Here is a 288,358-nt window from a genome sequence, read left to right as displayed (position 1 = left end):
TTTTTATGTTAAAATCTTATTGATCTTTCTGATCTTAAATAAATTAATAATTGAGTGTGTCTGTGGAGGTAGCAATTGTTTCCACTCACAATAAATTGCTCTTTGTGTAGTGAGGTGAAGATCATATGTGTACAACATTTTCAAATAATTTTATTTTGATTGATTTTTTAAATAATTAATGGCTATAACTAAAACCCCACTCTGAAAGAGCAACAATGATTTACAACTATCAGATGTCAGAGAACTTTATTTTTCAACTATAAGTAAAATACCAAAGTATGATGAATTGTTAGGTTGTTTGCAAAAGCAACATGATTTACTTAGCTGCATGACAATTAGCTTACTCATCTTTGTTCTACCTCTTCAGATAAACAAGAAACAATTTTAAGGACATTTAAAAAGCAGTAGCAAAATTTTAATGCAATTTTTCTGTGCTAATAATAAAAATAAAATTAATTAATTCTTGCTGGAGAAGTATTACAGAGAAATTCTGAACAGGGTGTTAATAAACAAGCATCAAGCCTTGTAAAAAGTGTCAGAGTGATCTATATATACCCACACAGCAGGCTGGGGAAAACTGTGAGTAAGACTACGAGCCTGAGCTTTCAGTCACCCTGTAAATTACTCCTGCTTCATTTTCTAGAAAATAATGGCACCAAAATGAATGAGTAGTAGCAGATCTCACGAAGGTTTGTGAAAGAAAGATACAAATAAAACTGCATAACCTAACTCAATCAGACACAGCATAAAACAGTAAATTTAACATCATACCTGAACCTAATAGCACATATTGAAATTGTAGGTTTCTAGGGGCTGGTTGGAGGGAAAAGACAATATAATCTGGAAACATTCTATCAAATGTCACCTTTTTAAAACTTTACAAATTTTTACACCAAGTTTGTAAGGTTGAAGTATTATTCAAATACATTTGTACAATGTTAAATAAAACTAAAACTTGACTTATCCTGTGAAGAATTATTTTTTTTTGCTTATACAATGGATAAATAAAATGTATAAAAATCTTACTTGGTAATAAAGTTATGTTACCTAAATTTTCAATTCAGGAGGTACTGAAAACGTCATTAATTGATATGTTTTCTATGTTGGAAATATTTTGATATATATGATCAAGAAACAAAAAATTACAAGAATTAGGACATTGTATGAAAACCCGAAATTCTGAAGTAAAAAAAAAAAAAAGAGAGAGAGAGAGAAAGATTAAGGCCAGAGGCTCTCCATCAACCCAGGAAGATAGTGTGTGGTTTTTGGAGCCAAGTTCTCATCCCAGAGAATTCAAGACTATAGGTACAGATCAGAAACCTAAGTTTTTAATGACCAACATAGAGAACAGGATGACAAAGAATGTTCAAACTACTGCACAATTGCCCTCATCTCACATGCTAGGAAAGTAATGCTCAAAATTCTCCAAGCTGGGTTACAATAGTATGTGAACCAAGGCAGAGAAACTAGAGATCAAGTTGTCAACATCCACTGGATCATAGAAAAAGCAAGAGAATTCCAGAAAAACGTCTACTTCTTCTTCAGTGACTGTACTAAAGTCTGTGTGGATCACAACAAACTGTGAAAAATTCTTAAAGAGATGGGCCTAAAACTCATCATTCATAAAACTAAGGCCATAGCATACAGTCCCATTACTTCATGACAAATAGATGGGGAAAATGAAAACAGTGACAGACTTTAGTTTCTTGGGCTCCAAAATCACTAAGGTTAGTGATTGTGCCATGAAATTAAAAGACCCTTGCTTCTTGAAAGAAAAGCTAAGGCAAACCTAGACATCATAATAAAAAGCAGAGACATGACTTTATGGACAAAGGTCCCTCTAGTCAAAGCTAAGATTTTTCCAGTAGTCATGTATAGATTTGAGAGGTGGACCATAAAGAAAGTTGAATAGTGAAGAATTGATGATTTTGAACTGTGGTGCTAGAGAAGACTCTTGAGAGTCCCTTGGATTGGAAGAAGATCAAACCAGTCAATCCTAAAGGAAATCAGTCCTGAATATTCATTTGATGGACTGATACTGAAGCTCCAATACTTTGGCCACCTTATGCAAAGAACCCACTCACTGGAAAAGGCCCTGATGCTAGGAAAGATTGAAGGCAGGAGGAGAAGGGGGCAACAGAGGATGAAATAGTTGGATGGCATCACTAACATGGACATGAGTGTGAGCAAGCTCTGGGAGTTGGTGATGGATTGGGAAGCCTGGCACGCTGCAATCCATGGAGTCACAAACAGTTGGATACAGCTCAGCAACTGTGGTGAAATAAATCGAGAGAGAACAGAATTCTTTGAGGTTGATCTACTGAAATTTAGAGTTGTTAATCATAGGCTTAATTAATAATAAGCACATATCTTTGTTCCTACATGTGATATAAGTTACCTAGCCAAGTAATTAAAGTGAAATGAAGTGAAAGTTGATCAGTCATATCCAACTCTTTGTGACCCCATTGATTGTACAGTCCATGGAATTCTCCAGTCCAGAATAGTGGAGTGGGTAGCCTTTCTTCTCCAGGGGATATTCGCAACCCAGGGATCGAACCCAGGTCTCCTGTATTGCAAGTAGATTCTTTACCAGCTGAGCCACAAGCTAAGCCCAAGAATAATGCAGTGGGTAGCCTATCCCTTCTCCAGCAGATCTTTCCAACCCAGCAATCAAAACAGGGTCTTCTGCATTGCAGGCAGATTCGTTACCAATTGAGTAATTTTAAATAGCATTAAAATGTAGAGGACTCCGAAGGCTCATGTTTCAATATCTGCCCTGTTAAGTGGGGAAGTCACTATGCTCTATGTGTCTCAATGTGACCGACTCTTTGGAACCCCGTAGACTATGCCCACCAAGATTGTCTCCGTGGTAATCTCCAGGCAAGAATACTGGAGTGAGTAGCCATTTCCTTCTCCAGGGGATCTTCATGACCCAGGGATCAAACCTAGGTCTCCTGCATCACAGGTAGATCCTTCACTGTCTGAGCCACCAGAGAAGCCCAAAAAAACAGGGGACTCAGAAGACTTGTGTTTCACAATCTGCCACATTAAGTGGAGAAATCACTATTCTCTTTTTGTTGGATATTCCTACTTGTAAATTTGGATGGCACTGTTCTGTCAACTTCATTTTAGAGGACACTTTTGTTGTCCCACCCAGAACCTTTCAGATCCATTATAGCATTTCTGTGTTCATTTTCCCTAGTTTTGGTGTATTTTTGATTTTCCCTCCAATAACCTGTAGCTGCTACTCTTCAGAGAAGTGACCTTGGTGTCCTAAAGCCCAGAGAACCTAAATTGACTGAAAGATACATCACTGCAGCTGCTGCTGCTGCTAAGTCGCTTCAGTCGTGTCCGACTCTGTGTGACCCCATAGATGGCAGCCCACCAGGCTCCTCTGTCCCTGGGATTCTCCAGGCAAGAATACTGGAGTGGGTTGCCATTTCCTTCTCCATGATATATCATACCACATGCATAATCCTAGCAACCCTGAAATAACTGATGAAACCCCAGCTTACATACCTTTGGTTAAGACAGTTTCCAGGGCATAATCTTCCCAGCAGAGTTTTCTTGATATATCAGTCTGAAGCTATAGTTTGTGAGATTTTTCCTGAAATTTCACCCAGGTCTTCTTCCTTCATTTCTTCTCAATCTGTCCTGCTTCCTCAAATCCTTCATGGGATTTGCCTGGGAGAATTTCTTTAATAAATCATTTGCACAAGAATCCTAGAATCACTATCTGCTTTGGGAAGCCCAACCTAACACATTAATAATAGTGCATTTAAATGAGAATATTTAAATATAGAATCATTTATCATTAGAAATGCCTCCCAAACTCTACAACTCTACATGTACTACTTGTTCCAGAAAATAAACAAAATATATGACTTCATACTTTCTGAAAACTCTCTGAAAAACTGAATGTATTTTTTTTGTTGTTATTTGTTTTTATGGACTTTAATGAGTCCTCTACCACTTACAAGATACATGCACACTCTTAAAACTATAATGTACAATATAACTGTAAAGTCTGCTTTTCCTTAGTGATATGTATTTAAGGTTCTTTCATGTCTTTTGGAAAGCTTAAGCCATAAATGATAGCAATGAATAATATTAATTTTTAGCATTTCATTGTCTGGCTGTACCAGAGTTTGTTTATCCATTTAACTCCTGAAGGGAATCTTGCTTGCTTCCAAGTTGTGGCAATTATAACTAAAGCCACTATAAGCATCCATCTACAGCTTTTTTTGTGTAAGGACAAATTTCCACCTATTTTGTATAAATAGCATTGACTGTGATTGCTGAGTCATATAGTAAGAGTATGCTTAGTAGAAACCACCAAATTGTCTTCCAAAGTGATAGTATGATTTTGCATTCCCACCACTCATAAATGTGACTTCCTATTGCTCTGCATCCTCACCAGCATTTGACATTATCAGAGTACAGATTTTGGTCATTTTAATGTACAGCTATTTCCATTGGTGTTTTCATCTTTATTTTCTTTTTTTTTTTTTTGTATTTTTGTAATTTCCCCAGTTTATTTGAGAACAATTTTTTCTGACATATATTCATATGAATTTTAGATTAGTTATTTCAAAGTGTGCACAAATTATGTATATTTCCCTATAACCAGGCACTGACAAAACAATACTTAATATATTGATGTTTAAGCATTCCAACATAAAAGGGCTTTTTCCAACTTAATACTTTTCCCACACAAGGTGATCTGTAATTGACATTCAGGCAATTGTACGCATGTAGAAGCAGACACAGTCCCCAGCTGACCATAATACAAACCAGCACACACGTCCTTCTCCGGGACATAACTACATTTCCAGAGGCAAAGGGGTTCCAATGGGAACACATAAGGTGACTTCCTTATGAAACGAACCACACAGACACAAACTAAGAAGGAGTGAAGGTGCTGAGGAGAAGTCCCACGACCCTCGCTCCGTCCTGTCCTGAGAGTGCGCGCCTGGCAGCTCACCGCCGCTGGGCGCCGGCCGTGGAGAGGCGGTGCGGCAGGGCCCGTCCACAGCGGGGGGCCAGCGCAGGCCCCCGGGGGCGTCTCACTTCCCTTCACGATGGTCTACTGTGCTGCTCCACTATTTCGACTGTTCCACTCTTTTTGTAACTGGGGCATAGTGGGAGGTTTAGCTAGTCTAAGGAACTCTTACCCCACATAAAGATTTTTTATTTACTCTTTCGCCAAACACAAAGACTGATTTCCATCTACAATTATTTTTTCAGGTAGGAAACAGTGAGTCAACTGAAGAGAGGGCTGCGGCCTTGGCTCGGAACGGTGACACTGTTGACACTGGACACACGGCCTGGGGGGACGAGCCTGGGCCACAGCGGGACGGCCGGTCAGCGCACCTTCTCCAGGAAGGCCCTGCAGCACCGCACGCACTGCTGGTAGACGGTCTCAAAGTTGGCGTCGTTGCCATAATAGGGATCTTCAATGACAAGTTGTTTTTGTGGATCATAGCTCCCGAGCAGTTCGATTTTCGCTCTGCAGTTTTTAACTTGATTACTTTTTCTATTCAAATCTCTCAGATTGCTCTCATCCATACATAGTATATAATCAAAAGTGACAAAGTCTTCTTTGGTAACCTGTCTTGCTTTATGGGCTGTGTTAATGCCATGATTTCTTAGGCAGCTCACAGCTCTTGGATCTGGTGACCGGCCCACGTTCCAGTCAGAAACAGCGCCACTGTCAATGACCCAATTATCTGAAATGTTTTGATCAGTTACAAGTTTCCTGAAAACCGCTTCTGCGATGGGTGATCGACAGATGTTACCCAGACACACGAACAGCACCGACTTGGTCACCTGCTCAGCCATCTTCCCCTCATCTTTATTTTCTTAATGATGTATTATGTGGAGCATCGTTTCATATGCTTATTGGTGTGTGTTTGTCTTCTTTGATGAGATGTTAAGGTATTTAGCCTATTTTTTAATTGGGTTGCTTGCTTCCTTGTTGAGTTTTAAAAGAGGTGTTTTTTTTTTTTCCTTTTTGTATATTTGGGGAGCAGCCCTTCATCAAATGTGTTCTTTTTCTTTTTCTTTTTTTTCAGTTGGAGGGTAATTATTTTGCATATTGTGATTGTTTCGTACATCATCTCTTGAAACTCCCTCCCACCTCTCTCCCCATCTCACCCCTCTAAACTGTCACAGAGCACCCACATGGGTTCTCTGATCCATACAGCAAATCCCCACCTGCTGTCTATTTTACATATAGTAATGTATGTGTTTCAGTGCTACTCTCTCAAATCATCCCACCCCAGAAGTCTGCCGTTTATATCTGTGTCTCCTTTGCTGCCCTGTAAATAGGCTCATCAGCACCTTCTTTCTAGATTCCTTACATATGAGTTAATATACTATAATTGTCTTACACTTTCTGACTTACTTCATGCTGTATAATAGGTTCTAGACTCATCCACCTCATTAGAACTGACTCAAATGTGTTCCTTTTTGCAAATATTTTTTCCAGTTTGTGGTCTGTATTCTTATTCCCTTGACAACATATTTTACAGAGCATGAATTTTTTAATTTTACTGAAGTCTAGACTGTCAATTCTTTCATAGGTCCTGTTTTTGGTGTTTGTATCTAAAGTCATCCCCATGTTCAAGGTTATCTAGATTTTCCCTCATGATGTCTCCTAGAAGTTTTATAATTTTGCATTTTACATTCAGGTTTATGATTCACTTTGAATTAATTTTTGTGAAGTAAAAATGAACTAAAATAAAAAGTGTCTTGCATGTGTGCAGTCTCAGTCACATCCATGGGCTGTAGCCCACTAGACTGCTTTGTCCATAGATTTTTCCAAGCAAGAATATGGGAGTGGTTTGCCTTTTCCTTCTCCATAAGATCTTCCCAACCCAGGGATCAAACATATGTCTTTGCCTGGCAGGCAAATTCTTTACCACTGAGCTACCTGGAAAGTCCAAAGAGCACCTCCCATAAAAGTTAAAGCACACACACACAAAAAGAGTAAATGCTAACTCTTTTCTAATACAGTCTATTGAACAAAATATGTCTTTTTTATTTCAAGACAGAAAAATTAAAAATTAATTACTTTTATTTTAAAAAAGATGACCCAGAGGGATGGTACAGGGAGGGTGGAGGGAGGGGGGTTCAGGATGGGAAACACGTGTATACCTGTGGCGGATTCATGTTGATGTATGGCAAAACAAATACAATATTTAAAGTAATTAACCTCCAATTAAAATAAATAAATTATATTAAAAAAAAAAACATCTTTAAACTAAAAATTTTAAATAGATGGGGGAAAAATGGAAACAGTGACAGATCTCATTTTCTTGGGCTCCAAAATCACTGTGAGTGGTGACTACAGCCATGGTATGAAATCATGGTTCCTCCCTGAAAGGAAAGCTATGACAAATCTAAACAGCATATTAAAAAACAGCAACAGGGTTTTCCTGACAAAGGTCCATATACTCAAAGCCATGGTTTTTCCAGTTTTCATGTATGGATATGAGAGTTGGACTATAAAGAAAGCTGAGCACTGAAGAATTGATGCCTTTGAACTGTGGTGTTGGAGAAGACTCTTGAGAGTCCCTTGGACTGCAAGGAGATCCAAACAGTCCATCCTGAAGGAAATCAGTCCTGAATATTCCTTGGAATGACTGATGCTGAACCTGAAATGCCAATACTTTTGTCACCTGATGCGAAGGACTGACTCACTTGAAAAGACCCTGATGCTGGGAAAGATGGAAGGCAGGAGGAGAAGGGGACGACAGAAGATGAGATGGTTGGATGGCATCACTGACTCAATGGACATCAGCTTGAGCAAGCTCTGGGAGATGATGAAGGACAGGGAAGCCTGGTGTGCTGCAGTCCATGGGGTTGCAAAGAGTCAAAAAGACTGAGCAACTGAACAACAATAATAAATGTTGAGCTAAGTGATGATCGTTGATTTTACAAGACAATATGGCATAATTATTTTCCCTCAGAGAGGGTCTAACCAACAAGGCATTTGAATAATTCTCTTGTACACCAACCAAAAGTGATTTGTACTAAAGACTGTAAGTTACTTAGAAAGAAAAAAATTATTATTCCCAGTGAGAAAAAAAGAATTAGGGAAAGCTTTCTAGAAATAGTAAAATATGAGAAAGTATATGACTGAGTAGTATTGAATCATCTGGAAAAGGGAAAGATATTTTTTTTTCCAGAAAGAGACAGCACTGGAGAAAAAAACTGAGAAACCTACAATGTATATGGGAGATATTGCTATGTGGCTAAAATATCAGAGCATGAGGGAAGGCAGCAAAGTTTAGAAAGGTAGATTATAAACAATGTTTGATATGCCAAAGAATTTGACTTAATGATATTGGTAACTTGGAATCATAACATATTTTAAAATTGTATAGCATTAAGAGATCTTGCATGTATTTGAAATTAGATGGAAGAAATAAATAGAGATATTTTAAGTGTAAGGAATAGGGTGAAGAAAAGAGTATCAGTGGCTTGTCCCTGAAAGGAGAAGCAAATTAATATTACAGGTCTGAAAAAAGGGCCTTGTTTTTTGTCTTTAAGGAAAAAGCAGTGAAGAGTGAAGATGAACTAGTTTATTAGTATTTTTGATGGAATGTCTGTAGAACCTTCCTACTGTGATTAGGTATTACAAGAAAAAGTGTTATTATGTGAATAAATTGAAAAATGCTAGATTAATGAAGAATATATAGTTTTCCCTAAGACAGAATAACTCAAAGCCTCCAGCCTATCCATTATTAATCTCTTAATTAGATATATTTCATGCAACATTTTCCAAAATTGGCAGAATGCAGAATGCTGTTTTCATGACCTATCTCAAATGATTATAATTTCAAAATTTCTAATGTGTAATAAGCTAATTTATATGCTATAGCATTGAAGTTTGTCCTGTGTCTTCAGAGTCTATCAGTCATTTATGTTATGCAGCATAAATATTATATATCTAGGAAGTTAGTAAGGAAATATGGGCTCTTGAGAAAATATACAAGCCATGGTTTCTGCAGCTGAATTGTTTACTCCAATAGCTGTAGATATTTCAAAGAAATAGCACAAAGAAGTTTAAGTCCTGAATTATGTGATGAAAATAATAATTCTCAGAATTATTTAAAGAAAATTAATAATGAGGCTTGGTATTCAATACAAAGTTGTTATGTATCTGTCCACAGGAAATTATACTGAGAATGGAAATCTTATCTTCCCAAATTCAGTCATTGAATGATTATGAAGAAAATTTCCACTTTCTGAAACTCTGGAATGTGAATTATTGTAATCTATGAAAAGTCCCTGATACCGTGAAAGATTGAGGGCAGAAGGAGAAGAGGGCATCAGAGGATTAGATGGCAGATGGCATCACTGATGCAAAGGACATGAACTTGGGCAAACTTCGGGAGACGGTGAAGGACAGGGAGGGAGGGCATGCTGCAGTCCATGGGATTGCAAATAGTTGGATACAACTGGGTGACTGAACAACGGTCTGTGAACAGTCTGCCTGCAGTGCAAGAGACCCAGATTCGATCCCTAGCCGTTGGAAAGATCCTCTGGAAAGGGAAATGGCAACCCATTTCAGTATTCTTGCAAAAGTTGGACACAACTTAGTGATTAAACCACCACCACAAGAAGTTGTTTGGAAAAGATAAAACATGAAAAATCATATTTGAGACAATACTGTGTTATTACAGTCAACTATCTTAAGAGAACACTGCTAATGTAAACACTGAAAGTGCATTATAAAATAAATTGAAAAGATTAAAACATGCAGAGATTAAGAAAAATTTCTCCAAAAATATGATAGTATCATATTACTGATTGTGAGATAATAGAAATGTTGGATGTATTTCTACTTGACTCCTAAGAAATATTTCCAGTGATCTGGAAAATGATTAATGTATTTATATTTTTAGAAGTAAAGATATTTTAAAAACCCTTTAGAGATATAATATTTTTTGAAAGTAGCATGCATTAAATGCAGTAGTAGCATTCTTTTTCAGTTTTGAAAGAAATTGCAAGGAATTTAAATAAAGTTCAGTGATACAGCTGTGTTTTCAGTCATTTTAAAATGGAAATTAATTAAAATCACTTCAAGTGAAATATTGGTAGTACCTCACCAATATTGGTGGTTGTTTTTAGTTAGTTGCCCAGTCTTGTATTTCACCAAATATTAAAGCAATAGGAATATAACTTTATATATGCCTTCATTCTCCACCTATAAGTGCATCAGCTACATTAAGGGAATGGTTAGCCATGACTAATATTATGTGAGGGAATATAAAAGTACATTTCCACTTAAAACTAATCTCTTCTTTCCTGAATGTTTTCCTCTCTCCATTTCAGTAAAGTAGAACAACACTTATGCAGATAAATTCAGTTAGACCCCTATTACAGAAATGATACTAATTAACACAATGGTGTGACTTGGAACACAATGATGTCTCACTACACATTTTCTAGTTTTGTGAGTTTAAGTTAGAACCTTCTCTATTCTTATTATGTATGAAACAATCTGATAAAATACAAAAATAGAGGAAGAATTATTTATTTAAAGATTATGAAAAGTATTCACACTTCTAGCCATCATCACAAATATGTATTTTAGAAAGAAGAAATAAAACTGTTACCATTTGATGATTACTTAGAGTCATAATTATGTTTTTTTGTTTTATCAATGTTAAAAAACGTTAATTCTGTTCAGTTGACTAATATCAATTATTCTGAGAAAATATGTGAACAAAGTATTGTATAAATCCACATAACCTCCAAAAATTATAATAAAGGTGAATATATATGATATTCACAAGTTCACTCAATGATTAAAAATAAGACCATCATAATAACTAACTATATAGGATTTGATTTGATTGTTTGTAAATTAATACAATTAGTACTATTTTGCATACATAAGAAAGAGAAAATACATTTTTTAACTCTAAAATGACTTTTAAAAATCACTGGACTTACGGAAGAGTAGATCATTTCCAAAAGATTTCCATGATGAAATATTTACTCCTTTTTGAAACTGGAGCCTATTATACACAGTGAAGTAAGCCAGAAAGAAAAACACCAATACAGTATACTAACGCATATATATGGAATTTAGAAAGATGGTAACAATAACCCTGTATTCGAGACAGCAAAAGAGACACTGATGTATAGAACAGTCTTTTGGACTCTGTGGGAGAGGGTGGGATGATTTGGGAGAATGGCATTGAAACATGTATAATATCATATATGAAACGAGTCACCAGTCCAGGTTCGATGCACGATACTGGATGCTTGGGGCTGGTGCACTGGGACGACCCAGAGGGATGGTATGGGGAGGGAGGAGGGAGGAGGGTTCAGGATGGGGAACACGTGTATACCTGTGGCGGATTCATGTTGATATATGGCAAAACCAATACAATATTGTAAAGTTAAAAATAAAATAATTAAAAAATAAATAATATAGAAATACAAAAAAAAAATAAAATAAATAAAAGATTTACTCAGAGAACAATAAAGAGTATACAACCTTAATATGCTGGCTCTCATTTCTCTGAATCTGTTTTGCTTTACTTTTTTGTTTATTCATCCCCTTCTGAAAACGCTGTACTGGCCAGTTTGGATTTGCTGGAAAATAGACTTAAACATATGAAAATGGCAATATAAGTACTTATCATCCATTATGCATTGCCCCTCTCAAAGATAACAATGCAGGTTATCTTGAGCCTCACTCCCAACTTCAGTTGGATTTTTTTAAACTAAGAAGCTCTTATAGTTTCCTTAATCTTCAGTCAAGCAAATAAGAAAGAAATGATTTGGGGGAAATGGATCAGGTAGAGTATCACTCCAAACCATGCTCATGGACAACACTTCATATTAGCTAATATTAGTAAATTATAACTGAATTTACAAAGGTGAGAGAGAGACAAAAACCTAACCTTGAGTGGAAACCATAGTTATAACCATAAATTTAAAAATTATTTATTCTCAGGGACAATGCCTTCTAAAACTTATCACATAACATTTATCCCTTTAACTGCTCTCTTCAATCTGACTGGCTTCTAAAGAGACAAAATTTATGTGTTTTAATGCAAGGTCTTTAATAAATAAATCTTAAGACTAGAGTAGTGTATAAATTGCATAAGAAATGTCAGCCCTGAAGAGTGATCAGTGCCTAGGAGAATAGAATAATAAAGGTCATGAAGGCTAAATTCTAAGTGACCTTAGTGCTGCTACTACTCACCTCTGTCTTCATGTTTCAGATATTTTTTTTAATGTCAAATTATAGTTAATGAAGTAGCATATGAAATGCTAATTATCTCAGTAATCCTTATTAATGCTCAACAAGTCTATCTATCTAAAGTCACTTGCAACTATAGGTATGCCAATCTTTAAGGTTGCTAAATATGTCTATGGTTAACCTAGATATAATTTACTATGCAATAATCTAATTCAAGAGACCCTAATTTGTGGAGACAAAGTGTAAATCTCCCAGGGTAGTTTCCATGACTTACATAATTTGCATTATTTTTATATCTTCTGTGGTACCCACATCAGTATTAAAAACATTTTAGAGGTTCAAAACAAAAAATCATGATATAAATAAAAAGTCATTCTTCATTTACTATATTTATATTTAATAATACTCTAAAATTTCAATAGCTACACAGCAAAACAAAAATAGTAGCAACATCTTTAGCTCATATAAAGGACACACACACACACATACCCCCTCATACTCACATATTTATGGTACATGTATACACATTATATAGTTAATGCATATATACAAAATGTTTATATTATACACAATATAACTCCATTAGGAAATATCATTGACTTTTAATTTTTAATTAATTATATTTTTATTGAAGCATAGTTAATTTACAATGTTGTCCCAGTTTCTGCTGTTTAGTAAAGTGATTCAGTTATACATATACATATATACATTCTTTTTTTTATATTCTTTTCCATTATGGTTTATCACAGGATATTGAATATTGCTCCCTGGGCTATACCTTAGGATCTTGTGGTTTATCTATCTAGGGCAGTTAAGTAAGAGAGATGACAGAGTTTGTTGTTGTTCATCAATAATTATTTTCTCCAGATTCCTTGATTTAACAATGACTTCTATTTGCAAAGTCTCTGCCTTTCTATTCTCCTCCTTTACACCTATGTTGTATATCACCTTCCCTGATAACAAATAGTGATCAAACTAGATGTATGTTTTTAAAAACTACCCCCCCCATATATACAGCCACAGAAGATTTTGTGGTTCATAATTACCTAAGTATTGGTTGAATTTTAGAGCAAGGAGTGGGTCACTATAGAAGCATAAACAGACTTTTAATTGAAGCAAAAGCCAGAAACCTTTTCCCCCAAAACCAGATAATGACAAAGCAGAAATTAGTGTATTTGCCTCTTGACTTACTGTTTTGAATTATTTTACCTTCATTATTATTGGGACACCTATCTTAAAATCAGTATAACTTTTGGTACCTTGAAAGTATAAAATCACAGGGAATATGGACTGACTGAAACTTTGAGGAAGTTTGGGACTTTTAAACTTGTAACATAAAGTTATATAAGCTCAACCTGGAGTTGGTTACAACAGAAGTGATTTACTGCATTTTCCCTTAAATATTCCTTACCTTCTCTGAGTGCATGTATTAGTTATTTTGTAGTACCCTAAAGGGTAAACAAGAAATCTGAGAATTATTCCAATATGGTGAGGATATTATATTTTCATCTATAACCACAATATGAGAAACAATATATTACATAACTGCGATTTTTTAAAACTACAAAACTACTAAACTCTCACTTGTGAATCAAATATGAATGTATGGATAAAACACATCATTTAAAATATGGCTCATTAAAATTTGCCTAAATTGATTTTCTTTAACATATTTTAAAGAAAACTATTGGGAATTTATCACAACAAACCCAAAATTCCTGACACTATGAGATAGGTAGCCTGTACCCTTAAGCAGGTCTTATTACTGGAGTGAGAATATATCAAAATAAAATTTTCCATATGCAATTTTCTCACATCAGCAACAGATTCAGTAATTTATTTTTAAATTCTTTTGTATGACATGGATAATTTGGCCTCTGAAAGAAGATATAATTTTTCTCTCTTTTTGTAAATTTGGAAATATAGGATAGTTAGAAACAGATATACCAACAATTTTATGAGGTTTAGTGTAATCAGGAAGGTAGCAAAAATAGTTCTTTGTAGCTCTAAGAAATAAAATCACTTTTGTTAGAACATTGTATAAAGATTCTGTGACTTTTGTAACATAAGAGGGATTACAGTTTCTCACAAATGAGCTATTTTTATACAAATTCTCCAAAATATAGTATTAAATAACCACCCTTTTGAACTTACAGGCATATTTTCATAAGCTTGTTTTTCCTGACATATTTTTGATGCCGGTATTAAAGAACATAAAATTATCCTGTCATATTTTGTTTTCTGTATACATTTTTTTAAAAATTCTACCTACAGACTTTCAAAATTCAGGGACAAAGACTTTTAGTGTCTATTATTTATATCTTCCATTCAGCAGCAAGAGAGGATGACAGGAAATTCATAGGTGTTAGAAAAATACGTACACTCAGGAGGCAACTGGTTTCTGCGGAGTGCTAAAATTTTGCCTTTTATTACTTTGTATTTGCATGGGACTTGACAGTTCATAATGTATGTGCAAGGCATTATCTCATTTAATTTTTATATCAACTGAATGGCATGTTTAACATTACTTTTTCTGTTTAATACATGAGTAAATTGGCTCACAGAAGTTAAATTGACCCATGTCTTTAAGTTAGGCTCTTAAATGTAAATATTAGCTCACCCTCAGTTTCATCCAGCCTTATCAAACAAGTATGAGCTTCTGAAGATATGTCTTTTAGTAGTTTGCATTCCAGGACAAATGCACGTATAAATTATTGATAGTTGTGTTTAATATTATTTCACTTTAAATTTCTATATTTACTTATAAATTGTTAGTATTATCCACCATGTTGGATTATGAATAATGCACATACACATACAAATGAATAAAAATAGTAAACCATCCTTGAAAAAGTCACAGTCAAAAGTGAGATGTGAACACAGTAAAATCTATTCCTAATACAAGATAGGTCCTGCAAGTTTACATAGATGCTAATCAAGGCACTCCAGTGAGTTCTCAATTGAATTCCACATCTCAAAGCCAGGAGAAGGGGGAAAGTCTCTGATCATTTTCAAATGCATATTTACAGTGCAGTTATAAAAGAAAGTGAGAGGAGTTTAGAATCTGAAGGACATCTGGGAGTTATATTGTGCTTTTTTGACTGAGATGTTCATAACACACAGGAAAATATAGCAACGGTAATGGTGGGGTTGGTGTAATAATTGTTAATGGACTGTTAAACTAGTACAGAGCTCAAAGAATTGGAGGTTAGGATCAAGTTAATCAGCTTTTTATTTTTATTTTTAATTGAAGTACAGTTGATTTGCAATGTGGTATAAGTTTCAGCTTTTTTTTTTTTTAATAAATAAGACAGTAAAGAGGAGAAAGAGAGCAGGAGAGATTGAGAAATTCTAGGTGAAGACAATTAGAAGACTCTGGTTATGAGTGTTCATATGAAGAAGTTACTTAATCAGATCACTTTTATTAGAATACATATCAAGAGACTGTGAAACTAATGTTTGAAATGAGTTAAGAGGATGCTGAAATCATCAGGATAAGTAATCAGTATAATTTGATAGAAGTTATGAAATATCTGATATATCCCAAGAAAAAAGAGGCAAATATATAAAAGAATCAGTGAAACAGAGTCAGATGCATTTATTAACCTTCTCATTCATTTCGTAAGTGTTGAGGGAATTTCTACCATATGCCTAATACTTATTAAAAACTGGGTGCCATGGGGTGAACAAAGCAGAGATGATTCCTTTGACAACTGTGATTAAAATCTACTGGAATAAATCTATAACAATGAAAAAAAAAAGTACAAAACTCTGTATCAGACTAATATTATTTAAACTGCAATGACAAAAGTATCTAACATTCTAATAGTTGTTGTTCAGTCACAAAGTGATGTCTGACTCTTTGTGACTCCATGGACTGCAGCAAGCCAGGCTCCCCTGTCTTTCACTGTCTCCTGGAGCTTGCTCAAATTCATGGCCATTGAGTCGGTGATGTTACCTAACCATCCCATCATCTGCCGCCCCCTTCTCCTTTTGCCTTCAATCTTTCCCAGTGTCAGGGTATTTTCCAATGAGTCGTCTCTTCACATCAGGTGGCCAAAGTATTAGAGCTGCAGCTTTAGCATTAGTACTGCCATTGCATATTCAGGGTGAATTTCCTTTGGGATTGACTGGTTTGATCTCTTTGCAGTAAAAGGGACTCTCAAGAGTCTTCTCCAGTATTACAATTCAAAATTATAAATTCTTTGGGGCTCGGCTTTCTTTATGGTACAACTCTCACATCCATACATAACTACTGGAAAAACCATAGCTTTGACTACATGGACCTTGTCAACAAAAAGTGATTTCTCTACTTTTTAATATGCTGTCTAGGTTTGTCATAGTTTCCTTCCAAGGAGCTTCTTTAAATTTTGTAGCTGGAGTCCCCATCTGCAGTGATATTGAATCCCAAGAAATTTATCATTGTTTCCACTTTTTCCCCTTTTTCTCCATGAAGTTATGGGAGTGGCTGCCATGATCTTGGTGTTTTGAATGTTGCATTTTAAGCCAGCTTTTTCACTTCTCTCAGTTCAGTTCAGTAGTTAAGTTGTGTCCGATTCTTTGTGACCCCATGGACTGCAGTATGCCAGGCCTCCCTATCCATCACCAACTCCTGGAGTTTACTCAAACTCATGTCCATGGAGTCGGTGATGCCATCCAACTATCTCATCTTCTGTCTTCCCCTTCTCCTCCGGCCTTCAAACTTTCCCAGCATCAGGATCTTTTCAAATGAGTCAGTTCTTCACATCAAGCGGCCAAAGTATTGGAGTTTCAGCTTCAGCATCAGTCCTTCCAGTGAATATTCAGGACTAATTTCTTTAGGATGGACTGGTTCAGTCTCCTTGCAATCCAAGGGACTCTCAAGAGCCTTCTCCAACAACACATTTCAAAAGCATCAATTCTGCGGTGCTCAGCTTTCATTATAGTCCAACTCTCACATCCATACATGACTACTGGAAAAACCATAGCATTGACTAGACAGACCATTGTTGGCAAAGTAATGTCTCTACTTTTTCAGTATGCTGTCTAGCTTGGTCATAACATTTCTTCCCAGGAGCAAGTGTCTTTTAATTTCATGGCTGAAGTCACCATCTGCAGTGATTTTGGAAACCACACCCCCTCTCCCAAAAAAAAAAAAAAAAAAAAAGTCTCTCACTGTTTCCATTGCTTTCCCATCTATTTGCCATGAGGTGATGGGACCAGATACCATGATCTTAGTTTCCTGAATGTTGAGCTTTAAGGCAACTTTTTCCCTCTCCTCTTTCACTCTCATCAAGAGGCTCTTTAGTTCTTTTCATTTTCTGCCATAAGGGTGGTGTCATCTGCGTATCTGAGCTTATTGATATTTCTCCTGGCAATCTTGATTCCAGCTTTTGCTTCATCCAGCCCAGCATTTCTCATGATGTACTCTGCATATAAGTTAAATAAACAGGGTGACAATACACAGCCTTGACCTACTCCTCTTCCTATTTGGAACCAGTCTGTTGTTCCATGTCCAGTTCTAACTGTTGCTTCCTGATCTGCATACAAGTTTCTCAGAAGGCAGGTCAGGTGGTCTGGTATTCCCATCTCTTTCAGAATTTTCCACAGTTTATTGTGATCCACACAACCAAAGGCTTTGGCATAGTCAATAAAGCAGATGTAGATGTTTTTCTGGAACTCTCTTGCTTTTTTGATAATCCAACAGATGTTGGCAATTTGATCTCTGGTTTTCTGCCTTTTCTAAATACAGCTTGAACATCTGGAAGTTCTCAGTTCACGTATTGTTGAAGCCTGGCTTGGAGAATTTTGAGCATTATTTTACTAGCATGTGAGATGAGTGCAATTGTACGGTAGTTTGAGCACTCTTTGGCATTGCTTTTCTTTAGGATTGGAGTGAAAACTGATTTTTCCAGTCCTGTGACCACTACTGAGATTTCCAAATTTGCTGGCATATTGAGTGCAGCACTTTCACAGCATCATTTTTCATGATTTGAAATAGCTCAACTGGAATTCCATCACCTCCGCTAGCTTTGCTCATAGTGATGCTTCTTAAAGCCCACTTGACTTCACATTCCAGGATGTCTGGCTCTAGGTGAGTGATCACACCATCGTGATTATCTGAGTTGTGAAGACCCTTTTTGTACAGTTTTTCTGTGTATTCTTTTTTTTTTTCTTCTTCTAACTTTCTTTTTTTTTCTCTCTTTTTTTAATTTTTTTAAAATTTTATTTTATTTTTAAACTTTACAAATTGTATTAGTTTTGCCAAATATCAAAATGAATCCACCACAGGTATACATGTGTTCCCCATCCTGAACCCTCCTCCCTCCTCCCTCCCCATACCATACCTCTGGGTTGTTGCAGTGCACTAGCCCCAAGCATCCAGTATCGTGCATCGAACCTGGACTGGCAACTCGTTTCATACATGATATTATACATGTTTCAATGCCATTCTCCCAAATCCTCCCACCCTCTCCCTCTGCAACAGAGTCCATAAGACTGTTCTATACATCAGTGTCTCTTTTGTTGTCTCGAATACAGGGTTATTGTTAGCATCTTTCTAAATTCCATATATATGCGTTAGTATACTGTATTGGTGTTTTTGTTTCTGGCTTACTTCACTCTGTATAACAGGCTCCAGTTTCATCCACCTCACTAGAACTGATTCAAATGTATTCTTTTTAATGGCTGAGTAATACTCCATTGTGTATATGTACCACAGCTTTCTTATCCATTCATCTGCTGACGGACATCTAGGTTGCTTCCATGTCCTGGCTATTATAAACAGTGCTGCGATGAACATTGGGGTACACGTGTCTCTTTCAGTTCTGGTTTCCTCAGTGTGTATGCCCAGCACTGGGATTGCTGGCCACCTCTTCTTAATATATTCTGCTTCTGTTAGGTCCATACCATTTCTGTCCTTTATTGAGCCCATCTTTGCTTGAAATATTCCCTTGGTATTTCTAATTTTCCTGGAGTGGTTTCTTGTCTTTTGCATTCTATTGTTTTCCTCTATTTCTTTGCACTGGTCACTGAGGAAGGCTTTCTTATCTCTCCTTGCTATTGTTTGGAACTCTGCATTCAAATGATATATCTTTCCTTTTCTCCTTTCTTTTTCACTTCTCTTCTTTTCACAGCTATTTGTAAGGCTTCCTCAGACAACCATTTTGCCTTTTTGCATTTCTTTTTCTTGGGTATGGTCTTAATCACTGCCTCCTGTACAATGTCACAAACCTCCGTCCACAGTTCTTCAGACACTCCATCTATCAGATCTAGTTCCTTAAATCTATTTCTCACTTCCACTGCAAAATCATAAGGGATTTGATTTGACTTAGAGGCTCTTTAGTTCACCCCAATAAAAATTATTTCCTTATTCATACTACATGTCAAATAGAGTTTGATGGGAGAACTGTGCACATCATAGTTGTTCCAGGATCCAGGTTGACAGAGTCTGTTTTGTGGCATGCTTTGATAATCATCAAAGCAAGTGGGGAAAAAAACAAGGTGAATCAACCACTGGCTTTTAAATCTGCCATTCAGAAATGACACAGTATCTTCCACTTGTATGGTAATGACAGAAACAAATAGTGCTTCCTAGGAAGCACCTTAGGAATACACGAGAATAGATCTAAAGGTTGACTTATGTCCCAAAGCAGGATGCATGCATAATAGAATAACAGAAAATAAAAAGGAATCGTGGTAGACAGGCTCTAAAGTAGCCCACATGATCTCCACCTCTTGGTATTCATGTCTTGCTTAAATTCCCACTCTTTGAATATGAGTGGGACCCTTTACGTGTTGTAATCAAAATAATATTTTGGAGGTAATTAGTATGTGGGGGCTACTTAGAAAAGTATCTGAGTGTTTTATACATCATTTATTTCTCACATATCCAGAGGCTGGAAAAATCCATGTTCAAGATTCTGGTCTATTTCATTTCATGCGAGGGTTCTCTTCGTGGCTTATGTATTGGCCACTTTCTCACTGCATTCTCACATGGCATTTCCTTGGTGCATATGCACAGAGGAAAAATGAGAATCTGCTCTGTGCTATCTCTTCTATGGAACCAGGGCTCTGTTTTCATAGCCTCACTTAATTACTTTCTTAGAAGCCCCATGTCAAGTACCATCACACTGGGGATTATGGCTTTAATATATATATTTTCAGGGGGACACAAATATTCAGTCCATAATAGTGACTGATGTCAGTTTAGTGATGATATTACATAAGATTACAATTTCTGTTTTCCTGAGAAACCATCTCCCCTGTTGTCTTTGAAAAAGCAAGATGCTAGGTGGAGAGTTGGCCTATGAAAATGACCACATGATAAGCAAATTAGGGTGACTTCTAGGCAACAACCAGCACGAAACCAAGGTTCTCAGTTCTCAGCCTGCAAGGAACTAAGCTGTCCAGAATCATGTGATCTTGAAAGCAAATATTTCCCCAGACAAGCAATATATGAGACTGTAGTCATGGTCAACACCTTGATTTCAGTTTTATGGAATCATGAAACAAAGAACTCAACTAAGTTTTGGCCAAGATTCGCAGAAACTGAACCATGTGGTGTTTCAAGCTCCTATATTTATGATAATGTTGTTACACAACAGTAGATAATAATACAATAGATGATGGTATGATTAAGTTTTGATAGGTGATTTCACAGAAAGCTTCAGAGATAGGGCTGAACTTAAGTGCAGTTTGGAGAAAAAGCTAAGAATAGTTAAGAAAGTCAAGCAGGGTAGAGACAGGAGTTGCAATAATGCATAGAACATTGAAAGGATGTGTTTGAAAAGAGATAGAACTAGTCAATATTAAAAAAGGAGAAGAAATCAATATAGGGAAATGTGATCAGAAAATTAAGCATGGATCTATCTAGAATCCACACTAAACAGACAAGGAAGGATTTGGAGTAACTATGTAACATGCTTATAATTATGAACTGGCTATACAAAAGTCATTATTTTACTCTATTTACATATATGCATTTTCCAGGTTCCATTTTACACATTTCATTTTCAGGCATATTTTTAAGTTTTAAAATCAACTTGTAAATATTGAAAAATCATTATATATTTTTTTAAAATAATACATACATATCTTGAAAACAACATGAAAGAAATCAACCGTCTTATTGAACAATCAAAATAAGCTTTTCATTTCCTGAGAGCTAAGCCTTTTATTTTATTTAACTAACAAATCCCTATAGGTAAGATCATTTAAACTATGCATATTGAATACATGCTTCAATTATTTATTGCAGTATAACAAGTCACTCTGAAACTTAATGGCTTACAACAGACATCAGTTTGCTATTTCTTGCAGTTCTGATTTGGCTGGGCTCCACCAGACTGGCTCTTCTCTCTGCTAGATGTTTCTTCTGTAAAGCACCAGCTGAAATCATTCACTTGCACTAAACAGGTGGCCAGGCTGCTTTAAAAATCAAAGACAGCTTCATGCACAACTGGCCTCTAGTGTTCTTGTACAGGGTGTATCCACATGGCAGGTTGGGACTTTGTTATAGCACATTGCTTCAAGTTAGTCATTCTCCTTACAAGAAGGCTCCCTTCCCCACGTTACTGTAAGCACGTTACTGAGAGCACGTTACTGTAAGACCCCAGGCTTCTTAAAGCTTAGGCACAGATAGAGTTAGTCATTGTTTTTTCCACAGTTTTTTGGTTAAAGAAGGCCAGCTCATATTTAAAATTAGAAGACTTTACATCTTTTTTAAAAATTATTTATTTATTCTTGGCCATGCTGGGTGTTTGCTGCCACGTGCAGGATTTCTCTAGTTGTGGCAAGTAAGAGCTACTCTTCCTCGTGGTGCACCGGCTTCTCACTGCAGTGGCCTTTCTTGTTGCAGAGCATGAGCTCTAGGCACATGGGCTCAGTAGTTGAGGCACACAGGCTTAGTTGCTTCATGTCATGTGGAATCTTCCTAAACCAAGGATTGAACCCATGTCCCTGCAGTGACAGCAGATTCTTATACACTGTACCACCAGGGAAGTCCCAAGACTATATCTTGATGGAAAAAGGGAGGGATTAATAATGGGCTTCTCTGGTCACTATCTACTACAATAAGTATAAAATAGGTACAGTTTACTTTTTGATAAAATTAAGAATCTTCCATTTCCATAGCTAGATATTTGAAGATCATTACTAAAACCAGACAAGTAAATTGAAATAGTCACTGGTAAGACAATAGAACTAGAGTTCAAGCATAGAATTAGGCTCATTTCATACAATCATAAGTTCCACTCATAGGACTCATTGATTAGTCTTTATTTTTAGCATGAAGTTACTCCTATTAGACAGCCCATGAATTTATTATTTTATTCAAATAGTTTTGCAAAATAATTAATGGTACTTTTATTCACCTCTTAAAGATGTTGCAATGTACATTAAAAACTATAAATGATTTTCTGATGGATGTTCTGTCTTATTGTCAAAATGCAAGTTGAATGTAAGGCTGACTTTCCATCAGAAAGAATTTCTATAAATGGGGTTATTTTTTAATTGAAGTATAGCTGATTTACAATGTTATATTGGTTTCAGGTATACAACATAGTGACTTGATATTTTTAGAGATTACATTCCATGTAAATTATTATAGGGCTTCCCCTGTGGCTCGGACAGTAAAAATCCTCCTGTAACACTGGAGACCTGGGTTCGATCCTTGGGCTGGGAAGATCCCCTGGAAGAGGGTGTAGCAACTCACTCCAGTATTCTTGCCTGGAGAATCCCCATGGACTATTCCCTACATTGTACCTTACATCCTTGTATCTTATTTATTTTATACCTACTAGTCTTTACTTCTTAATACCTTCTCCTATCTTGTCCTTCCCCCTACCTCTCTTCCATTGCTAACCACTAGTTTGCTTTCTGTATTCATGAGTCCATGTTTGTTTTATTACATAAAAATGGAGTTCTTAACATACTTGTATTTCAGGGAGTCAGTAAAATTTGGAAATTTTATGCAAAATTTTGCACTATATATTTTTCTGAGCAGATGATTCATTAGCTCTTTTTTTCAATTTTGGTCCTCCTAAGGTTCACATGTCTTATTTTCTGAGCTGGAAGAGTTATATTTGAGCCATGACTTGATCAATCATAAATAAATATATCATTTTTCAAATTAAAATAATAATACCTCAGAAGCAATGCTGTGAATATCAATTATTACTTGTGAAATGATCATTAAAATATTAGTTATTATTGAAACAGTTGATCTTTAAGTTATGATTTTTCTCACATGGGATCTGAGTAACAAAAGCCATTAATTAACCATTTATCAGGTTCAGATAAACCTCTTTAGTGTTTTAAAATTATTATCCTATTTGGTTCTCACAGCAACCTTATGAAAAAGGTTTTATTATGATTCTCACTTTACTGATAAAAAAACTTAAAGGGTAAAATTTTTACTTAGTGCTACATACAATAGACTATCTCATTACTTCATTAATATTTGAGCCATCTTCCTTAAGAAAAATTATATATCTTCTTCTTAAATTCAGAGATGGTAATGATACTTGGCTTATGTAATACAATGTAAGTACAAGTACCTGTCAATTCTGGGCATAAGCTTTCAGAACCAGCATAAAATCCATCATATTTTCTTTTACCTACTTTTATTATCTTAGAGGATAAGCCAAGCAGAAGCCTTCATCAGTGAATATGTGGCGAGCACCCTTGTAAACACTTGAAGATAAAATAGCTGTGAATGAGAAATTAACTTTAATTATCTTAAACCAAGAAAAAATTGGCATGTGTCTGTTATCACAGCCAAACTTACCCTGTCCTGACTGGTGCACAGCCAGTGAGGTGAGAAGCTAAGATCAGAATCAAATGGTCTGGTTGTCAAGCCTGAACTTGGAACTACTCTTCATTGTTACCTTTCTTGATTTTACAAATGACCGTTTTTTCCTTTTTCTTTCTTTTTTTTTTTTTCAGTTCTTTTCACTAGCCTCTTAAGCACTCTGAAGAAACCTTACACTGTTCTCTTGAGAGGATAGCACCGACTTTGCTGCTAGTTTTCAGAGAACAGTGGTTGGATATAAGCTTGTGAAAGTTCCCTAAAAGGCTATCTGAAATTCAGGATAACTTCTAACACAAGAATGAGAAATCTACTAGAAGTGCTTAAAAGTAGCCATGCAAAGTTAATTAAGAAAGATTTAAAAACAATAAATTTGTAATGTATCCTGTCTGTAGAACCTCTATTCTTAAATTAATGCTGCCCTATTAAAAATAATTAAAACTTAGGAAACCTTTAATACATAAAATTTTCTGAAAAGTTTTTGCAAGTGTACTTGTATGAATTTTTTCTACTTGTACTCTGCCAAATTACTGAAAGAACTGAGCTGATAAACAAGATCCTTTTTCCTGAACTAAAGTGTCTAAAAAGTCCTTTGATGAGGAGGATGACAACAATGATGATGATGATAATGATGATGATAAAACTAACATTTATCAACGGCTTACTGTGCACCAGGTGATTTGCTAAGTGATTTTCCTTTAGCAAAGGTATCTGGTGAGTGTGATTACAACCTCCATCACATTGAAGGAAATTAGCTTAAAGGAAGTGTGCTAAAACTGACCCAAGTAAACTGTCCTCTGAGCTCTCATGCTTAACCACTCTAGTATATTTGCCCTGTGCAATCCAGATGAGACCTGCTTCTTCTCAGGCAAAGGTCTTCTATGATGCTGGCTTATAGACAGAAGTTCTTCATCAGGATCTCATTTCTGTCATTTCTGATAAAGACAAGCAAATATGCAGTTAACAATGGGTAGAGTTAGATGGTCCTCTAGTGAGGGGAGGACATAAAATAGAGGGTAAACTGTCTTCACCTCAAGGGCTGAACACATTTATATTTGAAGCAAAAATTCTATGTTTTTAATTTGTATACTGTTGCTTTATTTCAATTATAAGCTAAGAATATTATAGTGTTCAATATATAGCTGTCTCCAAAGTTTTCATATAATATAGAACAGAATCCTCCCAAAATAAGCCGATTTTTACTACTATTGTATCAGAAATCATCCATATATAAGATAGAGGTTGAATGGAGCAAGATACTACTTTAAGTAAGTTATAGCAGAAAGAAAAAAGGCTTGAGAGATAGAAGCATTCTGTGAAATTCTATATCTGATATAGTTCCTTTGTTAGTTTTAGTTTTTGAAGTGTGAGTTTAAGCTCAATTAAACATTTAATTGTGCAGAGAAATAACTAATCCAATCCCAAGCTATAGTTAATAGACATTTAAATACTTATTTTATTATTATACAGAACTTTTTATGTGCAACATGTATTTCCATTGGGAAGTAAATAATATCAACTGTAATTGCATTTATTCATAGCTTTATTTTCTTTCTTTTTTTTTTAGAAATTACTTGTAAAAACAGAGTATTATGTAAGACTAAATTATGTATGCCTTTGTTTTTCTTTTTTCTTCCACCAGTCTTTGAGGGGGTGTGATTATCTTTCAAAGAGAAATACTAATAAAAAAAAATCTACACAGATTGATTTGAAAGCTTTAATTTAGGTAAATCAGGAAAACGCAAATATAGTATTTGTCATAGCAGCAGAGTGGCTTAGCTTTGCTCTCTGATGCCTTTCGTATATTTCTAGTTGCCATGGCTTCCTGCCTATCACATTCATGACAAGCATTCAAAGCAGAAATACTGTAGGAGGACTGCTTGTCTGAGAACACACATAATACCTAAGCCTTTATTTCTGGCTCACTGACACTGTTCACCCAAACATAAAGAGTGAATGGTCAAACAAGCAACACTTATCTTTACTCTTGTTTTGTCAGTGTCAAAACTCTTTAACCCAGCATTCTAATGTTATAGAGTGGCATTGTTTTCCACGTTCTTTATGCGTTATCAAATCAGTGCCTCCTAGTGGTCCGTAAGGGTCATAACACCATCTAATACAAGGTCACAGTACAGTGCTTTTGGAGAACCTTCCAATGCACTAGTTTGAATTTACAGTAGTTAATTCAGAACTCACAGAATTTTACTAACTTATACCTTCTTCAATATATGAGTCAATTTTTTGTATCCATTGAAATGATAATGTCTACTTTTCTTTTACACAAAAATGACCTATAAATGTGTGATCTGACATGTGAATTTGTTAATAAAAATTATATTAAATTAAAGCTAGAATAAACAGAAAGTTCTATTGCAGCATGTTGCTTTTTAAGACAAAGATAAACTTTGTAGATAAATATTAACTAGATAATTTAAGGTTTCTAATTTAACATTTCATATTATTTCAAATATACTGTCTTATAATAATTTTTGTTGCTTATAAACATATTTTTAACTTTGAAAACCCCATGTTACATTTTGGAATTCTGGTCACTAGAGATAAATAGATTTTATTTCACACACTTTCTCCTGAAGGTATCTAATATTTTGAACTGGAAATAACAAGTAGATAGAATAGCAAGTAATTTTTTATTATCAAACCTGGCATCATAATCCATTATAATGAAAATAATCTCATTCATGTATCTTTGAAGGTATTTCTAGAATATATATCATATAAGATATTTTAATTTTGCATATATTTATTATCTTCAGTACCACACTTTTTCTTTGAAGCTCATATATGCATACATGTGATCTGATCTGATGTCATATCTATTACACATTTTTCTTTTTTATTATTTATTTATTTTATTGAAGGATAATTGCTTTACAGAATTTTGTTGTCTTCTATCAAAGCTCAACATGAATCAGCCATAGGTATACATATATCCCCTTCCTTTTGTACCTCCCTCCCATCTCTCCTGATACCATCCCTCTAGGTTGATACAGAGCCCCTGTTCCAGTTTCCTGATCCATACAGCAAATCCCTGCTGCATATTTATTTTACGTTTAGTAATGTAAGTTTCCATGTTACTTGTTCCATACATCTCACCCTCTCCTCTCTTCTCCCCATATTCATAAGTTTTTCCCTATGTCTGTTGTTCCATTGGTGGCATGTAAATAAATTCTTCAGTACCATTTTCTTAGATTCCATATATACCCATTAGACTAGGATATTTGCCTTTCTCTTTCTGACTTACTTCACTTTGTATAAAAGATTCTTGTTTCATCCACATGATTAGAACTGACTCAAATGTGTTCCCTCTTATGGCTGAGTAATATTTCATTGTGTATATGTACCACAATTTCTTTATCCATTCATCTGTTGATAGATTATCTAGGTTGCTTTCATGTTCTAGCTATTGTAAATAGTGCTACAATGAACAATGGGATACATGTGTATTTTTCAATTTTGGTTTCCTCAGGAGTGGGATTGCGGGTCATATTCCCATCTGAATGCAGAGTTCCAAAGAATAGCAATGAGAGATTAAAAAAAGCCCTCCTCAGCAATCAATGTAAAGAAATAGAAGAAAACAGCAAAATGGGAAAAACTAGAGATCTCTTCAAGAAAATTAGAGACACCAGGGGAATATTTCATGCAAAGATGGGCTCGATAAAGGACAGAAATGGTATGGAACTAACAGAAGCAGAAGATAGTAAGAAGAGGTGGCAAGAATACACAGAAGAACTGTACAAAAAAGATCTTCATGACCCAGAAAATCATGACGGTGTGATCATTCACCTAGAGTCAGACATCCTGGAATGTGAAGTCAAGTAGGCCTTAGAAAGCATCACTACAAACAAAGCTAGTGGAGGTGATGGAATTCCAGTTGAGCTATTTCAAATCCTGAAAGATGATGCTGAGAAAGTGCTGCACTCAATATGCCAGCAAAGTTGGAAAACTCAGCAGTGGCCACAGGACTGGAAAAGGCCAGTTTTCATTCCAATCCCAAAGAAAGGCAATGCCAAGGAATGCACAAACTGCCACACGATTGCACTCATCTCACACACTAGTAAAATAATGCTCAAAATTCTCCAAGCCAGGTTTCAGCAATACATGAACTATGAGCTTCCAGATGTTCAAGATGGTTTTAGAAAAGGCAGAGGAACCAGAGATCAAATTGCCAACATCATCTGGATCATCGAAAAAGCAATAGAGTTCAAGAAAAACATCTGTTTCTGCTTTATTGACTATGCCAAATCCTTTGACTGTGTGGATCACAATAAACTGTGGAAAATTCTGAAAGAGATGGGAATGCCAGACCATCTGACTTGTCTCTTGAAAAACCTGTATGCAGGTCAGGAAGCAACATTTAGAACTGGACATGGTTCCAAATAGGAAAAGGAGTACATCATGGCTGTATATTTAACTTCTTATTTAAGTTAACTGCTTATTTAACTTCTATGCAGAGTACATCATGAGAAACCCTGGGCTGGAAGAAGCACAAGCTGGAATCAAGATTGTCAGGAGAAATATCAATAACCTCAGATATGCAGATGACAGCAACCTTATGGCAGAAAGTGAAGAGGAAATAAAAAGCCTCTTGATGAAATTGAAGGAGGAGAGTGAAAAAGTTGTCTTAAAGCTCAACATTCAGGAAACTGAGATCATGGCATCCGGTCCCATCACTTCATGGGAAATAGATGGGAAACAGTGGAAACAGAGTCAGACTTTATTTTGGGGGAACTCCAAAATCACTGCAGATGGTGATTGCAGCCATGAAATTAAAAGATGCTTACTCCTTGGAAGGAAAGTCATGATCAACCTAGATAGCATATATTTTTTTTAAATTTTATTTTATTTTTAAACTTTATATAATTGTATTAGTTTTGCCAAATATCAAAATGAATCCATCATAGATAGCATATTTAAAAGCATAGTCAAGGCTATGGTTTTTCCAGTAATCATGTATGGATGTGAGAGTTGGACGGTGAAGAAAGCTGAGCACCAAAGAATTGATGCTTTTGAACTGTGGTATTGGAAAAGGCTCTGGAGAGTCCCTTGGACTGCAAGGAGATCCAACCAGTCCATTCTAAAGGAGATCAGTCCTGGGTGTTCTTTGGAAGGACTGATGCTAAAGCTGAAACTCCAGTACTTTGGCCACCTCATGTGAAGAGTTGACTCATTGGAAAAGACTCTGATGCTTTTCCAATGGATTGGGGGCAGGAGGAGAAGGGGACAACAGAGGATGAGATGGCTGGATGGCATTGCCGACTCAATGGTCATGGGTTTGAGTGAACTGCAGGAGTTGGTGATGGACAGGGAGGCCTGGCGTGCTGCGATTCATGGGGTCGCAAAGAGTCGGACACGACTGAGTGACTGAACTGAACTAAAGAATCTGTCCATTTCTTCCAGGTTATCCATTATATTGCCATATAGTTGTTCACTTATAATCCGTGTTCACTTATAATTGTCTCTTATAATCCTTTGTATTTCTGCATCAGTTGTAACCTCTCTTTTTTCATTTCTACTTTTGTTGTTGTGATTCTTCTCTTTTTTTCTTGATAAGTCTGGATAAAGGCTTGTCAATTTTGTTTATCTTCTCAAAAACCAGGTTTTATGTTTATTAATCCATACTATTGTTTCTTTTCCTTTTCACTTATTTCTACTCAGAACTTTATGTTTTCTTTCCTTCTCCTAATTTTGGGTGTTTTTTGTTCTTCTCTTCCAGTTGTTTTAGGTGTATATTTAGGCTGTCTATTTGATGTTTTTCTTGTTTCTTGAAGTAAGATAGTACTGCTAAAACCTCCTCCTAAAACAGCTTTTGCTGCATCCCATAGGTTTTGAGTTGTGTTTTCATTGTTTTTGTTTCTACAGTGTTTTTTATTTCTCTTTTGATTTCTTCAGGAAACTTTTGGTTATTTAGAAACATGTTGTTTAATCTCCATGTGTTTGTGCTTCTTACAGATTTTTTTCTTATAGTTGATATCTATTCTTACAACAGGGATGGAGAAGCTGCTTAATACAATTTCAATTTTCTTAAGTTTACTGAGGTTTGATTTGTGACCCAAGATGTGGTCTATCCTGCAGGATGCTCCATGTTCACTTGAAAAGGTGTATTCTTCTGCATTTCGACGGAATGTCTTGAAGATATCAATGAGATCCATCTCATCTAATGTATCCTTTAAGACTTGTGTTTCCTTATCAATTTTCTGTTTTGATGATTCATCCGTTGGTGTGAGTGGGGTGTCAAAGTCTCCTATTATTATTGTGTTACTGTCAGTTTCTCCTTTTATGTCTGTTAGTGCTTGTCTTATGTATTGAGTTGCTCCTATACTGGGTGCCTAGATATTTACAGTTGTTATGTCTCCCTCTAGGATTCATCCCTTACTCACTCTGTAGTGTCGTTTGTTATCTCTTGTAATATTTATTGTATGGTCTATTTTGTGTGACATGAGGATTGTTACTCCAGCTTTCTTTTGCTTCCCATTTGCATGGAATATATTTTCCCATCCTCTCACTTTCAGTCTATATTTGTCTTGAGGTCTGAGGTGGGTTTCTTATAGACAGCATATATATGGGTTTTGTTTTTGTATCCATTCAGCCAGTATTCATCCTGTGGTTGGAGCATTGAAATCAGTCTTGAATATTCATTGGAATGACTGATGTTTAATCTGAAACTCCAATACTTTGGCTACCTGATGTGAAGAGCTCACATCATTTGAAAAGACCCTGATGCTGGGAATGATTGAGGGCAGGAGGAGAAGGGGACGACAGAGGATGAGATGGTTGGGCTCTTTTTGCCTCTTGGACTTGACTATTTCCTTTTCTATGTTGGGGAAATTTTCAACTGTAATCTCTTCAAAATTTTTCTCATACCCTTTCTTTTTCTCTTCTTCTTCTGGGACCCCTATAATTTGAATGTTGGTGCATTTGATATTGTCCCAGAAGTCTCTGAGACTATCCTCAGTTCTTTTGATTGATTGTAATAACTAATTTAAAAAGAATATAACTCCCTTGCTTAGACTAGCGAAGTGGGCATTCTCCACTCCCTACTGATTTCTGTGTCAGAAGCTTTCTCTGTTCCTTTTTCACTTTAATAAAACTCTGTTACACAAAAGCTCTTGAGTGATCAAGCCTGGTCCCTGGTCCCTAAGCTAAATCTTCTTCAGAGATCATGAACCTGACACCTTTCACCATAAGTTATCAAAAAGAAACCAAAAATTATATTGCCTGTTAAGAACTAAACTAAGCAAAGCACAAACTGGAAAACAAAACTAAAGCAAGGTGCCAAGTGGGGAATAAAGCAGTGAAAGCAAAACTAACAAATATGCTGAGAGGAAAGGAAAGAAAGAAAATAGATAAGCAAAGTTAAATAGATGTAGATGAAGAAGATTTATATAAATTAAAGATTAACTTCAAGGGGAAAATAACAGTAGGAAAGGGAAACAAAGACATAAATGTAGAAAAAATATAATAGGTTTAAAAAATTAAAATTATAAAAAAGGTAAAAAAAAAAAAAAGACAGAGAGAGAGAGAAAGAAGAAAAAAAGAAAAAAAGGTAAAAAAGAAGGAAACTCCAAGAACTGCAAAACCCCAGTGTTGAGGCAGAGGTTTATAGCAACCATAAAAAGTATGACTGAATATACACATATACATATATATCCATAAGCAAAATCAAAACAGCCCAACAAACTAAAGTACAATAGACTGAGCTGGTGAACAAAGGTAACCAAAAATTATATCTACCTGTTAAGAACAAAACTAACTAAAGCACAAACTGGAAAGCAAAGCTAAAACAAGATGCCGATTGGGAAGTAATGCAATGAAAATAAAACTAACAAATATGTTGAGAGGAAAGGAAAGAAAAACAGAATACATATGCAAAGTTAAATAGAAGTAGATAAAGAAGATTTATATACATTAAAGATTAACTGCAAGGGGAAAAGAACAGTAGGAAAAGAAAATAAAAGAGTAAATGTGGAAAAAATGATAACGGATTTAAAAATTAAAACTAAAAAAAAAGAAAGGGAAAAAAACAAAACTCCACAGAGCTGCAAAAGCCCAGTGTAGAGGCAGAGGTTTATAGCAACAATAAAAAATGTAAGGGTGGGCGGCTGTGACCGGCACACCAAGTGTGGCCAAGAGGAGCTACCCCCACGTCCGAGGTCAGGGGCAGCAGTCGAGAGTGCCAGGCTGCAACGGCACAGGAATGGCTGAGAAGAGCTATCCAAGTCCGAGGTCAGGGGTGGCGGCCAGGAGGAGCTACCTGAAGGAGCCATGGCTGCGCAGGCGCAGGAGGGCCTAGAGGAGCTATCCCACGTTGAAAGTCAGGAAGGGCAGCGGTGAGGAGATACCCTTCATCCAAGGTAAGGAGGGGGCTGAGCTTTGCTGGAGCAGCCATGAAGAGAGACCCCACACCCAAGGTAAGAGAAACCCAAGTAAGATGGTAGGTGTTGCAAGAGGGCATCAGAGGGCAGACACACTGAAACCATACTCACAGAAAACTAGTCAATCTAATCACACTAGGACCACAGCCTTGTCTAACTCAATGAAACTAAGCCATGCCCGTGGGGCAACCCAAGACAGGCGGGTCATGATGGAGAAATCTGACAGAATGTGGTCCACTGGAGACGGGAATGGCAAACCACTTCAGTATTCTTGCCTTGAGAACCCCATGAACAGTAGGAAAAGGCAAAATGATAGGATACTGAAAGAGGAGCTCCCAAGGTCAGTAGGTGCCCAATATGCTACTGGAGATCAGTGGAGAAATAATTCCAGAAAGAATGAAGGGATGGAGCCAAAGCAAAAACAATACCCAGCTGTGGATATGACTGGTGATAGAAGCAAGGTTCGATGCTGTAAAGAGCAATATTGCATAGGAACCTGGAATGTCAGGTCCATGAATCAAGGCAAATTGGAAGTGATCAAACAGATGGCAAGAGTGAATGTCGACATTCTAGGAATCAGTGAAATAAAATGGACTGGAATGGGTGAATTTAACTAAGATGACCATTATATCTACTACTGCGGGCAGGAATCCCTCAGAAGAAATGGAGTGGCCATCATGGTCAACAAAAGAGTCCAAAATGCGGTACTTGGATGCAATCTCAAAAATGACAGAATGATCTCTGTTCGTTTCCAAGGCAAATCATTCAATATCACAGTAATCCAAGTCTATGCCCCAACCAGTAACACTGAAGAAGCTGAAGTTGAACAGTTCTGTGAAGACCTACAAGACCTTTTAGAACTAACACTCAAAAAAGATGTCCTTTTTATTATAGGAGACTGGAATGCAAAAGTAGGAAGTCAAGAAACACCTGGAGTAACAGGCAAATTTGGCCTTGGAATACGGAATGAAGCAGGGCAAAGACTAACAGAGTTTGCCAAGAAAATGCACTGGTCATAGCAAACCAGTTTGCTATGGACATCACCAGATGGTGAACACTGAAATCAGATTGATTATATTCTTTGCAGAAAAAGATGGAGAAGCTCTATACAGTCAGCAAAAACAAGACCAGGAGCTGACTGTGGCTCATATCATGAACTCCTTATTACCAAATTCAGACTTAAATTGAAGGAAGTAGGGAAAACCACTAGACTATTCAGGTATGACCTAAATCAAATTCCTTATGATTATACAGTGGAAGTGAGAAATAGAGCCTGGATGTGATAGACAGAGTGCCTGATGAACTATGGAATGAGGTTCGTGACATATTACAGGAGACAGGGATCAAGACCATCCCCATGGAAAAGAAATGCAAAAAAGCAAAATGGCTGTATGGGGAGGCCTTAGAAATAGCTGTGAAAAGAAGAGAAGTGAAAAGCAAAAGAGAAAAGGAAAGATATAAGCATCTGAATGCAGAGTTCCAAAGAATAGTAAGAAAAGATAAGAAAGCCTTCTTCAGCAATCAGTGCAAAGGAATAGAGGAAAACAATAGAATGGGAAAGACTAGACATCTCTTCAAGAAAATTAGAGATACCAAGGGAACATTTCATGCAAAAATGGGCTCGATAAAGGACAGAAATGGTAGGGATCTAAAAGAAGCAGAAGATATTAAGAAGAGATGGCAAGAATACACAGAAGAACTGTACAAAAAAGATCTTCACGACCCAGATAATCAAGATGGTGTGATCACTCACTTAGAGCCAGACATCCTGGAATGTGAAGTCAAGTGGGCCTTAGAAAGCATCACTACAAACAAAGCTAGTGGAGGTGATGGAATTCCAGTTGAGCTCTTTCAAATCCTGAAAGATGATGCTGTGAAAGTGCTGCCCTCAATATGCCAACAAATTTGGAAAACTCAGCAGTGGCCACAGGACTGGAAAAGGCCAGTTTTCATTCCAATCCCAAAGAAAGGCACTGCCAAGGAATGCACAAACTGCCGCACAATTGCACTCATCTCACATGCTAGTAAAGTAATGCTCAAAATTCTCCAAGCCATGCTTCAGCAATACGTGAACTGTGAACTTCCTGATGTTCAAGCTGGTTTTAGAAAAGGCAAAGGAACCAGAGATCAAATTGCCAACATCCGCTGGATCATTGAAAAAGCAAGAGAGTTCAAGAAAAACATCTATTTCTGCTTTATTGACTATGCCAAAGCCTTTGACTGTGTGGATCACAATAGACTGTGGAAAATTCTGAAAGAGATGGAAACACAAGATGACATGACCTGCCACTTGGAAAATCTGTATGCAGGTCAGGAAGCAACATTTAGAACTGGACATGGAACAACAGATTGGTTCCAAATAGGAAAAGGAGTACGTCAAGGCTGTATATTGTCACCCTGCTTATTTAACTTCTATGCAAAGTACATCATGAGAAACACTGGACTGGAAGAAACACAAGCTGGAATCAAGATTGCCAGGAGAAATATCAATAACCTCAGATATGCAGATGACACCATCCTTATGGCAGAAAGTGAAGAGGAACTCAAAAGCCTCTTGATGAAAGTGAAAGTGGAGAGTGAAAAAGTTGGCTTAAAGCTCCACATTCAGATAAAGAAGATTATGGCATCCGGTCCCATCACGTCATGGGAAATAGATGGGGAAACAGTGGAAACAGTGTCAGACTTTATTTTTCTGGGCTCCAAAATCACTGCAGATGGTGACTGCAGCCATGAAATTAAAAGACGCTTACTCCTTGGAAGGAAAGTTATGTCCAACCTAGATAGCATATTCAAAAGCAGAGACATTACTTTGGCAACAAAGATCCATCTAGTCAAGGCTATGGTTTTTCCTGTGGTCATGTATGGATGTGAGAGTTGGACTGTGAAGAAGTCTGAGCACCGAAGAATTGATGCTTTTGAACTGTGGTGTTGGAAAAGACTCTTGAGAGTCCCTTGGACTGCAAGGAGATCCAACCAGTCCATTCTGAAGGAGATCAGCCCTGGGATTCCTTTGGAAGGAATGATGCTGAAGCTGAAACTCCAGTACTTTGGCCACCTCATGCGAAGAGTTGACTCATTGGAAAAGACTCTGATGCTGGGAGGGATTGGGGCAGGAGGAGAAGGGGACGACAGAGGATGAGATGGCTCGATGGCATCACTGACTCAATGGACATGAGTCTGAGTGAACTCCGGCATCCTGCAATTCATGAGGTCGCAAAGAGTAGGACATGACTGAGTGACTGAACTGAACTGAAAAAAAATGCAAAAAATGTGACTGAGGGGGGAAAAAGACTCAAGAGCTTAATTAGATTTCATAGTGCCAGTAAAATCAACAATACAACAGAGGGAGGAAAGAAAAAGAAAAAATATATACAGAACAAGTCAAAACATAAGAATAATAAATATTTATCTTGAGTCTCTGCTGTCAGAATCCTTTTCCTCACTGGAATCACAGTCTACCTCACCTCCCTCGCATGCCCTCCAGCACTGTACTGATCTCTCGAACTGTTGTGGGGGCAGTTCAGATTCTAATCTGTTCCTACTCCTTTGTGTTCTTGCTTCCAAAGCCCAGAGCTATCAGACTTAGTGTGTTTTCTTTTGCAGGAACTCTCAATATCCTTTTACATATTCCATAGACACAGTCTGCCTAGTTGATCCTGTGGATTTAATCTGCAGTTTGTATAGCTGGTGGAAAGGCTTTGGGTCTCCTTCCTTAGCTACACTGCCCCTGGCCTTCAATTGTGGTTTTATTTCCACCTCTGCTTGTGGGTCGTCCACTGGGATTTGCAACTGAGGCTGCCCGGGAGGACTTGGGCTTGCCCCTGTGAGGGCCAGGTGTGGAGGTGGTGCAGTTTCTTTGGTTGCAGGGGTTCTGGTAGCACCAGGTACTTGGGGGAGTTGACAGAAGGGGCTGCAGGAAATACATACCCTTCTAGTGCCATACACTAGAAGGGCATGGCAACCAGTATTGGCCAATACTCTCCAGTATTCTTGCCTGGAGAACCTCCCTCCATGACAGAGAAGCCTGGAAGGCCACAGTCTACAGGTTGCAAAGAGTTGGACACGACCAAAGTGACCCTGTGTGCAAAGATACGAGACTATTTTTTGCCTCTGTCAGCTCTGTCCCAGTGAGAGTTGAGCATGAAGGTGGCACAGCTGCTTGGCTTGCAGGGACTCTGGTGTCGCCAAGTGTGCAGGGACATAGACTGCCTCTGCCGCAGGAGATATGGCCCTATTGGAGTCATTTTTCAAGCCTCTTTCAAGCCTCTTGTAGCTGGCAATCAGAAGGCCTCTTTGGCCAGTCTTTCTCCATAGCTCCTCCATTCAGGCACTTAGATGGCTCCCTTGCCTCGGGTCCTTCTCTGTTGTTTGGCAGGTCAGGCACCTAAAGGAGACCCCCTGGCTGGGATCCTACTCTGTAGATCAGCACATCAGGCACTTAAAGGGGCACCTTGGGAGCGGTCCTACTCTGTAGTTCAGTGCATCAGTCACCTAAATGAGCACCCTGGGTGGTGTCCTACTCAGTAGTGCAGTGCATCAGGCGTTTGATGGGCCAGCCTCTCTATCATTCAGCTGCCGATGCTGGCGTGTGGAGAGAGAGGCTATGGTGATGACTCCACCCACTATGCATGACTTAGCAGTTAAAACCTTGCTTTCATGGCTGCCTGGCTTTCTTCCACAGGAAATGCCCTCCACAGTATCCTCCCTCACATCCCCTCGATCTGTCTCTCTGCAGTCAACAGCAGCCCTCACCCTGGATCGCTCCACAATCCCTGAATTCCAGCTCCCAGCCAATGGGCCTTCCAGGGGACCAGCGTCCCTGTCCTGGGTATATATGGCTGCACCAAAGACTGTCTGATTCTCATTCCATTTAGGCTACCACAGATCAGCTGTTTCACTCTTAAATGTTTCTCCTCTGACTTAGACAATTGCCACAATGTGGGGATCGGACCCCTACTTCAGCTCCCTATCCCGATGCGGGCAGGTCCAGTCATACTAACACTCCTGTTTTTCCCCCTAGTTCCTTCATCCTACCAAGTTTTGCGTGGGTCTATATATTCTTTTCCACTGGTCAGGTACTCCTGTCTGCTCTCAGCTGGTGTTATCCATGCACTTCTGTGTCTGACAGTGTATTCCTGATGTATCATGGAGAGAGATGTACTCCGCATCCACCTATTTCTCTACCATCTTATTCTCTGGCAATCTATATATTTTTTCTTCTTTCATGTTAAGCAGTAGTTTGATTATCCTAAAAGTTTATTTCTATATTTAAAATACAACTTATCTTTCTTCTAATATCCTGTACAATTAACGTTTTATTTAATTCTTTATCAATGTTTTGAATTTAGATAAAACACAAAAATATAAAAATGTGTAGGTGTGTGATTCAAAGGCATTTTTCAGTTCAGTTCAGTCACTCAGCCATGTCTGACTTTTTGTGACCCCATGGACTGCAGCACGCCAGAATTCCCTGTCCTTCACCTTCTCCCAGAGATTGCTCAAACTCATGTCCATTGAGTCAATGATGCCATCCAACCATCTCATCCTCTGTCATCCCCTTCTCCTCCTGGATTCAATCTTTCCCAGCATCAGAGTATTTTCCAATGAGTCAGTTCTTCACAGAAGATGGCCAAAGTATTGGAGCTTCACCTTCAGCATCAGTCTTTCCAATGAATCTTCCAGACTGATTTCCTTCAGGACTAATTTGTTTGATCTCCTTGCTGTCCAAGGGACTCTCAAGAGTATTCACGAACACCACAGCTCAGAAGCATCAGTTCTTCAGCTCTCAGCCTTCTTTATGGTCCAGCTCTCATATCCATACATGACTACTTTAAAAAACAGCTTTGACTAGTTGGACCTTTGTTGGTAAACTAATGTCTCTGCTTCATAATATGCTAAGTTTGTCATAGCTTTTCTTCTAAGGATCAAGCATCTTTTAATTTCATGGTTGCAGTCACCATCTGCAGTGATTTTGAAGTCCAAGAAAATAAAGTCTATAACTGATTCTATTCTTTCTCTATCTATTTTCCATGAAGTGATGGGACCAAATGCCATCATCTTCATTTTGTAAATATTGAATTTTAAGTCAGCTTTTTTTCACTCTCCTCTTCCACTTTCACCAAGAGGCTCTTTAGTTCTTCTTCACTCTCTGCCATAAGGGTGGTTTCTGCATATCTGAGGTTAATGATATTTCTCCCTGAAATCTTGATTCCAGTTTGTGCTTCATCCAATCTGGCATTTAGCATGAGGCCATATGCATATAAGTTAAACAAGAAAGTAACAATATACAGCCTTGATGTACTCCTTTCAAATTTGGAACCAGTCCATGGTTCCATGTCCAGTTTTAACTCTTGCTTCTTAACCTGCATATAGATTTCTCAAGAGGCAGGTAAGGTGGTCTGGTATTTCCATCTCCTGAAGAATTTTCAACAGCTTGTTGTGATCCACACAGTGAAAGGATTTAGTATAGTCAATGAAGCAGAAGTAGATGTTTTTCTGGAATTCTCTTGTCTTTTCTTATGATCCAACAGATGTTGGCAATTTAATCTCTGGTTCCTCTGCCTTTTCTAAATCCAGCTTGAATTTATGGAAGTTCTCAGTTCATGTACTGTTGAAGCCTAGCTTGGAGAATTTTGAGCATTAGTTTGCTAGCATGTGAGATGAGTGCAATTGTGTGGTAGTTTGAACATTCTTTGACATTGTCCTTCTTTGGGATTGGAATGAAAACTGACCTTTTTCAGTCCTGTGGCCACTGCTGAGTTTCCAAATTTGCTGGCATATTGAATGGAGCACTTTCACAGCATCATCTTTTAGGACTTGAAATAGCTCCATTAAAATTCCATAAACTCAACTAGCTTTGTTTGTAGTGATGCTTCCTAAGGCCTACTTGACTTCACATTTTAAGACGTTTGGCTCTAGATGAGTAATCATACCTTCGTGGTTATCTGGGTCATGAGATCCTTTTTGTATGGTTCTTCTGTATATTCTTGCCACCTCTTCTTCATATTCTCTGCTTCTGTTAGATCCATAATGTTTCTGTCCTTTATTGTGTCCACTTTTGCATGAAATGTTCCCTTGGTATCTCTAATTTTCTTGAAGAGATTTCTAGATCTTTGCATTGATCATGCAGGAAGGCTTTGTTATCTCTCCTTGCTATTCTTTGGAACTCTGCATTCAGATGGGTATATCTTTCTTTTTCCCCTTTGCCTTTCACTTCTCTTCTTTTAAATTGATATTCAAAAGAATTGTCATTTAAAGGCATTTTTTAATTGTTGTTATTATTTTATGGGCAGCAGCAAGAAATATAGTGAATCTGTAGCTAGTACACCTTAATGTAATTTATAATTTTAAAGACAGAATTCCAAGTCTTACTACCTATAGAAAGCTATTGCTTTATTACATAAATGTCATTGTTTTTATCTTAATGTCTTAACTTAAAATAGTGTGTAACTGAGAAATTATCTTCCTATCATGACATCATTACATTTTAATAAGTTTAATTTTATTTTGTTACATATTAAAGTCTAATAAGAATCATAACTTCACCAGTACTTTTAGCAGACATTATATATACATATGTGTATATATACATATTCATATGCACATATATACATATACATATGGGTACATTTGACCCATGCATATATATGTACCTTGAGAGTTGGACTGTGAAGAAAACTGAGTGCTGAAGAATTGATGCTTTTGAACTGTGGTGGTGGAGAAGACTCTTGAGAGTCCCTTGGACTGCAAGGAGATCCAACCAGCCCATTCTAAAGGATATCAGCCCTGGGTGTTTTTGGAAGGACTGATGCTAAAGCTGAAACTCCAATACTTTGGCAATCTGATGTGAAGAGTTGACTCATTGGAAAAGACCCTGATGCTGTGAGGGGTTGGGGGCAGGAGGAGAAGGGGATGATAGAGGATGAGATGGCTGGATGGCATCACCGATTCAATGGACATGAGTTTGAGTGGACTCCGGGAGTTGGTGATAGACAGGGAAGCCTGGCGTGCTGTGATTCATGGGGTTGCAAAGAGTCAGACACCACTGAGCGACTGAACTGAACTGAACTGAACTTACATATACATGTAGTGAGATTTCCCAAATCCTCTTTGGAATTGGCAGTTTATTCCTCCACTACTGGGAGTACTGCCTGCAGAAAGCCCTCAGCATTCAGCTCTCTTTGGGAATTACCTCTGCTGAGGATGCCTTTTTGCCTAAGTTAAACCACCTTTCTAGGGCAGGCCATATTCAATGACTAAGTTACATCAGTATATAATGAACTGTCCACATCTCCCAAGTTTGAGAGAGTTCCAAAAGGCTATTTCAACTTCAGTCGCTGGAGAGTGAAGTAATGCCTTCCTGAGCATGCATCTTAGCCCAAATTCTCCTTGTGGACAGCCCTGCCTTATTCCATTCTCTTCCACAGGTGGTGAACTCACAAACACTTTGGAGTACACTTTTAGCTTGCTTATCTCTGGATCAGGATCAACTGCCTGAAGTACCTAAACTGTGACATATCCTTTAAACTTAAATACAGATATTCTTTTGTAAAGCTGACTGGATTATTCACTTTCTGAAGCCTCACATTCCTCAATCCTGACATGCTGTGTGCTAAGTTGCTTCTGTCACGTCCAACTCTTGCAACCCTATGTACTGTAGCCTGCCAGGCTCCTATGTCCATGGTATTCTCCAGGCAAGAATGCTGGAATGGGTTGCTATTTCCTCCTCCAGGGTATATTCCTGACCTGGGGATCAAACCCACATCTCTTACATCTCTTGCATTGGCAGGTAGATTCTTCTTCACTATTGCCACCTAGGATGCCTACCTAATGAATACTAATTGGTAAGAAAATCAGACATATTTCAAACCATCCTCCTACATATGGAAAATGATATTTATGACTAAATTATGACATTTTTACAAAAGCTAAATAATTACAGGCCATATTCAAATAAAGTCCCTGTTTTAGTTAGGCTATCCAAATCTTATTATAGAAAGATTATGATTTCTATATAGCCATTCTTGCTAATATACTTCAAGAACTATTGTTCTCAAAGTGTAAAGAAGCTGACATTTCTACCAATTAATTGACAATGAAAGAATCCTCAAGAAAAGATGCTTAACAACCTGTAATTTACATTTCTCAGTGGAAACCAGTATAATGTTTATATTATAGCACAGATAACATTATTAGTAAAATAATTGAGCCAAATGAATCATGACTGAAAATCTGATTACCAGAAGGCACCATGCTGATATCATAGACCTCACATGCTTTCTTCTTTTATCTTGTTGCAATATTAGATTTCTTCTGCTATTTAGTAGGTAGGCTTTGGTCTCTGTTTCTGATTTTTCATAACTATTGCTTTGATATTATAATACATTTCTTGTGAATGATGACCCTTAAATTAATTTACTCTTTCAAAGCAGAATCTACAAACAAGGACAACTGTTTCTAATAAATTTATTTACAACTAACTAATGTGCAATTTGTTGATTGTCAAAACATTGGAAATTATGTTCTTGTTTCATATAAAATATAATTAGCCAGTACTTTCAGTAGACTGTGCAAGAGAGGAAGTGTTACAAAATTGGAATTACATAATTTGAGTTTATTCTCTCTTTGATTTTAAAAAGAATTAAATAAACTCTATCTTCTATTCAAATGAAATCAAATAAAATAATTTAGCACATTCTCCTTATATCTTGCTGTATCATTTCTGATTTGATGACAAGCAGTGCAAATAAAATGAGGGTTTCCCCAGTGGCTCAGTGGTAAGCAATCTGCCTGCCAGTACAGGAGATGTGGATTCAATCCCTGGTCTGCAAAGATCCCCTAGAGAAGGAAATGGCAACTCACTGCAGTATACTTGCCTGGGAAATCCGTGGAGATGAACATAGTGGGCTACAGTCCACGGGATCACAAAAGAGTCAGACACTACTTGCGACTAAACAGCAACCAGTGCAAATAAAGTATGTAAAAGGAACTCTCTTAGACTCTATTAATAAACCGTGATAAATACACTGATATCCATGTATATAGACATACTCTGGCCCAAACTCTAACTACTTTTACAAAACAAAAGTCTTTTATTTTAGCATATTTTTGTATAATGGAACTAAAAGTTAAAGAAAGAAAAGTAAACATATTCTAAAATCTTAGAGTGCAGGTCTTTGCTTACATGCATGTGTGCATGCATGCTAAGTCACTTCAGGCATGTCCTAAGACTTGATGACCCTATGGACTCTAACCCACCAGGTACTTTTTTCCATGGGATTCTCCAGGCAAGAATACTTGAGAGGGCTCTAGGCACCTGTAGGATGGAGGTGGAGGCAGCTTACTGCTGGGGCAGCCCAAGGAGTTGCTGGACTCAGCCAAAGATATGAGGTCAGGGTACTTTTGCTTTGAGAGCCCTAGGCAGCACTTGGAAAGGTGAGCTGAAACCTTGCATGTTCCTCTCTGAACATTTAGACCCTGGATCCCTGAGGGATCTGAAGGAAGAATACTCCATGACTTCTCAGAGGCAAAGCCACAAATGGAAGGAGACTGGATCCTGCCCAATTAATATCAGAATTAGTTTCAGCAGAAAGGTACAGGTATTGGCTATTCCATCTTGGTTGAAAGAGGTCAAACCCTGAGGCTTTTGAGTGAGAGCACTAATTCCAAAGCCTTGGATTACCAGAGAACTAATCCTAGGGAGTATCAAATAGTGAGAACTTACACAAAGGAAACCACTTGAATATAAAACCCACATCACCCAACCACCAGTAGCACCCTGTGCAGGATGTCATCTAAATAACAAGCAAAACAAAAACACAAACCCAGTCATCAGCATACAGGATTAACACCTCACTCAGCCTTGCACATTAGAAGAAAAACAAACAAACAAACAAAAACTCAGCACAAATCTCACCCTATATGAAGCTTATACATAACACTGGACCAACCTCAGGAGGGCAGAAACCAAGAAGGAAAGAATTCAACCTTGAAGACTGGGAAAAGGAGACCTCAAACACAATAAGTTAAAATAATAATAATAATGAAAAGACAGAGAAATAATACACTAATGAAGGAACAAACTAGAATCACAGAAGTCCAAATAAATGAAGGAGAAATAGGCAAACTACCTGAATAAGAATTCAGAATGATAGTAAAGAGGATCAAAACACTGAAAACAAAATGGAGAAAATGCAAGAATCAATTAAAAGACCTAGAAGAATTAAAGAATAAACATACAGAGACAAACAACACCATTACGGAAATTAAAAAAAAAAAAAATTCTAGAAGGAATCAATGGCAGAATATCTGAAGCAGAAGAAGGAATCAGTGAGCTGGAAGATAAAATGGTAGAAATAATTTCTAAAGAGCAGAATAAATTAAAAAGGATGAAAAGAACTGAGGATAGTCTCAGAGTCCTCTGGGACAATATCAAGCACATCAACATTTGAATTATAGGGGTCACAGAAGAAGAGAAAAAGAAAGGGTATGAGAAAATTTCTGAAGCGATTGTAGTTGAAAATTTCCCCAACATGCAAAAGGAAATAGTCAGTCAAGTCCAAGAGGCAAAAAGAGTCCCATACAGGATAAATACAAGGAGAAAAATGCTAAGACATATACTAATCAAACTAACAAAGCCTAAACACAAAGAAAGAATATGAAAAGCAGCAAAGGAGAAGCAACAAGTAACATGCAAGGGAAACCTCAAATGCTTAACAGCTGATCTTTCAGCAGGACTCTGCAGGCCAGGAGGGAATGGCAGGACATATTTAAAGTACTGAAAGCGAAAAATCTACAATCAAGATTACTGTACCTGGCAAGGATCTCATTCAAAATTGATGGAGAAATCAAAAGGTTTTTAGACAAACAAAAGTTAAGAGAATCCAGTACCACCAAAGCAGCTTTACAACAAATGTTAAAATGACTTATATAGTCAAGAAATACAAGAGAAGACAAAAGATCTACAAAATCAACCCCAAACAATTAAGAAAATTACAACAGGAACATATATATCAATAACTATTTTAAATGTAAATGGATTAAATCCTCCAACCAAAAGACACAGACTGGCTAAATGGATACAAAAACAAGACCCATATATATGCTGCCTACAAGAAACCCACCCGAGACCTCAAGACACATATAGACTAAAAGTGAGAGGATAGAAAAATAAATTTGATGCAAATAGAAATGAAAAGAAAGCTGGGGTAGCAATCCTCATGTCACACAAAATAGACCTTAAAATAAATACAAGATATTTATTCCTTATAAAAGATAAGAAAGCACACTACATAATGAGTAAGGGATCAATCCTAGAAGAAGACATAACAATGGTAAATATCTATGCACTCAGTATGGAGAAGGCAATGGCACCCAACTCCAGTATTCTTGCCTGGAAAATCCCATGGACGGAGGAGCCTGGTAGGCTGCAGACCATGGGGTCACGAAGAGTCGGACACGACTAAGCGACTTCACTTTCACTTTTCACTTTCATGCATTTGAGAAGGAAATGGCAACCCACTCCAGTGTTCTTGCCTGGAGAATCCCAGGGACGGGGGAGCCTGGTGGGCCACTGTCTATGGGGTCACACAGAATTGGACACGACTGAAGCTACTTAGCAGCAGCAGCAGCATGCACTCAATATAGGAGCAACTCAATACACAAGACAAGCACTAACAGACATAAAAGGAGAAACTAACAGTAACACAATAATAGTAGGAGACTTTGACACCCCACTCACACCAACAGATGGATCATCAAAACAGAAAATTAATAAGGAAACACAAGTCTTAAATGATACATTAGATAAGATGGATCTCATTGATATCTTCAGGACATTCCATCCAAATGCAGAAGAACGCACCTTCTTTTCCAAATACACATGGAACATTCCCCAGGATAGACCACATCTTGGGTCACAAGCCAAATCTCAGGAAATTTTAAAAAATTGAAATCATATCAAGCATCTTCTCTGACAACAATGCTATGAGACTAGATACCAATTACAAGAAGGAAAGAAAAAAAAAAACTGTAAGAAATACAAATGCATGGAGATTAAAAAAGATGTTTCTAAATAACCAACATGTTTACTGATGAAACCAAAAAGGAAATCAAAGAATTTCTATGATGAAAACACAACTGAAAACCTATGGGATGCAGCCAAAGCATTTCTAAGAGGGAAGTTTATAGCAATACAATCCTACCTCAAAAAAACAAGAAAAAACATTGAATAGACAACTTAACTTTACACCTAAAACAGCTGGAAAAAGAAGAAAAAAAATAGCAGAAGGAGTGAAATAATAAAGATCCCAGGAGAAACAAATGTAAAAAGAAGTGAAAGAAACAATAGTAGTAAAGATTAATAAAACTAAAAACAGGTTCTGTGAGAAGATAAACAAAATTGACAAGCTTTTAGCCAGACTTATCAAGAAAAAAGAGAGAAGAATCAAATCAACAAAATTAGAAATTAAAAAAGAGAGGTTACAACAGACAATCCAGAAATACAAAGGATTATAATAGATTATTATGAACAACTATATGGCAATAAAAAAGATAACCTGGAAGAAATGGACAGATGCTTAAACAAGTTCAATCTTTCAAGACTGAACCAGGAAGATATAGAAATTATGAACAACCCAGTTACAAGCATTGAAATTGAAGCTGTGATAAAAAAAAAAAAAAAATCCCATAAAACAAAAGCTAAGGACAAGATGGTTTCACAAAAGAATTCTATCAAACACTTAGAGAAAAGCTAATGCCTATCATTCTAAAACTCTTTCAAAAAATTGCAGAGGAAGGAACACTTCCAAATTCATTCTACAAGGTCACCATCACCCTGATACCAAAACCAGACAAAAAATGAAAACTGCAGGTCAATATCACTGATGAAGATAGATGCAAAAATCCTCAATGAAATGTTAGGGAACAAAATTCAGCAAAACTTCAAAAAGCTCATACACCATGATCCTGATGGGTTTATTCCAGAAATGCAAGGATTCTTCAATATATGCAAATCAATGTGATACACATTTTAATAAAATGAAAGGTAAAAACCTTATGATAATCTCAATAGATGCAGAAAAAGCCATTGACAAAGCTCAGCACCTATTTATAATTAAAACTCTTCAAAAAATTGGCATAGAAGGAACCTACCTCAACATAGTAAAGGCCATATGTGATAAACCTACAGCAAACATTCTCAATGGTGAAAAACTGAAAGCATTCCCCTAAGATCAGGAACAAGACCAGGGTGTCCACTTCCACCACTATTATTAAACATAGCTCTGGAAGTCCTAGCTTCAGCAATCAGAGAATAAAAAGTAATAAAAGGAATCCAGCTCAGACAAGAAGGAGTAAAACTCTCACTGTTTGGAGATGACATGATACTGTACATAAAAAATCCTAAAGATAGGGTCAGAAAATTACTAGAGCTAATCAGTAAATTTAGCAAAGTTGCAGGATACAAAAGCAATACACAGAAATCACATACATTTCTATATACTAACAATGAAAATTCAGAGAAATTAAGGAATCAATCCCATTCACCAGTGCAATAAAAAGAATTAAATAAGAATAAACTTACCTAAGGAGATAAAAGAACTGTACACAGAAACTTATAAGACACTGATGAAAGAAATCGAAGATGACATAAACATATGGAGAGATATTCCATGTTCCTTTGTAGGAAGAATCAATATTGTGAAAATGACTATACTACGAAATGCAGTCTATATATTCAGTGTGATCCCTATCAAATTATCTATGGCATTTTTCACAGAACTAGAACCAAAATTTCAGAATTCATAGGGAAACACAAAAGACCCCAAATAGCCAATGCAGTCTTAAGAAAGAAGAATGGAGCTGGAGGAATCAAGCTTCTTGACTTTAGACTATATGACAAAACTACAGTCATCAAGACAGTATGGTACTGGCACAAAAACAGAAGTATAGACCAACGGAACAAGATAGAAAGCCCAGAAATAAACCCATACACCTAAAGGTATCTTATTTTTGACAAGGGAGGCAAGAATATACAATGGGGCAAAGACAACCTCTTCAATAAATAGTGCTGGGAAAACTGGACAACTACATGGAAAAGAATGAAATTAGAAAACTTCCTGACACTGTATACAAAGATAAACTCAAAATGGATTAAAGACCTAAATGTAAGACCAGAAACTATAAAAATCTTAGAGGAAAATATAAGCAGAACACTCCATGACAAAAATCAAAGTAGTATCCTCTATGACCCACCTCCTAGAGAAATGGAAATAAAAACAAAAGTAAACAAGTGGGAACTGTTGAAACTTAAAAACTTTTGTACAGCAAAGGAAACTATAAGCAAAGTGAAAAGACAACCCTCGGAATGGGAAAAAATAATAGCAAATGAGACAACTGACAAAGGATTCATTTCCAAAATATACAAGCAGCTCATACAACTTAATGCCAGAAAAACAAACAACCCAATCAAAGAGTGGGAAAAAGACCTAAACAGACATTTCTCCAAAGAAGACATACAGATGGCTAGCAAACACATGGAAAGATGCTCAACATCACTCATTATTATAGAAATGCAAATCAAAACCACAATGAGATATCACCTCACTCAGGTCAGAATGGCCATCATCAAAAAATCTACAAACAATAAATGTTGGAGATGGTGTGGAGAAAAGAGAATGCTCTTGCACTGTTGGTGGGATTGCAAATTGATACAACCACTATGGAAGATGGTATGGAGATTCCTTAAAATAGTAGGAATGAAACCACCAGCAACCCAACCCTAGGCATATACCCTAGGAAACCAAAATTGAAAAAGACACATGTATACCATTGTTCATTGCAGCACTATTTAAAATACCTAGAACATGGAAACAACCCAGATGTCCATAGACAGATGAATGGATAAAGAAGTTGTGGTACATATACAAAACAGAATATTACTCAGCCATCAAAAGGAATGCATTTGAGTCAGTTCTGATGAGGTGGATGAATCTAGAACCTATTTTATAAAGTGAAATGAGTCAGAAAGAAAAATATAAATATCATATTCTAACACACATATCTAGAAAAATAGTACTGAGGAATTTATTTTCAGGGCAACAATGGGGAAATAGACTAGAGAACAGACTTATGGACACAGGGAAAGTGGAGAAGAGGGTGAGAGGTATGGAAAGAGTAACATGGAAACTTATATCACCATATGTGGAATAGACAGCCAACGGGAATTTGCTCTATGGTTTTTGTAACTCAAAGAGGGGCTCTGTATCAACCTAGAGGGGTGGGAAAGGGAGGGAGATGTGAGGGGGTTTCAGAAGGGAGGGCATATATGTATACTTATGGCTGATTCATGTTGAGGTTTAACAGAAAACAGCAAAATTCTGTAAAGCAATTGTCCTTCAATTAAAAAAAAAAGAAAAGAATACGGGAGAGGGTTCCCTTGGAAGAGGGGCTCTTCCTGACTCAGGGATTGAGCCCGTGTCTGTTATACACATACATGATTTTGTATATAACCTTTGCTGCTTAATTCCTTTCCTTTTTACTGTTTCAGTTCTCTCTTATTTACAGTCTTCCTTTGAAAAACAATGAGAAGTATGAACTGTCTGTGTAGAAATACACTTTCAAATCATATAAAAACTGCCAAAAGATTATCAAAGTTTGGACTAGCATTGTCAGTTACCATTTATTAAGCATTCAAAATGATCTATGTATCATTCAATCACCCAGATTGTCTTCTAGACATAATATCTGCCCAGAGATTACCCATAGATCATAAAGGAACTATTCTATGAATAAACACACAACCAATTTTACAATTAAAAAATCATTTTAGCATGGAGTAGACAGAGAATTTGTTTCTGTAGTGCAGAGTGAACAGGGAAACTTTGCAATAACTTAGAACTAGTTCTTTTCTGCATACACAGTTTCCATTCTTTATTGAGCTGATGGTTGTGGTTTAGTCACTTAGTCGTGTCCAACTGTGTCCATGGGATTTCCCTGGCAAGAATTCTGAAGTGGGTTATCATTTCCTTCTCCAGGGGATCTTCTCTACCCAGACATCAAATCTGGGGCTCCCACATTGCAGCTGAATTCTTAGCCAACTGAGCCACCAGAGAAGCCCACTTAATAAGCTGAAAACAAGGCAATTTCAATGCCCTCTAGTCCATGGTAGGACCCTGACCTACCTTTCAGTTCCTTTGGGTTCCTTCCCCTACTCTGTAATTTTCTCCATACATGTGAAACAGTTCCTCTCTCTTTTCTCTTCTTTCTTTTAATGTTCTCCTTTCCATCTCTGTTATGCCTCCATCATTCTGCATGTTTTTTAGGAAACATTACTTCAGACTTTAGCAAAAGTCAGCCAAACCCTGATAAATAATTCATTTAAATATAATCAATAAAATTGAGGCACTTCCAATAGCACTGCCCATTTTGTGGCCTACTTCTTCAAGCTTAGAGAGAAAACCATTGGACATATGCATGAGGAGGAGAAAAGAAAAACCATCTTTGACAGTGAATTTCAAGTAACAATAAATTTTAGTCTTTAATTTATTAGTAACAGATTTCACATGTTTCTTTACATTGCCCTTTCAGTCAGAGTGCAAATGGTTATGCATATCTCTATAATCCTGTGATAAGCCCAGAGTCTCAAAAGGAATTTGAGGGTTAAAAATAAGCCACATGTCTGAATGCACCTGAAAAAATCTTCTATCTACTCCTCCATATGCAAAAGTTGCTTACTCAGACTATCAGATAATCATTAAAAAAAAAAAAAAAAAAAAAACTCTTGGAAAGGATTACTGAAGTCAGGGTCAAAAGTCTCTGAAAGGGAGGCACCAGAGCTCTAAGTATAGAGAGTCTGACTCTGTATATTCACTAACACCAGAGGAACAAAAAGGGAAGATGAAGGAAAAGCTCCCTACTAGGAGCAAAGTGTTCTCCGTTCTAATGGGAAGTGAGGTGAGCAGCATGAGATATTTAGAGGACATTCTATTAAACAATCCAGAAGACCTATAGGTCTGTGATCAATGATTTAAGAAATAATATTAAGGAACCATTAATTCATAGTCCTGTGTCCCTTTCTCAGAGTCTATACACATCTCTAATTGTGGCAGTGCTTAAAAAGTCTGGAATATTAAATTTGTGTCAGTTAAAGAATGCTAAACAAAGAACAATATGTTTTCAAATAAAAAAGAATAGCAATTTTGAATTGCCTAGTAGAGAGACAGAGCTATTAAAAAGAAAGAAATTAAGAAAGACATAGATACTAGTAAGATTTATTGGTCTTCCCCAATGGCTCAGCTGGTAAAGAATCTGCCTGCAATGCAGGAGACACAGGAGACAAAGGTTTGATCCCTGGGTCAGGAAGATCCCCTGGAGTACAAAATGGCAACTCACCTCAGTATTCTGAAAAATCCCATGGACAGAGGAGTCTGGCGGGTTACAGTCCATGGGGTCACAAAGAATAGGATACAACTAAATGACGGAGAAGGCAATGGCAACCCACTCCAGTGTTCTTGCCTGGAGAATCCCAGGGAAGGCGGAGCCTGGTGGGCTGCCGTCTGTGGGGTCGCACAGAGTCGGACACGACTGAAGCGACTTAGTAGTAGTAGAAATGACTGAGCACAGACAGACTAGTCTCTATCATGGAGAAGGATAAGGGGACATGGACCTTCAGTATTTGTCCAGTAGGGTCAGAATGTTTGAGAAAGTGTTTTGGGTCATCTGAGGGAGGGCATCATCTCCTCATCTGACAGTAGAGGAATGAGGTATTTGAAAGCACTGAATGTGGATGATGCTATGTTTGAGAGGACTTTGGAGAAACATAATAAAACTGCTTACAGTAACTGTGAATCTTAGAGGTAGGATTGAAACTCTCATTGGACTAGGGCCCATGTTTTCTCAGTTAAGGATATAGAACATATCACCTTCATCAAGCAATGAATAGCAGGTCCAAAATGTTGTAAATTTTTACCAACTGATCTCATCCTATCAACCTCATAACATTGGGTTGACTGAATGAAGAAAAATGAAGGGAATGGATGGTGGATAATACGTGGTTTGGAATATAGGTGCTATAGAAAATACCATGGTCAGGTAAAGTTTTATTGAGGAGATTACATTTAAAACAGACACTTGAAAGTGGTGATGGATTGAACCATTGAGATTTGGGGGGGAAGAGCAAACTGGACTCAGAGAACAGCAAATGCAACATAGGAAGATTCTTACAACAAGGAGATCAGGTGACTTTATAAATGATTATTCCTGTAAAAACAAACCTTATTAATGTGGTTTAAATATAACCATTCAGCTCTCAATCAGCAAGGGATAGCCAGGAGTTTCAGTGGTGAATGAGATGTCTCCGATCTATAGCAGTGATTGGTGGCAAATAGGAAAGCTTACATATACCATTCAGAATTCGGGAAGGTCATCTAGATAATATTTATGTATTAAATATTGTGGATGGCAACCAGACTTTTAAACTTCATAAAAATGCAATTTTGGAAGCACTTATACTTAAGTGCTTTCTGGGGAAAGACATCAGTGACCTTTGCAAGTTGGAGTCTATCAGAGCTGAAGGCATAGTACCCTATTCTTATATACAAAGATATGATTCTGAAATGACTGTGATGGGAAAGTGATAGGCGTGAATTGATATGAGTATAAATACTATCAGACCACACAGTGTGGCACCTTTACCCAGAAATAGAAAAACATATATAAATCATAGCTCATAGAGTACATTGCTATTATTATTTAATGACTATAATAAGAACAAGTTATAATAAGAAGAGATGAAGGTTTTCTCTGAACACAGAGCTTAAGCTAAGTAAGCAGTTACAGAGCTTCCTAGAAATAGTGATGTCTAAAGAATTACCTGAATCACAGGCATTCTTATTCTACTTGTATCCTGGTTTATTTCCATTATTTCTTCAATTCTAAATTCAAGTGCCACTTTTTCAGATGCTATTTTTATATTTCCTTATAGCATAAATTATTTACCTCTTATTTTCTTATAGCATAAATTATTTACCTCTTGCTATTTTATTTCATTGGACCTATTTTTAAAATAATATTTGTCATAAATTATAATTTCATATCAATTTCATATTTTCTTTTATCTTCTACTTTATGTCTTCACAACTAAACTGCAAATTCTGAAGATTATATACTAATTCTATCTTGATCAAAATAGCCCTTAATGAATATTGGCTCAATGTATTAAGTAAGCATGAACTTGGGCAAGACTTGAAGGCAAACATGAAAAAGGAAATTATCAGGAGAAGGCATGAAAAGCCACAAAAGAGAGATAGTGTTTATTGCACTCATGAAACTAAAAAACACTGCATTTGAGTGAGGTGAAATGTAGAAGCATTGAAGTGCTGGGAACAAGGCTCAGCAGGCAATCACACAGGGCGTGAGGTAATGTTTGCTTATGCATTAGAAAACCAGAACAGATTCCAAGTATCAAAGTGAAATGAACAGATCACTCAGTTTGAATCATAGAAAGTGGATTGATAAGAGGCAAAACTGGAATGGAGAGAATGAGGTAACTCATGCAATAATCTACAGAATCAAGGTTGACAAAATGCTCTCAGGGCAGAGGATGGAGAGAAGTAAATGTTCTCAACAAACTCAAGAGTCATAATCAGCAACACTAAGTAAGAATTAAGCCAAAAAAACTAAAGAGAAAATTAAATTTCTATATATTATGAACGGAAACATGAAAATTTATACTAATAGAAAATATCAGAAAGAAAAATATTGCCAAATTTTACTATTAGTGGCTCAGATGGTAAAAGCATCTGCCTGCAATGTGGGAGACCTGAGTTTGATTCCTGGGTCAGGAAGATCCCCTGGAGAAGGAAATGGCAATCCACTCCAGCACTCTTGCCTGGAAAACCCCATGGACAGAGGAGCCTGATAGGCTACAGTCCATGGGGTCACAAAGAGTCAGATATGACTGAGCAACTTCACAATTTAAAACAAGTTATAAAAAGGCCAAGAAAATTCAGAAAATATTCACGGTAAAAAGAAAGAAAAAAAAAAACAGGAAAGGAAGTTAATTACTTTATAATATAAAAATGTCATATATATTTTACATGAATCAGTAGAACAAATTAATAAACAGGTGAATGAGAGATAAAACTTTGCCAAAGAGGAGCTAAAAATATCTGATAAACCTCAACAGCTATTCAACATGAGTTATTATCAAAAACACATCTAAAATCACAACAAAATGTGTCTACTATATTTTTGAAATCATCAACCATTAACACAATGAAAATTTTACCAAATCACAAAAGTGGGAAGGATTTATTGCTTGTATCATACTGTATAAAATACTGATGATGAGACAAAAGCATCCTACATTACTGTGTATTATAAATGCAATTCATTTTCAGAAAACCCATGCTGATTACTAGTGGTTTGTTTATTTCTTTTCTATTTTCCCATAAACATAATACCATTATAATAGTGTCCTTATAAATAGCTATGATATTCATTTGAGCTATTCTATCCCTCCTTTTATCCTTCATTTCTTTATGATGATGATGGTGAAGTATTTCAGACATATATAAAAGTATACAGCCCTCTTTTTTCAAGCACTTATTCCTCATAGACAGTAATGATATACATATTTGTATCTGTAGTTTTACTCATGTTTCATCTGATTTTCATAAAACATAGTAATTGTAAGTTAATTGGCTAAACGGGCCTGTAGCCTATCAATCTCCTACATCCATGGAATTTTACAGAAAAGAGTACTAGAGTGGGCTGTTATTTCTTTCTCCAGGGGATCTTCCCGACCCGGGGATCGAACCCTGGTCTCCCACACTGCAGGCAGATGCTTTACCCTCTGAGCCATCAGGAAAGCCCAAAGCAAAATACAAATTACCAAATAATTTCTCATGTTCATAATGAGCATTTAAGATAATTTGAGTATTTGAAGAGCATTTTCTTTCAACATAGATTATAAAAATAAAAGTACTTTTGCTTAGTTAAATGGCATTCCTTTCATTATGCTACTTTTACCTGAGATTTAAAGTTTAGTCAACCAAACCCAACCTTTAATTACTATTTAATTAAAATGTCAAATCAAACACATATAACTGTTTGGATTCCCCATAAATCTCTTGAGTGCAGCAGGTGATAAGTGTTTTGCAGATGTTTACCAAGAGCAAATATTAAAACAATGGTCATCCATAAATAATCAGAACTACTCTAAAGAGGGCATTTTATCGGTGCATGAGTAAGATAGACAAAATAGGACCATTTTTTTTCAAGGAAAAAAATATTCTTTTCTATGAGTTTCTTGCAGAGTCTTTTTAATTCCTTATATTTTAGTAACAATAGAATCATCAGAATGGAGTTTTTCAATTAATAAAAGTTGACAATCACTCACTCTTATATCACCAATTTCTGCTTCACTTAGCCTATGAAGAGTTATATTGCATCATCTTCCTCATCACAAATCATCATACGGAAAATCAAGGACTTAATTTTGTGTGATACCAAAGCTAAGAAGACACAAAGTCCCAAGTACTGACCCTTACATATAGTCCTCTTTGGCTAGCCCAGGCAAAACACTGGACAGTTAACTCCTGTGGTTAACCTTCTCTTAAATATATGTATATATGTATGCATGCATATATATATATATGCACATATATATATATGCATGTTGTGTGTGCATATGTCTGCTTGCATAGGAGTGTTTATTTAAGAAAAAAAGATTCTACAGTCTCTGAGAGTACAAGAAACAGTGTTGATGATGAAATATCATAAGAAATGTCTTAGTAAGTAGGAAAGAATTATACTTCAAAATGATCAAAACAGTGAGAAACTGCAGGATGGCAAATACATTGCAGAAAAATCTAACAAGCTAAACCTACAGATCAGGCATGCATTGAAGTGTTGAAATACTAAGAAAGCTAATATAAAATTTCTTTGCACCAGTGGATATCATTCAGTCCAACAAAAGCAATCTTCTGAATAATGGGAATAACATTAAGGAAAAGCTGTAAGTACATGGATGGATAGCTCACACTACAAATCCTACAGGGCCACCTAGTTCTTCTGTGGTGCATATTATATGTACTATGGGAGAATGCCTTTCTAACAAATAAATATACAGCCAAAGTGCAGAAAAAGGAGACCACAATGCAACAGCATTGAAATATTTAGTCCCTCACTGCTCAGTGTCTGGAAAGTGACTGCGATGCTTCAGGCAGCATTGAATAATGTTAGGAGGTGGCAGTGGGTGAATGTGCCTCTGTTGAACTCATTTAATATGGTAATGAGAAACATACTGCTAGAAATCACATCTATGCAGTAGTATTAAAGGTCACAAAATGGCAAAAACAATGACAAAAACTAGACTTATTCTTATTCCAAAATGATAAACTTACTATTAAGCAGCTCCTTGTTCACTCTTTTCTAAAACCAGTTTGAACATCTGGAAGTTCACAGTTCATGTATTGCTGAAGCCTGGCTTGGAGAATTTTGAGCATTACTTTACTAGCATGTGAGATGAGTGCAGTTGTGAGGTAGTTTGAGCATTCTTTGGCATTGCCTTTCTTTGGGATTGGAATGAAAACTTTTCCAGTCCTATGGCCACTGCTGAGTTTTCCAAATTTGCTGGCATATTGAATGCAGCACTTTCACATCATCTTTGAGGATTTCAAATACCTCAACTGGAATTCCATCACCTCCACTAGCTTTGTACATAGTGATGCTTTCTAAGGCCCATTTGACTTCACATTCCAGGATGTCTGGCTCTAGATGAGTGATCACACCATCGTGATTATCTGGGTCATGATGATCTTTTTTGAACAGTTCTTCTGTGTATTCTTGGAGAAGGCAATGGCATCCCACTCCAGTACTCTTGCCTGGAGAATCCCATGGACAGAGGAGTCTGGTGGGCTGCAGTCCATGGGGTCCTGAAGAGTCGGACACGACTGAGCGACTTCACTCTCACTTCTCACTTTCATACATTGGAGAAGGAAATGGCAACCCTCTTCTGTGCTCTTGCCTGGAGAATACTATTCTTGCCACCTCTTCTTAATATCTTCTGCTTCTGTTAGGTCCATACCATTTCTGTCCTTTATCGAGCCCATCTTTACATGAAATGTTCCCTTGGTATCTCTAATTTTCTTGAAGAGATCTCTAGTCTTTCCCATTCTGTTGTTTTCCTCTATTTATTTGCACTGATTACTGAGGAAGGCTTTCTTATCTCTCCTTGCTATTCTTTGGAACTATGCATTCAGCTGCTTATATTTACATTTTCTCCTTTGCTTTTCACTTCTCTTCTTTTCACAGCTATTTGTAAGGCTTCCCCAGACAGCCATTTTGCTTTTTTGTAATTTTTTTTCCATGGAAATGATCTTGATCCCTGTCTCCTGTACAACGTCATGAACCTCCATCCATAGTTCATGAGGCACTCTATCTATCAGATCTAGTCCCTTAAATCTATTTCTCACTTCCACTGTATAATCATAAGGGATTTGATTTAGGTCATACCTGAATGGTCTAGTGGTTTTCCCTACTTCCTTCAATTTAAGTCTGAATTTGGAAATAAGGGGTTCATGATCTGAGCCATAGTCAGCTCCCAGTCTTGTTTTTGCTGACTGTATAGAGCTTCTCCATCTTTGGCTGCAGAGAATATAATCAATCTGATTTCAGTGTTGACCGAAGACAGAGGAACCAGAGATCAAATTGCCAACATCCTCTGGATCATCAAAAAAGCAATAGAGTTCCAGAAAAACATCTATTTCTGCTTTATTGACTATGCCAAAGCCTTTTACTGTGTGGATCACAATAAACTGTGAAAAATTCTTCAAGAGATGGGTATACCAGACTACCTGACTTGCCTCTTGAGAAACCTATATGCAGGTCAGGAAGCAACAGTTAGAATTGGACATGGAATAATAGACTGGTTCCAAATAGGAAAAGGAGTATGTCAAGGCTGTATATTGTCACCCTGCTTATTTAACTTCTATGCAGAGTACATCATGAGAAACTCTGGGCTGGAAGAAGCACAAGCTAGAATCAAGGTTGCTGGGAGAAATATCAATAACCTCAGATATGCAAGTTATTGATGCCACCTATATGGCAGAAAGTGAAGAGGAACTAAAAAGTCTGTTGATGAAAGTGAAAGAGGAGAGTGTGAAAGTTGGCTTAAAGCTCAACATTCAGAAAACTAAGATCATGGCATCTGGTCCTATCACTTCATGGGAAATAGATGGGGAAACAGTGGATATAGTGTCAGACTTTATTTTTGGGGGGCTCCAAAATCACTGCAGATGGTGATTGCAGCCATGAAATTAAAAGATGCTTACTCCTTGGAAGGAAAGTTATGACCAACTTAGATAGCATATTGAAAAGGAGAGACATTACTTTGCCAACAATGGTCCGTCTATTGAAGGCTATGGTTTTTCCAGTAGTCATGTATGGATGTGAGACTTGGACTGTGAAAAAGGCTGAGCGCCGAAGAATTGATGCTTTTGAACTGTGGTGTTGGAGAAGACTCTTGAGAGTCCCTTGGACTACAAGGAGATCCAACCAGTCCATTCTAAAGGAGATCAGTCCTGGGTGTTCTTTGGAAGGAATGATGCTAAAGCTGAAACTCCAATACTTTGGCCACCTCATGCGAAGAGTTGACTTATTGGAAAAGACCCTGATGCTGGGAGGGATTGGGGGCAGGAGGAGAAGGGGACGGTAGAGGATGAGATGGCTGGATGACATCACTGATTCGATGGACATGAGTTTGAGTGAACTCTGGGAGTTGGTGATGAACAGGGAGGCCTGGCGTGCTGCAACTCATGGGGTCACAAAGAGTCGGACACGAATGAGCAACTGAACTGAACTGAGCTGACTGAATATCTATTCACTAGTATTGTTATATATGTTTATACTTTACTGAATAGCCTGCTTACCAAATTAGCTCAATTTTCTATTGTGGTGTCTCAATGGGTAAAGAATCCACCTGCAATGCAGGAGACACAGGAGACTCAAGTTTGATCCCTGGGTTGGGAATTCCCCTGGAGGAGGGCATGGCAACCCACTCCAGTATTCTTGCCTGGAGAATCCCATGGACAGAGTCTATAAGGTTGCAATGAGTCAGTCACGACTGAACTGACTGAGTACACACACATTTGTTTTTTCAACGAACTTTCAAGGTCTGTCAGGTGTGAAGTATTCAGCTGTATCCTCTGCCCCTGTTACATGTGTGAGGAGATAAAAAGTAGCAGTGATGTGATCATGAATTTAATAAAATTTAAACTCACTTAAGCAACCAGCATTCACATTATGGCACTTCAAAATATTCAGTGGCAATCTGGAGAAAAATATGATTTTATTTGTAATGTGTCAGGAAAAATAAGAAAATTTTCAATTTGAAATGCTGTATAGTCAATCTCTTTGATTTAAAACGTGTTTTATAATACTGCCTAGAAGTGCAAATCTCTTCCAAAATGAATGTATTGCCTTGTTCACTAAGTGGTATTTAAAGTAACTACCCAGAAAAAATAGAACTGTCATATAGTGAATGGTATACCATATAGCAACTGTACTTAGTGTTATCTATTTTTATACTACTTTTTTCCATGGTGCACTGTTTTTTTTCCTTCTGTAATTGTGCAGCATTTCAGCATGGAAGTATTAAGTGTGGGCAAAGGTTAGAGGGCAAAAATATGGCTGTCTGTACATTCGAAGTCTGCGTTTATTACTCTTATGTTAACCATGCTATCATCCCACAAGGACATACCAACTGTAAACTTCCCTATGTCTTAGTTTTTATGTAAGAAATGTATCATGCAAAGTGATGAATTAGCAGCCAAGAGGTAAGTGCTGCTAAATGTCACTCGATGATATCATGAGCCCTTGCACATGGGAAACTATACATTTTCCCACATAGCCATGTATTAACTGCAAGAATATCTTTCTGTACTCTGATGTCTTGGAAGCAAGATTCTTTAGCAGAACAAAAATTGACTGCATGCAAATTTTTCTCACACTAGTTAGGGAAAGTTGTCTACATTTTAATAATATAATCCAGGGTTGTTACTAAATCATCACATTTATACATTTTGGAAGAAGCATTATATATAGAAGAAAGTACTAAATGTCTCATAAAAATATTAAACTGTGATAATCACTGTGAGAGATTAAAGACAAATATATGATTTCTGCCCATAAAAAATATTCAGTTAAACAAGTGAAAAATGCATGAATAAATATGCTTTTTAAATAATTATAAAAATCCCAATCTAATAATCAGCCACATTTCCATTCCAGTTCTTTGGGGATTTCAGTTTTGTCTAATTTAGAAATGCTTATAACATGCTAAGTAATATACAAGATACATTATAAAAGAATTATTCACCAATGACAAATTTATCATAAAATCAGTCTCTTGGACTGCAAGGAGATCAAATCAGTCAATCCTAAAGGAAACCAATCCTGAATATTCATTGGAAGGGCTGATTCTGAAGCTGAAGCTTCAATATTTGGACCACCTGATGCAAAGAACAAACTCATTGGAAAAGGCTCTGATGCTGGGAAAGATTGAGGGCAGTAGGAGAAGACAACGACAGAGGATGAGATAGCTGAATGGCATTACCGACGCAGTGGATATGAGTCTGAGTAAACTCTGTGAGTTGATGAACAGGGAAGCCTGGCATGCTGCAGTCCTTGAGGTTGCATAGTCAGACATGACTGAGTTACTGAACAACAACAACACTTATGCAAGCTGAGATCTTTTTCTGTATTTTCACTTTAGTTTTATTACCATGGTTGTGTTTTGTAGTGCTAGTATCATACTCTCCTAAACTATTTAAAGTTTAGAATACATTTAATTATCTGGCCTTACAGTTCTCCGTTAACTTTCTTTTACAATATTTTTTTTTTCATTTGGATTTCACTTTTTTTTCCCATGTGAGATATTTCTATCAGTTAAAAAATAGAACTTGGGTTTTATTGAAATTGCATGAAAAGGTGATATTCATCCAAAAAGAATTTTGTTCTAGTTATCAATTAGTGTATAACTAACTACCTCCAACCTTAGTGGCCTAAAGTGACATACATCTTATCATATTCTATGAGGGACATGGGGGATCAAAAATTTGTGCCAGGCTTGGCTAGTCAATTCTGTGCCACACAGTTTCAATTAGGGTCACTTGGTGATATTCCAGTCTGACTGAGCTGGTCTGAAGTTTCCAAGACAGTTTCATTCACATATCTAATACCTAACAATTCACATACATTGAATTGTATGTGAATTCAATAATTCCCTTGCCCATAATTCCAACATGGAGAGCTGGAAAGGTCCCCTTCCATTTAATCTCAGGGCTTCTCCACATGGTTTCTTTAGCAGTTTTTGAATTTCATGCATGTCATCTCAGGGTTCAAGAAATTAAGGCTTAAGCTTCCAGCTTCTTAATGGCTTGGTTTAGGAAAGTCATTTTTGCTATTCTCTACTGGTCAAAGCCATCACAGGCAGTCAAGATTCAAGGGGAAGATTACTAGATTCCACTGCATGAAAGAAAAGGGGCAAAGCACCTATGTCTATTTTTAATTCATCAGTTGGCCCTCTTCCCACAAATCATTTACATTCTTCTAACACACCAAATACAATTACCCCCTCCTAGTTTTCCAAACTCTTGGTTCGGTTATAGTTCCAGATCAAAATAATGAAAATAGGGAAGTTTCCCTAAGATATAGGATGTAACAACAACAACAAACGCTGGTAACTGTCCAGCTGAACAATTTCTGGCTGGTAGAACTGTTCCCAGGGCATAGGTATGCATCCCAGGACTTCTCCTGGACCAGAGTTCTCAAGCAAAAGAGAAACTAGGCATTCCTTAGCTCATATTGGGCTGCTAACTTACAAATATGTAACGTGATGTTGGGAGATTTTCCTGCTCTTTCCCATGGTATGCTTTGGTCCCATGCCTAACTTTTGAGTTGAAGCTGGCTCCACTCTGCTGAAACCTTGGTGATGACATGTAGCAAACAGCACCATGTCTCTCCATACAGTGAAAAGTTGACAATTTAGAGGACAGTAGGTTTTCTCTTCCTTCTCTGCATGTAAATTATCCACACCCAAAATGGAAGCAGCAGTATATACCAGTGAGCCCCTTCCACCATTATGCAGCATTATCATTCAATGAAAATGGATTACCAATATGTTGTCATTTTTGGATCCATTTAAAATAATTTGCTTTATCTGAACATTGAAGAAATAGCAGGTTACATGAAAATCTAAAATTTATAGATTTGAGCAGAAATAATGCATTTGCTCTACCAGTTCTTTCACAAAATTTCAGACTTTGCAAAATTCACTGGTTTTCATTAAAATTTTTAAAAAATCAATTAAATCAATAATGCAACTTACTTACCAGGAAATACTGCATTAAGTCTGTAACAAAATAATTTTTCAACTGAATTTATTTTCACAGCATCTGCATAAAACCAGAGAGGGATAAAGAGCACTTTTGAAAATATGCATTTATAATCTTATCAACTTAACTACAGCTTTGTTTTTACCATTCCTGCTTCAGTCTATATATCTGGAGTTTCTCTAGTCAAAAATTCAAAGTCTATGTCCCTGGAAATGTATGGCATTTTTGGCCAATTTGAGGTAGCTTCTGACAGAGCCATTTACAATTCCTTAATTACAACCCACACAGCCCATATCGTTATGTGAATTGCGCTGAAAAAACTTACCACCTGCTCATCTGTACAGAGCAGATCACATCCATATGATTCACTGAGAACTTCATTATTGTTCCATTATTACAATCTTAGGACTTCAAAAATGAACCATCTTTGAAAAACACCATTTAGAAAAGCTTCCAGTGCCTGAATCCTACTGGATTTAGATTTCTGGCTAAACACTTTTTAAACTTATATTTTTGTTAATTATGAAAAGGGGCTCCTATTCTATTACTTTACTTAACAAATTATTGTCGAAAATGGGAAGAATCATTGTTTTTTAAAATCCTCATTTTAAAGCAGTCTTATTAATTAATCTATTATTATTTCTGAGACCATTTGAATCAATATATTTTTCCTTTTTTAGAGGGAACATTTATTTTTAAAACAAAAAGTGTTAGGCACTTTTTTCAACAATAGATGTATTATTTTATATTTTATTACATGGGATGAAAATTCAAGATTAATGCCACGGAACAACAGACTGGTTCCAAATAGGAAAAGGAGTATGTCAAGGCTGTATATTGTCACCCTGTTTATTTGACTTCTATGCAGAATACATCATGAGAAACTCTGGACTGGAAGAAACACAAGCTGGAATCAAGATTGCCAGGAGAAATATCAATAACCTCAGATATGCAGATGACACCACCCTTATGGCAGAAAGTGAAGAGGAACTCAAAAGCCTCTTGATGAAAGTGAAAGTGGAGAGTTAAAAAGTTGGCTTAAAGCTCAACATTCAGAAAACAAAGATCATGGCATCTGGTCCTATCACTTCATGGGAAATAGATGGGGAAACAGTGGGAACAGTGTCAGACTTTATTTTTCTGGGCTCCAAAATCACTGCAGATGGTGACTGCAGCCATGAAATTAAAAGACGCTTACTCCTTGGAAAGAAAGTTATGACCAACCTAGATAGCATATTCAAAAGCAGAGACATTACTTTGCCAACAAAGTTTCGTCTAGTCAAGGCTATGGTTTTTCCTGTGGTCATGTATGGATGTGAGAGTTGAACTGTGAAGAAGGCTGAGCACTGAAGAATTGATGCTTTTGAACTGTGGTGTTGCAGAAGACTCTTGAGAGTCCCTTGGACTGCAAGGAGATCCAACCAGTCCATTCTGAAGGAGATCATCCCTGACATTTCTTTGGAAGGAATGATGCTAAAGCTGAAACTCCAGTACTTTGGCCACCTCATGCAAAGAGTTGACTCATTGGAAAAGACTCTGATGCTGGGACGGATTGGGGGCAGGAGAAGGGGACGACAGAGGATGAGATGGCTGGATGGCATCACTGACTCGATGGACATGAGTCTGAGTGAACTCCGGGAGCTGGTGATGGACAGGGAGGCCTGGTGTGCTGCGATTCATGGGGTCGCAAAGAGTCGGACACAACTGAGCGACTGATCTGATCTGATCTGATTAATAACTACACTTATGATATACAAAATAATATCCTTCTGTTCCTATTCCATTAACAAATGTTATCAATGTCATCTATTTGATTTTATCCAATTTGTATCTACCACATAGTTATATTTTTCCCTTTGACCTGTGATTAAATGAATTATATTAATACATTGGAACATTAGTAGACTGATTGTATTATCCTTTCTAAGAACTCCCAGAAAATAATCCTGCTTGATTATGTTTTGCTAGTTTTGTTTTGTTAGATTACACACATATTAAACTAAAATGTTCACTTCATTTTTCAAACATGGAATGTATCTTTAATACTCTTTCTTGTACTGTTTTTGTCTTGTTTTGGTAACAGAGGTTTCCTAGCCTCATAAAATAATTCAGAAATCTGGTATTCTATTTTTTACATTTGAACGCCTTGAAGATATATGTTTAAAAAAATTCACAGCAAATTTTAAATTTATCTTAAAATATATATATATGATCTTGGTGTTTTCTATTTAAGATAGGTATTGGGCATGTTATTTCATTACATCCTTGCTGTCAGTCTAACTTTATTCTCTGCTTCTTCTTTAAGACCTACTGATCTTTATATATTCTAAAAATCTTCTATTCTATTCTGATTTTTTCAGTGTTTTCTGAAACTGTATTTACTAAATAGTTCAGTTATAAATATATAAAACTTTGACTTAATTGTGTAGCTTTAACTGTTATCCTCAAATTAACTAGGAATTTGTCTTTTAATGATTTTTTAAAAACTTTTAACTGTGCTATTTAATCTCCTAATGTTTTATTTTATCTTTATCCTTCTTATTTCTTATTTTTATTTTATGTTTTCTGTCTTATACTGCATTCATCCTCTGCGGATGCTTAATTTTTGGTGCTGTTTTCATTATTTGAGTCTTTCAGTACTTCGTTACATGGTTAAGTATGTGGCAGCAGACTTTTTGAATCATTCATATTTTAAAATCTCTTTACCACTGTCCTACTACCACAGTGCCAATGAGAAGAGCAAATTGCCTACTATTTATTTGTTCAGTTATACATTTCCATCTTAAGTTCTTTAGTTTAGCCTACTTATCCATTAATGTGTGGGGAATTTTTAGTTCAATCAGTTCAGTTCAGTCACTCAGATGTGTCTGACTATTTGTGATCCCATGGACAGCAGCACGTCAGGCCTCCCTGTCCATCACCAACTTCCAGAGTTTACTCAAACTCATATCCATTCAGTCGGTGATGTCATCCAACTATCTCATCCTCTGTCGTCCCTTTCTCCTCCCACCTTCAATCTTTCCCAGCATCAAGGTATTTTCCAATGAGACAGTTCTTCATATCAGGTGGCCAAAGTATTTGAGTTTCAGCTTCACCATCAGTCCTTCCAATGGATATTCAGGACTGATTTCCTTTAGGATGGACTGGTTGGATCTCGTTGCAGTCCAACGAACTCTCAAGAGTCTTCTCCAACACCACAGTTCAAAAGCATCAATTCTTCAGTGCTCAGCTTTCTTTAAAGTCCAACTTTCACATCTATAAATGACTACTGGAAGAACCATAGCTTTGATTAGACGGACCTTTATTGGCAAAGTAATGTCTCTGCTTTTTAATATGCTGTCTATGTTGGTCATAACTTTTCTTCCAAGGAGCAAGCATCTTTTTATTTCATGGCTGCAGTCACCATCTTCAGTGATTTTAGAGCCTAAGAAAATAAAGTCTGTCGCTGTTTCCATTGTTTCCCCATCTATTTGCTGTGAAGTGAAGTGATGGGACTGGATGCCATGATATTAGTTTTCTGAATGTTGAGTTTTAAGCCAACTTTAAACTCTCCTCTTTTACGTTCATTAAGAGCCTCTTTAAATCTTCTTCACTTTCTGCCATAAGGGTGGCATAATCTGAGTAGGTGAGGTTATTGATGTTTCTCCCAACAATCTTGATTCCAGCTTGTGCTTCATCCAGCCCAGCGTTTCTCATGATGTACTCTGCATAGGAATTAATAATCTATTTTCAAATAATTTTCTTCACACAATAAATCTTGATTTATGAAAAATCTTAATGTAGAAAATTCTTTTCTTTCCCATTGTATCTTTGAGTGTTTGTGCCCAGGTTTCCCTTTCTATTCCCTTCTTTTCTCCAGAATAATAATTTCTTATATTTTCTTATTTTTACAGCACTCATTCATTTTTCTGCATTTTCACAATGATTTTTAACTCTGATGTGGCATTTTGTTTCCATCATTATTCACTTGTTTTTGTTTTTTTCTCAAGGAGACAATTAGCCCAGTTCAGTCGTTCAGTCGTGTCCGACTCTTTGCAACCCCATGAATCGCGGCACGCCAGGCCTCCCTGTCCATCACCAACTACCGGAGTTCACCGAGATTCACTTCCATTGAGTCAGTGATGCCATCCAGCCATCTCATCCTCTACCGTCCCCTTCTCCTCCTGCCCCCAATCCCTCCCAGCATCAGAGTCTTTTCCAATGAGTCAACTCTTCGCATGAGATGGCCAAAGTACCGGAGTTTCAGCTTTAGCATCATTCCTTCCAAAGAAATCCCAGGGCTGATCTCCTTCAGAATGGACTCGTTGGATCTCCTTGCAGTCCAAGGGACTCTCAAGAGTCTTCTCCAATACCACAGTTCAAAGGCATCAATTGTTCGGCTCTCAGCCTTCTTCACAGTCCAACACTCACATCCACACATGACCACAGGAAAAACCATAGCCTTGAATAGACGAACCTTTGTTGGCAAAGTAATGTCTCTACTTTTGAATATGCTATCTAGGTTGGTCATAACTTTCCTTCCAAGGAGTAAGCATCTTTTAATTTCATGGCTGCAATCACCATCTGCAGTGATTTTGGAGCCCCCCAAAATAAAGTCTGACACTGTTTCCACTGTTTTCCCATCTATTTCCCATGAAGTGATGGGACCAGATGCCATGATCTTCGTTTTCTGAATGTTGAGCTTTAAGCCAACTTTTTCACTCTCCTTTTCCACTTTCATCAAGAGTCTTTTTAGCTCCTCTTCACTTTCTGCCATAAGGGTGGTGTCATCTGCATATCAGACGTTATTGATATTTCTCCCGGCAATCTTGATTCCAGCTTGTGTTTCTTCCAGTCCAGCATTTCTCATGATGTGCTCTGCATAGAAGTTAAATAAACAGGGTGACAATATACAGCCTTGACGTACTCCTTTTCCTATTTGGAACCAGTCTGTTGTTCCATGTCCAATTCTAACTGTTACTTCCTGACCTGCATACAAATTTCTCAAGAGGCAGGTCAAGTGGTCTGGTATTCCCATCTCTTTCAGAAGTTTCCACAGTTTATTGTGATCCATGCAGTCAAAGGCTTTGGCATAGTCAAAAGCAGAAATAGATATTTTTCTGGAACTCTCTTGCTTTTTCCATGATCCAGAGGATGTTGGCAATTTGGTCTCTGGTTCCTCTGCCTTTTCTAAAACCAGCTTGAACACCGGGAAGTTCAGGGTTCACATATTGCTGAAGCCTGGCTTGGAGAATTTTGAGCATTACTTTAAGCGTGTGAGATGAGTGCAATTGTGTGGTAGTTTGAGAGTTTTTTGGCACTGCCTTTCTTTGGGATTGGAATGAAAACACCTTTTCCAGTCCTGTGGCCACTGCTGAGTTTTACAAATTTGTTGGTATATTGAGTGCAGCACTTTCACAGCATCATCTTTCAGGATTTGAAGTAGCTCAACTGGAATTCCATCACCTCCACTAGCTTTGTTCCTAGTGATGCTTTCTAAGGCCCACTTGACTTCACATTCCAGGATGTCTGGCTCTAGATGAATGATCATACCATCGTGATTATCTGGGTCGTGAAGATATTTTTTGTACAGTTCTTCTGTATATTCTTGCCATCTCTTCTTAATATCTTCTGCTTCTGTTAGATCCCTACCATTTCTGTCCTTTATCAAGCCCATCTTTGTATGAAATGTTCCCTTGGTATCTCTAATTTTCTTGAAGAGATCTCTAGTCTTCCCCATCCTGTTTTCCTCTATTTCTTTGCATTGATCACTGAAGAAGGCTTTCTTATCTCTTCTTGGTATTCTTTGGAGCTCTGCATTCAGATGCTTATATCTTTCCTTTGCTCCTTTGCTTTTCACTTCTCTTCTTTTCACAGCTATTTGTAAGGCCTCCTCAGACAGCCATTTTGCTTCTTTGCATTTCTTTTCCACGGGGATGGTCTTGATCCCTGTCTCCTGTATAATGTCACAAACCTCATTCCATAGTTCATCAGGCACTCTATCTATCAAATCTAGGCCCTTAAATCTATTTCTCACTTCCACTGTACAATCATAAGGGATTTGATTTAGGTCATACCTGTATGGTCTAGTGGTTTTCCCTACTTTCTTCAATTTCAGTCTGAATTTGGCAATAAGGAGTTTGATCTGAGCCACAGTCAGCTTCTGGTCTTGTTTTTGCTGACTGTATAGAGCTTCTCCATCTTTTTCTGCAAAGAATATAATCAATCTGATTTTGGTGTTGACCATCTGGTGATGTCCATGTGTAGAGTCTTCTCTTGTGTTGTTGGAAGAAGATGTTTGCTATGACCAGTGCATTTTCTTGGCAAAACTCTATTACTCTTTGCCCTGCTTCATTTCGTACCCCAAGGCCAAATTTGCCTGTTACTCCAGGCATTTCTTGACTTCCTACTTTTGCATTCCAGTCCCCTATAATGAAAAGAACATCTTTTTTGAGTGTTAGTTCTAAAAGGTCTTGTAGGTCTTCATAGAACCATTCAACTTCAGCTTCTTCAGCATTCCTGGTTGGGGCATAGACTTGGATTACTGGGATATTGAATGGTTTGCCTTGGAAATGAACAGAGATCATTCTGTCGTTTTTGAGATTGCATTCAAGTACTGCATTTCGGACTCTTGTTGACCATGATAGCTACTCCATTTCTTCTAAGGGATTCCTGCCCACAGTAGTAGATATAATGGTCATCTGAGTTAAATTCGCCCATTCCAGTCCATTTCAGTTCGCTGATTCCTAAAATGTCGACATTCACTCTTGCCACCTCTTGTTTGACCACTTCCAATTTGCCTTGATTTATGGACCTGACATTCCAGGTTCCTATGCAATATTGCTCTTTACAGCATTGGACCTTGCTTCTATCACCAGTCACATCCACAGCTGGGTATTGTTTTTGCTTTGGCTCCATCCCTTCATTCTGGAGTTATTTCTCCACTGATCTCCAGTAGCATATTGGGCACCTACTGACCTGGGGAGTTTCTCTTTCAGTATCCTATCATTTTGCCTTTTCACACTGTTCATGGGGTTCTCAAGGCAAGAATACTGAAGTGGTTTGCCATTCCCTTCTCCAGTGGACCACATTCTGTCAGATCTCTCCACCATGACCTGCCCATCTTGGGTTGCCCCTCAGGCATGGCTTAGTTTCATTGAGTTAGACAAGGCTGTGGTCCTAGTGTGATTAGATTGACTAGTTTTCTGTGAGTATGGTTTCAGTGTGTCTGCCCTCTGATGCCCTCTTGCAACACCTACCATCTTACTTGGGTTTCTCTTACCTTGGGCATGGCGTATCTCTTCTCGGCTACTCCAGCAAAGCGCAGCCACTGATCCTTACGTTGGACGAGGGGTATCTCCTCACTGCCCCCGTTCCTGACCTTCAACATGGGATAGCTCCTCTAGGCCCTCCTGCGGCCGCGTAGCCACGGCTCCTTGTAAGTGGAGTTGGTCCTCCCAGCCGCTGCCCCTGGCCTTGGGTGTGGGAACGTGAGGTAGCTCCTCCCGGCCGCTGCCCCTGACCTCGGACGCAGGGTAATTCCTCTTGTCACCGCCCCTGACCTTGGACACGGGTAGTTCCTCTTGGCCGTTCCTGCACTGCCACAGCCTGGCACTCTCGGCTGCTGCCCCTGACCTCGGATGTGGGGTAACTCCTCTTGGCCACCGCCCTTCAGGCGTGGGGTCCTCCTGGCTTCTGCCCCTAAACTCAGACGTGGGGTAGCTCCTCTTGGCAGCGCTTAATGTGCTGGTCGTCACAGCCCCAAGGAGACAATTAGTAATTTAATTTATTGTTTTACTAGTTCTTTCTGTTACATCTTTTTCTTCCTCCACCTGCCCCAACAGAATCAGTTCAGTTCAATTCAGTTCAGTTGCTCAGTCACGTCCGACTCTTTTCGATCCTATGAATTGCAGCACACCAGGCCTCCCTGTCTATCACCAACTACTGGAGTTTACTCAAACTCATGTCCATCGAGTCAGTGATGCCATCCAGACATCTCATCCTCTGTCGTCCCCTTCTCCTCTTGCCCCCAATCCCTCCCAGCATCAGGGTCTTTTCCAATGAGTCAACTCTTCGCATGAGGTGGCCAAAGTATTGGAGTTTCAGCTTTAGCATCAGTCCTTCCAAAGAACACCCAGGACTGATCTCCTTTAGAATGGACTGGTTGGATCTCCTTGCAGTCCAAGGGACTCTCAAGAGTCTTCTCCAACACCACAGTTCAAAAGCATCAATTCTTCAGTGCTCAGCTTTCTTCACAGTCCAACTCTCACATCCATACATGACCACAGGAAAAACCATAGCCTTGACTAAACGGACCTTTGTTGGCAAAGTAATGTCTCTGCTTTTGAATATGCTATGTAGGTTGGTCATAACTTTCCTTCCAAGGAGTAAGCGTCTTTTAGTTTCATGGCTGCAATCACCATCTGCAGTGATTTTGGACCCCAAAAAAGTAAAGTCTGACACTGTTTCCACTGTTTCCCCATCTATTTCCCATGAAGTGATGGGATCCCAACAGAATACATGTACTTAAATCTTACTGGTAACAAAAAGCATATTTCTAACATATATTTCTCTTGTAAATTCCTCCCCCTTACCCCAGAGCATCTCCTGATCCTCAGATGTTTTATGTGTTATTTAGTTTTGTATTATTATTGGAGAGAATAGTTGTGTGTCTGAGGAGTATTCAAGTTTAGAGAACAATTTTGAAGACAAGCAGCAGGGCAATGTTTTAGAGTTTTAGTCTTCTTGGCTTCCATAGCAAAATGCCATAGGCAAAATACTACATATAAATAGCTTTCACTATTCATTATGTGTGTGTGTGTGTGCCAAGTAATGTCCAATTATTTGCAACCCCATAGACTACAGCTCTCCAGACTCTTCTGCCTGGGGAATTTTCCAGGCAAGAATACTGGAGTGGATTATATTTCCTCATCCAGGAGATCATTCTGATACAGACAGCAAACCCCCATGTCTTGCATCTCCTGCATTGGCAGGTAGGATTCTTTACCATTGCACCACCTGGGAAGCCTCGCATATAGTATATATATGTATGCATCTCAAAATTCTAGAGGCTGAAGTTCTAGATCAGGATACGAGCATTGTTGGATTCTAGTGAAGGTCTTCATCATGGCTTGCAGATGGTTACATGGCAACACGTGCTCTCCCATGTCCTCACAAGGCAGAGAGAGCAAACTCCTGTCTCTTCCTCTTCTTCCTCTTATAAGTACACTAATCTCATCATGGGGATCCCATCTCTATGACTTCATTCAAGCCTAATTACCTCAAAAACGCCCCATCTACAAATACCATCACATTTGGAGTTAATAATTCACTATATATATATATTTGGAGGATGTATAAAAATGCAATCCAAAACATTCTACCTAGACCCCCAAAATGTCTGTTTTTTCTCACAGGCAAAATATATTCATTACATTCCCAACACCCCAAAAGGAGGTTAACTCATTCCAGCATCAACCCTAAAGTCTATCATCCAAAGTCATGATATAAGGGTGATGCCAGCAAAATGGTGGCATTGGCATTTCTACCTCTCTTGGTACACCCCAAGGAGCATCAATTTAAACAACTATCTGCACTTTCATGAGAGCCAGGGTGAGAGGCAGAAACAATAAAGGACATATTGAGGAAGGTAGGAAAGATAGATCCACGCCACTTCTATTATCCCTCTCTCAAGCCTGTGAAATCTAGCTGAAGAGAGACACCTTCCCCACAGGAGAGTAAAGTGAACCTGGCTTCATGGCAGACTCCAGAGCTAGCAAACCTGGGCACCAGGCAGAAACCCAAGGCCTTAGATGGCTCCCCAATGGGCTCCCACCAATCCATGTTCCCTCTCACACTGGCCCTTGTAGACAGCCTGAAGGTTCTTCAAAATGTTTTAAATAGAAATATATAAGATTCAGCAATTCTACTTCTGGAGAGTGACAACACTGTTTGCAAGACATATCTGTACCCCCATGCTTATTACAGTATTCTTAGCAACAGTCAAGACATAGAAACAAAGTATGTGTCCATCAATAGATGAATGGCTAAAGAAATGTGGTACACACACACACACACATACATGCAATGACACATTATTCAACCATAAAAAAGGTAAATTCTGCCTTTTGCAACAACACCGATGGACCTTGAAGGCATTATGCAAAATGAAGTAAAAAATACAGTATATTCTCACTTATATGCAGAACCTAAAATCCTGAACTCATAGAAATAGAGAGTAGAATGACAGTTGTCAAGGGATAGGGAAGTGGAGGAAATAGGAAGATATTGGCCAGTGGGTACAGACTCCCAGATTTCAGATGAGTAAGTTGGGGGGCTTTAATGTACAGCACAGAGACTATAACATAATGATGCTAATATAAATGTTAATTAAATGTCACGACCCAAAAATGTGTATATATTTATATATACATATGTATATATGCAGGAGTTTCCCTAGGGGCTCAGGGGCAAAGAATCCACCTGCCAAAGCAGGAGTCATGGGTTCAATGCCTGGGTTGGGAAGATCCCCTGGAGAAAGAAATGGCAACTGACTGAAGTATTCTTACCTGGAAAATCCCTTGGACAAAGCAACCTGGCAGGCTACAGTCCATAGGGTCGCAAAAGAGTTAGGCACAACTTAACAACTAAAATAACAAACAACATACATGTTATATATCTTTATGTATATATATTTATTGGAGAGGGCAATGGCACCCCACTCCACTACTCTTGCCTGGAAAATCCCATGGACAGAGGAACCTGATGGGCTGCAGTCCATGGGGTTGCGAAAAGTCGGACACAACTGAGTGACTTCACTTTCACTTTTCACTTTCATGCATTGGAGAAGGAAATGGCAACCCATTCCAGTGTTCTTGCCTGTAGAATCCCAGGGACAGCGGGAGCCTGCTGGGCTTCCATATATCGGGTCACACAAAGTCAGACATGACTGAAGCGACTTACCAGCAGCAGCAGCATATATATATATTTATAAAGTATAAGTATAAATATAAGTGTATTTATAAATATGTATATGAATGAAGGTGTTATTGTTTTGCAATATATATGTGTATCAAGTAATCATATTGTACAACTTGCAGTTACATATGTATGCTATATGTCAATAATATAGCAATAAGTAGAGAAAAATATTTTTAAATAATGTTCAATGTCTTTTCTAAAACATCATCTAAATCAGATATGGTTAGAATTTGAGATATGATTTGTCCTGAGGTAAAATTCCTCTCTAACTGTGAACATGTGAAACCAGACAATTTTATGTTTCCAAAATATGCTAGAATAGCATAAGATATAAGACATAAGATAGGCATTCCTGTTCTAAAAGGAGACATCACAATGACAGGGAAGGATGGTCCTCCAACTCAGTACATTTCATTCACTCAGTCATGTCCAACTCTTGCAACCCCATGGACTGCAGCATGCCAGACTTCCCTGTCCATCACCAATTCCCAAAACTTGCTCAAACTCATGTTCATCGAGTTGGTGATGCCATTAAACCATCTCATCCTCTTTCATCCTTTTCTCCTGCCTTCAATCTTTCCCAGCATCAGGGTATTTTCCAATCAATCAGTTCTTTGCATCTGATTTGTGGCCAAAGTATGGGGTCCACTGGAGAAGGAAATGGCAAACCACTTCAGTATCCTTGCCTTGAGAACCTCATGAACAGTAAGAAGTGGCAAAAAGATATGATAGGTCCTAAGAGAGTTCAAAACCTAGCAAGAAAAATACTATTAAGAATAATCCTTTTTGATTTGAGGCTCTGTCTTCTTGACCTACAGGGATGGCAGCTCCATTTTTCAGACCCAGTGGGTCTATCATACTATGCTTGCACCTCTTCTAGGCAGGATTGGTAGCCCCAAGACTCTAGGACACACTTTTCCCACAGCTCAGTTGGCCCTGTTCTATGATTCCAGATAGCCATCATCTGGTCTGCTGAAACTGGGGAAATGGACCCCCATCTCCACCTTTAAAACCACAGAGGCAGCCCTGAAGATCTCTGAATAATGTTCAGGGTCATTCCTCCTTGTATTAAAGAATAAGGCACATTTTGGCTGAAAGTGTTGATGATATAGTCTGGTATAGTCTAAGAAATCTGACAGTCTTCCTTCATTTTGTTTTTATTGTTTAGTTCACTAAGTCAGGCCTAATTCTGTTGAAACCCAATGGACTATAGCCCACCAGACTCTTCTGTCCATAGGATTTCCCAGGCAAGTATACTGGAGTGTGTTGCCATTACCTTCTTCAGGGGATCTTCCTGACCCAGGGATGGAACACACATCCCATTCATTGGCAGGCAGATATTTACCCCTGAGCCACCAGGGAAACCCCTCCATTTTTCTCCTCTCTCTTCCCTTCAGTTCATACTGCAGTTTTGTTGTTTTGTCTTTTCCTTGAAAGACTGATTTAGTCCAGTATTCACACCCACACTTGTTTCCTTCTCTTATGACTGTGTAGTCAACACTTAGCACTCTCTTCTGAACAGACTTCCTCATTTTTTGAAACAAGAATAGGCTGAAAGTTTGTAAACCTCCAAGTTATGTTTCCTTTTTGCTTAACAATTCCATCTTTAGTTTCATTCTCTACTGTCACATTTGATTATAAGGTGTCAGGAGGAGCTAAAACTATCCTTCAAAATTTTGCTTAGAAATCTCAGCTAAACATATAAAATTTTTGCTTTCAAGTTCTACCTTTCGCAAAAACACTAGAACACTGTCCAGCCAAGAGTTCACAACATTTTAATAAGAATTACCTTTCCTCCAGTTCCCAATAACATCATTCTCATTTCCCTCTGAGATCTCATCACAATCATCGTTAACATGTATATATCTACCAACATTCTATTCATAATTATTTATGGAAGCTCTTTCTATAATTCTCTTCTTTCCTTCTTGAGCCTTCACCAGAAACAGTTAATAGTCGCTTCATAGAAAAGTAAGGCTTTTTTACCTCAAAACTCTTTCAACCTCTACTCATTATCTAATTCCAAAGATGTTTTCACATTTTTAGATATTTGTTACAGCAACACCTCACTTCCAGTTGCCAAAATGTGTCTTAGTCAGTTTAGTTTTCCATAACAAAATGGCTAAAACACAGAAATCTATATTTTCATAAATCTAGGGGGTAGAAGTCCAAAATGAGGGTGTCAGCAGGGTCATATTCTGATGAGAACTTTCTTCCTGACTTGTAGATGGCCACCTTCTTGCTATGTCCTCACATGGCAGAGAGCCATGATCTCGTCTTCTTATTATAAGGACACAAATACTATCACAGGGGTTCACTTTCATGACTCAGTTTAAACTTAATTACCTCCCAGAGGCCCTATCTACAAATTCCTTCAAATTGGGATTCAGATCAGATCAGTCCCTCAGTCATGTCCAGCTCTTTGTGACCCCATGAATCACAGCACGCCAGGCCTCCCTGTCCATCACCAACTCCTGGAGTTCACTCAAACTCACATCCATTGAGTCAGTGATGCCATCCAGCCATCTCATCCTCTGTCATCCCCTTCTCCTGTCCCCAATCCGTCCCAGCATCAGAGTCTTTTCCAATGAGTCAACTCTTCACATGAGGTGGCCAAAGTACTGGAGTTTCAGCTTTAGCACCATTCCTCCCAAAGAAATCCCAGGGCTGATCTCCTTTAGAATGGACTGGTTGGATCTCCTTGCAGTCCAAGGGACTCTCAAGAGTCTTCTCCAACACCGCAGTTCAAAAACATCAATTCTTCGGTGCTCAGCCTTCTTCACATTGGGGTTAGGGCATCAATATATGAATTCAAGGGATACACAAACATTCAGTCCCCAAAATGTAGGGTTATTCTGTCCCTTGGTTGGGGTCAACATTCTCCTTTCCTGTTTTAAGCTCCTATGGCTGGGATATACATATATATATATATATATATATATATATATATATATATATATATATACTGAAATAAATATATAATTATAAATTTATATATAAATATATATTATTTATTATTGTCATTAAATAAATTAAAGGTGTTTCATGACAAAACCCTCTTCTATGGACCCTTTAAATCAGTCAGTGGAATTCCACTGAATTCTTGGCACATATATAAGTAATCTGTTTGCTTTACTGAAAAACTGATGCAGTGATCCCTAAAGACTAAGTAGTAATAAAAATTCTTACCTCACATTCTCCACACACAAACACACACACATATATCAAAGTTCCTGATTTGAATTTATACAGCTCTATTTAGCATGTACTGTTGTGTGTAAATTTATGACTTTTCCTAAGATTTTTCTTCCCCCAAATGTCTTAAGTCCAAATGCTTGGAATAACTCTTATATACTCACCACCTAAAAGATAATCACACAAATTTTCACAAAAATATATTATTGTACACCAGAAAACTAAAACATAAAGAATATAATTTTAAATGTATTAAAATATAATATAAAACATGAAAAAGTAATGCAATTGTTAGATTTTTTCTATCAATACACTACTTGTGTAATAGAACTCTTTTACCCCCAAATGAGCAAACACTTCCACAGTTAACAAGGTTCTTTTTGGAAACTATTAGTATCTTTTTTAATGCAGCCTTCCAAGTTTCAAATTTTTGGCTAATCTCCAGTACCTATATAGTCTGATATTTAATAGCTCCATGTTTTGTAGTCCCATCTTTCTACTCATCTAGTCACTAATTTTCAGTAAAATTACTGCTAATATGAAAAACCTGATTCAGTATACATTTTACTGTTTCAGCATTTTTATCTTTGAAGCAAATTGCTCATAATCCAATTTGTTTATGTCTAGACTTAACATATATATACATAAGCGCACACACACACACATAAATGTATATATACACATATACACATATATACTTTTCTGTAGGTCTTTGCTGGTAGCTCAGATGGTAAAGAATCTGCCTGCAAGGTGCGAGACCTGTATTCAGTCCCTGGGTCAGAAAGATCAGCTGGACGAGAGAATGACAATCCACTCCAGTATTCTTGTCTGGAGAATTCCATGGACAGAGGAGCCTGGCAGGCTACAGTCCATGGCTTGCAAAGAGTCAGACATGGTTGAGTGACTAATACTAACATGCTTTGCTATAACTATCATTTCCAAAATATTTTCAGTCTAAATTCACAATTTTTTTATTTTATTTCTCATTATTTTCCCAACAGTCTTGCTATCATCACTCAGGTAGACTTTACCAGTATACCTGTAGGGCCACCACTGTATTATTTATATGAAATTTACTTGCATGTTTTATCTCTCCAGTATTTTGTGGATAGGGATCACATCTCACTCATGTTTTTGCCATTTGGTGCAAGGTTTGTCACTGAAAATTTTTAAATGATCTAGAAATCTTCATGAAACATATGCTACAGGCTATAGGCCCTTTATTATCCTGAACATAGGGCTATTTGTGGAAAGAATTTATTTCAGTCCCTCAGCAGTAAGTGACAGCTTGCAGCAAGCCCCAGCAGGCAATAGCTGGAAGCAAAGTTTTCTGGACCAGGGGTCCTAAGCACTGGGCCACAGGAGCCAGCAGTTAGGGATAGAGTCCCCAATCCTTACCTCTTTAGTCAAGAATGAATTCAGGTGAGGAAGCAGAAGGTAAAATAAGTAAAGGAAAAAATTTATTGAAAAGCAAAGTACATGCAGAGAGGCGCATAGGTGAGCTGAGACAGAGAGTTGTGCCTTTGGGAAGTTAAAATCCTTTATAAAGGGGCAGTTTTCTGGGTCTTTGTCTTTTCTCAAGCCAATCATTTTGCTTTTCACCCCTCCCCCTTTTCCTGGTTAATGTGTATTATGACTCTCCCCTGGGGTGTACATACACCCCTCAGCCAAGATGAATCTTGAAGTGAAGGCTTTTGGGAGGAGCAAGATTCATTATGTTCTCAAATTATCCTCTAATTTTGACTCCAAGGAGTCTTTCTGTGCATGTGTAGTGTCTCCTTATCCTAAAGATGGGGGAGTGGAGATCCCTTAATCCTTTACTCAAAGAGAGTTTTGTCTCTCCATCCTTGCCATGATTATTTCCTTAAGATGTTTACAAGAGACAAAGACTGGGCATTTACCCAGTCTTTCTGTTTCTGTTGTTACTTCCATTTTGGAGGGCAAACAGGAGGCTGATTGTAAATTCCAAAACTGGAGCCCACCTATTTCTTGTCTCAGGAAATGCAAAGAGGAGGTTGGCTGATTGTAAATGTCCAGCCTGAAGCCCATCTAACTCCTACCTTAGAATTAGTGATAAAGATGTGGTTCATGGGGTCGCAAAGAGTTGGACACGACTGAGCGACTGAACTGAACTGAAAAGACAAAGAAAGAAAAAAACCCATGAAAATGGAATAAAGGAAGGTCCAAGGACCAGAGTGAGAACCTCAGGTAAAACAAACAGCCCTCCTGCCCATCCCAATTTACATAGGGCAGGCTCAGGGGGAGGAGAAAAAGACATAAAAAGAGGAGCCAAAATTGAGCCATGGGCTTCTCTTCTCTTGAAGTCTTTTGGACTGGCCTGCCCTCACACTGAGTTATAACACTGGTCCATCCATCACTTCAAATTTTTCTGTGGTGAGACAGAACCAAGGAAATTACACACTCCCCAGACATTACTATTTGGGTATGTCAATTAGATAGTAAGCAGCATTCTGAAGGGCAGAATTAATATTAGCAGAATTACTTTGCAGAGAGTTGTGGTCAAAATGAAGTTAAATATTTTAGCTATTAGAAACTGAATTCTAGTAATTAACTTTAAGTAGGGTTTAGGAAAAGATCAGTGGTAGATTTATATGATCCAGCCATAAGGAAGATTTGAAACTCTGTGTTTTTAGTGCAAAAACTCAATAGCTCATGTGAATGTTACTGAGTCTGAGCTTGCTCTAACTTGCTGTGCAAGAGGACAATGAATCCAAGAGATGAGGTTTAAGGCAAGCATTAAGACTTTATTCTGAAAGCAGGCTGACAGAGAAGATGGCAGACTAACGTCTCAAAATAACCATTTTGTAGGTGTCTGGATGCTAGGTTCTTTAATGGTTCAGGAAAGGGGAAAGGTGGGGGAAACAAAGTAAAAAGGCCACTTAATCTTGCAAATATCTCCTAAAATCGCAAGCCTCAGGCAGGGGGATGTGCTAATTTTGTCTTTCTTGCCATCCACAGGTGACAGGGTGCTGAACAAAGGCACTTTAGCTTAACAGCCAGGCAGAGGGGTAGGATTCTCTGAGGCAGGCCATTATGTGCAATTATAATAGCAAAAGATGCCAAAAACACATCTCTAGAGTAGAAGAGTCAACACTGACTGGTTACAAAAGCTCATTAGCAAGTCCACATATTTGTAAGGAGACTATGGCAATCTGGATATCTATTACTCTATCAATGTTTACTGCCCTATTTTGTGCATTCTCTCTGGGCTATCACTTTATATTTATATCTCTCATACTGGGCACATATACATGTGGATGAATGGATGTGCTTCTGTTCCATTATTTACAAAAACAGGAATTGGGTTATAGGTTCTCAAGCCCTGTTTTAATATTTGGGTTAAAAAAGTTTTTAAGTATCACCAAATGTTACCAAGGAAGTATTATGTGGAAAACAATTTGAAAACATTAACTTAAATCTTTACTTCATCCTCCTTTTGTACCTATCTTAACCTATCCATAACCAATGTAGTGGCTGGACCAGCCCTTGTGGGTCTTACTATGATTGGATGATACCTTCGCAGTAAAATCAGTGAATTTTAGGGAAGAAAAATAACAAGATTTTATTAAAACTCCTGGAGGGTACAGGGCACATGTGGAGTCACACAGTAAGGTGACAGGTAGTTTGTGTTAAGTCTCTTTAGTTGTGTCTAATCTTTGCCAGTCTCCTTTGTCCATGGAATTCTCCAAGCAAATGTTGACTAAAAAAAATGTGCTCAACCTAAAAGTTGAGAGGCAGGTTTTGTTTTGTGGGAATGTTAGGACTTGGTCATGGGAAACAGCATCTCAGGTGACCCCAAGGGAGCAGACTCCAAGGAGACAGGGGAGGAGCCAGGCTCAATACAAGTTTGTAGAAGTTCAGTTCAGTTCAGTCGCTCAGTGGTGTCTCACTCCTTGTGACCCCACTGACTGCAGCACTCTAGGTTTCCCTGTCCATCACCAATTCCCAGGTTACTCAAACTCATGCCCATCAAGTCCATGATGCCATCCAACCATTTCATCCTTTGCTGTCCCCTTCTCCTCCCACTTTCAATATTTCCCAACATCAGGGTCTTTCCCAATGAGTCAGTTCTTCACATCAAGTGGCCAAAGTACAGGAGCTTCAGCTTCAGCATCAGTCCTTCCAATGAGTATTCAGGACTGATCTCCTTTAGGATGGACTGGTTGGATCTCCTTGCAGTCCAAGGGACCCTCAAGAGTCTTCTCCAACATCACAATTCAAAAGCATCAATTCTTTGGCACTCAGCTTTCTTTATAGTCCAACTCTCACATCCATACATGACTACTGGAAAAAAACATAGCTTAGATGAGATGGACTTTTTTGGCAAAGACATTAGTCTCTGCTTTTTCATATGCTGTTTGTGTTGGTCATAAATTTGCTTCCAAGGAGCAAATTCATGGCTGCAGTCACCATCTGTAATGATGGTGAAGCCCCACAAAATAAGGTCTCTCACTGTTTCCACTGTTTCCCCATCTATTTGCCATGAAGTGATGGGACCAGATGCCATGTTTTGGATTTCAATGCCATGGAAACCATGTAAACAATGGTTTAGTAACCCATGCCATGCTTAATTTTCTGCATGTTGAGTTTTAAGCCAGTTTTTTCACTCTCTTCTTTCACTTTCATCAAGAGGCTCTTTCGTTCTTTGCTTTCTGCCAAAGGGTGGTATCATTGGCATATCTGAGGTTATTGATATTTCTCCCAGCAATCTTGTTTCCAGCTTGTGCTTCATCCAGCCCAGAATTTCACATGATGTTCTCTGCATATAAGTTAAATAAGCATGGGGACAATATACAGCCTTGATGTACTCCTTTCCAGATTTGGAACCAGTCTGTTGATCCATGTCCAGTTCTAATTGTTGTTTCCTGACCTGCATGCAGATTTCTCAGTAGGGGTCAGGTGTTCTGGTAGTCCCATCTCTTGAAGAATTTTCCACAGTTTGTTATGTGCTATGAATCACACAGTCAAAGTCTTTGGCATAGTCAATAAAGCAGAAACAGATGCTTTTCTGGAACTCTCTTGCTTTTTCGATGATTCAATGGATGTTGGAATTTGATCTCTTGTTCCTCTGCCTTTTGTAAATCCAGCTTGAACATCTGGAAGTTCACATTTCTTGTATTGTTGAAGCATGGCTTGGAGAATTTTGAGCATTACTTTGCTATCATGCGTGGTGAGTGCAATTGTGTGGTAGTTTGAACATTCTTTGGTGATGTTTGCAGTAAGGGACAAGTAATCTGAATACGAAAATATTTTTGTTAATTAAAAGAAAGCTAAATCTCTCACATGAAGAGATTTAGTGATCTTCTCTGTATAGAAAGTTGTTAAAGAGATGGAAATACCAGATCACATTACCTGCCTCCTGAGAAATCCATATGAAGGTCAAGAAGCAACAGTTAGAACTTGATATGGAACAACAGACTGGTTCCAAATTGGGAAAGGAGTACGTCAAGGCTGTATATTGTCACCCTGCTTATTTAACTTATATGCAGAGTACATCATGCAAAATGTCAGACTGGATGAAGCATAAACTGGAATCAAGATTGCAGGGAAAAACCTCAATAAACTCAGATATGCAGATGACATCACCCTTAAGGCAGAAAGCGAAGAAGAACTAAAGAGCCTCTTGATGAGTGTGAAAGAAGAGAGTGAAAAAACTGGCTTAAAACTCAACATTCAGAAAACTAAGATCATGGCATCTGGTCCCATCATGTCATGGCAAATAGATGAGGAAACAGTGGAAACAAAGAGAGACTTTATTTTGGGGGGCTCCAAAATTGCTGCAGATGGTACTGCAGCCATGAAATTAAAATATGCTTGCTCCTTGGGTGCAAAGCTATGACCAACCTAGACAGCATACTTAAAAGCAGAGACATTATTTGCCAACAAAGGTCCATCTAGTCAAAGCTGTGTTTTTTCCAGTAGTCATATGGATGTGAGAGTTGGACTATAAACAAAGCTGAGCCCTGAAGAATTGATGGTTTTGAACTGTGGTGTTGGAGAAGGCTCTTGAGAGTTCCTTGGACCACAATGAGATCAAACCAGTCCATCCTAAAGGAAATTCATTGGAAGGACTGATGCTGAAGATGAAACTCCAATAATTTGGCCACCTGATAGGAAGAATTGATTCATCGGATAAGACCCTGATGCTGGGAAAGATTGAAGGCAAGAGGAGAAGAGGATAACAGAGGATGATATTATCAGATGACATCACCGACTTGATGGACATGAGTTTGAGGAAGCTCTGGGAATTGGTGATGGACAGGGAAGCCTGGAATGCTGCAGTCCATGGAGTCGCAAAGAGTCGGACATGACTGAGCAACTGAACTGAACTGAACTGAACTGGTGTATGGAAAGATTCAAGTGTCTGGGCCTGCTGAAATTATTTCTTTCATATGCATTTAGGTCTCTGGGGCCAATCCTGCTTTCTTTATTGTTCACATACTAATTCTTGTTTACCATAAGAGATGGTGAATTTGGGGATGACTGCCCCTCATATCCTCTCAGTTTCTCATGCTTACCAGAGAGAAAGTAGCCAATGGCTTCCAAATAGCTGGGTTTGTTTCCCCTGGTTTCAGAAATTTGCATTTGGAAAAGGCTTGTTTACTGATAGAATGTACAGCAGAAAATATTTCATTTCACACAAGAATACTGGAATGGATTGCCATGCCCTCCTCCAGGGAATCTCTCTCCCTGTCCCCCGCCCCCCAGAGATTAGATTCACATCTCTTAAGTTTCCTGCATTGGCATGCAGGTACTTCACCACTAGCACCCCCTGGGAAGCTCCTTAAAATCACAGGTAGAGAGAGAGAGAGAAAATTGGGGGATCTAGAATTCTGTTTTTACTGACCTATTGTGGAAGCCTAGGTTTTCTAGAATTGACTCTACTGGTGAATTTGAAACAACAAAAGAGTGAGAATTAAATCTCTGGAACTAAAAAAATAAAATCAGGGCTACTAACTGGTCATTTATTGAAATCATCCAAGATCTCTAAAACAATGGAGGCTGGGGGGCTGACTCTTTACCTAGTCAGACATGTGAAAATGTGTTTATTAGAGATAGCTGCCTTTGAAGTGGATGACTCTTTGAAGTGAATTCTTAGGCAATCAAAGCTTAAGTCAGGCACTTGCATTACAAAGAAGAAAAACCAACTGTCAAAGCTTACACTATAATCCTTTACAATATTCTTTTGCAGCCTTCCACCTCCATCAAGCCAAGAAAGTGATTTTCTCAAGAAAGAGGGGGATGTTATCTTGTGTAACAAAAAAGTGAGTAAGCTAAATTTCATTATCATTCTCTCTCTCTTTTTTTAATCAGTTAAAGATTTCAACTGGCAAATTTGATAATAAACTTTTAGATAAGGGAAGACCTAATCAGTCTGGAAGTAGAAAACAGAAAAGCAGATAACTTCCAATTCTTAAGGATTGTGTTAAAAATAGAGGAGAGAGAGTATGTTTCTATATTTCATGACGAAAAGAAAAAAAGAGGGTGAGAGAGAAGAGAGAAATAGAAGTGTACATTCCTCAGAATGTATCCATCACACCTTCAGAAAAAAATAAAAGAAACCTGTACATTTCTTTAGACTCTAGAATTCCATAGGGATGTTGTGCTGAAGACAAAGTCTACTGTCTACCACTCATGTATGGGATGAGTGATCACCTTCTAGACTATACCCTCACATCATCTCAGAGGGTAGCCTCATCACAATACAGTTCTGTGTTGACTGGAAAAATAAAATAAAATAAAAAGCACAACTTAAAAGTTGAGAATTATGGTTTACTTGACAGGGTTACTGAAAACTATAGCTAGAGACATAGCCTCTCAGTTAGCTCTGAGGGACTGTTTCAAAGAGTAAAGGAGAATCCAGGATATATATAAGAGTTTTTTCTGGGAGAAAAAAAAAAAAAATATATATATATAGATATATATATATAGTTGAACATCAAAAAATTAAAGCTAATTACAAAAAGCAGACATCTCAAGTTAATGACTTTCCATGCATGTTACTTTTCCATGCATGTTAACGAAAGAGTTTCCAGGTGGCACAGTGATAAAGAATCCACCTGCCAAGGCAGGAGACCTGGGATCCATCCCTGGTTTGGGAAGATCCTCTGTAGGAGGAAATGGCAACCCATTTTAGTATTCTTGCTGGAGAATCCCATGGGTGGAGAAGCCTGGCTGGCAACAGTCCACAGTGTTGCAAGGAATTGGACATGACTTAGTGCTTGAGCAAATATGTGTGGTAATGATCTCAGTTGGCCTCAGCCTGCAGTGGCTTGAAGCAGGGTTTGAGTTCCAGGCCAGAGACAGAGGTTGGCTGGAGCAGTGAGAAAGTTGAATCTTAGCCACTGGTCAATGGCAAGGCCCTGTCCCTTCAGCTTTGAGAAAAAGTATGCCTACAAGGACAGAAAGTACTGAAACAAGTGAAGTGTTTGTTAGGTGGAAAAAGAATACAGTGTGAATAAACACACAGGTGGATTCAGAGAGAGAGTTGCACTCTTGTGTTAGTTTAAATCAGTCATATGTGGCATTTCTTCCAGGCTTCTTTGGTCAGTCATATTGATTATTTGGTATATTTCAGGATCTTCTGACTTGTGTACATGCATCTCTCACCCAAGATGGATTCCAATGAAGACGTCTATGGATAGTTTTGACATCACTCCCCTTTTACCTCCAAGGATCTTTCTAATCAGGGAAGTTTCCTTGACTTCAAGAATGAGAAACACGTGGTCTCTTATCTTTTATTTGGGAAAGCCCAGCCTCCTCTCTGGATTGAGCTTCTACTGATAGTTTGGAGTTTCTTTCCTCAATGAGTGAACTCAAATTGCTTTCCCTGGGTGTCTGGGTGTGGGGGTAAGTGGGCATCTGATTCAAAAATGTGCTAGAATCTGGACTTACTGGAATTATTCCTTTGATATGCATCTTAACTATCTAAGACCAATATCCTGCTTTTCTCCATCCTGAGTTCTCCTCAGTGTACACTCTTGGGGGTTACTGCAGTGACTGATGGTTATAGCCCAACATCCTTTGTTTACTGAAATGGCAGGAGACATATTTTGTCCACAGCTATAGGCATCATGGTTACTTGAAATCCAGTTTTGACTTTACCAAATGCCTAGTACTGACAAACAGCCATTAGTCTGCAGAACCTTCTGGTGCTGCATAGAGGAGACTGAGAAAGAAGTTGATGTCAAGGCTGGCAGTCTACATGATGTCTACTATTTCAAAGGGAAACTTTACCCAGAAGTTGAGACTGCATGGTACACAGATGAGTCCAGGTTTCAGAAGGAAAAGATAGGAGACACCCTGAGAAGGATTATGTGAGTCAGGAAAGGAGGAGCTGAGTTAATCAGGAACTACCACCAGTACCTGGACAAGGGACTGAACAAGTGTTACTAGAACCAGTATAGCAGAGACCACCAGATCAGCAAGGTTACCCCTAGAGCTCACTAGATTATCCCTCCACATTCTGAGACAATTCTTTGGGAAAGTAGGAGGGTTTGAGTAACTAAAAGTAACAGGTAAATAAGTTTCCCCTAAAAAGAATGAACATGTAAAATAGGTTACTTAAATTATTATAAAAATAATTTTCAAAACTGAATAAAACTCGATCAGATCAGAAGAGTCACTCAGTCGTGTCCGACTCTTTGTGACCCCATGAATCACAGCACGCCAGGCCTCCCTGTCCATCACCAACTCCCGGACTTCACTCAGACTCACGTCCATTGAGTCAGTGATGCCATCCAGCCATCTCATCCTCTGTCGTCCCCTTCTCCTCCTGCCCCCAATCCCTCCCAGCATCAGAGTCTTTTCAATGAGTCAACTCTTTGCATGAGGTGGCCAAAGTACTGGAGTTTCAGCTTCAGCATCATTCCTTCCAAAGAAATCCCAGGGCTGATCTCCTTCAGAATGGACTGGTTGGATCTCCTTGCAGTCCAAGGGACTCTCAAGAGTCTTCTCCAACACCACAGTACAAAAGCATCAATTCTTTGGCGCTCAGCCTTCTTCACAGTCCAACTCTCACATCCATACATGACCACAGGAAAAACCATAGCCTTGACTAGACGAACCTTTGTTGGCAAAGTAATGTCTCTGCTTTTGAATATGCTATCTAGGTTGGTCATAACTTTCCTTCCAAGGAGTAAGCGTCTTTTAATTTCATGGCTGCAGTCACCATCTGCAGTGATTTTGGAGCCCAGAAAAATAAAGTCTGACACTGTTTCCCCTGTTTCCCCATCTATTTCCCATGAAGTGGTGGGACTGGATGCCATAATCTTCATTTTCTGAATGTTGAGCTTTAAGCCAACTTTTTCACTCTCCACTTTCACTTTCATCAAGAGGCTTTTGAGTTCCTCTTCACTTTCTGCCATAAGGGTGGTGTCATCTGCATATCTGAGGTTATTGATATTTCTCCCGGCAATCGATTCCAGCTTGTGTTTCTTCCAGTCCAGCGTTTCTATGCTCTGCATAGAAGTTAAATAAGCAGGGTGACAGTATACAGCCTTGACGTACTCCTTTTCCTATTTGGAACCAGTCTGTTGTTCCATGTCCAGTTCTAACTTTTGCTTCCTGACCTGCATACAAATTTCTCAAAAGGCAGATCAGGTGGTCTGGTATTTCCAACTCTTTCAGAATTTTCCACAGTTTATTGTGATCCACACAGTCAAAGGCTTTGGCATAGTCAATAAAGCAGAAATAGATGTTTTTCTGAATGAAAACATAGATGTTTTCTGAATAAAACTAGTTTTTTTAAAGTTACGTATTAGGTATAAGAGCTTATTTATAAAACTGAATAAAGAACAAGTGTAAAAAGTCAATTTTCTTTCACATTTGAACAGTTTATCTATAGTGTATTTATTATACAATTCTGATTTTAGAAAGCTAACCCTGCAGGAAGTAAAAACAAAAAGTGAGGCAGCGGAGAGACAAAAAGGGAAAAGTTTTTAAGGCAGGAAGAACAATGAGAAGATTTGGTACATTATGATGAGATTTACAAAAAAAATACAGTAAAACAGATGAAAAACAGATGGATTGAAATTGGATTCTAACATTTTATTCTTTTTTAAATTGTATGGCTTTATGATTTAATGTAATATCATAAAAATAAGTTACTGTGTGATTAGTGAAATATTTTTATCTAACCTCATGCTCATTCTTTAAAAGACAGATACAAAAGTATCACGGAACTTTTTCCAAGTTTGTTTTTCTCTTTTCATTTTTTTCCTTGATTATATGTTCCAAAGTGTAAGTTGAAGTCAGTGTCTTGACAATGTCTAGATAACAAATTTATACTTTAGGAAAACAAAACTTGCCACCCCAAAATGTGTCTCTTTCTCTTGAGGATTATTTGGGGCTGATTGTTTTTAAGAAGCAAAGGGCTCAGGTAAAGAATTAACCTCCTCTCCTTAACTGCCTAAAATACTTTAGGTGCAGGGCTTGTTCCACCAAAGCTATCATCATAAATAACTAACATATAATGAACTAGGTGACGTGGACTTAGGGAAATTTAGCAAGGTCTGGTTGACTAAAGTCCTGCCTGTGTACATTTGTCCCTGCATGGACCAGCAAACACTTTTTTACCAAATATTTGCTATTTTTCATCTTTCAGAAAATTGTATTCCTACCCTTTGAAGTCCCGACCTCCTGCCTTCACCTTCTTCTTCAATGACACGTGAGCTTCAATTGCTTAACTTGTCCTTGGGCTTCCTTATCTTATGGAACCCCAAGAAGTATAAAATTATATTTTATTTTCTCCTGTTAACCTGTGTCATGTCAATTTAATTATGAGACCAACCAGAAGAAAGATAACATATTTTTCTTCCCCCCACAAAGCTATATCCTAAAATTATTTAACTGACAAAATAGTAAAAGACATTGATAGTGGATATTGAGGAAAAGAAAGCAGTTGAGGTTGACTTTAATTTTTCTTATTTGTAAAATTCAGTAAATGATGATATCAACAAGCAATGGCATAGGAGGAGTAAGACTTGGAAGCAGAGGCTAATGACTATAGACTGAATTATGTCAACTTGAAATTGCCTATTAGATACACAGAAGATAGTGGATCTCAGAACAGAGGAAATGTATAGATGTGGCAATGATCCATAGACTGAAAGTCAGAAAAACAGATAATTCTGAAGATAACTTCACTCTTAAACAGCATCTGGGGCAAAAGACAGGCCAACGTCTAAAAGAGAGCGCCGAGACCTATTGTGTGGACAAGGACAGGGGTCTATTCAGAGCCACAGCTACACTGAGCATAGGAGGAGACCCAGGGGGGTAAGCTCATGAGATGCAACGGGTGGGGGTAAGGTTCAAAAATACAGCTGAGTGGACAGAAATGTCAAAACATAACAGTAGATCACAGTAAATGAAAATTTGAGAGTTGCTTTTCTTTCGATGATTTCAGTAGCAATAGAAATTTGGAATGTAGATCGAAAGCTGTGGCTGAGATATGAATTGATTTGAGAAAATGGAAAACTTCATTCTTATTTTGGATTATTTTCACTGAGTCTAGAAATGAAGAGAAATCAAGAGAAACAATACAATAAGGAGGGTGACTGAGACAAAAGGAATGAAAAAAGGATTCAGATACAGAGAAGTATATTATCATGGCACTGAGGGAAGCTAACACTTTAGCCACGAATTTGTTCTGTCTGTTTGCTCCAGAACAGGTTGAGTAAGGAGAATATAGAGACTAAAACGTTGGAATAGTTGCTGTAGGAAATATGAAAAAGTTTGACCATGGGCAAGTATACATGTGGCAAGTTGGCACTGATATTGTAGTGATATCTAGAAATCATGCTGTTATAATCATTCATTCTGCATTACTAATTTATTATCACCCTAGTAGCCTGTGAAATGTAAAAAATAGTCACAACTGAGAACCTTAGAGTTATACTTTATTTGGTGGGAATTTTTAGAAATTCAAACCTGAGAGATAGCATCTCAGGTGACCCTGAGAGAACTATTCCTTGGAGCCGGTGGCAAGGGGAGGGTGTGTCAAGGAGTCAGGTTATATAAAACTTTGCAACATGGGGAAAATGACAAGTCTGAATATCAAAAAGACTGTTAATTAAGGAAAACCAGTTATCTCAAAGTAAGGAATTCAGTGCTTTTCTATGTATGGGGAAATGCAGGAGTCTGGGCTTACTTAAATTATTATTTTCATATACATCTCAGCTATCTTGGGCCACCATCCTGAAATTTGAATTTTCACATCCTTAGTTCCTCACTCACCATAAGGAGTTGTTGTTGTTCAGTCACTCAACCATGTCCGACTCTTTGTGACCCTCAAGAGGTCTATCAATACCACAGTTCAGTTCAGTTCAGTCACTGAGTTGTGTCCAGGTCTTTGTGACCCCATGGACTGCAACACACCAGGCTTCCCTCTCCTTCACCAACTCCTGGAGGTTGCTCAAACTCATGTTCATCGAGTCCATGATGCTATCTAACCAACTCATCCTCTGTTGTCCCCTCTCCTCCTGCCTTCAAACTTTCCCAGCATCAGGGTCTTTTCCAATGAGTCAGTTCTTCACATCAGGTGGCCAAAGTACTGGAGTTTCAGCTTCAGCATCAGTCCTTCCAATGGATATTCAGGACTGATTTCCTTTAGGATTGACTGGTTTGATCTCCTTGCTGTCCAAGGGACTCTCAAGAGTCTTCTCCAACATAACAGTTCAAAACATCAAATCTTCTGTGCTCAGCTTTCTTTATAGTCCAACTCTCACATCCATACATGACCACTGGAAAAGCCATAGCTTTGACTAGATGGACCTTTGTAGGCAAAGTGATGTCTCTGCTTTTTAATATCTGTCTATTATTGGTCATAATAATAGGTTGATAATAATAATCTGTCTAGGTTGGTCATAGCTTTTCTTCTAAGGAACAAGCATCTTTTAGTGTCATGGCTGCAGTCACCATCTGCAGTGATTTTTGAGCCCAAGAAAATAAAGTCTGTCACTGTTTCCATTGTTTCCCCACCTATTTGCACCAGAGTTTAAGAGTGTCAGTTCTTCGGTGCTGTCTTCTTTGTGGTCCAACCCCACCATCCATACATGACCACTGGAAAAACCATAGCCTTGATCACAGGGAGCGCCTCCAGTCTGGTAGCTGCCGGATGGAAGCCTTGTTCTTCCAGGGCACCCTCCAGTCCCAGAAATTCAAATTTGGAGAGCCAGAATAGCTGATGTATATGACATCCTTGTTTATTGATACGGCCACTTCACAAGCCTAAAAAAGAAAATTTTCATTTTAAGAATCCAAAAGTAAGAAAAAAAATCTATAGAACTGTTCTTGAATTGATCTCATTTGTTTATAAAAGGAATAGTTCACTGAAATGTTTATTAGCAAGCACTTATGAAAAATCATGCTTTGTGAAAGGCTTTATCATAAAGAACAAAAGTTGTATCAAGGATTTGACAAGCTTCAGTAAAATTAGTATAAAACCAGCTTTATTATTTAGCTAAATTTAAATTAGTTCAAAGCATCTTAGAATTCAAACAAATATTTTTAATCAAGTATGTCTTATAAAACTGGAAGATACATATATGTATATATATTATTTATTTATATTTATTTATATTTATTTATATATTTGCCATATGTAGATTTAGATCTCTTGAAATATTACTCCTGATAAGGAACAGGAAGACTTTAATTTAGGAATACTTGAAACCAAAATTGAATGATATACAATGTAGCTACATTATTATTCTTTATTTTAATTTGTATTATGAAATATCAGCACAATACAGCTTTTAATGTTGGATTTAGCATGAGAAGATCAGGGTTTAAATTATGGTTCAGCTCCCATTGTACTTTTTTTTTTTTTTTTAACTTGCAGCCACTTCAGTAGTTGAAATCAATTATTAGCATGGCTCTGTCCACATCAGATTTTAACTAAGACAATGGGTTTGGTTTTGCTTTTATTTCTGTTTGAATGAACTACAGTATGAAGGAATTGCTAAGCTATGTTTAGAAACTAGCTGCAGGTGAAAACTGGCACTTATTTTATTGTTATTATTTTTTTCTTGTACACAATTTTCTACTAAAGGTTAAGACCTCTGTATGCACACGAATCTGTATTTCCCAAGATTTAAGTTTATGGTGAAGTTTTGTCATAAAATAAAAAATAATAATTACCCCCTTATAGCCCTATATTGATTTATGAAAGAATCCACATATAATGTTTATTATCTATTTAACTGACCAGCTAATGTAAAAAATTTATGAATTTACTCTTGTGAAAACAATGAGCCCCATTTTGCTTCTAAGAAATTAAGAAAATCACAGGATTTACCAAAGAGAGTGGTGTTATAGAAAGAGTAATAACATTAGGAAATTGCATATCTTTAGCAAATGTTTCACGGAGAAGGCCCTGGCACCCCACTCCAATACTCTTGTCTGGAAACTCCCATGGACGGAGGAGCCTGGTAGGCTGCAGTTCATGGGATCACGAAGAGTCAGACACGACTGAGTGACTTCTTTCACTTTTCACTTTCATGCATTGGAGAAGGAAATGGCAACCCACTCCAGTGTTCTTGCCTGGAGAATCCCAGGGACAGCGGAGCCTAGTGGGCTGCCATCTGTGGGGTTGCACAGAGTCGGACACGACTGAAGTGACTTAGCAGTAGCAGCAAATGTTTCAAAGTGTTTCCAAACTACACACAAGCTTTTCTTTACTCAGAACAAATGCATTAAAATTAAATGAAAAAATAAACCATACAAACTTACTTTTCATGTAGAGTTGTTATACCTAAAGAGGATATGATATGACAATAGTAATACAATAATTTATTATATTATGGTGACTGCAGCCATGAAATTAAAAGATGCTTACTCCTTGGAAGGAAAGTTATGACCAACCTAGATAGCATATTGAAAAGCAGAGACATTACTTTGCCAACAAAGGTCCGTCTAGTCAAGGCTATGGTTTTTCTAGTGGTCATGTATGGATGTGAGAGCTGGACTGTGAAGAAAGCTGAGCGCCGAAAAATTGATGCTTTTGAACTGTGGTGTTGGAGAAGACTCTTGAGAGTCCCTTGGAGATCCAACCAGTCCATTCTAAAGGATATCAGCCCTGGGGGTTTTTGGAAGGACTGATGCTAAAGCTGAAACTCCAATACTTTGGCCACCTCATGCGAAGAGTTGACTCATTGGAAAAGACCCTGATGCTGGGAGGGATTGGGGGCAGGAGGAGAAGGGGACAACAGAGGATGAGATGGCTGGATGGCATCACTGACTCGATGGACATGAGTCTGAGTGAAGTCCGGGAGTTGGTGATGGACAGGGAGGCCTGGCGTGCTGCGATTCATGGGGTCGCAGAGTCAGACATGACTGAGCAACTGAACTGAACTGAAGCTCTTTGTCTAAAACAAACTTATTTTTTCTTTTTGACAAAATATACTGTTTTTAATATGATTTTCTCAAATGCAAGAACAATGAGATATCTACATGAGATTCTCTTTATATTATATTGAAACATAAAGTACCAAACACACAGACACATATACACACGCATACCCCACTTTAGAGTGATATTTATTAAATTTCATTTTTGGAACAAAATATAGTTGAGAGCTCTGTAAAAGTAATATTGCAGTTGCAGTTTGTGTTCAAACCACAACAAGGGAATTCTAATTCTCAATATAGATGGTTATATGGCTGGTAGTACAGATGTTATCCTCTAGTTAGTGGTTCTTACAAAAGTTTCTCCCAATATATTTCCTACCTCCCCTAAAGGAAATAGCAGCAGAAACTACAACAAAAACTGGCTGTGGACTGGAAAACAAAGCAATTTCACGTACTTGTGGATAGACCAGTGCCCCAGAGTAGATTGCTTGTTGCAGAAATTTTAAGATGCTGTGTCAAAAACACTGTTGTAAAGTGGATGTGGCAATTCAAAGCAATGCTTCTCTGTTGATTTTGCACTGTTATATATGTGGAATGCCTAGTATAAACACCATGGAAGCCTTGCAGTATTTTAGGAGACAAAGTATTAATCAACCACTGGGGAGCTTACCCCATATCAGACCCCCTGAGGATTCTGAAAGTATTTTCAGCAGAGCAATTCCAAAGCCTCTGGCAAAGGAAGGGTTTTGGTATATTAAACTCAACTGCAATTTTCAATGAGTGCAGATAGGATGCTCTGGAATGCTTAATGTTTCAGCATGTAGCTGCTAAAAAGGTGTGGATTCTGTTGTTTATTCTTACATTTATCTTACCTGACAGAATCCTACTTATGTCCTAGGGTTTTAAAGTAATGAAATGCAAAGAGTGTCTGCTTTTTGGCAGTTGGGCAGAATGCATATTTACAAATAGAACTGAAAACAAAGGACAACCAAAAGATGTCACAAGTTCTGAAATTATTTTGTAGTAAACTGGTTTTGAACTTTGTCTAATGTTAAGTGACCATGAAATGATTGGATTATGTTTTTCCTTCTATTATCAAACACTAGTTGGATTTCTTGAAACAGTTTTTCCATTTTAATAATATTAACTCTCTTCATTACTCCAAACTATCATTTAACTAGGCATCTATATTTTTCAAAAATCACTTATTTCCTTTGTTTGGCTTTTGTACTGGTTTTTTCCCCTTAAAGTTAATCTTTAATGTGTACAAATCTTTTTCACCTACCTCTATTCAACTTTGCATATCTATTCTTCCTTTCCTTTCCTCTCAACATATTTGTTAGTTTTGTTTTCATTGCTTTGTTCCCGACCTGGCACCTAGCTTCAGTTTTGTTTTCTATTGTGCTTTAGTTGTTTTGTTCTTAACTGATATCAGTTCAGTTCAGTTCAGTTGCTTAGTCATGTCCGTCTCTTTGTGAACCCATGAATTGCAGCACGCCAGGCCTCCCTATCCATCACCAACACCCAGAGTTCACTCAGACTCACGTCCATCGAGTCGGTGATGCCATCCAGCCATCTCATCCTCTGTCGTCCCCTTCTCCTCTTGCCCCCAATCCCTCCCAGCATCAGGGTCTTTTCCAATGAGTCAACTCTTCGCATGAGGTGGCCAAAGTACTGGAGTTTCAGCTTTAGCATCAGTCCTTCCAAAGAAATCCCAGGGCTGATATCATTCAGAATGGACTGGTTGGATCTCCTTGCAGTCCAAGGGACTCTCAAGAGTCTTCTCCAACACCACAGTTCAAAAGCATCAATTCTTCGGCACTCAGCTTTCTTCACAGTCCAGCTCTCACATCCATACATGACCACTGGAAAAACCATAGCCTTGACTAGACGGACCTTTGTTGGCAAAGTAACATCTCTGCTTTTCAATGTGCTATCTAGGTTGGTCATAACTTTTCTTCCAAGGAGTAAGCTATTGTTTGATTTCCTGTGTTCGCCAGGTCAATCTACTGTACTTTATTTTTGTTGGATTTTGACTTTGCTCATGTGTGTGTGTATGTGTGTGTGTGTGTATTCCATTATTTTAATTATTATTTGCCAGATTTTGTAATTCCCATTTGCCTGGAGTTCATGATTGATCTCTCATTTTTGGATATTTGTTTAAATCTCACTTAATGCCATAACAAACCACTTGTGGAATCTTCATTTCTAATCAGAGATCAAGCCCTGAGCTTTTGGAGTGGGAGTACTGACTAAAGACTCTAGACTATCAGAGAATTAACCCTGCTGCTGCTTCTGCTGCTAAGTTGCTTCAGTCGTGTCCGACTCTGTGCGACCCCATAGACAGCAGCCCACGAGGCTCCCCTGTCTCTGGGATTCTCCAGGCAAGAACACTGGAGTGGGTTACCATTTCCTTCTCCAATGCATGAAAGTGAAAAGTGAAAGTGAAGTCTCTGAGTCTTGTCTGACTCTTAGTGACCCCATGGGCTGTAGCCCACCAGGCTCCTCTGTCCATGGGATTTTCCAGGCAAGAGTGCCCTAATGGGGTGTCATTACCTTCTCTGAGAATTAACCCTAGAGAGTATCAAATACTGAGAACTCACACAAAGGAAACCACTTGAATACAAGACCCAGGATCACAAAACCACCAGTAGAAACCTACACAGGATGACTCACCTAAACAACAAACAAAACAAAAATACAAACCCAATAATTGTCAGACAGGGTTACCACCCCACTTAGCCTTGCCCATCAGAGGAAAAACAAACAAACAAAATCAGCACAAATTTCACCCCATACGAAGCTTACACAAACCAAAGGAGCAACCTTAGAAGGGAAGAAGTCAAAAGGAAGAAAAAAATCAATCTTCTTCAGGGCAAGAATTCAACTTTCCTTGAAGCCCAGGAAAAAGAGACCTCAAATAGAATAAGTTAAAAAAAAGAAATAATAATAATGAAAAAACACAGAAGTACTACACAAATGAAGGAACAAACTACAAACACAAAAGTTCAAATAAATGAAGAGAAAATAGGCAAACTACCTGAAAAAGAATTCAGGAAAATGATAGTAAAGATGATCAAAAACCTTGAAAACAAAATGGAGAAAATACAAGAATCAATTAACAAAGACGTAGAAGAATTAATAAATAAATTTAAATTAAAAAATAAATAAAAATACTCTAGAAGGAATCAACAGCAGAATATCTGAAGGAGAAAAACGAATCAGTGAGCTGGAAGATAAAATGATGGAAATAACTTCTGAAGAGCAGAATAAAGTAAAATGAATGAAAAGAAATGAGGATAGTCTCAGAGACCTCTGCATGTCACCCTGTTTATTTAACTTATGTGCAGAGTACATCATGAGAAATGCTGGACTGGAAGAAACACAAGCTGGAATCAAGATTGCCCAGAGAAATATCAATAACCTCAGATATGCAGATGACACCACCCTTATGGCAGAAAGTGAAGAGGAACTCAAAAGCATCTTGAGGAAGGTGAAAGTGGAGAGTGAAACAGTTGTCTTAAAGCTCAACATTCAGAAAACGAAGATCATGGCATCTGGTCCCATCACTTCATGGGAAATAGATGGGAAAACAGTGGAAACAGTGTCAGACTTTATTTTTCTGGGCTCCAAAATCACTGCAGATGGTGACTGCAGCCATGAAATTAAAAGACGCTTACTCCTTGGAAGGAAAGTTATGACCAACCTAGATAGCATATTCAAAAGCAGAGACATTACTTTGCCAACAAAAGTCCGTCTAGTCAAGGCTATGGTTTTTCCTGTGGTCATGTATGGATGTGAGAGTTGGACTGTGAAGAAGGCTGAGCGCCGAAGAATTGATGCTTTTGAACTGTGGTGTTGGAGAAGACTCTTGAGAGTCCCTTGGACTGCAAGGAGATCCAACCAGTCCATTCTGAAGGAGATCAGCCCTGGGATTTCTTTGGAAGGACTGATGCTAACTGAAACTCCAGTACTTTGGCCACCTCATGCGAAGAGTTGACTCATTGGAAAAGACCCTGATGCTGGGAGGGGTTGGGGGCAAGAGGAGAAGGAGACGACAGAGAATGAGATGGCTGGATGGGTTGGACGTGAGTCTGAGTGAAGTCCGGGAGTTGGTGATGGACAGGGAGGCCTGGCGTGCTGCAATTCATGGGGTCGCAAAGAGTCGGACACAACTAAGCAACTGATCTGATCTGATCTGAAGAAGAAGAAGAGAAAAAGAAAGAGTATGAGAAAAATTTTGAAGAGATTAGAGTTGAAAATTAGCCCAACGTGGAAAAGGAAATAGTCAATCAATCCCAAGAAGCACAGAGTCCCATACAGGATAAACACCAGGTGAAACATGTGAAGACACATACTAATCAAACTAACAAAGAATAAACAACATAAAGCATATTAAAAGCAGCAAGGGAAAAGCAACAAGTAACATACAAGGGAAATCCCATATGTGTAACAGCTGATCTTTCAGCAGAAACTCTACAGGCCAGAAGGGAATGACAGGACATATTTAAAGTACTGAAAAGGAAAAATCTACAACAAAGATTACTGTTCCTGGCAAGGATTTCATTCAAAATTGATGAAGAAATCAAAAGCTTTTCAGACAAGCAAAAGTTAAGAGAATTCAGTACCAACAAACCAGCTTTACAGCAAATGTTAAAAGGACTTATATAGTCTAGAAATACAAGAGAAGACAAAAGATCTACAAAATCAACCCCAAACAATTAAGAAAATGCCAATATGAACATATATATAAATAATTACTTTAAATGTAAATGGATTAAATGATGCATCCAAAAGACACAGACTGGCTGAATGGATACAAGAAGACCCATTATATGCTGTCTACAAGAAACCCAGTTCAGACCTAAAGACACATATAGAATGAAAGTAAGAGGATGGAAATATATATTCCATTCAAGTGGGAAGTGAAAAAAAGCTGGAGTAGTAATCCTCATGTCACACAAAATATACCTTAAAATAAAGAATATTGCAAGAGATAAGGAAGTACACTGCATAATGATCAAGGGATAAATCCAAGAGGAAGATGAAACAATTGTAAACATCTAGGCACCCAACATAGGAGCACCTCAATACATAAGACAAACACTAGCAGACATAAAAGGGGAAACTGACAGTAACACAATAATAGTAGGAGATTTTAACACCTCACTCACACCAATGGACAGATCATCAAAACAGAAAACTAATAAGGAAACACAAGTCTTAAATGACACATTAGATGAGATGGATCTCATTGATATCCTCAGGATATCACATCCAAATGCATAAGAATATGCCTTCTCAAGCGCACATGGAACATTCTCCAGGAGACACCACATCTTGGGTCACAAATCAAACTTCAGTAAATTTAAGAAAACTGAAATAGTATCAAGCATCTTCTCTGACAACAATGCTATGAGACTAGATATTCATTACAAGAAAACAACTGTAAGAAAAACAATCACATGGAGATTAAACAACACGTTTCTAAACAACCAACAGGTTACTGAAGAAATCAAAAGGTAAATAAAAACATTTCTAGAAAAAAATGGCACTGAAAACATGACAACTCAAAACCTACGGGATGCAGCAAAAGCAGTTAAGATGGAAGTTTATAGCAAGAAAATCCTACCTCAAGAAACAAGAAATGCATTGAATAGACACCCTATAAAGAACACACCCCAAAATTAATATAAGGAAATAAATAATAAATAGCCATGCAAAAAGAAATGAAAAGAAATGAAAGATCCAATAATAAAGATTAATAAAACTAAAAACAGGTTTTCTGAGTAGATAAACAAAGTTGACAAACCTTTAGCTAGACTCATCAAGAATAAAAAAGAGAAGAATCAGATCAACAAAATTAGAAATGAAAAAGGAGAGGTTATAACAGACAATGCAGAAATACAAAGGATTATAAGAGACTATTATGAATAACTATATGGCAATAAAATAGATAACCTGGAAGAAATTGACAGATTCTTAGAAAAGTTCAATCTTCCAATACTTAACCAGGAAGAAATAGAAATTATGAACATCCCAGATATAAGCACTGAAATTAAAACTGTGATCAAAATCTCCAAAAAACAAAAGCCCATAACCAGATGGCTTCACAGGAGAATTCTATCAAACATTTAGAAAAGAGCTAATGCCTATTTTTCTAAAACTCTTTCAAAAAATTGCAGAAGAAGGGACACTTCAAAACTCATTCATGAGGCCACATCACCCTGATACCAAAATCAGATGAAGACAACACAAAAAATGAAAACTACAGGCCGATATCACTGATGAACATAGATGCAAAATTCCTCAACAAAACTTTAGCAAACAAAATTCAGTGAGACACCAAAAAGCTCATACACCATGATCAAGTTGGGTTTATCCCAGAGATGCAAGGATTCTTCAATAAATACAAATCAATCAATGTGATACAGCATATTAACATATTGAAAGATAAAAACCATATCATCATCTCAATAGATGCAGAAAAAACCTATGACAAAATTCAGCACCCATTTATGATTCAGTTCAGTTCAGTTCAGTCACTCAGTCGTGTCCGACTCTTTGCAACCCCATGAATCACAGCATGCCAGGCCTCCCTGTCCATCACCAACTCCCAAAGTTCACTCAGACTCATGTCCATCGAATCAGTGATGCTATCCAGCCATCTCATCCTCCGTTGTCCCCTTCTCCTCCTGCCCTCAATCCGTCCCAGCATCAGAGTCTTTTCCAATGAGTCAGCTCTTCACATGAGGTGGCCAAAGTACTGGAGTTTCAGCTTCAGCATCATTCCCTCCAAAGAAATCCCAGGGCTGATCTCCTTCAGAATGGACTGGTTGGATCTCCTTGCAGTTATTATTAAAACTCTTCAAAAAATTGGCATAGAAGGCACCTACCTCAACATAGTAAAGGCCATATATGATAAGCCTAGAGCAAACATTATTCTCAAAGGTGAAAAACTGAAAGCATTCCCCCTAAGATCAGAAACAAGACATAGATGTGCACTTTTGACACCATTATTCAATATTCAATATTCTGGAAATTCCACCTTCTGCAATCAGAGAAGAAAAAGAAATAAAAGAAATCCGGATCAGAAAAGAAGTAAAGCTCTCACTGTTTGAAGATGACATGATACTGTAAGTAGAAAACCCTAAAGATAGTATCAGAATATTACTAGAGCCAATCAGTGAATTTAGCAAATCACAGGATACAAAATTAATACACAGGAATCACTTGCATTTCTATATACTAAGAATGAAAAATCAGAAAGAAATTATGGAATCAATACCATTCACCATTGCAACCAAAATAATTAAATATCTAGGAATAAACTTACCTAAGGAGACAAAAGAACTGAAAATTGTACTGAAAAGTACATAGAAAATTTTAAGGCACTGATGAAAGAAATCAAAGACGACATAAACAGATGGAGAGATATTCCATGTTCCTGAGTTGGAAGAATCAATATTGTGAAAATGACTATACTACCAAAAGCAATCTACAGATTCAATGCTATCCCTATCAAATTACTAATGACATTTTTCACAGAACTAGAACAAAAATTGCAGAATTCTTCAGGAAACACAAAAGACCCCCAGTAGCCAAAGCAGTCTTAAGAAACAAGAATGCAGCTGGACGAATCAATCTTCCTGACTTCAGATTATACTAAAAAGCTACAGTCTTCAAGACAGTGTGGTACTTGCATAAAAACAGAAATATAGACCAATGGAAAAAGATAGAAGTCCCAGAAATAACCCCATGCACCTATGGGTATCTTATTTTTGACAAAGGAGACAAGAATATACAATGGGGCAAAAATAGCCTCTTCAATAAAATGATGCTGGGAAAATTGGACAGCTACATGTAAAAGAATGAAATTAGAACACTTTCTAACACCATACACAAAGAGACCTAAACAAAGACCAAAAAGTATGAAACTCTTAGAGGAAAACATAACCAGAACACCTGTTGACATAAATCAAAGCAAGATCCTCTATGACCCATCTCCTAGTGTAGTGGAAATAAAAACAAAAGTAAACAAGTGGGACTTGATTAAACTTAAAAGCTTTTGCACAGTGCAGGAAACTATAAGCAAGGTGAAAAGACAACCCTCAGAATGGGAGACGATAAGAGCAAATGAAACAACGGACAAAGGATTAATTTCCAAAATATACAAGCAGCTCATAAATCTCAATATTAGAAAAAAAAAAAAAACAACCTGATCAAAAAGTGGGGAAAAGACCTAAACAGTCATTTATTCAAAGACATACAGATGGCTAACAAGCACATGAAAAGATGCTCAACATTGCTCATTATTAGAGAAATGCAAATCAAAGCTACAATTATATATCACCTCACACCAGTCAAAATGGCCATCATCAAAAAGTCTACAAACTATAAATGCTGAAAATGCTGTGGAGAAAAAGGAACACTTGTGCACTGTTGGTGGGAATATAAATTGATACAGCCAGTATGGAAGAGGGTGTGGAGATTCTTTAAAAAAAAAAACTAGGAATGAAACCACCATATGAGCCAGCAATCCCACACCTAGGCATATACCCTGAGGAAATCAAAATCGAAAAAGACACATGTATCCAATTGTTCATTGCAGCACTATTTACAATAGCTAGAACATGGAAGCAACCTAGATGTCCATCGACAGAGGAATGGATAAAGAAGTTGTGGTACTATACTCAACAGAATATTATTTACCCATAGAAAGGAACACATTTGAGTCAGTTATGATGAGGTGGATGAACCTCAGTTCAGTTCAGTCGCTCAGTCATGTCTGACTCTTTGTGACCCCCATGAACTGCAGCACACCAGGCCTCCCTGCCCACCACCAACTCCCGGGGTCTACTCAAACTGATGTCCATTGAGTCAGGATGAACCTATAAACTGTTATACTGAATGAAGTAAGTCAGGAAGAGAAAGATAAATATTGTATTCTAACAATGCATATATACATAATTTAGAAAAATGGTACTAAAGAAATTATGTACAGGGCAACAATAGAGAAACAGACATAGAGAATAGACTTATGGACATGGAGAAAGGGGAGGAGATGGTGAGATGTATGGAAAGAGTAACATGGAAACTTACATTACCATATGTGAAATAGATAGCCAACAGGAATTTGCTGTATGGCTCAGGAAACTCAAACAGGGGCTCTGTATCAACCTAAAGGTGTGGAATGGGGAGGAAGATGGGAGGGAGGTTCAAAAGGGAAGGGTTATATGTATACTTATGGATGATTCATGTTGAGGTTTGACAGGAAATAACAAAATTCTGTAAAGCAATTATCCTTCATTAAAAAATAAATTAATTTTTTAAAAAGATTAAAAAATGCAAAAAAAAGTCACTGATTATCAGCTGACAACTGAAATAGAATGATAATTTGATCTTGAGTATCTGCATTGAATTTGGAGAGTTAAAAGTAATTAAGATAATTAAGATGCTAGAAATATGATAAATGAATATATAATAGACGAATAGTTGGTTCATTTTCTACCCACTTTTTCAAATACTAGGCTCTCATTATCTAATTTTAACCTAATTTAGAATTTGAAGATAGGGCTACGGAAAAGGAATGGGAGTAAAAGGGAAAGCAGAAAGAAAAGATGTTTCTCATTTATAGAGAAAGCAAGTATAATGGAATGAAAATGCACCAGAGTTAAACCACCTACCAATTTAGCTCTTTCCAGTTCCTGCTCATCAGAGTCTTTAAAATCAATATCCTGAGAAATATAGAAATGGTATAGTCATGTATAGAATATTTAACACAGAGAATAAATATTTATTAGGTGATATTGTGTTTGACTATATAAAAAACACAAGTAAAATTCAGGAAGTCTAATATGAACATTTAGAAGACCTACCATTCCTAATTAACACCGTCTTAATTGAAGTAATAGTAGAAAATTGTATTTGTATAGCTGAATATGAAGTAGTTTTATGTTTGTATTTTCTATAAACACTGCATCAGTGTGTCACGTTACTAATGCTCATAGGTCAATTTTCAGTTATAATTACAATGTACATGTATAGAATTTGCAGCATTGTGTTTATATTAGTTATTGCAGATCCAGGTGGTATGCTTGGTCCCAGACGGGATTAGGCTCATTACTAAACTGTGCTCATACTCAGAAAATGTCTTCTATCCCTGTTCCATTCTAAATCCAATGCTCCTTACTTCCATTTGTTCGCATTTGTATTTCTTAATAAAATTTTAATATTGTAGTTAATCATTAGATGCTATTCAATGTTGCTGCTGTTGTTGATTTTAGGATGTTACTAAACTCTTCCTCTCCTTATTGAAGGATCACTTTAAGACATTTGTCTTCGCCCACTTTGCACGACAGGTTGGAATTCAGCTGCTTTTAGACTAATTTTTCTAAAGATTACCAAGCCTTACTATAATTTTGGTATTTCTTATAGATCTTTTTGGGCTTCCCTGATGGTCCAAACAGTAAAGAATCAGCTTTCAAAGTAGGAGATGCGGGAGATGCAAGTTTGATCCCTTTCTGACCCTCTGGAAGAGGAAATGGCAACCCACTCTGGTATTCTTGCCTGGAAAATCCCATGGACAGAGGAGCCTGGTGAACTACAGACCATAGGGTCAAAAACAGTTGGACCTGAGAGCATGTGATGAATAGATGGACAGGTTCTTTTATTGCACAAACAGAAAATATTCTAAGTATTTGTTGATAAACAATCAATAATTTTATAAATTTTTATGTTCTAAAAAATTCACATTTTACCCTCAGACGCAACTACTGCTGATGCAAAAATCTGATGTCATTCTTAATATTTTTTTTGTATTGTACATAACCTTGCTTTTATTTCTGAATATTTTTAGAATGTTTCAATCTCCTCAGTGTTCTGAAATTCGACTCATTTAAGGATGAGTCTTGAAAATTTGTCTTATGTTATTCAGTGGAGACTTTCAGTATGACGACCCATATATATTTTTCCACACAGAAAATTTTTAGTATTGTTTTCCTCATTAAATCAATAATGAACCTAGTTGGTTTCTTCTCTCTCTCTCTCTCTCACTATATATATATATATTTTATTTTTAATTCAACATTTTTCTTTCTTTTGTATTTTTAAAACTTTACAACTTGGCTTTAAGCATTCAGTTAGTCTCTTAACTTTGTCTGTAAGATTACTCAAGCCCAGTTGGAAGGCATATGGTTTTGTCACAGAACCTATTCAAAATGTGTGTACTAGCAAGATGTTCTTACTAGATGAATGGTCTTAAGCTAGTCAGCTTCTTTCTGCCTCAATTTCCTCATTTGTAAACTGGAGATAATGAGAATATGATATAGATTTGTTGTGAGAATGAGATGAGTTAAAACTATATCAATTTACAGAAGAGTACCTAGTCTTTTATAACCACTAAATAAACTTGGCTACATATTTTAACAAGAAGTTCGTTTTTAGCCTTCAGATCAGATCAGATCAATATCTCAGTCGTGTCCGACTCTTTGTGACCCCATGAATCACAGCACGCCAGGCCTCCCTGTCCATCATCAACTCCCAGACTTCACTCAAACTCACGTCCATCGAGTCAGTGATGCCATCCAGCCATCTCATCCTCTGTCGTCCCCTTCTCCTCTTGCCCCCAATCCCTCCCAGCATCAGAGTCTTTTCCAATGAGTCAACTTTTTGCATGAGGTGGCCAAAGTACTGGAGTTTCAGCTTTAGCATCATTCCTTCCAAAGAAATCCCAGGGCTGATCTCCTTCAGAATGGACTGGTTGGATCTCCTTGCAGTCCAAGGGACTCTCAAGAGTCTTCTCCAACACCACAGTTCAAAAGCATCAATTCTTCGGCGCTCAGCCTTCTTCACAGTCCAACTCTCACATCCATACATGACCACAGGAAAAATCATAGCCTTGACTAGACGAACCTTTGTTGGCAAAGTAATGTCTCTGCTTTTGAATATGCTATCTAGGTTGGTCATAACTTTCCTTCCAAGGAGTAAGCGTCTTTTAATTTCATGGCTGCAGTCACCATCTGCAGTGATTTTGGAGCCCAGAAAAATAAAGTCTGACACTGTTTCCACTGTTTCCCCATCTATTTCCCATGAAGTGATGGGACCAGATGCCATGATGTTTGTTTTCTGAATGTTGAGCTTTAAGCCAACGTTTTCACTCTCCACTTTCACCAAGAGGCTTTTGAGTTCCTCTTCACTTTCTGCCATAAGGGTGGTGTCATCTGCACATCTGAGGTTATTGATATTTCTCTGGGCAATCTTGATTCCAGCTTGTGTTTCTTCCAGTCCAGCATTTCTCATGATGTACTCATGTGTTATTCATACTGTTCATGGGGTTCTCAAGGCAAGAATACTGAAGTGGTTTGCCATTCCTTCTCCAGTGGACCACATTCTGTCAGATCTCTCCACCATGACCCACCCGTCTTGGGTTGCCCCACAGGCATGGCTTAATTTCATTGAGTTAGACAAAGCTGTGGTCCTAGTGTGATTAGATTGACTAGTTTTCTGTGAGTATGGTTTCAGTGTGTCTGCCCTCTGATGCCCTCTTGCAACACCTACCATCTTACTTGGGTTTCTATTACCTTGGGCGTGGGGTATCTCTTCACAGCTACTCCAGCAAACCACAGCCAGTGCTCCTTACCTTGGATGAGGGTATCTCCTCACAACAGCCCTTCCTAACCTTCAACGTGGGATAGCTCCTCTATGCCCTCCTCCACATGCACAGCCACTGCTCCTTGGATGTGGGGTTGGTCCTCCTGGCTGCTGCCCTTGGCCTCCGGCATTGGGGTAACTCCTCCTAGCTGACGCCCCTGACCTCAGACGCGGGGTAACTCCTCTCGGCCGCTGCCTCAACCTCGGACGTGGGGTAGCTCCTCCCGGCCACCCCCCCAACCTTGGACTTGGGTAGCTCTTCTCGGCCGTTCCTTACGCCGTCGCAGCCTGGCATTCTCAGCTGCTGCCCCTGACCTCGGACGTAGGGTAACTTCTCTTGGTCAGCACCCTTTGGGCATGGGGTCCTCCCGGCTTCTGTCCCTGACTTCGGATGTGGGGTAGCTCCTCTTGGCCGCGCTTAGTGTACTGGTCACAGCCGCCGGAGCACTTAGTGCGCCGGTCACAGCCGTATGAAAAGGCAAAAGGATAGGATACTGAAAGAGAAACTCCCCAGGACAGTAGGGGCCCAAGATGGTACTGGAGATCAGTGGAGAAATAACTCCAGAAAGAATGAAGGAATGTAGCCAAAGAAAAAACAATACCCAGCTGTGGATGTGACTGGTGATAGAAGCAAGGTATGATGCTGTAAAGAGCAATATTGCATAGAAACCTGGAATGTCAGGTCCATGAATCAAGGCAAATTGAAACTGGTCAAACAAGAGATGGCAAGAGTGAATGTAGACATTCTAGGAATCAGCGAACTAAAATGGACTGGAATGGGTGAATTTAAATCAGATGACCATTTTATCTACTACTGTGGGCAGGAATCCCTCAGAAGAAATGGAGTAGCCATCATGGGCAACAAAAGAGTCCAAAATGCAGTACTTGGATGCAATCTCCAAACGACAGAATGATCTCTGTTCGTTTCCAAGGCAAATCATTCAATATCACAGTAATCCAAGTCTATGCCCCAACCAGTAATGCTGAAGAAGCTGAAGTTGAATGGTTCTATGAAGACCTACAAGATCTTTTAGAACTAACACCCAAAAAAAGATGTCTTTTCATTATAGGGGACTGGAATGCAAAAGTAGGAAGTCAAGAAACACTGGGGTAACAGGCAAATCTGGCCTTGGAATACGGAATGAAGCAGGGCAGACTAATAGAGTTTTGCCAAGAAAATACACTGGTCATAGCAAACACACTCTTCCAATAACACAAGAGAAGACTCTACACATGGACATCACCAGATGGTCAACACCAAAATCAGATTGATTCTATTCTTTGCAGCCAAAGATGGAGAAGCTCTGTACAATCAACAAAAACAAGACCAGTACTGACTGTGGCTCAGATCATGAACTCCTTATTGCCAAATACAGACTGAAATTGAAGAAAGTAGGGAAAAACCACTAGACCATTCAGATATGACCTAAATCAAATCCCTTATGATTATACAGTGGAAGTGAGAAATAGGTTTAAGGGACTAGATCTGATAGATAGAGTGCCTGATGAACTATGGAATGAAGTTCATGACATTGTACAGGAGACAGGGATCAAGACCATCCCTATGGAAAAGAAATGCAAAAAAGCAAAATGGCTGTCTGAGAAGGCCTTACAAATAGCTGTGAAAAGAAGAGAAGCAAAAAGCAAAGGAGAAAAGGAAAGATATAAGCATCTGAATGCAGAGTTCCAAAGAATAGCAAGAAGAGATAAGAAAGCCTTCCTCAGCGATCAGTGCAAAGAAATAGAGGAAAACAACAGAATGGGAAAGACTAGAGATCTCTTCAAGAAAATTAGAGATACCAAGGGAACATTTCATGCAAAGATGAACTCGATAAAAGACAGAAATAGTATGGACCTAACAGAAGCAGAAGATATTAAGAAGAGGTGGCAAGAATACACAGAAGAACTGTACAAAAAAGATCTTCACGACCCAGATAATCACGATGGTGTGATCACTGACTAGAGCCAGACATCCTGGAATGTGAAGTCAAGTGGGCCTTAGAAAGAATCACTACGAACAAAGCTAATGGAGGTGATGGAATTCCAGTTGAGGTATTTCAAATCCTGAAAGATGATGCTGTGAAAGTGCTACACTCAATATGCCAGTACATTTGGAAAACTCAGCAGTGGCCACAGTACTGGAAAAGGTCAGTTTTCATTCCAATCCCAAAGAAAGGCAATGCCAAAGAATGCTCAAAATACCACACAATTGCACTCATCTCACATGCTAGTAAAGTAATGCTCAAAATTCTCCAAGCCAGGCTTCAGCAAAACGTGAACCGTAAATTCTTGATGTTCAAGCTGGTTTTAGAAAAGGCAGAGGAACCAGAGATCAAATTGCCAACATCCGCTGGATCATGGAAAAAGCAAGAGAGTTCCAGAAAAATATCTATTTCTGCTTTTGACTATGCCAAAGCCTTTGACTGTGTGGATCACAATAAACTGTGGAAACTTCTGAAAGAGATGGGAATACCAGACCACTTGACCTGCCTCTTGAGAAATTTGTATGCAGGTCAGGAAGCAACAGTTAAAACTGGACATGGAACAATAGACTGGTTCCAAATAGGAAAAGGAGTACATCAAGGTTGTATATTATCACCCTGCTTATTTAACTTATATGCAGAGTACATCATGAGACATGCTGAGCTGGAAGAAACACAAGCTGGAATTAAGATTGCCAGGAGAAATACCAATAACCTCAGATATGCAGATGACACCACCCTTATGGCAGAAAGTGAAGAGGAACTCAAAAGACTCTTGGTGAAAGTGAAAGTGGAGAGTGAAACAGTTGGCTTAAAGCTCAACATTCAGAAAACGAAGATCATGGCATCCGGTCCCAGCACTTCAAGGTAAATAGATGAGAAAACAGTGGAAACAGTGTCAGACTTTATTTTTCTGGGCTCCAAAATCACTGCAGAGGGTGACTGCAGCCATGAAATTAAAAGATGCTTACTCCTTGGAAGGAAAGTTATGACCAACCTAGATAGCCTATACAAAAGCAGAGACATTACTTTGCCAACAAAGGTCCATCTAGTCAAGGCTATGGTTTTTCCTGTGGTCATGTATGGATGTGAGAGTTGGACTGTGAAGAAGGCTGAGCGCTGAAGAACTGATGCTTTTGAACTGTGGTGTTGGAGAAGACTCTTGAGAGTCCCTTGGACTGCAAGGAGATCCAACTAGTCCATTCTGAAGAAGATCAGTCCCGGGATTTCTTTGGAGGGAATGATGCTGAAGCTGAAACTCCAGTACTTTGGCCACCTCATGAGAAGTGTTGACTCATTGGAAAAGACTCTGATGCTGGGAGGGATTGGGGGCAGGAGGAGAAGGGGGCGACAGAGGATGAGATGGCTGGATGGCATCACTGACTCGATGGATGTGAGTCTGAGTGAACTCCGAGAGTTGGTGATGGACAGGGAGGCCTGGCGTGCTGCGATTCATGGGGTCGCAAAGAGTTGGACACGACTGAGCGACTGAACTGAACTAATGTGTTATTCAGTTTACTCAATATTTTCTTTTTCAAAAATCAAGAAAGTTTTACTTGCTCCCTTTGTTCTTTACTTTGTTACAGACAGTTCTGTTTTTAAATGTGTATTTTAAACCAACCTAATCTTTAAACAGAAGAGCCTGGAGGGCTACAGTCCATAGAGTTCCAAAAGTCAGACATGACTGCACCACTAACAGCAATATTCTTTCCATAGATTTGTATTAGAGAGTAGTGTATGATTGTGTTATGGTTGTTACTTTTAATGTTTTTGTCCTGAATTACCTAGTCTTTTTTCACGTCCTTGTTGTTTTATATACGTAAAATTTTTTGTATGGATGTTTCAGTTTTATGAAAAATACCATGTCATTTAATATCAGGTATTGACACAGGTTTGGCTCTTTAAGTCTGTTTCCTCAAGAAGTGATTTCCTTGTAGAGAAGACTAAGACTGATGAGCTTCTTCACCTAAGAGGTTGGTTGTGGGCAGGACACTACCCTGCAGAGTGCCTGAACATAGCATAACTGCCAGAGTTCAGAAACTCTGCTCTTTGATTGGGAGAAGGCAATGGCACCCCACTCCAGTACTGTTGCCTGGAAAATCCCATGGATGGAGGAGCCTGGTGGGCTACAGTCCATGGGGTCGCTAAGAGTCAGACACAACTGAGTGACTTCACTTTCACTTTCCACTTTCATGCATTGGAGAAGGAAATGGCAACCCACTCCAGTGTTCTTGCCTGGAGAATCCCAGGGACGGGGGAGCCTGATGGGCTCCCGTTTATGGGGGTCGCACAGAGTCGGACACGACTGAAGCGACTTGGCAGCAGCACCAGCAGCAGCTCTTTGATCACAAATGAAGTCAAGGTGGTCTTACATGTTTCTAAACTTTTCCTCTCAGAAGCTATGATTTCTTTGTCTTGGGCTCCAGCACCCACACTTGAAGCTACCCATGACCTATCTGTCAAGTAATTTAAGGAGTGGGTCTTAGTTATAAATCTGGGCATGAGAGTGCTCCCTGTGCTTTGTATGTAGGGTAAGAGGATGAAAGAAAGGAAGCTCAGGCCAACTGAGATGTTTTCATTAAAGTGGGGCAAAAAATTACCTAGACAATACTTTATTCTCATCTTCCACTCTTTGAATTTACTGATCCTGAACTTAAGGCTTGTTTGAGGTTGCTTGGGAAGAAAACTTTATGTCTGTTGTTTGCAGGTGCTGGTTGCTTTCCTCTTTTATCTTCCTAAATCCAGCACAAGCTAGTTTTCTATATTCAAGGAATTTTCTGATCGAATGTTATATAATTTTTTGGCATATAATGATTGCACTATTTTATTATTTTAATATAAGAACTCATTATCTGAGGATAATCAGTTCCAGGAAAAAAAGTCACTCAAAGTAAATCCAACTAAAGCAAAGATTAAAATCTTATGTGAAGGGAAAACCTTCACATAAGGCTTAGAAGATTAACTTAAAAATAAATAAATAAATCTTGTCAAGATCCCTTGTAATTTTTTAATGGTGGTTATCATTTTCTTATTACCTGTTTTGTATTATTTTGCACTTGATTCTAGTAGTTGCAGTTCTCTGACATCACTCCCATTTCTTTCATGAATTCTTGCATCTTTCTTCAGATTTCAGTTTTGATTGTTAAAAACATGCATTTTTATTATATTGTGGGATGTTTGAAATAAAGGATTTTGAAGGAGAAAATAGCTGGAGCAATTTTGATGTGATAGAGAACACATCAAAATTGTGTAAAGATAAAGAACAGCTGCTACTAAATAGGAAGAAATATCCATGGTCATACTATAAGTGGTCCTTTTGTAATGATAATTTTAGTTTCCATATGCAGCCTCATGGGGTCTCCACCACCTGAATACTCTGAGAAAGAGAACACTGCCATATATACTCTATCAATTCAACAGAATGAATAAAAAGGCTTTTGCAATTTTCGTTGTCCATTTTATTTTTTGTTTTGAATTTTTGAACTTTTACTCTTTTCTACAGAACAAACTCTGCTTTCTGGATTCTGTAAAAATCAGTATCTCAAATATTTACTAGCTAAATTGCTAATTGTATTTAAATCTTAATAAGTATTCTTTGCTTATTATCCCTTTTTATACTATTTCAAATTAAATAAATAATAAGTATTCAATATAAGAATTCGGAGGTAAATTCTTAAGATAGTAGTTTGTAAATTTAATGAGGTAATCAAACATTAATGTTCACTCTATTAATATGTAATTTCTATCTATTACTGATAAATATACATACACATTTTTTATGCTCACTGTCTTCACTGGCAGAAGGAAAAACACTGAGATGCTGTTTTTTGAAAAAGAATCCTGGGTATTTCCTCAACATGAACTCTTTTTAATAGAGTAAGGCTTGAATGGGGACATAGTAGAAACAGTGATAGATTTCATTTTCTTGGGCTTCAAAACCACTGCAGATGGTACTGCAGCCATGAAATTAAAAGACGCTTACTCCTTGGAAGAAAAGTCATGATCAACCTAGACAGCATATTAAAAAGCAGAGCCATTACTTTGCCAACAAATGTCTAGTCAATACTATGGTTTTTCCAGTAGTCATGTATGGATGTGAGAGTTGGACTATAAAGAAAGCTGAGCTCTGAAGAATTGATACTTTTCAACTGTGGTGTTGGAGAAGACTTTTGAGAGTCCCTTGGACTCCAAGGTGACCCAACCAGTCCGTCCTAAAGGAAATCAGTACTGAATATTCATTGGAAGGACTGATGCTGAAGCTGAAACTTCAATATTTTGGCCACTTGATGTGAAGAACTGACTCACTGGAAAAGACCCTGATGCTGGGAAAGATTGAAGGCAGGAGGGGGATGACAGAGAATGAGATGGTTGAATGGCATCACCATTCAATGGATGTGAGTGTGAGTAAACTCCGGGCGTTGGTGATGGACAGGGAGGCCTGACATGCTGCTGTCCATGGGGTCGCAAAGAGTCAGATATGCCTGAGTGACTGAACTGAACTGAAAGCTTGAATGATTGTTCCTTTCTACACAAAACACATTATAAAACTTTCTAATTTTTGTGCTGGTTGTTAGGTATTTTCAGGAGATGTGGGACAAAACTGCACTATCTCTTTTTGTTAAACTCTTTTTAGTTATTTCTTGAATAACTAAATAACTAAATAAGTTATGATTGAAATATATCTTGTTCCTATCTACAGGTGTTCTCTGCTTACATATTTGTAAGAGTGCAGTAAAGATCTTAGTTTAGCTACTGTATTTTTAAAAGCTATAATACTTTTACATAGATGAAATTTTTTCATATATAATCCAGGGTCTTTCCTGGTATAAACCCATAGTCAACTGATACCAAATATTATTCTTTCATGGTGCAATACACAGTAAAATTTCTCTGATACCTACAGTATATTTAAAACTTGATAAATTACCTCTGTTATTCCTGAAACAAACTTATCCTATTAATAAAATATCTGCAAATGATTTAAACTAAAATATTTTATCATATTAACAGTTTCAGTGATTATTACCAAAGACTGACTAGAAGTAAAATATAATTTGAGTTTGAATCTTCATTAATCTACTTAATATTATTCATAAGTAATTCTCACCTATGAGCACTGTATATAGATATGGAGTATAAATGTTCAGTTCAGTTCAGTCGCTCAGTCGTCTCCAACTCTTTGCTACCCCATGAACCGCAGCATGCCAGGCCTCCCTGTCCATCACCAAGTCCCAGAGTCCACCCAAACCCATGTCCATTAAGTCAGTGATTCCATCCAACCATCTCATTCTTTGAATAAATGTTAAGTCTCCTCATTTCCTATAAAATTCCAGTTTGATTGTGTTCATCCTTGCAGTAGAGAAGAAACTGAAGTAATAGTCTTATTCATTAACTTAGATGAGAAAGTGATTGATTGATTGCTTAATATTTAAGCTGTTCTTCCATGTGCATTGAATTAACTCCTCTACTGATAGGGTAACTGTCACGCATAATGCTTAGACAGCTTAAATAACAAATTATTTCATTAAAAGAACTGCAGTATCATCATTGTTATTTGTTATTCATACAAATTATGCTAATGATTACCATGTCATATTTTAAGATGTTTAAATGGAATCCTTTAAAATTAAGCAATAATTTTAGGACTATAAAGTAATGTACTAAGATATCCCACTTGCAAAATAGGGATTATGTGAGCTATGATTTTAGAAAATGACCTTTAATGATAACTGTATGTCTCACTTGTTTATGTGTCCTAGATATTTTATTATGTACATACATCAAATATTTATATAAATAAATATATGCTTGGATACTAAATATATCCACATCTATTTGATGTCATTTATTTATGATGATTCATAAATGATAAGGCTTTCGTCCTTTTTTCTTTCTTAATTTATGGGCTCAGTTCTTAACTGTACTAAGTGTTGTTCAGATCCAGACTAGCAGAAGTCAGTGGAGAGGCAGAAATTTATAGTTCTTGTATTTATTGTGTACTAAGATAAGTGAAAACTCATATTCTTGAATTTCCAGATGTTCAGTTAATTTTCTGTCAAAAGGAATATAACAAATTTACAGGCACTATTAGACAAGAGCAGACTAATTCATTTCAACTTTTGTTCAAGGGATGCTTTTTGCAAAACACTGTATGAGACACTGTGGGGTACACAGGAAATGGAAACCTATCATTCTTCTCTAGGTCTTTATTATTTCCGATGGAGAGAATGATACAGTAATTAAGCAGAGAATAATTCAGAACAAAATAAAATATGTGTCATAAAAGTTATATATAAATCATCATAACAGCTTTAAAAGGAGGAATCATAGTCTATTGTAAGGAATCAAGAGAATATTCACAAAGATGTGTGTTTTTAAGAGGAACTTAAAGGATATTAAATGATGACCTTATAGAATATCAATGTAAAGGACTGATTTTGACAGAAACAGTATCTCCAGAGTCCATACTCATATCACTAAGCCAAGGGGAAAAAATGGCAAAGGAAACTAGAAAGGATAGGGAATAGTAATTTATAATGTTTAAAACATACATCACCAAACTGTATTTATGAACAGAGCAAGAAACACCAACTAGTCTGTTATTATCATAGTACATTTGTGGAAATCAGTTTTGAAGTAAAAATTAATATATGTAGCAAAGTTCTGTATCAGCAAAAACACACATTAGAAAGTATCCAATAATACAACAGAAGGATCATGGAGCAAAGATTTAGAAGATGATGTTTCTCTTCTATTCCTCAGTGGCAACCTCTGTAGGTTGGAAGAAACTAGAAAAAGTCATGTAGACTAGCTACAGCTACCACAGGTTTACATACACCTTTTTAAATAACTATTCTGAGACAATCATTTAAGTAGTGGTTTTTTCTATATCATGAGTCAACATCTTCCGAACAATGTGTTTCAATGTCTGTCATCATAATGATATTCAAGAAGTTGTTCTTAAATTATAGCTTATTGTGCACACTTTCAGGTAATTAATATTCAGAACATTATGATTTAGTTAATTATTTCTGAAAACAGCACATATTAATGTATAACATAATCTTGTATGTTCTTGAAGTCAAAGAACACTACAAAATAATGTTACTGACTTTTTAGAGTAGTTTTAACAACAATCAGATTGAAAAGAAAAAAAATCTGGGACCTCAGAGTAAAATAATGTTTTATACAGGATATGTTTGCTCTACTAGTATTCCTTGGTCCTACTATTCTTAGATGTCATGACCCTTTTATTTCCTATTCACCACATGCATTATATTTAATATGCTACATTGTGACTTTATTTGAATTCATTAAACCATACAATTAACTGCATATATTAATACTTTTGCCTGCCTTTTTTCCCAAAATGATTCTCAAGAGATTTATATGTTAAAAGCAAATGAAGTGTCCTTGAGAAAGTTTCAGTACCTGGGCCTTAGTAAATATTATAAAAACAATAATTTCTTCATAAGTATGGGGAACCTGTTCCAAAAAGCCTGAAGAATATGAATTAAATGTTCTCTGGGAAAAATGGAGAAGGTTAAAATTCATCATTTTAACTGATATCCTTTCTACAGGAAAATAAGCAATGCAAAGAATACCAAACAGTTTTAATTTTGTATGTCTTTTAGGAGGAAAACCATTTAATTCTTTCAATTGCAAATAAATTTAATATAATAATTATTGATTTTATATTTAATTGCCCTTAATGAGATATATTTGAGTTTAAAAAACATTAAATGAAAATAATTTATCATCTTTCTTTTAAATGCAGTGCAACCCATGAATTGCAATTTTAACTATATCATGTCAGATGTGCTAAAACTCATATTTTGATTAGGCTTGAGCCTGTCTTTCAGGAGTACAAGGAATAGAATTTACTTCAATCACAAACTCAAAATATCAATGTTCTCTCGGGAGTATGAAGTCAGGTTTTTGTTTTTTTGTTTTGTTTTGTTTTTTTAAACTTCAATTATTCTTATCTTTTAGCTACCTGGTGGGTTACAGTCCATGGCATTGCAAAAAATCAGACAAGACTGAGCCACTGACCACACACAAAGTCAAAGAAAGATTAAGGTCATCATCATTCTGCTAGTTGCTTAGGAGAAAAAAAGAGAGAGAGAGAGAGAGAGAGAGAAATAGTAATAGTAAAGTATGACACCAAGATAAAATATTTTTCTTAGGTTCCAACCTTCGTCTGACTAATGGCATGCCAAAGATTGTTCCTGTAAGAGAGTAGCTCTGGCTTTATTCCTTTTACTTAGAAGAGAAATAGAATTGTCCTCACCCAGAGACTAAATATTGCACTGCAGACCAAGAGAAGTCCAAGAATCGGTATACTGAATGGGCATTTTTGTTGTGTTTGCTCGTCTTCTTGCTTACTTTCTCAATGTAGTCACCAAAGGGCTCTTGGGGAGGCCCATGAACTGTGACTCTAGAACAAAAGAACATACATTTTCTAAAAATAGCTATTAAAAGGGATGTGACCTTAAGGGGTATTAATGTAAAATCTTTGATTTTGTTTAAATATGGGGGGCTTGCTTTGGGAGCTTGTAAGACCTGGAAGAGGAATCTAGACAGCAGGGCTGACGTAAGGGCCCAAGGATACAGAATCCCCTTCGCATCAGTTAACCAAACTGAGTTGTAGGATTATTTAAGGGTGAAAGAAAAACTGGAGGCTTGGTTTTTCCTGAAGTATCTTTGTGTATGTGAGTGAGAGAAAGAGAGAATTGAGAGAACATCCTTATTTTGATACTTGGCCAAAATCCAAATTGGGTCCCAAGGGCTAAGGTTGGCTAGGAAGTACTGAAACAAAGGTTGGGCTGCACGGATGCTCAGGAGAAGAATCCTCGGTTTTACTTGTGGACCTTCACTGTAAAAACATTCCCAATGCCTATTTTATCCCCACATTTCTTCATCTTTCCCAGTATTTTTCTATCTAGCCTTTCATATCTTCTGTGATACCTCAACATTTATGAGAAATGGAATCCACATATTAAAATGCCAAATGGAGCATGTAAACCTAATCTTTTTCTAATCTTAGTTTTAAACCTTAGACTTGTTTTCCAGATATGACTATGATTTAAATACTAATTAGTCCATTATGAACCGTGTCATACTGTAAAGTTTTTTAGCCTCTCTGATTTTCTCATTTGTAAAATGAGCATAATCATCTATCAAAATGTTATTGGAATGATTAAATAACACATAATAAACTACCTAAAGTCAGAAATTAGGCTTCCCAAGTGGTGCTAGTGGTAAAGAACCCACCTACTAATGCAGGAGACATGAAAGATTCAGGTTGGATCCTTGCATCCTCTGGAGGAGGACATGGCAACCCACTCCAGTGTTCCTGCCTGGAGAATCCCCATGGATAGAGGAGCCAGGTGGGTTACAATCCATATGGTTGCAAAGAGTCGGACATGACTGAAGCAACTTGGAAGCACACATGCAAGGTCAGAAATAAATAAATAATTATTATCAACAAATGTAAAGCTTCAGCCATATTCTCTTAATCTTGCACTCCTTTAATTCTGCAGCTTGCTAGGAAACCCCACTGTATATTTTCAGTTTTAGTGATATTTGGAGTGTATAACCATGGCACAGTCCATTTTTATGTTTATCTTAGAAAATTTGGCACTGTAGCTGCTGCCCTTTGCTGTGGGGGCAGATTATTTTACTCCAGTGCTGGGGAACAGAGAAGTGGGGTCAATAAAATCTTCTTACCTCTCTCAAACTACTTACCATTATGAGCAATTAATTATTACTCCTGGAAGTTTTCATATTAAGTTTCCACTGGACATGAAAATGGCATAAAATATGATGTTTTAACTAATAAGAAGTCTAAATAAATATACATCAGATCAGATCAGTCGCTCAGTCGTGTCCGACTTTTTGCGACCCCATGAATCACAGCATGCCAGGCCTCCCTGTCCATCACCAACTCCCAGAGTTCACTGAGACTCACATCCATCGAGTCAGTGATGCCATCCAGCCACCTCATCCTCTGTCGTCCCCTTCTCCTCCTGCCCCCAATCCCTCCCAGCATCAGAGTCTTTTCCAATGAGTCAACACTTCTCATGAGGTGGCCAAGTTACTGGAGTTTCAGCTTTAGCATCATTCCTTCCAAAGAAATCCCAGGGCTGATCTCCTTCAGAATAATTGGTTGGATCTCCTTGCTGTCCAAGGGACTCTCAAGAGTCTTCTCCAACACCACAGTTCAAAAGCATCAATTCTTCGGCTCTCAGCCTTCTTCACAGTCCAACTCTCACATCCATACATGACCACAGGAAAAACCATAGCCTTGACTAGATGGACCTTTGTTGGCAAAGTAATGTCTCTGCTTTTGAATATGTTATCTAGGTTGGTCATAACTTTCTTGCAAGGAGTAAGCGTCTTTTAATTTCATGGCTGCAGTCACCATCAGGCAACATATATTAGCTCCTCCTATAAACATATTTATAATTTTTATTTTATTAGAAATTGAAGTGGTCTCAGTTACTGATATTATTTAAGTAATTTTTGCTATTGTGAGAGATTATTATCTTAAAGATACTGAAGTACAATCATATTATATATATTTTAGCAAATTAGCTTTTACATTTAATCTAATAAAGGGAAAATTAATCATTATATGTTTGGTACTCAGTAGTGCATATCCTAGGCCTTTCCCTGGTGGCTCAGAGGGTAAAGCATCAGCCTGCAATGCAGGATACCTGGGTTCAACCCCTGGGTCAGGAAGATCCCCTGGAGAAGGAAATGGCAACTCACTCCAGTACTCTTGCCTGGAAAATCTCATGGACTGAGAAGCCTGGTAGACTACAGTCCATGCGATCACAAAGAGTCAGACACGACTGAGCAGACAGTAGGACTGATATCCCAGTGCATATCCTTTGGTCATTATTTTTTGTTCAGTTGCTAAATCCTGTCCAATTCTTTGCAACTGCATGGACTACAGCATGCCAGGCTTCCCTGTCCTTCACTATCTCCCAGAGTTTTCTCAAACTTATGTCCATTGAGTCAGTGATGCCATCCAACCATCTCATCCTCTGTCGTCCCCTTCTCCTCCTGCCCTCAAACTTGCCCAGCATCAGGGTCTTTTCAAATGAGTCAGCTGTTCACACCAGGTGGCCAAAGTATTGGAGCTTCAGTTTCAGCATCAGTCCTTCCAATGAATATTCAGGGTGATTTCCTGGTTTGATCTCCCTGCTGTCAAAGGGACTCTCCTTTGTTCATACAACCATTATTTTTAAAGTTCTTTTTTTGTTGTTGTTATCACTGTATCTATTTAACTCAGTTGATTAGCACATGCTGCTAATGAAGTTGAGGGCATGAGTGACATGTGCGTTCAGGCCAGTTAGTTTTACTCTATCCACAGACCATAATCCTAACCTAAGGCAAATTGTACTAAAATTGAATGTCCTTCAATACAAGGCAGTCAGCCCAGGGATATATGTGATTTTCTTATCCAAACTGGAAAAATAATTTAGTTTCCATGTCTGAACAAGTTAAATCACTGTAGTTATACATAAACATACCACATTGTTATTTTCTTAAATTACATATTCATGTATACGTTCTTTCTTCTCAGATTCTTTTGAAACAAATAGTTCACTGATATTTGCATGCTTTTTTTAAAAAATTATCCCTTGCATATGTTATACTCTGAATCACAGAGAGATGAATAGTAGTTCCCACCCTGAGTATCCTAGTTGCCATTACAATTATCATTTTACAAAAATAATTTCAACTTTCATGTTATTCTCCATGAGTCCACAAATATTATTTGACCATTCTGTTTTAGCATTGATTTTGATTGATGACTTTATCATTGCAGTTATTTTTTTTTAGCCATATTTATGAACCTGGCTAAAGGGTCTTGAGTCCTTAGAACTGCACATGTACATAGTGCCATTCAGTCAGTTCAGTTCAGTCGCTCAGTCGTGTCCGACTCCTTCCAACACCATGAATCGCAGCATGCCAGGCCTCCCTGTCCACCACCAACTCCCGGAGTTCACTCAAACTCAAGTCCATCGAATCAGTGATGCCATCCAGCCATCTCATCCTCTGTCGTCCCCTTCTCCTCCTGCCCTCAATCCCTCCCAGCATCAGGGTCTTTTCCAGTGAGTAAACTCTTCACATGAGGTGAACAAAGTATTGGAGTTTCAGCTTCAGCATAAGTCCTTCCAAAGAAATCCCAGGGCTGATCTCCTTTAAGATGGACTGGTTGGATCTCCTTGCAGTCCAAGGGACTCTCAAAAGTCTTCTCCAATACCACAGTTTAAAAGCATCAATTCTTCGGCACTCAGCTGTCTTCACAGTCCCATATATGGTCTCACACCCATACATGACCACTGGAAAAACCATAGCCTTGACTAGACAGACCTTTGTTGGCAAAGTAATATCTCTGCTTTTCAATATACTATCTAGGTTGGTCATAACTTTCTTTCCAAGGAGTAAGCATCTTTTAATTTCATGACTGCAATCACCATCTGCAGTGAGTTTGGAGCCCCAAAAAATAAATTCTAACACTGTTTCCACTGTTTCCCAATCTATTTCCCATGAAGTGATGGGACCAGATGCCGTGGTCTTAGTTTTCTGAATAGTGAGCTTTAAGACAATTTTTACAATCTCTTCTGCCACTTTCATCAACAGGTTTTTTAGTTCCTCTTCACTTTCTGCCATAAGGGTGGTGTCATCTGCATATCTGAGGTTATTGATATCTCTCCTGGCAGTCTTAATTCCAGGTTGTGCTTCTTCCAGCCCAGCGTTTTTCATGATGTAGTCTGCATATAAGTTAAATAAGCAGGGTAACAATATACAGCCTTGATGTACTCCTTTTCCTATTTGGAACCAGTCTGTTCTTCCATGTCCAGTTCTAACTGTTACTTCCTGACCTGCATACAGGTTTCTCAAGAGGCAGGTCAAGCGGTGTGCTATTCCCATCTCTTGAAGGATTTCCCACAGTTTATTGTGATCCACACAGTCAAAGGCTTTGGCATAGTCCATAAGCGGAAATAGATGTTTTTCTGGAACTCTCTTGTTTTTTCGATGATCCAGTGGATGTTGGCAATTTGGTCTCTGGTTCCTCTGCCTTTTCTAAAACCAGCTTGAACATCTGGAAGTTCACAGTTCACATATTGCTGAAGCCTGGCTTGGGGAATTTTGAGCATTACTTTACTAGCATGTGAGATGAGTGCCATTTTGTGGTAGTTTGAGCATTCTTTGGCATTGCCTTTCTTTGGGATTGGAATGAAAACTGACCTTTTCCAGTCCTGTGGCCATTGCTGAGTTTTCCAAATCTGCTGGCTTATTGAGTGTGGCACTTTCACAGCATCATCTTTCAGGATTTGAAAGAGCTCAACTGGAATTCCATCACCTCCACTAGCTTTGTTCATAGTGATGCTTTCTAAGGCCCACTTAACTTCACATCCCAGGATGTCTGGCTCTAGGTGAGTGATTATCTGGGTCATGAAGATCTTTTTTGTACAGTTCTCCTATGTATTCTTGCCACCTCTTCTTACTATCTTCTGCTTCTGTTAGGTCCATACCATTTCTGTCCTTTATCGAGCCCATATTTGCATGAAATGTTCCCTTGGTATCTTTAATTTTCTTGAAGAGATCTCTAGTCTTTCCCATTCTGTTGTTTTCCTCTATTTCTTTGCATTGATCGCTGAGGAAGGTTTTCTTATCTCTCCTTTCTATTCTTTGGACCTCTGCATTCAGATGCTTATATCTGTCCTTTTCTCCTTTGCTTTTTGCTTCTCTTCTTTTCACAGCTATTAGTAAGGCCTCCTCAGACAGCCATTTTGCTTTTTTGCAGTTTTTTTTTCCCCATGGGGATGGTCTTGATCCCTGACTCCTGTACAATGTCACAAACCTCTGTTCATAGTTCATCAGGCACCCTGTCTATCAGATCTAGTCCCTTAAATCTATTTCTCACTTCCACTGTATAATCATAAGGGATTTGAATTAGGTCATACCTGAATGGTCTAGTAATTTTCCCCACTTTCTTCAATTTAAGTCTGAATTTGGCAATAAGGAGTTCATGATCTGAGCCACAGTCAGCTCCTGGTCTTGTTTTTGCTGACTGTATAGAGCTTCTCCATCTTTGGCTGCAAAGAATAGAATCAATCTGATTTCAGTGTTGACCATCTGATGATGTCCATGTGTAGAGTCTTCTCTTGTGTTGTTGGAAGAGGGTGTTTGCTATGACCAGTGCATTCATAGGCTTGGATTACTGTGATATTGAATGGTTTGCCTTGGAAATGAACAGAGATCATTCTATCATTTTTGAGATTTCATCCAGTACTGCATTTTGGACTCTTCTGTTGACCATGATGGCCACTCCATTTCTTCTAAGGGATTTCTGCCCACAGTAGTAGATATAATGGTCATCTGAGTTAAATTCATCCATTCCAGTCCATTTTAGTTCGCTGATTCCTAGAATGTCGACGTTCACTCTTGCCATCTCCTGTTTGACCACTTCCAATTTGCCTTGATTCATGGACCTAACATTCCAGGTTCCTATGCAATATTGTTCTTTACAGCATTGGACCTTGCTTCTATCACCAGTCACATCCACAACTGGGTATTGTTTTTGCTTTGGCTCCATCCCTTCATTCTTTCTGGAGTTATATCTCTACTGATCTCCAGTAGCATATTGGGCACCTACCATCCCAGGGAGTTCCCCTTTCAGTATCTTATCATTCTGCCTTTTCATACTGTTCATGGGGTTCTCAAGGCAAGAATACTGAAGTGGTTTGCCATTCCCTTCTCCAGTGGACCACAGTCTGTCAGACCTCTCCACCATGACCCTCCCGTCTTGGGTTGCCCCACATAGTTTGGCTTAGTTTGATTGAGTTAGACAAGGCTGTGGTCCATGTGATCAGATTGGCTAGTTTTCTGTGAGTATGGTTTCAGTGTGTCTGCCCCTTGATGTTCTCTCACAACACCTAGCATCTTACTTGGTTAAATAAGTAATCCTACCATTGGTTAGTCCCTAAAAATGTAGCTGAACATTTTAAAACAGCTTATAAATCATTACAATTAACAACTTTCAAACTGCCCATCCAAAGCAACTCGCTTGATATGCCATCTGTTATTTTTCCTTTAAAACCCTCTAGTCTGTTTATCTAAGGCAGCCATTTAACATTTAAAATGATGTTCTTTTTTAAGGTATGTGATGGGCTGCTGAAGACAATCTTTTGTTTTAATTATCAACAATTTCTTTGATATGATATAATTTTTGCAGTGCTCAGGGCCTTTTACAAATCAAAAGGAATTCAACTAAAACAGTAATTAATGTCAAATGACTAGTCACAAAAGGCCCCATTTAATTAAAAAGTTCTAATCTTTGATTAAACCTCATCACACATTCTCTTGATTGCAAACTGTTGTCTGAAAAAGGAATTTAATTGGGTACATAGTCTCTTGTCTTTCTAAAATGACACCTGCAAATTATGTGCATGGCTTGTTTAAATTTGAAAATGATTCTTGTTATATTTTTATATTGACCGTTTTTTTCCTTTTGCCACTATAACGAAGCCTCCTCTTTTGTTAAATACATCAGCTAAAAAAAAAAATCAAGTAAATTTATGTATGATTTTTTATAAAACAGTTAATAAGAATGTTTTGGACATTTTTCTTTTGAAGTTCAAATTAAAATAAACTTTATTCTTATAAAATCAATAGAAAAGTGAGAAAATGTAATTTTGGGTCAAATAGTTATGATATATTTTGTGCTTACATTTAGAAATATTTAAAAATCTAAGTGATTTTTTTTAAAAGTTCCCGTTTTTTTAATACTTCTCACATTCTATTTTCTGTTTTATTACATATTGAAATCACTGATTACTAATTCAGATTTATATATTGCTTTTCATTACATTTATTTATTTTGTGATCATATTGTTAGATTTAATCCGGTTCAGTTCAGTCACTTAGTCTTGTCCCACTCTTTGCGACCCCATGGACTGCAGCACACCAGGCCTCCCTGTCCATCACCAACTCCCAGAGTTTATTCAAACTCATGTCCATTGAGTCAGTGATGCCATCTAACCATATCATCCTCTGTTGTTCCTTTATAGATTTAATTATAGTTATATAGATTTAATTATGGTTATAGAACTATAGATTTAATTATCATTCTCCTATTCTGGGTTTGATCTCTTGATTGGGAAGATTCCCTGGAGAAGAGAATGGCTCCCCACTCAAGTATTCTGGCCTGGAGAATTCCATGGACAGAGGAACCTAGCAGGCTACAGTCCATGGGGTTGCAAAGAGTCAGACAAGACTGAGCAACTTTCACTTGTTCACTTATTTGGAATAGAAAATGTACTATGTTAATTAAATCATTAAAAAATAAGGATGGGTGATTCCCTGGTGGTCCAGCAGTTAGAACTTGTTGCTTTCACTGTTGGGCCCAGGTTTTATTCCTGAGTTCAATCCCTGGCCAGGGAACTAAGAATCACAAGACATGTGGTGTGGCAAAAAAAAAAAAAAATCAATGATTTTGGTAAAGTTTCAGGACACAAAATTAATGCACAAAATTATCTTATATTTCTATATACTAACAGCAAAAGGTCAGAAAGAGAAATCGAGGAAACAACCCCATTACTATTTCATCAAAAGAATAAAATTCCTAGGAATAAACCTACCTAACAAGGCAAAAGACCTGTACTCAGAAAACTAAAAGATACTGATGAAAGAAATCAAAGGTGACACAGTTAGAGATATACACCATGTTGTTGCATTGGAAGAATCAATACTGTGAAAATGACTATACTACCCAAAGCAATCTACAGAATCAGTGCAGTATCTATCAAATTACCAATGGCATTTATCATAGAATTATAAAATAATGGTTTAATCACAATTAATATTATTCCCTGTGATATAAAGTCAGACCTTGTTGTTTATCTATCCTATATATAATATTTTGCATATGCTAATCCTAAATCCCAGTTTGTTTCTCCCCAACCCTCCTCACCCTTGACAATCACAAATCTGTTCTCTGAATCTGTGAGTTTATTTCTGTTTCATAGATATGTTCATTTGTGTCATAGTTTCGATTCCACATACAAGTGGCATAGTATGATATTTGCCTTTCTGACTTACTTCATTTAGTATGATAATATCAAGGCCTACTCATGTTTCATTACTTTATTCTTTTTAATGATGGAGTAATATTTTATTATATATATATACACACACATATATGTGTGTATATACATATATATATGCACAAAAATTTCACTATATACAAATCTTCAAGTTGCAAACTCAAAGATGGAAATGTGCATTTGCATGCCCAATCCCGTAAATTAGTTCATGTGTCTGGTGTACATTGTAATGCGCATGTATCCTCTACAAGTGACCATGCTTTTGTCTGTAGTGTTGTATGGAGCAGCAATCCCCAAACTTTTTAGCTCCAGGGATCAGTTTCATGGAAGACAATTTTTCCACAGGATGGTGAGGGGATGGTTCATGTGGGAAACTTCACTGGACCATCTAACTCCTGCTGTGCACCCTGGTTCCTAACCAGCTGTGGGGTTTGGGGACACTGGTAGGGAGTGCAGTAGTACAGTATTTTTTTTTTTTTTCCAAGTCCAGAATGTCTGGAAGCAAATATAAAAGCAACAGTGATGTAGCTAGTACTGCTAAGAAGTGCCAAGGGATAACAATGGAAACAAAGGTGAAAATGAGTGGAACAAGGTGAAAAAGTAGTAGATGTCACTTGGCCTTATAACATGAATCATTCAACCAATGTCAGGATTCCAAAGAACAAGAACAAAATCATTGTGTCAGTGATGTTGACGATAATATTGAATAAGCATTGGAAAGTGACGTAGGAGATGGAAAAACTTCTCAATGTGTCAGTGCAGGATCAGCATCGAGTCACACTTAGTTTAATGCTAAACTAAAAATCTATATGAAGACTTGAAAAAGAAACACAGGACAGAATCAGAAGGTTTATCTTTTAATGCTAGCCATGATTGATTTCACTGGTTCAAGACTACAGCCAATCTTCATAATATTAGAGTACTGATAGGTAGTGAGGAAGCAATTTAAGATATGGTAACTGCCTGGGAATTTACTGAAACACTTTGACCAATTATTGATGAAGGTGCATCTTTACCCAGGGAGGTTTTTAATGTGGATAAGACAAGACTGTACTAGAAGAGGATACCAGACCAAAGTTACATCAGTGCAGTTCAGTTCAGTTCAGTTGCTCAGTCGTGTCCGACTTTTTGGATCCCATGAATTGCAGCATGCCAGGCCTCCTTGTCCATCACCAACTCCCGGAGTTCACTCAAATTCATGTCCATCGAATTGGGGATGCCATCCAGCCATCTCATCCTCTGTCGTCCCCTTCTCCTCCTGCCCCCAATCCCTCCAAGCATAGGGTCTTTTCCACTGAGTTAACTCTTCACAGGAGGCGGCCAAAGTACTGGAGTTTCAGCTTTAGCATCATTCCTTCCAAAGAAATCCCAGGGCTGATCTCCTTCAGAATGGACTGATTGGATCTCCTTGTAGTCCAAGGGACTCTTAAGAGTCTTCTCCAACACCACAGTTCAAAACCATCAATTCTTTGGCGCTCAGCTGTCTTCACAGTCCAACTCTCACATCCACACATGACCACTGGAAAAACCATAGCCTTAACTAGATGGACCTTTGTTGGCAAAGTAATGTCTCTGCTTTTGAATATGCTATCTAGGTTGGTCATAACTTTCCTTCCAAGGAGTAAGCGTCTTTTAATTTCATGGCTGCAGTCACCATCTGCAGTGATTTTGGAGCCCCCAAAAATAAAGTCTGACACTGTTTCCACTGTTTCCCCATCTATTTCCCATGAAGTGATGGGAACATATGCCATGATCTTAGTTTTCTGAATGTTGAGCTTTAAGGCAACTTTTTCACTCTCCTCTTTCACTTTCATCAAGAGGCTCTTTAGTTCCTCTTCACTTTCTGCATTAAGGGTGGTTCATCTGCATATCTGAGGTTATTGATATTTCACCTGGCAATCTTGATTCCAGCTTGTGCTTCTTCCAGCCCAGCGTTTCTCATGATGTATTCTGCATATAAGTTAAATAAGCAGGGTGACAATATACAACCTTGACGTACTCCTTTTCCTATCTGGAACCAGTCTGTTGTTCCATGTCCATTTCTAACTGTTGCTTCCTGACCTGCATATAGGTTTCTCAAGAGGCAGATCAGGTGGTCTAGTATTCCCATCTCTTGAAGGATTTTCCACAGTTTATTGTGATCCACACAATCAAAGGCATTGGCATAGTCAATAAAGCAGAAATAGATGTTTTTCTGGAACTCTCTTGCTTTTTTGATGATCCAGTGGATGTTGGCAATTTGATCTCTGGTTCCTCTGCCTTTTCTAAAACCAGCTTGAACATCTGGAAGTTCATGGTTTCTATGTTGCTGAAGCCTGGCTTGGAGAATTTTGAGCATTACTTTCAGTAAGAAGGAAAAGTTGATGCCAGGTTATAAAGTAGCAAAGGATAGACTAATTATGTTGCTTGATGGCAATACTTCCAACAATATGAAGCAGAATCCTATCTTAGTTTATCATTCAGAGAACCCAAGAACCCTTAAAAACATAGCTAATGGCTCTCTTCTTCTGATGTGGAAGAGCAACTCCAAAACCTGGGTTATGCAAGCTATTTTCCAGGACTGATTTTTTCACCACTTTATCCTGAAGGCAGATAAATATTGCTTGGAGAAAGAAGACCCATTCAAAATTATTTTGCTGCTCCATAATGCTTTGAATCACCCCCTCTTCCTGGATGACTTTCATCTCAAGTTAAAGTAGTACATCTGCCACTGAATACCACATTGTTCATCTAACCTATGGACCAGGGAGTTATAGCGACTGTCAAGAAATATTATTAACATCACAATTTTCATCAGATGGTAAAGGTGAGTGATGAATCAAGAACAACCTTATGACAATTTTGGAAGAACTATAGCATCTACAAGGCCATAAAGACATTGACTTTGCTTGGCATGAGGTTGTAGCTGTCTCCATGAGTGGGGTTTGGAAGAATATTTGCCCCCCATTTGTTCATGACTTTTGTGGCTTTGAGACAGTGGAAGAGGAGTCCAAAGAGGTCTTCAGCAACTTGGTAACCAGGACAAGCTGGAGTAGGATCTGCAACAGGTCAACTTCATTGAACTCCTTGTTGTACAACACTAGGAGCTTACTAATGAATACCTGATGGAACTGGGGGCCCAGAGAAAGGACAAAGAGAGGCAAGAGGAAGAAGTAAACTGAAGAACCTAAGAGATTCATATCACAGGAAATGGAGAAGGAGACACTTATTCGAGAAGGTGCTATTAGTTTTTGAAGCACAGGAACCTAATATAGAATTGTACACAGAGGTTGCAGCAACCATGCAGAATGCAATCCAGTACTACAGTGCCATCTATGATGAGAAAAAAATAAAAAGAAATTTTAAAGCTTCTACCCAGACATCACTGGATCATTTTTTCAAGAGGGTAGATAGAACTGAATCCAGCAAGGAATCAGAACCTGTGCCATCAACATCAGACATGAGTGAAATCGCAGCTTGCCCTCCATCTCCTTTTGCTAATGATCCTTCAGCTCTACCATCTTCCACTTCCTTTCCCTCCTCCAGTCCATAACTCTTTTTGCCAGCCCCTGTATGCCAGCTGTTCTACTGTACTATCATACTTTTCAAGGCACTGTACTGTGAGATTTAAAGTGTTTGCTTTATTTTTTGCTTGCTTTGTTATGTATTATTTATGTGAAAAATATTATAAACCTACTATACTGCAGTATTAGAGAGCCAATCTGGGCTTCCCAGGTGGCACTAGTGGTAAAGAATCCACTTGCTAATGCAGGAGATTCAAGAAACAGGGGTTTGATCCTTGGGTGGGGAAGATCCCCTGGAGTAGGGAATGTCAACCCACTCCAGTATTCTTGTCCGGAAAATCCCATCCATAGAGGAGCCTACGGGGCTACAGTCCATGGGGCTGCAAATGTCGAACATGCCTGAGTGATTGAGCATAGCACAAATAGCTGATTGTGTTAGTTGGGTACCTAGGCTAACTTTGTTGGTCATAGGAAAAATTTGGACTTATGAACGTGCTCTAGGAAGGGAACTCATTCATATGTAGGAGACTTACTGTCCCACATCTTTATCTATTCATCTGTCACTGGACACTTAAGTTGTTTTTGTGTGTTGGTTATTGCAAATAGTGCTGCTATGAACATAGAGGAAGTATGTAACTTTTAAAATTATAGTTTCATCTGGATATATGGCCGGGAATGGGGTTGTTGGATCATACGGCAACTCTATTTTCAGTTTTTTGAGGGACCTCCACACTGTTCTCCGTACCAGATGCACCAATTTACATTCCCACTAACAATATAGGTGGGTTCCCTTTTCTCCACACCCTCTCCAGCATTTGTTATTTGTAGGTTTTCTAAAGTATGGCCATTCTGTCAGGTGTGAGCGATATTTCATTGTAGTTTTGATTTGCATTTCTCTAATAACTTACGACATCTACATTTTAAATTTAAAAAACTTATTTTGTATACTTATCACATGAAATATGTATAAAAGTAGAATATATAAACATTTTATTATATTGATTAACACTATATATTAATAAATTGTAACTGAAACTTTAACAGCAAGCTGTTGTACGTATGACAATTTGTTATCTCATAAATTATTTTTAATTCTAAGATCAAACTAATGACTAAAGAAATAGAAATGCTTTCTTGAGTCTTCATCTTAAAGTAAAATTAAGCTCTTTTGATTAATTACCATAACAGGTTTTAAACTATAGCATCAAGTCAATTATATGCATGACACATATGAGTGAAGCAGTTTGCTAAAATTTGTGGATCTGACACATCAGTAAAAAATGAAATTAACTTCATAAGGATAATTGAAACAATAAAGCAAGTTAAAAGACATATTATAAAATGATTCAAAAATTAATCCTGTCAAGTATTTAACATGGTGTTAAAATTGATAACTATCTATGGAAAATGAAAATATAAATATAAATTCTTATGAATTTTTATGACTTTCTTCTCTGAAAACTTAACAGACTACTATAATTCTTTATACATAATAATGTAATAAATTCTCTAACTCTGGAGACAGTTCCTGTGATAACAAAAAAATTCTACCAGTTAAACAGTCAATGAGGCTTCATCAAAGACCATTGCAATAAGGGAGAAAGACTGAACTCAACTTCACTGATAAAAAAAAAAAAAAAAAAAAAATGCAAGAGAGTTTTTAAATGCTAGGATGTGTTGGTACAAAAGGACTAGAGAACATTAGTGGGGAGGTTTGGTCACTGAGGTTATCTGTATTTGCTAATTATCACTATAGAAGTTAGCCAGAAGATTGGGGGATAATTACATTTCAAAGATATGACTCTCAGGTATTCCAGAAATACATTCCTTTGTTGTTAAAGATTTACATCTCAAAGAGGCAGAGAAGAATTTGCAATTGCAAGTTTGCTAAGTAAATACCTTATGAAAAGTCAGAAGCCTGGAGTCAGGCCAAAGCCTGTCTGTAGTTGAGTTAGGCAAAAAGTGAAGGCCTTCTTGGTAAGATGAAATTTCTTGTCACGTTTTACTTAAAGTGAGCATTTTGTGAAGAGTGGAGATGACACTAATAATAGTTTGTCAATTTTTCTATTGCTTACTTTGGACTCCAATGAGTCCTTGTTAATTAATATATCTTAAATATGAGGATTTAAAAAAAAATTTTGGATTCTTCCAAATGTGATATCAATGACACCAGCACTGAAATGATGTGTTATTTCATTTGCCATTGAAATTTAATCTCATCATATCACCCTAAAGCAGACACTTCTATTATTCCCATGTTATCATTGAGGAAATGGAAGTATAGAAACGTTAAAGTAACTTACCCAAGGTCAGAAAGCTAACATTTGCTTGGGCTGAGATACAAACACAGGTAGTTTTATCTGAAAAACTGGTTCACCTCTTGATGGGAGTTAAAGTCACAAGCAAGGCAAAGAGTAGGATACGTGAAGCAAATAAGAACACCTGGGATCCTTCTGTTGCCTCCGCTGCTGCTAAGTTGCGTCAGTCGTTTCCAATTTTGTGCAACCTCATAGACGGAAGCCCACCAGGCTCCTCTGTCCCTGGGATTCTCCAGGGAAGAACACTGGAGTGGACTGCCATTTCCTTCTCCAATGCATGAAAGTGAAAAGTGAAAGTGAAATCGCTCAGTCATGTCTGACTCTTAGCAACCCCATGGACTGTAGCCTATGAGGCTCCTCTATCCATGGGATTTTCCAGGCAAGAGTACTGGAATGGGGTGCCATTGCCTTCTCCAGGGATCCTTCTGTTAGGTAGGTAGAATAGGGAAAAGGAGTCCAAAATGGCGGTGGCTAAAAGACAAGGAAGGGAAAAGCCCGCGAAAATAGAATAAAAGGTCCGAGGACAGGAGTGAGGACCTCAGGTAAAACAAACAACACTCCTGGCTGGCCCAATTTACATAGGACAGGCCCAGGGAGAAATAAACATATAAATAGAGGAGCCAAATCTAGCAGCTCTCTCTCTCTCTCCCACGCGCTGGGACATTCTTCTCCTCGTGTCTTTGGATCGACCTGCCCTCACACCTTGAAGATGGATTTTCCTGCTATCTTCTAAATAAAATAGAGCTGTAACACTGAGCTGTAACACTGATTTGTCTAAGAGCTATAACATGGTCCATTTGAGACCTGAGAGCTATAACACGGTCTATCCAAGACCTGAGAGCTGTGACATGTCAAGGGGGCTTTAATGTCCATCACTCTAAATCTTTGTTGTGACAAGACAAAGAACCGAGGAACATACACTCACATAACACTTTCCAAAGCAGTGTCTCCCTGAACAGCAAAATTAGGGAAGTTTTAAGCCAAAGGTACATACATATTTGTCAGGGGAGTGTGTAATTTCCCTGGTTCTGTCTCATCACAACAAAAATTTGAAGTGGCAGAACAGTGTTACAACCCTCAGATGGACCAGTGTTATAGCCCTTGAATAGACCACTTTTACAGCTTCATGGTTGGCTGTAGTTTTATACATTCTTGTTGAACTGGCACTACATTTTGTAGTTTGTTGACCTGGGCAGAGACAAAATGGATTAGACAATCAATAAAACATGGAACAATCATAAGCAGCATCAATATTGTGATAACAAGGACTAGTACGGGCATTAGACAACTCCAAATTGCCATCACCAGGAATATTCCCCAAATAGAGATTTTCGCCACCCCAAGAACTCTCCAGCTCATTCTTTGAGATCCTGTAGGGTCTGAATGTTTTTCTTGAGGACTGTGAGACTTTCTTTAACTTAGCTGGAGGTATTTACCCAGAAACAACACGTCTCATTCAAGATGACTCAAGTCTCTCTTTGTTCAGGGATCAGGAGATCTATCTCCTGTCTGTTTTGGAGTACAACCCCTGCCAAGCTGCGTTGGCTCTTGAGAGCTGTCCTGAGAAATCTTATCCCCAGAAACTAGATTTTGGGGGTGTTCATTAGAATGGCACTCATTTGCAGTTCTGAATACGTATCTGAGATCTCCCAGGGGCTCACAGATGTATTGAGTGTCCTCTTCTGTTTTCTTTCATGGCTTGACTCATGGTAGTGAATCCGGGAGTCATGTCCTGGTACCTTAACTGCTCTGGGGATAGAAAGTATTACAGGGTAGGGGCCCTTCCATGTGGGCTGGAGTTGAGACTTTGGGGACCCACCTTTCCAGATTTTAATTAGGACTTGAGTCCTTGGAGCATATAGTGAAGAGACTTTAGAATCTTTTGGGTTCTGGTTGACACACAACAAGCATATATCCTGTTGGAATTGACCGGTGGCCATGGTATAAGACCAGAGTCTGAGCCTCTGGATCAAGGAAGAGGTCATTGACATTCACAAAAGGTCTCCCATATAGCATCTCATAAGGACTAAGACCAACCTGTGCCTTAGGGGCAATATGGGTGCAGAGGAGAGCTATTGGTAAACCCTCCTTCCATCCCAGGGAAGTCTCCTAAGTTATCTTTTTTATCACTGATTTTAAGAATTGATTGACTCTTTCTCCATTTCCTGAAGACTGAGGCCTCCAGGTGCAATGGAGATAATAAATAATGACCAATGCATTTGTAGCAAGCCATTTTAGAAGACCTGTCATGGTTTGGACACTCTTTGGCCCAATGCCCTGCCTGTCTACAGATTAGGCATTTGCTTCATGCCTTGTCTTTCAAGGACTCAGGGTTTGCCATAGGGTTTCCTTGGAGGGTGGCCAGCAACTGGGCATGCCTTGTCTCTTCCTTTTCTCTCTTTCCTGGGCCTTGGTTTCCTTCTCTTGTTCTCTGTTATAAAAGATATTGGTGGTTGCCTGGACCATCTCATCCAAAGAGGCTGCAGGGTCCTGCTGTTGTAGCTGTTGTAACTATCCTGATGTCTGATGCACACTGGGGCAGGATTTTTTCCTTTAAAATCATCTGTCCCTCCTAAGAGTCTTAGTCTAGATTGGTAAACTTTTGGAGGGCCTTTTTTAGCCTTTCCTGAAAGGCAGTGGTATTCTTGTTGGGCTTCTGAGTTATTACTGAGACCCGGGCATAGCTGATTACATTTTGCTGGGCTGCTTTCAGTCCTGCCCTTAAACAGATTAGAAAATGATCCCTTTCTCAGATGTGCTCAGGGTCATTATAATTCCAATTAGGATCTGAAGAGGGGACTGCAGTTTCCCCTACTGGGTATTTATTGTTTGACATGTGAAGCCTTATAGCATACCTTCAGGCTTGATTTAAGACCCTAGTATGCTCAGGGTCAGATAAAGTTTGACTAAATATGACCATGATATCCTTTCACATCAAGTCAAATGGCAAGGTAATGTGTTGGAATGTATCTATATATTTGCCTAGGTCATTTGTATAGCTTCCCAGGTCTTGTTTGATCTGTCTTGGTTCTAAGAGGGAGAAGGGCTTATGGACCTGGGTTGGTCCGGATTCTTCTCTAGTTTCAACTAAGGGACATACTCGAGCTGGCTTTTGTGGAGGGGATGCTCCCAGATATGGGGGCACATTTCAATACAAGGAAGGAGCACCAGGCAACTCGGGAGCTGTGGAAGTTGAACCTTCATAGCGGGGTTCCTTCTCTTGGTTGTCTGGGCCAAACACCATTTGCCTAATAGGCTCACTTTTAGGGCATACAACAATTCCCATACTTAAGACAGAGTTCCTTCATATCTCTTAGTTGGAAGAAAATTTGGATATAGGGGATCTCTATTCATTTCCCTTGTCTTTTGCAGAAAAAATCTAGCTGCAGGATGGTATTGTAATTTAAAATCCTATCCTTGGGCCAGTGCTCCTTGTCCTCCAGAGGGTAGCATGGCCATGCAGTGGCACAAAAGAATTTTAAGTGACTTCTTAGAGTTAGAGGATCAAACAGCTTCCAGTTATCAAGGATGCATCTAAAGGGTGTCTGTTGGGAAGTGGATTAGTTATTTCCCATCTGAAAGACAGTGATGACAGGGAGGAAAAGAGAAAAGAAAAAAAGTAATAAGCCTCCTTCAATTTCCTTGGGTGGACTTCCTTAGGGGTGAGTCTTTTTGAGACTTATCCTACCCAGTACTGTTGAAACCTGAGACCCAGGCATCCCCGGGTCAGGGTGCAGATCCCCAGGCAGGCTGAGGCATGACAGCCTCCTGGAGATGGAAAGGTCAAGGCATGTTGGCCTCCAGAGAATTGGGTCCCTGGGCGGGCCGAGGCGTGTCGACCTCCTGGGACCTCTGGACTGGTGGATCCCTGAGCAGGTTGAGGAGTGACAACCTTTTGAGGGCCAGATCCCTAGGCAAGTCGAGGGAGGTCAACCTCCTGGGATCCCTGGACTAGAGTTGGGCATCCCCAAGGTCTCCAGTGTGGCCAGTGTTGGGTAGGATTAAGGGGCTGCAATTTTAACTCATTGCCAGTTTGTTCACCACAAATGGGAATAGACAACATGATGTAAAGCAGTCTAAGCCTGTGCCCTGAGACTGGGAACCTGGTGAAAGAGATATAAGCCTTATCCTCTTACTGCCCTAAGGGAAGGTAGTCACTGATTTCCTCCCCTAGTCCTCCATAAGAGCAGCTTAGGGTATTTCCAATGGTAAACACTTCATTAGCACGATCCCTGAGTCGGGGAAGATCCCCTGGAGAAGGAAATGGCAACCCACTCCAGTATTGTTGCCTGGAGAATCCCATGAATAGAGAAGCCTGGTGGGTTACAGTCCACGGGGTTGCAAAGAGTCAGACATGACTGAGTGACTTAACTTTCACTTTCTTTCACTTCAGGTAATAACAGAAGTAATGACAAAGGAGTGGGTTATTTGGCCCTGTTAGGGGCATTAAGAATATTTTAATAATAAGCAGGATGGAGCAATGTTGCCTACAAAGGGGCAGGGTCCTGGTTGTAGGAGTTAGTAAGTGGCTTAAGAACAAATTGATAAGAGGCAAAAGACCAGATATTCCATAAAAGTGGAGTGGAGATTTGATCCTGGTGTATGTTTGTAACTTTAGGAGAAGGGTGGTAAGGCTTTGGCCCAAATGGCCTGCAGGTCTAACTCCCAAAGTGGCAAACATTATCCCTGGAAGCCCAATTGCCTTTGAAGGGATGCCAACAGATGGACTTCTAGCAGGCACTGTGTGCCTGTCTCCTGCCCTAGCGAGTTCACTGAGAGATGCTGATGTTGCACATGTTGCAGAAAACATGGAGGATGAAGGCCTGAATATCTAGAGGGATTGGATATGATACAGTATTTCCCTCCCAAGGGCCAACTATTTTCTGGTTGTCCCTCCAGAAGATTGTAGAGGCAACATTGTGGGCCCGGATTGGGCTCAGGAAAAGAACATGAAACAGGAGGGAAGGGGGCAGGGCACAACTTTTGAAAGAATGACATAGAGCAAGGGCATAACTTAAACTGATTAAAATCAAATGGGTCCAAGATAACAAGTCAAATTCAACTAAACCTTGGTCCCCAAACTGCAAGCTAATGACACATCCAGGTGGCAGGACAGTTCCAAGGCTCAAAGATGGAGGAGTGGGTGGTTCCCCAATGGTTGGAATGATCCTCCCACTCATTAGCATATGAATTCACCTAGCTGGAAAAAAACTAGCCACACCACATTCTTTGGCCAAAGCACTTGCCCTCTGCAATGGAATACGCCCTGCAGAGTGTGCTTCTCTCTATATCAGAACAAATCCACCTCTTACTTATCACTGTGTCTCTAACTGAATTTCTGCAATGAGACATCAGAGCCTGAGCTTCATTAGGCCCTGAAGCCAGGCACCTTGGGTTTGGCCAGTCTCAAGTCCTGGGAGAGAGGACAGAAGGAAAAAGTAGTGGGGAAAACGTGCCAAGGAATCCCCTTCATAAACTGCTGGAAAATCTGCTAAATACCTGACATGTGCTCACAGTTTTCATTGACCTGATCCCTGGCAGAAAGAAGATTAAGGACAGAAGAACCCCCACTGGCTTAGGTAATAGCTACGAGGGCCCAGCAGATAGTGGAGCCTTTGGGACAAACTGAGGAGTAGGCCCTGCCAGAGTCCTGCAATTGCACCCACGGCTGCTCGCCTGTTCGCGGGGGGTTCAAGGAAACAAGAAAAGAGAGATTGTAAAGGAATTAAGATTTTGTTAGGCATGTGTCCTTCCATCTATAGGAGCGAGGACATCCTACCTTAACTGGAGGTCTTCTAGAATCTGAGACTGAGCCGCATGAGCTTTCTGCTGAGTTTGTGTTTTGCTGTCCCGGTTTCCAGCACACGGGGCTTCTTGTCACTTCCCCTGTGCTGGGTTTTCTTCGCGTTCAGCTTCCACCGCAGAAGGTTTGCCTAGTTGGGCTCCTACTGTGCTTGGCCTTCTCCTTGCAGAGGCCACGCCGAGGTTGTTTCAGCCAGGTTAAATATGAGCGTATAATTTCCTCAGTTCTGTCTCATTACAACAAAAATTTGAAGAGACAGATGGACCAGTGTTACAGCTCCATGTTACAGCTCAGTTTTATTTAGAAAGTAAAGGAAAATACATCCTCCAGGTCTGAGGACCTGCTGACCCAAAAGATGTGAAGAGAGTCGCCCACCCAATTTTTGCTCCTCTTTTTATATGATTTTTCTCCTCCCCCTGGTCCTGCCCTATGTAAATTGGGCTAGCCAGGAGTGCTGTTTGTTTTACCTGAGATCCTCACTCCAGTCCTTGGACCTTTCTTTGTTCTATTTTTCGGGCTTTTCCCTTCCTTGTCTTTTAGCCACTGCCATTTCTGAACACCTTTTTCCTATTTTAACTACCTAACATACTCATAAATGAACTTCAACAGAGGAGAATTCAGCATAGAATTGGGGCAAATGTCAAGAGTCCAAGCTTTAGCTAATTGAAATCATATCCATGGATTCACATCCATGGATACAACCAACTGAGAATGGAAAACATTACCAAAAAAATGCCAAAAAAATTGCAAACTGAAAAACTTGAATTTACTGCATGCCAGGAACTATTTACATGACATTTATATTGTGTTTACAACTATCTACATAGCATTTACATTGTACTAAGTATTATAATTTCTCACTTCCACTGTATAATCATAAGGGATTTGATTTAGGTCATACCCGAATGGTCTAGTTGTTTTCTCTACTTTCCTCAATTTAAGTCTGAATTTGGCAATAAAGAGTTCATGATGTGACCCACAGTCAGCTCCCGGTCTTGTTTTTTCTGACTGTATAGAGCTTCTCCATCTTTGGCTGCAAAGAATATAATCAATCTGATTTCAGTGTTGACCATCTGGTGATGTCCATGGGTAGAGTCTTCTCTTGTGTTGTTGAAAGAGGGTATTTGCTATGACCAGTGCATTCTCCTAGTAAAACTCTATTAGCCTTTGCCCTGCTTCATTCCATATTCCAAGGCCAGATTTGCCTGTTACTCCAGGCATTTCTTGATTTCCTACTTTTGCATTCCAGTCCCCTTAATGAAAAGGACATTTTTGGGGGGTGTTAGTTCTAAAAGGTCTTGTAGGTCTTCATAGAACCATTCAAATTCAGCTTCTTCAGCATTACTGGTTGGGGCATAGGCTTGAATTATTGTGATATTGAATGGTTTGCCCTGGAAAAGAACAAAGATCATTCTGTCATTTTTGAGATTGCATCCAGTACTGCATTTTGGACTCTTTTATTGACCATGATGGCTTCTTCATTTCTTTTAAGGGATTCCTGCCCACAGTAGTAGATATAATGGTCATCTGAGTTAAATTCACCCATTCCAGTCCATTTGAGTTCGCTGATTCCTAGAATGTCGACATTCACTCTTGCCATCTCCTGTTGACCACTTCCAATTTGCCTTGATTCATGGACCTAACATTTCAGGTTCCTATGCAATATTGCTCTTTACAGCATCAGACCTTGCTTCTATCACCAGTCACATCCACAACTGGGTATTGTTTCTGCTTTGGCTCCATCATTCTTTCTGGAGTTATTTCTCCACTGATCTCCAGTACCATATTGGGCACCTACTGAGATGGGGAGTTCCTCTTTCAGTATCCTATCATTTTGCTTTTTCATACTGTTCATGGGGTTCTTGAGGCAAGAATACTGAAACAGTTTGCCATTCCCTTCTCCAGTGGACCACATTCTGTCAGACCTCTCCACCATGACCCTCCCATATTGGGTGGCCCCACATAGTGTGGCTTAGTTTCATTGAGTTAGACAAGACTGTGGTCTGTGTGATTAGATTGACTAGTTTTCTGTGATTATGATTTGTGTGTCTGCCCTCTGATGCCTCTCATAACACTTGCCTTCTTACTCGAGTTTCTCTTACCTTGGACGAGGGGTATCTCCTCACGGCCGCCCCTCCTGACCTTGAATGTGGAGTAGCTCCTCTCGGCCCTCCTGGGCCTGTGCAGCTGCCACTCTTTGGACGTGGGGTAGGTCCTCTTGGCTACCACCCCTGACTTTGGGTGAGGGGTAGCTCCTCTCAGCCACGCTTCTGCATGGTACATCACAGCCGGAGTGTTTCTGGAAGTGATGAATAGATTTAAGGGACTAGATTTGATAGATAGAGTGCCTGATGAACTATGGACAGAGATTCATGACATTGTACAAGAGAAAGGGATCAAGACCATCCCCATGGAAAAGAAATGCAAAAAAGCAAAATGGCTGTCTGAGGAGGCCTTACAAATAGCTGTGAAAAGAAGAGAAGTGAAAAGCAAAGGAGAAAAGGAAAGATAGAAGCATCTGAATGCAGAGTTCCAAAGAATAGCAAGAAGAGATAAGAAAGCCTTCCTCAGTGATCAATGCAAAGAAATAGAGGAAAACAACAGAATGGAAAAGACCAGAGATCTCTTCAAGAAAATCAGAGATATCAAGGGAAAATTTCATGCAAAGATGGGCTCGATAAAGGACAGAAATGGTATGGACCTAATAGAAGCAGAAGGTATTAAGAAGAGGTGGCAAGAATACATAGGAGAACTGTACAAAAAAGAGCTTCATGACCCAGAAAATCCCGATGGTGTGATCACTTACCTAGAGCCAGACATCCTGGAATGTGAAGTCAAGTGGGCTTTAGAAAGCATCACTACAAACAAAGCTAGTGGAGGTGATGAAATTCCAGTTGAGCTATTTCAAATCCTGAAAGATGATGCTGTGAAAGTGCTACACTCAATATGCCAGCAAATTTGGAAAACTCAGCAGTGGCCACAGGACTGGAAAAGGTCAGTTTTCATTCCAGTCCCAAAGAAAGGCAATGCCAAAGAATGCTCAAACTACTGCACAATGGAACTCACCTCACACGCTAGTAAAGTCAGGCTCAAAATTCTTCAAGCCAGGCTTCTGCAGTACATGAACCGTGAACTTCCAGATGTTTAAGCTGGTTTTAGAAAAGGCAGAGGAACCAGAGATCAAATTGCCAACATCTGCTGGATCATCAAAAAAGCAAGAGAGTTCCAGAAAAACATCTATTTCTGCTTTATTGACTATGCCAATGCCTTTGACTGTGTGGATCACAATAAATTGTGGAAAATTCTGGACGAGATGGGAATACCAGACCACCTGACCTGCCTCTTGAGAAACCTATATGCAGGTCAGGAAGCAACAGTTAGAACAGGACATGGAACAACAGACTGGTTCCAAATAGGAAAAGGAATATGTCAAGGCTGTATATTGTCACCCTGCCTATTTAACTTACATGCAGACTACATCATGAGAAACGCTGGGCTGGAAGAAGCAGAAGCTGGAATTAAGATTGCCAGGTGAAATGTCAATAACCGCAGATATGCAGATGATACCACCCTTATGGCAAAAAGTGAGGAGGAACTAAAAAGCCTGTTGATGAAAGTGAAAGAGAGAGTGAAAAAGTTGACTGAAATTTCAACATTCAGAAAACTAACATCATGGCATCTGGTCCCACCACTTCATGGGAAATAGATGGGGAAACAGTGGAAACAGTGTCAGACTTTATTTTCTGGGGCTCCAAAATCACTGTAGATGGTGATTGCAGCCATGAAATTAAAAGACACTTACTCCTTGGAAGGAAAGCTATGACCAACTAGATAGCATGTTAAAAAGCAGAGACATTACTTTGCCAACAAAGGTCCGTCTAGTCAAGGCTATGGTTTTTCCAGTGGTCATGTATGGATGTGAGACTTGGACTGTGAAGCAAGCTGAGCACTGAAGAATTGATGGTTTTGAACTGTGGTGTTGGAGAAGACTCTTGAGAGTCCCTTGGACTGCAAGGAGATCCAACCATTCCATCCTAAAGATCAGTCCTGGGTGGTCATTGGAAGGACTGATGCTAAAGCTGAAACTCCAATACTTTGGCCACCTCACGCAAAGAGTTGACTCATTGGAAATGACCCTGATGCTGGGAGGGATTGGGGGCAGGAGGAGAAGGGGACAGCAGAGGATGAGATGGCTGGTAGGCATCACTGATTCAACGGACATGAGTTTGAGTAAACTCTGGTAGTTGGTGATGGACAGGGAGGCCTGGCGTGCTGCGATTCATGGGGTCACAGAGTTCGATACGACTGAGTAACTGAACTGAACTGAAGTATTATATTTCGATCCCTGGGTCAGAAAGATCCCCTGGAAAAGGAAATGGCAACTCACTCCAGTATTCTTGCCTGGGAAATTCCATGGATGGTGGGCTACAATCCATGGAGTCTCAAAGAGTCAGACATAATTTAGCGACTAAACAACAACAAAACAGCAACCACAAAAAAGGAAAAATTATAAAATAGATTCAAAAAGTCATGAATCCTTTGGTTATACATCTGATAGCTCTGTGACACTGGGAAAGTTATTTGATCTCTCTGATCCTCAGTTTCCTCTTTGAAAAATGAGAATAATAATTTCTGATATATCTATTTCAGACAAGTATTGCATAATTAACATAAGTATAAAGTGTTTTGTAAACTGATAGAATACAAGTTCTAGTTAATATCATATTTACCATTACCGCCCCCTCCAAATGTCACACATAAATAAAAGTAAAAATTAGTCCAATAGGCCCAGAAAGTTACAACTTAATCCCTCAATTTTCAGTGGGGGAAGAAATGCTTCATTTTGGCCTTAAAAAGTGAATAAGTGCATTTAAATATATATTTAAGGTAAAAAAAAAAAAAAAACTATTTTTGAATTATTTAAAATTTTCCTACATTTATTTCAGGTTTTTAAGCTCAATAAATTTATTTAATTCAATACATTTATTATTGTATAAGCAGAGCATGTGATCTAAGCAGTGTTTTGCTTCTTTGGGCTTCCCTGATGACTTAGACAGTAAAGCATCTGCCTGCAATGTGGGAGATCTGAGTTTGATCTCTGGATCGGGAAGATTTAAATCTTCTTGATTAAGATTTGTGGCTTTATCAAGGTACCAGACAAAAGTTTTTACTAAAAACAGACAAGTCAAGCATATAATTTATATTTAGAAATGCATGTATTTATCATTCGTTGTTGTTCAGTTGCTCAGATGTGTCGGACTCTGTGATCCCATCTATCACAGTGCCCAGGGCTTCCCTGTTCCTCACTGTCTCCTGGAGCTTTCAAGTCCATTGAGTCAGTGATGCCATTGAACCATCTCATCTTCTGTCTTCTTCTCCTGCCTTCAGTCTTTCCCAGCATTAGGGTTTTATCTAATGAATTGGCTTTTCACATCAGGTGACAAAGAATTGCAGTTTCAGCTTCAGCATCAGCCCTTCCAATAAATATTCAGGACTGATTTCCTTTAGCATTGACTGGTTTGATCTCTTTGTAGTCCAAGGGACTCTCAAAAAAGCATCAATTCTTTGGCACTCAGCCTTCTATATGGACTCTCACATCCATACACAACTACTAGAAAATTAATTCCCTTTTATGCCTTTGAAGAAAATTATTTAGGTCTTGAAGATTTACACCAGGTATGCAGTTAGACCAATACTTAACATGGATCAAAAGATTACAAGATGGAGGGTAAGTCGTGAGAGTAACTAGAAACTCAGATTTTCACAACAGAAAGGGAGATGATGGCTCAAAAAGTAGAGGGTGTTAACTCCTACTGTAGCATCAGCAAAATATTAAGGGGATTTTTAATTTACAGGGGTCATGGTCTGCCATAGTGTAGGGTCCATGTTACAGTATGTCCTATTCCTTTATAGTTCTATGCCACATTCCACATCATTAGGACTGTTTTCTTAACCATCCCCTTCCCTCTCCAGGATAAAAGCCTACTGATATCTCAGCCTCTCATTTTGCCTTTCTGTAAATCCATCCTCATAGCTGCTAGGGGTGGTCTTTTTTTAAAATGCGGACTTACAAAGCACATCCGTACACAATATGCTTCAGCATTCAACACCTTGGAATAGTACAGCAAATTTTTCACAAGATTCTCCTTACTTTATTGGTCTCATCTTTTACTGTTTCCTTTCTCTCATGCATGATCTAACCATTCCAACTACCTCTGCATGAATCAGAACATTTTATCAACACAGGTCCTTCTCTTCTAGACCTAGAAAATTGCCCTCTTCTGGGTAGCTTCCCAAAATGAATATGTCTTCTCATAGATCTTGTGCCTTATTACCCTGAATGTCTCCAGGTGGGGATGGCTTCTCAGCACAAAGTCTGAGCCCTCCTTCACTGGGCTGACAAGCAACCTTAAAGGGATAAATTGGAAAAGTCACAACTCATGGGACTGCAAAATCCCGGCTTCCCTTGTGGCTCAGCTGGTAAAGAATCACCTGCAATGCGGGATAATTGGGTTTGAGCCCTGGGTTTGGAAGATCCCTTGGAGAAGGAAAAGGCTACCCACTCCAGTATTCTGGCCTGGAGAATTCCATGGACTGTATAGTCCATGGGGTTGCAAAGAGTCAGACACGAACTGAGCGACCTTCACTTTCACTTTCAAACCAACAAATGTATCAGCAAATTCACTGGCAGTCTTTTCTGTTGTCGAGTTTCTCCTTGATCCCATTCTGTTCTTAGTCATTCTATATTGAATTCAAATTAATAATTTATATCTTTGCAATGAACCACATTTAAAGAAACTTCTTTTTTGAAAACTGATTAATTTTCATCTTTAAAAGATATTGCATTTGCATTTAGTTAAAGTGATGAGTGCTTCATAGGTGGCTCAGTGGTAAAGAACTTGCCTGGCTTGTGATCCTGTTCCTGTTTGAAGTCAGCAACATTGGGCTAAGTCTTCTTACACATTGATGCCTCTATGATTCTCTCTCTGTTGACTCCTTTTTTTCACTTACAAGAACCTTTATGATTACCTTGTAACCACTGAAATAATCCAGGATAATCTATTTTAAGGTCATATGATTAGCAACCTTTGTTCCATTTGTAAACTTAATTTTCCTTTGCCATATAGCCAAAAATATTGACATTCTAGGGATGTGGACAGTATTCCTTTTACCACAGCCTCTCTTTTTAGGTTTTTCCAGTATTTTCTTGAGTATTTTCAGTAGGGATATCATGTATGCTGCTTCATTTTATTGTACATCAATGCACAGCACACAATATCTATTTGTTCCTTTATAGGTAGTGTTAATATTAATCATTTGCTGATAATAGATCAGCCACTGTAATGTTAATAGATTTTGCTAATGTTAGTGATTTTGTTAATAGATAAGTTAATGCTGATAATAGATTTTGCCACTGTAATGTTACTTATTAACAGTAATAACTACCCTTGTGAGATTATGTTATATCCCTTCTCCAGGGGATTTTCCTGATCCAGGGATTGAACCCAGGTCTCCTGAATTGCAGGAGGATTCTTTACTGCCTGAGCCACCAGGCAAGGCCAGTCTTTATAATCTACTACTAACATTATTTTGATACTCTAACCTATAAGTTTTTATTTCTTTTTTACTATATCACTATCATTCCTTGGTCATTTCTTTACTTTCTTACAAAACAAAATTTTTCAGACTTTTGTCTCTACCCCAGACCTAGAATCAGCCCTTTCTTCAATGACTTCTTAATTGGAGAGTAATACCTGAAGAACAAGTAGGAACTAGAAGAGCTCATTGATACTGGAGTGTCATATGCCCCAGGCTCTTTTGATGGAAAATCAGAAAATGAATATGTATCTATGCATATATGCTGATAACCATGAAATCAGTACTTACAATTTCACTGCAAAACTACAGAGGTCACACTGCCTTTACACACTTCCAAATTTATGGTTTCCTTGCTGGACTGAGAAATAGAACTCCCATTATTTCAATCCTCTTGAGTGCAGCCAATCTTTCACTGATGTGGGGCTCCCACACTTCGCAAGGGTGGCTCCTATGCTGACTTAAGCCTGCCTTGCCCAGGGCTGCCTACCTCACCCAGGGCTGCCTACCTCATATGAGTTTGCATCAGGGAACGTTGACAATGGAAGAAAGGAGGGAAGCAAGGAGAGAGGAAGATAGAATGATGTAAGTGGTAAATGCTGTTTAAAGAGAGGGAGGGGGAATAAAAGAGGAACAAGAACAATCAGTCTTGCTTTTGGGAGAGCTGTTTGTAAATGTCTATTGATTTTTATAAATGTTTACTTAGAAATAATTTCAAACTTACAGAAATATTGCAACAATAACAGTAGTACAAAGAATACTTATATATCATTTACTAGATTTACCTTTTATAAATATTTACAATATTTGTTTTTTTATCTTCTCTATATGGCACATGAGTGCAAACAAATTCATCTATATAAGCATATATGTATTTTATATACACATTTGTATACAATCTGTGTATATACACACACTTTTTCTAAATCATTTGAAAGTTTTATATACCATAGACATTTATTTTCTGAATATTTGAATGTATATTTTCTCAAAATAAGAATATTGCCTTACATAACCCTAGTACAGTTATTGGTATGAAAAAATGTAACATTGATACTTTTTTGTCTAATTGACTATGTGTACTCCAGATTTGTCACTTTGTCCAATAATACCTTTTATAACATTTTTAAAATTCAGTACAGAATCAGAATTCTGTCTAGAATCAGAATCAGGTATTACAATTAATTGTCATGTCTCTTTAGTCTCCTTTAATCTGAACTATTTCCAAAGCCTTTCTTTGTCATTTGACATTTGTCATTTGACATTGACATTTGTGAAGAATATAGTTCTTCTAACTTTTTAGTGTGTGTGCTTAGTTGCAGTCTTATCTGACTCTTTGTGATCCCATGGACTGTAGCCTGCCAGGCTTCCCTGTTCAAGGAATTTTCCAGGCAAGAATACTGGAATGAATTGCTATTTCCTTATCTAGGGGATCTTTCTGACCAAGGATTGAACCTGTAGTTCCTGCATCTCCTGAATTTGTAGGCGAATTCTTTACCACCATGCCACCTGGAAAGCCACCTATCTTTCTAGTACATTATATTTTTTTATTAAAATATACATTCCTTTAGACATAGCTAATTGACTTCTCATAAATATATTTTGTGTGAAAATATTTCCACATGTATAGAAAAATATATTAATAATTGTGTAAATTTCAGTACTTTAAAACATCAAAAGCAATCTTATATCTACTAAGAATTAGTTATACTCTAATAACACACGATGATGTGTCACACAATAAAACTCAATGTTTTGCTATGGAAAGATGTGCCTGATTTATCATTACTGAGAGAAAAATAAGTGATATAAAAGTGTGATTAGTACTATAATCACATACCTACCCTATCTATTATTTGAAAAGACCCTGATGTTCAACTTCCCTGGTGGCTCAGAGGGTAAAGCGTCTGTCTACAATGGGGGAGACCTGGGTTTGATCCCTGGGTCAGGAAGATCCCCTGGAGAATGAAATGGCAATTCATTCCAGTACTATTGCCTGGAAAATCCCATGGACAGAGGAGCCTGGTAGGCTACAGTCCATGGGGTGGCAAAGAGTCGGACACGACTGAGCGATTTCACTTTCACTTTCATTTTCTGATGTTCATTAGAGAAAATGAAAAGACTCATTTGAAAAGACCCTGATACTGGGAAAGATTGAAGACAGAAGGAGAAGGGGATGACAGAGGACAAGATGGTTGGATGGCATCATTGACTCAATGGACATGAGTTTGAGGAAGCTCTGGGAGATGGTGAAGGACAGGGAAGCTTAGCGTGCTGCAGTCCAGGGTCGCAAACAGTCGGACATAACTGACTGACTGAACAACAACCCTATCTATGTGGTATATCTTACCAATGTGGTATGGTGTTGGCTGCTTTTATAAATACTATGACTGAACTACATTTCAAACAACTTTATATTAGTATTATTTTGTTCTAAATACTATTTCATATCAAACACACAAATGAAGAATATTTTTCAAATTACATTTTAATTCCAATCTAAATAATTAAAACTTCTCATTAAAAACTTTAGAAATGTTAGTACTTAGCAGTTTTCTGACATTAGACACCTCTAAGAATTTTAGTGACATCTAAAAATATTAATATTATCGTAACCTCAAGTATTTCATTCAACATAGGATTTCTGATAGTAATTCTTCTTAAAAATTCAGAAAAACAATTGTATTCACAAGTGTTTTGGAATATGTAAGGTTATTATTAATTAATCTAACTGATAATTTTTGATAACATGTCCAGTATATAGTGCAAATTGCATGCTGAAGATAAATGTCTATGTGCTAAATGTTAAAACAATATATAAAAGCTATCTTTTGAATCAACTTACAGATATTCAGCAAAGAAAGCCCCATGTAGAAATGCCCTCTATGTAATCAAGAAACACGTCAATCCCCACCCCCCAGAAAGAGTCATGCAATAGGCAGCAGAATATTGTTGCTAATTGGTGTATGTTTTTCTTCTCAAAGTGAAAATTCTAACCTTTTACTTGACAGATGTTTGGGTAAAACGCCATGTAACATTTTGAGAGCTTATCTGTGCTCTTTACAGTTGTGTTTATGCTTCTACACATGCAGGAGCAAACAATGAAAAAGTAACCAAAAGTAAGACTGTGACCTACTTAGCTCTCTACAGATAATCATAAATCAAAAGCCAGTTACTTTCAAATATGTAAAATATTTAGTAGATAATCTAATAAAATATTGACCTAGAAAGCACATTTCTAAACATTTGGAGCACTTGAGAACAAATGACCTGTAGGATGATCAGAAAATTAGTAATTATAAACAAATACAATTCTAGATTATTACAAGCAACTGTATGCCAATAAAATGGAAAACTTGGAAGAAATGGACAAATTCTTAGAAAGAACTAGGAAGAAATAGAAAAAAAAAAAAAGCACAGATCAGTCACAAGTACTGAAACCGAGACCATGATTGGAAAATTGTCAAAACCAGAAGTCTAGGAGCAGATGGCTTCACAGGTGAATTCTATCAAATATTTAGAGAAGAACCAACACCTATCCACTTTAAACTGTTCCAAATGATTTCAGAGAAAGAAACACTCCCACAATCATTCTATGAGGCCAACATTACCCTGATACTCAAACCAGACAAAGATACCACAAAAAGAAAATTACAGTCCAATAACACTGATGGACAGAGACACAAAATCCTCAATAAAATATTGGCAATCCTAATCCATCATATAACATAATTATACACCATGATAAAGTGGGATTTATCCCAGTGATGCAAGGATTTTTAATATCTGGAAATCAATCAATGTGATACATCACATAAACAAATTAAATAATAAAAATCATATGATGATCTCAACAGATGCAGAAAAAGATTTTGACAAAGTTCAATACCCATTTATGAGAAAAGCTCTCCAGATTGGGCATAGAGGGAACATGCTGCTACTGCTGCTAAGTCGCCTCAGTTGTGTCGACTCTTCGTGACTCCATAGACAGCAGCCCACCAGGCTCCCCGTCCCTGGGAGTCTCCAGGCATGAACACTGGAATGGGTTGCCATTTCCTTCTCCAATGCATGAAAGTGAAAAGTGAAAGTGAAGTTGCTCAGTCTCAACCTACTCTTAGCAACCCCATGGACTGCAGCCCACAAGGCTCCTCTGTCCATGGGATTTTCCAGGCAAGAGTACTGGAGTGGGGTGCCATTGCCTTCTCTGAGAGGGAATATATCTCAACATAATAAAGGCCATATACAACAAACATACAGCTAACATACTTAACAGTGAAAAGCCAAAAGCAATTCCTCTAAGATCAGGAACAAATCAAGGATGTCCACTATTATTACTTATTCAACATAGTTTTGGAATTCCTAGCTATGGCAATCAGAAATGAAAAATAAATAGTAGGAATTCAAATTGGAAAAGAAGAAGTTAAACTGTCACTGTTTTCAGATAACATAGTATACATCAAAAATCCTAAAGGTGTTACCACAACACCACTAGGGCTCATCAATGAATTTGATAGTTTCAAGTTACAAAATTAATACACAGAAATCTATTGGATTTCTATACTCACAACAAAAGATCAAAAGATAAGTATAAGAAACAATCCCATTTACCATCACATCAAAAAAAAAAAAAAAAAAACTAGAAATAAAGCTTTCAAAGGCATGGTGATGAAAGAAATCAAAGACAACATAAACAGATGGAAAGATATGTTCTTGGATTGGAAGAATCAATACTGTCAAAATAACTACTATAAAAGGCAATCTTAGGTACAGACTCAATGCCATCCCTATCAAATTTCCAATGGCATTTTCCACAAAACTAGAACAAAAAAAATCTTAAAATGTGTATGAAGGCACAAAAGACTCTGAATAGTCAAAGCAATCTTGAGAAAGAAAATGGAGCTGGAGAAATCAGGCTCACAGATTTCAGACTATATTACAAAGCTATAGTAATCAAAACAGTATGGCACTGGCACAAAAATAGAAATATAAAACAGTGAAACAGGACCAAAAGCCCAGAAATAAACCCACATACCTATGGTCAATTAATCTATGACAAAGTAATAAAGACTATAAAATGGGGGAAAGACAGTCTCTTCAACAAATAGTGCTGGGGAAACTGGACAGCTACACATAAAAATGAAGTTAGAACATTCTTTAACATCATACACACAAAAATGAGCTCAAAATGAATTAAAGACCTAACTAGGAGACCAGATACTATAAAACTTTTAGAGGAAAACAGAGGCAGAACTCTCTCTGACATAAATAACAACAATATCTTTTTCAATCAGGCTTTTAGAGTAATGGAAATAAATGGGAACTGATTCAACTCACAAGCTTTTGCACAATTAAACAAAACACCAACAAAACTAAAAAACAGCCCACCAAATGGGAGAAAGTCTTTGCAAATGTCGTGACTAACAAGGATTAGTCTCCAGAATTTACAAACAGCTCATGCAGATTTATATCACCAAAAGAAGCAATTAAAATTAAAAGATGGGCAGAATACCTAAATAGACATTTCTTCAAAGAACAATACAGATGGCTAAGAAGCACATGAAAAGATGTTCAGCATTGTTAATTATTAGAGAATTACAAATAAAAACTGCAGTCAGATATTACCTTACACCAGTCAGAATGGCTATCATCAAAAAATCCACAAACAATAAATGCTAGAGAGGGTGTGGGGAGAAGAGAACCCTTTTATATGGTTGGTGGGAATGTAAATTGGTGACACCACTATGGAAAACAATATGGAGGTTCCTTAGAAACTAAAAGTAGAGCTATGTATGATCCTGCAATCTGACTTCCGGGCTTATAGTCAGAGAGAAAAGCATGGTCTAAAAGGATACATGCACTCCAGTGTTCATTGCAGCACTGCTTACAGTAGCCAAGACGTGGAAGCAACCTAAATGTCCATTGACAGAAGAATTAATAAAGAAGATATAGTACATATTCAGGGCTTCCCAGGTGGCTCAGTGGTTAAAGAATCTGACTGCAATGCGGGAGATGCTGGAGATACAGGTGTGATTCCTGGGTTGGGAAGATCCCCTGGAGGAAGACATGGCAACCCAATCCAATATTCTTGCCTGGAGAATCCCATGGGCAGAGGAGTCTGGCGGCTACAGTCTAGAGGTTGCAGAGTCTGACACAACTGAAGACACTGAGCACAACACAAAACAGCATATATACACAATGGAATATTACACAGCCATTAAAAAGAATGAAATAACTCCATGTTCAGTGACATGGGTGGATTTAGAGATGGTTATATTGAGTTACCGAACAATTGCACTCATCTCACATGCTAGTAAAGTAATGCTCAAAATTCTCCAAGCCAGCCTTCAGTAATACATGAACCATGAACTTCCAGATGTTCAAACTGGTTTTAGAAAAGGCAGAGGAACCAGAGAGCAAATTGCCAACATCCGCTGGATCATGGAAAAAGCAAAAGAGTTCCAAAAAACATCTATTTCTGCTTTATTGACTATGCCAAAGCCTTTGACTGTGTGGATCATAATAAACTGTGGAAAATTCTGAAAGAGATGGGAATACAAGACCACCTGACCTGCCTCTTGAGAAATCTGTATGCAGGTCAGGAAGCAACAGTTAGAACTTGACATGGAACAACAGACTGGTTCCAAATAGGAAAAGGAGTACATCAAGGCTGTATATTGTCACCCTGCTTATTTAACTTATATGCAGAGTACATCATGAGAAATGCTGGGCTGGAAGAAACACAAGCTGGAATTAAGATTGCCAGGAGAAATATCAATAACCTCAGATATGCAGATGACACCACCCTTATGGCAGAAAGTGAAGAGGAACTAGAAAGCCTCTTGATGAAAGTGAAAGTGGAGAGTGAAAAATCTGGCTTAAAGCTCAGAGATAGTGAGTGAATTTGAGACTGACATTTACACATTGGTATGGCCAACAAGGGCCTACTGCATAATACATGGAGCTCTGCTCAATACTATGTAACAACTGGGAAAATAATTTGAAAAAGAATAGATACATGAAGACGTATAACTGAGGCACTTTACTGTACACCTGAAACTAATACAATATTGTTAAATCAACTCTGCTGCTGCTACTAAGTCGCTTCAGTCATGTCCGACTCTGTGCGACCCCAACTATACTGTTATACAAAATAATAATAAATTTTAAAAATACAATTCTGTATTTTTAACAGAATATCAAATATCAGGTCCCCAAAAATTTGGGAAGAAGGAACATCAGATACTTTATTAGTATTTCTGAGATGATAAAATTTAGTCTCTGAGAAGTTAACAGATTTGCTTACTGGACCAGATGAAACTAGTCTCCCAGTAACATTTTCAATATCATTAGTGAAGCAGTCTATGCTGAACAGTCCACCCGACCCCACACCAATGCTGTTAGAAACTTTTAGGCACAGTTAAGACTGCCAATGACTCTGTGTAATTTATTATTAAATATGGATATATTTATGAATGAGTGTTTTGCTGAATAAATTTATTGGTTAAAGCTTTTGTTGAAAATGCCAAGACCACATCAAGTGATTATTGTTGTTTAATTCTTGTGTCATAAATACCTTCACCCCAACAAGATGAATAAGTGTATTCAACAGGAATGAAATGCAGATAACTGAATATTAATGATTTAATTCTCACTTTTTTAAGGAAAATAATTTATTTATTTATTTTTTTTGGAAAATAATTTATTAATGTGGCACTCATCTAATTGATTCATTAAAAGAAATCTATCAAGTCTTAGACCTTACACAAATAGCAATACTGAGTCATAGCAAGTAGGATGCCTTATTTGAAAACTTAAGCTACATAAATAACAGTGAAAAGTATTGATTTTTTTCACTTTGAAATCTTATGTTACAGTATACCAAATCAAGGGTTCTTATTTCATGTTCATATATATTAATTCTTCTCTTTAACATTGACTGGTTTCCCAACAATGCACTAAAATAAAACAGAATATTAGTCAAGGGCCTACCCCAAGGATGCTGCTTTTCTACTTAGAGAAAAAATTATTTATGATGAATGCAACAATAGAAAACAAGAGAAAGTAATTACTAGCAGTCAGTTATTTCCTGTAGAATTCTAGTGTTTCAGGAAACTGAATAATTTATGCAAGGAAAAGACTTGCCAGGTGAGAAGAACAAAAGCAAACATGGGAATTAACATTGCTTATATGAACAAGGGTACATGCTCAGTCACTTCAGTTGTGTCTGACTCTTTGCCACCCTATGGACTATAGCCCACCAGACTTCTCCATCCATGGGATTCTCCAGGTTAGAATGCCGGAGTGGGTTGCCATACTCTCCTCCAGGGGATCTTCCTAACCCAAGAACCAAACTCATGTCTCCTGCATTGTAGGCAGATTCTTGACCCCTGAGTCGCTCATTGGTGATGGACAGGGAGGCCTGGCTTGCTGCGATTCATGGGGTCGCAGAGTCGGGCACGACTGAGCGACTGAACTGAACTGAACTGATGTATATACAAGTTTTGAGAAAGTGGTAATATTGTATATACTGCTTTATTAAATGCTGTTTAATGTAAATTTCTGAGCTGTTGCATTTCATTACTTTTTCTTATATTAACTTTGGAGTAGAATGCTAACATACAGCTGTTCTGTAACTTATTTATCCAAACTCTTTGTGTAAAGCCCTGTGGCAAAATGCCCCTCCCAAAGATGTCCACATTCTAATCCCTGGAATCTGCAAATATGTTGCAGCATATGGAAAGGGAGACTTCACTGGTATAAATAAGGTTGTGCTTAGTTGCTCAGTTGTGTCTGGCTCTTTGCGACCCTTTGGACTGTAGCCCACCAGGCTCCTCTGTCCATGGAATTCTCCAGGCGAGAATACTGGAGTGAGTTGACATTCCCTTCTCCAAAGGATCTTCCAGACCCAATGATGGAACCCTGGTCTCCTGCATTGCAGACGGATTGTTTACCGTCTGAGCCATCAGGGAGGCCCATAAATAAGGTTACAGACTTCCATTTGGGGAGATTGCCTGAGTTATTTGAGTGGACTCAATCTAACAGCATGAGCCCTTAGAAGCAGAGGATTTTCTCCAGTTGGAGGCAAAGAGATGTACAGATAGGGAAGTCGGAGAGGTTCAAAGCCTGAGAAGAAATGGGCTCTGCTGCTTTGAGGATGGAGAGGACAATGTGACGAGCAATGCAGACAGTCTTAGGGGACTGAGGGAGACTCCTGGCCGAAAAGCGGAAATCTCATTCTTCTGGTCACATAGATGTGAATTTGGCCAATAATACTGAATCACAGACAGACGAATTTTCTTGTCTGCGTTGTTAACTATTATAATTCCAGGACCTAAAATGTACATCTCATTTACTAAATCGGTGAATGAATTATATTTCTGCATGTGTAGATTGTTCTTTAACATCACTTGTACAGGTGTTTTGTTTTGTTTTTTCTTTTTTTTTTTGGTCTCATGTGATGATTCCATTTTTCTTGATTTGAAGGAGCCAGTTCTGTATTAAATGTGTAGTATTGTTAGGATGAGAAATTTAGAAGAAAAATCTATCTTGTAGGAGAAAAAAAAATGCCCTAGAGTCAGTTACTAGAAATAATATTTTTTTAAAAAATCATTTGGTAAAATCGGAAACAAATTGTTCAGCTAACCTCAAATAAAGAGAAACAAAATAAGGAGAAGAAATGTGCATAACTGTGGACATTGCACTTTTAGTCTAATACAGGAGAAAAGAAAAGAGAAGGTAGGACTCTGAGTATATGGAGTCAAGGTTTATTTAAGACTGAAATGTCATTGGCTGGCTACAGGGAGGAATGTAGAATGAGTCTACGTAATAAAGGCAGTCATGAGGAGAAATGTGCATTATTTATAAAAATCTTAAATTGAGTCCAAATGCTAAGGAGCTTGTGGGATAATGTAGAGCTCTATTTTCTACTATGGTTTAGCTCTGATATTTGCCTACGGGTCAAGGAATTCAACTTCCATGTTGTCTTGCTCCTCTTCCCATCAGCTTGCTCTCTGAAAATGTCGCTTATCCTACATAGTAGAAACCCACCCCTGGGACCAGTGGGCTTGGGACTTGAACAAATGTAGCAACTGCTGCTCATTTGCTCCCTCTGCCCACAGGGTGGAGCCCACACAGAGCTGCACTGGGGGGCATCACTTGGAGATAACACAACAATAATTCTTACCATCCTTGAAATTCAAAAATTAAAGGACTATTTTTGACTTGACTTTTACAGTTCACCTGGTAGTCAATAAAGTATTTCAATTAATAAAACTGGTTATTTGTTTAGCCCCAAAACCTTTTCCCTCTTATTTTCAAGGTTATTGATCTTCCTCATTTTCCCATTCTATTCTTTGTCTCTTTTACAATTTCTGTTATTTATTATTGTGTTTTGTTAATGGATACCCTGCACCTGTCATTGTATTTGTTTTTTCTCAGTTAATTTCTCTACATTGGCTTCTTTCCTCTGAATTACAGAAAGAAAGAAAAAAAAAAAGCTGATTTTTTTCATATAGTTCTGTACTTTTTTTTTTCCAGTATTCTTTCTGCTGTTGACCGAACCTACTGTAGTTTTACAAATTGCAGTCATGACTTTTCAAATGTTGTACTATTTCCTTTACATGGCTTCTTCTTCAAATATCTTGGATTCACTGTAACCAAACATATTTTTGAGAATATGAACCAAAATTTTGGAAAGACTTTCTGCTTTAATTCCACTTCACAAGAGAATATATGCTTCCTGAATGTGGTTCTGAAACTCCCCTCCGCACCTATCTTTAAGAATGATACATTTACCTAGTTGATCTTCACAGAGGGTAAAGACAGGTAGACAGCTCCCTATGAGACTGTGCAGATTTTGATCAGATCCAGACAAAAGCAAAGGCTCAGTCATCTGCTGCAATTCTCAGAACTACTGATAAAATATGCAACCACTCTCTCCCCACCACCTGCTCTTGCAGCTTTTTCTCTCCAGTGGGCATGATATTTATATTTTTCCAAATCTCTGCCTCTTACACCCAGGTAAGTGACTCTGGGAAGCTAAGATTTCAGAAGTTTCCTTCCATCTAGTTCCATCTCAACTGTATCCACAAAACATTCTTTGTTATTCAATTATGTCATTGTTGCCTTTTTCACAAGATGCACACTTTTATTTTTCTAATGATATTGTCAATCATAATTTACCAAGATTTGAGGCAAAGGAGGAATAGGTGACATCCACACATGTCATCAATTCACTTTGAAACTAATATTTCCAATTAAACAAAATTTTAGACTTGGATTAATCAGAAATATTTCCCCCTCTGAATGTATGCATGCATCTCAAAGTACTTTGATTTTCTTTTCTCAAATGCTTTCACTCTTGACTGAAACAACTTGGAGGGATACACTATACTATCCACAGTGCTTAAGAGTCTTCTAATCTGGAGTCCATGGAGCACAAGGAATTCTATGGGTTGCATCTTTATAAATGCTCCCTTACAAACTATGTACTATTTTCTATGTACGTTTTTATATGAAATGTGTTGGAAATTGGTTCTAAAGCATTCAGCAAATTCCTGAAAAGGTCCATAACTTAACAATCTAGTGACCACTTTTAGCATATTGCTAATTTATATTTGTTGAAATGGCTGAGTCATAAAATAAACATTTAAATCTTCACCATGAGTATGTCCTTCTCCAATTGCTTTTGTCTGTTCACAGTAACAGGGCCCTTTATCTCTAACTAGGCAGAATTATATGTCCATCTTTCAGCGGTCAGAGTGAGGAAGATTTCTATATCTCAACGGTCTTTTGGCTGCTAAACCTGAGTACTAAAATGAAGAGGCTGCTCCCTGCATAATCTTTTACTTCCCTGCTGCTTGTGAGGATCCTTTGTAGCACAATAGTTACAATCAATTAAGCTTTCCACTGTATGTGAGGTTTCTGATCAAAGTACAGGAAGCTTTTTCTTTTAAAAAACTGATTTTTCAATTATTAAAATATATGTCATAAAGTGCAATGCATCACACAAATTCCTCTCATTCCTCTTAAAATTTTAATATTAGCAGAGCAAAGCTGCTTTTGTAACATCTTCTAAAAGAGTTATTTCAATATTTGTACACAGTTAGTATGCTAATGAAGTATATACAATTCCTAAAAGTACTTGTGAAAATATTTGTACAAACTGAATTTATAGATCACCATCAGATTTATTGGAAAGGGGTTCTGTAGCATTTAGCAGATTCTCAAAAGGATCCTTGTCACAAAAGAGTTTAATTAAAACTGTATGTTATTGATACACTTTCAGAATATTATTCATTTATATTTGTATAAATGACAACAATGCAATAATTTTAAATTCTTTTTTATGCTTTCCTCTGGTTCATATGCCTCAATCAAATCATTTAGAATAAAAACAAAGATAATCCTAACTCATCTACTTAATATAGCCAATACATTTCAGGATTTAATTTGTCCATTTTCGAAGTTGAGCAGGCCAATATTTAAACAAGTACGCAAGCCTTAAAATTTCTTTTGTTTAATATTATATTTATGGTTGTCACATATCAAACTTACACTGCAGTAACTAATTTTTGTGAGAAATAAAGACACATTGCTCTTTTACCGCCAAAGTTGGATTTAAGTTTTTCAGTATTTAATTAAAATACAATACTTCATTATATTTCTGTTTTAGTATTGGTAATTTATAAGTGACCATGGCCTTTTTTCTCTCATCTTTTCTAGAAACAGTTAACACTGACTTGGAAAGATGTGGACACTCTCTGAGATGCTGATGTTAGAAATTAGGTTTCAGCAGCTCTAAAAATCCATCCAGCCATAGTATTTTTAAAGATGATTCATTCCAGTGATTCCATTTATTTAACATTTAACATGATTTAAAAAACGTCATTTCATCACTTGAGAGCAGAAGTAATGTTATTAGATGTGTACTTGTTTGTGTATGTTTAGAAGGGAAAAGCTAAACAAAGTTTCTCTACCTAAAACAAAAGTCTGCTATTTCCAGTGTGACAGACAATAGCTGTTTAACAGTGCTTGGTTTTGAATCGAACTGCTCCGAATTTTTAAAAGATAAGAGGAAATAATATGTTTAGCTCACTGAAAAGAGGAATTTACATAAGTAGGACATAATTATCCAAGTAAGACCTTGTCACTGAGACTTGGGAGGGTTAATGATTATGATGATAATTAAAATGCAGAGGATTTGTAGAGTACTTATTTGCTTTCTGAAGAGCTCAGTGTACTTCTTATATATTCTATTCTTTTCATTGATCTCTGTGCGATAGCTATACGAAAGGATGTTTAAATACTTCAGAATAATGGAAAAAAACATCTCACCTGTTATTAATAATAAGTGATTATAAGCTTTTGGGTTTTGCCTTACCTGAAAGGCAGGACCTCCAATGACATAGCTTTTTGAAACATCATTTCAGGTCATCATAGCAAAACTGACTCTGAGGAAAGAGTGCCACCTACTGAATCAAATTGCTCCGGTTCCCTCCAAGGGCTGGTCTCTCAGTTTTAGAATTCTCCTGACATGCTTAACTATAAGGTTTAAAATTGTCCTAACATGCTTAACTTAGCATGGGATTGTTGAACCATTCATGAAATAATTATTTTTGTTTCCAGCTTCAGTCATTTTATCTTAACAAATCATCAGTTACATCTGTAAATTAACCATTTCATTCAAAACCTTTTTATTTGTTTTGAAAACTAGTATACAAAGAATGATTGAAGAAATCTATATTCTTTAACGCAGGGAATTTCCTAAACAAATGCCTGTCTTTTTATAGTTAACGTGGCCACAAGGGGGAGCTAGTATGCAATTTCTTATGGGGCAGGAGAGTGGCGGTTTCACAATTAACTGAACTCTTATTTCTGGCTAAGGCATAAGAAGATCTAAATAATGCCATTAGAAATTTATGAAGTTCAAGATAACTTTTCTCACACTTACATTTTATACAATGTAATCCAACTCCCCTTTTTAATGTATGTTAATTAATACATTAAACACACTGTAACATATTAGGGTGATGATTCCTATTTTCTGTATGAGCTCTCTCTCAGGTATTCTACACACAAGTACATGTACACATTTTGTTAAAACCACTTCAAATAGTTTGCAACTGTAAAACTTATATATAAAAAGTTTAAATTACCTCTTAAATTTAAGTCTCAATATTTTAAAATAAACAGACTAAAATGCATTCAAAAGTTGATCACTGGTGACTAATTTATGAATGTCCACTTCTGATTTATATGTATATAAAATAATGCATATATGTATATAAAATATGTAGCACCAGTTGGAAATTTACTTTATTATTGTGTGAATTTCAAATTACTAGAAATTCCAAGTTTTTGTAAGGTTAATCCTGTAATTTTAATTTGACTTCTCTTCGGGAACTTACTTCCTGTGTATAAGAGAAGGGTACTGTATGTGACTATATTATATTGTAACATAACATACATACCATATAGAACGGATTCAATATATATCATTTCCTGACAAATTTTTTATAGCAAGATTTAATCATTTTAATTAAAATGAGAAAAAAGTTAACATTCAATTTATCATACTGTTTATAGATATGCTTTACTGTTTTCTAATTTATTATAGAGGAGAAATTTAGTAATCAAACTGTTTCAATTATAAAATTTCTCTTGAAACTTAAAAATTATACTTAATATGTATTATTTTATTAAAATCATATTTTACTTATCTTTATTAACATTCATAAAGGAGAAAGATGTTTTAGTCATTGTTATACTAGTAGAATAAATTTGTTATTTATTAAAAGGGGAAGCTTTGATTAAAAGTTAGCAATTGATCAATGGCTGTATGTAGAGGTGAACCTCAAGTATGTCTAACAGACAATGGAACTGGAGCTAGCTATAAATAAAAAATTCACTTGTAAATTTAATATGATATGGAAATTTTTGATACTTGTTAAACCTAAAACAGTTTAGCTGTTAAAGTCATTTTTGAAAATTCTCTAATAAAAATATATGAAATCAGGTAATGAAATAATGGTAAAAATGACAGAAAAGGAAATAGTGGGAAGAGAATTTTTCAGTCATATAAACATTTGAAAATAGCAGCAGCGAAGATTTCTCTTAAGAACTGTATTTTATTGAATTCAAGAATGAAGCAAATAGGACAAGTTTTGGAAGAATTTTATAATTGCTGCCATTTTGACAACATGCATAAACTCTTGGAACTATAGCTATAACTAGTCAATATAAACATTAAAGAGTCTCTTGGAGGCAAAATTAAATATCTTTTGTAATTAAAAATCATGAATAATGATATTTAATTATTGATTTAACATAGCAGTATTAATCACCCCTTATCAGCCTATAAAAATAGACCTTAATATGTTTGAAGCTTTCCAACCTAATCAATTTATTTTAAAACTCACCTACAATACATTATCTTATTAATTAAATAATGCTATGTCTATGTGAGTATTTCTCAGAACTCTTTCTTAATGAGGCATCATGCATATATATTTTGTTTGAATCACACAAAAGCTTTGGATGTTCAATATATGTGATAATAAAAGAAGAGTACATGGGGCTTCCCCAGTGGCTCAGCAGTAAGGAATCGGCCTGCAATGAAGAAGATGCAGGTTCGATCCCTGGGTCAGGAAGATCCACTGGAGAAGGAAATGGCAACCCACTCCAGTAGTCTTGCCAGGAAAATTCCATGGATAGAGGAGCCTGGCGGGCTATACAGTCCACGGGGTCACAAAAGAGTCAGACATGACTTAAGGATTAAACAACAACAAAAGAATAATATGATTTTGATTTAAGGTTAAGACTATCAATTGTAATTTCAAATCATGATTATCAACCAGTCTTTTCTTGAGAAATATGAGATTCTAGATATCATGAGTTATGCTCAACTTTATGATCCTCTGGATTTCTTATTAAATCTCATATGTTCATAGCCTCCTATGGTATAAAAACCAATAGGATCTTTGAAATGTTAACAGTACTTACATAATCTCTTTTTGTTTAAATTGAAGTCAATATTTTAAGAATAGTTAAAAAGAAATTATTCAAAACGATATTCAAAACAGAAAAAAATAATGTTTAAGAAAAATAGAATTTGTGTTACAAATTAGGAGAGGAAATGGCAACCCAGTCCAGTATTCTTGCCTGGAGAATCCCATGGACGGAGGAGCCTGGTTGGGCTACAGTCCACCGGGTCGCAAAGAGTCGGACACGACTGAGCGACTTCACTCACTCATAGTTTTAAAAATTGTATCTGGTTAAAGGGAAGTCAAACAATGGGAAATATCATTTGATTCAATTTCCTATAAAAATGAAATAGCGATGAGACAAAGATTAGACTTAAGGGCTCCCCTAGTGGCTCAGCGGTAAAGAACTTAGAAAGTAAAACAAAAAGAAGATACCTGATACGCAGTAGTTTTGTTTTGCTCCCCTTGACTGAAACCCTGGGGTAGTGACCATAAGCATGGTAGTTCTCTTTCCGTACACTAGGGGGAGGTGTGACACAATTACTCTGGAGGGGTGATGGGCAAGTTGGTGTCTATGAGGATGTGCTGGTCTTTCTGAGACATTGTGGGTTTCCTCTCATTTGGATAATAAAACATCAAATTAAGAATAATCAATAAATCATATGACCATTTCCTAGGAAGTTTTTATTCTCTTGTGTTTGCTTTATTGTAAACCTCAAGTAAGAATATTTTATGAGTTTCCTTGAATGAGTAAGCAATGCAAAAAAAAACAAAACAGATTTTTCATATTTAAAAAAAGTAATGATTAATAAAGGAATGTGTAACCTCTACTCTTGACGTAAGTTAGTGGCTGCTTTTAAAGCCTCTACACCTCAGATTTCAAGACACACAAGTTAGGATAGAGGTACTAACCCCTGCTTGAGAAATGTTTCACAGGGCAGTGTGGCTAGGCACCCACTTCGCAAAATAACCTAGCTTTCAACAAAGCTCTAGCTCTCCTGTCTAGCAAATGAATGTGCATGACAAACTACCTATTCACAAAATGCAAAGACATTTTAGGATTTGAAGGACTGGCTGTAAAGAATTCCTTTTTACATTTTTAAACTCTTAAAGATAGTCTTTTAAAGAACTGGTGAACTTTGGATCCAATCATCTGCAAATTCATACTATAGGTTATCTCATTGAATCCTCTGAGAAATAATAGCTCTTTTACCTGAATCTTTAAGCAATTATCCTAACAACAGTCATCAGAACTTTCTTGTAATTGGTCTGGATTTGATTTCTTTGAATCTTGAATGATTCATGTTACAGACTTGTGTGTTAGTCATTCACAATTTATAAATGGCAACTTTACTTTAGTATTTATGAATTGTGATCAATACTCTAGCAATCAAAACACTCACCTTTTCTATTTCAATACTTCAGTTTTCTTTTGCATTCTTAACTCTTTCCCAGAATGACTGGATCATGAACAAAGAAGTCCTCCCTTATGGATGTTTGTGATAATAGTTTGGGGAGAAAGAATCTCTGAGATTAGGACGTAAAGTTGTAGAAAAAGTAGATGAATCAGGAGTGTATTTGTGTGTGTGTGTGTTTATGTATGTGTGTGTGTGTGTGTGTGTAGTGGTGGTGGTGGTGGTGGTGGTGGTGTTACTTAGAAAGTACAAATCTTACCAGATTTCCCACTGATCTGTCTTCAGGTTTATGTTTCAGTTTCTACGCGTAGAGGCTTTGGCAAATACGGTCATCAACACCTACTTGGTCTTAAGGATACAGCATTCAAATTTCCACATGGAACTTCAATAGCAAGATCACGGTAAACAGAATACCTTGAAAACTATTATGCGTGAGTATATGGATGTCTGCTTTACTTTGAATCTGGGCTGAGATGCTGGCTACTGAAAAGGGTAAAGCTCTAAGTATTATTTAGCCAGATTTGGGTTTTAACAAGCCCCAAGCTTAAATTGCCCGTGAGCCTTTCTCCTTAAAGGAGAGGCGCTTTTTCCTCTGGGGAGACATGGCCTCTCTTTCATTCTGCTTTTCTTCTGAAGCACTTTCATAATCAAGTGACTTTCCTTGCCAGGGTACCGGGGGACCGCTGATATTTCTGAGAATACAGAAAGTTACATATTGATTACTGTTGCTCGAGGTTTGTTTGCAGCGGCGCGGGCAGAAGCGGGCGCGCCAGCACCCTCGCATTTACACACACACTGAAATACACAACACACACACCCTGCCTGAGAAAGAAGTACACACCCCTCTGCACCTCATTTAGATGGGTACACGCGCAGTCGGAAGATCTACGTCTCCCTTGGTATGGGTGAATGTACGGCGCGTGCGTTCGTGTGTGTGTGTGTGTGTGTGTGAGAGAGAGAGAGAGAGAGAGAGAGAGAGAGAGAGAGAGAGAGCAGAAGCCCAACAGGAAGACCGCAGCTATCTTATTCTGCAAGCACTCTGCGATTCCGGGTTCCGCGTACATCGGATAAAACAATAAATAAATTGCTGTCAAACTTTTTTTTTTTCAGATTCTCTTTTTTGCCAGAGGAAGACGGAGGAGGTGTTTCTCCCGGCAGTTTAAGACTCGGGGGACCCTGCGGCGAGGCCCGGGGCGCCCCCGCCGCGGCGAGCGCGGGGCTGGGCCAGCACGGCCGGGCCCCGTCTCGCGGCTCTGATCAATGGCTCTGAGGCGCCGGGGCCACAGGCCCCGCCCCCGTCGTCTGTCCGGCGCTCCCATTGGACGCGGGCCGGGGAGGCCGGGCCTGGCGCCTCGCGCTTATTGGCTGGCGGGGAATCAGTATCAATGTTTAAGCGGCGGCGTGAGGTGAATAGAGTCAGTCAGCGAGAGGCGCTGGGGAGAGAGCGGGGACTGCGAGCCCGGCGGATGCGGCAGCGGAGGGCGGCCGGGGGGACGCCGCTCCAACTGTTGAATTTTTACCTTTCCTTTCCATCGGTGCTGTGCCTGCGGACATGGATTTATTTGCTTTGAAATCCGCACGTCTTTCCCAGGCTGTGAGCTGATCCTGTCAGGCACCAGATTGAAAGAGACCACCCGTGACAGAAAAGGAGGAAAAAAAAAAAAAGCCTCCACAACGGACTGCACAATTAACTACGCACACCAGTCCTGGACTTTGTGAATAGAAAACACTGACAGGAAAATCGTGAACTGTGATGCGGAGCTAAGCTGTGAACAATCTCTCTAATCCAGATTTTTTTTTTCTCTTTTTTTCTCACCCAAGATTGAAAGATTTGGGGGTTCCTTTACGCCTTTATTTTTAAAATAAAAACACCTAGCAAAACAGACGCCTTGCTTTCCAGAGCCTCGGACTCCGGCAGAAAGAGGTAGAGTAAAAGTGCTGGTGGATTCAGCTTCACCTCCCTCCTCCCCTCCCTGCCTCTCTCTCGCTTTTTCTTTTTTTCCCCAAAACATGAATCTGGCTTTTCTTTCTGTAGAGTGAGTCAGAGAAAGCGTTAGGAAGAAGCCACAACTAATGTCTGTGAAGGGAGGACCATGAGGCGAGAGTGAATTCGATTCGTTCCGCTGTTTCTGACTCATCCGGCAGATCGGAACACCTGCATTTCTGGATGTGTCATTCCCGTTTGTCGAGGCGCCTCGAGAATCCGAGATAATGTGTAGACAGACCCGTGCCTAGCATCCCCTGGGCGGTAGCTCCCCGGGGCGGGTGCCCCGGCTGGACCGCCGCGGCGGCAGCTCTTAGTCCGCTGCCCTCGCGACTCGCCCAGAGAGACTGCGAGAGCGAGACTGCAGAATGCATCACGCCAAACCTTGATGTGTTTCTTTCATCCAACCCACTCCTACTATAGGAAAAAAAAAATTGAAGAAAAAAGAAAAAGCCCGCACTTTATTCGCTTCAAATATTCACCACTTTTATTCCTCGCCAAGGTTTTCCTTTCTAGATGAAGAGGACTGGGAGGCAGGGCCATTGGAAGGAGATGCTGAATAGAAAGAAAAGAGAGGCACTTGACAGCCCAACCCTCTGAATGCAGAGACTGTTTCCCTTCTAGCGAGAGACAGGGAGAGTGTGTGTGCGAGGACTGGGAGGGTGGCTCCCCCTTCCTTTTTATTCCGCCTCTCCCTCCCCCTTCAAATCTGCACATCCAACCATGAGTTGCCTGTTGATTTCCTTTCGCCTGGGAAGAAAAGCAAACTGGAATTAAACTGCAGGGAGAGAAGTCCTTGCTCGCGGGCAGAGAATGGGATGGTAGCGGCGGCTACTGGCTCAGCGTAAGAAATCAGAGTGCGTTCTACCAACAGAGGCGGAGATACATCTCTACATTTCCCTCCTCCCAACAGACTCCAACCGCAAACGCAGATCAGGCTGTGGCTTCCTCGACTTTGGGGAGAGCCTTTTCCGAGGAAGAGAGGGAGGAGCCTCGTGGAGGGAGGAAACTACAAATCCGGACACTAGTTCTTTGCGCTGCATTTCCTCCCCTCCCTTCGGCTGTTCGGAACGGAGAGAAGGAGGAAAAAAAAATAATAATAATAATAAAGAAACACCCTTGGCTTGGAGATGCAGTCTGCCGCCACCGCTGCCTCAGCCGCCAATGCGAGATTAGATCTCTAAATGCAGCAAAACACTGCCTGAAAACAGACCAACCCGCGAAGCAAGCAGACATTTCACAAGGCTTCGGGGAAGCTTCAATATATCTGACTCTCTCTCTCTTCGTTGTTCCTCATTCCCATCAATTTCATCACTGAAGAAGAGAAACAAGTAAGGATTTCACTTTCTGATCTGCCTAGAGACACACCTCCCAGCTCCCTCCCCCACCCGATGTGAAGAGTATTCCGGAGGCAAAAAGCTGGAGTGGATTTGCAGCGCCCTAGCGGGAGTGAGGAAAACCTACGGATTCTTCAGCTCATTACCATCCTCCCCAGACGCGATTTCCTTCTTATCGCTGCTCTCATCGCTCAAGTTTGAGTCGCCCGAAGTCCAGGAGGGAGAGACAAAGCCCCGGGCTCGCCCCCAGCCGCAGGGAGCCTCCGCCTTGCTCAGTGTCCCTGCAGCTCCGCTGCACCGCTGCTCCCAGCCCAGTGCGGATGCTGTAGATCAACAGGTTCGGGGAACTTGAGCGGAATAAGGAGAGACCGCCGGGTGCCGCATCCCGGGAGCGGAAGGAAGAGAGGATCCAGAGACTTGTGGCTCGCGTCGGGCGCGGAAGCTGCGCCCGGAGCCCCAAGCTGGCGCGCACCCATCCGCTAGCCCCTCCAGTCCGGCTGCTTCTGCCAACACCCCGCCGGTCTGGGATGTATCTTTCCATCTGTTGCTGTTTCCTCCTATGGGCTCCTGCCCTGACGCTCAAAAACCTGAACTACTCAGTGCCGGAGGAGCAAGGGGCCGGCACGGTGATCGGCAACATCGGCAAGGATGCTCGACTGCAGCCCGGGCTTCCGCCCTCAGAGCGAGGCGGCGGTGGTGGCGGGCGAAGCAAGTCTAGCAGCTATCGGGTGCTGGAGAACTCGGCGCCGCACCTGCTGGACGTGGAAGCGGACAGCGGGCTCCTCTACACCAAGCAGCGCATTGACCGCGAGTCTTTGTGCCGCCACAACGCCAAGTGCCAGCTGTCCCTCGAGGTGTTCGCCAATGACAAGGAGATTTGTATGATCAAGGTAGAGATTCAGGACATCAACGACAACGCTCCCTCCTTCCCCTCGGACCAGATTGAGATGGACATCTCAGAGAACGCGGCCCCGGGCACCCGCTTCCCGCTCACCAGTGCACACGACCCCGACGCCGGCGAGAACGGGCTCCGCACCTACCTGCTGACGCGCGATGACCACGGCCTGTTCGCGCTGGACGTCAAGTCCCGCGGCGACGGCTCCAAGTTCCCAGAGCTGGTTATCCAGAAGGCGCTAGACCGCGAGCAGCAGAACCATCACACTCTGGTGCTGACCGCCCTGGACGGCGGCGAGCCGCCGCGCTCCGCCACGGTGCAAATCAACGTGAAGGTGATTGACTCGAACGACAACAGCCCCGTCTTCGAGGCGCCCTCCTACCTGGTGGAGCTGCCCGAAAACGCCCCGCTGGGCACCGTGGTCATTGATCTGAACGCCACCGACGCCGACGAGGGTCCCAATGGCGAAGTGCTCTACTCTTTCAGCAGCTACGTGCCCGACCGCGTGCGGGAGCTCTTCTCCATCGACCCCAAGACCGGCCTGATCCGGGTCAAGGGCAACCTGGACTATGAGGAGAACGGGATGCTGGAGATCGACGTGCAGGCCCGAGACCTGGGTCCCAACCCTATCCCGGCCCACTGCAAGGTCACGGTCAAGCTCATCGACCGCAACGACAACGCGCCGTCCATCGGTTTCGTCTCCGTGCGCCAGGGGGCGCTGAGCGAGGCGGCCCCGCCCGGCACCGTCATCGCCCTGGTGCGGGTCACCGACCGAGACTCGGGCAAGAACGGGCAGCTGCAGTGCCGGGTCCTGGGAGGAGGCGGGCCGGGCGGCGGCGGCGGCCTTGGCGGCCCGGGAGGCTCCGTGCCCTTCAAGCTGGAGGAGAACTACGACAACTTCTTCACGGTGGTGACCGACCGCCCTCTGGACCGCGAGACCCAGGACGAGTACAACGTGACGATCGTGGCGCGGGACGGGGGCTCGCCCCCACTCAACTCCACCAAGTCGTTCGCCGTCAAGATTCTGGACGAGAATGACAACCCGCCTCGTTTCACGAAGGGGCTCTACGTGCTGCAGGTGCACGAAAACAACATCCCAGGAGAGTATCTGGGCTCGGTGCTGGCCCAGGACCCCGACCTGGGCCAAAACGGCACGGTGTCCTATTCCATCCTGCCCTCGCACATCGGCGACGTGTCCATCTACACCTACGTCTCCGTGAACCCCACCAACGGGGCCATCTACGCCCTGCGCTCCTTTAACTATGAGCAGACCAAGGCGTTTGAGTTCAAGGTGCTTGCTAAGGACTCCGGGGCGCCCGCGCACTTGGAGAGCAACGCCACGGTGAGGGTGACGGTGCTAGACGTGAATGACAACGCTCCGGTGATCGTGCTGCCCACGCTGCAGAACGACACGGCCGAGCTGCAGGTGCCGCGCAACGCCGGTCTGGGCTACCTGGTGAGCACCGTGCGCGCCCTCGACAGCGATTTCGGCGAGAGCGGGCGCCTCACCTACGAGATCGTGGACGGGAACGACGACCACCTGTTTGAAATCGACCCATCCAGCGGCGAGATCCGCACGCTGCACCCCTTCTGGGAGGACGTGACGCCAGTGGTGGAGCTGGTCGTGAAGGTGACGGACCACGGCAAGCCCACCCTGTCCGCGGTGGCCAAGCTCATCATCCGCTCGGTGAGCGGCTCCTTGCCCGAGGGCGTTCCCCGGGTGAACGGTGAGCAGCGCCACTGGGACATGTCGCTGCCGCTCATCGTGACCCTGAGCACCATCTCCATCATCCTCCTGGCGGCCATGATCACCATCGCTGTTAAGTGCAAGCGCGAGAACAAGGAGATTCGCACTTACAACTGCCGCATCGCCGAGTACAGCCACCCGCAGCTGGGCGGGGGCAAGGGCAAGAAGAAGAAGATCAACAAAAACGATATCATGCTGGTGCAGAGCGAGGTGGAGGAGAGGAACGCCATGAACGTCATGAATGTGGTGAGCAGCCCCTCCCTGGCCACTTCCCCCATGTACTTCGACTACCAGACGCGCCTGCCGCTCAGCTCGCCCCGGTCCGAGGTGATGTATCTCAAACCGGCCTCCAACAACCTGACTGTTCCCCAGGGCCACGCGGGCTGCCACACCAGCTTTACCGGACAAGGGACTAACGCGAGCGAGACCCCAGCCACGCGGATGTCCATAATTCAGGTAGGAGACTTTTAGCATCACTGGGACTTCACTTTCTTGCTGGCTTGGGGAGCTGTCCTGAAACCTTTGAAACAGGAAGAGCCACACTGCCAGCAGCTGTGAGAGGGGCACTTACGGAAAAGGATTTCCACTTGGGCCACTGCCTGCACAGCATAGTCTACACATAACCCCTCCCATGTGAATAGTCGAAAATTTATAAGATGTAAAATGTCTTACTTTTGTTGCATTTTAAACGTTTATTTTTTTATAGGTTTTAAAATGTTACCCGGGTTCAGTGTTCACAGTTTATTTTACTTTGCTGGTCTGCATTTCTCTCCACAACAGAGGATTACTAGAGTAGAACATTTTTTTCAGTTAATTCACTTAAAATTTTTGTATTTCATTTAAAAAAATCTGATGGCAAAAGAAATGTATTCCCCAGTATTAAGTAGCTAATTACTTTTTAAAAGAAGCTAACTACTTAAGTACAGCATATCAACCAACAAGCCGTCAGAATTTTCAGAGCCTGAATCATACCAGTTTTTACCACCACCCCCAAATCAGTGTTTCTATTTAAAAAGTATTCTAAAGGGCACAATCTTATTAATTCTTCAGCTGAAACTGCAGACAGTGCATTAGTGTAGCTTAAGCTTGGAAATGTGAATTATATTCTGAAGATCTTTGAGAAACTTGAAAAAGTATAGGCTCTAGATATGACTTATATATATCTATGAAAAGTTTATATTTATTTTGTCCTGTGGTTTTCCTGATCTGTTTCCTTAAAGTCATTGAGAGATGAACAGAGTACATTGGAGGGCTGGTCTCATTCTCTGCTGTGAAAACAGGAGGCAAAGTTGCACTAAAGGCACCTGTACCAAAAAGAATTCCAGGATGCATTTAGTTTGCATACTGCATATTTTCAGTATATCTAAGTGATATTTAATATAAATCAGATAGTAAATTCACATTATTGGTATATGAAAAAAACTAACTGACCCAGCATGGGCTCTAGACTAACAAAAGCAGTTGATTGTACTGTGTTTAGTTATTGCCTAGTTTCTTTATCTATTATTGGATTGTGTCACAAAAACAAACTTAATTTTTGCTTATCAATGTGTGTTGCTAAAGATTACTCTGGATGAGCAATACTTGCAATTTGAAATTGAGTTTACTGAAAGTGACATTTTGGGAGGAAAATTAGTTTGGGGCAAATGAAAATAATTTACTCAGAATTTTGTGCTTTGGAAAAACAAATACCTTTTAGTGACACTTGACTCAGTAATGTTTTTATTATTAAAAACATTTATTATTATAAAACAGAGTAGTAGAATTTCATAATCTTATCATTTTAAACAGAAGTGTAACAAATAGTAAAACTCAGCAAAACAGTGTCTTATAATATTTTAATGTCCTTGTAAATCAGACTCATACTGAACACTACTGAATACCAGAGTATCCATTGTAGTTTTAAATCCCATTTTTTACAATGTTTGCTATACACTAGTAATCATGATTTTTGGCGATCTCTATAAAACTGAACAAGAAATTTCTCCCATAAAAATTATAGTTTCTATGAAAGTCTGTGTGTAAAACTGGTATTTATGATAATTTCTATAAATACACTTGTTATATACTTTCTTATAGTTTTACCATTGACAGTTAAAAAGATATCACAGAGGGTTAATGCTTAATCTTCCTCTTCAAGTACTATGAGTTGAATTCTTATTTAGTGTCCAATAAGAATGAAGTTTGTGCAGTGAAATCCTCAGCAAGCCTGATTCCTGATCAGTTTAGGGAGAAGCAATCTTGGGTGGAAGTACCCAGGAGGCTTTGACGGACAGGGGTCCTTGAGCAGTGTTTACACCATACCGTCTTGAATCTGGCCATTGCCCGAGGGACAGATGATGATGATTCCTCTCATTAGCAGTAAAACTTGAGCCAGGGCAAATCTCACACACACACACACACACACACACACACACACACACACACACACACACGCTGGGGAGAGAGAGTTTAAACAGAAAACAAAGGAGGCAAACTTCCTTGTTTTCCTGCTATTCCCTTTCTTCCAGAATCGTACTTCATGACATAAAGACACAGGATAAGTTTAAGTTCTTGAAATGGTTTCCAACCTGGCTCAGTTGCCCATATTGCTTCTACAACTGGGAGTTTTTGCAGTCTTATAAGGGATGCCTTTTAAGTTCCTAATATGTTAATTTCCTTGTAACTGTGTCAAGTTTTTCTCAGTGCCTATTATGGGGAACAGAGTAAATTGAGTACAGTGACCTTGCTTTTTTGCTTTCTTTTTTAAACTAGTGTGCTGCAAACACTTTGTGCAGAACTGACAAGCTCAAATTAAAGTGTTCAGGCATCCCATATTCTTGTTTCAAGTTCATTTATTAATGTGTGTTTATTTAACACAACCTGCTGAGGAAACATACTATTAAACCCATGTCTTTCTGAAGGAAGAATTTTAATCCACAGAATACAGATGAAGAAGGAGCTATTGGGTCTGGTTTATCTTTATTTTCCAGCATCTTGGGTGCTGTTTAGAATATTCGCAGAGTATAAAATGAAAAAAAAAAAATCATACTGTTTTGAGATACACTGTTAAAGGGTGGTGAAATGAAATTTAGGAACTTTGGGATTATAAGACTCATGTTACAACACAAATTAAAATTTTTCAGAAGACTTTGTGTGAGTTGCAGGCTCTAAAATTTTAGGATTAATATCTATAGATTTTTTGGCATGAATTTTTATTGAGAATAGATGCCAAAAAATCATGTAAGTTGGTGTAAAAACAGTGGTTTGTGAAAAAGTAGTTTATTGAAGATTTTCTTCAAGTTTCTCAGCCCATTTAAAGTCAATCTATAAAGTGTTCAAACAATTGACTAGTGATTAAAACATCCTCAGTAGTGTGAATCATAATACAATATTATTATAATGAAATATCTTATTAACTTTAAAGCCACAAAAGTAATTTGGAATAAAACAGGAACACAGATTTTGTGGTCAGTTAGACAAATAGATTATTACACAAATTTATAAAAGCACTCTTCATTGGAGCAGTTTTCATGTGAATTATTTCATAGTTTAGTATGAGAATCTAAAATCAAGTGGAGGTCATTACAAATTGTCACAAGTTACTGCTAATCGTGACTTATCAAGAATTACTAGGTAGCTGGGTAAATTTTCCACAGGTGTTTTCAATGATGGCCTGGTTGCGAAGAGGAAGGAGGCTGGGGACTTCTCACTGGTGGGAGAATTTCCAGTTTTGTTTAAACTTCTGTGTTTTCAGTTTTTTTTTTTTATTGGTAGCACATAAAATGTAGTCATCTTAATATGCTGTCATAGAAGAAAGTATGTTGAGCCAACAGAATAAGATATACTAAAATAAATTTTTGAAAGGAATACATTCTTACACAGTGTTTTACAGTTCAATTTTAAAAGATTCACATTCTGGTTGACTTTAGACTTTTTATCCTGGAAGAGGAAATCCTTTTGATATACCTGGATGGCCTTTTCAATAAAAGTGAATTAAACATATGAAAATACCTTCAGTCAATCCAAATATATAAAAATGAGATTGAGGCATAGAGGACTCTAGTATCATAATGTAGATAATAAAGTCAGTATCTTAGAATGAAAGGGTGAAAGACAAAATACATCTTTCCTAGCAACATTAACCATTGTCTGTCTTATTGCTACTTCTCTAATACAAGAGATTTTTGGCTTGGGGCCCAGATGAGTTCTTAAGACCACAATTTTCAAAACTTCATACTCTGGTATGGTAGGCATTTCAGTAACAATCACAAAGTATGTGAATAACTTTTTTTCCATTCATGATTTTAAAGAATCTTTTGCAGTGTTATTCCAAGATGAAACCATTTTATTAATCACATGCACTTATTTCCATAAACTTGATATACATCTCTATTTCTAGGGTTTGTGATGGGCTGAATAGGAAGGGAATATCCCTATCTTACTGCATGCCTCTAGAATTATCTTGTCCAGTTCGGTTTTTTAAGTTTTTTTTAAAAGGTAGGTTTCAGTTCTACTTCAAATTCACGTGAATACACAATCATAAAACATATCTTTCTGTTTTTGAAGTTGAAGTGTTAGTCGCTCCGTCATGTCTGACTCTGCAACCCCACAGATTATAGCTCACCAGGCTCCTCTGTCCATGGAATTCTCCAGGCAAGAATACTGGAGTGGGTTGCCATTCCCTTCTCCAGGGGATCTTCCCAAACCAGAGTTTGAACCTGAGTCTTCTGCATTATAGGCAGATTCTTTACCATCTGAGCCACCAGGGAAGCTGGCTTCCTGTTTTTACTATATTAAAAATAGTACGAATAAAGTAGGAATAAACTTTAAAAGTTACTCAGCAATTAAGGTGGATATTCAGCAGTTTGAGTTTCTTTGGAGAAGAGTTTAAAATTCAAATTATTATCATTCTTAATATGTTATTATTTTTATTCTTAGTTTTGTGTTTGCTTTTGAAAATCTCAGCTGCAGTGTAAATCTCTGTGCATTTCTCTATTTTATAATAAATAAAAAAACAAAAGTCATAACATTTTTACTATATGAACTAGAACCCCTAGGCTCACTTTTAGTATCAGCTGCTCTAACTGCTCATGAGGTAATAGTTTCTTTAACCAATATTTTTTAGTTTTCAAGAAAATTTTCAAAATATTAGCTAGATAGTACTTTAGTATCTTTAAGGTCTTATTCTTACATCTTTATCAGTCTTTTAAAATGTAAGAGTAAGATGATTTTTAATTTTATTTAAGTTCTTTGAGTGACTCTATAATTTTTATTGAATTCTATGAGTGAATTTTGTAATATCAATAATACTATTATATAGAAGTCTGGAAGGAGGATTTTATTCTTGGCATCATCTTGCTATTTAAGGCTGTGTGCAATCAGGCCATAGAAAAGCATGCTCTAAAATTCCTATTTCAACTGCTTGAACATATTTTTATTCAAGAAAATAAATTTACATGTTCTAAAGCATTACCTGTTGCCTGTCACTATATTGATCAAGTCAAACAAAAAATAAAATAAGAACACCAAAAAACTTTTATTTATAAAGTTGCTCTTATAGTACATTTTATTCACTTTTTTATGCTGCATAGATATACATTTATATGAGGTTAAAATAAATGTTATTTTTAAAATAATCCCAAACATTATCTCTTAAAAGACTAAGAAATATACATATTTAAATCTGTAGATAAATATTTAATATTGTTGAAAACAGTAATATTTATACTTTATCATGTTTCACTACTATTTTCCAGTTTCAAATTTTTCAGTGTTAGTGCTGCTTATGTAATAAATGCAGTAGAAATACATCTATATAAGTAAGAGATGTAAATTAAGAAAATATTTTTAAAAATGCAAGGTTAATAAAGGTTTACATGCCTTAATTCAGTGAAGGCTGGCTCTGCCCATATTTATGAAAATGTGAACAATCAAACTTCCTGGAGAAATTAATGTATTCATGTACATGTGTATATGTCTTTACATTTTCAGTATAATGTACATAAAGGTCAAGCACAAATATTAGCCCATTTTTGTACTTTTTTATTTCAAAGGTAGTTTTCTTTTCTAGGATGAACTCAAACCTTGCTTTTTCCTTGAAAATATTTTTAAACTTGATAATCTCACTGTTTCAAGCTTCAAACATTTTGAAGTTCCTTAAAATAGAGGCGGTTATTCCAGAGTAGTTCAGGAACAGCTGGCTTTCAGTGGACAGTAGGTTGGAGTTTATGTAGATTGGGGCTTCCCTGGTGGCTCAGATGGTAAAGAATCTGCCTGCAATGCAGGAAACCCAAGTTTTCTGATTCTCTAGGTAGTGTGGTGGGGTGTCTAGAGGCACTGTGAGAGTATATGCTGGGAGCCTGCTGATGAAACCAGAGGGGGAAGGTGAAGCCACTGGAACTGGTCTCATGCTAGTTAGGAAGTGAAACTTAACTCCCCTACGCTGAGAAGTTTTGCAATACACTCAATAGTGGGTAAATTCTTACAAATGCACCTGTTAATTGTGATTTTAGTCATTGCTTCAGAATGTATTCCCCTCAGTGATGCTACTGTTTAATAAATCCCATTGGGCATCATCTTAAAGCCATCTTTTAGTAAAGTCATTAGGGAGAGGGTGTTTTTTTTTTTTTTTTCCTATTGAATTCCTTCAACCAATGACTGTCTATTTGTTAGAGACTAACATAATGGTCATCTTGCCTATCAATTTGAAGATAGTGTTGACTTCTGACACCCATCTACGAAACGCTTTTAAATCTTCATTGGACCTACACTAACCTATTGTCAACCTGTTTTAGCAAAGGAGACATTGACAAGAATTCCCTTCAAAGGCACACAGTATTTTACAGTTAGTCATAGCTTTCACCACTAGCTTTGACAGTGATGTATTGCTATCCTTTGGTCTCCTGAAATAAATTATCTTATAATAAAGAAGTTCTTAATGGCATCAACATTCTGTCCTGTGACTAAGCAGAAGCCTGTTATTGCGTCCTTGCTACTGCAGAAGTATAAATTCAATATTTTTAAAGTAAAGCAAAAAAAAAAAAAAAAGATGTAGCAAAATACAGATGCAAAGTTGTGGAGTGTGGGTGGCACTTTTCACTCTTGTGCACTGTGTTCTTCCAGTGATAGACTGTAAAATTGGTTTCAGACAGTGTTTGAGAGAATCTATTGATATACATGCGACACACTTCTATTTGTCTGTTCTGATCCTAGTGACATTCTGATTACTGGTATTTGTAGGCTCTGCCCTGGATCTATTCCAAGGAGTTTTATTGTAGTGAAATGACTCTTACAGTTCATTGAGCATCTAGCATAACTGTGCTAAATATGATTGGCACGTTTGCATATATTTATTCAAAAAAATAAGGCAGTTAAACAGCATAATTATGGGAAAATGAATCATAACAATAAAAGACCATTTAAGTTAACAAGCTTTGTGATCAAAGGATAAATACAGGTTGGATAAATTAGACTTTAGATGTAACTAATCTACATAAATAGACTTAGTTCTGATTAGGGGAATGGAATATATTAAAATAATTTAATGGTATAAGAAATGCATTTTATTTCATACATTATGAAATATTTAAAGATTTGAGTTATTTTCTATATATTTCTATTCTCTGAAATGGTCGTGAACCATATTTGTGTTGAATGAAAAACAAGCAAGGTAAAGATGGTTATCATCTTGAAACTTATTTGGTAGAATACACGCTGTAAGAAAAATATTTATTTTTTAGGCTTGTAATATTTTTGATTGATTTTTAATTAATGAAACATATTAAAGGGACCATTTAAAGGAAAATTTCTTGTTTACTTCTTTCATCAACTAGAAGCAGCCTTTGTAGAATATGAAAGTGTGAACATTAAAGCTCTATTTCATGTTTTCAAAGCTATATATTCATAATCGTTTTGTAGATATATGCTGTTTTCAAGAAACACCGGATACATGTTTGTAAATTATATTAATATGGATATATATATAATATGGATAATGACTATATTCTCAACTTTTCTAGTGCTATTTTGATGGCATATTTATTTTTAAGTGATAGGTTTAACTTGCATGACTCAACTAATTTCTTTCCAGCAACTGTGGTGCTTAGGTATGTTTTCTTAAGCTCCACTTGGTGGTAACTTTAAAAATGTAATTTAAGCATAAGTCATCAACTGGTATACTTTTACAATATTTCTACCTGAATCAGTAATCATTGTTAAGCAATGATTGAATTATACTTATACCTAGAATTTTCGTGTCCTCCAATTCAGTAAAAACTTTTGCTAAAAGCTCTTCATTTTATTTTGCACACAGTATATTTTAACAGAGTATACTGAAATTATTTTAGGACTGAATGTTTGATAGATTTTTGCTCTTTTTCCATAATACCAGAGCAACTGCATATGCAGAACTGATATATATATATATATATGCACTTATAATTGCCACGAGAAGGATTATCCATCCACAGTATGAGGTTACCAAAATGCACTTTTACTGATGTCCCTATTTCAGTAGATGAGGTAACAGTAAGAAGTTAGAATGTTTGAGAAATAATATGTTTAAAATCTTAGAAAAACTTGCTAGAAAAAATGTTATCCCTTAGTATTTTTGAGAAAAAAAAAAGACTTAGCTTCAAAAAGGAAATATTTTCCATTTCAAATTTGGCAATTGCTTAGTTATACATCTTTATATAAATATTAGTTATAAAAATTTCTGGACAACTTGAAAAATAATTAGTTTTGATTTCAATAGTTCTATCAGCAAAAACCCAGGAAATTGCTTGATATTGGTGACTTCTATTACTGTGTCTTCTTAAGACACAAAATTTCTATTTTGCTTTGGCAGATTTGCATCTGTTTTAAAATAGTTTATCCCAAATCAACTTAATGCACTGAGAATATGAATAAGAGGAGATGTAAACCATGCAAAATGAAAGATAAATCAACCATCTATCATTACAAGCATTCCCATTAAGACAGAATTAAAGATTCTGTGCAGTTTTACCTTCACATAGTTTTAAGGCAAGACACTTGATTGCTTTATGTTTATTATTTTAGCTTTGGATGACCTTGTGTAACATTAATGAATTGTGTTTTTTCTTTTTGTTTTAAACCAACCCTTATTCTCTTACTTTAATCTTGATTGATTAAATAGGAAATTTCTGATTAATGAGAAATGTTTGGCGATATAGGTGACTCTTTCTTGGCATGGCATAGGCACAAAGTGCATTTGTAATTTTAGGAGCAATGAAAATATATTGGTGCTAATGCATGAATTTAAATGTAGGATAAAGACAATTTATTGAGAGAAGATATTATATGAAAAATAGGAAATATTTTGATACAATACATAGGTTGAAAAAAAAGTTTATAACCTTATACTTTAAGTGTTGGCAGATGCACGGATAATAATTATTAGATGAATTTCCAGATCCTGACCTTCTAGGAAGGCTAGTATTTATTCTTAGATGATAATAAGGCTGAAAATAAGGGAACTATCTTAGTAAACAAATCCCACTTCCAGTCAAGATAAGGTTACTGACAAGAGTAACCTTGCAGTGTGGCCCTCACATCAGCTGGGCCAATACCAACAAATGAAGCAAAATGACTAAGCTTGGAGAAACAAGACAGGGAATACATTTAAGGAGACTTTTTTTTTTTTTCCTGATTTTGAGCAATTTGAGGTTTTCCATGATTTTTTTTTTTAATATAATTGAGACAATTACATAGTAATTTGGGTTAGAATGCATGCCCAGTTCCCCGTTTCAAAACCCAATTTGTTACCACCTGTGGCTATTTCTATTAAAAAAAAAAAGAAACATAATTACTATGAGTCTCAGCAGTCTTAGAGTAAATTTTGCAATTACAATGCTTCCCTTGGGCAGATGTGTGAAAATGGCAGATTAATTCCTGCCAGGATCTTTCTGTTCCTTGTGCATTTTTAGTTTTGGTGTTGCCTGCTTATTAGAGTGGCTCTGTTTGCTCTGGTTAAAGGTTATGTCAGTGTTTCCATAATAAATCTCTAGAAATGAAGATTCACAAGTCAGCCATTAAATTTTGCCTTAGGTGAAAAGTTGACATGTAACGTCTCAGCAAAGGAGCAGTTATTATTTTCCATCACACTCTGTTGTTGGGTTAAGTTTGAAGTAAATGGTAGCAGGACCACTTGGCAATGTTGAAAAAGTAGGACTTAGACTAGCAGGCAAAAAGAAAAGTGCAGTCTTTTGAACTATGAAATAATATCTAATCAACAGAAGCTGATAGAAGTATTTTAATTCTGTGCTTCATCTCTAGCTACTTAATGCATAAGATTTTTAAACAGTCACAATAAAAATATTGAGGCTGGATAGCTAACAAGAGATTTAATACTCCATCAGTTTCCGTTCATTCCTTCTTTTCATTATGATGTGTAAAGTGAAAGTGTTAGGCACTCAGTCATGTCCAGCTCTGCAACCCCATGGACTATAGTAGCCCACCAGTCTCTGTCCGTGGAATTCTCCAGGCAAGAAGACGGGGATGGGTTGCTATTCCCTTCTCCAAGGGATTTTCCCTACCCAGGGATCAAATCCTGGACTCCTGCATTGCAAGCAGATTCTATACTATCTGATTCACCAGGGAAGCCCTGAGATGTGTACACGATATTCTTAATAAAGACCTAATTGATTTACACTCAAAATAACTAATGTTTTTAAGTTTGAATAGTTTTGAATCTCTGGCTCAGTGTTATAACTCTATTCATAAAGTTAATTTATCACAAAGTGGTCTAGATAGGAGAATGGTTGAAGACAGTGATCACATCCATCTTGTCTTTGTAGTTGACAGAACTTAACATAGTTTAATACATAGTAGGCACTTAAAGTATGACTTATTTGTGATGTCATATGATTACTGATCAGATGTAAGCCAGGGCTCGGATTCAAACCTAGAAGCTATTCAGGTTAAAGCTAAGGTTGTATATAGAAACATGTTGAAATATTGATCTGTTGGTAAATAATGTATTTGAAGGTGGCCTATTTGATCATTTTTATTCAGTTATTACATTCTTAATAACTGCAATGAAAATTTCTATGTTATACTGATAATATTGCCAGTCCATGGGAAAAAAACAGGTGGTCAGTGTTCACAATTTCCCCAATATGTTTATATTTATGTGTGTAGATATATCAATATGGACTTCCCAGGTGGCACTAGTGGTAAAGAACCCACTTGCCAATGAAGGAGATAAGAGATGAAAGTTCAGTTCCTGAGTCGGGAAGATCTCCTGGAGGAAGGCATGGCAACCCACTCCAGTGTTCTTGCCTGGAGAATCCCATGGACAGAGGAGCCTGGTGGGCTACAGTCCATAGAGTGGCAAACAGTCAGACATGACTGGAGTGACTTAGTATGCAGGCATATATAAAAAAAAAAAAAAATATATATATATATATATATATGTTATCTCTAATTTACATCACATCAACAGAAACAATGTTGATCAGAATATCTTCCTTTTGTTCTATTACTTGGTATGGTTTATAAAATATTGAAACTATGCAATTCAGATGTTATATGTTAAGATGTTATATGTTATATATTTTAAGGCTTTGAAAACCCCACAACTGTAGTAAACTAAAAAAGTAGAGATTTTCCTGGCAGTACAGTGGTGAAGAATCCACGCTATAATGTAGGGGACACAGGTTCTATCCCTAGTTGAGAAACTTAAGGTCCCGCATACTATTGAGCAGCTAAGCCTGTGTACCACACCAGATAAATAAACTCAATAAAGATTAAAAAAAGAAACTAATGTGATCCTTTTTTCTATGTTTTAATTTTAAGATAATTATATGTATAGAGACTCCATAAAATGTACTTATTTTCTAAATTAATTTTTAATAAAATGAAATGATAGATAAATGGTAACTAGTAAATTTTGATTAAATTTATTTGTATTTATTGACATCTAATTTTATGAGTTAATAATTTTCATAACAGCCATTTGCAATTTATAAATGGGAGAAGAAAATCACTATGGGCAGTTATCAAATTCATGTAGTAATAACCCAATTTACAAAAACTTTTCTTAAAATTTCAGAATCTATCTTATGTAGGTGATATGATATTTCAGTTCACATGTTTGGGGAACATAAACTACACATTCATGTAAACAATATTTTCCCATTTCAGTAGTGTTGTTTAAAATGCATCCACACTCTTCAGAGTTGTTCAAGCCATATTCATTAATTCAAGAGTAAGTTATGAAATATTTTAAAGAGCTCTTAATTGAAATACTTTACTGCCAATGCAGGAGATATAAGAGATGCAGGTTTAATCCCTGTGTTGGGAAAATCCCTTGGAGTAGGAAATGGCAACCCATTCCACTATTTTTGCCTGGAAAATCCATGGACAGAAGAGCCTGGCAGGTTACAGTCTGTAGGGCTGCAAAGAGTCAGACAGACTAAATGCACACATGCATATACACATTGCTTTTAAACTACTACAGGACTTGATTACTATTTATCTGAATTTTAAATTTTGATGGAAAATTCAGGTCAAACAATAAGGAGGCTTGGTGGAACAAAGGCTTCAAGCAGAATGAGCTTTCACACCATATTACAAATTTAATTATCCTCATTTCACAGAAGAGTCGAGATTCAAAGTGATGGAAAAAAATAATGGAAAGCAACATAGAAATAAACATTTAGGAAGTTCAGAATTCATTGTCAACTCCTATTTATGAAAAACCAAAAGACTTTAATAAAGAGTAAATTAATAGTGTCAAATATTACATCGATTAGCCTATGAATAATAAGTTCTCAATGGGGATATTTATATTCACAATTATATAAATATTATAGTTCAAGTCCATCTGTAAATTCACCCTGGATTATTTGCTATTTGGGAGGAAGAGGGCCCATCAACAGTCAGTGCTGTTCTGTCCAGATGAGCGGTCAAGCTGGATCTTGATTCATGGAACTATTAGATACCAAAGACCCGTGTATCCAGGGCAGACATTCCTCTACACAGTGGATCCAAGCTGGACCTGAAATATTAATATTTCATAATCTGTCTGAATTTTACTTCTTTCCAAAATGTGCTTGTTCTTGAACTATCATACATGCTTTTTTTTTTTTTTTTTAAGAATACAGCTGAGAAATCTTCTGGAAAGGTGACTTCCAAATAATGTTGGTAGAATGTGAATGGTTTGCAAATATACTATTTTTCATGAGTTTAATTTCTTTTCATATAAAACCAAATAATCTAAACACATGTGTCATCTGTTTATAAATTTCTCAAAAAGTTGTTTAAATAACTGAAATATATCATCAAAACACATAATTTGAGTGAAGCAAATGGAAAGAAATTATTGTTTATATTTTATACTGATCTGTTCTAATTTTTTTCTTCCTATCTTTGCCCTCTGGTATCTTTTCTGTGATATCCATTCAGAAAACATATTTTTACGTAGATAGCTTCTACATTTATGTATAACTTAAATATTTTAAAATATGTATATATATTTAAAAGAATATATATATATATATATATATATATATATATATATGCTATGCTAAGTCACTTCAGTCGTGTCCGACTCTGTGTGACCCCCATAGACGGGAGCCCATCAGGCTCCCCCGTCCCTGGGATTCTCCAGGCAAGAATACTGGAGTGGGTTGCCATTTCCTTCTCCAATGCATGAAAGTGAAAAGTGAAAGTGAAGTCGTTCAGTCGTGTCCGGCTCCTAGCAACCCTATGGACTGCAGCGTACCAGGCTCCGCCATCCATGGGACTTTCCAGGCAAGAGTACTGGAGTGGGGTGCCACTGTCTTCTCTGATATATATGTATATATATATGTATATGTGTGTATATAGATTGATGAGACCTTGGTGGTATTTCTCACCAAATTACTACTTAACTGTACAGTTGCCCATCAGTATCTGTGGGGGATATATTCTAGGACACCCTGAATTCCAAAATCTAAAGATGCTCAAGTCCCGTATATAAAATGGTGTAGTAATTACACGTAGCCTACACATATCCTTCCATGTACTTTAAATTATCTCTAGATTACACACAATACCAAAGGCAATGTAAATGCTATGAAAATAGTTGTAAATATAATGTAAGTGCTAGGTTAATAGTTGCAACTTACAGCAAATTCAGGTTTTGCTTTTTGGAACTTACTGGAATTTTTTTCCCCCAAATGCTTTTTGTTTGAGATTGGTTGAATCTGGGAATGTGTGACCTGAGGATATGGAGAGCTGACCATATGTACATTTGGACTTAAGATCATGTAGTTGATTTCACATAGTGGAGCTATACAGGGGTACGTTGAATTTCAGATGGGTTGGATTCAAAGTACTATGTTTGGCATTATTAAAATGCACCTAATAGACAAGATACATTTATTTAGTTAAAACTAAAAAGCTTCTTATTTCCTTTAATCTAAACTTGAGTGTATATTTTAAGAAGTAAAGTGTTGATATTCTTTTTATATAAAAATGATAAAATGAACCTCTCCACATGACTCCCTCATTTTGTTCTTCAGGCAAGAGTGTGCTCTATTGAGATATAGTAGAGAAAGGATTTTCCATCTGCCACTCCTGAAAATAGAATGCTTAGCTTTTTACCTCTTGATAAATCTTCTTTATTTATTTATGACTATGCAAGTCAGAGAAATATACTAACATATCAGTTCCTAACATAAGGAAAGGAAATTTATAGTTAAACTTGGTCAACAAATTCTTTAAAGTTATTTTCATTTGAAATTTCCTGTTAAGCTTCAGTGAACTGCTTTATTTAAATAGTCATCATTTAACTAGAGAAATTTAATCTCCAAGGACACATCTGTTATTTAATGATATTATAGGTTGGGTTTTGTTTGGTGGAAGTGTAGGATGCAAAGGTGCTAGGGGTTGGAAAAGGAAAGGGGCTGTAATTCAGTATACCCAGGTAATATGATATAAATAATTGGAAAATGGAGATATCATTTCAGTTGGTTAATTGTAATAAACCTATTATCTTGTTAGAGGATTAAGGTAGAATCAACATGTTGGGAAATAGATAAAAGGTGCATGAAAGCATTTAAAATTCAATCATTAGGTTTTATTGCACCCATCTGCTCCCAGGAAATATAATTGGAAATTTGATTCATTGACCTTTAGCTGCCATTTTGGATCATAGTTCCAAAGTCTATGTTTTCAAGTTGGATATTTGAAGTTAATTTGATCAGAACCATACTCAGTACATTTTTAACTCAATTACCTTTTTGAACAGAATTTCAAAAAATAAAATCAGGCTTAATGGGCTGGTGTGTATTTGACAATAGCATCAGCATAGTTATTTAATTCTGGATCTGGTTAAAGCAACTAATGTTCAACTTCATTAAGGTTTCTATTAACTGAAAAGACCGGCAAACTTTTTATGTTGCTTTATTCACAAACTCCTACTTCTCATTAATTATTCTCTGGATCTATATTACATTAATTTATAGTTACAACATCCAATTACACGAAAATTACCTACCATGACATATGAAAAAAACAGTATTTAGTATTACAGGTGATTATCCTTAATTTAAAAAAAAAATTGGCACTCCTCAAGCCCCTTATGCCAACATAAATATGATGCTACAGAGCCCTCCTAAAATATTTCTTACACTTCACTCAGAAGAGTGAAATGTAATAAAATTACATGCCTAACAGAAGAAATAATTATGTAAATTGATCATGATTTCTTGTCAGTGTTTGTCAGAGCTCTGTTCACTGAAGTTCATGTAACTTGGAAAAGAATCACGATTAAACAGATGTTTCTTCAGCCTTTGAGATCAAATTTCTGAAATATTTATATAGTGATGAGCCAGATGTACAAAGCTTAACCTTATAATCCCATTTCGCAGCTTTTCCAAATACTTGGAAACTTGTTAAGTATGAAGCTGATTATTTTGGCAGCATAGTTCCATTAATAGGATTCAGATCTCCCTTATTTACAAGCGAGCGCTGTTAATGTAATCTAGTATATTAAATCGACATGGAAACTGAAAAAGAATCCACTTAAGGGTTCACTGACAGGGAAGGGTTTCTCTAAAGCTCTTTTTATTGTTTTTTTTTTTTTTTAATTGACTTCTTTTAGAAAACACATGGTGCAGGTGAATGATGTAAGTGTTTTAGGTACTACACTACTACCACTTTGGTGTGAAGCAACTATAACTGATTTCTCATACGTTTATCATAATCTTGATATATACCATATATGACAATGCATCTGCCCTTTACAAATATTCCCTTCAGCATCATCTCAGTTGCAAGGCCTTGCATGTCATTTGACATATGAAATTATTTTAAATGCACTTATTCTTTTTTTAATGAATAGAGGCAATACAGAGTAATATAATAATGTGTCATGATTTTCATTTTGCTTATTTATTGGTTCTGCAATAATAGATGGAGAACTTATTGTTATGCTTTCAGTTTGAGCTGTTTATTAACCATGCTACTAGGTGCACCATTTCATATTTGTGACGTTCTGTCCTCTCAAGAAAAAAGAGTATCAAGATTCTTAAATCAAATTAGACTAGGAAGAGTTTTATACTTGGTCTTTTTTTTATATTAAGTGCATAGCTATTATCAGCTTTTACCTGACTCTGCTTGAATAATAAACCCATGCTCCTTCAGAGAGAGGAAAAACCTGTTTTTCAAACTATATGTGACCACTCAATTCTCTATTTCATAAAGTAGGAAAAAGGAAATAGACTATCAGTGACTAGAACAATTCTTCTACTTTTTATCTCTCTTGGGATATTTATCTACTTTGCATCTTATATTTACAAAAAATGTGTCTAATGGACCAAAAATAAAGAGACATAATATTCTTAACATTGCTAATCATCAAGGAAAGGCAAATCAAAACCCCTCACTTCACAGCTGTCAGAATGGCTGCCATCAAAAAGAACACAAATAACACGTTTGCAAGAACATGGAGAAAAGGGAACCCTATACACTGTGGATGTGAATGTAAACTGGTGCAGCCATTTACATTTTACTCCATACTATGAAAGGCAGTATGGAGGGTTCACAAAAACTAAGACTAGAACTACTATATGGCCTAGCAATTCCACTCCTGGATATACATCTGCAAAAACATTTTTAAAAAACCCACTAATTTGAAAATATATATACACCCCAGTGTTCCTAGATCATAGCAGCATCATTTAAAATTGCTAAGATATGAAAGCAACCTAAGTGTCTATCAACATATGAATGAATAAAGATGTGTAACATGTATTATATGTATACACAATGGAATACTACTTAGCCATACAAATGAATGAAATTTTGCAATTTGCAGCAACATGGGTGAACTTGGGAGGCATTATACTAAATGAAATAAGTCAGAGAAATATAAACTTTGTATGATAGCACTTATATGTGGAATCTTACAAATATAGCAAACTAGTGAAAATAATAACAACAACAAAAAGAAGCAGATTTGTAGATACAGAGGGCAAATTAGTAGTTACCAGTGGGAAGAGGGTCAAGATAGGGGTGGGAGTACAATCTTCTGGGTGTAAGAGATGTTCAAAGATGTATTACACAAGATGGGAAATAGTGCATTTATTGTAAATGGAAAGTGACCTTTAAAAGTTTTCTTAAAAAATTCTTACAGCTCTAAAAATAATCAAAATTTCTTGGAAAAAAGGAAAATATCTATTTTTACAAGGAGAGGCACCTAGCTATCCTTCATGGTCAAAGATATTAAAAGCTAATTTCCATATTAATTGGCATAGGTCTGAAAACAGATTTTTTTTGAAAAACTAAGTATTTGCAGGTAAACTAGAGAATATTTGTCCAGAAGACCTGGCATGCCCAGAAAATATTCAGATAATGACTTTAAATAAAGTTTCAAGAATAATTACACATTTTAATAAAATAAGTGTGCAAATACTGACCAAAAATCCCATATAGAATTAGGTAACCTATAAAGAAGAATTCTTCAAGGACAATGGATATGTAAATACATGTTGAATAATAAAATCTTTGGACCATTATTTTTCGTGTGTGACATATTAAAAAATAAGTTTCTCTGTTGAGACTGTGCCTCTATATCTGTGTGGTCAAGACCCAGGCACTGCTGGTCAAGTGCCTTTTGGATTTCAACTGCTCTAGAATTGATGCTTTTGAACTGTGGTGTTGGAGAAGACTCTTGAGAGTCCCGTGGACTGCAAGGAGATCCAACCAGTCCATCCTAAATGAAATGAGTCCTGAATATTCATTAGAAGGACTGATGTTGAAGCTGAGACTCCAATACTTTGGCCACCTGATATGCAGAACTGATTCATTTGAAAAGACCCTGATGCTAGGAAAGATTGAAGGCAGGAGGAGAAGGGGACAACAGAGGATGAGATGGTTGGATGGCATTACTCAATCGACATGAGTTTGAGTAAACTCCAGGAGTTGGTGATGGACAGGGAGGCCTGGTGTGCTGCGGTCCATAGGGTCACAAAGAGTTGGACAAGACTGAGCGACTGAACTGAACTGAACTGATCATCAAACTGGGAATTTGTAGTCATCCTCCAGGGACTACGTTTGACCACAGGAAAAGTTACTCCCTTCCTGTTTGATTTTTGGCAAGTCACTAGTCTCCATAAGAAGACAGTTTACTCTTGGGAACAACAACTATTACAAAACCCTGATATTCAAAAATTCAAAGAAATATTAATATGTTTAATTTTGAGTTGTTGTACCAGTCCCTGCTAGGATGGCAATACATGACATACATACACACACACATATGCACACACACACACACACACACAACTAGATTTTTACTGTATAATATTGTAGGCAGCTGTATTTCAATTTTAAAATCTGATATATTCAAAACAATATATTAAAGCTGCTTTTACTCAAATTTATATAATATAGCATAGATATCTTTCTATGTCCATAATGTATTTTCATATAAATTATGGAATTCTTGGCCAATTATGAACATGTTACAATTCATTTAATCTTACTCTCATTGACAGACTCTTTTTTTATCTAAATTAGTTTTTATTTATTTATTTATTGACATATAATTGCTTTACAATGTTGTGTTAGTTCCTGCTGTACAACAAAGTGAGTCAGCTATATGTATACATATGTCTCCCTCTCTTGGGCCTCCCCATGTCACTCTTTTGTCTCACTCTAGGTCACCCCTATCCCCCCAGCTCACTCATGGAGGTCACTGCAGAGCTGAGCTCCTTGGGCTATATAGTCGCTTCCCACTAGATATCGATTTTACACATGGTGTTGTATATGCGTCAGTGCTATTCTCTCAGTTCATTCCACTCTCCCCATATCCACATGATTGGCAGATTCCTTACAGTGAGATTCTATTTTCAAGGCCTTGGCTTTTAAAAGCAAATAAAACTTGCTTTTCAGTCCAGAGCAAGTTGCATAACTTCTTTTTCCCTGTTTTCTTACCAGGTGTAATAATAATATTTGTTACTCATAATGCTGTCATAAGTGTTAAGAATGAAATATGATTGTGCTGAAAAATAATATTAATGATACTAAATTCCAAATAAATATTAACCATATTAGTATTTTTGTTAACAGCAAAAGACAGAAAACATTCTGGAGAAGTTAAACTTTGGGCTTCTAATATGTAGACATATTTCCTGAAAAAACAAAATTTCAGTAGGCCTCAATCCTAGATTATTTATGATTGAGTGAAATCGCTCAGTCGTGTCTGACTCTTTGCGACCCTGTGGACTGTAGCCCCCCAGGCTCCTCCTTCCATGGGATTCTCCAGGCAAGAATACTGGAGTGGGTTGCCATTTCCTTCTCCAAATTTATGATTATAAAAATGTAATTTTACTGGAATGCAAATTTGTTTTACTGTAAATTTCTATTTTGAGCTCTTAAACTAAGAGTGATCACTTTTATTTTAATGTTAGACATTTTAAAATGTGATTGATTTTTGATAGAATTTGTCTTGTGAAAATTTGTTTCTAGATGTCTAAAACTTCTTTAACCACCAAAGTAAACTCTGAAGGGGAGAGATGTTATTAAGTCTTCCTTAGAATTGTGCTTTTTATTCAGGGAGACCTTGTGAGAAATAAAGCTCACACGGGGTAGAAACTGAAGAGAAGTTTCCATGAAAGAATTGTAGGCAATGAACATTAGAAAGTTAGAGACATATGACAGCATCTGATTTCATTTGCACTTCTTTTCATGTGAGAAAATCAAAGCACAGAAATGTTACCACAGCTTGCCAGGAATAGAGAACTAATGTCATCTGACTCAGAGTTTAGGGTGTTTACTCCTACACCAGTTGGGATATCATATTTGACATGCATTTCTATTGAGGTATCTGTAGAGTATGAGAACATCTTATAGCATGAAAATTGCTGCTATGAAGTAGTACAACTTACTTCCTAAACTGCAGGTCAATTTAAAAGATAATTATTGAAGGCTTCCACATAGGTTAAAGCATCTGCTTGGAATGTGGGAGACCCGGGTTCAATCCCTGGGTCGAGAAGATCCCCTGGAGAAGGAAATGGCACCCCACTCCAGTACTCTTGCCTGGAGAATCCCATGGAGGGAGGAGCCTGGTAGGCTACAGTCCATGGGTTCGCAAAGAGTCAGACACGACTGAGCGACTTCACTTTCACTTTCTTTCACTTTCCACATAGTAAACGTCAAACACTCCACTGGAGCCCATGTACAGCATGTTGTCACAGGGTCTCTCAATGGGCAACCAGCAGTAGTGTCAAGAGGCTCTCTACTTGTTCCTAAATACTGAAAATACTTTCAAATTTTGGAGACTCTAGAAGCAGCCCTGGAATCTCATATTTAATCATAGAACTGGCTTTGATTCTTTTATTCTCATCAAAAATTGTCTAGTAGACGTCATTATTTTTATTTGTGTTTGATTTCAGGGCTGACTAATTATAGGAATAAAGCCATTCAAGTGGGTGTGACCTGGTATTAGAAGTCTGTAGAGTGTTGGTTAACAAGCATGCTTAGAATAAAAATAATCTGTGAGATGCATCAGACAATGATAAGTAGAATAGAATAGAAAGAAAGGATAATACACACAAAAGCAAGATGAATCATATAGCACTTGCAGGTTTTTTATTTGAAAGAGTGCAACATTTTGAATCAAAAGAACTTCTTCATACTACTTACTCATTTTGGGACCTCTGGCTAGTCTTTCATGAAGTCCACAGGCATCAGTTTCTCCATCCATAAAACAGAAATAATTATAATAGCACCAGTCAGTCAGGCTGAAAGGAAATAATAGACTTGAAAGAGTTGAAATACTGTGATGACATCAACCTCTAAAATGTAAAGAAAGAAGCACAGGAGACAAAGTTCAGCAAACTGAAGAATTATTTTCTTTGGGAAGGAATGGGTTACTGTTATCCTTAAGAACACTCTAGAAGAACTTACAATACAGTTCAGGAAACTTCATGTGTCTAAGTGAATTTTGCTTTCAAGTGTTCCCATGATGGTACTGTTTCTGCAGTTTTAAATTGTTTGGAATTGAATACAAACATGCTATAAATTACCTAAGGCCTAAATCCACTTAAAAATATGATTCATTTTTCAATCAGATACCTTCTAAATGCATACTCTGTGAGAAAGTCTATGTCTCACAGAGGATGAAAATGACGAGGTTTTTTCTAAATCATGACCTGATGGCTTAGCAGATAAAGAATCCACGTGCAATGTAGGAGACAAAGGAGACACAATTTGATCCATGGGTCAGGAATCCCCTGGAGAAGGGGATGGCTACCTACTCCAGTATTCATGCCTGAAAAATCCCCTGGACAGAAGAGCCAGGTGGACCACAGTCCAAAGGGTTGCAAAGAGTCAGACATGACTAAGCAACTAATCACATATGTGAAAATGCCTCATTACTATTGATATTTTATATACAGAAGTGAGTAGAGTAAAAAATATTAATTATATGTTAAGAACTGAGACTTAGTCTTTCTAAGTCAGGAGCCTGCAACTTTTTTTTATGAAGGGACAGATAGTATCTACTCTAAAGTTCAGGGGCAGTATGGTCTCTGTCACAACTACTCAACTTTGCCATTGAAGGGTGGAAGCAGCCAAAGACAACATATAAGTGAAAGAGCATGGTTGAGTTTCAATAAACTTTATTTTCAAAAACAGAGATTGAGTCCCATAACCACTCAGAGTTCACCAACCAATTTTGTAAGTCATTCCTGTTAATAATATTTCTTATTTTTTTCTATTTGAGTGTCTGTTAAAAAAACTGCACTATTTAGACTTTAAATTATTGTTATTGTAGTCACCAAGTCATGTCTAACTCCTTTGCCACACCGTGGACTGTAGCCTACTAGACTCTTCTGTCCATGGAATTCCCAGGCAAGAATACTGGATTCCGTCGCCATTTCCTTCTCCAGGGGATCTTCCTAACCCAGTGATAGAACCTGAGTTTACTCCTTTGACAGGCAGGTTCTTTACTACTGAGCTACCAGGGAAGCCCAGACTTTAAGTGGTTTCTAACAAAATAAAAATGACTGTTACTTCAAAACTAGATATTTGATATATTGGAAGAATGCTTTCTTATTGTCTCATGAAGTGATTCTCTAGGAAAGGGTACTAGAGAAGAAAAATTCTAAGAATTAAAGTCTTCAAGCAAAAAAAGAATGGGGGGGTGCTTGAATTAGGAATTAAGTGACAACCTGATAAAGAGTAGAGATATTTCATTTCATTTTGTGCTAATGTTTAATTAAAAATATGTTAACGTTAGTAAAGACACTTAACTTTATTTTAATTTCAGGTAAGAACACTAACCTAAAATAGACTATTTCCTTTGACTCATGCATTTTAAATGTGATACTTATTCTTATACTTCAGAGGGAAATGAAAAATATTCTAGTAATCTAATACTCATAAATTTGATTAATAATTAATTTTTCCTCAAATATAGGAATGCCTTTTTCTTTGTAATGTTCATTTCTTTTTTTTTTTTTTTTTGTAATGTTCATTTCTGAGGACAAGTCTTCCAGATTCCTGTATGCTATCTTCTAATTTCCATAATTGTGCTTTCAAATTACTCTTTTGTTTTTAAACCAGAAATTCAAATCCAATGGGTATTTTTTAATTTACATTTTTATATAATTTTTGTTCTTTGGAAGGAATTAGTAAGTTATCTTTAAATCCTTGCAAAATGTTGAGGACTCAGAATTCCTCAAAAGTATACACTAATTACTGTAAAATACATTGTCTAGCTGGTTGGCTGAATCATTACTTAATAAAGAGTTAAAAATTCTCTATGCCTATCGAGTGTTAGAGGAAGGAAATGTGAGAAAGGTGCTACACCATTTAATTTCATCTTGAATTCCTCCTACTTTTTTCTTCTCTTAAGAATTGGAATGTACCTATACAGCCGATGACTTGAAAGGCTGATGCAAAATCATATCAGAAACTGATCTTGTTGATAAATTTTTCTTGCATTTGTGAATATAATCATCATTTTAAAAATAATTGACTGTCAATATTTTGAGGTTCAAGACTGGTGAATTATGCTTACCAAATCATTGGATGCATAAAGTTTTAAATTTTAGTGTATTGTGAAACAATAAACCAATGAAACAGGTAACAGCCATACAGATTGGTTTACTTTTTAGGTTAGTTATTTGCTTTTTAGAAATTTTACCTAGTGATTGACTAAATGTAATACCTTAAATTTGCACTTTAAAAGGTAAGTGTTCAGAAGTGCCTATTTTGACAACTGATAATATATGACTATAATGATGGTAATTATACAGTTAAGCTTACTGTATGCATTATATATTTGATAATAGATGCCATTATTACCTTTTTAGGGCTTCCCTGGTGGCTCAGATGGTAAAGAATCTGTCTGCAATGCAGGATACCTGGGCTTGATCCCTGGATCGGAAATATCCCCTGGAGAAGGGAATGGCAACCCACTCCAGTATTCTTGTCTGGAGAATTCCATAGACAGAGGAGCCTGTCAGGCTACACAGTCCATGGGGTCACAAAGAGTCAGATATGACTGAGTGACTGGAAATATCTAGTCATTAGAATTAAATATAATATTAAGCATATTAAAATAATTTAATATGAAAGTATAAAAAGAAAGGTACAAATGCCCAAAGAGCCATCTTGTTATCAGGGGTAATAGTAGTATTATTTTGTTTAGTGTGTAACAATAATTTTTAAGATCATTTCAAGGCAATTCACATTAATGTCTCATTAAGTTATTTCTGAAAGTATTGGAGGATGAAGAATTATTTTTCTCTATTTCTCAGAGAGGCAGTGCATCAACTGACGGTTCCTGGCAGTCTTTGGCAAGTGTTACTGTTGTACAATGAATTAGGGACATGACAAGTGACCCTATGAAAGTCAGCTGTAGTTTCTCTGTTTAAAAAAAAAAAAAATGTGTACAGTGACTGTATTGTGTCTCCTAGGGCAACTGAAGAGAATGAATAGTAAATATCAATAATACTGTTTTGTAGATCCTAATGTAGGGCAGCATACTGCAAATCTCCAAGTATAGAATAGTGATAATGGTGCTGTGATACCATTTACATGCATTTAGATGCAGTGAGGTAGAGTTTCAAAGCATTTCCATATTAGCTAAGTTAATTGGACTAAAAGCTGGTTTGAATCAAATAATCCAATTTTTTAAAATTTCTATTTGGTTATGAGCAAGTTTCTCAAAATTAATAAAATTAGATTTTAAAGAAATGTATTTTGTAGAAAGACAGCATTCATAGTGATAAGAAGTCAAATAATGTGTCACTAATTTTTCTCCCTCCCTTTTTGTTATTTCTCTTCTTATGTGGAGCATTCTAGAAGTTCAGGCTTATAATGAATTTCTGTTGGTGATGTATATTTGTGTCATTAGTTTTTTGGAGGCCCAATTGCAGAGAATTTAGTTTCAGATATTCCCTCCGGGGGAAAGATTCTTCTATATTCTTCATAGAGATAGAAAAAGAGTACAATAGAAGGAAAGCAGAGGAGAGTTTCTTAAGACTAAATGTCTGATAAAGAGTTAAAAAGTAAACAAAAGAACATCAAACTTCCTCTACTACTTGGAAGAAAAAGGGAACTGCATATTACATAGGGCTGAGATGGAGATGCTTAGCATCCGGAAGAGAATAGATTAATTAGGGATGTTGAAGTTAGCAATCTTTCAGTAAACTGGTTTGGATGCCTTTCCTAAGACATCGACTCATGGCCTAATGTGGTGCGCTTGCCAGTGGAATAGCACAGTTAGCATTTCGTGGATCCTGGTGGCCTCTGGGCTCCAACTTTCAGCAAATATATAAAGAAAATATGCATTTTTCTCTATTTTGTGTGCTTTTCCAGGTAACAAATAGCTCTCATTTTACCTTTTGAGTATTTCAATTTTCTTCTTTCTTGTCAAAGATGACTTTAAGATCACAAATTGCATAATTAAATTCTGGCATACCAGCTATTATTAAAGTTATCAGTGCCGTTTATAAAAGGGTGAACATTTTCAAGAGTTTTTCAGATATAGCCACATCGCTTCAAAAATTCATCTAAGTCATCCGAGTTGAATAGTGGACTTAGAGTTCTCACAGGATATAGCTTGTCCCCCCATTTTTTAATTTAAAGTAATGTTAGTTTTTGCTCAATGTGGTAAGAATTTCTCTTTTTTTTCCCTTGTGCTTTTAGTAATGTAACACAAGTGTGAACCACACTGTATTTGTATAAAATGTATTATTTTGGAAATCATTGATAAATACAGTTATTGCCATACCTCATGCACTTTAGAAATTTCAAAGCCGTAGGTGCTGTCAGATAACTTTATAAGTGGTGGCTTAAAATGTTGTTGCCTACTTCAGCAATGTGTAGAGAACCACACCATATATTCTGTTGAAGGCAGAGCTATCAGAAGCAGTGTCAGTATGAAAAGGCTTAAAGTGAATTATTCACCTCTTAACACTCCCTTGTGTTCAGACTGCTGCAAAGAGAATGCTTGTTATCAATGTGAAAAGCAGTGCCTTTGAATTAAGGGAAAAGTTCAACTTGTTTCATTTTGTTTGCAACCCAGTGGCATCAATACATACTATCAATCTTCTGTCCTTAATTCAAAGGTACTTTTAAAATTTCACTCCCCTGTTCCTCTGAATTAGGAAAACACTGATCATCTAAGTATAACTGAAACTATAACTACACATCCAATTGAACATTCATTTGTGAGAAGTTTTCTCTTAATGATGACTTCAAAGAGTCAAGTACACACTTTCGTTTTTCTTCAATAATTCCAATTCTAGATCAATAACACTAGAATGAAAGCTTTCTTCGTATTTATATTGCAGCCTTTGAAAGAACCTTTTTGTATTTGACATATCTGTCTGCTCTCATATGTTACAAAATTATAAACAGGCTGCTGGCACAGATATATAAAGTTTATTCAGATAAACATAAAACATTTATATTATATACACACATATATGTATATGTGTATAAATATAGTTGGTGAGGTAGATGCTTCTAGAACTTGGTGCAAAATGCTACATCTTTTGTCCCTCATTGTCTAATCTGTTGTCAGTATTGTTTATTGTATCTTTATTTTCAAATATTATAGTTTTGAATTTTAGTTTTAATTTTTCAATTTTAGAACTTTCATTTTCACTCTATTTCTTGTCTTTAGGCCCAAGACGAGGATACTGCAAGAAAGGTTCTTAGGGCTCAAAACTTGAGGCACTTACTCTCAGGGTCATGCTTTTACATTCCTGGTCATTCTTCCAATATTCTAAGAGACTTTAAGGTCCTTGTTGGTTAATTCTGTCATCTTTTTCATGCCAGGGTCTCTTTTTATTGATTGATCTTTCTCCTAGGTATGGTTTATATTTTTCTGGTTTTTTGCATGCCTTGTAATTCTTGATTGAATCTCAGATATTGCAAATTTTACATTGTTTTACATTGTTTTACATTGTTTTACATACATTGAATGCTAGATTTTTATATTGTGCATAATTTGAGCTAAACGAATGCTTGTGGAATGAGTTTACCTACTGAACCTCTGTCCCAAAGGCCTCCTCTTTTGTAAGAAACAGACATAGAAACACAAAATAATATCAAAAAAATGCCAGCAGTTTTTAAACCACTGTCTTCTGTGTTTCCACAACAACGATTCTGGAAATGCCAGAGCTGTTTGGTTTGTCAAAATTGATCTCTCCATAGGAAGTTTCCTGACTGCCTCATGACTCTATAACGGGAAATGTAAGATATTGCTAGTAAATTAGCAGCAAGGTATTGTGTACATATTTATCATATAGTTATTGCACTAATCATAGATTGAGTTCTAGCGTCATTTACTTAAATAGTATCTATGATGGTGAAAATAACTCTAGATAAGGGTCTGCTTTCCTAATGCTCACAATGTTTTTCTCTCTTCCTTTTGTAGGGATACAATTGGAGACTAGTATTCTGATTTTTTCTTAAAATTCTTTTGAAATGAGACTCAAAATGATGAGGATTTTATTTTTCTCATTCCACCGTTTTCTCATTTTCTAGAAATTCGGTGGTGTTTTACAGTTTACTGGACTTTCATCCAGTTATCATCATTTCGAGATTATTACAGTGCTGCTTGTAGGATTAAAAAAATTTAAAAGTGGGAATTCCCTACTGGTCCAGTGGTTAGGATTCTGCACTTCCACTGCAGGGAGCCTGGGTTCAGTTCCTGGTTGGGTAACTAAGGTCATCCTATAAGCTGTGAAGTACAGTCAAAAAATAAAAAGTTAAAAAGTTATAACAGGAAAGCTACTATACAACTAAGAAATTTTCACATATTATCTCATATAAAATATAAAACCACACATTTTAGATCGTCTTATCCTTTGATACTGTCAAAGTTGTAAAATTATTTTGATAATTTTTCATACACTTTGGGGCATCTTAGATGCTAATAATTTCATATTCAGTGTTTTTAGGCTTTACAAAGATTCACTTATTTACAAATATAGAGTGACTTTCATGAGATATTTTCTAAATTAAAAGACTAACCATTTCTAAGGCTGGTTCCTATTCATGATATAGCTACATTTTTTCATGCATTGAAAGGAAAAGCTTCTTTGCCATAAATGCAGTCTGAAATCTTTATTTACTTAAAGTATGTATTTTATGGCTGGGTAAACAAGAACTACACACAATAAAATGATCTTTGAAAAAAATGAAAATTAAGCTAAATAATTCATATTTAAGATGACTGTCTTATAGAGTGTTGCTTGGGTTTGTTAGTGTGGGTATATAGAGTTTTAGATCTCAAATCTCTTTGTAGCCTGTCCAAATAAACATGGGATCTCTACATAGGGTTTTGAAAGTTAACTGTATACATTTTAAAGACAAAGTTCAGAAATACTATTTATTGAGACTATTTAATGAAAACAATTTTAGTTTTATAATTCTCTGTGAGACAGAAGTATCTTCAGTGTGTATGAGATGCAGATGATTACCATATACATTTATATTTAGAATTACCTGTTATTAGCATCCAGTACTTTTTTGAATGTGTGTGTGTGTTTTCATGTATAACTTCATGAAACTAACACCACACAGTCAGCATACTAAGGAGTTCTATCACCCTAAAAAGCTTCCTTATGTTCTGTCTCTATAGTCAATCTTAACCCTGGCATCCACGGATTTATTCTTTGTCATAACAGTTTTTGCTTTTTCCAAAGTCTTATAAATAGAATCATACAATGTACAATTCTTTAGAGATTGGTTTCCTTCACTCAACATGATGCTTTGCAATTCATCCAAGTTGTTGGATCAGTTGTTCATTTTTGTTGTTGTTGTTTATAGTTTTCATTCTATATATATACCACAATCTGTCCACCTGTTGAAAGTTATCTGAGCTGATTCCAGTTTTGGCAAAGAGAGCTCTTGAAAATTGTACAGATATCTGTGTGATCATAGTTTTCATTTATTTAAGGTAAATATCAAGTTATTGGGTTAATTTTGGTCTTTTCTTTCCCCTATGGATCATATTTTTATTATGTCAAAGAATTCTACCTAACACCAGGTCACATAGATTTTCTGCAGTGTTTTCTTCTTAAGTTTTATATTTTCATTTAGATCTGTGATCAATTTCAAGTTTTTAAAGTTTTTTTGTTTTGTTTTAATAAGTTTTTTATTTCTATTGAATTGCCTTTTGCAACCTGGTAGAAAATCAGTTGAATATATCTGTTGGTTACTTCTGAATAGTCTCCTCTGTCACATTGATCTATGTGTCTTTTCCATTGACAATACTACACTGTCTTCATTAGTGTAGCTTCATAGTATCTCTTAAAATAGGGTAATGTGATTCCTTCAAATTTAATCTTTTTTTTTCAAAAATATTTTGAATATTATAGTTCTTTTTGTTTTAAATTCTAGAATCCTCTTGTCTGTAGCTACAGAAAGTCATGCAAAGAATATGAATGGAATTATATTACATGTATAGATTATTTGAGGAACATTGATATTTTGACTATGTTGAATTTTTAATCCATAAACATGATATCTTTCCATTTATTTAGGCCTTCTTTGACTTATTCCATCACTTTTTGTAATTTGCAATGTACAGATTCTGTACTTGTTTTTATTTTTGTAAATTATCTGTTTAAGTATTTGATTCTCAGGAAAATATTATAAATCTATTGCTTCAGATATTTAAGTTTCCAAATAGTTCATTGCTATAATATAGAAATATGATTAATTTTTGTGTGGTGACCTTGAATATGGCAACATTGCTTAATTTATTTGTTGGTTTTGAGAAGTTTTATTTATTTTCATCTGTCTTGATTCTTATTTTCTGCTTGAGCAATACTATTACCTGAGTATACAACAACACTGTAAGAAAATTTTTTCTTCCTTTTCCAATTTGTGTGTCCTTCTTTCTTGCTTTATTGACCATACTATGGCTTTCGTGCATTGGAGAAGGAAATGGCAACCCACTCCAGTGTTCTTGCCTGGAGAATCCCAGGGACAGGGGAGCCTGGTGGGCTGCCGTCTATGGGGTCGCACAGAGTCGGACACAACTGAAGCGACTTAGCAGCAGCAGCAGCAGCATGGCTTTCGTGCAGTGGTGAATAGAAGTGGTGAATGATTTCAGTCTTTCAAGTGTGATGTTTGTATGTTCAAGTTGCTAAGTCATGTTCAATTCATCGCAGCCCTGTGAGGTGCAGCATGCCAGGCTTCCCTATCCTCCACTATCTAAAATTCATGTCTATTGTGTCTGTGGTGGTATCTGACCATCTCATCTTCTGCTGCCCCCTTCTCCTGTTGTCTGCAATCTTTCCTGTCATCAGGGTCTTTCCCAATGAGTCAGTTCTTCATATCAGGTGGCCAAAGTCTTGGAGCTTCAGCTTCAGCATCAGTCCTTCAATGAATATTCAGGGTTGATTTCTTTTAGGATTGACTGGTTTGATTTCCTTGCAGTCCAAGGGACTCTCAGGAGTCTTCTGTAGCACCTCAATTCAAAAGCATCAATTCTTCAGTGCTCAACCTTTGTGGTCCAACTCTCACATCCATACATGACTACTGGAAAAACCATAGCTTTAACTAGACGGACCTTTGTCAGCAAAGTGATGTTTTTGCTCTTTAATATGCTGTCTAGGTTTCTCACAGTCGTGTTAGTTATACTCTTTTTTGATAGATGCTGTTTATACAACTGAAGAAGTTTGTTTCTATTCCTGTTTGCTGAGAATTTTTATCATTAATAGATGTTAAGTTGTGTCAAATGTTGGACATATTTTTAAAATTTCCATTTGTATGCTTCTAATAGTTAAAAAAAATCTATTTTGACTCCTTTTGCTATTTTCAGCTCAACTTTTTTATGTACATCTAAGTGGTCATATCAAATTAATCTACTTCCACAAATAAAAAGTTTTCCCAGTTTCAGGCAACATGGTTCAGCTTTAGTAGGTGCTTTCTTTTCTTTATTCAGAGATACTAATTTTTAAAATTGGTATTTTATAGATTTATTTTTAGAGTTCTAGATGAGCAAGTAGTAGAAAATAGTATATCTTAGGAATAGTTAATTACCACCTACTGCTAATAAAATTATGATTTCAAGTATCATTTATAATTTACTACAATTTGCTGAGCACTAGAAGAGAATGCATAAAGGGAAATATCAAAGAAACCATTTGTATCATACAGACTTTATCTACTTTGTTTGTTTACTTGATTTTTTGTTTGTTTATGTTTTCTATAAAAAAGAATATAAAGAATATCTAAACTTTTATCTTCATCAAAAATCAATACAACAAACCAAAAAAATGAAATTAGGATAGTCAAGCAGTTTCATAAATTAGTTTAGATTTGTTTTAAGTAATCATTCTGAGCAAATGATCATTGAAAAAAAAGTACCAAATATTTGCCATTTTATTTCTGAGTGAAATAGTTTAAAATGATCATCATATCCTACAGTTTAATTCAAAATGTTTACTTTAGAACTTTTCTGTTACTACTCATCAATTCTATGGATCCATTTTTTAACAATAAACAAATTATAAGCTTTAAAAATAAATGGTAAAACTTGCTGTGTTCAAGTTGCATTTGAAGGGAAAACATTCTAGTGATTCACTTTTATGGAAAAGAATGAAGTTTTCAAGAGTTAAATATATTCATAATTTAATTACTCTGCTGAGACCTGAAAGTCTATGTCTTTGACTTCAAATTTTACTTTCTTTCTAGACTTAAAATTTAAGAATTTTAAATGTACAATGTGGAACTCAATTTTTAGAATACACTGTTGGAAAATAGCTAAAAGCCCTTCTATTTCTACATTTAGCAGTTGATATATATGGCTTTTTGTCTGTTTTTTGTTTTACTCTGTAAATACTGTTATTTTGTATTCGGATTATTTTTAATGAGTTTTCAGATACCCTTGGAAACTGGATAATGAAAATGTTATTTTCTACATTAAAATCAGTGTGGTTTTTATAGTGCATTAGTCATAAGTTTGTTAAAGGCTAAATGGCTATTTCATTATAGTAATTATAAACACACACTATCTCTCACATTCCTACCTATTTTAATGGAAAAATGCAGACAGACATTATTAGTCAACTTCTGATACTCTGCTACTATTAAGTTTCAGACTTCTAAAATTGTACTTTGTGAAATTCCATAATAATAAGCCAACATTTTTTTGCTTTTTTTTAAACTACTCTCATTTCTTCTCCTGTATGTATCTTTCTATTTTACTCTTCCTCCTCTCTCTATTTTCCTCTTGCCTTTCTCCCTGCCTTTATTTTTTTCTCTTTCTTTCCTTTCCAAAATTCTTTCTTTTCTGACTGTCTGTTGTTTGTTTTTATTTTCATCAAAACAATATTTGGTAGCATTACCATTGCCCAGTGGTCACAAACACTCTGAGACATACATAGAAACATACAAAGACACGTTTGCACACACACTAGCACATAATTTAAAATAACCCTTCACTTACTTAGAAAATGTATTTTATTTCTTAGTTTAAGTCTCTTATTAGAATTGCTTAGAACGTTGATATTATGCAAACATTTTTAGTTACTGTCTCTATTACATCAGGGGAAGAAAAGTTTTCCTAGTCTATCTCCCTGTGTCTAACTGAATAGGGATCCATATTATATGAAGTTCCACATAACCATAGCCATTAACATTACAAGATTAGCTGTAATAGCCCTGATATAGCAAACATCAGGGTTTTCCACTTTCCACTTTACATTTTACTCTTTCCGTAATGGGCTTCCCCGGTGGCTGAGTGGTAAAGAATCTGCCTATAATATAGGAGACACAGGAAACCCAGGAGATGTGGGTTTGATCGCTGGATCAGGAAGATCCCCTGAAGAAGGAAATGGCAACCCACTCCAATATTCTTGCCTGGAATCCCATGGACAAAACAGCCTGACTGGCTATGGTCCATAAGGTCACACACAGTCAGACAGAACTGGGCACACACTCTCCCTAATACCCTGGATTCTGTTTCTGATCTAAATACTCAGGCTTAGCTTTTAGCTGACAGCAATAATGGGTTGATTCATGTTTTCAGCCAATTAAAAAAAAAATGAACTAGATGATTTTAAGTTTATATGTGGAGTTTCTAAGAAATTTTAGTTTTTAAAATTGCAAAATTCTTTTGCAAACAGTTTTGCTCTCGGTGTTGGTTTCCATTACTACTTTAATGGAAGATATTTATCTTTTAAAGATGGATAGGTAGTTATGGAAACAATTAAGGTGCTTCACAGAATCTGGAAATTTGTAAAACATATTAATAAAATATATCTGCTACCAACTACTAGTTAAAATAGATTAGGAGTGAGAAATTAATCTACCTTGTTTACCGTTGTCTTTGCATTTATCTTGACAAAGGTCATTAGAACCACAATAAGAAACAGATTAAGAAATTTGTGGAAGTTTTTCCTGTCCCCCAACTTCTAGCAGACAGTGAACCTTAGAGAATACTTTAAGCTATTACTCTCAACATTTTTTTCCATTAATAGTTTAAAAAGCCAAATAAATTATTAACATGGGACAAGAAAAGAGTCTTATTAGTTTAAATTAGCCTTATTTATAAGGAAAACACATATTGCTCTACATTAAGCCTTACCTTGGGTCCTCTGCTTCATGAATTATGCGCTTCTGTGTCACGGATACTTGCACGCTTGATGATCTTGTAGGAACCCATAGCTGCTTCAGAGCACAATGGTGTGATATGAAGTGAGGCAGAAAACAGGAGAACCTTTGTCGCTGAGTCAGCTGCAAGAAGAAGTAATGTGTATGAATGTACAGTATAGGGAGATCTATGAAAGATCTACTCTCTTTCTCCCAAAAGACTCTGTTCCATGGTACAAGGAGAATTCAGTTCTATTTGGCAGACCTCCATGTCAGTTTGGAAGCAGTAAAAACAACCACAAAAACAAGTCTCATTTCTCAGTGTCTTTAATTCTCCATGTTTTAAGTAACATTTTAATTCTCATTTTTATTTCACTTTATTCTAATAATCAAGAGCTAACACCCCTCTCCCTTGTATTGAGTACAATTTCCAGTGTAAGGATGCAGCTAAGTATGAATTACAGAGATGAGTCCAGTCATAGGTGCTATGCTTGTGTTTGTCACTGGTACAATTTGAAGGAAAGGCTCTATATCTCTTAATTGAGGCGGGGATGACTTTAATACATCAAGGAGGGCAAAGAACCCCAGCAGATGATGCAAATTTGTTTCAAAATGAGTATTATTAAATAATTCATGTTTTTAATATGGAGAAATTAGGTCATTTTTCCACTCCTCCCACAAATGTTCAATCTTAATATCTAAGTAATGAAACAACACAGAGAATGTTATCTATCCTGGTACTAACAGAGAATGCCAGTTATGACAGGCTCATTGTTTACTTTAACAGGTAATTTATGGACTGGAATCATTTAATTGTTCTGAGTACATAATTACATGTCAGCAATTTCCAATTTAATTAAAATGTACAAATCTGAAGATTAAGGGAATTTTTGAATTATTAATCATTTTTCCACTAGGAAATCTTGTTGCTCTGCAGGAGATTTGTCCAGTGTACAACTATACGTATTTTTTTCCTTCTTTTTCGCAGACAGACAATTTTCCCGCAGAGCCCAATTACATGGGCAGCAGGCAGCAGTTTGTTCAAAGGTAAGGCCTATTAAATAACTTTCTCGGCTTCCCCATTTGCATTCGTGTCAAAATTGCTTTGCAAGAGTCTACACTTCAGGTTCAAACTTGTAGAGACAATACTTTCTCTTCTTTTTCTTTATATGTATTTCAGTAGCTCCACGTTTAAGGACCCAGAAAGAGCCAGCCTGAGAGACAGTGGGCACGGGGACAGTGATCAGGCTGACAGTGACCAAGACACTAACAAAGGCTCCTGCTGTGACATGTCTGTTAGGGAGGCGCTCAAGATGAAAACGACTTCAACTAAAAGCCAACCACTTGAACAAGGTGAGTGAAGCCTTCCAATGCTTACCAAGTATAAAGCTTAAGCAATATTAAACCTCAGAATACTAGTTGTAGTTTATCACCTTGGAATGGAGCTTTTATAATATAGCAAAATAAACATCAATACTTCAGTAACCACAGAAAAATGAAGTTCATGGATTCTGAAGTTCATGGAAGCCTGAAATCTTCCTAAAATGAGAACTTTTCCAAAGTCACTAGATTATACTTATTTTTATGAACATTTACTAACCTTTGCTGTTTTGCATTTTAGTAAAGGAAAATATGATATATGTTAACTAGATATGCACATTTTAATATATTAATATAAAGATTAAATGAATAAATTTAACATATTTAGGTGAAATGAAAACTTGATTGAAATTGTATAGCTCTTAGCAGGGTTGGTATTATTTTTAGTGTGGGTTTTAGCTCCAAAGTCATTTTTCAAGAGTCAAATAACAGCTAAGCCAGAGTTCTGGCTCCTTCTTTTGATTTATATCTAAGTCTTCCTGGATATCAAATAAACATGAACTTGTTTACTCTGATAGAGGTAAAAAAGAAATGCTTCTTCATGTATACATATGTCTTTTCTAAAAGTCTAACTTCAATTTATTAGCTTGATATGTCTTTTTATTAATTGTGATATTTTTATTGTTTTAAACACAGTACAATGTTTATTAATGACTCACCCAAAGAGAATTAAGCTACTCTTTTGTATAAGACTTAGATGTTGTGAAAAAGCTTTTTTATATCTAATTATAAAAAGTAAAAAGAACTGTTGCATAAGTTGAATTTCAGAGTTAGAAATGCATATTATATTAGTTAATATTAGTTTTCAAAATATTGATGATATGCAAGTATGTTTGATATTTAAGTTTTGAGGAGCTATATTTAAACTATTTGAACTTATTTATTCTTCTAAGTCATTTAATGATAGATGATTCATAGAATGTAAATTTTTGCCTCTAGTGTAATCTCTCCTATCACATATACATCAGCAGATAGAATGCTTTTTATTTATCTAATCATGTTGAAATTTCAATTCAAATATGCACATACACACATATATATACATTCAATACAGAAATTAATTAATATATATATTTAAGTTTCTGCAATCAATATAATTATGCTGGCCTTATTTTAAGAATGACCCTCTCCAAAGCCTTGTTTTCTAAGTAATAAATGCCAGATATATTGTAGCAAGTTTTTGCATAACAAGGCAATATTGTTTTAAAAATTACTTTAAACAAAAGTTATTTGAATACTTACCTAATATTTGCAGTTCTTGCAAATTTGAATGATTATTTGATGTGACATATGTGGTCTTTATGGGTTTGACTGTACAAAATCATATAAATATTTTAGGCACATTTTAGGTAATGAATTTTTGGACTTTGGTATGTGAATACACAGCCTAACAGACTCGTCTACGTCTGTGATAAAGTGGTTTGCATGTAATCCATTGGCTACTATTTGTAAAGCTTCATAGAGTAAGTAAAGCATTTACATTTACTGTCATATCTTCATGAGAAAATTTGTTAATTAAAACCAGGCTGTTGCTCACTGCAACTACTGCTAAGTCACTTCAGTTGTGTCCGACTCTGTGTGACCCCATAGACGGCAGCCCACCAGGCTCCCCCGACCCTGGGATTCTTCAGGCAAGAACACTGGAGTGGGTTGCCATTTCCTTCTCTAATGCATGAAAATGAAAAGTGAAAGGGAAGTCGCTCAGTCGTGTCCGACCCTCAGCGATCCCATGGACTGCAGCCTACCAGGCTCCTCTGTCCACGGGATTTTCCAGGCAAGAGTACTAGAGTGGGGTGCCATTGCCTTCTCCCCTGATGCTCACTATGAACTTCTTAATTCCTTTCCATACACTGAATGAGCAATGTAATTGATAAGAATGAAAAAAAAAAACCCTATAAGTAAAGGACATTTATGTCTGAAAATGTAGTTTATATTGAAAATCTGTTATTTTTTCCTATTTTGGTATCAAAAAGTAATATCTTAGAAGGGTAGCTATTAAAAGAACATATAGTTGATGTATATTTTAATTAATATTACACATAAAATAGCTTCTAGTCTACGAGTAAGAATGCCAATAGAGATGTCTCCTGTAAAAAAAGTAGTTTTCATGTATTAACAAACATGAGAAAATTATGAATCCGAAGGCCACACTGGATAATCTCTGAATTACATAGGAGACTTGACTTGTACTTTAAAACATGATTTTTGAAGGATTAACTAAGAGTATTTGATTGATTGATGGATTTGGCTCATTAATTCATTTATTTAATAAATATCTATTAGATGCTTTCAATAGTAAGGAAAATTAGATACTTTTGGGACATCAGAAATAAATTTGATTTGGATCCTGCCTTCAAGAAACTGTTGGAGAAGGAAATGGCAACCCACTCCAGTATTCTTGTCTGGAAAATCCCACGGACAGGGGAGCCTGGCAGGTTATAGTCCATGGGGTCGCAAAAGAGTCGAACACAACTGACCGACTTCACACTTCAAGAAACTGTATGTAACTGTGGTAGAGATGGGAGACTCTCTCTGTGTCTCTCTCTCCTATCTCCTCTCTCATTTACCTGTATCTCTTGTCTCCCTACCTAACTCTCTATCTACCTCCAATCTGTCTTTTTCTGTCCATCACCTAGACCATCTTTTTGGCTCCCTGGCTCCCTTCCATTATGTTTTGTCTTTTTCCTATCTATGTATCTTATGTATACATCTATCTACCTACCTATCTAGATGCAGAGGAGGCTAGTATCTGTTGTTTTTACTACTTACCATAAACTATGCTAACTTCATTTTAACATTAGCTTATTTAACCTGAAAACTCTAAAATAGCTAGCATTTGTATCTTACATATAAAAAAACTGAGCTTATGGGGAACTTGTTAACTTGCAGAGCAGGTTGGAATTTTATCTTAGATCTAGATATGACCAAAATTTATATCTTTTCTATAGAACTTTATCTCCAAATAGTCAAATTTACTCAAATATACATTCTGATTCATTGCTATGACTAGATATCAAGTAAACATTGAAGGTTAAGTTAAAACTTGAGTTCATGTATATGAACCTTGGGGGAAAATATCAAAATGACTTATATGCATTGAATTATTAGTGGCTAAAACATAATATTCTTTTTGGTATTCATTGCATTTATAAATAGATGAATATAGTTCCTCTCACATTTATAGATGTTAAGAAACTTTGTCAGTGTTCCATGCTGTAAGTAGTGAAGTCAGCATCAGAAATAAAATAGCATGCCTCCAGGGTTTGTCCTCTTAGCCAATGCTTTATACTATTCATATAATGAATGGTTTACTCAGAAAAGTAAATAAATAAATAGCAATCAGCCATTGTCTTGGTCATTGTAACTCTGTTAATTTATTTGAAAAGCATCATAAGCGCCAATGCTAAATTAATTTAATGTACACCTATAAAGAGTAATTTCTTTTACAGATGAAAGAAGATGACAGCAGTATTCAAATAATTATCTCATGTCCAAGTTTCATATGTTAAACACTAATTTTTAATATCTTAAAAAAATCTCATAAAAATAGAAATAAATTTCCTTTAAAACAAAAAGGAAACAAAAAGAAACCTATTTATCACTTTTGCTCATTCTAAAATATTTATGGTAGTGTCTTAATAGTTTTTAAAAAGTTGTAGCATGTTATATTTCATATTTTTATATTAATTTAGTTGGCTTCTTTCCTTGTTTAAATTATCTCTATTAAGAAAAATAATGTTCTATTTCTAAATTAAAATACTATTTTAACTTAGAAATTAAAATCAATTTAAAAAATAATCTTCATATTTTCAATGGACATTTTCTATGCTAATAATAATTTCCCTTTGCAAAAGGTTAGTACATTTGAAATTTTATTTCATTAACTCAACTGTTGCTATTTTATTTTCTCTTTTGTACCATTAGATTTTTTCTATTTGTTTTATTCCTGTTATTTGTGTACTTTTGCTACCATCAGTTTAAGCATCCCAGATATACAGCATTAGTATGTGTTGCCCATTATTTTAGAAAAAAAAATTTGAAAGGATTCAGTAGCTAACTGATGGTATGCACTATAGCTGAAGATAGCTTTAAGGATTTTATGTTAATAAACCCTCTAATAGAAATAAGTTATTTTAGTTTCTCTTAGTGTGATTTAAAAAAAAACACCTCTCAAAGAATGTACTTAGTTTCTTACTATTTGAGTTCAGTTTTCTGTCTGCCCTCTCTGTCAATAGATTTTTCCGCATATATTCTCCTATTCTCCATCAAATATTAAATGTAAATAGGTAGGTTAATTGGTAGATAGAAAGAGGAGGGAGATAATAGTAAAACAATCTGAATGTTTTGGAATTCATATGGTGCCCATAGTAGCACATTCACACACACACACACACACACACACACACACATACATATTATTTAATAAGTCATTGTTTATCAGAATGACACAGAAAATTGACTAAAATACATTTGATCTTATTCTGCTGATTTTATATTTTGGAATGAGAAAAGCTAATTTATATCAAGAACTAATAAAAATGCATAATGTTACTTCTGTAAACGAGTCACAATTTTACAAAGAAGAAAAACTCTCAAAAATTTGTGAAGGTAATTTACAACTTATACCTCAGAATACCATTTATACTTACAAGGAAGTACGGTACCCTTGAATTTCTATCCATCAGAAGCCCTGTAAAGTATTTTGATTTTTAGCAATAATTGCTTTTTTTTTTTTTAAAAAAAAGATGTAATAAGCTTTCCCTAAAATTCAGTAGTCACTATTGATTCCCAAATAATAAATGTGCAGTTATCATAAATGCTGACCAGCAATTTCTCTGAGCTTCTTATTGATAGCTCAGTGACTGTTCTCAATTTTTCAAGGATAATCGGTCTTCTGATATCTTTATGGGTCACTGAAACCAACTCCTTGAGTTGAAGTCTCACGCTAGTGGAGGAGCATTGTTCATCCTGAGTGCTGATGGCCCGGCTTGTGCTAGAGACTGCAATGGAACACCACTCACATGGAATGCAATACCCTGTGGGGGCCAGACTGTTGGTGCCCTCCCTGGTGACTGAACTCCAGGACATTTCTGAGCCTCAGGAGTTGTTCCTTTCACATTCTTTTTTGTTTCTCATTTTATTTAATTGCCTTATGATTTCTTTTATTCTATTCAAGTCTCTGTCTCCCCTATTCTCTCTACTGCCAGAAAAATCTGACTTCTTAAATTATGTTCTGAATTCAAAACATTTCACAATGGAATCCCTGATTATAATCTAATAAGAAAATAGTCAGTAGAAAGTTGAGAATAAATGAAATACCAAATAAAGTAGGTTTGCTCCACTGAATTCAGTTTTAAAACTAATTGCATTCTTAAGGGTTGCCTTTCCTCTTTCCAGAGGACATTCTAGAAAACTACAAAACTAAAGTTAAGAGATGTTTTTTTTGTAGCTGTTCCCTTTTTTCTTTAAGTTAGTATTTAAATGTTGCTTCTGGACCCCATATTTCATAGCAGGTTTATACTAGTTTCAATGACTGCAGTATTTGTTATATGATTTCAGAGTTTGGTGAGACTCTGAGGTCCACTCCTTTTAATCTCCCTCCCTAATTCACTGCATAATGATTGCAGTGGCACCATATTTTTAATTATGTCTGGAAAGGAAACAGTTTCTACAACCTCTGCTTTACCACGAAGGAGCTATTTCAGAAAGCAGTAGTAGGGAAACAGGAGAGTAGAGGTTGAGATCCTTGTTCATGCGAGTGAATGGGGAGCCATGCATTCAGGATCTGGGGGGAGCTTATTGAGACAGAGGGTTGGGAGGCCAGACACAAATGTGACCTACATTACAATTTCCCCTAGAACTGACCCTGATTAGAAAAGTGCTAGCTTAGTACTTCAGAATTCTCAAGCTTCTGTTCTGTTTTCTCTTCTGCATTATGGTTACCTTTGAATCAAGCAGTGTATTTTCCCAGGCCTACCCAGAACAGGCAACAGCAAATCTACTTCTACAGAAGTAAGAACATGAAGATGGTGACTGTGTCCATCTTCTCAGCAGCCATCTGGCAGTCTCTGAAAATAATTTTTAAAAGAAATGTTGCTATAAACAATAGGAAATTTGTCTTAGGAAGGGAATGGAAAATTACAGCCATATATAGGGGACGGGAAGGAACTGTTAAATATTTAATGCCAGAGAGAAATAATTTACGAAATTTTAGAGGAACTTCTGCTTTATGATTTGCATACATGGTGTTTAAGAAATTGTATTATTTGCCAAGAATTCATATTATTTTCAAGCCCTGTGAGTTTTTATTAGCCTGCATCTATCCAAGAGCACTGTAATATCATTTTCGCCACCTCCCTGTGCTGTCTTTTAGGACCTTCCAAATTCATCTGGCTTTACATTTTACTAGATAAAATATTTTTCAAACTGTGAGCAGCTTCACTTTATTTTTGCTTACCAGGCTTTGCAACTGTCCCATGGATCACCTAACTTTAAAAGTTTCAATGACATCTCTTTTTCTCATGTGCAAACATCTGCTTCTAGAATTCAGCATCTGGTATCATGAAAATAGAGAGATTTTATCACTCTCACATTTGTTGCTCATCGTAAAGCCTTTCTAACAAGTGTTGCATGATTTACTATAGACTCAATGTGATTTTGAGATTCTCTTGCTTTTAATAAGCACAGCAATGACTTTTGCTGAAACATCCCAATTAGGAAATGTTGGGAGAGTATTTCCCAAACTTTTGAAACTAGTTTTGCTGTATACTTGGGGCAACGGAATCCTCCCCAGCCTTAGAATTACACACTCTCAAATATTCCCAATCAACTAGAGGATTTTAAATTTTTAAATAATATTTATAAATAATCACAATGCATTTTTTAATTTTTATAAGTAAAATTCTATACTAGTCATATGCATTTTTATGAAAGCAGGAGTGTGCCCATAAATGCTAAAAATATAAAATTGTTATCAGCTCCTTTGTTAATTAAGAACTGCAAGAAAATCATGTCATTTGGTCTAAAACCTCCCAGTAATTTCCTGTTATTTCACTTTAATAACATGTTCTAATATTGCAGGTTCTCTATTCTTTTGAAAGCCATATTACAGAACTTCATGGTAAGAATCCTTGAAGTATAACTCCTCTATTGTGTATATAAGAAAACAGATTGACTTCCATGGGGCCTTCAGGCTAGCCGAAGAGGTAGTACTCATTCCAGGTTTATAATTTTCTGTCTAGAGCCCTTTCCATCCTTCTGTGTCATTCCTGTGTCACATTAATAGACACCTCAAAATCTCTGAAGAGGCACTTCAGATTCATCATCATACTTCTTTTCCTTATTAATCTGAAGAAGTCAACTGCCATACTCCAGAGCTTGATTCTTTCATACATATTGAATACATTCTTCACATAGTCATATATCTTATATATATTGAATAAAGATATTGAAATAAAGTTCCAAAAGGTCAATTAAATGTATCATTCCTTAAGCTATACACTGATGCTTCTGGATTATTTGTCACCAGGCATTCTGAAATAAATATTCTTTTCAATCTGGATACATTACCTATACCTCTCCTAACTGTGGGTCCTTGATACCTTCTTAGCATGCTAAGGAATGGTGGTGCCCAAAGAGATTTTCATTCATTCATTCAATATTTTAATAAATGATTGTGTCAAGGATACAAAGATATATGAAAACACAGGCTGGGTCCTCAAGAAGTTCACACCGTATTAAGGGAATTTGACACACAATCATGAGATTGGTGCACTGAGAGGTTTGCCCTGAGTATCAGTGGAGTCAGGAGAATGGAAATCCTGCCCAGATTTGGAGGATCAAAGAACATTCCTGGAGAAGAAGACATCAGAGCTGATTCTTCAGCATATGTTTAGCTCATTTGGCAGAGTGAAGTTGGGGTGGGTGGGAACATGACAGGCACTCTCAGAAACACAGGAAAGGAAGCAGAGTTTGGCAAGCTGCTTAGAGGCATGTGAGCAGAGATGTGTGAGAAGAGGAATGTAGAATAGAGCCTGGGGAGGTTAGTAGAAGCCCAATGATGGGACCACTGAAACACAGGCCTGGGAGGTAACAGTTCAGACTTCTTTTAAAGGTATGATAGTTATGGCAGTGTCTTGGGAAATAGGAATACAATTAGAAAGCTGGGCAAGTAACACAAGGCAAGACAGTATGAGCCCTAGAGTGGTAAAGAAAGGAATGGAACAAAGTGGAAGATTCAAAAGTTTTAGAATTGCTTAGTATTCACTTGAAATTGATTTTGATATAAGGATTTCTAAAGGAAAAAATGACTCTGTTCGTTTCCAAGACAAATCATTCAAAATCACAGTAATCCTAGTCTATGCCCCAATCAGTAACGCTGAAGAAGCTGAACGGTTCTATGAAGACCTACAAGACCTTTTACAACTAACACCCAAAAAAGATGTCCTTTTCATTATAGGGGACTGGAATGCAAAAGTAGGAAGTCAAGAAACACCTGGAGTAACAGGCAAATTTGGTCTTGGAATACGGAATGAAGCAGGTCAAAGGCTAAAAGAGTTTTGCCAAGAGAACTCACTGGTCATAGCAAACATACTCTTCCAACAACAAAAGAGAAGACTATACACATGGACATCACCAGATGGTCAACACTGAAATCAGATTGATTTTATTTGCAACCAAAGATGGAGAAGCTCTATACAGTCAGCAAAAACAAGACCGGGAGCTGACTGTGGCTCAGATCATGAACTCTTTATTGCCAAATTCAGACTTAAGTTGAAGAAAGTAGGGAAAACCACTAGACCATTCAGATATGACCTAAATCAAATCCCTTATGATTATACAGTGGAAGTGAGAAATAGGTTTAAGGGACTAGATCTGATTGACAGAGTGCCTGATGAACTATGGACTGAAGTTCATGACATTGTACAGAAGACAGGGATCAAGACCATCGCCATGGAAAAGAAATGCAAAAAAGCGAAATGGCTCTCTGGGGAGGCCTTACAAATAGCTGTGAAAAGAAGAGAAGAGAAAAGCAAAGGAGAAAAGGAAAGATATAAGCATCTGAATGCAGAGTTCCAAAGAATAGCAAGGAGAGATAAGAAAGCCTTCCTCAGCGATCAATGCAAAGAAATAGAGGAAAACAACAGAATGGGAAAGACTAGAGATCTCTTCAAGAAAATTAGAGATACCAAGGGAACATTTCATGCAAAGATGGGCTCGATAAAGGACAGAAATGGTATGGACCTAACAGAAGCAGAAGATGTTAAGAAAAGGTGGCAAGAATACACAGAAGAACTATACAAAAAAGATCTTCATGACCCAGATAATCACGATGGTGTGATCACTGACCTAGAGCCAGACATCCTGGAATGTGAAGTCAAGTGGGCCTTAGAAAGCATCATTACGAACAAAGCTAGTAGAGGTGATGGAATTCCAGTGTAGCTATTTCAAATTCTGAAATATGACGCTGTGAAAATGCTGCAGTCAATATGCCAGCACATTTGGAAAACTCAGCAGTGGCCACAGGACTGGAAAAGGTCAGTTTTCATTCCAATCCCAAAGAAAGGCAATGCCAAAGAATGCTCAAAATACCGCACAATTGCACTCATCTCACACACTAGTAAAGTACTGCTCAAAATTCTCCAAGCCAGGCTTCTGCAGTACATGAACCGTGAACTTCCAGATGTTCAAGCTGGTTTTAGAAAAGGCAGAGGAATCAGAGATCAAATTGCCAACATCCGCTGGATCATGGAAAAAGCAAGAGAGTTCCAGAAAAACATCTATTCCTGCTTTATTGACTATGCCAAAGCCTTTGACTGTGTGGATCACAATAAACTGTGGACAATTCTCAAAGGGATGGAAATACCAGACCACCTGACCTGCCTCTTGAGAAACCTATATGCAGGTCAGGAAGCAACAGTTAGAACTGGACATGGAACAACAGACTGGTTCCAAATAGGAAAAGGAGTACGTCAAGGCTGTATATTGTCACCCTGCTTATTTAACTTATATGCAGAGTACATCATGAGAAATGCTGGACTGGAAGAAGCACAAGCTGGAATCAAGATTGCTGGGAAAAATATCAATAACCTCAGATATGCAGATGACACCACCCTTATGGCAGAGAGTGAGGAAGAAGTAAAGAGCCTCTTGATGAAAGTGAAATAGGAGAGTGGAGAAATTGGCTTAAGTCTAGTCAAGGCTATGGTTTTTCCAGTGGTCATGTATGGATGTGAGAGTTAGACTCACACATCCATACATGTGTGAAGAAAGCTGAGCACCGAAGAATTGATGCTTTTGAACTGTGGTGTTGGAGAAGACTCCTGAGAGTCCCTTGGACTGCAAGGAGATCCAAACAGTCCATTCTAAAGGAGATCAGCCCTGGGTGTTCTTTCGAAGAAATGATGCTAAAGCTGAAACTCCAGTACTTTGGCCACCTCATGTGACTCATTGGAAAAGACTCTGATGCTGGGAGGGATTGGGGGCAGGAGGCAAAGGGGACGACAGAGGATGAGATGGCTGGATGGCATCACCGACTCAATGAACTTGAGTTTGAGTGAACTCCGGGAGTTAGTGATGGACAGGGAGGCCTGGCGTGCTGTGATTCATGAGATCGCAAAGAGTCAGACACGACTGAACGACTGAACTGAACTGAACTGAAAGGAAAAAATAATTTGATGCTCAAGTAAATGGAATATCACTTGAATTATTTAGTGCATTTTAATGCATTTAAGTAAGTCATGTAGTATATACCACATATAGTAAATTAACACATAAATATTTGAGATGTTAGCTTTTTCTCTAAAAGATCAATGTTTATTTGTACATAGGAATCAATTTAATAAACAAATTTACCTTTCAAGAATGGTAGAGAGAAAAACAAACAAGGAGAAACTTCAGTTTGATAGATCTTTGAGAAAAGTTTCAGAAAGCAGTGAGGTAGTATGCAACTTGGTGTGCTAGTGATTCAGGATTGTGACTTGGGTAACTGAGTTTTAGTAAAGTGGTAGACACAGGGTGAGAGTATCATGGGGACAGCATTTGGAAAGTCAGAACCATTTAGAAGATTAACTGAGAGACAACTTAAAATTACCATTTGGTAATGAGAGGAAAAGACCGTGATGCTGGGAAAGATTAGGGGCGGGAGGAGCAGCGGACGGCAGAGGATGAGATGGCTGGATGGCATCACTGACTCTATGGACATGAGTTTGAGTAATCTCCGGGAGCTGGTGATGGACAGGGAAGCCTGGCATGCTGCGGTCCATGGGGTCTCAAAGAGTCGGACATGACTGAGCGACTAAACTGAGCTGAATGAGAGGAGAGGTTGGTGCTATAAGCTAGAAACCATTGACATAGTATCATACTTAAAGTAAACCCATGACAGGGATTATTGAGAGAAAAGGCAATAGGATCCATGCCAGAATCTGGCTAAAAACAATAGTAAGAAGTTGGGAAAAAGTAAAGTTCAACAATTGTTCAATCAGCAAAGAGACAAGGCATAATCAGTATGTTGTATGACAAAGCAAAATCTGGAGGACAGCTACATGAGTTATTTGACTGAAGCCAAGAGTGTTTAGATTTCATTTCCAACAATCATAATCGAGAGCCAAATTAAATCAATTCATTAAGCCAATCTAGACAAGTCTGTTTTTATTTTATTTTATTTTTAAAGAATCAGGTTTGGTTTTATTTTTTCTGTTCTTTAATATAGTAAAATATGCATAACATGATATTTATCATTTTAACCACTTGTGAGTGTACAATTCAGTTTATTTCTGGGCTTTCTATACTATTCTCTTGGTTTATGTGTGCCTTTAGGTCAGTAACACACTTAAAATTTTTTAAATAGTGTTTAAATACGTATAACATAAACTATTTTGCCATCTAACCATTTTTTCAACATACAGTTCAATAGTGTTACATACACATCACATCTGTGCAACCAATCTCTAGAAATATGTTTGTTTTGTAAAAATGAAACTCCAACTTCTATTTCCCACTTCCCCCTGGCAGCCATTCTTCTACTTTAGGTCTCTATGAATTTATTAGCCTTTTTTGTTAACTGGCTTATTTTACTTAGCAGTGGTCCTCAAAGTTCATTCACATTGGAGCATATGTCAAAATTTCCATCTTTTCTAAAGCTGAATAATATTATATTTTATATGTATATATATATATATATATATATATATGTATATACATATATATATATAAACTTCCCTGGTGGCTCAGACAGATGTAAAGTGTCTGTCTACAACGCGGGAGACCCGGGTTCGATCCCTGGGTTGGGAAGATCCGTTGGAGAAGGAAATGGCAATCCACTCCAGTACTATTGCCTGGAAAATCCCATGGACAGAGAAGCCTGGTAGGCTACAGTCCATGGTGTCGCAAAGAGTCGAACACGACTGAGCGATTTCACTTCACTTTACTTCATATATATATATATAACATATCATATGGATATTGTGTTTATTCATTCATCTGTCTTTGAATACTTGGATTGCTTCTAACTTTTGACTTTTGTGATTAATGCTGCCTTAAGTGTACAAATAAGACCCTGTCTTCAGTTCGTTAGGTATATATATATCCAGAATTGGACTTGCTGGGTCATATGGCAATTCTATTTTTTAATTTTTTAGAACTTCTGTCCTCTTTTCCATATTTATTACACTATTTTACATTCCCCCAACAGTAGAAGAAGGAAATGGCAACCCACTCCAGTGTTCTTGCCTGGAGAATCCCAGGGACAGGGGAGCCTGGTGGGTTGCCGTCTATGGGATCGCACAGAGTCGGACACGACTGAAGCGACTTAGCAGCAGTACCAGCAACAGTACACGAGTTTTCAGTCAGTTCAGTTCAGTCGCTCAGTCATGTCTGACTCTTTGTGACCCCATGAATCCCAGCGTGCCAGGCCTTCCTGTCCATCACCACCTCCCAGAGTTCACTCAAACTCACGTCCATCGAGTCAGTGATGCCATCCAACCATCTCATCCTCTGTCGTCCCCTTTGCCTCCTGCCCCAAATCCCTCCCAGCATCAGAGTCTTTTCCAATGAGTCAAATCTTCCCATGAGGTGGCCAAAGTACTGGAGTTTCAGCTTTAGCATCATTCCTTCCAAAGAACACCCAGGAGATGAGGACATCTCCTTTAGAATGGACTGGTTTGATCTCCTTGCTGTCCAAGGGACTCTCAGGAGTCTTCTCCAACACCACAGTTCAAAAGCATCAATTCTTCGGCGCTTCACAATTCTTTCTTCACAGTCCAACTCTCACATCCATACATGACCACTGGAAAAACCATAGCCCTGACTAGACGGACCTTTGTTGGCAAAGTAACGTCTCTGCTTTTCAATATGCTATCTAGGTTGGTCATAACTTTCTTCCAAGGAGTAAGCGTCTTTTAATTTCATGGCTGCAGTCACCATCTGCAGTGATTTTGGAGCCCCCAAAAATAAAGTCTGACACTGTTTCCACTGTTTCCCCATCTATTTCCCATGAAGTGATGGGACCAGATGCCATGATCTTCACTGAATGTTGAGTTTTAAGCCAACTTTTACACGAGTTTTAGTATCTCCAAATCCTCATCATCACTAGGCTTTTGGTTTTGCTTTTTTGATAGCAGCCATCCTAATGGGTATAAGGTGGTATCTCACTGTGGTTTTGGTTTGCATTTCCTTAGTAATTAGTGATATTGAGCATGTTTTCATCTGCTTATTAGCTATTTGCATATCTTCTTTGGGCAAATGTCTATTCAAATCCTTTGCTCATTTTTTTAATTTAAATTTATTTATTTTAATTGGAGGCAAATGACTTTATAATATTGCATTGGTTTTGCCATATATCAACATGAATCCGCCACGGGTGTACACATGTTCCCCGTCCCAAACCCCCCTCCTACCTCCCTCCCTGTACCATTCCTCTGGGTCATCCCAGTGCACCAGCCCCAAGCATCCTGTATCCTGCATCGAACTTGGACTGGCAATTCATTTCTTATATGATATTATACATGTTTCAATGTCATTCTCCCAAATCATACCACCTTCTCCCTCTCCCACAGAGTCCAAAAGACTGTTCTATACATCTGTATTTCTTTTGCTGTCTCGTATACAGAGTTATCGTTATCATCTTTCTAAATTCCATGTATATGTGTTAGTATACTGTATTGGTGATTAAAAAAAAAGTATGTGTTTATTCAAAACAAAATCTGAGGACAGTTCTGAATACATGATCTCACATCACTGGCATAAATGTATGATTCCAGAACTCACCACTTAAAAAAAAGGAACATTTACCTGAAATCATATATTTTGAATTTTTACTGTAACTCAGTAATTTTTTGTGTAGTATTTATTGTGTGTATTTATTATGCATTTCTTATTTATTATGTGTATTTGTAAAGTATATGGGGAGATCCCCTGGAGAAGGGCATGGCCACCCACTCCAGTATTCTTACTTGGAGAATCCCATGGACAGAAGAGCCTGGTGGATTATAGTCCATGGGGTTGCAGAGTTGGACATGACTGCAGTGACTTAGTATATATAGTATATGACACTGTTTTAGATGCTCTGCTGAGTATTTATTTAACAAATATTTGTTAGGTTTTTGGTATGTGTCAGGTACTTCTCCAAGTGCTGAGGATGGAGTAATAAGCAGAATAAACATTCCTGTTCACATGAACCTTACATTTGAATGAGAATGTGATTCTCAAATGAACCCTCTTCAGAGCCATGAACCCCATTCTCACAGAACTTATATTCAGAAAATATAAAAGATAGAAAGTAACATGCTATTGATTAGGTATAAATAAAAGTGTGAGAGTTTCAAAAGGAGGGATAGAATATTGATCATTATTCCAGGAAGACTTCATACATAAGATGAAATCTGAGCTAGGGCTTAAGGAATGAACAAAGCTTTTACTCTGAGATAGAAGAAATAGAACAGATCCATAAAACAACCATAGGACATAGAAGTAATATTTAGGGGATAATGAATAGTTCCGTGTGTCTAGAGGAAAACCTATAGAAGGAAGAAAATATGCAAATGGAAACAGGAAAAAGTGGTCAGTAAAGAAGGGGAAATAGGCAGTGATAGTGTCACAGTGGTCAAAGAGAGACAAGAAGCCTGTTGACTCTGCTGCTGCTGCTGCTTCTAAGTCGCTTCAGTCGTGTCCGACTCTGTGCGACCCCATAGATGGCAGCCCACCAGGCTCCCCCGTCCCTGGGATTCTCCAGGCAAGAACACTGGAGTGGGTTGCCATTTCCTTCTCCAATGCATGAAAGTGAAAAGTGAAAGTGAAGTCGCTCAGTCGTGTCCGACCCTCAGCGACCCATGGACTGCAGCCTTCCAGGTTCCTCCGTCCATGGGATTTTCCAGGCAAGAGTACTGGGGTGGGGTGCCATTGCCTTCTCCGTTTTGACTCTAGAGGAATTAAAAAAAATACACAAAAAACGGAGGCTCACAGACACCTATTCAATCTGATTACTACAGGTCTATCTTGGTTTCCATGAGAGAAGTTATGATGGGGTAATGGAAAAGGGAAACAGATTTTTAAAGGTTATACGACTGAAGCATCATCAGGAAATGGAAATAGCATTTTTCTTATTCCAAGATAATAATGGAATAAGAGAAAGAAAGAGGGGAAAATAGCTAAAGAAGGTGGTATTATAGATGGAAATTGCTTTAATTATTCAAGGTAACTGAGTATCAATATACTGAATAATATACTAAATAATCCACCCAGAAGGAATTATTGAAGAATTGAATTAAATAGATATTATTTGAGCATAAAAGTGGAGGCTAGCTTTAAAGTGAAGATAAACTCTTTTTCTGTAAGGGAAACAAAACAGAAGATTTGAAAAGATAAACAAGGATGTAGAGGCAAAAGTAAAGTAATTGTTGGTTCCAGTCTTCTCTGTAAAGTGGAAAGCAGATTTCATTAAGCTCATTATTTCACAGAAACACTTGTATAATATAAATGACACTCAGATTTGTGAAAAGCTAAAGGAGTTCAGACAATTACCAAGATAATCTATTGCAAAATGAACATCTGTCAAAAACAGATACTGCTATTATTTCATATTTATAAATTTGAAAAAATAAGAACATATTATACCAACCCGAAAATATAATCATATTTAAATTAGCTCCTCATGTACTTTTCAATTTTATAGCTTGCTTGGAGTTTTCCAAAAAGATGTTTTGATGTGTAAGCCTACAGTCTAGATTTTTCTAGAATTATATTGTTTCAAATTCTATTTAGAAAGATGATATCTGGCATATACCATATATTATATTTTAGCCCCACTGGGATCTGTGCCAGTACTTGCAATTAAACACATTATCAGTTTTGCAGTGAAAAGTCTTAAATATTCACACTAAATGGAATAAATGAATAATATAGATAGCCTATGTCAATTCAAGTTAGTTTCCTCCACCAAATGAGTAGCAAAATAACATCCAGACCTGAAATGTTTTTTTTATTTCAAAATGGGCAAGAAATTGTAGACTTGTACTCAATTTGCATATTGGAGCTTTCATTCCTTAAACTCTTGATAACTAATAGTATTGCTGATGATCCCAGTAGTAACATGATAAATATATATATATATATATATATATATATATATATACACACACACACACACACACACACAAAATATATATATATATACACACACACACACACATACATATTAACAAGAGAAACTATTTAATCGAGTTTCCTATTAAGTCATAATAGAAATCTGCAATGGGGGGAGTCTTAAGATCAAATGGGGATGAAAATATTCTATAATCATTTTAATATGATAAATACTTACTTTGGGAAGGACACTTAAATGTTTAATCATATCATAAGAAGATTTTGAGTAGTACTTTTAGGATTTGTAGACAGATAACAAATGTCCTCCTACCTCTGATACAGGATATATTTTTGAAACAAAATACATATTTCATAGAGATTGATTCCTCTGCCCTGGATTTTTTTTTTTTTTTGAGGTTTTGAAAATTCATACTGAGATGAAACTCTGTTTTGTTTTTGCCCTGAGTCATTTCCTTCCTAATTTTAATTACTGTGTTTATTACATAATATCCTTTTATAGCCATCTGAGCTTTTACCTCTAAAAGCTGACATTTTAAAGATATTTAAAAGAAGGATGGCAAGAAAACTTCAGAAAATTTTAATACATGCAGAATGCCTTCATGACGTGTGTTCCTCTACACGGTTGGAAAACAATAGACAACATATTGAGTCTTAAGTAAATATACCTGATAATTTTATTTTTCACTCTTTGAGTTGTGACTCCTGTTCAGAAATGACTCTAATTAGCATTAATATATGAATGAATTAATTCCATACATTTTATTTCAGTACCCATGGATATGACTCTACCTTCAAGGTGTTTAGTTTTTGAAGTTGTCATTTCTCTGTCCATCTAGGTATAGTTCCATTTGTTAAATACTGTAATATATATAATAAGTAAAAATAAAATTAATTCTGCTGGAGAAATGAATGGAGAATTACTTCATGAATTAGATGAGCCTCTAATAGTGTCTTGTAAATAGAGTAGGATTGCAGGATACAGGTGAATTGAATGAAGATGGGATAATAGCAAGATCCAAGATCATGCTAAAAATGTCACAAGTCATAGCATGATCCAGGCTTCCCTGGTGGATCAGACGGTAAAGCTTCTGTCTGCAATGCAGGAGACCTGGGTTCGATCCCTGGACTGGGAAGATTCCCTGAAGAAGGAAATGGCAGTGCACTCCAGTATTCTTGGGTGGAGAATCCCATGGACGGAGAAACCTGGTGGGCTACTGTCCAAGGGGTTGCAAAGAGTCGGACATGACTGAGTGACTTCCCTTTCAATTTCTTTCATAGCACGATCCAGGAGTGCAGATAAATTAGGGATATTTTTATTGGAGTTTGATGTATAGTTGTAATGGAGAGTAGTTGGACCAAATAAATGGGCTAGGGTCAGATTATGAACACCTTAAATACTGTACTAAGAATTTTGAATCTAATTATATAGGCCATTAAAACTTTGAGTAGAGTTGATCAGAATTTTGTTGTAGATGATTCAATTAATATTATACCAGAGAAGGGTTGGAAATCAAAGGAGATCAAAGGCCAAGACTAATCATCCATCAAATTTCCAAAGGGAGAGTAGCATGTTTAATATTTTCTAATTTTTGTGTATCATAATGTAATTTAATTGCTGAGCCCAAGAGTTTTCATTGAAATCATTCTGAGCAATAAATGTAACTCAAAATACAAATTATTCACTTCAAAGGACCATCTATTTGTGTCTGTCAATTATGAACAAAGTTGATTTTTCTCTTTCATTTTTATTTATAGCAGAGCTGAACACTCTACCTTAAATATCAATCTTAATGAAACCCTTGCTGCTGCTGCTAAGTTGCTTCAGTCGTGTTTGATTCTGTGCGACCCCATAGACAGCAGCCCACCAGGCTCCCCCATCCCTGGGATTCTCCAGGCAAGAACACTGGAGTGGGTTGCCATGTCCTTCTCCAATGCATGAAAGTGAAAAGTGAAAGTGAAGTCGCTCAGTCGTGCCCAACTCTTAGCGACCCCATGGACTGCAGCCTACCAGGTTCCTCCGTCCATGGGATTTTCCAGGCAAGAGTACTGGAGTGGGGTGGCATTGAGAGATTATAAATGTATAACAAACTGTATGGACTTATCCAATCAGATAACAAAAGAACAGCTAATAGTTACAGGTCACTAAAAAGAAAATGAACAGCTGCTATATGTCAAGGACTGCACCAAGCACCTTCAAGCAGTTTGTCCTCATGGCAAGCTGGTGAAATGGCTGTTCTCTCTAATAGGTGAAAAACCTGAACATAGAGGACTGAAGTACTTGCCCGTGGTTGATGCCCCCAGCAGTGTAGCACTTGTCGCCCTGATGTCATGTGTGAGCTCTCTTCATTCTGGTTCTTTTTGCTTATTTATAGTCTTCAATAACAATGTGAAAAGGAGAGTTCACAGGGAAGTTATACTAGTATTTCTAAATTGAAAATAGGGTATCTTACTTTTGAAAGTAGAGTTGAATCTGATGTATGTCTAAGTATACAGAGATATGAGCGGCTCTTCAGTACCACATATAATCATCTCATTGCCATCATTTTATTATTATCATCATTATGACTTCCTCTGCAGTGGTATCTGAGAGTGAGATGATTGTTCTTTCATCCTTATATAGACTGTTTGTCTTTACCCCAAATAACATTTATGTCAGCGCTACAGATCCTGCAGTTAACCTAGTCATTAGACAGAAGACACAATACTTGCCATCAAAATACTTAGCAACAAAATGCTAATATTTTGATACTATTTGGAAAATACTTTGCATATACTTCGAAAAATCCCCTTCATATGTGAGGGCTATTTTTTATCAATGTGTAATTGCTATTAAACAAAGAATATAATAAGATAGTTCCAGATATGTGTTCTACCTCCCCATTCATTTCCATTGTTTGATAAAAAAGATACTTTTACTATTTTTGAGTAATAAACAAAATACATTTTGTTTTTAAAGTGCTATCTGTATCAAGCTCTAGCATTAGTTTACTTTTAAGCCTATGACAGACTACTTCAAGTTATCTATTATAGACACAAATTTAATTCCACTTTATTCACAATCCATAATTTGTAAAACACTGTAGTCCATATATATTCTTAAGAAATGTCACAGTTCTCTAGATATTTGATCAAAGTTTTTGTTCAATTAAAATGGAGCAAAAATGGAACAAATTCTATTTATTTCATTTTTCTACCTCCAACACATTTTTTTCTACCTTCCCAGACTCCCCCAACTAGCTCCCTTCTAATCCCAGTTACTGGTACCACCATCTGTCTAGTCACTCCAATCAGAAACACAGGGACTCCTTATTTCCCATCTCTTCCTCATCTCAGCTGTGTCATTAAGTCCTATTGTTACCGTGAGCCAGTTCTACTTCTTCAGTTCACTTACCTTTGATGCATTTTATCCATCAGAGGCTACCTCTTTTTCTCACCACCATACCTTCCCAGGGTAGGTGGTCACCTGCTTCCCTGGCTGTCTTGTTTGAGATATAAGTTCAAACTTATATTTTGTTTGAGATATAACTTCAGCTTTCACTCCAATTAAGACTCTTTAATGGCTTCCGCAGAGTACTTGAAAAATGTTAGGTTCTGACACTGACCCTGTGAATCCTCCCATCTTGTGACTCTCCTGCTAGCTCACTGTACAACAACTCTGGAGTGCTTCCTGCAGTTCCTTCTTTTCTCACTCAAGAGAGAGGCTTCATGTGCAGAAACCTTTCTTAGCATGAACTTGTCTCTCTCAGGGATCTGCATATTCTCTGCGCAAAGTAGATACATTTGTTCTCCAATGTAGTCTGAATGTTTAGTTTCTTAAAAATGGGTTATTGTGGATAAAACTGCAGATTAAGATTTTAGGGAACTCGAAGTCCTTGAATAAACATTAAAGGGTCTTGATGGAGTAAATAGCATGATATTGAATTAAGCTTTAGAGAAGCCAGTTCTATAGTTAACAAATCCAACAAACATTTAATTACTTCCAGTAACTTACTTGAATTATCTCATTTACTCTATAAGGTTTTAATAGCTTTATAAGGTAAGCAAAATAGTTTTATAGGTAGTTTTTTAAGGGCTTCCCTGATAGCTCGGTTAGTAAAGAATCTGCCTGCAATATGGGAGACCTGCATTCAATCCCTGGGTTGGGAAGATCTCCTGGAGAAAGGAAAGGCTACTCACTCCATTATTCTGGCCTGGAGAATTCCAGTGGACTGTATAGTCCATGGAGTTGCAAAGAGTCGGAAATGACTGAGCAACTTTCACTTTCAAGATAGGCACTGCCATTTCCATTTCAAATAGAGGAAATGACCAATCTAAGATCATCAAACTTTTATGTGACTAAGTCAGAATTTTAGCCTAGGGATCTGATTCTAATTTCATGAGTCTTTTAATTATTTCAGAATAGCAGTGGCCACATGAGAAATAACAAAGTTCTAACCAGTCTAAATGATAGTGGAAATAAGGGAGTCATTGGAATGACAATATTTGGAGAATAAAGACCTTAACATATGGGTAGGGAGTAAGAGACAGTCATCAAATTCTGCAATATTAAAAACTTCCACCAAGTCAAAACAATATGGTTGGATTACTTAATAGTATTGACTGGCTAAAGCACCATGCAAAGAAAAATACATAGTATAATAGGATTGGGTGAGAAGAGAAGTGGATGATGTGAAGAGTACAATCTGTTTGAAATATATGGTTTCTGTATTTGAAATATGTTAATGAAGGCATTCAAAATATACTGCACTATTGAGGAAAAAGTGGATAAATTTGGGTTAGCTTTTGAGTGTCTCATTAATATTGGACTATATGATATGTACAAAAATTAGAGCAAGTAGATAAGCTGACATGTTAAGGAAAATAGTAAATCAGGTTTCTTCTATGAAATACTGGAGGCAAATTAGCAAAATGAAAGCTTATCTTATGAGTGGGTGCAGCAACCAGACCAAGGTTGGGCAGGTAAAGATTCCATAGGGCTTAGAAGTGCTCCTTCACTGGGACCAGAGCTACATTTGCAGTAAAATAATTAGATTTTAATCCCAACAGGTAGTGTTCATTTATTTGTGAAATACTGATGTGTGCATGCATGCATACATGCTTAGTCGTATCCCTCTCTTTGCGACCCCATGGATTATATCCTGCCTGATATTGTTGATATAAATCCACCTAAAGTTTATATAAATCCACCTAAAGTAATAGAGATGTGGTAAAAATAATAGTGGAAATGAAGGCTTTGCCAAAAGTGATAATAGATGATACTGAGAAAAGGCATAAAAGTACTCATACATTGAATAGTTACTAAAAAGAAGAGCAAGTGTAGTTCTTCAGGGCATGATGTGAGATCCCCTTGAATTCATACAAGAACATATATTTAAAATAATGAAGATTAAAGAAACAACACTCTAAAAGCCAAAGTTTTCTAGATTTCTTCCTTACATTTTACTGAGAACACCGGTAGAATGTTTTTGCTCTCTCTTTGCTTCTAAAAATATTGAGATTTTCAAAAACTAGGCTACATAAAACTCCAGAGGTTAGGAAATACACTTCCTACTAGATTTTTTTATGGGATATAACTGTGACTTTCTATCTTTTGATTACTAAATTCATTTTCTGTTTTATACCCACATGTATTTGTATGAAAACATAGGTGAGTTTGAGTTCACCTATATTTATCTTCAATATTTGAATGACAAAAGCTTATTTTTTTTTTTAAATTACACTTAGCCTATATCCATGAGAATATCATTAACTTCTCCAATGTATTATAATTGTGCTTGGAAATTATATCAGGTTACTAGAGACTTGTCCTTGAAATTACAAAATGTGTGAACAATATATAATGTGTCTTCAAATAGATTTATTAGCGCAAGAGTATTCAAAACCCATTAACAACCTAATTATTTCTGTGTCCACATGACAATATTTTATTAACCATCATTTACAAAATTTTGAATGTGGAAAAGAATAAAAAGAGAAGCTTTTTAAAAAGCCATAGGGCAATTTACTGATTTTTAGGTTATGAATGTGCATTAGTTGCTCAGTCGTGTCTGATTCTTTGTGACCCCATGGACTATAGCCTGCCAGGCTCCTCTGTCCATGGGAGTTTTTCAGGCAAGAACACTAGAGTGAGTTGCCATTTTCCTCCTCCAATGTATATTCCCAATCCTGGGATCAAACCCCCATCTCCTGTGTCTCCTATATTGCAGACAGATTCTTTACCTTCTGAGACATCAGGGAGGCCCTTTTACATTTTGAGTAATATGTTTTTATGAATAGAGGTTGCATGCTTTTCTTAATTTGCTTTTGGAATTGTGTTTTGATTATAAATATGTACATTCATTTCAGTATATTTATTACATCAGTTAATTTGAACACTCTGGATACTTTTATTAATACCGTTAAATCAGCGTTTGAGTGATTTGCTGTCATTTCCTTCAGATATAACCAGTTTTTCTCTGGTATTAATTCAGTAATGTTAAACTACTCAATTTCACTTTAATAATAACACAGTACAGTCAGTAATTCTATATGGGGGGGGGGAACCTATCTGTATCATGAATTATTTTAAAAGAAGATAGATTTCTATCTTGTTTTAATTCAAAGATGTACTGAAATTCAAATGAGTCAATAGTATGTTGCTATATAAATCCTTATTAACATCTTTAAAGATAAGTAGATGTGATAGATAGTAATTAGTGTGTTAACTATAATCTGCCTCCAATTTATTTAAGGGAGACTAAAAGTAGTTTGTTCCTTTAGAACTATAAGTACCCTTTTATAGTTCTGCTTCTCTTTTTAATGTTCAATATCCATTAAAATATTCAAAAAGGTAAATAAACCTATTTAGTAATAATTATATTGATGTATACTTGGTAATAATTATACTGATGTATAAATTAAACTGACACCTCAAAGTGATGCATATTTTTTCTATCTTCTCAAATATAGTTTATATTAAAGGATTAAACATGTGTTTGTTCCAGAAACTGTACATGGCACTAGGGAAAGACATTATACACAAAACAAACCTAAGTCCTGATCTTTTGTTGCTCACCTCAGTAGATGTTTGTGTTATTAAAAGTTCTTAGAACATCTAATTTGACTTTTTGTTACTGAGACACACCAGTCTGAATACACAACTTAGTCTACCATGTGAAAAATCAGCAGCTATGTGGAAATAAGCTTTAAAACTTAGGTGAGATAAAAGTATATCTTACCTATACCTGTGAAAGTTGTAGGATGGAATTTATATTCCCTTCATACTGATGAAATATTGAGGAATGATATCCTGCAATGATATCCTGATATCTCCTTGAAGAGAAAAATGGCATGAAGTAAAATCTGAATAAAGTATGGACATTATTTTATCAATATTGGTTCACTCATTGTAACAAATGTACTATATGAATGTAGGATGTTAAGATAGGCCCATTTTGTGAGAGATCCATGCAACTCTCTAGTATCCTCTCCATTGTTCTGTAAATCTAAAACTATTCTAAAATTTTGAAATTATTTTAAAAATTATTAACTTTGGAGGAGAAAAAAATGAGGATACCAAATTGTGCAGAACTTTAGATATTAACTGAAGTATTTTAGCATTTTTAATGACAAGTAGGGGGACATTGAAATGTGTGGGCAGGAGACTAGTGTAATTAATGCAATCACTTAGGACACCATTTCCTACTACTGCACAGACAAATTGTAGGAAAGGAGTGGTGATTTCTAAAAGATCAATCTGATTCAGTAATTTCAATACAAAGTGATAAAGGCAGAATTAATGTGGTAGTTAGTATGACTGGAAAGATAAAGATTTGACACAGTACAATCAAGTAATTAACAGTATTTGTCAATTTATTAGATATGAAACCTATCAGAGAAATAAAGTGTGGGTGATTTAGAGGAGAGATGTATGACATAATAAACTGCATATAGAATAAAAATAAAATGTAATTTTAGATTTAGAAATTACAATTGCTGATAGTGTTATATTAGTTAGGGTAAAGGAAGATAAATTTGAGTTCCCAAGGTTAAATGAAAATTTAATCATTTCCTTCAGGAATATCCTTTGGTTAAATAATTTGAAATCTCTTGAGCAATGAACAAAGAATGTTTGGAATTTTTGAGCCTAGAGTGTCACTGTGGTCTGTTTTACAACATTTTTTGTTATGACAATGATTGCTCTTTTATTTTAAATATTCATATTTTCTCATAAGTGCATCATGAACCATACCTCTTAATGCATAAACTAAGAATGAGGAGTAAAATAGGAAAATTTCCAGTTACCAGACATCTATTAATCAGTAATCTCTAATACATATTCAGAATATTAATTAACAGTTATAATAGAAGTCTAAGAATGGCACACTGCTCCAATTCCAAATTCATTTGATGAAATGAAATTTTAGGTAGTTAACTTCTATTTTATTCTCATTTACATTTCTACCTTTGATTATTAAAAGTAATTTTATGTTCTGTATTTCACAAGTGAAAAATAAATTACTTATGAAACTTTTAAAGAAAGGAAAATGATTTGGAATTATCGAATTTGAAATTGACCCACAAAACATCAGTAATGACTTGAGAGAGGGCACTGAAACTTATATTCCTATTGTTTGAAACGGTCCCTTTGATGTCTACCAAGTTTCCCAGAATGTTTTTGTAGACCATTTAAAGTCTTCAAGTTAGAAATAAATTTCGATTAAATATAGTCTCATCTGGGTTTAAATTTGCATTTTATAGACTTGACTGGCTCTTTAGGGTCATTCTTATGAAAGAAACCAACTCTTCGTTAACAAAAATTCTAAAGTTGCATCACCAAAAGAATAGCTATAAAATGATTCTCTGAATAATAAAGCAAATGGAGCAAATTGTTAAAACTGGGAAATACAGTGAAGGACATATGGGAGTTCTTTGTGCTATTTTTTAAATCATTCTGTAATTTTGAAAGAATTTAATAATAATTTTTAAACAACAACCACATAACAATGGGAGCTTTTTTGTTTGTTTCATTTTGGTTTTTGCCTGTGACATAGATTCCAAATGCTAGCTAATATTAAGAATTGTGTGAAAAGCCTAAATGTAAGTTCTCAGGCCTGGCTCCAATCTACTGAACTAGAATCTTCAGAGAATGGTCTGGGAATCTCAGGTGTTATGATGTTTGGAAAACATTACATGATGACTTTGACAATAATTTTTTTTTTAAGAATAAATGCAATAAGACAAAATGAGGAAAAATAAAATAAAATTTAAAAACAAAACAAAAAAAGGAAAAAAAAATGATAGTCTGGGTGGGAGAAGGGGCCTCACATTCATTGTTGATCTGTATGATTTCAGTTCAGTTCAGTTCATTTCAGTCGCTCAGTCATGTCCGACTCTTCGTGACCTCATGAACCACAGCACTCCAGGCCTCCCTGTCCACACCAAACTGCTGGAGTCTACACAAACTCATGTCCATTGAGTCAGTGATGCCATCCAACCATCTCATCCTCTGTCATCCCCTTCTCCTCTTGCCCTCAATCTTTCCCAGCATCAGGGTCTTTACAAATGAATCAGCTCTTTGCATCAGGTGGCCAAAGTATTGGAGTTTCAGCTTCAACACCAGTTCTTCCAATGAACATGCAGGACTGATCTCCTTTAGGATGGACTATTTAGATCTCCTTGCAGTCCAAGGGACTCTCAAGAGTCTTCTCCAACACCACAGTTCAAAAGCATCAATTCTTCGCCACTCAACTTTCTTTATAGTCCAACTCTCATATTCATACATGACTCCTGGAAAAACCATAGCCTTGACTAGATGGACCTTTGTCAGCAACTTAATGTCTCTCCTTTTTAATATGCTGTCTAGGTTGGTATTAACTTTCCTTCTAAGGAGTAAGCATGTTTTAATTTCATGGCTACAGGCACCATCTGCAGTGATTATGAAGCCCCTCAAAAATAAAGTCAGCCACTGTTTCCACTGTTTCCCCATCTATTTGCCATGAAGTGATAGGACCGGATACCATGATCTTCGTTTTATGAATGTTAAGATTTCAGCCAACTTTTTCACTCTCCTCTTTCACTTTCATCAAGAGGCTCTTTACTTCTTCTTTATTTTCTGCCTTAAGGGTGGTGTCATCTGCATATTTGAAGTTATTAATATTTCTCCCTGCAATCTTGATTCCAGCTTGTGCTTCCTCCAGCCCAACGTTTCTCATGATGTACTCTGCATATAAGTTAAATAAGCAGGGTGACAATATACAGCTTTGACATACTCCTTTTCCTATTTGGAACCAGTCTGTTGTTCCATGTGCAGTTCTAACTGTTGCTTCCTGACCTGCATATAGGTTTCTCAAGAGGCAGGTCAGGTGGTCTGGTATTCCCATCTCTTTCAGAATTTTCCACAGTTAATTGTGATCCACACAGTCAAAGGCTTTGGCATAGTCAATAAAGCAGGAATAGATGTTTCTCTGAAACTCTCTTGCTTTTTCCATGATCCAGTGGATGTTGGCAATTTGATCTCTGGTTCCTCAGCCTTTTCTAAAACCAGCTTGAACATCTGGAAGTTCATGGTTCATGTATTGCTGAAGCCTGGCTTGGAGAATTTTAAGCATTACTTTGCTAGCGTGTGAGATGAGTGCAATTGTGCGGTATTTTGAGCATTTTTTGGCATTGCCTTTCTATGTGACTGGAGTGAAAACTGACCTTTTCCAGTCCTGTGGCTACTGCTGAGTTTTCCAAATGTGCTGGCATATTGAGTGCAGCATTTTCACAGCATCATCTTTCAGGATTTGAAATAGCTACACTGGAATTCCATCACCTCCACTAGCTTTGTTCGTAGTGATGCTTTCTAAGGCCCACTTGACTTCACATTCCAGGATGTCTGGCTCTAGGTAAGTGAGCACATCATCATGATTATCTGGGTCATGAAGTTCTTTTTTGTACAATTTTTATGTATTCTTGCCACCTCTTCTTAATATCTTCTGCTTCTGTCAGGTCCATACCATTTCTGTCCTTTATTGAGCCTATCTTTGCATGAAATGTTCCCTTGGTATCTCTAATTTTCTTGAAGATATGTCTATTCTTTCCCATTCTATTATTTTCCTCTATTTCTTTGCACTGGTCACTGAGGAAGTCTTTCTTATCTCTCCCTGCTAATCTTTGGAACTCTGCATTCAAATGGGTATATCTTTCCTTTTCTGCTTGCCTTTAGCATCTCCTCTTTTCACAGCTATTTGTAAGGCCTCCGCAGACAGCCATTTTCTTTTATGCATTTCTTTTTCCTGGGATGGTCTTGATCCCTGCCTCCTATACAATGTCACGAGCCTCTGTCCATTGTTCATCAGGCACTCTGTCTATCAGATCTAGTCCCTTAAATCTATTTCTCACTTCCACTGTATAATCATAAGGGATTTGATTTAGGTCTTACCCGAATGGTCTAGTGGTTCTCCGTACTTTCTTCAATGTAAGTCTGAATTTGGCAATAAGGAGTTCATGATCTGAGCCACAGTCAGCTCCCGGTCTTGTTTTTGCTGACTGTATAGAGCTCCTCCATCATTGGCTGCAAAGAATATAATCAATCTGATTTTGTTGTTGGCCATCTGGTGATGTTGATCTGTATAGTGCTTTATATTTAAATTCAGAAAAATGTGGCATAATTTTATGATTGAAATGGATAAAAGATGTATACTTTTGGACACGAATTTCACCATGAATACATGAAAAGAATAATGGAACTTTTGTTCACACAAGAAGATGATTTACAGATAACAAAGCTGTGGAGGGCACTCTCTTGTTCAGGAGGTGATCCTGAAGTATTCTAGATTATTTTCCCTAATCAGATGCCATCCCCAACCAGAATGGTTGGAATCTTGTGAGAGCACTTGTTCAGGATAAGCTGTGTAGAGAAAGATTGTTCATTTAAATCACTTAGAAAGAAGTGGGCTCCAAACAGCTTGGAAATGTTTCCTTTGCTGAAAAAGCTTAGTTCATTCACCACCACTCCTTCCATTTACTCTGAAATCATTAGAGGTCGTGGACTTATCTTTCTTCACAGTTAGGTAGTTAGCACATTTAAAAATTATATGGGGAAAATTGTATTTTATATGGCAAGTATAATAAAATTTCCATTTTTGTACTAGGCAACACACACTAACTCTTCGTATTTATCTTTTTTGTTGTTGTTAAGTAAAAGCAAGGTTATTGACTATTATATCTGATATATTGACTATTATTTCTGTTTAACTCAAAATTCATTTTTGTAGTTTGCAAATATATACTGACATTTAGTTATCATCTACAGTTGCCTAAGTATTTGCAGAAATGCCATATACTAAATAATGTTGTTTTATTTTATCATCAAATACACAGAAGATGACTTGAAACTTTTAAAAACATTGTAATGAATGTTAGATCAGGAATCAGTAGACTTCAGTTCTAGTACTGGTTCAGTAGTAATACTAGTTGCATATCTGTGTCTTGATCTGTGACCTTAACTTGAGAGTGGAAATGAATGTCACTCAGTCATGTCTGACTCTTTGCTATCCCATGGACAGTCCACGGAATTCTCTAAGCCAGAATACTGGAGTGGGTAGACTTTCCTTTCTCCAGTGGATCTTCCCAACCCAGGGATCAAACCAAGGGTCTCTCACATTGCAGGTGGATTCTTTAGCATCTGAGCCACAAGGGAAGCCCAAGATTTCTGAAGTGGGTAGCCTATCCCTTCTTACCACCTTACAATGCTGTATTATATACTGACATAGAAAACTGAAAAGCAATGACAGCTCCACTTGAAATCTGCTGATTATTTTCTCAATGCAGAAATATGATTAATTCTACACAAGTAATAGCAATAAGCATCCATTAGAGAGGGAATTCATTTGTACCATCCAAATTTTCAAAAACCTATTGCTGCTAATGATAAGGATGATAATATATTAATAAATATTTCTAGGCAGTAAGGTTCATTTTCTTAGGCTCCAAAATCACTGCAGATGGTGACTGTAGCCGTGAAATTAAAGGATGCTTGCTTCTTGGAAGAAAAGCTATGATCAACCTAGACAGCATATTCAAAAGCAGGGACATTACTTTGCCAACAAAGTTCTGTCTAGTCAAAGCTATGGTTTTTCCAGTGGTCGTGTATGGATGTGAGAGTTAGACTGTAAAAAATACTTAGTGCTGAAGAATTGATGCTTTCAAACTGTGGTGTTGGAGAAGACTCTTCAGAGTCCCTTGGACAGCAAGGAGATCCAACCAGTCCATCCTAAAGGAAATCAGTCCTGAATATTCATTGGAAGAACTGATGCTAAAGCTGAATACTTTGGCCACCTATTGCAAAGAATTGACTGATTGGAAAAGATCCTGATGGTGGGAAAGATTGAAGGCAGGAAAAGAAGGGGATGACAGAGGATGAGATGATTGGATGGCATCACTGACTCAATGGACGTGAGTTTGAGCAAGCTCCAGGAGTTGATGAAGGACAGGGAAGCCTGTCCATGGGGTGGCAAAGAGTTGGATATGACTGAGCAACTGAACTGAACTGAAAGTTCATGCATGTAGCATGTTTTTACTGTGTGTCTGCAATAAACCAGGTACATTTTAGAAAGAGCAGACATAAGTCCTCATGGAAAATATGGCTTTCTAGCCACCATAGGGAAGGAATAGGGCAATAGAACCATGAAGGAAGTGATACGGCCAGGTGGCTCTCTAGAGAAGAGTTCCAAGCAGAGAGTGACCTGTGCAGTTCCTGTTAGCCTGGTGTATGGAATAAAAAGCACCAAGTCCAACGTTGCCGGGGCAGAGGAGGTGACTTTGAGGCAAAGGTGGTGTCAGATGAGGAGGAGAGAAAGTGTTAAATAGTAATATTAGGGCTGTAGGGAAAAGACACAATTCATGCTTATTTATCTTACTGATAATGCTTACGACCTGTTTATTGAAAGAATCATTGAAATAGTGTCCTCTTATATTAAAATATAAGATTTTTGTGAAGATTATAGGGTAAATCAAACCTGCCTGGACCTATTTGCATAGTTTCTCAATAGGTGTCTTTGAATGTATCTATCTATATCTCTGTGTCTAATCTATAATTGTATACATCACAATTGGATTCATCCACTATATAATTTGTACATTCCCTTTAACACTTAGCAATATGTCTTGAACAAATCCCTGATCCCTTAATTTCTTCCAAAGTAGTAGTCTAATTCATCTCTGTATTTAAAGTCAAAATTCAAACCTTTGATTGAGCAATTCTTTACTGAAGCACAATTCTATTTGGTAAATTGTATATAATACATATACTATATAATTATTTTTATATTTAATGCACTATTCTAATTACTCTTGCAGGCATTGTACTGTTGAAGATGTGTTTTACAATAATATATTTCATTATTTTCCTAAGAAGTGGTCCTAGGAGCAAATTAGTGTTCAAAGAACAAAACTTTTCTTAAAGTTTCTTGATTAAAAACTAAAACTTCATAGAATTTAAAATAAAATAAATAAGCTATAGATTTCTCAAATTTCTCACATTCAAAACCATCCCATTGTCCATTATGTCCACAGAGGAAATATTCTGGAGGAAATATAATTAGTTTGTCATATTTCATATTTAACTAGACTTCAAAAATCATGTATTAAAAATAATTATTTGAATTTTTAAACCAGCACCTTAACTGTATTCATGCTGAGTTTTTATTATATTGTTGGTCATATTTGGGCAAAAATGTTTTCACAAATTAGTTTTAATTATTACTGTATGTCAGCTTAATGTAATAGAGTTTAGTGGATTGTGTTCAAAGGCTTTTTATATTATTAGAATGAAAAGATATCATTTAATGAAAAAAGGACTTTTGTTTTTAGATACTGCAGTTTAGAAAACTTAAACATATTGCCATAATATTCATGAAGGAATATACCTTATTTTATCAAATTATTTAGCTGAAGTCAAATGAAAAAGGTGAAGATTACTAAAATCATGAATTTTTAGTAAGTGAAAAATACATTTAGTATATATCATTTATCAGAGAATTTGACTTCTGAATAAAACTGAAAATCTTCATGGGTGAGCAAAAAATGACTCAATACATGAGTCATAGTACAAATCTTTATAGTACGTGTCCAGATAGCATCATTTATGTGAGATGATGTGTAATTTATAAAATGTAAAGTCGTTACCTCTTGCCAGGTACAAATTTCAAAATAATCTAACCAGAGCATGTTCACTAATTGAATTACTATTATATTTTCTTCATCACACAGTATAGCTATATAACCTTTGAAAATCGTGTCTCCTGTGATTCTTAAATGCAGAATCATTTCATAGACATTTAAGTTCAATTCATTTGAGTTAAAAACTATAGTTTCTGAAAAATGTCTACATATACTTTTAATTTCTGTCTTTCCTTTATTTGAATTATAATAAATTAATCATTTTTGGTGGCTATTTGCCAAGTCATTCATCAAAAATGTTTCCTAAATTGAATACTAACAATTATGGGCAAATATTTAAATTCTATTAAATGAAAAAATGGAAAGAAAATGAAACAAACATTTTTTTCATTTGAAATTAACTTCATTCATTCATTGATTCATGGCAGAATTTAATGGGATGACTATACTATATATTATCCAAAATGGTTCATTTTTTTAGGATGCAAGGGGCTTTTTATTACTTCAATTGAAGTAGATTTTTTAAGATAAATCTGAATTTATAGCAGTGATATACAGGAATTTTTGTTTAAATAATGGGATAAAAAGTGATTGCACAGGAAAATCAAAATATAAGTGGAATGGAGAGATTAAAAAATGAGAAGTAAAGATTGATAGTTTTCTATTTGGCTCCTCTATGATGATTTTTTTAAGTGTTAAAGTTTTCAACATTTGAATTTTAATTGTTAAAAAGAATGCTAGGTTTTTTTGTTACTCTTAGATGTAGAATGTGTACACATCAATTAAAAGTTTAATAGCTTTACCCATTTCCCTGTGTGTTTAGAAGTGAAAATAGGTGATTTGAAAGGGAATCCATGAGAAAAAAATTTTTTTTAATTTAATTTGTAGATAAAACAGCATGTCTAGAATAAATTTATTTGCTACCAAAGTGAAAGTGTATTGTCCTTACATATGTTGCCTTTGCCTGAATCAATAAATATATTAATATTATGGCAACTAATAAAGGTAATTTATTTTTGAATTAAAGGCAAATCCTAATATGAATGCATATTAGACTGTGTCTTTCTTTGAATATATACTAGAGTTTATTAATTTTTAATACAGAAAAACCTATTTAAGGTGACTTATGGTTTAATAAATGCCACTGAGAACAGGAAGTTTAAAGGCATATAAAATTCAGAAAGATAATTTCAACTTGATAATGTTTCACAAGGAAGACTGGTACAACTTTCTGTTATCATTCATTCACTATTTCCTGGTGTACAGACATTGATACTTAGCATTTTCATGCTTTGAGAAATAGTTCTATACTTGTTAAGTTGTCTGCAATTTTGTGAATAAATAAATGAGAGTTCCTCCATTTCCTAGCCATATCCAGGAAGCATGCTGGCAGTTTTCACTTCCATACATCAACTGAATGCTGCTTTAACTAGCTTCTCTCTTGGTTTATCAGCAATTAAATTTATCTGTGTCAGTTTACTTTTGCTTTTTACATTTTTAATATTGTAATATCTTTTGAGGTTAGCTAGGCTGATATGTGGTAATCTTATAAGTCTTTTATTAAAATGAGTTAAAATAAACCATAAACTGATTTAGCTACCTCTGTAGTAGCTAACATATTTTACTTCATATAGAAAATTTACTTCTGGGCATTCTAAAATGATGTATGTATTTCACATATCTTTGGGACATTTCTAAAAGTAGCAGTATTAAATGAACTAATCTACAATGGTGGGGAAAAACACAGAATAATGTGTATTTTAAAATTCATTAATTCTAGATTATTAGTTTTCTTTCTGTTGTTTTTTTCCCTATTTTAGATTCCTATTCAAAGAAGAGGAAAAATCTGTTTAATTTTTCTAATTTTGATTATAAAAGTAAATTTCACTTTCAAAATGAGTTTCAAATTAAAAATATGTATACACACATATTTATATAAATGTATATATTTGGCAGTAATATAATCTGTGTGATGCAGTCTGGATTATATGAGTTTATTTTACAATCAAATTATTTTATGTTAATTTCTCACATGCATATACTTTTAGGAACTTTAAGGATTTCTTCAATTGAAGAAATAGTGACATTTGGATTCATAGCTTTCTCATAGATAAAAAGAAATCCATGACGCAGCTTGGATTGGAGGCTACAGCTTCCAATGCTTCATCTTAAGGAATGTATCTGTTGTTAGCACTTCCACTTTAAGATACTTTCACAATTTTCAGATACCAAGAAAGCTAGTGTTCTTAAAGTAGTAAGGGTCAACAATGGAATACAGATCAACATTTTTTCTATTTCAATAATTCATTGAGAATTGAAATATTCAAAGTAAATTTTTAAAAAGGAAACATGCATTCACTTTCATATTTTCTCAAATAATGCTCAAATTTCAAGATTTAGATCTACTAAAATTTTTGTTTTGCTTTTTCATGGTTCATTTTTTAAAGCTTCAGCATATTATTAGAAGAACTACAGGTAGATCAGAGTGGAAGTAGATTATGTGTATTTTATTTGTAATAGTGAATGAAATAAAATTGCATAAAATCACTTGTATCTATTACTTTAAATATTATAATAATTCAGCATTGGTAAGTGCCTTAGTTTTAAGTTTTCAGCTACAAAGAAATATATTTTAAGAAGGGTTAAACTATTACATAGCACTTTACTCCAAATAGCACTTTTTTAAATTATATAAAGTTTTTTTTGTTGCTTTTTTCACATTTTATGATCTCTTTATTGTTTTTGGAGAGTGTACATGTTGTCAGAGACAAACTAATACAGTTTTATAAATCCTTGATTTAATAAGAAAATAAAAAACAGTGTATTGAGTTTTTGCAGTTTTATATCCTATATCCTTTTATAACAAACAATTCAAATCATGTCTTCAAATCCAGTTAAAGTAAAAATAGTTTGTAAGAATGCTTCCAATGTATAAACTGTAGATGAATAAATTATAGAGGTCATATTACAGCATTCGGTGGTTTTCTTAAGGCAATCTACATAAAGAATGGCATATCAAGGAGGCCCAGATAATTGATGGCAGTAGACTGTGGATATTTCATACACAAGTTTTATGAGTCTTTTCCAGATCAAGGTAGATGCAAAATGAAATCAAGCCTACCTTGATGTGGCAAAAGTTGGCTCAATTATTGAGATAGGAATGCTATAAGCAGGTAAACCAGCCTATGTATATAAGTTGTATGCTGTGTTTTTTCAGCAAAAGGTGTTCGTTGTTAAAAATGCCTGATGGAGAGGGGTTGTCTCTGCAGTAGATTTTAGGGCACATTCTAATTGCTACATTATAAGAGCTACCTTCTTAATCTGTGGAATTATGTCAGCAACGCCTTGCATTCTCACCATAGAGAGCAATTGTTAGTTTCCAGTAAGTAATGAATATGAAAAAGATTCAATGAGAATGAGGGACTTTTTTTCCTGTTCAGTCTTGCTCTTATATGCTGGGCTTTATCCTGTGAAAAGGAGCAAGTTTAGCATTAGGAAAAGTGTTATGAAGCATTAGCTAACTCAGAAGTGAGAAACAAATGTTTAATCTTCCAAAATAACATCTGTATGAATTCATTTGTTGTTGAATAAACACGCTTAATACTAGTTTCACTACCTAAAATCAATATCATGAAAATTTTTATGTTTATTTTTACACATCCTGAATTGAAATCTCTCCTCTTGAAATCAGCATTTTATTATTAAAAAAAATAACCTTTTGTTTAGAAAAATTTATCACAAATTGTAAAACAGTGGCAATATATGGTAGTATAATTGTTCCATTTTAATAGTGTCTATTTTTTCCCCCAGTCCTCAGAGAAATCCTATGTAGGCCATTGCCAGATGCATCATTCTAGAGTATATTAATCAAGGATCTGAATCGGATGGCAACTCCTGTGTGTCCAAAGAGCTGGGTCAGGATGTTTCTATAACTCCCTGATGAGGAGTAGAAAGATATTGGCCTTTTGTGCTATATAGACTTCAGTGTTTTCTATTTTATTAACCGCTTGATTACTGCTCGGTGTACCTGCTAAGTAGGACACACTTTTGTTCCAGTAAGTGAAGGTCTCATTGTATGGTTGAATGTACTGGCTGCAAGAAATGAAATAAACTATGTTTTCCCTTTCCAAATAAATTAAAATCAAGGGTATGGAAGAGAAGGGAAATTTGAGTGGGTTTTTCTCTATCAAAGAATATCTGGATATCTGGTATAAAACAATGGCTCCAAGTATATTGATAATTTGCATCTTAAAAAACATTCATAAAAAACAGGGACATGATCACATTTAGTTTGTTTGTAAATCAGCCTCTCATTTAGGAATTCCAGCCTAATTCTGTGGCTATGACGTGCTGCCAGAAACAGGGTTTTTATGTAAAAACATACAAGATAGGTTGAGATTACAAATGGAAACAAAGAAAAGAAAGAAAAAGAAAGGAAGGGAGGAAGGAAATAGAAAGGGGAAAGGACGGGTGAAGATTGGTTTCTAAAAGTAAATTATGTCTTCAGGTGAAATTACATACACTGAAATGATTTTGATGAAAATAACCCATTTTTAAGTTATAATATGTTATTTCTCCCATCAAAATAATCTTGTCTGCAGCATGGTAAATTTTGGTTAGAAAAGTGAGGTTGGATTAAAAATTATGGACCAGTGCAGTGGAGCACATATCTGCCATTTACCACTTTCTCTACTTTGTATCCAACCCTTTATATACGTCAGCACTGTCCTCACAGAAAAAAGCTCTGTAATTTAAGTTGGTCACAGGTTACCAAAGAAGAGATTATGAATCAGCAAATATTCTTGTAGTTAAGACTGCTCAAATTATCTTCATTGTTTCCTGAAGAAATGGACATGAAGCAGAAAGCCCAGGTGCTGGTTTATTTCTGCCCCTTGTCCCTTTAACTCTGGATTGTCTTTTGACATTCTCCTTTAAAGATGAAGTTAAGTGTACTGATATATGTAAGCACGGTTTAAACTCTCTCTATATACAATGTTATTGTAACAGCTGTTCTTAGTAGGAAATAGGAATAGGTTGGTCTTCATATTTTATTTGTAGCTATTATTTTGGTTTTCCAGACCAGTCAGCATTTTATGAAAATACTGTCTTGAACTTAGAATGCAAAAAGGAGATCAGATTGTATAAAATTATTTAAATCTTCAGTTTTAGTCAAATTGTCCTTATTTTACATCTTAAAAAACTAATTCATAAAAAAGGGGGACATGTCGCATTTAATTTGTTTGTAAATCGTAGCCTCTCCTTTAGCAACTCTAGCCTAATTCCCTGGCTATGACATGCTGCCAGAAACAGGGCTTTTATGTAAAAACATACAAGACAAGTCACTTTAAAAAAAGTGGACTTGCAATTTTATATAAACTAATTGTATTTAGTCCTAAAATTTTAAGAAATAAACCAAACAAATGATAAACATATTAAAATAGAATATCAATAAAAATGTCAGTGTTACTTTAAATAGATTATTTTAATAAAGGAAAACATACATAATACTTTTTGCAAGGAACATGAAAATAATTATTTATAGTTTTAAACTATAGTTTTAAACTGTGTCCAGCAAAATATACTATATATTTCAAAGCATTAATAGTGACACTTAAATTTATTTTTATCATTTATACTGGAAAATGGAAGTTAGTAGTTCTCTATTACAAACAAAATATGATTTTACACATTTTGAGCATTAACAATAAAAATTAGGTAGGTTTTTTCATGATGAGACAAAAATATTTTCCTTCTGAGTAGTAATGAAACTGCTAAAGGTTTTGAATGTGTTAATATGAGAAAGGAATCATATATGAATGTTGGCAATATTTTTATCTACTTAAATTCCTCCCACATTCACAGTTGATTGACGCTCTCAACAAACTGATAATAGCCCACTCGATTTGTTTAAATAATTCTTAATTTTTTTGAATTTTCAAGTAGACTTGAAGAAATCATTAGGAAATACTTGCATCAAGGGTAATCATTTGTCTATGATCTTATTTATTTATTTATTAGCATTTTACTTTTTTAGAGCAATGATTTGCTGTTTTATTCTAAAGTGGGGAAATCCATCTTCTAAGGAGACATCCTTATAGTTTTTTAGGCACCTGCTTATACTTTCAGATGATTCTCTCTCCATTGAGCTCTATGTACTTATTTTTATTAAGTGAAAACCCTATGAATACAGAATGGTTTTCCACTCTTTCTAGAACCTTATGCTATACAGAATAGTTCTTATTTATTCATGAAATAAAATGTTTTTTATGCATATTAGCCATGTTGGAGAACTGCAATTTAGCAAATTTTTGCATGAGTGTTTTGAGCTAGAAATCTAAAATACTTTATCCTTGACAAGATGGTAGATTTTTTAACCCAACATTACATTTGTGTTGGTTAATGTATTTAACATCCACTGTGTACAACTCACACAGAAATAAAATGCAAATATCTTGCCAAATAAGCAAAATAGGAAATTATGTTAAAAAGCTAGCGTCCCTTATATCCAACATGAATAGCTCAGTTATATTCTTCTCTGCTATTTATTTAGGTTTACTATGACATGTTTCTACTAAAAGTGAATTATAAAAAAGTTGTTACCAAACTACAAGATGAGATGAGAATGATTGTCTTTATATCCTCTTATATAGTATTAAAAGTCAAATATTCTAGAAAGTTGGTTTTTTTTAAAAAATCACAAATGAGCTTCCCAGGTGGCTCAGTGGTAAAGAATCTGCCTACCAATGCAGGAGATGCAAAAGATGTGGTTCAATCCCTGGGTTGGGAAGATCCTCTGGAGAAGGAAATGGCTACCCACTCCAGTATTCTTGCCTGGAGAATTCCACTGACAGAGAAGACTGATGGGTTGCATTCCAAGCGATTGCAGTCAGACAAAACTAAGCAACTGAGCACTGAGAATACTAATAATGTAATGAAACCCTGAACCCTGAAGTTTATATGCTTATTAGCGTCCTTATCCTGTACTGCATAATGAAAGTAAATTTTGTTGTTGTTAATCTACAAAGAAAGTTGGAAAAGGGGTCAGAATCAAAACGAACAAGACTTCAATTCTGGAGTACTTCACATTAAATGAATTTAAAATATGTTTGTTATATAAAATCATATAGATCTTAATTCTATTTTGGGTTTTCATCATTCTTTTAAAAGTGTTAAAATATAGTATGCGTGTGGGTGCAGACTCAGTTGTGTCCGACTCTTTGTGACCCCATGGACTGCAGCCTGCCAGGTTCCTCTGTCCATGTAATTTTTCATTCAGGAATACTGGAGTGGGTTGACACTTCCTTCTCTAGGGGTCATCCCAATCCAGGAATTGAACCTGTGGCTCCTGTGTCTCCTGCATTGACAGGAGGAATCTTTACCACCAGTGCCACCTGGGAAGTTCAAAAAGTATAGCATAATATCCCAGATATTCTTGGTTACTTACATGTATAAACAAGTCATAGCAACGGGGCATCTAAATTTAATGACACTAAACATCTGTAATCTTGGTAAAGGAGTAAAATGTAGATTTGGGGGTAAAAGTGTACACATAGATTTCATCAAGTGGATTTTTACCTTGACCTGATGTTCTTTGTGACATCATAGACCAATAAATGTTCTGGATTGAATTATTGCTTTTCAGTATATAAATATGGCGAGAATGTATAGAGGAATACATATAAAAAGAGGAGAGGATGCTTTGTTTATTTTTTAATAACAGAAGATTCTTTGTTCATGCACTTATTTTCAGTGCCTTTACTGGAAGATAGATTCTTATGGGAACAAACTTGTCTTACTGACCTGATAGAGAAATTGAAGCTACACAGCATGTGTATAGAGTCACAGTTTTGACACAGTTTTGAAATAAAATCAAAGTTGAAATGTTGGTCTTTATGGCAAAACCAATACAATATTGTAAAGTTAAAAAATAAAATTAAATATAAAATTTGCATAAAAAAAAGAAACGTTGGTCTTTAGTAGTTCATATATATCCTACTTCTTTCTCTTTACTTTTATTGATAAACAGATGCTGATTACAGGGTTCTGGTAATTATTCCTCCTCATGAAATTGGAAATACTCACAGAGTGTTATGTTTTGCATAGTTTCGATTAGTAATTTTGAGCACTGTGTAGTGAATTGAATTTATCTAGTGTACAGAAATCTTTTAAGTAATATGACGCTCTTGAAAAATATTACATATTGTCTTTCATTCTGAAGCTGATTCTTTCAGGCCATAGAGATAAAATTATCAGAGATGTTGCCTTGTAGAAATGCCTTGAACACCACCAAACCCAACTTTCAGAGCTAGAGAACTCAAATGAGGGTTCACCCTCACGTTACAGAGAATATATTTCTGAGGAAAAACAATGACCTTTGGCACCTTGTAGAAAATCAATATGAGATAAACCAGCTAACCATTTTTTTGCCAACAATTGAAAGGAAAAAAATTAATTTAAAAAGGCTTGACATCTTTGTCCCCCACTCTGATTCATTTATATGTAAACAGAGCCCCATTTTGACAACTGTTTAGCTCAAGGCACAGATTTGAAGCATTAGAGATAATGGTAGATTTATTAGATTAACTTTTGCCGGCATCTCTTAGTGTCCTAGATAATTACTGGCCATGGTACATCTGAATGGTTTCAGCTTGTATGATTGTAATGCGTGCATTCCCTTGCAGGCATTGAAGTTGTGTCAAAAGAGATATTAGAGTTCTATATTTAGTTATGTTTCATTGATTTGTGTTTTGAAAATGTGTGTGTGTGAAATAATTCATATCTCTGGCTTGTTTCATCCCCAAATTAATAAACAATGCCAAAATTTTCTTTTTGTTAATTTTCTGAATTTTTAAGAAACTATTCTCATAGCTATCTTTCTAATTTCATTATTGATCTGTCATTCTTTTATTACTCAAGTGAGCACCATCAGAATTCCTTCATCAAATTTGTACATTACATATCTTTCTTTGTGTGATTAGTTGATGCCTTCTCTTTACATGCTTATATTTTTCTTCTGTATCTAATGCCTTTTTATCCTTTTATGTTTATATGCTGTACTTTACTTGCTACTTTCTCTATTAGATTTTTTACAAGACATTTTTATTACTACTTTTTATAGCTTTTATTTATGAAGTTTTTTGATTAGGTTAATATTTTATATAATTTTATCAACCATTCCCCTATGTTTGTTCATGGTGGTGCCTATTGTTTCTCAAAAAAGCAGTAAATATTTCCCTACTGCATTTTTCTGTGTATATGGATGAAACATATTTTAATGCAGTCAATAAACATACAATTTTTTTCCAATTTTAAAAGATAAAGATTTATATTATTTTCTAGATAAAATGTGGATCCCAAATGAAATTTTTGTTTTATTTTTAAATGATCTTGGAGCAAATCAAAGATTTCTAAACTTGTTCTTTATTTAAACTCTGGGTAGGTCATGGTTTCCTCAAAAAAAATCTCGGTCTATACCTATTGTCCAGGCATAATTATTAATAGTGGCCTCTATCACTTTCAAAAACATTCTTGTTTGGATAACAGATTATGTGGTGGCCCTAGTATAGGTGACTACAGTAAAACAAGAAGAAAAATACTTAGATATAGAAATATGGGGAAATAACTCTCCTTGGGATCAGGAGAATAATATTTGTTTTGCCACTGTCTGCTCTGAAACTGTTTTCCTGCCTATAAAATAAAGACATTTTTTTTCTTGAATGAGCTCTAGCATCCCTCTTATTCCTAAAATATAAATTATCACACCTAATTACACCTCTTTTGAGATTTAAACTGCACAAGGATGGAGTATACATATAAAAATAGGTACAAGGAATGAAACTTAGATGAATATGTTTAAGAGATGGCCTGATTGTGGGAGTGAATATTTGCTTTCTTTTGCTTAGACCTTTGTTGATTTTGCCCAAATACCTTTGGAAAATATAAAACAAATTTATTTAATAATGTAACCATCATTCTGTATGTGAGCAGTCATACCAAGGAAATCTGAACTAGACCCAAGAAAAAGTTCAGGCCAAGCAATTCTATAAAGACAGTTATTTCTACAATGTTCAATAAGAGTTAAATAGGATGTACTTTTCCTGTGTCATCATTTCTTTGAATGGCAATAAACCAGAGATCCAACCAGTCCATTCTAAAGGAGATCAGCCCTGGGTGTTCTTTGGAAGGAATGATGCTAAAGCTGAAACTCCAGTACTTTGGCCACCTCATGCGAAGAGTTGACTCATTGGAAAAGACTCTGATGCTGGGAGGGATTGGGGGCAGGAGGAGAAGGGGACCACAGAGGATGAGATGGCTGGATGGCATCACCAACTGGATGGACGTGAGTCTGAGTGAACTCCAGGAGATGGTGATGGACAGGGAGGCCTGCTGTGCTGAGATTCGTGGAGTCTCAAAGAGTCGGACACGACTGAGTGACTGAACTGAACTGAACTGAAACCATAAGTAAATAATGAATAGAAGGCCCAACTAAAAATAAACCTTCCTCATTATTTTCTTCTAATAGTAAAGATATAAAGGAAAATAATTATTAAAATGAAATTTAGTTTACTAAAAATATCAAAGAAAGCAAAAATTAGCATCACTTTTTCTGTAGTTTATCAAATTACCATATCCCAGTATTGCTTTATCTCTTTTGACTCTCTGATTTTTGTCACATAAATTGTAAAACTGGAGGGTGGGGAAATGTAGATGTGAGACATTCCATCTGACCTCCAGAAGGTCTGCTTCTAATTTGCATGTGGCCTATGTCAAATTCTTCACCTTTCTGGTATTTCTCAGATGTTTCCACTAAAAGATAGTAAATGTATGATTATGAGTCATCAAATGACTATTAGAGGTGTTTGATTCTCATGTTCTAATTTTAAAATACCCATAATTTTGCTGTTTTATGACAATATTTTTTTTACAGAGCAGTCATGATTTAAATTATTTTCCATCTATTAATATTTTTCTTTGGGGACATGTATCTTGCCTATTTCTGCTTTTGTGTATTTGAACACACTTTTCTGTTAGAGAAGCATAGAGATACAGCTCTGGGATTCTGATTCCATCACTTAAAAATCATTAGGAGCAAAAGAGTACTGTGCATTTATGATCTTTTCACGTCAACTGTAAACAACTATCACCCTCAGAAGACTAGGGGCTTCCCTGATAGCTCAATTGGTAAAGAATCTTCCTGCAGTGCAGGAGACCCTGGTTCAATTCCTGGGTTGGGAAGATCCACTGGAGAAGGGATAGGTTACCCACTCTAGTATTCTTGGGCTTCTCTTGTGGTTCAGCTGGTAAAGGATCTGCCTGCAGCGTGGGAACCTCTGAGTTTGATCCCTGGGTTGGGAAGATCCCCTGGAGAAGGGAAAGGCTACTCCAGTATTCTGGCCTAGAGAATTCCATGGACTGTATAGTCCATGGGCTCATAAAGAGTTGGACATGACTGATCGATTTTCACTTTCACTTCTCAGAAGATTATGTGTTCTGTTTATTCAATGCTTAAATTGAGATGGTAAGTAATATTATAGTGAACATATTAAAAGCACCAATTATATGTTTTGCTTTGTGATTCTAAAAGAGTCGAAAAATGAGTAGCTCTTACTTGAAAGAGGTTCTGCCTTCAAACTTAGGTGTCCAAATTGTGCCATACTTTACTTGACTTGCTGATCTTGCCATAGTGTTATAACCTAATCCTAGTGTTCATTCAGTGGTTCTGTGAACTAAGTGCTTTGCCTGCATCTGCTCATTTAACCCCACAATAATCCTATGAGGATATCCCCATTTTATAGATGAGAAAGTGAAAGAGTAGAGAATTTAAGGGATTTGACCCAGAATACATGTAGTAAATTTTCAGATCCAGCTACTGGGTTTGCCAAATTCAAGTTCTGTCCTTCCTTAATAGTCCAGTCACTAAACACAATTGACACGTGTAAGAATCCAGCTCTAGAGACTGAAATTTTCATGGCCCTCAGGGATGGTGTGAGTATTCCCTCATGGCCTCAGTTATGCTCTCCGAGTACTGAATGGGCTCAGTAGTGCATATGCAGTTGTGTGTAGCAAGACAGACCTTCTCTGACCTATAAATTTCCCCATAGAAGGACACTTTCCTTTCCTCACTGTCTTTGCCACATTCTGAACCCCTGCTGCTGACTGCATTCAGAGAGCCATAAAAGGAAATAGGCGTGGCTGTGGATGCCAGCAGGCTCTCATGTGACATTGCTTTCCTGTGTCTCTGCAAAACTGCATGTGCATGTGTGTGCAAGTGCACATGTGAATTTGTGCAGTCTGTCTTTATTTTGTTTTTATATCATCAATTTACTTTTATGAATATTTCACGATTGAGACATTTAGCACAGTTTTATAAGTGTTCCCATTTTTGTAAAGATGTGATCTCTTTGGCCAGGAAGCTACTAAAGAGTTTGGTAAAAAAAAAAAAACCCTCTTTTTCCCCCCTAAATTTTGAGAGAATTAGCAGTTAAGTCAAATGAATTTGGATATATTTAATCAGATTGCTTTTAGGTATAACATATGCCAGATATCAACTGCTTGGCATGAAAGAAAGTTCTCTTGAGAAAGGAAAAATCTATAGGTAATGTCAGGGAGCAGTGAACTTATGGGGAGAGTAAATTGGCCAAGGTGATACTCTCAATTGGGAAAATGAAGGAAGTCAAATAAATTTAGGGATAAGAGAAAGTGTGTTAAATGGAGAAAAGATAAGGAAAGGTGAATAAATGCAGCTTGCTTCATTTATCTTCACAGAATCACTTCTGTGTCTTCAAAGGAGGGAATTAGGTGTTCTTTCTCCACTTCTTGTTATATTCTATTGCTCCCTATTGCTAGAACTTCAAATTAAAGCCAAGGTTAGTAGTCATGGTATTATTGTCCAACCACACTGTAACTTTAGCAGTTTTAGTTTTTGTAAGCTAAACCAAAAACCTATTTTATTATAAATTTTGAATATAGTAAAGTATATTTTGAATTCCCAAGTAAGGATAATGAATAAATTTTCAGAATATAGCTCATTAGCAATTGTGGAATATATATGTGCGTGTGTGTGTGTCTGTGTATACACTCAGTATTTTCAATTGCATGGATGTTCACTAGTGATGCTTGCCTTCTGTCATAAGAATGCTGACTCATCTTGTTCTTTTTACTGTTATTATTTTTGTTTTAATGTTATCATAATGTCTCCACTGGAGAAGGGAATGGCAAACCACTTCAGTATTCTTGCCTTGAGAACCCCATGAACAGTATGAAAAGGCAAAAAAGATAGGACACTGAAAGATGAACTCCCCAGGTCAGTAGATGCCCAATATGTGGAGAAATAACTCCAGAAAGAATGAAGAGGTGGAGCCAAAGCAAAACAACACCCAGTTGTGGATGTGACTGGTGAAGCAAGCAAGGTCCAATGCTGTAAAGAGCAATATTGCATATGGACCAGGAATGTTAGGTCCACGAATCAAGGCAAATTGGAAGTGGTCAAACAGGAGATGGCAGGAGTGAACCTTGACATTTTAGGAATCAGCGAACTAAAATGGACTGGAAAGGGTGAATTTAACTCAGTTGATCATTATATCTGTACCTGATATAGAACTGTACAAAAAAGATTTCACGACCCAGATAATCACGATGGTGTGATCACTGACCTAGAGCTAGACATCCTGGAATGTGAAGTCAAGTGGGCCTTAGAAAGCATCACTATGAACAAAGCTAGTGAGGGTGATGGAATGCCAGTGGAGTTATATCAAATCCTGAAAGATGATGCTGTGAAAATGCAACACTCAATATGCCAGCAAATTTGGAAAACTCAGCAGTGGCCACAGGACTGGAAAAGGTCAGTTTTCATTCCAATCCCAAAGAAAGGCAATGCCAAAGAATGCTCAAACTACCACACAATTGCACTCATCTCACATGCTGGTAAAGTAATGTTCAAAATTCTCCAAGCCAGGCTTCAGAAATATGTGAACCGTGAACTTCCTGATGTTCAAGCTGGTTTTAGAAAAGGCAGAGGAACCAGAGATCAAATTGCCAACATCCACTGGATGATTGAAAAAGCAAGAGAGATCCAGAAAAACATCTACTTCTGCTTTATTGACTATGCCAAAGCCTTTGACTGTGTGGATCACAGTAAACTGTGGACAATTCTGAAAGAGATGGGAATACCAGACCACCTGACCTGCCTCTTGAGAAACCTGTATGCAGGTCAGGAAGCAACAGTTAGAACTGGACATGGAACAACAGACTGGTTCCAAATAGGAAAAGCAGTACATCAAGGCTGTATATTATCACCCTGCTTATTTAACTTATATGCAGAGTACATCATGAGAAACGCTGGACTGGAAGAAACACAAACTGGAATCAAGATTGCCAGGAGAAATATCAATAACCTCAGATATGCAGATGACACCACCCTTATGGCAGAAAGTGAAGAGGAACTAAAAAAGCCTCTTGATGAAAGTGAAAGAAGAGAGTGAAAAAGTTGTCTTAAAGCTCAACATTCAGAAAACAAAGATCATGGCATCCGGTCCCATCACTTCATGGGAAATATATGGAGAAACAGTGGAAACAGTGTCAGACTTTATTTTCTTCGGCTCCAAAATCACTGCAGATGGTGACTGCAGCCATGAAATTAAAAGACGCTTACTCCTTGGAAGGAAAGTTATGACCAACCTAGATAGCATATTGAAAAGCAGAGACATTACTTTGCCAACAAAGGTTCATCTAGTCAAGGCTGTGGTTTTTTCTGTGGTCATGTATGGATGTGAGAGTTGGACTGTGAAGAAGGCTGAGCACCGAAGAATTGATGCTTTTGAACTGTGGTGTTGGAGAGGACCCTTGAGAGTCCCTTGGACTGCAAGGAGATCCAACCAGTCCATTCTGAAGGAGATCAGCCCTGGGATTTCTTTGGAAGGAATGATGCTAAAGCTGAAACTCCAGTACTTTGGCCACCTCATGCGAAGAGTTGACTCATTGAAAAGACTCTGATGCTGGGAGGGATTGGGGACAGGAGGAGAAGGGGACGACAGAGGATGAGATGGCTGGATGACATCACTGACTCGAAGGACATGAGTTGAGTGAACTCTGGGAGATGGTGATAGACAGGGAGGCCTGGAGTGCTGCGATTCATGGGGTCGCAAAGAGTCGGACGTGACTGAGCAACTGAACTGAACTGAACTGTGGGCAGGAATCCCTTAGAAGAAATGGAGTAGCCATCATAGTCAACAAAAGAGTCTGAAAGGTAGTACTTGGATGCAATCTCAAAAATGACAGAATGATCTCTGTTCATTTCCAAGGCAAACCATTCAGTATCACAGTAATCCAAGTTTATGCCCCAACCTGTAACACTGAAGAAGCTGAAGTTGAATGCTTCTATGGAGACCTACAAGACCTTTTAGAACTAACACCCCTAAAAGATGTCCTTTTCACTATAGGGGACTGGAATGCAAAAATAGAAAGTCAAGAAATACCTGGAGTAACAAGCAAATTTGGCCTTGGAGTACAGAATGAAGCAGGGCAAAGGCTAATGTAATTTTGCCACAAGAACGCACTGGTCATAGAAAACACCCTCTTCTAACAACACAAGAGAAGACTCTACACGTGGACATCACCAGATGGTCAATACCAAAATCAAATTGATTATATTCTTTGCAGCCAAAGATGGAGAAGCTGTATACAGTCAGCAAAAACAAGACCAGGACTTGACTGTGGCTCAGATTATGAACTTTTTATGGCCAAATTCAGATTTAAATTGAAGAATGTAAGGAAAACCAAATAGACCATTCAGGTATGACCTAAATCAAATCTCTTACAACTATACAGTAGAAATGAGAAATAGATTCAAGGGTTTAGATCTGATACACAGAGTGCCTGATGAACTATGGATGGAGGTTCGTGACATTGCACAGGAGGCACATATAAGAAAAAGAAATGCAAAAAGGTAAAATGGTTGTCTGAGGAGGTCTTACAAATACTGTGAAAAGAAGAGAAGCTAAAGACAAAGCAGAAAGGGAAAGATACACCCATTTGAATGCAGAGTTCCAAAGAATAGCAAGGAGAGATAAGAAAGCCTTCTTCAGTGATCAGTGCAAAGAAATAGAGGAAAATAATAGGGTGGCAAAGACTAGAGATCTCTTTAAGAAATTTAGAGAAACCAAAGGAACACTTCATGAAAAGATGGGCAAGAGGGGACAGAAATGGTATGGACCTAACAGAGCAGAAGATATAAACAAGATGTGGCAAGAATACACAGAAGAACTGTACACAAAAGATCTTCATGACCCAGATAATCATGATGGTATGATCACTCACCTAGAGCCAGACATCCTGAAATACAAAGTCAAGTGGGCCTTAGGAAGCATCACTATGAACAAAGCTAGTGGAGGTGATGGAATTCCAGTTGAGCTCTTTCAAATCCTGAAAGATGATGCTGTGAAAGTGCTGCACTCAATATGCCAGTATATTTGGGAAACTCAGCAGTGGCCATAAGACTTGAAAAGGTCAGTTTTCATTCCAATCCCAAAGAAAGGCAATGCCAAAGAATGTTCAAACTACCGCACAATTGCATTCATCTCACACGCTAGCAAAGTAACGCTCAAAATTCTCCAAGCCTGGCTTCAACAGTATATGAACTGTGAACTTCCAGTTCTTCAAGCTGGAATTAGGACCAGCAGAGGAACCAGAGATAAAATTGCATTAGATCATCGAAAAAGCAAGAAAGTTCCAGAAAAACATCTACTTCTGCTTTATTGACTATGCCAAAGCCTTTGACTGTGTGGATCACAATGAACTGTGGAAAATTCTTTAAGAGGTAGGAATACCAAGCCACCTGACGTGACTCTTAAGAAATCTGTATGCAGATCAGGAAGTAACAGTTAGAACTGGTCATGGAACAACAGAGTACTTCCAAATAGGAAAAGGAGTACGTTAAGGCTGTATATTGTCACCCTGCTTATTTAACGTATATGCAGTGTACATCATGAGAAACCCTGGGCTGGATGAAGCACAAGCTGAAATCAAGATTGCTGGGAGAAATATCAATAACCTCAGATATGCAGTTGACACCACCCTTATGGCAGAAAGTGCCACTTGATGAAAGTGAAAGACGAGAGTGAAAAAAGTGGCTTAAAAATCAATGCTTAGAAAGTTAAGATCATGGCATCTTGTCCCATTACTTCATGGCAAATAGATGGGGAAACAGTGGAAACAGTGACAGACTTTATTTTGGGGGGCTCTAAAATCACTGCAGATGGTGACTGCAGCCATGAAATTAAAAGATGCTTGCTCCTTGGTAAAAAAGTTATGACCAAACTAGACAGCATATTGAAAAGCAGAGACATTATTTTGACAACAAAGGTCCATCTAGTCAAGGCTATGGTTTTTCCAGTGGTCATGTATGGATGTTAGATTTAGACTATAAAGAAGCCTGAGCACCAAAGAATTGATGCTTTTGAACTGTGCTGTTGGAGCACTCTTGAGAGTCCCTTGGACTACAAGGATATCAAACCAGTCCATCCTAAAGGAAATCAATCCTAAGTATTCATTGGAAGGACTGACGCTGAAGCTGAAACCCCAGTACCATGGCCACCTGATGTGAAGAACTGACTCACAGGAAAGACTCTGATGCTCAAAAAGATTGATGGTGGGAGGAGAAGGGGACGACAGAGGATGAGATGGTTGGATAGTATCACCTACTCAATGGACCTAAGTTTGAGTAAACTCCGGGAGTTGGTGACGGACAGGAAGGCCTGCTGTGCTGCAGTCCATGGGGTCGCAGAGTCAGACACAACTGAGAGACTGAACTGAACTGATTGTTTTTGAGTGGAGGAAATTCACAGAGAAACTTTCAGATAAAATCTATTCTGTTTTAGTTGGATGTTTGAATGGTTTTAGATACCTGTCTTCTAATTTCAATACTAAAAGAATGAGAATTCAGTCATGCAGGTTTGTGGTCTCTGTGATTTAATCACAACTCAGCCTGTAACTGTCCTTGTGCCATTTTGTTTTATCATCAAAGCAATATGAATTCAATGCACTCCCTCTTTCCTGTAGCATTTGTCAAGGGTAATTATGATAGTATGGCTATTATGCCCTCCTGACATTTTTGTAGGCATTACAGATTACAAAATTTACTCACTGGAGCTGTCCAGGAGTCAGTAGAAATTCTGTAGAAAACCCAAAGTGTATTGAGAGTTTTTCTCCTTTGATTACTATTCTGATAATATAAATCTACTTTTAAAAACTAATTTTATATCATATTTCTATATCTGTATAATAATTGAAAACCAAATATCAGGATAAAATTTAATTGAATAGCTGTTTCCTATTGTAAAGCCTGGCTCAGTGACTAAAGTTTCTACCAAGAACCCACTGAAACCTAAATGTGGGCATGGTACTTAAAAGACATTATTTGAAACAAAGTGACAGGGGGTAATTTGCTATGCTACAAAAAAACATGCATTGATTTTCATTTAAAGAAACTGAAATAACACAGCAGAAGGATTCTACTGTGAAAAATATCAGAAAACAGTAAGATATATTTTCTTGCATTGTGTGTAAGATACCAATGTCACTTTTTAACACATGCTTAGCAGCAGTAGCAGCAGATTCAGTCACTTTTAGAGAACTTATATAACTTGGATGGATTGATACTTAGGCTTTGAAATTGCAAAGTGAAATGAAGTCACTCAGTCATGTCCAACTCTTTGCGACCCCATGGACTGTAGCCCACCAGACTCCTCTCTCCATGGGGATTCTCCAGGCAAGAGTACTGGAGTAGGTTGCCATTTCCTTCTCCAGGAGATCTTCCCGACCCAGGGATCGAACCCGGGTTTGAAATTGCAAAGGGCACCATAAATCCCAGTAATTAACATATGTATGTATTTGTGTATATGTACATATGTGTGTAAAGGCTTCTGTGGTGGCTCAGATGGTTAAGAATCTGCCTGCCATGCAGGAGACCTGGGTTTGATCCCAGGGTTGGGAAGATGCCCTGGAGGAGGGCATGGAAACACACTCCAGTGTTCTTGCCTGAAGTATCCCATGGACAGAGGAGCCTGGTGGTTTACTGTTCATGGGGCTGTGAAGATTCAGACATGACTGAGCTACTAACACAACATACAAAAATGTATCAAGTTTTTATTATTATTATTTATTAGTTCCACAACAGATCAATTGAAAAATATATTCAATTTCTTTTTAGATCTATGACTTTCAGTCTTCTCTCCTCCCACAATATTGATTTTATTTCATGAAGTAGAATGCTGCTATGTACTGAAGGGTTTGTTTGTATCCTACCACCGAATTCTTTCTTTGAAACCTAATCCCCAAGCTAATGGTATTTCGAGGTGAGGCCTTTGGGAGGTGTTAGGTCATGGGTGGAGCCCTCATGAATGGGATTAATGCTCTTGTTATGGAGGCCTCCTTCCTCCATGTGAGGACACAGAGGAAAAAAACAGCCTTCCCTGAACCAAAAGCTGGATCCTCTCCAGACTCTGAATCTGCAGGTGCCTTGATCTTAGGCATTTTCTAAGCTTCCACCTCATGCAAAGAGTTGACTCATTGGAAAAGACTCTGATGCTGGTAGGGATTGGGGGCAGGAGGAGAAGGGGACGACAGAGGATGAGATGGCTGGATGGCATCACTGACTCGATGGACGTGAGTCTGAGTGACCTCCAGGAGTTGGTGATGGACAGGGAGGTCTGGAGTGCTGCGATTCATGGGGTCGCAAAGAATCGGACATGACTGAGTGACAGAACTGAACTGAAGCTTCCAGAACTGTGATAAATAAGTTTCTATTGCTTATTAGCTTCCAGTCTGTAGCAGTTTGTTATAGCAGCCCAAACAGACTAGGACAAGTGCCTTATACAAATGATTTATTTATTTATTTATTTTTAAGTCTTTTTTGGGAGGTATGCCGGGCTGCTTGCGGAATCTTAGTTCACTGAACAGGGATTGCAGCTTAGTTCCCTATGGCAGTGAAAGTGCTAAGTCCTAACCACTGGATCACCAGGGAATTTCCCGAAAAAAATGAGTTAATTTTAATATATTAAGACATAAAGCCCTAAAGAAACACAATGTGCATGTGTATACTGAAGTTACTTTAAAAATGCCTTTGCTAACAATGCATATACCTATTGCTAATGTACAGTATATTTTATTGAAATTCAGTATCATATTTCTTAAAGGAAATATATGTCTGCCTTATTTTTTCTATTTGGGTGAAAAATGTAGTCAACTGCCTTTTGATCCATGTATAAAAACTGGATATTTTAATGTTAATACATTCATTTTCCAAAGGTGTAGGAAATTTATTAATACATGGTTTGAGATAATGCTGAATATCTGTGGATTTGAATCATCTATTCCAGCTATCTATAGTAAAAATATTCTCACTAAAAATATGCATGTGTTTGAAGCTACATTTACACATATGGAGATATACTTTCTTGTAAGAAATTATTTCTTTTCTCATTGTTAATCCAAATACTCATGTACATAAGTGCACATTTTTTAATAGTCCCCTAGTATACATGGGAATTTCAAGCAAATTTGCCATGCAGATGACATTAAAATATGATTATTATACATAAAAAGTTGAAAGTAATATAAGTTGAGAAACTAGCAATCTGAGGAAATAAGGACAAAGAGTTACTATTTAGCAAGCATTACAAAAAATTCTATTTCACAGTTTTGGGTAACATTTAGAACAATCTTGGAGAAGGCAATGGCACCCCACTCCAGTACTCTTGCCTGGGAAATCCCATGGATGGAAGAGCCTGGTAGGCTGCAGTACATGAGGTCACTAAGAGTCGGACATGACTGAGTGACTTCACTTTCAATTTTCACTTTCATGCATTGGAGAAGGAAATGGCAACCCACTCCAGTGTTCTTGCCTGGAGAATCCCAGGGATGGGGGAGCCTGGTGGGAGGCCGTCTATGGGGTCTCACAGAGTCGGACACGACTGAAGCGACTTAGCAGCAGCAGCAGCAGAACAATCTTACACACATATTTTTCCTGGGTAATTTCAGTGTAGACTTCTACTCCTGGTATCAGTTTTAGTGATTTATGTACTAATCTCTGATACTAAGTTTAGCTTATTTATAAGCCATAGTATTGAAGACAACATTTTAATTTATTCATATCAATCTTGTTTCACTTTTCTAGCATCTACATTTTATTTTCCCTATTGTCACTCTGGACAGGTATCTGAGTATTCTATATTTTTTAAGTTTATAGGCTTTTTTTTTTTTTTTTCTTGACATTATGTATTAGTTTCCTAGGGTAAATGTAACAAAGTGCTACTGATTGGGTGGCTTCAAACACAGATTATTTCTCCTACAGTTCTGGTGACGTCCACACTCGAGGCAGCAGGGCCATGCTTTCAGAGTCCTAGGGCAGGACCACGCCTTGCCTCTTCCTGGCTTCTGGTGCCTGCTAGCAAACCCAGACGCATCAGTCCTGTGTCTGCCTCCATGGTCATATTGTGTTCCCTTTGTATGACTGTCTCTGTTTCTCTCTCCCTCTCTCTCTCTCTCTCTCTTTTTTTTTTTCCTATAAGGACACCAGTCATTAGATTACGGCCATTCCTAATATTAACGGACATCATCTTAAGTAATAATGTCTGCAAAGATTCTGTTTCTAAATTAGGTCACATTCTGAGTTTTTAGGTGGACATGAATTTGGGAAGATGCTAATTTAGCCCAGTCTACCCTCTGGCCCCCAATTCATGTCTATCCAGTTTGAAAATCCATTACCCCCTTTCAACTTCACCCCACTGTCATAACCCTATCCAGCATGAACTCTAAGTCCTTAATCTCTTCTAGATATCAACTTGAGAAGTCCAAATATCAGCATCTAAATCAGGTGTGGCATGGTGCATCCTGAGGCAATATTTACTTCTTGCCACATACCTATCAAACTAGAAAACAAGTTGTCTGCTTCTAAAATAGTGGTGGAAGAAGCGTAGGCTAGACATTGTCATTCTGAAAGAGAAATTGGAAAGAATAAGGCATTACTAATCTAAAGGATCTGTGTGGATCACAACAAACTGTGGAAAATTCTTCAAGAGATGGGGATCCCAGAACACCTTACCTGCATCCTGAGAAATCTGTATGCAGGTCAAGAAGCAACAGTTAGAACTGGGCATGGAACAACAGACTGGTTCCAAATAGGGAAAGGAGTATGTAAAGGCTGTTTATTGTCACCCTGCTTATTTAACTCATATGCAGTGTATATCATATACTTTCCAGGGAGCCCTGTCGAACAATGTGGCCTCACCATGGTCGTATTATGGGACTTGGCCGGTCTTAGGATCTTGTGCCTGAAAATAGCCTGAGATGGCTCAGGTAGCAGAGCTAGGGTGCCAGTTCGTTCTCTGGCAGGGACCAGGACCCTAGGGCCCAGGATTGGAAGGAGACCAAGGGGGCAGCAGCCCTGGAGGGACACCAGTGCTTCCTCTTTGACCCAGCTCTTCCCCTGTGCTGTTCCATGTTTTCCCACCAGTCTCTGTTGCCAAAGTTGCTGCCCCAGCTATGAATATCTGCTTCTTCCAGAGAAATAAAGTTAGTTTCTATTTTATGTTAAAAAAACAAAATGCCAGGCTGGATGAAGCACAAGCTGGAATCAAGATTGCCAGGAGAAATATCAATAACCTTAGATATGCAGATGACACCACCCTTTATGGCAGAAAGTGAAGAAGAACTGAAGAGCCTCTTGATGAAAGTGAAAGAGGAGAGTGAAAAAGTTGGCTTAAAACTCAACATTCAGAAAAAAGATCATGGCATCTGGTCCCATCACTTCAAGGCAAATATTTGGGGAAACAATGGAAACAGTGACAGACTTTATTTTCTTGGTCTCCAAAATCACTGCAGATTTTTACTGCAGCCATGAAATTAAAAGACATTTGCTTCTTGGAAGAAAAGCTATGACCAACCTAGATAGCATATTAAAAAGCAGAGACATGACATTACTGACAAATATCCATCTGGTCAAAGCTATGGTTTCTCCAGTAGTCATGTGTAGATGTGAGAGGTGGATGATAAAGAAAGCTGAGCACTGAAGAATTGATGCTTTTGAACTGTGGTGTTGGAGAAGACTCTTGAGAGTCCCTTGGACTTCAAGGAGATCCAACCAGTCCATCCTAAAGGAAATCAGTCCTGAATATTCATTGGAAGGACTGATGCTGAAGCTGAAACTCCAGTACTTTGGCCATCTGATGTGAAGAATTGACTCATTGATAAAGACCCTGATGCTGGGCAAGATTGAAGGCAGGAGGAGAAGGGGACAACAGAGGATTAGATGGTTGGATGGCATCACTGACTCGATGGACATGAGTTTGAGCAAGTTCTGGGAGTTGGTGATGGACAGGGAGGCCTGGTGTGCTGCAGTCTATGGGGTTACAAAGAGTCAGACAGACTGAATGACTGAACTGAATCTAAAGGAAGCTGACAACACAGCAGTGGAATTTCCATTAGCTTTCAAGGCCTGAAAGTAATCATCTGTGTTTTTAGTGTGTCTTAATGCTTTGTCCTGACCCTCTGCACTTAGCTCACCCTTCCTGGTCCCCGCATCGGTATCCTCAGAAACCCTGTCCCTGCATTTTATCCCATATCTGTCCCCTTCAGTTCAAATTGCAGTGTTTCTAGTGGAATGTAATTGTCAAAAATATTTGTCTTCTGTGGATGTTGAGGGGATCCATGCCGTTAGATACACATCCATAGATTATTCTTTGATAATCCCATTCCTAATTCTGACTTCTCTTGAGATGATTGAGTGGATCCATCACTTATATGCCAAATATCTGTAGCAAATGACTGTCCACCATTTTCCTTATTTTCAGAGAATGCTATCTGGATGAACAGAGACTTTTCCAAATCAAGTGGTGGTTTCTTTTTGCTTGAAAGTCCATTCCTGTTAATCTCTTTCACATTGCGCTATCACCAGCAAGGAGAAACCAGACAACACCTAATGCACTTTGCTAGGAAATCTCCTCATCTAAATATCCAAGTTCATTGATTATACATTCTACTTTGCACAGAATAATTTGGCCAGGTTTTCTGCCACTTATAACAACAATTGCCTTCCAGAGTCCGGTAACATTCCCGTAAGAGGTCTCACAAGAAGCAACTGTACTGTTTGTACTTCTATCTACTTTCTGTTCGTGATAACCACATAGGTTTCCTCTAAGATGACAGATGCTTTCTGTACAGCTCTCCTTGGCTTCTTCCTGAGCTCTCGGCAAAATCACCTTTAATGTCCATATTTCTTCCAGTAGCTTCCTTAAGGCAATTTAAGCTTTTTAAAAAACATAAATTTCAAAACCTTGCATCTTATATCCGTCACCCAATTCCAAAGTCACTTTTACACTTTTAGGTTATGTGTTAAGAGTAACACCTCACTTCTGGTACCAAAATCATTATTAGTTACCTAAAGCTGTCATAACAAAATACCATGAACTATGTGGCTTAAAATAATAGAAATCTGTTCTCTCCCATTTCTGGAGATTAGTGGTCCCAGATCAAAGTATCTGAAGAAGAAAGTGGTAACCCACTCCAGTGTTCTTGCCTGGAAAATCCCATGGACAGTGGAGCCTGGCTCTCTACAGTCTGTGGGGTCGCAAAGAGTGAGATGTGACTGAGCGACTAATCCACCTAAACCAACCAACCAATTATGGTATCATCAGGGCTCTGCTCCCTGATGGCTCTGGAGGCAGACTCTGTCTCTAGCTAGCTTCTGGTGATTGCCAGCAATCTTAGACACAGTACTCCAAACTTAACTTCCATTTTCACCTGGTGTGCCCCCTGTGTGACTGTCCCCCCTGTGTGACTGTCTCTGTGTCTTTTTTTCTTTTTTTCCTAAAGGGACAGCAGAGTTTGGAGTAGGGCCAACTATCATCCAGTATGACCTCATCTTTAATTACATCTTCAAGTACCCTGTTTCCAAAGGTCATAGATTCTGGGTGGTAATGAATATTTGGAGTACAATATCCAACCCAGTGCATAACCTTTAGCTTCTTTATCTCTAATTTGGATGTGGTGCATTTTTCTGAATAAAAAGTCTATACTTTATGTGACTTTGGTTATACTATTTTAAAAATATAAGATATGTTTTGACTATATCTGAAAATTGTTAGATGTTGATTTCTTTTTTTTTTTTTTTGATTAAATATTATAGTGCCTTTTATACAGTAAAATGGTCAGTGGATAGAAAAAAGTTAAGTTTGTGGTAGGACTGAAAATTTAAGAGAATCATGTCAAATTTATAAAAGACAAATGAACCTGGTAACAAAGGAAGAATAAATGAAGGTTGTAGACAGTAATTTTTTCTCATCTATCTTCAGCAAGAACTAAATTGTCTTTTCAGAATTTTCAATTGAGTACATAACAAGATGACTTACAGATTAATTCTTCTTCTTCCCCTAAACAAATACTCTATGTGTTCTGTATTCTCTTCACTGTGCTAAAAATCACAATAGGCATTATTTAAACACGTGCATGAGGCAGACTTATTTTCAGGTGTTTCCATCTGTTGTGGGAATATAGTTTAAGAAGAAGAGAGAAACATACACAAATTAAACAGGAAGACAGAAGGGAAAAAAAATGAAACATCTGTAGGGCAACAGGGCAAAAAAAATGTTTGAGCTGCCCATTATTAACTACTCAGTCTGTTTTACATTGGATCCTGAATAATTACCTTGCAGGGGAGGGGCAAACAACAGATGTTGAATAAAGGTTGAAATAAGAAAATGAGATTATTTAGAAAATAAAGCTACTTTGGTCACCGGCAGGCTTTTTTTTTTTTTTTTGTCAGAACTTTTAGGCAGCAATCAGTTTCATATATTAACTGCACATTTCAATAACATTAATGCAAATGAAATGTTCTTTTTTTAGTCTAAGTTGATCAATATATACCTAAGTTAGGTAGAAATTCAGAAAAAGCAAACAAAAACCCCAAAAGCCACACTGCCTTAATTTTATATTTAATAACCTATTTTATGGTGTGTGGAAAAAGAGTAGAAAATGTTATGGAAATGCATATGTTCATCATTAGTACTGTCAGTACATTCTAAAAATCAAAAGTTTCTAGGCAACTGAGTAAAGTGTTAAATATATTACACATAGTCTGTTGTTTCAAGTACCAAATAACATATATTGTGTAACTAACATTAAGGAAAAAAAATGCAATTAAAACTATTAAAGCCTTACTGTCTAGGTATATTGGACAGTTTGCAAGTTTAATTTTGATCCTGCTTTTTACATCTTCTTTATTGAAGAAAAGTTTTTATTTTATTTAGGAAAAATGACTCTATCAGCATCACAAGGTTATTTTCCCTATTGTCCTAGGCATTCGTATAGGTTAACTTGCATGTTTCTATCTCATCTAAACTGAAATACTCCAAACAAGTAATTTCCTTCCAATAAGACTGTCTTTTGTATTTGGGGAAATGCCAATAACCATGTCCATAAAGACTGATCCATCTAGAGAATTGTAATATAAAATTTGAAGTCAGTAGAGAAGGATTCATGATTCTATTGGCCCTATTTTCCAGCTTGGCTTTTCTATTTGTTAACTAAAAATATTTTATTTTTCAAGCATTCCCGACTTTGCTTTCCTTTGCTATCCTCACCCTACACACCATCACAAGTAGACTTCAGTCTGTTGATCTGCCTCCTCCAGGTGAGCAATTTCTTCATCTGCTAGCTTTCTTTCTGTAATCCGAATTTTACTTGTTAAATGATGGCAGTCAGAGGACTAGACACACATACATTATATATACATATATATACACATATATGCTTACACATATATGTATATATATCCAGGCAGAACTTGTAGACTATTTTTAAAGGAAAATAGCATAGTAAATAAGTAATTTATCCAGTGATATCTGCATTGGTACTGTTAGTATACCAGGAGAATCTATCTGATATTAAGGATTGAAAAGAGAATATAAATATTTGTTTATATTGTTGTTCATATTTACTATTCTTATGTGAGTTTAAGTGGCTCAATTCTTAATTATTTAATATAAAAAAATCTACTTGCACTAATTTCACTCAGGAAAGCCTGTAGGTAGGAAGAGCAAAGGAAGAAATTGATGGAATGAAAAGTAGATTGGGACAAGAAAAGGGAACTGATTATTTTCTTTGGATATTATATGTGGGTATAGAGCAAACTTTCACTGTTTGGCACTGAAGAATTATGCTTTACCTGAGAAACTGGATCCCCAAATTCTTGTTTCCTTTTGGAAAGACAATTTCATTTTGTATTAGATAAGTGTTATTTTGTAGAAATGCTTTAAAGGCTCCTTTACATCTTACCTTGTAAAATGTTTACACATCACACTAATACAGATTTTTATACATATATATATATATATTTCTGTGCTTGAAAAATATACATGTATGTGATAACAGTATAACTACCACTGTTGTGTTTATTTGTGTAGCTTTACTGATGCCAGAAAAAGATTGCACCATTTTTGCATGGAAATGAATGGAATTTGGAGAGAAAATTTAAAAAAGGCCTTATCCACAGAACTATAGAGTCAAAAAGTTATATTTGTTCCTGATTTTGGAGGGTGAACTGGAAAGTTTGACAATGTGGATGTGCAGATATACTCTCTCTCTCTCACACACACACATACACACATCTATAAAAAGTCTTTTTTATTACGCTTAAATAGTTGTGATTTCATATTCATTAAATTGCTATCCACTTGGGTAAAAGAGTTTTATTTTCCAGTTCTGTGAAAATTGAATCAAAGATAATATTTATATCCATAGAGCAGTTCAGTTTGTAAAATGTACATTTCTGTGTGTCATTTTGTGTATTCTTAAAATTCTTTCTCTCTCAGTCTGAGACCCACTTTCTGTTCATGTACGTGGGTGTGCTCCCCGTGCCTGTGTGTGTGGGTGCACACCTGTGCTTTCCATGGCCAGCTTCCAGCTTGAAACATGGAGCCATCTGGGCACTGTGACTGAGCACCAGGAAAACCAGTAGGTGGTGTTACGTGGATTAGACCGTTTTTGTTTAATATTCACTAAATGGTTCTTGAAGATTTGTGCCCTTAAGCAAGGCTCCTTCCATTCATTTCCATCTGGTACAGAAAAGCGTTCCATTATCGTGTGTACAAAGGGTGCGTGCATAATGGTATGCACAGTTGCTTTTCAGTTGTATTTATTTGTTGATTATTATCGGACATATTGGGGTTATCTTACTATCTCTAACTTATATAGTTCTTTTAGAGTATCAAAATAGTGAAGCTAGTATAAAATTCTTCAATTTAGAACTCAACTGTTGGAGCTCACTGAATGCAATCTTTTCTACTTTTATATACAATATATATATTTCCTTTATTATTCTACTACAATTATTATATGTAATACAATCATCATATATATGTAAGTTATTCGGTAATCAGAATAACTCTCTTTTTGTTTAAATCACTACCTCCAAAATGTGTGGTTTCTCTCTTTTTTAAAAATATTTACTTATTTGGCTGTGTCAGATCTCAGTTGTGTCATGAGGGACCTTTTGTTGCGACTCACGGACTCTCTGGTTACAGTGCACGGACTTATTTGCTCTTTGGCCATGTGGGACCCTAGTTCCCCAACCAGGAATCGAACCTGCATCCCTTGCATAGCAAAGCAGATTTTTAACCACTGAACCACTGGGAAAGCCCTGAAAGTGTGTGGTTTCTATAGCTACAGCTCTTATGTTTACGCATAATAAGTAGTTCAGTGACCTAACATTAGACTGCATACTTTTTTAAAAGAAATGCTTAATCTCAAAACACATCATTTATATTTGAAATTTTATGCAAAATTATTTACAGATATATGTTATTAATAGTAAAATGACCACCTAATAGATAGGAAAGTTCTATTTTTCTGCTTACTCCTAATTTAGAAGTTTCCCAGTGTATAATAGTACTTAATACTATAATCATATTTATAATAATGACCTAGATAATTTTCTTCTGTGATCATGTATATTTTTATTGATTCAATTAATAAACATTAAAACATTTTATTAGAAATTTGCCAAGTTAAATAGTAAAATTTAATTTTAATTTAGCATGGACTTTGTATTTTAATACTAAGTAATATTAGGTTGAGAAACATACTCATCTGAACCTCAAAAATGAAAATAAGTCACCTAAAAATTTAAGTCACCTTATAGCAGAAAGTGAAGAAGAACTAAAGAGTCTCTTGATGAAAGTGTAAGAGGACAGTGAAAAAGTTGGCTTAAAACTCCACATTCAGAAAACTAAGATCATGGCATCTGGGCCCATTACTTCATGGCAAATAGATGGGGAAACAGTGGAAACAGTGTCAGACTTTATTTTGTGGGGCTCCAAAATCACTGCAGATGGTGACTGCAGCCATGAAATTAAGACACTCGCTCCTTGGAAGGAAAGTTATGACCAACCTAGACAGCTTATTAAAAAACAGAGACATTACTTTGCCAACAAAAGTCTGTCTCGTCAAAGCCATGGTTTTTCCAGTAGTCATGTATGGATGTGAGAGTTGGACCATAAAGAAAGCTGAGCTCTGAAGAATTGATGCTTTTGAACTGTGGTGTTGGAGAAGACTCTTGTGTCCCTTGGACAGCAAGGAGATCCAACCAGTCCGTCCTAAAAGAAATCAGTCCTGAGTGTTCGTTGGAAGGACTGATGCTGAAGTGGAAGCTCCAATACTTAGGCCACCTGATGTGAAGAGCTGACTCATTGGAAAAGACTCTGATGCTGGGAAAGATGCTGGGAGGAGAAGGGGACGACAGAGTATGAGATGGTTGGATGACATCACCGACTCAAAGGACATGAGTTTGAATAAACTCCGTAAGTTGGTGATGGACAGGAAAGCCTGGTGTGCTGCAGTCCCATGGGGTTGCAAAGAGTAGAAATCGACTGAGCGACTTAACTGAACTGAAAAATTTAAGATTAGAGTCATACTTTCTCAATTCAAGTTTCCTCTCCTTTGAGCAGACAGTTTATATTCCTGACTATGTGTCATGACATTGTATTAATACATTCTCCAACTGACTTAAATACTATAATGCTCTAAAGGAATGTTAGAGTTCCATTACAAAATCGCTGCCATTTCCTAAAGATTACAGAGATTTGCTGAAAAAGAATGTGTACAGATTAGACTTGTTAGAATTTGTTTGTTGTTGGTGGTGGTATTGTTGCTTGTTGTTCTTTTTTTGTTTTTCTTTTTTTTTTTATGATAGAATTGTCTAGTAAGTGTATTTAGGCCAGATTAAGGAGGGCTTTGAACAACAAACTGAGTAGTTCAGATTATGACTATTTTTTTTTTTTTCATTATGACCATGGAATTGTTAAGCAGCTACTCAAAAATGACTTTGACAGCACAAAGGATCACTTCTTTCTGAGACTGAGCATACGTATTTTTAAAGGGAAAAGCTCAAATACAGTATGCTCAATTTAAAAAAGACTGTCTCTATGAATTTCTCCTGTGATTTCAATATGGATTTCCTTTTAGATTAGTTTAGATTGCGAGTCTGAAAATAAAATAAGTTCTCATATACTTACAGTTATTTCCCTGTTATTATTACTCAGGCACTTTATGTTTATCATCTCTTCTATGCTTTGGGTTTAGTTGATTATTAATTAAACATCAGAAAATGCTCCCCAAGATAAGAAAGTACTTAAAACACCACTGTAGGCACCTTTTGATGTTTATACTGCATTATGTGTGCATATGTTTCATATCCTTTTAAAACACGTTTAATTCTTTGCTTTGATTCAAGAATAGCTTTTTCCAATAGTGTTTTGATGCTCGGTTTGATTACATATCAGGATGACCCAGAAGGCCCTGTATCCTGTTTCTGTATGTGAGTTTCATACTTTTTTCCCCAATACCTTTGCTTCAGTCTGATTTAATGATTACAAAATGTTAAAGCTATTACTAGGAAAATGGCCTGTTATTGTCAGTAAAACCCATGATAACATGCATTTATGTATATTTACTCTAGAACATGGATATTGAGTATACTGACTTTGCCTATATATTCATTCTTGGGGTTACCTACTCTTACAGAGTAAAAAACACCAGCTCTGTAAACTTGCAGTTATAGTAAATGTAATAAGAACTAACTTAATGATTTTAGAGCTGTAATTCCGAGAACAGGCTTTATTTAAAATGTCAATTAAAATGTCACTGTCTCTTTTCCTAGTGTTTATATATTTTGAACTATAATAATAGTAGCCATGATAGAGGTAGTATTAGCAACTTTGTGGTAGGAGTTGTTTTAGTATGATGAGGGCCCAGTTGTTTTGGTTCAAAAGACCTGTTTGTTTTTCTGAATCTACCTTGACTCTTTATCAAGTTTAATAGTTCTCTTAGAAAGATTTCTCTAACAGGACGCATTTTTGGTGAAAATACATATTTATTGTCATTGTGCATGTGGATACATTCATATTGAGCATATTTAGATTCAATTTATTTTAAATGATTGTAATAAGTAATTTTATAGGAATTATATATATTGATAATCATAGTTTCATCTATTTTCACCAGTTTTAAATCTTAAAAGAAAACATGTTTTGTATTAGTTATTTATTTTTAAAAATTACATTTAAAAGAATACTGACCCAAGACACTCATCTGTTCTTTTGGAACTATGTCCACCTAATTGAAGGTAACCAAACTGAAACTTTAGTTCTATCTCTAGAGTAGAGTTCTATGAATTTAATGAATACATTTTGGAGATCAGAATGTCATTAAAATATAACAGTATTAAAATCTTTTTTAAAAAATCCACCTTCTGGGGCTCCAAATCCTACTGTCAGGCATTGATTACTAAATAATAAGTAGGAGAGATTAGTTGCATCTGAGTTAACTGTTTTGTTTATTTGTCTCTAGCAATTAAAAACAAACCAATGATAGAAGCAAATGAACAGTGAGACTTACACTGGTAAATAGATGTTCATCTGAACAGAAATCAGATAGCAGACAGGACAGAAAAACACTAAAAAGACGATCTTGCTTGCTTCTTACAAAGCGTTTGGCTTAACATGCGTGTTTTCATTGACCTTCTTTGCCGAATTACCACTTTGCTAGGAGAACGACTTGAATTTTAGATGTATTCATCCATGTCATCAACAGTGGTGTCATTATCAGAGATACGGTTAGTTACACAGGTGATAAAACAGAAGGAAAATGTCTCTTCCATAGTAGTATATTTGAATAGTCTTGGGTCTGAAATTCACAGTATTATTTAAGTTGCTAGAAATTTAAATTTGTCCTTGTAAACCAAACAGCTTTTACTAATTACTGCACACCAGAGTGTAGGTTTCTCACTGCATATAAATCAGGAATTTTGGAAGTTGCATTAACCCTTTTAAGAATCTAATATTACAAAGACTTATTAGTTAATTCATATTGATGGAAGCTAGCAGATACACCATAAAACACTGAGGCAGCTACCTTAAATCAAAAGAGAGAAACTGGTACATTTGACCCAACCATGCAGTAGGAAAAAAAAAAAAAGACAGAAGGAGAACCTAGGAGAGAAGAAAAAACTTATAGATGCTGACATGTAGGTTTTTGTAGAATACTGTTTTTGTAATTTAAAATTATAAAGAGATAATTATTTAAATATAGATTTTAATGTCAATAACAGTATCATTAGTTTAAAAAATTACCTTAAGTGGAAAATATTCTGACTTCCATGTTTCAGTGCATATATGTCAGGTAGGATTTGTTTGTATTATTGAAAATGGTGCCAATAATAATAAGATAATTCTCAATAATAAATAGATAACTTTGGAATTTTATATAAATATAGTATTTAACAGATCTGATATTACTTTAAGGACTGTGTATCACATAGCAAAAGAGAGCTATTATACATAATTTTGTTAGGTCCTGGGATCGTTCTGAAAACTGACATTACATTCTCATAAATGAGCTGAGTAATTTGTAAGGAGTGGTCATCTATATTATAGATAGCCAATAGTATTTGATACTTTTCCAGTGTAATCTTCCTTTATATCCATGGTAGCATTCTGTTCAAATTCAGAAGTGAGACTGTTGAGTGTGTTCTCAAAGAATAGAGCATGAAAGAATATACCAGGACCTCAGAGTCTTGATCCTCAATGAGGCAGATAGATTAAAATATAAGAGGCATGGAGTAATGCTTAAAAACTAATACAATAGGAAAATTGAGGCATTATCTTTGTCCAAAATAGAAATGTATTTTGGAAAATATTTTCAGGAATTTTCATTTATTTTTCTAAGTAGCCAGAATAAATTTTGAAATGTTTCTGAGATTTAATATCTTCTTCATTTGTAACATTTTCCTTGCCTTGTTGGAGTATCATTACTTCTCTCCTAGATACCTATCAGAGAAGGCAATGGCACCCTACTCCAGTACTCTTGCCTGGAAAATCCCATGGATGGAGGAGCCTGGTGGGCTGCAGTCCATGGGGTCGCTAAGAGTCGGACACGACTGAGCAACTTCACTTTCACTTTTCGCTTTTATGCATTGGAGAAGGAAATGGCAACCCACTCCAGTGTTCTTACTTAGAGAATTCCAGGGACGGGGTAGCCTGGTGGGCTGCTGTCTATGGGGTCGCACAGAGTCGGACAGGACTGAAGCAACTTAGCAGCAGCAGATACCTATAATGATCTTATTTTTCTAGCCCTTCCGTCTTCTGACCTTCCAGAATACTTAATCTTCCTGATATGGGATCATATGCAATCTTATGGTTGGTTAATAAATAGCAGTTAGAACTGAACATGGAACAGACTGGTTCCAAATTGGGAAAGGAGTACATCAAGGCTGTATATTGTCACCTTGCTTATTTAACTTATATGCAGAGTACATCATGTAAAATGCCAGGCTGGGTGAAGCACAAGCTGGAATCAAGATTGCCAGGAGAAATATCAATAAACTCAGATATGCAGATGACACCACCCTTATGGCAGAAAGTGAAGAACTAAAGAGTGTCTTGATGAAAGTGAAAGAAGAGAGTGAAAAGTTGGCTTAAAGCTCAACATTCAGAAAACTAAGATCATGGCATCTGGTTCCATCACTTCATGGGAAATAAATGAAGAAACAGTGGAACAGTGGCAGACTTTATTTTTTGGGGCTCCAACATCACTGCAGATGGTGACTGCAGCAATGAAATAAAAAGACAGTTCCTCCTTGGAAGAAAATTTATGACCAACCTAGACAGCATATTAAAAAGCAGAAACATTACTTTGCCAACAAATGTCTGTCTAGTCAAGGCTATGGTTTTTTCAGTAGTCATGTATGGATGTGAGAGTTGGACTATAAAGAAAGCTGAGCACCCAAGAATTGATGCTTTTGAACTGTGGTTTGGAGAAGATTCTTGAGAGTCCCTTGGACTGCAAGGAGATCACCAGTCAATCCTAAAGGAAATCAGTCCTAAATATTCATTGGAAGGACTGATGCTGAAGCTGAAACTCCAATTCTTTGGCCACCTGTTGAGAAAAACCGACTCATTGGAAAAGATTATGATGCTGGGAAAGATCGAAGGCGGGAGGAGAAGGTGACGACAGAGGATGAGATGGTTGGATGACATCACCGACTCAATGGGCATGAATTTGAGTAAACTCCAGGAGCTGGTGATGGATAGGGAGGCCTGGAGTGCTGTGGTCTAGGGGATCGCAGAGTCAGACATGACTGAGCGAATGAACTGAACTAAATAATAACAGCAAATTTGAGAAAGCAGGAAGAGAGATAAAGTAGATGTAGGAAGAAAAAGATATTTTCTAATTCAGAATTATGAAATGCAGGATTTATATTGTTAATATAAATATCTGTTGACTCATCACACATTAAGGCTTTCTTTAGTTTAGAAGTGGGATGTAAGCAGATTGGGGTAGCCCTGGAGTTGGAATGATGGTGCCAGAGTCATGCCAGGTCCTTGGTGCTCTGTTGGAAACATATCCTGGTTGCAGCCAAAATGCTATATGTTTCCAGAAGTAGTGTTGATTTGAATACTACTTGCCCTGTGGCCATCCCAATTTTTTATATTCATAACTGTTGCTGAGGAGTGTTCCAATAGAGCTCCTAGAAATCTGATCCATGCAGTAAACTGCTCAGATACTTACATTAGGCTCCATGGCCTGCTGCACTAAATTTGGTCCTTTATTCACAGCTTTGCCACTTTCTTTTAAATTCTAGCCAATTTTTCCTTTGTAATTTTGTTTTTGGTATTACAGTCTATGTCCTTCCACCTATGCAGCTGGTCTCTCATTATCCCGTGAAGCGCACATTTCTCTGTGATGACTGTTGCACGTTCTGCTGTCTTTACCTAGATCACACTCTCCCTACTCTCCACCGTCTGTTGAAACCACGATCATCTTTTGAGTTGCACATCAAGCACTATCTCTTGTACAAAGCCTTTCAGAATATTACAATCTATGCTTTTCTCTGCATTTCTGTCATTTGTTTTCCTATCAGTTCAGTCAGTTCAGTCGCTCAGTCATGTCCGACTCTGAGACCCCATGAACTGCAGCACGCTAGGCCTCCCTGTCCATCACCAATTCCTGGAGTTTACCCAAATTCATGTCCATTGAGTTGGTGATGCCTTCCAACCATCTCATCCTCTGTTGTCCCTTTCTCCTCCTGCCCCCAATCCCTCCAAGCATCAGGGTCTTTTCCAGTGAGTCAGCTCTTCTCATCAGGTGGTCAAAGTATTGGAGTTTCAGCTTCAGCGTCAGTCCTTCCAATGAACACCCAGGACTGATCTCCTTTAGGATGGACTGGTTGGATCTCCTTGCAGTCCAAGGGACTCTCAAGAGTCTTGTCTTCCCATAACATATATGTCTTCCTATAACATAGTTTAAATTATAATTGCTCATGAATTATTTTCCCTATCCTAATTTCAAATCAAGTTTCTAGCTTCCAGTCAAAATGTAAACTCCTTGGTGAAAAGATACAGCCTTCCAGACAGGTGAATTTTAGAGGTGGATAAATATGCATTCATTTAGCACACCGCTTTACTTGACATAACACCTATTCCACAAAATTCTATCGAAGATGCCTTGCTTAAAAACTTCCAATGCACAAAGCTGGTGTTTAGTTCATTCTTACCTTATGAATGATTGAATATACTTTTTTTTTTTGACTGCTGAATCACACACATCTACTACTCTCACTGAATTTGAGCTGTCTTTAATCTGGTGGAGCATTTGAGTTATATTGTTTCCCTTGAGAGGTCATGTCAGAGTCCTTTATTCAAAAAACAAAAGTAAAAACAAACAAACAAACAAACAAAAAGCCTTGTTCCAGTTACTATAGAATTGAGCTTCAGAGTCAGTTCTCCTCAGGGTACCTGTTAAGAAAGAGATGGCCCCATTTATCTGTAACTTTACTTCCAGGGTTCTGCTTCTGCCCCAGGTGATGACTGCATCTCTGGGATGGGATCAGGGGAGGGGAGCAGCTATATTTTGAAAGTTAATTCAGAACAGTGTGCCACCAGACACAGTTACATTTGTGCCACAGGTTCCCAATGCATGGTCTAGACCCTCATTTTTTGATTTTTAATTTCTGGTGCTTCCATATCAGATTTCCTATAAGGAAATAAAATCCTTTTGCTTTTATCCCTTAATATATATTCCCCTTTAATTTCTTTTTTCTTCATCTCAGAGCATTATCTGTGATTGTCAACATTTATACCAGAAAATTCATTCTGGGAGACCTATTATTATGTCCAAAGGGTCACAAACACTTGAAACCATCCCTGAAGCTGTCCAGGTGCATTGAATAGTAATATGAATACTCCAGGCACTCCAGATACCCAGATGCAATTGCATTCAGTTGAATGTGATATAGATCAGTGGTTTCTGGTGTCTGAATGCAGCCGGGACAATACATTCTGAAACATTGTATGATGCAAGTGCTCACCAGAGGACTGGTACTTCAAAGTTGTAGCGGTTTTGACTATTTGATAGCATTATACCAACTTCCTCTTCAAAATGTGCTCTCTGCCTATCAAAAGCAAATAAATGACATTTAACAACTGAGGTCAAATCTGGAAGCCAAATTGGCAGTACACCCACCTAAAATATATACGTTTATCTCATAGTATTTTTATTTTATGAACTATGTTCCTAAATCCAGGAAACAATTTAATTCCTGGAGTCTATACACAATGTTATATCATGATATATCACCGGCAAAATGTAACAGGCATCCTCAGGAAATGAGCAAACGAGCATGTTGTAATGATACATGATCTTACATTAAAAAGCAAAAGAAGCAAAAACACATCCCACATCTATGCATTTGTATATCAGTTATTTGATGAGTAGAACAACCTAGATCACTGTGCACAAGTGAGAAACACGGGAAATACAAGGCAATAGATGAAAGATCACTTAGCTAAAGAAAAGTGACTGTTCTCTGATGCCACAGTTTCCCCCTTTTCTTCCCTGAATAAGGGATACACCAAGCGTATTAAAAATTGTGCTAAAATTAATCCTGGCAGTCATGTGAACACTAGCAGAAAAAAAAGTGTGATAAAATTATTAGGATACTCCTTTTTTTTCCCTGACACAGAGAAAGATGTTTTGAGACAACTTTCTAACACTGCCTTGGGAAATAATATTGAAACTGGAATTTTTAGCCACTTCATAGTTAGATAGAGGGAAATCAGAAGGTTTATTTTTAACTAATGTGCTAGTAAATGGAACATAGAAATCATAAATGAAAATAATTGAATGAATAGATTGTTAAAGTGCTATTTATATGGAATGACTCACCCTATCATCGTAACAAGTGTAAGGAGTTTACAGGATGGTAAAGGGAAATAAAGATTGCAGGAAGAAATATCAATAACCACAGATGTGCAGATGACACCACCCTTATGGCAGAAAGTGAAGAGGAACTAAAAAGCCTCTTGATGAAAGTGAAAGTGGAGAGTGAAAAAGTTGGCTTAAAGCTCAACATTCAGAAAACGAAGATCATGGCATCCGGTCCCATCATTTCATGGGAAATAGATGGGGAAACAGTGGAAACAGTGTCAGGCTTTACTTTTCTGGGCTCCAAAATCACTGCAGATGGTGACTGCAGCCATGAAATTAAAAGACGCTTACTCCTTGGAAGGAAAGTTATGACCAACCTAGATAGCATATTCAAAAGCAGAGACATTACTTTGCCAACAAAGGTTCGTCTAGTCAAGGCTATGGTTTTTCCTGTGGTCATGTATGGATGTGAGAGTTGGACTGTGAAGAAGGCTGAGCGCCAAAGAATTGATGCTTTTGTACTGTGGTGTTGGAGAAGACTCTTGAGAGTCCCTTGGACTGCAAGGAGATCCAACCAGTCCATTCTGAAGGAGATCAGCCCTGGGATTTCTTTTCCAGTACTTTGGCCACCTCATGCAAAGAGTTGACTCATTGAAAAGACTCTGATGCTGGGAGGGATTGGGGGCAGGAGGAGAAGGGGACGACAGAGAATGAGATGGCTGCATGGCATCACTGACTCGATGGACGTGAGTCTGGGTGAACTCCGGGTGTTGGTGATGGACAGGGAGGCCTGGCGTGCTGCGATTCATGGGGTGGCAAAGAGTCGGACACCACTGAGCGATTGAACTGAACTGAACTGAAAGGGAAATAAGTGAATAATCATCAACATTGTCAAAAAAGCAGAGAATGGTTTATGGTAGAAAGCTGTCGGTTCATAGGCTGTTATGAATTGTGTCAATTTACTGAAAGATACATTTTATTTGAGGTTATTGAACTGTATTCTGACTAGAATTTTAGTTAGTATTGGTGTTTTGTATTAGTATTTAGTACTTGTATTTTAGTGTTGGTGTTTTTTCTGTTGGAATGTATTTGGATTAATTGTAATTTGTTGTGTTCATAGAGAAGTGTGCATCCTTGTGTGAAATTGTCTGTATGTGTGTGTGTGTGTGTTTGTGCTGAAGAAAGAAAAAAACAGCAAAGCAAGATGTGGTTACATCATTAAAAACTTTCAGTAGAAAACTGGTATATATGAACTGTCTGTGTAAGGTTCTGGTTTGTCATTGTTTACTGACAGATAATCTGTGAGAGGGGTCAATTTAGACTCTGCAGAGTTCATCTCCAGAACACTTGGGCCAGCCACAAATATAGATGGGTGCCAGCTCCCTGCTTTCCCAGACAGCTAATTAGGTGTTATGAAAGCTTACATTGGTGAAAGAAGGTCAAGTGAGAAGTGACGTCGCTCAGTCCTGTCCAGTTCTTTGCGACCCCTTGGACTGTAGCCCACCAGGCTCCTCCATCCATGGGATTTTCCAGGCAAGAATACTGGAGTGGGTTGCCATTTCCTTCTCCAGGGGATCTTCCTGACCCAGGGGTCGAACCTAGGTCACCCGCATTGCAGGCAGACTTGCAGGCAGACGCTTTACCATCTGAGTCACCAGGGAAGCTCGAAAGAAGGTAAACTAGAGATAAAAAAGAAAACTGAGAACAAATGAAAAATGAACTTCCATTTATAGAGTTGTCTACTTGGAAACAATTCTAATTTTAAGATGCTGTTAGAAACAGGAGCAACCACGACACTAACAGAAGAGCACTTTTCCTATTTAAAGCTATTTACAAAACAGAAATAAAACTATTCTGTTGACAGTTATGAAGCACAGAAAACTCTCTCAAATGGCCTTCCCCCACAACCACAGCCCTTCAGAGCTTCCTTAATGTTCTGATTTATGGATTTTGCTTTTCAGATTTCTGTGACAGAGACTTCATTTCATCATTATAAAAAATAAATCAGATGCGTATGTGAGACTCCTATTCCAGAAATAATATGCATGTTTTCAGATGTACAAATATGTGGGCTCCAGAGGCAGCAGGCAAAGCTGAAACTAAGGGGAGGAAACTCTTTTATGTTTTCTAATATTTCCCTAAGTGTTAACAAATTAGTTGCTAATATCTCTCTTTGGGCGGTGTGGTATAATGCTTTGAAGACAGGGAAAATAAGCTTATCTTATAATTTACTTCTTGAGTGATACAGATTAAAATAAAGAGATAGATTTACTCTGAAGTAAGAAATTTTATGGACTGGTTCCTCAATATGTTTCCTTTGCGGTGAACACTACAGAATCACAACACGCAAGGATTTTTTTTCCTCTGACTTTTCCCAAAACAACTATATTCAACATATGCCCTTTAATCTTTAGTAATCCTTGCTGGCTTAAATAGTGCTTTGACTTCAAATTTTAGTCTTATACATAGCGGTTGTTGGCACCTCTTACCCATCTTGAAATGGCTGTGCACTCTTAATGATGTAGTGACATCACAGTGTTAAGATCACGTTATGAACGTTAAGTTCTGGTAACCTTTGTGGAAGATTGCTAAAATCCAATACTTTGGGGACAGATAATTTCATATATTACCTAAATCTTTTTTCCTCACACATATGTAACTTTCACAGTGATTGTTCCTTTGAAGGTATATTTTGGCAGAAAATGATTGCTTGCCTAATATCTTTAAGATTAAGTTGTTAAACAGCTTAGTCTAGGTTTAAAAAAAGATCGAAAGAGCTTTCAGATTTGTCAGCCAATATGAATATGCAAATTTCAAACATCTTTATTTCTAAATCAATTTGAATTATATAAAATTTTAAAATCAGTAGTCAAGTTGTTTATTCAGTCAGAGATTTCACACTTAGTTGAAGGGAAAAGGAAAGATTAAAATGTTGTTTATTGGTGATTTTAAATAAAAATATTTATGCATGTAAATTATATATAATGTTTTGTAAATTATAAAAATGTTCATATATATATGCTTATAGACATATGTCTTTTATATTACTAATACATAACTTTTATATTACTAATATATAACTTTTATATTACTAATATACAACTTTTCTGTGCATTTCATTCATTCATCTGTGTTTTTCTTATGGTAGTTACTGATTTTTAATTTTCAGGGATACATTGGAAATGCATTTGGGTTTTAAAACTTTGTTTGGACTATCTGCTGGAGTAAGCTCAATTTTATTACACACATACAAATAGAGATTTGTACGTGTGTGTGTGTAGTTTATGGTGGCAGCTGAATTGCAAGTACTTCTAGTAATTTGAGTGACTATATCTTTTGAAAAAAAAATCATATAAATTAAAATTGACCTAATTAAGATGACTATGTTTAGCTCCCTCCCCTTGGGATCTTAAATAATAGCAGATGTGACTATGGTCGTAAAGAAAGTGCTACTTGCTCAGCCATTTCCAGCTCTTTGTGACCCCATGGACTGTAGCCCACTAGACTCCTCTGTGCATGGAATTCTCCAGGCAAGAATACTAAAGTGGGTAGCCTTTCCCTTCTCCAGGAGATCTTCGCAACCCAGGGATTGAACCCAGTTCTCTTGCACTGCAGATAGATTCTTTACCATCTGAGCCACTAGAGAAGTCCATAGTAGTATAGGAAGTGATTCTTAATAGTAAACAAGAATTTAAATGTATGCAGGTGTCACATGGTCCTTCTGATAATTATTCATTTAAAAGATTAGGCACTGTAAACTTTCTCTATAGACAGAACTGCCCATATTTCCAGCTGTTGGACTTCAGAGTGGTTTTCACTTTGCAATATAAACATGCTTACCTCTCGGTTACTCTCATCTGTTTACTTTTTCGATTATCCGATATTTCTTGGCAAAGGGTGATTTTGTGAAAGAGTTATCATGTTATATTGAGGAAAGGACAAAAAATAGGGTAAATTATTTCTTTGTAATACCAGATTGGCCCAGAAAAAAAAGTGAATCTTGGATCAAAGTTCTCTAAGTTTGTTTTCTGTCCAGGATCCCTACATTTTTTTTTTTTTTTGATGCAAATATCTAAACTCTGTAGATAGTGGCTGTCTATATAACTTGCTTCTTTTTTCATTTTTATAGTTCATAATTCAACATATCTATTCTGGAATTCATTTCCCCAAGGTACAGAAAGAAGTTTGATCTACCTCTAAGGCTCTAGAGCTGGAGAAAATCCTCTACGTTATTATCCTTTATTATACACACTTAGTTTATTGAGGGGATTTTAAAAATTATAATAGAAGGTGTGCATAGCAAAAATACTCCCAATATGACTCCTCTTCCCTTAAGCCTCTAATTCCTCCCTCCATCCCTCTCTCCTCTCACTTAGCATTCCTTCTTCCCTCTCTATTTCTTTTTGTCTTGCTGGTCAGTTTTGTTTTTTTTTTTTCTTTTTTTGGTCTAGCTGGTCATTCTTTATTTACTACCAATGTCTCTTTTATGTACCAACCTAATCATCTATTTATTTATGTTACTTCAGAAATAATTTTACTTTCTCATAAATTATTTGACCCTTGTCAATTATAATTCACTTTCTGCTCATAGTTTCTGCTGTTTATACAAAAGTGTCCATTTAATTTTCTTCACCATCTGTGAACTGCTGCTATCAAGTCTATTGCTCAGTCGTGTCCGACTCTTTGCGACCCCATGGACTATACAGCCCATGGAATTCTCCAGGCCAGAACACTGGAGTGGGTAGCGGTTCCCTTCTCCAGGGAATCTTCCCAACCCAGGGATTGAACCCAGGTCTCCCACACAGAACACAGATTCTTTACCAGCTGAGCCACCAAGGAAGCCCAAAAGTGAAGCTGATTCCTCCCACTTTCCAACCGGAGACCTTGCACATGTTAGGGGAACATGATAACCGCTAAACTGGGGAAACCACAGAGTTGTGGTTTCCTTAGTGTAGTGTCTGCTATCAAAATTACAGTCTAATCCCAAGGTGAACAGCATGTAATGTATCATTATCAGTACTCGAAATTTTCTCGCTCGGTTGTGACATGAAGTTGAGTAGTAAAACTGCAGAGTTTATGTTGATGGTTTCAGATTCAAGGTCGATTTATACTTTCATACATCTGCATTATTCTATCTTTTTCACTCTCTTCTTAAATTCATATTGAATTCATTCAGAGCTGGGCTATCCAAATTGCTGAAACTGAGACCATTCAATATTGAAAAATAAAACTATGTTAGTGTATTTCAAAGAGAGCGTATGGGTTGTAAATGGTTTTTAAAAATCACAAATCTAAAAGATATAGAAATATTACCAAGTGAAATGGATGGTTAAGTTTTTCACTGGATCTTTGAAGAATAAAATTAGTTGAGTGAAATGATACATATGTTTTTTTCTAAAACTTACTGACACAGGTATAATATTGATGATTTACTTTCAGAATACATAAACAGACACCTGATATTAAACATTTTTGATATCCTGTTGTTTAAACCTTACTCTACTTTAAATCTGCACAGGGAGGCTTTCCAGAAAATTTCCTAGCTTCTTCTGCTTCTGTTTGTGTCCATCTGTCTGACAACCTTTCAAATCATAGAAAGTATTTGAGTTTGTGAGTAGATAGTAGATAGTTTAGTTTGAGATTACATTTTAGCATTCTTGACTGCGTTACCTAATAAGCTTAGCATATTCTTTTCACTGCTTAGGTAAATGTATTTTAAGAAGAAAGACAATTAAATAGGGAAAAGCCACCTAGATACTTCTTTTTAACATTTCATGTGTGCATGATACATGCTATGAAATATCATAGAATTTTTGTTCTGTCAAAACACCATTTTGATTCCTTTCTACGAGTTTATTTTCATAGAAAATTATTTTATCCTAAAATCTTTTGAGGTAAATTAAGTTGTGGTTTATATATTTTTTTTCTTTTTGGATAAGGAATTATTTATGTGTTTTAAATACAAACAGATTTTGTATATGACTTTTAAATGTAACTGTATAAATTTATCAGTGCTGTTAAATTTGCTGATTTTTCCCTTGCACATAGGACACTATATATTATAGAGATCCTCTTGCATCAATTAAATGGTAATCCCAAGAGTTCCCAAATGTGTAGGGAATTCTATTCCCATCACATGGAGTTAAATTGTAAATATCCTCTCCTGAAAAAAAAACCCTGTTTTAAAAAAGATCATTAAACATAAGGAGGACAATCATTTGCTGATGAAAGGGAAAACTGGGAAGATATAGTTCAAAGTTATAGCTTAAAATATTGAATTCATGGACTGTTGTCATAGTGAAGGAATTTTCTTTCATATTTTCTTGTTCAGCATCTTTGAAACAGTGGTAATTAAAAGAATGGTTTATTTAGATTATCTACATGTTATTGTGAAAGAGAAGCGAAATTCTCCTAGAGCATTACTATTTACGAAATCAAGATTTGTCATTCATTCTGAACTATATCTGTTGACTAAATCCATTTTCACTTACTTACACCAAAAACAAAACAAACAAAAAAAATTGAAGTGAGGAAACCTGATTATGTGATTCATCTGCAAATCTACTACAATAGGACTATGTACATTTTTGACAAGGTTGTTTATAACACATTTGGATAGAAAATTCTATTTGCTACTCTCAGTAGGAAAAGTAGGCTTTTAAAGGAAAAGTTTTATTTCATGACTGTTACCAAAATAACAATTACAAGCAAAATAGGGATAAAACATGGAAAAAAAGAAAAAAAAAACAGGTTAGGACTTGGTATGGAAGTTTGCAATTCAGTTTCTGTACTGTTATTTGATTTGAAAAATTAATCCTGGCAATCCTTCTTGAAGTTCCCTGTTTCCAGGATGGGTTATACAGAACAAAGACTAACTGATATCCCCAGGAGATTAGTTTACAGTGATGTTCTATTCTACTGACAATGAGTCTCCAATGGCCACTTTTTACTTCTTTCCAGGCTATGGGAATTCGTTGATATCTAGAGAATAGACTTAAATAAAACCATTGTCTCAACCAGCAGGTTTATGCAACCATCCTGAAATGTTTTAATTATTGTTTTCTTTTCTTTTTAATTAAGAGACCAGAGGTCAAGCAAACCCAGGGAGAGCGGATCACAGTCTCGGTAGCAATATAAAGGCAACCCTAGTGATTGGCTTTGCTGTCTTTCTTTTGTTTTGCAGAACCGGAAGAGTGTGTTAATTGCACAGATGAATGCCGAGTGCTTGGTCATTCTGACAGGTGCTGGATGCCACAGTTCCCTGCAACCAATCAGGCTGAAAATGCAGATTACCGCACAAATCTCTTTGTACCCACAGTTGAAGCTAATGTTGAGACTGAGACTTACGAAACTGTGAATCCCACTGGGAAAAAGACTTTTTGTACATTTGGAAAAGACAAGCGAGAGCACACGATTCTCATTGCCAATGTGAAACCTTATTTAAAAGCCAAACGTGCCCTGAGCCCTCTCCTCCAAGAGGTCCCTTCAGCATCAAGCAGCCCGACCAAGGCATGCATTGAGCCTTGCACTTCCACAAAAGGCTCCTTGGATGGTTGCGAAGCAAAGCCAGGAGCCCTGGCCGAGGCGAGCGGCCAGTACTTGCCCACTGACAGTCAGTATCTGTCCCCCAGCAAGCAACCAAGAGACCCTCCCTTCCTGGCTTCTGAGCAGATGGCAAGGGTCTTCGCAGACGTGCATTCAAGAGCCAGCCGGGATTCCAATGAGATGGGCACCATCTTGGAGCAACTTGACCACCCCAGCCAGGATCTGGGCAGAGAGTCGGTGGATGCAGAGGAAGTCGTGAGGGAAATCGACAAGCTTCTGCAGGACTGCCGGGGAAATGACCCTGTGGCTGTGAGAAAGTGAAAAAGAACAAAAGGCATTGGCATCTTCCTGTTTCTTCTTTTGATTGAAAAATGATCCCTCCTGGTGACAACCCCATTGTACAGGGATGAAGAAAGACCGATGCTGCTTTCAGGCTCTTAGTGAACATCTGAAGTGCCCACGAGTACATTCTTTTCACTGCTGTTTCTTTTTCAGAGATAATGATGGATTTTTCTGACCAGACTTATATTAGGACAGAATTAAGGATGCTCAAAGAGGAAAGACAAACAGAAAAGAAAAAGGAGAGGAGATAAAAGAGGATGATGAAGCAAGTTACCTTTTGACAATCTGTTAGGAAGGTATGCAGTGTGAGAATGGAAGAATTTTTCTGATTGCGCTAAGACTGTCCTCCATGGTTTATGCTGACTTAACTGTTTACCTATAAACCCCATACAAAGCAGGGTCATAATTTTTGATCTGTGGTAGAATTTCTAGCAGTCACCACAGGCTTCTACTGAACGTCCCGAGAAGACCTTGCAGTAGTCCAAGCTACACCAAACATTAACACATATTTGTGGTAAACATTTCTGTATAAAGTTACCTGCCACACATATAAACACAGAGAACATTCCATATCATTAGTCAAGAAAAAAATTAAAAACTGGGTCATTTGTAAAACACCTCATGTCGTATAAAAGTTAAATGTAAAAAGATATATTCCATTTTGTCCTGCACACACATAGACTAATTCACTTCATGAAAGGAGAAGAAAATTTAAAGGTTTAAAATGCCTCTTTAGCATTTTAGTGTCCAACAAACATACACATAACAATGGATATGTTTTAAATTTGCTCTAGAAAAGATCTGAAAAATAGTTACCATTGAGCGCTGATATTCAGAGACAATTAACATGATTGATATGTTTTATTCATTTGTGGACACTAAAATAGCTCAGGAACGTGAAAATGTTTTAGACATACACAAATCACATGACCATTTAAATGTGCAAATGTAAGAAAATTAAATGTGTTTACATCAAATGACATATTTTTATTGATTTATTGCAGATTCAGTGCATATGAGCCAAATTGTTGAGTGTATAAGAGCTATATTGTGTATTTTATTAAATTAATATATAGTTGTGTTGCAAAAATATTTGGGCTTATATTGTAAATGGCAAGTGTTGCCTCGGTAGCTGTCGAACTCTATGAGTTTTGTTTTTTCCTGCTTCCTTTTCCCCATGGAGTGTTGGAAGCAGTGCCTCAGAGCAAAGTCTCTTGTTTAATGTATAGTCTACCAAGTACTACAGTACATAATCTGTTCAAAATGTGTTTGAGTGAGCTGATGGAGCTAACTGAAAGGTCAGAAAATACATCTGTCAGTCACGGTTATGTGCAAGTCCTTTGTGGAAGCTTTTATTAAAGTCATGCTAAATCACAAGAATTACATTTGTACCAATACCTGAAACTTCTTCATGTTTTTCAATAACTTCCAGCTTCTGCCTATGTAGATATCATACTGTTGATTGGTTCTCAAAAGTATCCTAAGTGGTTCAAGATGTGTGTTCCCATTATATTTCAAAACCATGCAAAATGCTTTAATGCATGTGTGGTACCAGCACTGGTTACTTGCATTGTGTAGTGTTTTACAAGAGGTCTTGGTCTTAACAAAAGGTTTGCCTTTTTTTTTTTCAGTGCTCTTTTGCCTCTTTTTATCGCTGTCCTTTGAGAACAATACACCTTCTATTCCTTCATTTTGTTGCACCTTTCCTTGTGACATTTAGCAAGTTTCAAACTTACTTCCATATGAGGCTAGGAAACCTCAAATTTCAGGAATTGGGAAAAAGTAAAATTAGCACTTGCAGAAGTAGCAGCAGATGGGAAAATGCCTTGATTGACATTTTCCTTCAGCGTTTAAAAATTTTGGCATTTTACAGCTTCATGACAAACAGTTTCCAGCCCATACCTTAGAATATGTGGTGCTGAGTTAAATAAAGGCTGTTTGTGCACTGGAGCAGAAAAATGCATTATTTGCAAACTGGTGGAGAATTCTGTGCCTTCTTTCCTGGCCACCAAGCCAGTGTAGTAACAGCGTAAATGTCATAAAATACTTATATCAAAAACAAAAGCAAAAACAAACACAGAGGTGAATTCAGTTTTGTAATTTTAAACCTCGAAAAATCCAACTGAAAAGATTTCCATCCAATGCTGTCAAGATTTGAGACTGTACCTTGTTTGCAGAACTGCTTTGAAAGGGAAGAGTGGACAACTCCCATCAGCCTTATTCTCTTGAGAACTGTATTTGGTTCCTAGTAACAGCCTTTCCAAAGCTCTACTCTTGGTTTTTATTATTCATAAATGTTTAAATTAGAAAAGAAAGGATCTTGTACGTGTGAAACTTAATTGACTCTCTATATTTTGGACAATTTATGTATCTGAAATGTGTCGTCTCTGTTATATGATGTTATTTTTTGCCAGGAGACTACAGGTTGATTTAGCTTGATAGCTGCGATTTGATGGAAAACTGATTTCCATTTAGTCTTACCAAGTGTTGCCTCTCTCTTACTAGACAATAGCCAAGTAGTAAAATCTAAGGCAGTATGTAAATGAAATCAACAAAGAGAGTAGGGTTTATTTTTAAAATGTTCTTAATGGTGAGTAACCAGTTGTTCAATTTATTAAAAGTGTCTGAAGACATTAAAACACTATCAGATTTTAAGAATTGGTTGTGCCAATGTGTGAGGGATTACCTTTAGGCTCTCTGTCACCAGTGATTTACTAGCATTAGCTATTTAACACATTATCTGTATTTAGTAGTGATTATTTATTTACCAGTTGGTGGTAATTCAGCAGTCAGGACTCTAAGCTTTTATAGTTAGGTTGAAGGGAATCTTGCTTTTATTCATTTGGCTGGCAAATGCCTTTATCACAGACCTCTGGTGCTTGGCTTCCATGGAAGTCTCTGAGATGCCAAAATTACCCCTTTGGGGAGCAACTTGCTCCAAGGGGTGATGCAGTGATATTTCAAGGGGTTTTTGTCACAATTCAGAATGTGAAAAATTATCTTAATTCACATGCTCCAATTACCAGCCCCTCAAAAAAATCCCCCACATTCAAAATAAATGAAAATACTTTGTCTTTTAGGTCCTTGAATAACTGTATCAAGCACAGAAAAAGTATCTATAGAATTTTTCATAAGAAAGTCAAAGTTCTAAAAATTGTTTACTGATGAACTAAAAAAAGTACCAGTAACAAAACAATGTTTCCATTAAATGTTAATGTGTTAATGATAAAAGATCTTTTCATCAAAATTAAAAGTAGTGAGAATCAGTGTTAGTTGTATCTATACCAAAGTAAACATAAAAAAGACGTATCACACAATTTCAAAGAATGCTTTCATTTTATTTCTTAACCTGGCATACTTAATCCTTACTGCAGGCAATATGCAAATATTGGCTCACTACTCCATAAATTAATTGAATTCCCGGTTGGGTAATTGACTTGTTTTGTTTTTCTAAATTAGCTGAGATCTTGTAAAACATGACTTCCCTTTAAAGGATCTAGGTACTGCTCAATTTAAAAAATGATACCATAAAAAAGAAAAAAAGTAATGTCGTGATGGAGCAGTATGCTTTATTAGAACCAGGTTAAAAGCTGTTTGTTGCCTAATGGAGTAGAAGTTGCTGAGGTCAACAAGTAGACTGAGATTTGGCATAATATATGCCCACTCATTATTGTCTAATTATATTCTTTTGACAACACACAACACTTACCGGAGCATTAATTCAAATGACGGTTTTGGCTATCAAGATGTGTTGATTCGAAATGTAATTGAATGAGACCTGAATACAGTCTGACTTTCCTGGCTCCAGTGTTTCGTAGGTTGGCTATCCCCATTTATCAGCCCCATCACTCCATAAGGTTCTTAGCTGCACCAAGTGATTGGTGAACAAGGCCAACAACAAAGCAGCATACATTGTATGGATCTATCTCAACGCTATTGTTTAATGGCTGTGTTTAATGTGACCTATCTGGAAAATGAGGACTCTGAATAAAAAGCTATTACTAATACTGGTGTTGCCTTCCCTTGCATTCTCTAATACACTGTGTACCGCAGGGACCCTGATCATAATTATTTTGGAAAGCAATTGTGACATCACAAATGTTTGTGCTATTCCTTTATTTGCCAGTAAAATAAGCTTTTGGAAAACTTATTTAGCAATAATGACACTCAGTGGGAATTCATTACCAGGCTTTCAGAAAGCCTGATAAGCTGGATAGTCAAATACTTACCATGGAGTCATAGCCTTATGATACTAGTGGCTTTTCATATTTACGATTGGTTTGAAGATACTTTTGGTACAAGATCCTAAAGGACTTCAGAAAAGTCATTTTTATAAGACCTCTCATAAGCTTACATGACTGATAAAACCACCTATTTATAAATGGTATTTTAAAGTTAGTACATGTTTATTGTGGCATCTTAAAATAATAAGCCTGTCTTTCTACTTACTAAACAAATGTTTACTGAATTCCTGCTCTGTGTTTTCCTTGGACAATTATGCCCCAGGAGTAAACAGTAAAATCCGAATGGTGCCTGAGTCACAGTAGTCTGGTGGGAGAAACACAGAGGTAAGTTCAACTCTTTATGAACTAGATTTGCTTGTTTGCATTTTCCCTCAGCTAGACCACACATACCATATCTCTGCCAGTTCACACCCAGTGAGTAGCATCTTCTAAATTACAAACCAACATAATGTTCTGCCCCTGTTGATTTTTTTTCTTTTAATTTTACTTTTCTTCTGACAGTATAAATTACATCAAGTGTGCATTGCTTTTCCATATTTAAGATCTTTGTGGTTTAGACTTATTAGAATAGACTAAATGTCCTACCCATTATTTTGTTCATTTATTGGTTAACACGTCTGTTTCTTTTTCAATGAGCACCACTTAGGTGTCAGGTTCCATACAATGGTCCTAAGGTACAAAAAACTAAAATAATTACATTTTACCATCAGAGTACTTATTCCTTGTACCTAGGTGGTATATGCAAACATAGAAATTGATCTTATATTGCCTTGAATTATATTGCCTCATAGAAACTGACCTTATATTACCTTTTATAATAGAAAATATTTCTGTGTTAAGTAGAGCAAAACCATATGGTTATCACGTCATTTATTGCTTTCAAGTGTGTTAATTAACTCACCTGAACCAGTTGACCAAGGCTGAAGGATTTGGAAGTCATTCAGATGAACAACTCTACCTGGCCAGGTTGCAATGAGGAGGAAGTCATGTGTGCAACATGTATCATAAGCTTCCGTCATGTCAATGAGCTATTAAAGCTCCTCAGATTAGAGTGGTTTTTAAGTAGATATGCCCCAGAGATACAATTATTTGACAATCAGAGAGCAATCATTTGTAGGATATGAAGAGAACAAATTCTTAAACATTACTATAGCATCAATACAGCACAGAGAAATAGATCATCAAGTTAATGGACCATCTTCAAACTCTTTATTACATGCTTTTGTAGATGGTTGCACATGGTTCACCAAGGAAATATATCATTTTCTCTTCATATTAGAAATTAATAATGCTGGATAATCCACTGTCCATTAGGATTTATAAAAGGGTACAACTTCTTTCCCTGTTCTCCCTTTTTAATAATTCAGAAAAAAGTTGCCAAACAATAACTTAGTTTTTGAAGCTACTGTAAATGTTAATGAGTATCTTACATACAAATATCGATTAGAGAGGGAATATTTTTGTGTGTGTTTTTTTTTTTTTTTTTTTTTACAAATTTTGTATCACACAGACTGACTTCACCCATTAGCTGTGTTCTATTTTTTGTCTTACAAATGAAGCATTTCACTTTGAGAGGAAGAATTTATAAATGATCTATAGCATTCTAATGAACTAAATTTTGATTATTATTTATATTTCAAAATCTATTTTCCTGAAGGTACAATATTCAATCAAATTATTTCCTAATATTTTTCAAAGATTGTTGTAAAACAGAAACAATATTGGAAGCTTTCTTTGTTATTGTTCAACTTACACAGTATATCATGATATTTTGTATAAAATATTGGTCAGCACCATTTATATGAAAATTGTGCTTATTTCCCTAAGGGTTTGTAGCATCAGGCAGGTCAAATAATAGTTACGCAAGCCTTGTTAATATTGATAAATTCTATTTGTAGAGAATTTTCCAATTCCCAGAGAATTTTCACAAATTTAGAAGGCATTACAAAATTAGAAATTCTGAAGCTCAAGGAAATAAATAAACTTAACCAAAGACATTGAGCTTGGAAGTCTTAAGACCACACTTGAACTTACTGAGCAGTTCCTCTGTTTGCAGCAGATTTTGTGGATTCCAAAATCTTGCCCTATTTAACATCTAACCTTTCTAGTCTCTTATTTATCATACTAAAACATTAAATTATGCCAGTGATATGCTTTTCACTTTAAGTTGACAATCATGTCATCAAAAAAAAAAAAAAGTCATATAACCCAGATAGTCTCTATGTTAATAGTTCATAACAACATTAAATAATTTAAAAATAGAGAATAGGGATTATACTCTACAAGAAAAAGAAAAGACATCATAAGAATTGAGCCTCTCTTAAGATTGCCTTCAATTCTTTACTGTCATTTATAAAATTGTTTTATAGCATTGATGGTATGATCTCCAAAATATTCTGAAACATTATGGAAGATTTGCTTTTTCATGAACTTAACATATTCTCATGGAAGATATTCATAGATTTTAATTCCTTTACATCATAAGGTTATGCATATGCTGAATTAATAAGATTACTAATTGACTTCTTAGAAATAATCACATAAACCAAAAATATTGAAAAGACATTTAAATATTGCATTCATATATATGGATCCATATGCACATATGGAGGCATGAGAGTCAAATTATTTCAAACGTCAGTATCACAAAATAAAGAAGAGAATTTAAGTAGTAGCAATATGGATAAAGGCTGAACACACTTTTTTATTTATGACTTTCCTCATCTACATTTGATAAAATATTATATCATTGCTGTTTTCAATAATCTGATGAAAAAGAGAGATTACTATAGCTATCCAAGTCATTTTCAGTCTGGTTAATCAAAAGTGAAGTGTTCTGATTCTGAGTTTTGCTTATTCATTCATTTTTAAATATCTCTCTTTGCAATTTACAGAAAACCAACCTTATTCTCAAGAGGTCCAGAAATAAAATTTAATGTAATTTTAACACTGTTTTATATTTTAAAAATTTAAATTCACATAGATGGGATATGGTATTCATTCCTTCACTTTATTGATCAGCTGAATATCTCAACACTATCTCTTTGCCATCATATTTTGACATTATTCCTCCTTATTTTTGCAGTTGAAATATGTTTTCACTATGATAATTTGCTTTGATGTAATATTTTTGAATTTTTATTCTATTCTTTCTATTAAAAATCAGGTTTATTTATATAGATATCTTTATAGCATTAATTTTTATAGCATTATCTACTGTCTTGCATATAACCAGTCTCTTATTTTCATCTTAATTTCATAATTTTCTATCAATATCAAGTATTATATAGTCTTTCTCATCTATTTATTTTTCCATTAGGTATATTCATATAAATATATTTCTATATGTCTTCTTATTCATGGATCAATTATAAAGGTAGTGATGTACAATCCAATAGTTACAGCAAGTGGAAAATGTTCAAATTGCTTTTATTAAACTATAGGAAACAACTAGTTTTTAGATGTAGCCTACATAGAGTGTTAAAATTGACAAAATGCTTAATAAAATATAACAGGTATAAAAGGTGGTAAATAAATACACAGGGTTTGTAGTTAAAATCTTTATGCAAGAGTGCCTCACTACTTCATTGAAAATTTGAAAATGTGATAGAAAATAAATCATCTTACTCTGTTATTATTAGTGCCTCAGTTCAGTTCAGTTCATTCACTCAGTCGTGTCTGACTCTTTGCAACCCCATGAACTGCAGTACGCCAGGCCTCCCTGTCCATCACCAACTCCCGGAGTCCATTCAAACTCATGTCCATTATGTCGGTGATGCCATCCAGCCATCTCATCTTCTGTCGTCCCCTTCTCCTCTTGCCCCCAATCCCTCCCAGCATCAGGGTCTTTTCCAATGAGTCAACTCTTCTCATGAGGTGGCCAAAGTACTGGAGTTTCAGCTTTAGCATCATTCCTTCCAAAGAAATCCCAGGGCTGATCTCCTTCAGAATGGACTGATTGGATCTCCTTGTAGTCCAAGGGACTCTTAAGAGTCTTCTCCAACACCACAGTTCAAAACCATCAATTCTTTGGCGCTCAGCTTTCTTCACAGTCCAACTCTCACATCTATACATGACCACTGGAAAAACCATAGCCTTGACTAAACGGACCTTTGTTGGCAAAGTAGTGTCTCTGCTTTTCAATATGCTATCTAGGTTGGTCATAACTTTCCTTCCAAGGAGTAAGCGTCTTTTAATTTCATGGCTGCAATCACCATCTGCAGTGATTTTGGAGCCCCCAAAATTAAAGTCTGTCATTGTTTCCACTGTTTCCCCATCTATTTCCCATGAAGTGATGGGACCAGATGCCATGGTCTTCGTTTTCTGAATGTTGAGCTTTAAGCCAACTTTTTCACTCACCTCTTCACTTTCATCAAGAGGCTTTTTAGTTCCTCTTCACTTTCTGCCATAAAGGTGGTGTCATCTGCATATTAGTGCCTACATGTTAAGAAATTCTCATTTTGAAAACTCATAATGTGAAATGTTTGGCTTTTACTGAAGATAAGACCCTTCCTTCTGAGATATGATTATGATTTCTCAGTTTGCCTTTTCCCCTCAAACACCTCTAAAATTCAACTATTATACTTATTTCATCATTTCTCTCATTTTGGATAACTACTAAAATTTAATCTATGTTCATAATCCAAAGAAGAAAAGGAAATAAATGAATGGGTCAAAAGTGACTTCTCTGGTGATTTTCCTTCCCAAGAATGTGACATGTCACTTCAATTCAATATTAATTTATGGAGCATGTAGTGTGTTTCTGAATACAATAGAGCATACAGATATTAACAGAATGCAGGTTCTGTCTCCATAGAATTTAAAATACACTGGGAAAGGAAGTTATTTACACAAATGCAGTTTGTAGTTGGTACTATGAAAGAAGTACAAGTTGCAGTGGGTGAAAAAAGAGACAGAGTACTTTCAGCTAAGGAGAAGAGAGGTGGGGAGCGAAGGCAGCATTTGAATTGAGCCTTTAAGGTGGGACAGGGTTTTGGCAGCAGAGACGCACAGAAAATGCATTTTGGAAGCAGAGAGAGGCAGTGTGTGCAAAACATTTAAATAAAGTCAGAATATTCTCTAAATAGAAATATACAAAGGTTTGGGAAGGTAGGTTAGGTCAA

At 37.1% G+C, this 288,358-nt stretch overlaps 2 protein-coding genes and 1 long non-coding RNA gene across 4 annotated transcripts; 1 reads left to right on the top strand and 2 right to left on the bottom strand.

Annotated features, from left to right (window-relative positions):
• Nucleotides 1-4,687: 4,687 nt before the first annotated feature.
• LOC133258152 (low molecular weight phosphotyrosine protein phosphatase) lies at nucleotides 4,688-5,842 on the bottom strand. The gene has a single exon (XM_061434437.1). It carries the CDS (start codon nucleotides 5,839-5,841, stop codon nucleotides 5,365-5,367), a length of 477 nt encoding a protein of 158 aa, XP_061290421.1. The 5' UTR covers nucleotide 5,842; the 3' UTR covers nucleotides 4,688-5,364.
• A 156,213-nt stretch (nucleotides 5,843-162,055) lies between these two features.
• On the top strand, nucleotides 162,056-282,998 carry PCDH17 (protocadherin 17). Of its 2 annotated transcripts, none has more exons than XM_061434436.1 (4): nucleotides 162,056-167,127; nucleotides 201,221-201,279; nucleotides 201,416-201,585; nucleotides 278,288-282,998. In XM_061434436.1, the coding sequence occupies exons 1-4, from the start codon at nucleotides 164,557-164,559 to the stop codon at nucleotides 278,968-278,970; spliced, it is 3,483 nt and encodes a 1,160-aa protein (XP_061290420.1). In that variant the 5' UTR covers nucleotides 162,056-164,556; the 3' UTR covers nucleotides 278,971-282,998. The 2 variants fall into 2 exon arrangements, with proteins under 2 accessions (XP_061290420.1, XP_061290419.1); XM_061434435.1 differs by having other exon boundaries at nucleotides 162,059-167,127; nucleotides 201,413-201,585.
• LOC133258151 (uncharacterized) lies at nucleotides 178,568-200,663 on the bottom strand. The gene is made up of 3 exons (XR_009739831.1): nucleotides 200,228-200,663; nucleotides 187,807-187,904; nucleotides 178,568-179,671 (listed from the first exon to the last, which is right to left on the bottom strand). It is a non-coding gene; the product is annotated as an uncharacterized LOC133258151 (long non-coding RNA).
• Nucleotides 282,999-288,358: the final 5,360 nt, after the last annotated feature.

Source organism: Bos javanicus, chromosome 12 (assembly GCF_032452875.1).
Source record: "Bos javanicus breed banteng chromosome 12, ARS-OSU_banteng_1.0, whole genome shotgun sequence".
Taxonomy (NCBI): Eukaryota; Metazoa; Chordata; class Mammalia; order Artiodactyla; family Bovidae; genus Bos; species Bos javanicus.
The sequence above is the reverse complement of the archived record's forward strand: the minus strand, read 5'-3'. Positions and strand labels throughout refer to the sequence as shown.

Excerpts from the sequence above, each read along its gene's own strand:
- PCDH17 (XM_061434435.1), top strand. The coding sequence starts at position 164,557 with ATGTATCTTTCCATCTGTTGCTGTTTCCTCCTATGGGCTCCTGCCCTG. Across the intron at positions 201,280-201,412 it reads AGGCAGCAGTTTGTTCAAAG|TAGCTCCACGTTTAAGGACC; the intron begins GTAAGGCCTATT and ends TATGTATTTCAG. Across the intron at positions 201,586-278,287 it reads AAGCCAACCACTTGAACAAG|AACCGGAAGAGTGTGTTAAT; the intron begins GTGAGTGAAGCC and ends TTTGTTTTGCAG.
- LOC133258152 (XM_061434437.1), bottom strand. The coding sequence starts at position 5,841 with ATGGCTGAGCAGGTGACCAAGTCGGTGCTGTTCGTGTGTCTGGGTAAC.